The 284229-nt window shown below is 36.3% G+C and overlaps 19 protein-coding genes and 4 long non-coding RNA genes across 35 annotated transcripts; 9 read left to right on the forward strand and 14 right to left on the reverse strand.

Annotated features, from left to right (window-relative positions):
* Nucleotides 1-5073: 5073 nt before the first annotated feature.
* aspg (asparaginase homolog (S. cerevisiae)) lies at nucleotides 5074-36886 on the reverse strand. Of its 7 annotated transcripts, XM_065288666.2 has the most exons (19): nucleotides 36271-36566; nucleotides 33558-33687; nucleotides 33111-33146; nucleotides 29670-29781; nucleotides 27526-27651; nucleotides 27317-27400; nucleotides 26714-26840; nucleotides 26141-26253; nucleotides 24513-24698; nucleotides 24333-24446; nucleotides 23430-23549; nucleotides 21820-21915; nucleotides 18512-18675; nucleotides 11788-11874; nucleotides 9263-9365; nucleotides 9025-9090; nucleotides 7724-7747; nucleotides 7132-7158; nucleotides 5074-6357 (listed from the first exon to the last, which is right to left on the reverse strand). In XM_065288666.2, exons 1-19 carry the CDS (start codon nucleotides 36533-36535, stop codon nucleotides 6313-6315), a joined length of 2025 nt encoding a protein of 674 aa, XP_065144738.1. In that variant the 5' UTR covers nucleotides 36536-36566; the 3' UTR covers nucleotides 5074-6312. The 7 variants fall into 7 exon arrangements, with proteins under 7 accessions (XP_065144738.1, XP_065144733.1, XP_065144734.1 ...); XM_065288661.2 differs by lacking the exon at nucleotides 7724-7747 and having other exon boundaries at nucleotides 36271-36565; XM_065288663.2 differs by lacking the exons at nucleotides 5074-6357; nucleotides 7132-7158 and adding an exon at nucleotides 36794-36886 and having other exon boundaries at nucleotides 7165-7747; nucleotides 36271-36421.
* A 2181-nt stretch (nucleotides 36887-39067) lies between these two features.
* On the forward strand, nucleotides 39068-41450 carry arf6b (ADP-ribosylation factor 6b). Its single transcript, XM_065288667.2, has 2 exons — nucleotides 39068-39161; nucleotides 39351-41450. Exon 2 carries the CDS (start codon nucleotides 40012-40014, stop codon nucleotides 40537-40539), a length of 528 nt encoding a protein of 175 aa, XP_065144739.1. The 5' UTR covers nucleotides 39068-39161; nucleotides 39351-40011; the 3' UTR covers nucleotides 40540-41450.
* A 16068-nt stretch (nucleotides 41451-57518) lies between these two features.
* Nucleotides 57519-70413, reverse strand: LOC135778194 (calpain-1 catalytic subunit). Its single transcript, XM_065288657.2, has 13 exons — nucleotides 70214-70413; nucleotides 68729-68968; nucleotides 67963-68035; nucleotides 67425-67543; nucleotides 66981-67114; nucleotides 66645-66819; nucleotides 66096-66170; nucleotides 62246-62331; nucleotides 61478-61552; nucleotides 61234-61394; nucleotides 58734-58900; nucleotides 58595-58606; nucleotides 57519-58456 (listed from the first exon to the last, which is right to left on the reverse strand). Exons 2-13 carry the CDS (start codon nucleotides 68960-68962, stop codon nucleotides 58220-58222), a joined length of 1548 nt encoding a protein of 515 aa, XP_065144729.1. The 5' UTR covers nucleotides 68963-68968; nucleotides 70214-70413; the 3' UTR covers nucleotides 57519-58219.
* A 549-nt stretch (nucleotides 70414-70962) lies between these two features.
* vcpkmt (valosin containing protein lysine (K) methyltransferase) lies at nucleotides 70963-74639 on the reverse strand. Its single transcript, XM_065288656.2, has 5 exons — nucleotides 74349-74639; nucleotides 74125-74238; nucleotides 73692-73764; nucleotides 73283-73402; nucleotides 70963-73165 (listed from the first exon to the last, which is right to left on the reverse strand). Exons 1-5 carry the CDS (start codon nucleotides 74603-74605, stop codon nucleotides 73058-73060), a joined length of 672 nt encoding a protein of 223 aa, XP_065144728.1. The 5' UTR covers nucleotides 74606-74639; the 3' UTR covers nucleotides 70963-73057.
* A 3823-nt stretch (nucleotides 74640-78462) lies between these two features.
* On the forward strand, nucleotides 78463-90791 carry LOC135778192 (calpain-1 catalytic subunit-like). The gene is made up of 13 exons (XM_065288655.1): nucleotides 78463-78591; nucleotides 79589-79823; nucleotides 80430-80502; nucleotides 82005-82123; nucleotides 82219-82352; nucleotides 87905-88079; nucleotides 88267-88341; nucleotides 88597-88682; nucleotides 89005-89079; nucleotides 89157-89314; nucleotides 89521-89687; nucleotides 90047-90058; nucleotides 90149-90791. The coding sequence occupies exons 2-13, from the start codon at nucleotides 79605-79607 to the stop codon at nucleotides 90356-90358; spliced, it is 1503 nt and encodes a 500-aa protein (XP_065144727.1). The 5' UTR covers nucleotides 78463-78591; nucleotides 79589-79604; the 3' UTR covers nucleotides 90359-90791.
* Nucleotides 90792-99728: 8937 nt separating this feature from the next.
* LOC135778191 (calpain-1 catalytic subunit) lies at nucleotides 99729-121071 on the reverse strand. Its single transcript, XM_065288654.1, has 22 exons — nucleotides 121005-121071; nucleotides 120182-120444; nucleotides 119828-119897; nucleotides 116694-116812; nucleotides 116036-116169; nucleotides 115066-115240; nucleotides 114863-114934; nucleotides 114241-114326; nucleotides 113012-113083; nucleotides 112757-112917; nucleotides 109812-109972; nucleotides 109584-109595; nucleotides 109291-109496; nucleotides 109052-109100; nucleotides 105030-105110; nucleotides 104875-104932; nucleotides 104005-104069; nucleotides 103485-103553; nucleotides 103316-103394; nucleotides 101817-101933; nucleotides 100553-100605; nucleotides 99729-100453 (listed from the first exon to the last, which is right to left on the reverse strand). The coding sequence occupies exons 2-22, from the start codon at nucleotides 120428-120430 to the stop codon at nucleotides 100427-100429; spliced, it is 2115 nt and encodes a 704-aa protein (XP_065144726.1). The 5' UTR covers nucleotides 120431-120444; nucleotides 121005-121071; the 3' UTR covers nucleotides 99729-100426.
* Nucleotides 121072-133475: 12404 nt separating this feature from the next.
* LOC135778367 (uncharacterized) lies at nucleotides 133476-135811 on the reverse strand. Of its 4 annotated transcripts, none has more exons than XR_010544548.2 (5): nucleotides 135593-135811; nucleotides 134748-134801; nucleotides 134494-134636; nucleotides 134213-134307; nucleotides 133476-134033 (listed from the first exon to the last, which is right to left on the reverse strand). It is a non-coding gene; the product is annotated as an uncharacterized lncRNA (long non-coding RNA). The 4 variants fall into 4 exon arrangements; XR_010544547.2 differs by having other exon boundaries at nucleotides 134494-134647; XR_010544545.2 differs by having other exon boundaries at nucleotides 134748-135811.
* Nucleotides 135812-138795: 2984 nt separating this feature from the next.
* On the forward strand, nucleotides 138796-141274 carry cd93 (CD93 molecule). The gene has a single exon (XM_065288650.2). The coding sequence runs from the start codon at nucleotides 138987-138989 to the stop codon at nucleotides 140643-140645; it is 1659 nt and encodes a 552-aa protein (XP_065144722.1). The 5' UTR covers nucleotides 138796-138986; the 3' UTR covers nucleotides 140646-141274.
* A 7217-nt stretch (nucleotides 141275-148491) lies between these two features.
* LOC135778189 (thrombomodulin) lies at nucleotides 148492-150353 on the forward strand. Its single transcript, XM_065288651.2, has one exon. The coding sequence runs from the start codon at nucleotides 148689-148691 to the stop codon at nucleotides 149778-149780; it is 1092 nt and encodes a 363-aa protein (XP_065144723.1). The 5' UTR covers nucleotides 148492-148688; the 3' UTR covers nucleotides 149781-150353.
* A 1697-nt stretch (nucleotides 150354-152050) lies between these two features.
* Nucleotides 152051-158535, forward strand: susd4 (sushi domain containing 4). 2 transcript variants are annotated; one of them, XM_065288649.2, is made up of 9 exons: nucleotides 152051-152306; nucleotides 152724-152874; nucleotides 153379-153582; nucleotides 153988-154161; nucleotides 156615-156803; nucleotides 157022-157213; nucleotides 157487-157628; nucleotides 157711-158096; nucleotides 158205-158535. In XM_065288649.2, the coding sequence occupies exons 2-9, from the start codon at nucleotides 152760-152762 to the stop codon at nucleotides 158240-158242; spliced, it is 1440 nt and encodes a 479-aa protein (XP_065144721.1). In that variant the 5' UTR covers nucleotides 152051-152306; nucleotides 152724-152759; the 3' UTR covers nucleotides 158243-158535. The 2 variants fall into 2 exon arrangements, with proteins under 2 accessions (XP_065144721.1, XP_065144720.1); XM_065288648.2 differs by lacking the exon at nucleotides 152051-152306 and having other exon boundaries at nucleotides 152383-152874; nucleotides 158205-158534.
* A 425-nt stretch (nucleotides 158536-158960) lies between these two features.
* hhipl2 (HHIP-like 2) lies at nucleotides 158961-167282 on the forward strand. Its single transcript, XM_065288847.1, has 9 exons — nucleotides 158961-160163; nucleotides 161138-161784; nucleotides 161966-162109; nucleotides 162210-162541; nucleotides 163866-163992; nucleotides 165434-165579; nucleotides 165711-165792; nucleotides 166456-166538; nucleotides 166753-167282. The coding sequence occupies exons 1-9, from the start codon at nucleotides 159837-159839 to the stop codon at nucleotides 167280-167282; spliced, it is 2418 nt and encodes an 805-aa protein (XP_065144919.1). The 5' UTR covers nucleotides 158961-159836.
* Nucleotides 167283-177350: 10068 nt separating this feature from the next.
* Nucleotides 177351-178563, reverse strand: LOC135778186 (uncharacterized). Its single transcript, XR_010544427.1, has 2 exons — nucleotides 178043-178563; nucleotides 177351-177919 (listed from the first exon to the last, which is right to left on the reverse strand). It is a non-coding gene; the product is annotated as an uncharacterized lncRNA (long non-coding RNA).
* Nucleotides 178564-178877: 314 nt separating this feature from the next.
* marc1 (mitochondrial amidoxime reducing component 1) lies at nucleotides 178878-181761 on the reverse strand. The gene is made up of 7 exons (XM_065288647.2): nucleotides 181405-181761; nucleotides 181025-181195; nucleotides 180448-180613; nucleotides 180060-180200; nucleotides 179506-179567; nucleotides 179326-179397; nucleotides 178878-179046 (listed from the first exon to the last, which is right to left on the reverse strand). Exons 1-7 carry the CDS (start codon nucleotides 181653-181655, stop codon nucleotides 178932-178934), a joined length of 978 nt encoding a protein of 325 aa, XP_065144719.1. The 5' UTR covers nucleotides 181656-181761; the 3' UTR covers nucleotides 178878-178931.
* A 3417-nt stretch (nucleotides 181762-185178) lies between these two features.
* On the reverse strand, nucleotides 185179-188913 carry kcnk3b (potassium channel, subfamily K, member 3b). Its single transcript, XM_065288646.2, has 2 exons — nucleotides 188496-188913; nucleotides 185179-187126 (listed from the first exon to the last, which is right to left on the reverse strand). The coding sequence occupies exons 1-2, from the start codon at nucleotides 188776-188778 to the stop codon at nucleotides 186258-186260; spliced, it is 1152 nt and encodes a 383-aa protein (XP_065144718.1). The 5' UTR covers nucleotides 188779-188913; the 3' UTR covers nucleotides 185179-186257.
* Nucleotides 188914-190354: 1441 nt separating this feature from the next.
* Nucleotides 190355-201644, reverse strand: ezra (ezrin a). Its single transcript, XM_065288645.2, has 13 exons — nucleotides 201330-201644; nucleotides 198307-198390; nucleotides 196823-196918; nucleotides 196007-196281; nucleotides 195121-195204; nucleotides 194898-195044; nucleotides 194539-194635; nucleotides 193801-193964; nucleotides 193252-193382; nucleotides 192486-192646; nucleotides 191828-191920; nucleotides 191436-191714; nucleotides 190355-191107 (listed from the first exon to the last, which is right to left on the reverse strand). The coding sequence occupies exons 1-13, from the start codon at nucleotides 201339-201341 to the stop codon at nucleotides 190943-190945; spliced, it is 1788 nt and encodes a 595-aa protein (XP_065144717.1). The 5' UTR covers nucleotides 201342-201644; the 3' UTR covers nucleotides 190355-190942.
* Nucleotides 201645-204143: 2499 nt separating this feature from the next.
* On the reverse strand, nucleotides 204144-208553 carry tagapa (T cell activation RhoGTPase activating protein a). 2 transcript variants are annotated; one of them, XM_065288642.1, is made up of 10 exons: nucleotides 208168-208553; nucleotides 207863-207936; nucleotides 207672-207725; nucleotides 207262-207319; nucleotides 206915-207072; nucleotides 206610-206771; nucleotides 206383-206492; nucleotides 206120-206288; nucleotides 205757-205865; nucleotides 204144-205540 (listed from the first exon to the last, which is right to left on the reverse strand). In XM_065288642.1, the coding sequence occupies exons 2-10, from the start codon at nucleotides 207887-207889 to the stop codon at nucleotides 204465-204467; spliced, it is 1923 nt and encodes a 640-aa protein (XP_065144714.1). In that variant the 5' UTR covers nucleotides 207890-207936; nucleotides 208168-208553; the 3' UTR covers nucleotides 204144-204464. The 2 variants fall into 2 exon arrangements, with proteins under 2 accessions (XP_065144714.1, XP_065144712.1); XM_065288640.2 differs by lacking the exon at nucleotides 208168-208553 and having other exon boundaries at nucleotides 207863-208096.
* An 832-nt stretch (nucleotides 208554-209385) lies between these two features.
* Nucleotides 209386-211314, reverse strand: nenf (neudesin neurotrophic factor). Its single transcript, XM_065288644.2, has 4 exons — nucleotides 211042-211314; nucleotides 210857-210917; nucleotides 210567-210670; nucleotides 209386-210324 (listed from the first exon to the last, which is right to left on the reverse strand). Exons 1-4 carry the CDS (start codon nucleotides 211171-211173, stop codon nucleotides 210148-210150), a joined length of 474 nt encoding a protein of 157 aa, XP_065144716.1. The 5' UTR covers nucleotides 211174-211314; the 3' UTR covers nucleotides 209386-210147.
* Nucleotides 211315-211712: 398 nt separating this feature from the next.
* Nucleotides 211713-215794, forward strand: pacc1 (proton activated chloride channel 1). The gene is made up of 8 exons (XM_065288643.2): nucleotides 211713-211995; nucleotides 212451-212556; nucleotides 212648-212860; nucleotides 212935-213089; nucleotides 213170-213312; nucleotides 213407-213548; nucleotides 213997-214104; nucleotides 214272-215794. Exons 1-8 carry the CDS (start codon nucleotides 211960-211962, stop codon nucleotides 214431-214433), a joined length of 1065 nt encoding a protein of 354 aa, XP_065144715.1. The 5' UTR covers nucleotides 211713-211959; the 3' UTR covers nucleotides 214434-215794.
* A 195-nt stretch (nucleotides 215795-215989) lies between these two features.
* On the forward strand, nucleotides 215990-240431 carry znf106a (zinc finger protein 106a). The gene is made up of 22 exons (XM_065288639.1): nucleotides 215990-216126; nucleotides 217107-217204; nucleotides 218113-218174; nucleotides 222170-222364; nucleotides 223865-225679; nucleotides 225789-226191; nucleotides 227715-227784; nucleotides 227875-228029; nucleotides 228154-228214; nucleotides 228335-228595; nucleotides 228686-229388; nucleotides 230090-230136; nucleotides 234994-235136; nucleotides 235222-235356; nucleotides 235444-235560; nucleotides 236417-236608; nucleotides 236771-236833; nucleotides 236919-237038; nucleotides 237143-237214; nucleotides 237309-237380; nucleotides 237462-237608; nucleotides 238750-240431. Exons 2-22 carry the CDS (start codon nucleotides 217151-217153, stop codon nucleotides 238804-238806), a joined length of 4944 nt encoding a protein of 1647 aa, XP_065144711.1. The 5' UTR covers nucleotides 215990-216126; nucleotides 217107-217150; the 3' UTR covers nucleotides 238807-240431.
* A 1782-nt stretch (nucleotides 240432-242213) lies between these two features.
* Nucleotides 242214-268431, reverse strand: capn3a (calpain 3a, (p94)). Its single transcript, XM_065288638.2, has 21 exons — nucleotides 267737-268431; nucleotides 267370-267439; nucleotides 264605-264723; nucleotides 264398-264531; nucleotides 264080-264248; nucleotides 263912-263995; nucleotides 253007-253101; nucleotides 251840-251917; nucleotides 250631-250791; nucleotides 250184-250353; nucleotides 250084-250095; nucleotides 249719-249927; nucleotides 247383-247419; nucleotides 245876-245953; nucleotides 245649-245706; nucleotides 245500-245564; nucleotides 245194-245262; nucleotides 245035-245113; nucleotides 244804-244920; nucleotides 244194-244252; nucleotides 242214-243516 (listed from the first exon to the last, which is right to left on the reverse strand). Exons 1-21 carry the CDS (start codon nucleotides 268121-268123, stop codon nucleotides 243490-243492), a joined length of 2277 nt encoding a protein of 758 aa, XP_065144710.1. The 5' UTR covers nucleotides 268124-268431; the 3' UTR covers nucleotides 242214-243489.
* On the reverse strand, nucleotides 254382-261222 carry LOC135778178 (uncharacterized). The gene is made up of 4 exons (XR_010544426.2): nucleotides 261086-261222; nucleotides 259844-259938; nucleotides 259501-259536; nucleotides 254382-254512 (listed from the first exon to the last, which is right to left on the reverse strand). It is a non-coding gene; the product is annotated as an uncharacterized lncRNA (long non-coding RNA).
* On the forward strand, nucleotides 255166-261853 carry LOC135778176 (uncharacterized). 2 transcript variants are annotated; one of them, XR_010544424.2, is made up of 6 exons: nucleotides 255166-255180; nucleotides 255696-255770; nucleotides 255927-255986; nucleotides 257747-257785; nucleotides 259770-259966; nucleotides 261555-261834. It is a non-coding gene; the product is annotated as an uncharacterized lncRNA (long non-coding RNA). The 2 variants fall into 2 exon arrangements; XR_010544423.2 differs by lacking the exon at nucleotides 255166-255180 and having other exon boundaries at nucleotides 255370-255770; nucleotides 261555-261853.
* Nucleotides 268432-270856: 2425 nt separating the features above from the next.
* ganc (glucosidase, alpha; neutral C) lies at nucleotides 270857-282836 on the reverse strand. The gene is made up of 24 exons (XM_065288637.2): nucleotides 282718-282836; nucleotides 282470-282532; nucleotides 281906-282008; nucleotides 281552-281679; nucleotides 281260-281436; nucleotides 281124-281145; nucleotides 280758-280824; nucleotides 279517-279613; nucleotides 279243-279426; nucleotides 278630-278774; nucleotides 278180-278415; nucleotides 275493-275619; nucleotides 275263-275342; nucleotides 275002-275145; nucleotides 274823-274919; nucleotides 274626-274727; nucleotides 274253-274496; nucleotides 273999-274063; nucleotides 273846-273922; nucleotides 273679-273753; nucleotides 273460-273573; nucleotides 271910-272022; nucleotides 271697-271797; nucleotides 270857-271587 (listed from the first exon to the last, which is right to left on the reverse strand). The coding sequence occupies exons 1-24, from the start codon at nucleotides 282747-282749 to the stop codon at nucleotides 271487-271489; spliced, it is 2694 nt and encodes an 897-aa protein (XP_065144709.1). The 5' UTR covers nucleotides 282750-282836; the 3' UTR covers nucleotides 270857-271486.
* Nucleotides 282837-284229: the final 1393 nt, after the last annotated feature.

Genomic DNA, 284229 nt, shown 5'->3' on the forward strand with positions numbered 1-284229 from the left:
CTACACAAGTCTTTGGCCCACTCCCCTCTTGGCGCAGGGTCATCCCGAAACGATGATGAAATTCCGCAGATCGAGTCTCATGGGAGCGCAGCTCGACATCTGCTGCCCTTATGCATGTAGGGAAATCGCTCAAGGCTCCTCGTTAAGGCCCCTGAAATATTTTTCACACCGAGCTTCGCCATGGGTGCAAGGCGGAGCGTTTAGCCCATATCGCCGCTATTTAAGAAGAGCCTCTGATATTCAAAATAAAGAGATGCGCGCCATTAGAGGACTCGGATAAACAGAATAACTGATTAAACTGAACGCTGATGAATAATTTATCAATAACAAGGGACAGCAAAACGTGGGTCCTTTGAATCATTAGAGTGGAGCGAGGTTTCCTATCTACACCAAATAACAGTGTTTAGTTTTCTGCTTTTTTTATTAAAAAGGTTGAATATAATGCAACGTACGCCAGGGGTTGCTAAATAAAAAGCAATTAACTTAAAACGGGGCAGGGCACTTTTGGATAGTAGGCCTACGTGTTTTGTTAATATGCATTTATTTTCAGCAACTCAAATTGCTAAACTGACGTGCAAAGATATTTAAAAATGTGATTTTGCTCTGCTTGAAGCATGAATTAACTTTAAGCATGCAGCTTTTATTTGCAATTCATGAGATGTTTCTTCATCCCCCTCTGTTTTGTCCCTCTTTATTCAGATCGATTGATCACAAACAGTTTGATAGGGGTACAGAGTTTGATTCACAGCTTGGTTTTGTCATGCTCTCTAATTAAAAGCAGGGTCACATGTTGGCCTTTTGCTTACCTAATGAACTGTTGAAACTGTTGAGACGCGATAATTGTGACTATTGATTTGCATGACGTTCATTTGTGTTTATTTGCTCTCGCCACCTAGTTGTTCTGTTGTCAAACCTCAAGCAAAGTGTTAAATCTTAAGGTTGGACCAATTTAATCATGTAGACAAACGAATGTCAAAGGGCCAGCAAAGCCTGTTAGTGGTACCCAAGAGACTTACAGCGTTCAGCACCACGGACAGCACATCACTGTGTAAACGACAACTGGGAGGCTATGGTCAGTTGTGTTGAGTGTCCTATTACAGTTTGTGTTAAGCAGTCTATTGAGAGTCCATATATGTGAATCTTGAAATGGAAAAAATTATTCCGTAAAATAAATTAATTAGAGCTAAATATGCACAGAAGGAAACACAAGGGGGCATAAGAGAGAAAGACAAAAACTTGTTTAATGTGTCAGACCATCTGTTATCTATTTAATATATAATTCTATGCAGCGCACAGCACACACATCAAAAAGTTTTTGTACATATAAATAGGAAATCTTTTATTGTTCTCAATAGGCTTGCTCTAAATATTAACCAAAACCTTTAAACCCTGTATGGTTATTCTTAGGGTGGTTAGAACAACAAATAAGTCTAGGAAATCTTTTGATAAAAAAGTCACTTTGGTAAACATTATAAGCAGCATTCAATGCTGTCAGGTTTATTCTATCAAGTTATAAGCAAATTGTTAAAGTCCACCTCTGTGTCAACATTATTGTTTTCAAGTAAATCTAGGTTATGTGTTTAGCTTAAATAAGCAAGTAAATCTGTATACCAAAACCTCTTTTGAGTTACAATTATTCTCAAGAAATGTATTTTGGCATTACGAAAATGTAGTGTAAAATCAATCTGGGTCAAATGACTGCCAAACAAAAATATCAAATTAAATTTTAATTCTAATAAATTCTAAAAACAATAATTTTACAGATAATTTATTTAAAAGTTCTGTAGCCAAATGTTGTTACTTTACTGATTTCTCCCATATTATTATGATCAAATACCTTTAGTGACCAATAAAAGAAAAAGTCCACTGCAAGTCATGATTGACCACACACAGACACAAACACTGGGCAACTATAACTGCAACACTGAAACACTTCCTGCCAGCTGTGGGAATTGAACCCAACTTTTGTGTTACAAACAAGTCTGACTCTCTTACCACTAGACCAAGATGCTTGGACAACACAAGTCTGTGAATCTTGGTCCCTTTTACCTGCAGTATGTGTGAGCTTTCTAGAACCTTTATTTATAGGTTTCTTGATGCCATGTCTTGACATTTTATATTGTATATAAGACACACTTCTTGTGCCCTCATACCATGAACTCTACATTTTATATTCACAATTAGCTTGCATATTACTCACAATATGAGAATCTCACAGTATAAGAATGGTTTGATGTCACTGTGATAACCGTGCAATCTCAAGTGTTCATTGGGTTTTGCACCTGTCTGTGATGATAAAGTTTGTTCAGGTAATGTGATAGTGAATAAATAAATACTATAAATTACAATAAATTATAAAGCAGATGTCATTTGACATTTTTGTGTTTTTTCATGTTAAATGGTTAGTATGGTCATGTACTTTCAATATAACGAACTACACAATAAATTACATATTCTAATTACGTATTGTAAATTTATATGAATTCGGTTTTAATTTAAGAAAAAATACAAAAAATACTCCAATACTGTACTGTAATACTGTAAATACTATAGTATTTTATGACATAATACCTCAAATAACAGTGAATCTGAATCTAAGTTTGAATGATAAATAATGGTAAACCACTGAAAAAAAATTGGTTGTGGAACTTTTTTAACATATAGGTCTTAAACTTTCATAGAGGGCGATGCTGTGGGAGATACAAGTTGGGGGTTAGAAAAAGAACAGTGCATAACATGAACATAACACAGAAAAGTAACTACAAAAATTTCTTCTGACTAAAACTTGTTGTAATTATTAACCTCAAGTGTGTATGCGTGCTTGTGAGACAAATTGTTGAATATCATTCTGTAAAGCATTTTTAAAAGTTCTCTTGAAAGAACTTTGTCTTTTAATATTTACATTTTTTGAGTGATAACAAATAGGATGAAATAGGCATTAGGCTATACTGTATTGGTTGTGACATTAATGTTACATTAACAATTGCGTATGAGTCTTCCCGTGTGAATGATTTGAATGGATACTGCATTCATACAATATAAACATGACATATCGAAGCTTTTACTTTATTTATTATTTCAATGTTATTGAAACAGTTGTAATAAGAGTGAACCTACAAAATATTTCTTTAAAGCCAGTTTGTAAAGTGACACATAGCTAAAAGATACAACAAGTCAGCAATAGGTTATTTTTATTGCATTATAAGATATTATAAAAAAATATTCAATCAAACTGTTTGGTGTCCAATAATGAATGATATAAATCATTTAAGTTAGTCTTTTAAATTTAGATTAACATGTCAGGTCACTTCAGATCACATGCATATATTTTTACACAGACTCAGTAAAGCAAATAACTCAGACCTATGATAAGTTGATTCAAATACAGTTGTGGCAACTGTTAAACAATTTACAGTGATTTGATATTACATCTTTAAAAACAATGACACCGCAGTCGACCCTTTAAACAATATAAAAAGAAACAAAAAAAATCTCAATATATTTAGACAATAAGAAAGAAAAATAGGCTACTATAAGTACTGTAGTATGCTGTGCGTGATATGTACTGTATACAGTTCTATTGCACTGTATACAGTATTTACGCAAGACAGTTTAAATCAGCAGTATTTAAATAATACTTTTATTAACAACAAATAAAAGTTGTTTTAATTGACAAAATGAAGTCATAATCTCACGCTCATTCGTTTTATATGCAATGTTTCATGTTAACCATTCATAGGTTCAGCTTGAAGGGTTTTGTCTCCTCTTTTTCCCAGATCCATTGGCAGTGCCTCCCTGATCAAGTGGTCCTAAACATTTCACAATTTTGAGATAGAACTGTTGAACTGTTAAGAACCACTGCACCAGAGAGACTAACTAAAAGAGAGCAGACCCGACGACATCCACATGTGAAGCTGTACAGGAGCGCGTCTTCAGCTGAAAACCACCATAGCGAGCGCACGCGACGCGTTAAAGCTGAACTACTTTTACCTTAAGCATACCGCCACACGCTGACAAAACAGCTAAACGCGACGTTAAAATTCTCATTTGTACGGCGCCTTCGCGTAGCTTGCACCGCATAACTTCAGGAATAGTATCTCCTCTTTAGAAAGAAACCTCCTTATAGCTTGGGGAGCACCTGGTTCACATCATTCCTCCGAGATATGCGTCCCAGCCCAGGTCATGCAAAAAAATAATGAAAGGTCGCTGGACAGACCTTTTGGAAGTGTCCTCGTCTCAGCTATACATATTTTGGGTGTGCAGTGTGTCTTTTATACTGCTCTGTACGTGTACTATTCATACTGGTCTTTTCATTCAGACTGGAATGGCGACTCTGCAGGTCCGACCAGATTTTCTGGGTTGTCGGGGAAGGAAAGAGCCATCTGTATCTCACACGTGATTTAGGTTAACTCATGCATTTATTGTCTTTAAAGCTTAGATTATCACCGTGTTATATAAATTCGCATAGTAACACATTTGAATAACTTGTTTTCTTTTATTATGAAACTAAACAATGATTACAATGTTACCTATTGTAGCCAATTGCTTTTGGCTTAGACACGTGTCGTTCATCCCATTATCTAAATATGTTTATTATATTATATCAGCAGTTAATCTACTTTGAAAAAGACCTTCAAAATGTTCCTTTATGTATTGTTCAGCTTTAAATAAAATTCAAACATTTTCACGAAGCTGAAGTATATTGGAGGGCCCTGTATTTACATGAAACCAAAATCATTCAGTACCCGCAATCCAAAGAGACGTGTGTACTGGTATTTACACATTTTATGATGAAAAAAAGGGGGGAGAATTTAAGGTTACTTAATCACAAGTCTTTTAGCAATTTGTAATATGTTAATTTCCAACTAGGTTTTCTTACAGTGCATAAATAGTTTTTAACTCGAAGTTAATGTGAATTCAAGTTAATTGTTAAACATGAACAAACTGTTCATGAACAAATTTTATCCTAAATTTGCTTATTTTGCAATTACACTTGCATTTATTTTTATTAATGCTAATTCAAAGACTTATAAATGAGAGATCATTTAACCAATTTTCACAATAACAACAAACTGAAATTTTACCACTTATAACTTTATTTTTTCTGTTTGTGCTTAACAATTTTATTTCATATTTCAGACAAAAATACACATTTATTGCCTTATCTGTTCTACTGACACTTAAAACAGAACACAACAATACTGGTATGTGCTGACAATTAGCATTTGATCATAAATATATGTTGTTGTATTTTTATTGCTACAACAATTTAAAATGAGTTTATAAAACAATTTATGTAACTTTCTTAGGTCAAAATTAAAACCATTCAACAAGAAACAGATCTACTAAATAAAAAGACATGGAAATAAAGAAAAACAACTAACAGCAATACATTAATTCATTTTGGTGCATGAACACTTGTTTTTGATAGTCACTCACTTATATGTTCATTTTTTTACAGCATCTCTTTAAATACAGTATTTAAAGACATCCATACGCTGTACTACCATTACTGTAAAAAAAGCACTTGATGCACTTAAATTTTTAAGTTTAATCAACTTGAACTTACAATTTATTTCAACTTTCTTGACTAGTGAGGAGTTGCTATAAATTACACAAATAAAGTTGAATCAACTTAAGTTATTTAGACTTTATTTTTATAATTTATAGCAACTCCTCACTAGTCAGGAAAGTTTAAATGAATAAAATTCTTTCTGATTAAACCTAAAAAATTAAGTGCAACAAGTAAGTTTTACATTCACATTAAGATGATCACACAAATAGGTAACACTGACAGATGTAAATAAATAAGAGTGAATTAACAGGACGACGGGGAACAGTGGATTGTAAAATGCATACATGTAAAATAACCTAAGCCACACTTTATAAATCTTATGGTGGCCATGTCCGAAGTACCAAGTACAAATGGCAACAAATATAACATTAATTGAATTGTTGTAATATTTGGTGCAACAGTGAGAATTAAATTAAGCAGTTGAAGGCAATTGTACATTTTTCTAAAATGTAGAGTAATTGCATAATCATTTCCAAAAATATTGATACTTTCTAAGTTACAGTGTCCAGTACAGTAACTTTCCCTGAAAAAAAAAAATGTGCTTACACAAAAGTAGATACTTACGATTCCTTTCCTATCTACTTTACAATGCATTCATATCTGACTGCACACAGAGAGCCTCTTACGGCATTTTACACCCAGCATGATTTGTGCTATTTTGTTGTTGAAATGAAAAAACCTCAAGGAAACTGAAGAGATGATAATTGCAGGAAGTGACTGCTAGCAGGACGACATCCTCAGGATCTTGCTGGACAAGCGGTGAACTCAATAAACTCACCATTCTAGAGAAAAGATAAAAAGACTAAAATATGTGCAAACTTCTGGACTTTAAAAGTCAATGTGGCTGCGGTTTAAAGGCTATAAGCAAAACAGGCATACAAGAAATATACTGCATAGCTTAAAACATCCCAATTACACAACATGGAAGATGTAAATACAACAATGTGCATTTACCACACTTTATCAGCCATTTTCATGCTTAAATCAGCTACAGTATGTGGATCCCACATTGTTTGAAGCAAAGTTTTAGTTTGGATTTCTCCAGTTTCGTTGCTTGAAATTATAGTTGACAAAGTCTACAAAGAAACAATGTTTAAAAATAAATATAAATGAATATTCAAATGTTAAGTGATGCATTTCTACAGCAATGTGACAATCTTTAAAGTATAAAGTTGTGCACATGCCCAAAGTTATAATGTTTTATGTATACAATTTAAATATATATTACAATTCTTAAAATGTGAAACTTTAACATATTTTTCATATAGTTTTTGACTCAAGTCAGACCAATTAGTGAAAATGCAATACATCATAAATTCAGTTTACAGACCAGTTCGGTTTTTGCATAAATTGTAAAGCTGCAGCAAGTGCTTTTTCACATAGGTTGAAATTGGTGTGACTACAGCTTTATAGTGAGTTATAACAACTACTAATGGATGCACCAATAAAAACTGCAACATGCAAGTCACCATTCCCAGCACAGCTTAGGATACACATTACAGCTTTAACAAAAAGATAAACATCAATCGTGCTAAATAATATACAGCACCGTTTACCTCTTCATCATTCTCCTCAAATACTGACTGCAAGAAAAGGGATTTTTTTTGTTAAATTAAAGCTGGTTTACTGTGTTGATATACACCAAATCATGCCACAAAGATGCCACGGTTTATGAATGAATCACATGAGCCTTAACAGGTCCTCTAAATCTCATCATCACAGTGGATGTTCTACTTAATTTTAATGGTCATTTATACATTGCGTGTATGAAGATAATTTGTTATTATTATGTCAGCACCACTTGTATTTTTCCAATTTATACATTTTCTTATGACTTACAAGCACATTACACAATGCACATTAAAAACAGATCACTTTATATTAGATTTCTTTAAATATTATGTACTTGCATAAAATAGTAATACAATTGTACATCTACTTAAAAATTACACTCTTGACGTAATCTTCAATACCTAAACCCACCCATAACCTACCCAGAAAGTATGTGCACAATAAATATATATTTAATGAAGTACACAGTATTTAAATGCACCTAATATAAAGTGGGACAAAAAATGTATGCAAGTTTTTTTTATCGATGAATGTTGACTTTGATGGGGTAAAATGACTTGAAAACATTTTTTTTACCTCATTACCCTCATCTGCCTGATGCTGAAAAGTGAAGAGTAGCAGTAAACAAATACGTTAAAAAAATAAATACACTAGCTTAACCAGAAATAAAAGGCTAGAATAAACATGTGTCGTGTTTGCAATATTTGTTAAATGTAGCCTAATCTTACCAGTCTGAAAATGCTGTTAAGGACAAATGCATGCGTTTGTCCTACCCAATTTTTTTAAACCATTTTTCATCGCTTGGGTTTAGGATTAGATTTGAGATTTGCTTAAAGAGGTTATTAAATATATAGGTTTCTACATGTTTTTGTCTATTTTTAAGCTATGGAGTTGGGGTTAGAATTGGGGTTTGGGTTAGGGTGTCATTTTTATGTAACAAAAAGTTGTTCTAACCCTAAACCCAAGCGACAATGGTAAAAAAATAGCAAAGAATGTGCCGTTTAAGTGAATGGGGAGGACTGGCGTATCATATGCACGGCACGCCACATTGGAAATTGGCTTTTGTATTGCACGATTTTCACACTTCATGCTATGTATACACAACTCTGTGAGACTGGGTTCGTTTGTCTGTGCGCATGTGTTTTGGAGACAATGCAGACGTGTTTGTACTGATCATGTAGTGGTCACCCATAGTCGCTTTTGAAGCCAATAGTGGGTGGTGTCTGCCGTCGCCATCGTGGCCGCACATCACTCGGTGATGGTAAAGAGGCGGGACGTGGGTGAAGCTGAGGTGGCTGGTTGCTGAAACCCCACCTAACGCCCACCTAGCTCAACTCTAGTGACAGAAGTGGTGGTTCAACCGTCACTCAAGTTGCCACGCCCTTAATTATGCAGAACTTTAAAGCTTAATATAATTTAAACAGATGAGTAAAAAAAATTCACCCCCTAACAGTTGTCATGAAATGCAAAATTAGCTATACAGACCGAAAACAATTTTTGTAGCAGGCTGTAAACATTATTTTCTGCTGTAAAGTTGGGCATTTTAACATTAGGGTCTATGGGGATTGACTCCCTTTTGGAGCCTGCCTCTAGTGGTCAGTCGATGAATTGCAGTTTAAGTCACTTCCGTATTGGCTTTATTAGAAAGATCGCAAGGTTGCCCCTCTGTACTGATGTAGCTATGTTTTGAGAGACACATGTTTGAAATTCACAAATAATCTACCGTATTGTCAACAGGATTATGAGAGAGCTGGGGGGGGGGGTAAGGTATAGTTAACATATAAGTGTATATAACATAATAGCAAAAAACATTGTGTCTATTTGAGGACCACACATATATTGCTACTAAAGTCTTGATTTGTGTGTCTGTATCCTACCTGGGTTCGGTACTGAGCAGCCTGTTGTAGGAAGTCAATCACCTCCTCAAGTCCAGAGGCTCTTGCCTACATTTCCAACATTTCACATAACATAATTTAAACAAGACAGAAGCCATATTTGTCTACTAAAACACAACACTAACGTTTGTCTTCAATCTCTATTCATAGATTTGATCATCTAATGACACTGTAGGCATTGGCCGTCAAGTTATGATTATGTACTTCAAACACATCTCACCACTTCAATAGGTGTCTGTCCATCATAACTGGTTGTAGTTGTTAAATCGGCTCCAGCTAAGTGCCATATCTCCAATCCCTCCAAATCTGCACTGGCCGCAAGACTGTTAAACATAAACCAGAACCTCTGAATGGACAGTCATAAATTTATTCAAACACTGGAACTTCATAAACTTTTACAATTACACCCACTCTTGGAAAATATCAGTTCTGGCACATTTAATAAACTGATCTGTTCAGCAGGACACTCCTGATATGTACTTGGTACAAAGTTCATTTATTGTATATAGCTACCACTTTAGTAAGCAATAAGGTACTGTAATAGTAGGGGTTGTGTAAAAAGTCACGACTAAAGGGTGATGTTAAGCACAACGCAAGACGAAGTGCCTACAACTAGAGGGTCTTCATGGGTCCACTTACTGTAGATTCAAAAAACCGTGTCCCTCGGAAATGGGTTGGGTATAATATTATTAATATAAATTGGACTAGCAGATCAAATTGGTTGCGAGGCCACCGGGGTTTCTTTCTTTCTGACGGGCACGTCGGTGCCATTGGGTCCAAAAAAATTTACAGCGAATGGGGGTTCGGACTCCGGTCTTATAGACCCTTTTACTGTTTGTACACAATGATGATGTTGCAACTTATACACGTGCATTTTGGCAACGAAAGTATGGCAAGAATCAGCAGCGTGTGACGCTACGTGAGCGGATAAAGCAACACAGAGAAAGTTATTTTAAAAGGTTGACTATCAAATGGTATCCGGCTACCAGATTCGTGTACTTCAGTGGAGTGGATAGAAGATGTTAGCAGATGGGAAAATATACAATGACCTGGGGTCTCATTTATAAACCGTGCGTGGGAACTGGCGTATGCACATTTCAACCCCGTTTTGTGCATACGCCAGTTCCCACGCAAAGGTTGTGATCTATAAAAAAAAACTTGATGGGAGAATGGGCTTGCAGGGTAGGATCTGAGGATGATTCATTTACGCACACTTGCAGGTGATCTGTGACTCTAAAACAAAGCAATGTTTCCTTTATAAGTCGTAATATTTTTTGGCATATGCCAATTTTGGCTTTTGTGCATACGAAGACTTTTAGTAAGAATCCTACGCACAGTTTTATAAATGAGACCCCGGATATATATACATATTTAGTTGAGAAACTGAGCGTGTAAGTCACTGGATGCTTATGAACACCACCAGGAAACAACAACACCACTTCCGTTGCCAAAATGCACACGCAACTATTTGATCACGTGGGCTGTAAAAGTGTCTATTTCTTGGGTTTGTCTCGGGTCGGGTGTTTCTTAAAAAAATATTATGCAAGTCGGGTTTGGGTAAAAAGTGATTTGGGTCATTTCGGGCGGGTACATTTCTTTGGACCCAAGAAAACTTCTACCTGTAACCCCTTTAACCGTGACCTATTCACAATACAGCACTAGCCTTTAGTACCTTAATGCTATTTTAAATAGTTAGCATACAATACAAATATAAAGGCAAAAATATGTATAAACTTTTTATGAAGTAAAAATCACTAAAAGCCTCCCTTCCGCTGGATAAAATAGTCCATGATGTTTAATAAGTAAGGGATAATGTAGAAGCAGCTGGTTGTTACTGCAGAAATAATCCCCGACAATGTCATCATCAGGATCTTGTATCACACTCAAGGGGCTTGTTTCACGATAACAACTCGCTGCCTGTACATTATCTCACTTATTACACGGCTATTTTTTACCCCATAAGTAAGGAACATTAAATATTTTATTAGCTAATTTTTATCGAATGCAGACCTTCTGCAAGGAAAACCAGTTTACTTTCGGTTTTCAGATAAGGCAAGCCGTTCAAGGTCACGAAGACACCATTGGGTAGGATAATTTGTAAATATGTTATATTAAAATACATATTTAATTTTGTGTAATATTAAAATGTACCCCTCAAAAGGTTTGCAGCATCTGGGTTTTAATAGTTTCGAGCGGTTGTTATCTGGGAATAACAAACCTGCAAATGTCGCGACTGGCCAATCAGAATCAAGCAATCCAACGAGCAGTGTAATAAATTTGATTAATACGTTTATTCGGATTAATATTATTATTTTGGTCTGTCCTCATATTACTGATGGCACTGGTTAAAAAAGCAATAAGCTACTTAAGGCTTTACATGCCAGTCAATTTTTCCATCGTTTCATCATTTTTTGATGTTTGAAGGAACACCCCTTACACATGGTACAATCACTTTGACGACCTTTTAAAGCTTCTTGTCATTTACTGCTTTAAAAAAATTCACCACTTTAAGGATCTTAAATGACACAGCAAGAAAAAACGATGTAGGTTTGATATGCCACAAGACACCTGTCGTGTTTAAATCCAAATTCTTTAAAAATCTCTGCCGTCTCAAAGCAATGTTGTCCGGGAGCATTCTAAAAGCTTTTGAAAGTCCCTGAATTACTGGTCAGACCTGAGTAAATGCTGCTGAGGAGGGAGGGGGGCATGAAGAAAACTGCGTGTATAAATGTTTATGTAAAAGACCTGCACATTTCAGTCCCTGCATCCTCAATCTCGTCACGAAAGAAGTGAGCTCCAGTCTTCCTGAGCAGTTTCACCACGTCCTTATGCCTGCAGACACAGAAATGTAGAGTATAGAGAGGTGACTCATGGGAAAGTCCAATAGATTTCTGACATACTAGAGTGACATACTGGATATAGACTTTAAGTACTGTATATTACTGTACACAAGATATGGATTACATCAGTTTGTGTGTACCATGGGATTTGAACCTATGACCTTGGTGTTACTTTTTTGTCATAATCTATTGAGCTAAAGGAACTCAATTAACATAGTGAATATAACTTAAAGAATATAAAAAAGATCTCTTCTCTTCTAAGACTAATACAAGTTTACCAGAGTGTTCAATAAGTATAAGCTACATTGTTACTGCTTTGCTTAATAAAATCCTGGTTGCTTATCACACGTGAAGGTCTAGACACGCAGGGACAAGCAAAGTCACATGAGAAATCAAATTGCAAGTGTAATTTTGAAGTCCACCAAAAGATAAGAGTATGAAGGAGACATGACCTTTTCTTGTTACTTATAGGCCACATCTGATTTCTACTGTAAGTAACTAAGCTGTCATTTGCCGCACAGACTAAAACTTTTCCTAACAGTACAAATTTCCTCAAGGATGTCAAAACCTCAGAGACCCAAGTCAAAGAGAACTCACACCCAAGTCTCTATGATTTTCTGATATTTAGATATGATTTTCTTCAATTCAAGTTAATAGGATCTATTTTTATCGTCCTGTACAGTTGTCACTTCAATACACCTACTACACCCTTGGTGAGCAGAATTGATGAAACTTTGAAAAACTTTTAGCAATGTGAAAGGGCGTAAGAGTCATGCCTCTTGGAGCGGAACTAAGTTATAATATGAAATAATGCAGTTGTCTTGTGTAGAATCCAGGCGTGGTTGTTGCCTAATCTATTTCAGGTACTTTAGACCTCAGCGTTGGCCCTACCCCCGTGGCACCGTTTCAAACCAAGCTCTGACAAATCTGGTGGCAGTCACCCGTCCAGTTTGTTCTGTTTCTCTTCACTAGTCAGAGTATCTGCTAGACATGAAACTTGAATCAGGTAGGGCTGGTTTAGGAAACACCCCCTTCTATTTGCTTCTGCTTCTGTTTTTTCTCACTTTTCCTTATAACTTTGAAAGAGTAACGTATAGAGATCTCAAATTGTCAAATTAGACATTGCTGTTGTCACAACAGATCTAAAGGGAATCATTTCTCTTCGGTTTTCAATGACTCAGAACGAAATTGAAAGTCGAAAGTTGTCAGTTCTCAGGTCAGTTGAACCCTTAAGTGTTTTTAATGGAGGAGCATGTTTGGACTTGCACTGCAAACAAAAAGATGCTGCCGTAACTCTGGCGTATCCACTGACGACTACACATGCACAAATCACGCATTTAAAGGAACAGTTCACCTATTTTTTTTTTTTACTCAAGTAGTGGCAGAAGGCTGATGCTGCTCATTTACAAAAAAAATTAGCATGCTATTCTGTCGCTGTTAAGTGCTCCATGTTAAAGGTTTAAATGAAAACAACATCGTTTTTCAATATTTTACGATGTTTTTACCTCAAATTAGACAAATTAATACATCTATCTTTTTTTAATGCGTGCACCTAATTTTGTACAGCGTGTCGTGAATGTGTTAGCATTTAGCCTTGCTCCATTCTTTCCTTTGGATCCAAACAGGGATGAATTTAGAAGCCACCAAACACTTCCATGTTTTCCCTAATTAAAGACTGTTACATGAGTAGTTACACGAGTAAATATGGTGACACAAAATAAAAGGTGGCAATTTTTTAAGCGGATAAATGAGAACTATATTGTGTGGTGGAAGAGCACTTAGTTTGTAGCACTTCGACCTCGAGCGCAGTAATATTGATGGAAGTTTAAACGAGAGGAGGAGGAGTCAGGAGTGATGATGTTACTGCGCTCTGAGGTTGAATTACTGCAAACTAAGTGCTTCTTCGCCATACAATATAGTTCTCATGCATTATCTGCTTAAACAAAATCACCAAGTTTTATTTTGTGTCACCATACTTACTCGTGTAACTACTCGTATAACAGTCTTTAAATAGGGAAAACATGGAAGTGTTTGGTGGCTTCTAAATTCATCCCTGTTTTGATCCTAAGGAATGAATGGGGCTAGGCTAAATGCTAACACATTCACGACACGCTGTACAAAGATGAAGTGCACGCATTGAAAAAAGATAGATATGTATTTATTCACCTAAGAACATTGTAAAATATAAAAAATGTGTTTCCTTTAAAGAAATGCAAGTAATTACTGACTGAATGTTTTAATTAAAGTTTTAAAATTTATTTGTGTGAAGCATATTCAAACTCTTGTCATCACCTTGTGCAACAAGTCTGTGAATACACAAATATGAATGCAAAATGTCAAAAAGATTTTTTGAAAAAGACAAAAGATTTTTAGCAAATAACGCATTCATTTCCAGGCTTTTCCTCACACGAATCAATTGCAAAGCTTCAAAAGTCCATATTGTTGTCACTGTATTAAACTTGGAAAATGTATTCCTGTGGCTCAATTGGTAGAGCATTGTGCTAGCAGCGGAAAAGGTCATGGGATCAATCCCAGGTACACATGCTAATGAACCCAAATCTATTCCTTGTAATGCACTGTACGGTGATATGGATAACAGCATCTGCTAAATGTAAAATGAAAACGCAAGACATTCTACCAAACATTTTCTATTGTCAATTATTATTATTATTATTTTTAAATAGCCCCTAGCTGTCACAGGGGCCGTGACCTTTCAAAAAGTAAACTTGCACCTAAATATTTCATATATGTACATACAGGGACGGTTTCCCAGACAGGGTTTAGATTAATTTAGGACTAGGCCTTATAGGTTTATTTGGACATTTATGTAGTTTTTAAAAACAAATCTTGAGAAAAAACAAATGGCACTGATATATGTCAGTACAAGGTGTTTTAAAATTAATTAAGCATGCAATTTAGTCTGGTACTAGGATAACCGCCCTACAGGTAGCTGAATGGTTAATATTGTTTCCAAATGTATACATCTCTGTACCTATAAATTAAACATATTAGGATCTCTTTAAAGGCTACTGCCACGGTGACCGTTTTGTATAATTGTGCTCTTGGTATGTGTATGGTGCTCTTATTTCCTATGAAAGAAAGGTTTAAAAGGATGTAAATGATGACTTGATGATTTTTAACTCTTAATGATGTTAAATATAAAATATGTGAGTATAGGTCCAAGCAAACAGAACTAAAATGATCTGACCAATAATGAATCCAATTATGCATCTCTAATCACTTAAATCACACACTTTCTCTGTCTCTGGACACTGTGCTAATTTAACAGTCCCTACTCTCTTTTAGTAAGGCTTCTTAACTCTTATTAATGAGGTTGACACCATGTATATTTTGCAATATTTCTCCGTAGAGAGAGAGAGACAGAATAAGACGTTAAGTGGCTGTTCATGGTCTGTAGAGGATTAGTGTAAAAAAAAGTGAAGACTTCGTCCTAGTTTCTTGATTTTTCAAATCATTTGCTTTGCTCGACAGAGCATAATGTGGTCATTAGGGGAAATTCTTATTAGTAAAATTACATGCACACAAACAGTGGAATTAGGCCAGACATACAGTAGACTTAACATCCGTTTAAGGGAGTTTATCTGCAACTGTAACAGTATACACCACGGCTCTGTATTGTCAGTTGGCTAGCAGTCAAGAATTAAAAATGTGACAAACAGCAGTAAAATAAACATTACAGGGAGAACCGGTTTAGGTGTTATCTGTAAAATTCTCCTTTAAAGGTAAATCTGATTGCTGTTTTCAAACTAAGCGGTCTACTAAACATTTGCATGCCCTATTTCAGCACAAATCCTACATAATATTAACGTCTAAGTGTGCTAAATGATGTTACTTAAGTTAAGATAAAGTCATTCTTTTTTGCTTTAAAAATTTTACAAATTATCAAATCAGAATGAAGCTCTATTCGGACCGGATTAGTTTTAATATAAAGACAGTTGAGTTACGATTGTTATCACCCGATGTCTGTGATTTCATGTACTGATTCAGACATATAACATGGGAGTGTCTGTTTTGTGTATCTGGGTGTTCTATAATATTACGTGTACTGAATGCTTGCAACACGTATGGTAAAAAAAACAATAAAATAAACTTCTAAACAACAAACTTACATTTCAAAATTATTTACTTAAGAAGCACTTTAAAATACAGTTACAAGGACTAGTTACTTTAACAAACCCACTGAAATAAACACAATAACTTTTTATAATAATAACATTAGCCTGCATTATTGAGTGGACAAATTAAAGTGAGGTTCCTAAGCTGACATTACAGTGGCTTTGATTTACAGTTACATGATTTAGCCGTTGACTTTATTATTGTATTACTGAGCTCTTCGCTGGATGGCACAAACATAAATATCCACTGTAAACATAGCGCAGTAAACGGAAAATGTATGCATTCAATTATAAAGTCATTTTAACTTTTTTGACAAGTTTGAAGTTGTCACTAGTCAAAAAAGTTGAAACTACAGCTGTAATGATTAATCGTGCAAATGCACGTTTTCTCAATGAATGAATTTTAATGAATTACAGTGAAATTCCGGCACATCCAAAAGCCAGAGGGTGCTCTCATAAAGAAACTCAAATTGTGCCACAGAAGAAGTACCATTACAACACTATCCAGGAAATGCCTAGAAGATAATTTATATCGCCGTTCTTCAAATTGTTTGAGGTATTTTCATGATAATAAAGAATATTTTGAATGATTTGTGTTGCTTTTTTAAATGCACGTTACAGTATAAACGATTCAGACTTAGATAATGATTTTAGGACTTCTTACTTACCAAAACGCAGTAGTTGCGCATGAAACACAGAATCCCAGCTTTGCGGTTCACAATCGATTTTAGACAGGTCTTTTTAAATGGAACACACAATTTATGGAACAAGTCATTTTAAAAAATGACTTGTTTATTCAAGTTGTTTAAATTAAAAAATGTAAGTGCAACAAGGATTTTTTTACAGTAGTCTACTTGACCAAAACTTATAAGAAAAGGCAAATCCGATTGTTAAGTCTGACGTCTTGCGACGCTTCCGGGTCCAACCGCTCACAGATGTCATAGAAAAATAACAAAAAATCATGGCTAACTACCAAAAACACCTGATCCTAATTTTTATCTCCATAACGAAATCTGAGATGACCAGACAGGGATTTATGGACAAGGATATTTCATGAATTATTAATACATTGCAGTCTTTGATTCTGGGAGCCTGAGCCTGCAGTTTACATGCGAGTTTATAAAATTGTATAAACTGTGCTATGAATAAATTAAATAGTGCTCATAAATGGCTGTTTAAATGTGGTAGCTTGGAGCTGGAAACGGTATTCCTTACATCATGACTTAACAAGCAGATAACATGAGCCTGGAGAGTGCAGTGTACACTTATAGTTTATAAAATCTTTGCTTAAATGAATAAATAGTGCTCATAATCGGCTGTTTAAATAATATCCTCTATTGAAAAGAGTGGAGGTTTGGACCCGGAAACAGTATTCCTTACGTCATCATATAACAACCGGATTACATTCACATTCTGACTCGTCTGTGAAATGTCAGATTCTCAGTCCTCCTACAGGAAATCTAGTCTCATCTGAATAGGACTTTAGATGATATTAATTTTTGTAAAAAACAAGAATCTACAGCATCATTTTCAATTGTAGGGTCGAAAAAACATGTTTAGGACTGAAACAATAAAATAGATTAAAGGGTGTATCTATAAAAAATGTATAAAAGTCCTGCTTTGAAAAGGATGCATATGGATTACATAGACAAGTTTCAATCAAGACGGAGCATAAACATCTTAAGTTTCACAAGTTGTGCGAGAGGTGACAGAGATTGACAGGAAGATAGTTGAGTTTCCTAGTAGAGAGGGGATAATCTGATATAAAATGAGGAAAAGAAAATACATCATTTATGAATGGTTTTACTTACTGTACACCTGCAGTCAAAAGTTTAGAGATACATACTTCATTCTCAATTATTTTTTTTACATTTTGGATAAACAATAATGTCACCAAAACAAATGTAAAAACTATCCAGACAAATTTTTTTAGCTTTCTCAAAGTAACTACCCTTTGCATACCTCTGCAAACTTCCAGAAGCATGCAGAGGAGTAGATAGCAATGTGTTCTCTTTTACACTATGCAATTTTTGCCTGTTATCCTTTCATTATCTCATTCCACCAAACCATTCAAAACAAAAAAATAATTGAAGACAATTTATACCTACTCATCTATGAAAACTGAATCACATAAGCATACGCCTTTAGTTCAAAAGGTTTAGCAATGTTGAAAACACGCTCTGCAAGATAAGATCGGCACCAGGGGTAGAAAAATTTTAGATGAGTTTGTAAATGAGGTGGACAAAACTAATACAGTATTGCATTAAAACTAAAACCTTTAGGTGACTAAAGCTGTGAGCACTTTGGTGATGTCAGTGTGAGCAAAGAGTAGAAATGTGTTACAGGATAAAAGACCTGTTATACAACATGCCCACACACATCTCCGCACCCACATGTTAGCTGTGGCTGAACAATGGCAAACCTTCAGTCAAAGAAGAACATTCAGTTACGTACTCATTCACAAACGTATCGAGCTATACCACCCAGCCTTACCTGAAGCGAACGGCATTGCGGAGGGGTGTGTTGCCAAAGCGATCTTTGGCGTAGACGGTTGCCCCCTGACTCAAAAGATACTGAACTACTTTTAGATGCCCGTCGCATGCGGCGATGTGAAGAGGGGTACGGCCATCATAATCGGCCATGCTCAAGTCAGCACCCTATTGAAAAAAATAGAACTATTTTAATTAAACTATGTACACTATGCTACACTGTCAGAAAGAAAATTGTCAAAATATGTACCTCAGCTGTCACTGATTCTGTACCCTTTCAAAAAGCACAGCTTTGCACATAAAGAGTTACTATTAGTACCTCAACGGGTACATACTGGTACCAAAAGGAGCTTTTTAAAGGGTACTGCCCCAGTGAGAGCTGGGGTAACCATTTTGATCATTTGTTTCTAACAGCGTAGACAACTTGGGACTTCTCGCAGCACTTACGGTACATTCACACAGGGTGAAAGCGTTAACGCTTGACGGAAGGCTTGTCTGAGGCGTGGCCACAGCCAATCCCAGTGGCCATGACACATGCTCCGGTCTTCCATAAACATAATTGGCTGGCTCGGTCTACGTTATTTGCATAAAGCGATCTGATTTGGTGACGGATGCGTTGCCGCTTAAAAAATAGAAAATTGTTTAACTTTTGCCACGAGCAATGGCAGTGACGTGGCGCCGACAGATCCACAATTCAGTTCGGCAATGCATGACCTTACCCATAAAAAGAGAATGGGAAGCGTCAATGCTTACGCCCCGTGTGAATGTACCGTTACAGTGTGCATTACTTCTACTTTTGCATATTTGATTGCTTTTATTGTTCTCCACATTTTTAAGTCGTTTGAATAAAAGTGTCTATAAATTATTCAACATAAGTGTAGAAAACCAGGTATCATCTGGTTAGTCTTTTGGCAGTACTGCATTTGATTAAATTCACTGAATGATTTTGGATTGTTTAAGGGTCGGATAAAAGTATTGGTAGAGAGATATGGGATTGACACAAGCTGTAGGCAAGACTAGAACCCATACGAGTATCAATACCTTATGTGTCCACAGCAGCATCTCCCCAATTGTGGGTATGTGTTGCAAGGGACAATGCGTGGTACGATTTGTTTTCATTGGCCTATTAGAATTTACGTTTTTTTTTCTCTCTTATTTGAAATGACAAACTGGAAAACATCAAGCGAACAGATTGCCAAGGAACTATAATACCCCTTGTTTTGTTTAAGGCAGGCATTGCTTAATAAAATGCTACACATTACTCCTGACAGGTAATCACAGAAAATTTTAAAGAGGTGATTCTAGCACCACCAGTCGATTTTCTGGTGATCATTGGATTCAGATGTTTAGGAACCCCTGGTTTACAGTCACTAATCTTTGTCAAAGCGATACTCAAATTGAAAATGGGTCACCTAATGTAAATACACACTGCAGTAATCAAACTAACACATGTTATATTACACTGTGTATGTGGTACTGTGGGTTTAATTTCATGATGTCATAAGCAATCCAGTTACTTTGCTTTTCCACTACTTTGACCATAGGCGAAAAACAAATCTACTAAAGGTCCCGTTTTTCCTGATCCCATTTATCAAACTTTAGTTAGTGTGTAATATTGCTGTTATGCTGCGTTCAGACCAGCCGCGGTAGAGGCGTCAAGCGCAAGTGATTCCAATGTTAAGTTAATGTGAAGACGTGTTGACGCGCGTCTGGAGGTCTCGCAGCGTGAATGAGGCGTTTAGCGTGCCGCGGAACAAGCGATTCCACCTCGTTTGCGCGAATTGAGCCACGGGAGACGTGTGAGTTGAAAATTTTGAACTTTGGCGGAAAAACGCGCTGCGTTAACTAATCAGGAACTTGCTCTAGAAGTGACGTGATTAAAGAAAGCGAGCGGAGTCGCAGAAGCCCCTCCCATGACGTGAATTTCCGCGTGAATGTCTTGATGACTAGAATTTCACGCAAATGATGCGAGCAAACTCAAAATGTTCAAGGGGCAAACTAGATGCGGAAGACGCGAATGTCTGGTGTGATCGCACGGTTAGAGCATAAATAATACCTGCAAAACGATAACGCTCAAAGTTCACTGCCAGGCGATATATTTTCTTTAACAGAATTCCCATTCCAAAGCCTACAGCAAACAGCCAGTTTGGACTACAGTCTTCTACTTCCTGATTGAATGATGTCAATAAAAGAGTTTTTGACTAAACTCCGCCCACAGGAATATGTCAGTCGCCCGCTAGGCTCAAACGGCTCTGCTATGCTAAGCTGCTGTTGAATCACAACACACTAAACAAACTACACAATCAGAACTCGTTACGCATTTCTGAAAGAAGGACTTTATAGGACAAGGGAGACATCGACCCGTTTTTAGGACAGTGAAAGCAGCGGTATAGAGGTAAGTAAATTGTGTGGAAAAATACCGTGTTTTTTTACACGTGAAACATGAACACATGTTATATTGCGCACACAATCAAAGCTTCAAAAACACAGCAAGAATGGGACCTTTAAATTGCAGGAACTATGACTATACTACCATACTTTACTTTATTTTGTATTTGCATCACAAAATTAAAATGATATGGGGTAGCATATAATTATGCTAGACAAATTACCTTGAGAAACTTCTGTAAACACAAGCCAAATCTATTACATAAGTAACATGAATTAACTGGGTTAGGGTTATCAGCTGTATGAGTACATAAATAAAACAGCAGTACACTGAACTAGGGGCCTTATCTGCATTATCGAACAGCAGATGAAAAACATGTTTTGGTTTCCTCTTCTGTTTAACTAGTGATGCCATGACCCTAATGTTTGTGATAAGCAGGGTCAACATTTATCTTATACCAACTGTGTCCAAACTGATAAGCGCATAGATATGCAAACTACACATGTAATATACCGTATGCATGTCTATGCATTTACCAAATAAATTGTGTTGATAACCCAATCTGCAAACACAAACCCATTGTAATTTGGAAATAGATTATAAATCATCTTGCACATAACTTTCAATCTTTCAGCCCGCAGAAAGACGTTGAGTCGTTCTAAAGGAACGTGTGCACGTGTCCATCAAAAAGATTGTCAGAACAGGTCTCAAAACTGGTCTAAAAACAGGTATTTGGAATTATGGGTGAAGGGCCATTTGTTCGGCAGAAGTGGTAGTATTTTGGTCCAACCTGACTGACAGTTTGCGTTAAAGGTTTTAAGAAACTACCCCATGTGTCTTAACAAAGAGTGTGATACAATACAGTCATAGCATAGGCATGTGCTGGTTTATCGGTATGTAACTGCAAACACCCAGTTGCTTACCATTTCTTTTATGGCCTCTAACGCCTCAATGTCTCCAATCTTAGCAGCAGCACAGGCCAAAGTAGGTGTTAGGGCATCCCGGATGGCTTCAAGCTCCTAAGAACATTAGTCATATTATTGTTGATTACTAAATGGGAAGAGCAATGTAACTAAACATTAAATTTCAGTTTATAGGAGATGTGTAAGAACCAATGAGATTTGAAGTTATCGACATGCTTCCAAATTTGAATCTATCACTCCGATCTGTTGGTTTATATATTTATTAATTTAATTTTTACCTAAAAATATTAATCATTTTCTCTCTCAAATGTCTATTCACTTCAGAAGACATTTATGAACCAACTAAGGTCTTTTGGATTACTTTAGTCATAGATGTTAAAGCAACACTATGTAGTTTCCATGTAAAAATGACTTACAACTCCCCCATGTGGTTGAAAAGCGCAACAGTGCCTCGTATAAGACACTCTTCTGCAGGCAGGGGGAGGGGGGGGCTGTGTGCTCTACCCTCCACCGCCACTTTCAGAGTGTGCTTGTAGCAGCTAGGAGGCTGCTCAGGTTGCAGCAACAGTACAATTTGTCCAGTTAAAAGTTGTTCTATCACTGAAATAATTTTAGAGGCATTATTTAAAGGTAAAAAAAACTACATAGTGTTGCTTTAATGCTTTTAAAGGGACCCTCAACTTTTTTGAAAATTTTCCAGCTCCCCTAGAGTTAAACATTTGATTTTTACCGTTTTGGAATCCATTCAGCTGATCTCCGGGTCTGGGGGTACCACTTTTAGCATAGCTTAGCATAATCCATTGAATCTGATTAGACCATTAGCATCATGCTAAATATATCCAAAGAATTTTGATATTTTTCCTATTTAAAACTTGACTCTTTTGTAGTTACATCATGTACTAAGGCCGACAGAAAATTGAAAGTAGTGATTTTCTAGGCCAATATGGCTAGAAACTATAATCTCATTCTGGCGTGATAATCAAGGACTTTGCTGGCGTACCATGGCTGTGGCAGGCGCAGTGATATTACGCAGTTCCCGAAAATAGTCCCCTGCTATTGAATGTTACCAAGGGGATAGTACAGTTCCTAGCCATATCGGCCTAGAAAATCGTAACTTTAAATTTTCTGTCGGTCTTAGTACATGATCTAACTACAGAAGAAAGAGTCAATATTTAAATAGGAAAAATATCAAAACTCTTTGGTTATCTTTAGCGTGATGCTAATGGTCTAATCAGATTCAATGGATTATGCTAAGCTATGCTACAGGTGGTACCGCCAGATCCGGATATCGGATGAATGGATTCCAAAACGGTAAGAATCAAATGTTTAACTCTAGGGGAGCTGGAAAATGAGCCTATTTTCAAAAAAGTGGAGTGTCCCTTTAAAGCTTTTTGAGCCCTAATACAAGATAGCATGATGGCAATTAATTAATAAAATAAAAATTTTGTATAAGAGGTTTCAAATTATTTGGTGAACTATTCCATTCAAATGATGAATACTTGAGATGTTGTTTGCTTTGTATTGGAAGCAAAAACATTGTGAATACATTCAGTGAATGTGGCTTTACTATTTACAACTATATGAACTGCATGCGTGCATGGCCCACTCACCTCTTTACAGCTAATGCTGAGGGACTTGGCAATAACCTGAATAAAGCGACTGTCGCTAAGAGACAGCTTTGCTCCCTCCAAGTCAGCTATCATCTCACCACGTAGATTGCGGCTCAGCATCTTTTGAACAAATCATGTATTTTTACAGTTTAAAATTACATGTCTTGCACTGTATGGAGCGAATTGCTCCAAACTAGTCAAAATTGCCTTTCTGTTAACCCATTTGCGACCCTGATGCTACGGTGGTAGATGTAATGTTTCGGTGCAGCATCAGGTGCAAATTTAAAGCAATTTTTGGTAAATAAACTCCCTTAAAAACACACTTTCACACTGTCAATAGTGTAAACTGATACAGTTATGTGCTAAAAATCGTGGTGTTTTAAATGTCTATATAAAAAAATTTTTTGCCAAGACAATAGTTAAAATGTTAAGTTGTAACAGTTTGTTTCTTTCTTTGCACAATTTAACAAAATAACAGCTTGACTGGAAATGAGACAATTTTATATACACACAAAATAACATTTACCAGATAGACAGACAGACAGACATTATATATACAACGGAGAAAATAAGTATTTTCAGCATCAGCATTTTTATCAGTAAGGGAATTTCTAAGTGGGCTATAGACACAAAATGTCCACCAGTTGTAGCCATCAAGCCAAATATTTAATTCATACAAAGAAATCTGAACATTTAAGTATACAAGTTGAGTCATAATAAGTCCCCTACTGATAAAAATGCTGATGTGTCAAATACTTATTTTCCCCACTGTACAAACAAAATAATATTTACCAGCTATAGATAGTCAGACAAACAGACGGTAAAACATTTCCAAGAAGTTGTTGAAGAAACACCCATACAGTATATGTGGTTGAAAACACATTTTCAGAACACTTTGCATACCTTCTTTTTTTCTAGCGTACTGAGGTCTGTTTTTGCCAACACATAGGAGAGTTTTGACAAAGCAGATTCTGGGGTCATATCACACCCAGCGACCAAACCTGCATCACTTAGGGCCTAAAAGAGAACAATCAGGAATGACACACTGTTGTAATATAGCTATTCAAAAGCAAACAGCCATACCTTGCCAGTGGCGTATGAGGTTGTGACCGAGCCCCTGAGACACTGGGTACAGTTGATCATAATGAGTCCTCTCTCTGTCGCTTTACGGATCTCCTCCAGCAGGTCTGCTCGATTGTCAGGGGCGTTACCGCTGCCATAGGTCTCCAGAACGATCCCCTCCATAGGAGGCTGCAAGAAGGCCCTCACCTGCAAAGATTAAAACTGATAATTTATTGCTAAATGGTAAAATGGAAAAAAGGCTGCATTAAAATCACATTTTGTCTTTGCAAAGTCAAACAAATTTTGGTTAATGTTATGTAAGCTGTAAATTCATGTGGAGAAATACAGCTAAGCTATAAGTTCCATTTATTAACAGACACTGCAAGCTATACGTTATATTTTAAGCTATATTTTTCCATGAAGTGTCCCAATGGGATGGCAAGCCCATCACGTCTCCATATTGTTGTACTTCGGTGTGTGTGTGGCGCAAGTGTCCCACAGAGAAAAGAATTAACGATGCTGAAGATTAAATTAAAACCCTGGTGGACCCCACACCCACTACAGCACATCTGGAGTTGCTCCTAAACACCTGCACATCCAAGGACATTTCAGAGGAACCACAGACACAACTGAGCTTTAGCACAGGTCAAATGAAAGTCAAGCGTGTTGTAACTTCATAGCTACTAGGATACATTTCCAGGTACTAAGACAAGTTCTATAAACTCATAGCAATGTCATATATAGATACAATATTTTTCTGTAAATGATAACTGCAAGATCACTGTGGCTAGTGCCTAACTGCCTATAGATAGTGTGTTATCAATTCCTTGTGATAAACATAGACATGAACTATAGTGACAAACAGAAGGATAAATGTGCAGGATAAATCATCAAGATCTTCACAGTTCCAGATCATTTTAATCTGACTTTCAACAGAGGAGAATATTAGCATTAGGGCTATAAATGAACGTGAAGAGGTGTCATAAAAACAGAAGCTTATATAAAGGATCTGCCATAAAAACTGAGGTCATAAAAGAAGATAAAAAATCTACCCAGGCCGTGCATGGCAAAACAGCCAGATTGAGGTAGTAAATATTTGCATCCTTCCCCCACTCCTCTTAATAGAAGTGGCGTAAATGTTAGTGCCAACTCCTGGCTTTTTTGTAAAGAATTAGACATGCCTCATAACTCTGCCTCATTACATACAGACCAAATAAAAGCAGCTAGATACCAACACTAAGCACAGGTGGACAAACAAGAAACTACAGTTAACAATTATTGTAATTTGTAGAAACAAAGTGAAATCCTGCAACGCAAACACTGGGTTGAATTAATCATAAAATGTTTATGTTTGACTCAACCATGCATTTAAAAAAAATATTTAAATTTCAGTCTATTCACTAAAAATGTTCCAATAAATCGCTCTAAAATTTTATTTGTGCGCATATTCAAAAGTGGTGCTTATACACAAATTACACCAGGATAAATGCAATGTGAATGAGATTTAATAGTAAATAATTTTAAATATGGATGATGGTAGCAGTGAAAAGAAAAAAGAACACCCAACATGTTTTGCTAATTTTTAAATATCCTCATACAGGTTAGGAATTTCTTTTCTTTGTTTTTAAGACATTACCACACAGCCTTACAGTTGCAGCAGTGATTCCCGGGAAAAGACGCAGAAGACCCACATTACGGTTCATCTGCGTGTTGACGGTGAATTTAGAGGTTGTGTTGGCTCGCCATACAGTATCCCAGTTAACTGAAAGAGTAGAAAATGCAGCGAAATGCTTGTTATTACATGTCTAAGTAAACAGAATAACACAATGACTTCAGTACCAACATAACACTTAAAGTAGGATATGCTTTACTGTTTATTTGGATATAGTTAGACAAGCAGCTTTTCTAATGCAATCAAAAAATAAAATAACTTTACATTTTCAAAAGTAAAAATATTAATTCAGCTGCAAGAATCTTTTAATATCAATATAAAAGAGTTTAAAATATTGCTTTTCTTAATACATTTAAACGCTTTGGTCCTAAAAATATTTTTTAACTACCAATTATATTTAAAGTTAGCCATTATTCTCATATTTGGATTGCTTCTATCTAACAATTGCTCCCCATGTTTATAAACATTTTCAAGCATCAATACCAAATGCATAGACTCTATTGTACATCAATGTTAATGTACGTAAACCTTTATGATAAACTGGAATTACTTTTGATGTCAACTTCAGCATTGGCTAATGGTGGCAGATTTGGTGAGCTGAACGCATTAAAGCTTCCAGCATCCACTTTGGTGACACGGTTACCCCTATACAGCTTATGATGAAAATAAAGGCAAACCTGTGAAGAAAATGACAGAAAGGGATTATTTCTTATATTTGAAAAGTACAATTTTATATCTCTTTATTATACCAGACAGTTTTTTCTTATAAACTATAGTCATTTCAGTTCTGTCAACCCTCATTACAAACACCTTATCATGGGGCCATCAGAACATGTACTGACTTGTTTGGCAGGTGGTGTACAGGTGTACTACTACACGTGTTTACGTCATTCTTTTTGCACAGATTTAAAGATCAAAAATGCTTAATATAAATGGCAGAAATAAAATATATAGATTTTCATGCATACATTTTATTTCATATTCTACAACAGGTTAGATTTAATGAATACTGAGAAAAAGGATGTGAAGGTTGAAAACAATACCATGTTAACATTTGACCAGAAATATGAGTCTTAAAATAACCAAAAGGCTATGGACTGCATGTGTAATGGTCACCTATGCATCTGACAGTAAGAACAAAAGGCAGTTTCACCTCAGGGATGACAAACTGTCCAGCTATCAACAGCGCCCCCAAGAGGTTGTCTCTCCCATCATTTCTCATCTCATAAATAGGCACCTGCCAGATACAAAATGGTTGTTATGTATAAAAGAAATAACACACAATTTTGATGCACAGAAGTTAAAAGTTAACCACAGGTTTAATAATTAAGTTAATGCACATTTAACATTAAGGTGTGTTACCTGTGAGCCAGTGAGGATAACAGGCTTTCCCAGGTTCTCACACATAAAGGACAAAGCAGAGGCTGTGTAAGCCATGGTGTCTGTACCATGCAGAATAACAAAGCCATCATATTTCTCATAGTGTTTCTGTGAACATGATAGAAATAAAGTCTTTAGCATTGATTTCAGATCCTCAAACGATTAGTGGATTGTTTTGTTTTTATGATGTGAGCATCATAAAGCACATTTACACCTGATATTAGGATGCGTTTGGTCGATCGAGGGAGACGCATATTCGTTCACACCTGGTGTTATAATCCGTCTCTTTTGCCTACTTTCGACCGCTTCCATCCTGATTACTTTAAGGAAATGGTCTATGGGCCAAAAATGAAAACCGATCAGAAGTCCCATTAACATTCACAGCAGAAAAAAAGAATACAATGGGGCTTCTGATCAGTTTCGTTAAAAACATTACTTAAAACATCATCCTTTGTGTTCATCAGAACAAAGACATTAATACAAGTTTGTAACAGCATGAGAGTGAGTAAATGATGACAGAATTTTCAATTTGGGTGAACTATCCCTTTAAAACACGAGCGGAAGAAATGCCGGGTTTTAGTTGATGCTTACTATTATGCGAGTGCCGCTGGTGTTTTAGTAAACATGCTGCACAGCGTTTTGTGCATGTATAGACGGTTTCAGCAGTAACAACATGAACAAGCAGCTGTCGTGGTCCGCACGTAACTTCCGCTTAATTCCGCTAAGAATAAATAACAACAAAAGTTCTTTAACGTAGTTTAATTATATAACAAGCAAAAAAACAACACATAGATTACCTAGGAAACCAAAACATTTGTTATTTTTGACGAGGCATTTTTTCAAGAGATCAGTTTAGCAACTAGTCCGACCCTTAAAAAAACTAAACCGGAAGTAAAGTTCGGATCCAGACGTGTAGCGCGTCAGCGCACGTGCGTCCGATGAAACCGTCTATATGTAAGGGCTTTCTCAGATATTTCGGAGCAAATCATGAAATGAGCTCATGCAATGACGGTTACCGTAATGAAAAAGGCAGAGAGCAGCAGCTTTCAATTTAACAATGATGGTCTAAAGAACGTAGGGCTGTCACAGTTATCAAATTTGTTTGACGGTTAATTGTTTAATAAATTGTGACAATTATGACGATTAATTGCCTGTTTTATTGCTTTGACATTTAATTCTCATACTTTTTTTGTTTGTTTATGAAATAATTTTCAGACAAATGTATCTTTCAAAAACTGAAAATTCTTCTTAAGAAATTAACACAATAAAATGTCTTCAAAATAAATTGACTATACCAGAACAGGCTATAAATTGTAGCCAATCCTACTAAGGTCAAGTTGGTACTGGACAACATGTCTGTAGTGGCTGCAAAAATTTATTCCTTACAGATCTTTAAGTATCCTTCACTTCCCTTAATTTGGAATTGTACCTGGCAGTTTATAGTGCTTATCAAAGTTTTGCAGCATTTCTTTAAATGCGTTTTTTCCCACTGTATTGAATGGCTTTGCAATGTATCGTGATACACTGTCAGTTAAAGAGCGCCATCTGATATTATCTCATTTATACAGGTGCTGCAGCTCCCCCTTGTGTTTTTAAAGAGATTTGCAATCATTGCGGTAGTCTGAATTCATTGCGATGATGACAATTAATCGCGATGGGACGATTATTTTATCATTGTGACAGCCCTAATTTTAAGACCATGTCGAACACAACAGGTCCAATGTACAAACATTGTACATTGCACATTAGATCAATAGGCGAAGTTTAGACACTCTTTTGTGGTTATTAAAACACATTCAATCACATCTACACCACAAAAGCAATCCGGTCGAATGTTCGAGTCGACTACCTCTGAATGTGGTAAAAAGTGGACAAGCTCAAAACATTTCACACACCGTTAAAATCTGTATTACTTGTTATCTGATCGACCAAAACCCATCTTAATAACAGGTGTAAACAGATATTGTGCTTTTCCATAAATGTCATAATTGTACACACATCTTATGAACATTCTTAAAGTTAATTGATCTTAACTGTCATAAAATCATTCTAGCTAAGAAGATTCTGTCCTTAAGAGTTGATGTCATAAATAAACTGTTCACATTCAATTTGTTATAGTGATGCACCTCTATGTCTTTACCAATACAGGCCCAGTCATCTGTGGTCATATTGCAGGAGTCCAGCAGAGGACAGTACTCTAAAACCGTATACACTATCCTTTTGTTCTGTTTGGACATTCTACAATAAAAAAAAAAAGGAAATGAAAAATGCTGAAATGAGAACCATACAGAATTAAAAATAAACTGAAACAGTAAGAAGCTCCATCAGTCAAGCAACACATCTCATTTAAATAGGTGAAAATTATTTATAGACAAATACGAACTAGTTAAGTTAAACCAGTGAAAACAAACAAAAAGCCCAGATTTCACTCAAATGGACAGATTATTCACAGACAGTAAGAGCTGGCCTGAGTTCAGGTTTTCTCAGAAAAAGCAGCAAGGGGGGGGGGGGGTAAGAGCAAAGTCGATTTAAGGGGCTCGTCTGCCTGAGCAGCGGGTTGTCCCATATTGTGAAAGGCAAAAAGTGCAGACAGGAAGATTATGGCCCTCTGAAAGCAGGTCCTTGTATATTTGTGTGATTTTGTGTATCAAGGGGAGGAGGGATGAGCAAATGTTGCGAAGAATCAGACCTTAGACTTTGCTCATCACTCAGGGGGGCGGCTCGCGGTGTCGGTGGGGGTTACTGTCATGATGAGAGGGAACTCTGTTGGGATTTTCTCCATTTAAGAGCAGAGAGTGGGCAGATTAGCATGACCTCCATGTCCTAATTAAAAACGGGTGGCTTGTCCTAAAACCACATAAATATTCATGTGGCCCCACAAGTGCTGTTACCCTTGTTAGAAGCACAGATGAGCTAATAGAGTCATGTGGCTGCTTATAGCTTGTTGAAAAGATTGCTTTAATCTCTCCGTTTTTAAAAAGGAATCCTCCCAACCCTTATGACATCCTACTAACAAATAAAGACATGGAGGAGGGTGCAGCCCAAGCCTTATTCGATAGATCAATAGAACAGCAGGGGATGAAGCAGAAACACACACACGCACACAACTCAAACCTCCACTATGATGAACAAGCCACCCAACTGTTCAGATAAGCCTTACCTCAAAAATAGCACCGACTTATATTTCAAAGTATCATTTACCAAACAATGTTGCTATGAGTGTATAACAGAGTGTGATAAACAGATACATGGGAAGACAAAGCTTACAATAGAGCAGAAAGAGACAGACAGCGGACGGGTGTTGTTTTGACTTGTTTGACGTCTTTTACAAGAGTCATTATCTTTGATTAGTCATTTAATCGGTAGTCTAGGGCACTTGTCAGTCATCTGGTGCGACCGTTTATAAGCTTTAATATAATAGCAAGAATATTTTCTTTCTAAGGATTAAAAACTATTGAAATATTACTTAAACATTTTAAAGCCTTTATGCGTGAACATGCTTTATAACAAGTTAACTGGTTGCTAAATCCAAATCACAGTTGGAAAACAAATTATTTACAAATAACGGCAATAAATATAATGTAGCACAAAACAGAAAGTTAGGTAGATGTTCGATATAGGTATAATATCTATAATATATATATATTCATTTCAATTTAATCATACAAAAATTGTGGCAGTTGAATGCATTCAATTAAACTACATAATACCATGTCTTATTTTCAGCCTGGAAAACAATATTAATGATAAACAACACAGAATGAAACATTGTCAAAATAAAGAGGATCTGATAAGAAGGTGGAAGTGAGGAGTAAAACATTCACACATGAAAAACTACAGTAGATCCCATAGTATTTAAAGAAAACTAGTAATATTATGAGACAACCATCACACATCATCGCCCCAATATGCACTTCACGCACTACAGACCTTGTATGGTGAAAGAGTTTCAAAATCTGTCCACTCTGTAATACTCAATTTTCCACCCCAAAGAGGCTGGATACAGTGAATAACAACCTAACTGGCCCATTGATATATAATTAATTCAAAGATCAAACAAATAGGCAAAAAAGGGCTAAGCACATAAGCCTTCAGTTTTCAGCAAAAGAGCAGCCTGACAACAACATCATGCAAATAGATTTTCAGCAGATTATTTTAATGCCAGTGTGTAACTTTAAGGTTTTTTTATACACCAAGTCCAAATTCATGACAAATTATAGATAAAACTGAATTTTTTTTAACTATGAAATCTACCATATATCACACTGTGGATATCTGTTATTATTTTTATATAATATTTTGGTGATGGACAAAAAAAAATGGATGTCAAATATTAATAGAAGACAGCTAAGATGCAGAATTAAACTCTGTGTGAACAATTTAAATCTCGCAAACACTTTTTTATCATTTAGTCGCATGTGTGCCAAAGCAATATTAGAATGATTTGGTCATGTGTTCCAAACAATCAGCGGGAAGAGGTGCCTATAAATAGGCTTGTTTTTGATGAGCAAATTCAGTGACGACCCATCGGCGAGGTTTGCCGCTTGCAGTCGAGGGAGGAGCGGAGCCGTCAAGCCGGACACATGATGTTTGCCGTAGTGACGTGTGTGCCATGTTTTTTTTTTTTTACGCGAATGAAGTGAATTAGATGTTTGTTTTTAAAAAAAAAAAAAATCACCTTTTTAATAAAAAGTTGCAACCAGAAACATTTAACTCAATTTCTGCTTATACTGTATGCCTGAAAATAATGGGGAACAAGCCTACATTATTAAAATACAAATAGAGTTTGGTATTTTCATTTTTATTTTATTACACGACACATTATAACATATTTATGAATATTAATGTGTTTTAGCTGTTAAAAAAATGGACTTTATAATGTTTATTAGTGGAACTGAAGGTTGGATTAAACTTGAAACGCACGTGATCATTGGCATCAGTGAGGCGACCAATCACGAAGAGCTGTGTCGTCATGAGAACTCCGTGCAGCCGCTCTGGAGAGGTAGCCAGCTACTTTCGAAATGCTCCCGCGGTACTTTAAAACCATACGTCACAGTCACTTGCCTTAAGCACCAGCTCAAGTCAGACAAAATTACTAACCGGCATGCACTGCTTCAAGTCAGCCGCCGATCGGTCTGCGCAACGCCGCATAAACTCTAAAAAGCCAAATAGCAGTCCTTCCCCTTTGTCCCGTGACAGTTTTTGTAGCATCCCTCCTCCACCTCATCACCTCACTCTCATCTTGTTTCATTTATCCAAGTTAAAGAGGGGGGAGTACTCTGGGTTTGGGCTGAAATTCCGAGCTAGGAGCCCTCTCCTCGGACAGCACGCCAAATATGCTTTATCTCATTCCCTATCAAATACATGTTAATGCGAACTCGTGAAACATACTATCCATCGTACGGTCTCACTCTGCTATTCTCACAGCTTCACCCAGAAAAGTAACAACTACCAGGCAAAATACTGCACAAATCATGCAAACATACACAAACAGTTCTACAAGTACACATATAATTTTTATGTCTCATCCCACAAGGGCAAACATTCTGCTACCAGTACTACAGGACCCATGAAAAAGATGATCAGCAGCATGAGTGGGTTTCCTGTCAAAATAACACACACACAGTTTCGCTATCAGTAAATTTTGACATCTCAAAATATTAGGAAACAGCACCCTCCACGGGTTGCATGACAGAAACACTTCAAATCAATAAAAAGAGCTGCAATGAAAAATGTTTTTATAAAGTCTTTAAAAAAAATGTGTGATGGAAGACAATCATTCAAATATGACTCAAACCTAGTGAGTTTAAAACTTTCATCAATGGATTATAATTTTGGCTATAGTTTGTTTTTCATCAAACACTTGGAAAATAAATCTTGGTTTTATTTATAATCCTTTTTGAACACATTTAAAATATAATTTAACATTTAATTTTAATTATAAAACACAACCTATAAGTGGTTTGACATCTGGGGAGTAAATAAATTATAAAACTATTTGTGAGGGAACTTACGGCAGCACCAGGGTGATTTCTGGAGGATCATAATAGTCGTACAGTCTGGTCTGTTGTGCGTACTGCTCATCGTGCAGAATGGGAAGCTTGCGTAAAGTTTTGACTAGTGCGTTTGGTTCTGGACACAACACTGCAGATAGGATAAAAAAAGCTGATAAGAATATTATGAACAAAGATGCAGCTGATAGCAAATGCTGCAGCACACCAGTCATAAAAATAAAAAAATCAAGGTAATTCCAGAGCAGCAGTAAATTTTATAGATACAAATATTGGTTTATCATTTCTGCAGTCACGTTTTCCTGAGAACTGAAAAATTTAAGCTTGGATCTTTGTAAATTTGATTAATGTAAATTTTATAACATTTTATAACTCCGATTGTGTTCATCTGAATAAAGATAATCATATACACCGAAGATGGCTTCAGGTAAAATCATGGGGTAATTTTTATTTTGGGGTGAACTATCCCTTAAACTATCCATAGAAATTGGACTATCTTCTGGTTGACAAAGTTAGTCTCTGTTTCACTGGACCTGTACAATGCACAGTAACAATCTGTCCTCTATTATAAAACAAAAACAGACACAAAACATGATGTAACAATCTGGAAACAACACAAATTTAAAAACATTAAGGACTTTTGATTGATTTTTACCCTCTTATTAGTTTAGTTTGTTTGCAGGAGTAAAACATCCCAGGAAATTTGTCTGTTTATCCCAAATCATTTAGTTGAACAAACAAATCGCACTGTTTGTGTCTATTTCAGATTCCAATTTTTGAACTTTTGTCTTGTTAAATCTAATTCCACTGCCTAGCATTTTGTAATTAAAAAATTGAATAATGTTTTCAAACTAACTTACTTTACCTACAACATAGATATTTAGGTCACAAATTATATGTAACTTTGACCTTGATTTTTATCTTCCTCACACATCACATGACTCATTTAATCTAAATCCCGTTTTGTTGCAGTGTGTAAAAATGGCTACAAATTGGTTTTTCACCGTAAATAGTGAAATCATTGTTTGGCTTTCATGGTTTGTGGATTTTTTATGAGTTTTAAAGTCATAAACAATAAAATATATAAAAAAGGCATTTGTAAAGTAGCAAAAATACATATAACCACAGTTACATAAGTCTCAATTTGTTAGTTAATAAAAATCAACAACTTCAAAATATATAAAAGTGACTTCTTGAAAAAGCCTTAAGACGAAAGTTAAAAGTTAACCCCATGTGATGGCAGGTTTCCTTGTTTAATTTATTCAGTATTGACTTTCAAAACACTCCCACAGCTTGAAGGGCAGACTGCAAGACATTGCATCAGCTCACAGTACTGCAGTTCACACTAACAGACAGAACTTCTATGTTAAGATTTTTGGAACAACAAAGTTCCAATTGCATTTACCTTTCAAAGTTCAAATTGTCAAACTTTGTTGTCAAGTGAAACACTTGCCATTTATTAGGAATCTTTTATTGGTGTTTGAAAAGTAAATGCAATATTACGTCATGCAGTGTCATGTTACATAAACAGCACGCCTACCATTTGACTAGCACTGTCCATGTGTTTAATGAGTCGGATCAGCTGCCAAGTAAAAATATAGTGTTGAAAAACAATGTCCTTGATCTTAAGTCTAAAACTGGAAGTTTCTGATATGCAGAGGTTAGTGAAAACATCCAAATTCATTTGTTTCAGGGCAAAACGTCTGCATTTCTGTTGTCACAAGCACACTGCTCCTTGAACTCTGTGTTTCAGTCAAACTGGCAGAGCATGCAACAGCAAAATCATTAAGTTTATAGGCTACCTAGAAATGATTTGCATAAAGGCGTCTGCCAAATGCGTACCTGTTATTTATGAGTCCACTTTTGTGTTTTGTGATCGACCCTAAAGATGCCAACTTTAATAATGCATAATTTTGAATACTGATTTCTTTCTCATTTTATGGATGACACTGAAAAATAAGAATTTGAGGTTCTAAGCTTTGAAAAGTAGTATTATTGTGCAGACACTGATACTAAAGCTTAGTGGTTGTAAAGACAAACATACATCCTTAAAATGTTAATAAAGCATGATCTACCTTACACTGATTTTATTATTTTTAAATTACGTAAACAAACCCCTCATGATGTTTTACTCTTCATTGTGTTATATAATCAAATCACATGTGTAGTTCAGCTGCATATTCCACCAGGAAAATATCTATGTGTCTTTTGTGTGGGCATGCAAATTTAATAAAAAGTTTACTTATAGGATCACAATGACATTTTTTGGAGTACCTGCATCAGTATCTTACAAGCAACATCTTGTAGAGACATGGATTCCTACAGTGCCCCAAATATAAGCTACACATGATATGGCATTTAATAAAGATATCACAAGAGCACATTTCAAGCAAACATTGTCAAGCATACTTCTACTACAAACTGTAGCCTACGAACTTCAAGAGAACACCATACATACATTTGAAATGACAGTGGATTAAATATAATTGCAAAACATTGGTTTATAACGTTAGATGTCTCTTTTTTGAGATTTGTGGGAGTGAAAATACACGTTTAAGTGTGGCTTGACTCCCAAAATATTTTGGAGGGCAAATCTTTATGTGTGAGCATTTAACTCTATATCTTCATAACTCTATAACCCTGCAATGTTGTGTGCATAATGACTGGAATGGTAATCATCCGTTACATTTGATCGTTCGTGCAGTCAGGTGTTTACCGTTATTGTGGTACATCATTCCGATGGTTCCACCGGTATTTATGACCAGAACCCTCGCCTCGGCACTGGGGCTAATGTCCAGAGAGTCGACACTGGTACCGCTCGATCTCCTTCTCCTGCGTCCCTGGCCCCGGCTGAGAGATGTCTGCGACTGAAATAGATCGTTTTGGTCAAGTTGATTTAACCTGGTCTGAGACAGGGCTCGGGCCAGCGAGGTCATGCTTGTTGAAGACGGAGCCGATGTAGTGCGCTTCCATTCCGCCATATCTGACTGTTTAGCTAACCTAGCGCCACCGCGAATAGCGTTTGTGTTTCTTAAAGAGACAGCGCATTTATTTTAAACACTTTCACACACGTGGTTGGAAACCCACGACACAGGTATGCCATTATACTTTATTATATTATTTTATATTATAGTATAGTATAGTATATTATATAATTTATATGATATTATTGTGAGAAAAATATTGCTATAGAATTGATAACGCTTTGAAATTAAATCAACATTAGCGTTTTTTCTTACCAAAATATTCAAAGCCATCTTAGTAAACGTTTTATCATCATGTCCATGCAGGATGCCTCATAGACCATAGGAATGAAAATAACCTTTACTCACACCCTCTTCTCTCATTTGTCAACGACATGATGTAAAAGTGTTTGACCAATGAGGACGCGGTGTATAATGAATGCAAAATCGTTTTTGAAATAACAGAGCGACTGTATTATGTTATTAAATTTTTACATATTTCTAGTTATAAAATTTTCATGTTTAATTTTCTTCCAAGAAGGTAATTTATTTGTTCAGTGCTTAAAGCTTTCAGGTAGCTTACTGCCTGTGAAAACTGTTTATAGACACTATACTTGGCAAATTAAACCATATATTTAAACTTGAAATTAAACTGTACTAACTTAAAGTTGGGCTTGATAATTAATTGCCTGCCTAAAGCTGTCTCCTTAAATGGGGCGTAACAATGTCAGCCCCCTATGGTAAGCACCCAACTGATTGTCACCATCGACTTTCATAGTAGGAAAAACAAATAGGATGAAATTCATTGGGTACCGTCAACCGTGTGCTTACCATCATTTATCAAATTATCTTCTTCATCATTTATCAGAGTACAATATAATATTTGTTTTCCTACTATGGAAGTCAATGGTAACAGTCAGCTATGTGGTAACCATCATTTATCCAAATATATTATTTTGTGTTCATCAGAAAAAAATAAATTCATACACGTTTAGAACAACATGAGAATAAGAAAATGATGACAGAATTTTCATTTTTGGGTGAACTATCCCTTTAACTTTAAGCATGCACAATTTCATGTATGTTCCTAACAAAAAAAAGCTTTATAAAATGAAAAAAAAACTTTTTTAATTTTATTTTAAAAGAGCGTATGAAAGCTTTAGTCGGTTACAAATTGAGTACTGTATAGGATTCAAAATGTGTGGTTTATTTAGCCCCCAGTTACTGTATGCACATCACGTCACTTTGGTTTTCATGTAAACAAGTACAAAATACGAATAGGTTCAATTAGTTGTAGACTTAACAAAATGCTAAAATGCTCTGAATATAATCAAATAAATTATTAACTTTGAAATATGTGAGATGTGGGAGCTGAAGAAGCAATTAAGTATTGCCCTCATGTAATGTTGTAATCTTTTCCTACCAATAGATGTCGCCATTGACCTGAGTCTAGGTTTTATTACTGTCTTGTAAAAGAAATATCACAGTCTTAAATCTTAAGTAAAATGTAACTATTTTTACATTACCAAACTGTCTTTTTGTGGACAACTACAAACCTTCATATGATCAAAGACTCCTACAACTATTGGTAAACGCAACAGAAACGTCGTTATAATGAAAAAAATATATATTATTCATGTACCAAACAGGAAACCTGTTAAAGATGAGGATCAGGACCGCTAGATGGCATAATTACGTGCACAATGTTCTTACTGAAAATTGAACTGTGCTGTACATACACGTTCCCTTTTGTAAGATGTAATTTTGTGAATCTACAGGAAAAGTTTATAATAGTTACTATTAAACGCTACTAAACAGCTATTAATTGCTATTATTGCCATTAAATGCAATAACAGTTGTATTATAAAAGTTAAAGCTATATTTATGTTATTATATACTGTTTTATGAACTTGGGACAGTTTTAATGTGCGAAAGTGTAACTTGTGGGATTCTAGCACCATGCATTTAAGCCAATGGCACAAAATAACCACACAACGGCTTTATAGTCTTACCCACACCTTTTCCGGTTTTTCTTAGGCGGTATTTGCGTCAGAAGATCAGAAGATCGTGCTGTGAGAGGAACAATGAAACTATGTCAATTTTAAAGTCCTGAGATAATGTAGCAAATTAGCAGCAGTGCATAAGGACCATTGAGAAACATTGTATTGTTATGCTAAAAATTGTATTTCCCATTCGTATTTATTTTGCCATTGGAATTTGGTAGTGCACAAAATAAAAAATTAACTTATTATTAAATGGTATAGTCTATTAGCATTTTTTTTCCATAATTACCACACAATTTCTGACCCATTCATGAGGAGCACTGTGCATTTGTTCCTGTCACAAATATTAAAAACAAATATCGGTAATTCGCTAAAATATAACTTTTAACACAAATTAACGTTAGGCATTCAATGGAAGTTATTTTGATTACAGACTGTATTTTTTTATATACAGTAACTACTACAAGAACAGTTTTGACGTTTGCTAAAAACCTTTATTGTGAAATTTGGGCTGCAACAGCCATTTCCGCTGGTTATTGTTGACGTAGCCAGTTTCACACTGTACTCGGCGGTTGTAAGTCGGCTGATTGTAGAAGTGAGCACCGGGGTTGACACTGCTAGAGAATGGTGGGCCTTTGCAGGTAACTGAAACAAATTTAGTCTCTAAAATGAATAAGAAGAACTTTTTAATCATTATATTTAATATATCCTGTCGAAAATGTGTCCGAAAAGAATCTGTTGACGAATTTTTAATCGCTGTTCGGCCGGCTAAGCTAGCAGGCTAAGTTGCTCTTTACTGGCACTCCCTCTGAGCTTCTCTTGTCTCTCAGGGGCACGTGAGGCACAATTCGAATTCGGGACGGTTGAAATCGATGCGCCTCAGCTTCGGGCAACCTGGATGACAGACCTAACGTTACCAGCCGGACAATTTAATGCTTCACAGTCGAGGCTCTGAACGTCTTCAGCTGCTATCCAGTTACAATTTGGGGGAAGGACGTGGAAAAGCCCCAGAGACGGACATTCACACGCCAGAAGGAAGTCTTGAAACACCGAAAATTCTTAAAGAGGCCTCGCAGCACTTAAAATCACACCGGAAAAGCACTGAGATATTGGTTTAAACGCTGTTTCCTTTGGATTATTGCTGATTGCGGTGCTTTTGGTCAAACTGGTACCACCCCGCAACTGGAGCAAAAGCTTAACAAAACGATCTTTGACCTTCTGCATCACATGTGGTACTGAACGTTTTCAGTATTGTCGTTAAATCAATAGTCCAGTATTTTTTCTACGTTGACGGCCTGTTTCATCACTGATCACAGTTACTTCATTCCCAGATACTAACGTTATACACACCCTGTCATCCTGTTCCCTTCTAAACTTGACATTCCCAGAAAGAAATCTTGAAGAAAAACAAGCAACGCTGTACTGTCTCTTAAACAAACAGTATCATACTTTTTTTGGGAAGGTGTTAAGTATTTATGAACAGTTTACAAGATGGGGAAGATGCTGTCAAAGATATTTGGTAACAAAGAGATGAGAATATTGATGCTCGGATTGGATGCCGCAGGGAAGACCACCATCCTTTATAAGTTGAAGCTCGGCCAGTCCGTGACCACCATACCCACCGTCGGTTTCAACGTGGAGACGGTCACTTATAAAAATGTCAAGTTCAACGTGTGGGACGTCGGTGGACAGGATAAGATCCGTCCCCTCTGGCGACATTACTACACGGGCACTCAAGGGTTAATTTTTGTGGTGGATTGTGCGGATAGAGATCGCATAGACGAGGCCAGGCAAGAACTCCACCGCATCATCAACGACCGCGAGATGCGGGATGCCATCATTTTGATTTTCGCCAACAAGCAAGATCTACCGGACGCCATGAAGCCACACGAAATCCAGGAAAAACTGGGACTGACCCGCATCCGAGATAGGAATTGGTACGTGCAGCCCTCCTGTGCGACCACCGGTGACGGACTGTATGAGGGGTTAACTTGGTTGACATCTAACTACAAGTCTTAATGACACCGTTTGGCACTGACTGTTTAGGACAAATGAACTAAATATTGGAGAAAATCAGATGTCTCCAACAAATATTCGTAATATTTTGATTTATAGTTAACATTTATTTTTGTTTTGAGTTGAACCTTCTCTTTAAAATATAATGGGTTTGGTTTGCTTATAGTTTTCTGTGTATTGTGGCATACACTTGTCACACACCATGGACTGTGGCTTAACATGATAAAGCATTCCTGATTAAAGAGTCTCTATTTTTTCCTTTGACAGTATAGGTTTTTTATCTTTGTTGTCTTTAGCTTGTTTCTTTGAGAAAGTCAAAAATCTGTTGGTTTGTCTCCGACAACAGGTCCATCAGTGTGTTAAAAGACATTTTGACATCTACTGTAGCAAATCACAGTTTTGCTGAGGAGGTAGTAGCATACTAACTGTAAGTAGCTATGTGGTGAAACGGACCTTAAACCGTGCCATAGTTATGATATCACTGACATCCAAACTTGTAAATGAGTCCATGGAACATTTTATGCAAAACGTTTGGGCTATAATAATGGAAGTAACAGTTGTCATAGGCATAACTTATTTTCACATAATCAAACAGAGTGATGTCTTGTGCTCGAAAAAAAAAAGCTTGATAAAAACGTCAGGATTGTTTGTTGACAGAGGGATGCATTTTGTATCCCTTTTACCATTTAGACTTAATGCATTGACCAGATTGTCATTGACTTACAGTTATGTTTCTAAAATGTGGGATTATTCCATTCTTGCATTTCCAGTGTAGTGCTCATGGTAGAGTGAACTAATTTTTAAGAGAAATGCTTCATTCTATTCGTTTCATCTTTTTTGCTTTACTCCATTTGAGAAACATGTACAGAATCAGCTATGTAATTGTAACTTCGAATTAAACTTAGTCATTTTAACATTTTAGTTCATTCTTATTCTTGCCAATTCTGCCGTCTTTTATGACTTTATGCTATGCTATGGTGCATGGGAGTTTCCAGTTTTATAAGAAGCCAAACCAAAGTGAAATGGAAAATATGCTTAGCAATTCTGTGCTAGAAAATTCCACCCACTTGCCCTATTATTTTCTTTTTAATTTTTGTTCTGGTAGTACACATGAAATATTCTCACTTTGACTGTGTCGTTGGGTTTAGTACCATATTTTCAAAACTGGGGCACTAAGAACTTTGGAATCCATGCTACAGTAGATAAGATTGCAAAGAATGTGTTTTGGGTTTAATGTTTGACCTTGTCCTCATTTGTTTGCACACAGGAGTAGAAACACCTTTCTAAAGGCTACATAGGTTTGTGATGAGTGATTCATTTTGTAACTGTTGCGTTAACTGGGGGGGGGGGTCCTGACAACTCTTTTAATATGTATTATAAGCTCATCATAAATGTTTCCTATAAACATTTTAGTTCATCTCCCCAAATAAGCTTATCCAGCATCGTTCTCTCTGTGGTCAGGTCTATACACCCCAGCAAATCCAGCTTTAAAAACAGGATGTCTCCCGCATGCTTTCTAAAGGCTGCACAGCTGCTAAACTGTTGCACAGTGTAATGGGCGGCCGGCACTGGACGGGACAAATGCTGCACTTGCTGACACAGCTGTTAAAAACAAGTGCTGTGCACACTTGTTGCTTTGCACGCCATCTTGATAGATTGTTAAACCAGTAGGCTGTTTTTCCCCCGCGCTCAACGTAACAGTATTCAAATCAGTCAAAGGCGCTCATATTGCCGGAAATGAGCTAAGCGCTGGCATTTTGACACTTGGTATGTGGAGTAGTTTTTGTATTCGTCGAGTAGAAGTGATGGGTTTTTTTTGAAGCAAGATATAATGAAACGCACTGTTTTCTTTGTTAACCATTCCTGAGAGATGAATGTTACTGTTACTTTTGTTGTCCAACTAGTTGAGACCTGCCACTTTGACTTTTGTATGTTAGTCACATTAAGGATGGAACTGTTTGAATCACTAAGCATGTGATACTAGTCACGGGTTATTTTCATAGATGCATTTTATAACCTTTCTCCTTCGCTGTTTAGAATGGGTTTATGAATAGCTGGAGGTTGAAAGTATAAAATGACCTCATTCGTCCCTTTTATATCTCACCTAATGCACAATGTTTCATCTATAGCCCAACAAAGAAATGTGCTAGATATTAAAAAAACGAAGGCATAAATAGTGTTGTGCCTGAAAAGTTACTGTTTGTAAACGCTGAGTAAGAGTGCATATGGAGGAAACAGATGCTTTTTATTACTGATCAGTTTGGTATGTAGACAAAGGATGAACTCGTGAATGAAACAGAAATGTTTGCATGTTAAGATCGGTTTACAGTTTTTCGATGGTTTTCATGTTTAATTTAAAGAGGAAGTGTGACAGCCTTTTTTCAAACAACTACGCGTTTTAGAGTTTCACTTCCACTTTATGATTTGATTGTCAAACCACCTGCACTCATTTTAAAATGGCCTTATACGCACCTCTCTGAGTGGCCGTATGTATTTTTATAAATTGGCTCAGTCACTGTCAGTAACATTCAGAATTGCTAGCTCTTAGCAAAAACATTTTGAACATTAAAAAAGAATCGCTTTATGTGTGATAAAGCAGTTTTTCTTCACAGTCTTTCCAGAGACCTTCACCTGGGTCAAATGATAAATGAAGGCAGGCAAAAGTTCAGTAACAAATGTTTATTTTTACATTTTCCAATCAGCAGTTTTTCCAACACATTCTCAGTAGACAGTAATGTAAGTGCGTTGCAGGAAGTTTTAGTGCTTTAGAATCTCATGGCGATCTGTGAAGGGAAGTGGTCGGTATGTTGTGAGGCCCAGCTGTGGGAGGTTGGGTGGTACTTGTGTAGTTCTGCTGCGGTGTTGAGCTAATGACACAAACGCTAATAATAGCATTCTATAAATATATATGTTTAACTCGGAACAGAAGACAACTTAAAATGTTTGATTAGGTTTTATGTGACTTGGGCTATGGGACCTGTGTCTTTCAAACAAACAGTTTGTACACATTCATTGAGCAAAAACAATTCATTCAAACCAAACATTTATATGTCTAGGTGTTACTTACACAAAATAAATTCTGATTTGTAATAAACTTTTGGTTTATATTGTTTCTGATGTGTAATAAGACATCCTTTAGCAATCCCGATTGCCTGGGTATGCCAAGCTGCACTGAGTTGAGGTCACTCACCCTGTTCTGGTATCAGTTTCAATGCAACCTTATAACCTTTAATTCATTCAACCACTACACTTACCCCTTCTGATAGTGTCTTGTAACTCTTGGGTATTAAAAAAAACATAAAAGCTAAACCTAGAAATCGCCTGAGCTTGCCTGTACCAGAGGGATGAAATAGGGTCGTACTTAAAAGTCTAATCGTCAGTAAATTTGTTTTTAATGTTTTTGATGCCATAGGGGTAACTGGTGCTTGTATTGAACCAATTCAAGTGCATAATTATGAACTTGGTGTGTACATGGACACCCTTATCACAATCTAACACAAAAACCACCCTGTCAGTTGAAGTAAACATTGTTGTTTGTACAGCTTGACTAAAGGCTTGACTAAAGTTTCTGTTGAACAGGTTTGGTAACTGCAGTATCTAATGGTCATATTAGCTTAATACAGTTTCTGCAATAATGTAAAATAAGATCAAGAGTTGAACATCTATAAGCTGTGATCTTCAAGGTCTATTTCTTGTCTGGTACCTTCTTCACAGACATGTGCAGGTGCATTTCCACCATGAAGAGAAAACGATTTTGAGCTAAAAATATGGTCTCTATAGCTCATAAACCTGCTTATTTTGAATTAGGAACTAGGAAGTCATTTTGGAAAGACTAACGTGAATAATGCTAGAATGCTTCCCTTATTAAACAAATACAGGATGTCAACCCTGTAAGCTACATTATACTCAAAATACCAAATCATGCAGTCATTTTTCATATACAATACTATATTGTACTATACATCTGTATTCAGTTGGGGTTTACATGCGCCTTGCAGAATCTGCCAAATGTTAAAATATTTAAGAGTTATAAAACTGTAGCTTGTTTAATATTTAGCACTGTCCTGAAAAAGCAATTTCACAAACAGATGTGTACATATACTTCACAACACACCAGACGACGCCAGAGCCGCACCGGATCCTCTGACCTTATCCGGTGTAGATCTGGCCCAATGTCGTCTGCTGTCTGAGTAATAACTGAAATTACAAAATAACCCCTTTTTAAAAGTTTGCATATCCATTTATGTTTTACATTTATGCATTTGGCAGACACGTTTAGTCAAAGTGAATTGCATTTGCATTTAAACTGCATTTTTTGTGTATGTGTTCCCTGGGAATCAGGTTGAAATCCATGTTTCTACAATAAGGACAACCAGCAGAATCGTATTCAACCATAACAAAAGGTGCAATCGTTTACTGATGTTTAGGAAGGCAATAGATTATATATCTTATAAATTATCCGGGTTTTTATTAATAAATCATATTTTGTTTCTTTGCTGTTTAAAGGTGAAGACAGTAGTTTGATTTATAACTTCACCTGATAATTTCAACCTGATTTTATAACTGACATGTATTAGCCTATCGTTTATTAAGTAGTAAAATAAGTTTAAATACTCAAATGATTAATTGAATAAAAAATATTATTGTGCATCATATGGCTGTGTACTAAATGCATAGATTTGTTAGACTCTGTAGTGTTTACATTCTCTGTACTTTGACCCTGGTGAACCTCAACTACAGATGTTCTCAGATTACACTGGATATGGAAAAGCGAGTGGTGGGAGAGAAAAGGGGGGAAGAGGGAAAGGTCAAGCGGCAGCATCTAGAATCAATATTAGCAATGACGGCATAAGAAAGCTACCAATCGCACTGGTGCTCGCTGATGTGTATTGTATGTAATGAAACAGCCCCCCAAATCCTTAAAAACGTATCCTAATTCCAATCTCAACATGCACACGTGTGCTTATCTTTATTTTTATCAAAACCATATCAACAATTGGTCTTTCAGAAGGCCCTGCATTAAAAAAGTAATATAATATCATGCAAACCTTTACATTTAGATTTTTAGATCATAGCATTTTGTAAAAAACATCAATTCTGAGAAAGAAGAAATTTTCAGATTATTGACTTTATGAGCACATTTTACCAAAACTGACACTGTTTATAGAAATATACTATTAATCCCATTATAATTCCATCAATATTGTCTTCTGTAAAGCTCCCTGGGGAATCAAAAGTAACCAAGGGGGAGGAGTTTTAAAAGAATGAATTGTCAGTCAAACTGTATTATCTCATTTACTGTGGTAAACAACCTTTCAACCGATGGCCTCGGTCACATTGTTTATTTATTGGCTTCCCAGTCTTAAAAAAACTAAAATAAAATGTTCAATATTATCCCTTAAAATGTTCTAATGTATGTTCTGCAGCTAATGAATCGTTGGAGGAAGTATTCTTATGGGAATTTGTGGAATTCTGTAGGATTTCCTGGGAGGAAGGAGATGAATGGGAAAGTGGAATGGGGCGGATGTTGTTTCACTGTTTAGGGAAAAGGAATGGATTGCACAACCAATGAGGTGCTTGCCAGGCGAATCATTAATGGATCTGATAACCAGTGGGAATTGAATGCTTATTATTTGTTATTACATTAGGAGAGAGTTCCCTCCTACCCATAGATCATCATGCAAATTCAACTAAGCTTTCAGAGCAACAAATAGACGTATAATATACCAGCATCTAACCATCCACTTATATATTTACTGTCTATGGTATTTTTAATTTACAAACAAAAATTGTTACACTAGTAAGTGAGTTCAATTCATGGTTGGGTCAAATATGGAGAAATCCAACCATTTTGTTCAATTAACTAAAATTTTTCTAGGTTGTTTCTAAAGGAAAGGTTTATCAAAATTACCCCATATTTTACTAAACCTAATGCCATAGGTATGTTTTGTTTAAGAATACATATATTAACCCAATGGAGTCATATGGATTTTTTTATGATTGGTGGCCTTGATAAAACCAAACACCATTCAGTGCATTACTTTGAAGAGTGATTATATTAAAGGATACTAAAATATAACTCTGATTTTGTTTGGCTGAAAGACTGGAAATCAAATACACCTAGGTAAGCATTAAAATAAAATAAAAAATGATGGGCTAATTTTTATTTTAGGCTCAACTTCTTTAACCCAATGGTTGGGTTTGTTCATATTTGACCCAACCATTGGCTTAAACAACCCAGCATTTTTAAGAATGTATATTTGCGTAATTAATTAAGCCAAAGTATGTCAGTAAATCTGCTTCAGTGGTAGCTCTCTTCTGTAAAGGGTGTAACCGTGGGTTTAGAGCAGACCCACCCATTTTTCAAGCGTGCAAGATAAACTCACCCAAAAGCCTGTTTGCTTGATCCGTTGCTGTGGCAACACACTTACAAAACTGTTACTGCACATCATGAGTAAGTCTGAGTCAGAATTTTTTCAGAGGGCTTGTTGGGTCAAACCTGTATTTCTGATGTGACATGGGGACATGCCATTATCTGTACTCACATTTTATACATGCTTTGGTTTACAGTTTATATAAAGCTTATATGAGTTCTTTTCTTAGCATGCAAATATGACTGTTTAAACACACTATTTTATGCTTACAAAAATGCACCTAAGCTTTTTAAAACTTATGTACGGTATTTACCTTGAACACAGATGGGCCTCACCGGTTATGTGTACATAAATAGTATCATTCTCCTGGGAAATGTGAAGTCATTATTTTTCTAAATGACTAGACATACAATTTAAGGTTAAATTGGTAGGAATCGTTTATATCTCCTCTTTAAGGATGCGAACCAGGCACCTGAATGTTAATATGGCATGGTAGTGACTCAATTTGACTTGAGTCAGTAAACCACCACCCAGAACACCGCAACTGTACAGCTATGCACCTAAACTACTTTAAACACCTTAGCAACCACATATCAGTATACTTGGTAACCACCCAAAACACCCAACATTATGGCATGAGCATTACACAGGCAAACAATTTTCATCAAAATTCTAATTGGAGATGTACTTTAAAACAACAACAACAATAATAAATCTAATAATAATAATAAATATAGCTAAAAAGCAGGAGTTACAGGGTTAAGCTCAACCTGGGCACAACGGGAAATCACTTAAAGGTACATTGTGTAACTTTTAGAAGGATCTTTTTACAGAAATGCAATATAATATACATAACTATATTACCAGTGGTGTATTAAGTTAAATATAAAATTAAAAATAATTGTTTTTATTACCTTAGAATCAGCCAATTTTTGTACACCGTGGGAACACTTACATGAAAGTTGCCGTCAAGTTTCACCAGTAGCCCTTAACAGACAAACTGTTCTAGAGAGCGCATTTTGTCCCTACGTTGTCTCAGATGGCGACATGTTTTTCATGTGGCGGCTACCATATGCGTTTTGAAATTGAGGGGTGAGCTGTCGGTTGCAATTCGCAAACCCGACCACTAGATGCCACTAAAATTTACACACACTACCTTTAAAGGTCCCATGAGTTTTTGAAGCTATGAATGTGTTTATGGTGCGCCATATAACACGTAATCATGTTTCTTGTGTAAAAAATGCAGTATTTTTCACAAAATTTAAGTATCTCTATAGCGCTTTTTTCACTGTCCTAAAACGGACTGATGTCTTCCTTGATCTATGAAGTCCCTCCTTCAGAAATACGTTACGAGTTCTGCTTGTGTTGTTTTGTTTAGTGTGTTGTGATTCGACAGCAGCTTAGCTTAGCAGAGCCGTTTTAGCTAAGCTGGCGACTGACGTATTCATGTGGGCGGCGGTTAGTCAAAAACTGTTATAATGACGTCATTCTACCGGGAAGTAGAGGGCCGTATTCCAAACCAGCTGTTCGCTGTAGGCTTTGAAATGGGAATTCTATTAAAGAAAATATACTGCTTGGCATTAAACTTTGAGCTTTATCATTTTGCTGGTATTATTTATGCTCTAAGAGCAACATTACACATTAACCAAAGTTTGAAAAATTGGATCAGGAAAAAATGGATTTTTATAAGCAAAAATAGAGTTTTTTGGCAACTTTGAACCACTAAGTAACGTTGCACCAAAATAATGAATGTTGCCTGAAATCATGCTTGTAATGACACCCATCAAATATAGAGTAAATACTAGGGGAGTAATGATCAATTGTGCAATTTGCTTGCAATGCTTCCCAATGAATTATGACGAAATGCCGCTTCATCCAAAAGCCAGAGGGTGCTTCAGAAAATGGCTATAAGCATATTTATATTACTGTTCTTCAAACATTTCCAGGTATTTTTATTATAATAAAGAATATGTATTATGATGAGATTTGATGAGTGTTGCTTTTTCAAATGCATGTTATAAACGACTCAAACTCACAGTGACTTTAAATTGATAAGGTCTTCTTACTGATCAAATAGCTGTAGTACATGAAAGAGCTGTGGATAATATTGCCTTTGTGTTTCGTAATCGATATCGGATAGGTATTATTAGTGTGTGACGCAATTTATCATAACACCCCTAGTAAATACGATAAAGCAATGCGGAGATATGGCCTCAAATCTCTTGAGCACTAGGGGGCGCCTGACTAAAAGTTTGCAATTGCTCTCAGAACATGTTGCTGATGAACCATACAAATTTTCATAGTGATACGCAATTGTGTTTGTAAAAAACTGCAATTAACAACAGAATAAAAAATGCTCAAAATGGCCGACCTAAAACAATTCAAATATCGAGACCATTAGGTGGCGCTGTGACGAAACATCATGTGATGCGCCATCAAGTTATGACTGTGATTACATGTCCAAAGTGTCATGTTAATACACGTAAGTTTGGCGAAGATACATGTTGTTTATGCGGTATGGTTTGGCCAGTCAATGCGAATTAAATAACTTTTTGCCGGAGTGCCTATATATATTTTCACGCTAATTGGACAAACTTTGTAGGAGGAGGTCGAAAAAGTGGGTTTTTCAAACATTTCAATATGGCGGAAACATTTTCATGCCTGAAAATGACGTCAAATGATCTGTGTGCCAAATTTCACAACTTTCATACTTACGCTTCATAGACGCAATGGCGGAAGAAGAAGAATAAAAGGGAAGAACAAAACTAACAGATACAATCGAGGTCTTTACCCTTTCAAGGCTTGACCTCTAATAAGCCTTTCACAACACTAAAAAAAAACTTTACAGCTTAGAAATAACTAATTTTTCAAAGATTTTCAAATGGGATTGATTGAGAGGATCTCCATGCATGGTTTCGCATGGAGTTTTTACATACCACAATCTCCCTTTGCTTTCTAATCCTCTTTATTACAATTTTAATTTAAAGCGGTTATAAATTTAAACCTCATTTATATGATTTAAGTTTGAAACCACCACTGCTTTTCTTTTCAGTCTGTGACCCTAAGGCATCAGCGTGTCTTCAGAGTTTTGCCCTGCTCATAAACACTACATACCATTCTTCATTTGACACAGGAAGTGGTTTATAGTTTGCACTCTTCCTGTTGTGGTTCATAAGACTGAATGGAGCCATCTGTAGTCACTGAAACCCTGTAGCGGGCCATAGTCATACTGAGCTGTTGCATTCGAAAATAAGAGTTAGTGCTAAATCTTTCACGCCTAACAAGTCATAATTACAGGTCTTAGAAAACTAAACCCAAGCAACATGCAAAGACAGGCACTAAGATAATTTAAACAGCCTGTGTTTCCTTGCACATCAGAATATTTCATGCTAATTGTAAACATATGAAATGAAGAAGGGTGATTATTTCATGCCAAGCTATAGCATCAATATTATTTGAGCTTGACTTACAAAATTAAATATTTAAAGAACACTGTAGATGTAACAAGCAAATTTCATAAATATACGGAAATGGGAATTTTATGGTCCTTCACTTTTATATGAGTAAACATCCACCATGAGTCTAGTTCAAATAAAAGCCACAGACAGGAAGAAAGGAGGGAGTTGACCTTTTGCACAGACATTATAGATGCAAAGAGAACAAGATCTGATTGGTTGGCATAGAAAACAATATTATATTGAAGTGCAAGGCTGCTTTGGCAAGTGCCTTGAGAAAAGCGACCCCTCTCTTCTAGAATAATTGCTCTCTGATGGTGATTTATTGTCAATTTGCTGTCACTGAAAGTAATATTACATGTTAAGTTTTTCATCAGTAAATAGTGCATTTATTTGGAAATAATGTTTTCGTTTTGCAAACAGAGTGTCATATTAGAAATGAGAATTAAGGATCAAAACAATTATCTCGCCAACTAGTAGACCTTACAACTAACTTTGGCAGTGTGGTTCTAAATGGCAATTTACTTTTTTAAGGAGACCACTTTACATGCTATGCTTTGTTAAATATGTAACATTTACATTTGGGCATTTACCAGATGCTTTTTCCCAAAGCGACTTACAAAGATTAGGAAAAATAAATCAGTATTTCATAGGGAGTCAATAGTACAAAAGGTGCTTATACCAAGATACAAGTTTTCATTATTCCGACACAATACCTGTTGAGAGAAAAACAGAGAGTAAGTGTTTTTGTTGTGTTTGTTTTTTTAACTAAAAGATAGAAGAAATAATGTGGTTGTTCAATCACAAAGCATGATTGTCTTATTTAACAATGACTAGGAAAAGAAACTCTGTAAATACCCTGCGGGCATGTCATGCAGGTGAGTTAGCAGAACTACAGATGGAAAATTGCTATACAGAATCACTACTTGTGCTGTAAGTCTCAAAGCATTAAACATGCATTGTAAAAATACACAGCAATTTTGTCAAATCAACATATTTTTGTTATTTTAACTTAAAAAATTTACTTAAAGGGGACAGAGAATGAAAAACCATTTTTACCTTGTCTTTGTTGAATAATGGTAGTCTACCCTCATTCACAAACATACAAAAAGTGCTAAACATCTCAGTCTCATAGAAATTCCTCTTTTAGAAATGTCAGCCAGAAAACAGCCCAATCTGAAAAACTGATGCTTATGACATCACAGGCATTCAACTGCCCCTCCACTTTTAAATGGATCAAATCAATTTTAGAGTGGCAGCAAAGTCAGCCAATCAGTAATGAGATTGCAAGTTAAGCCAATAGGGGGAGCCAAATAGGTGCAAAACCACTTGTTTAAAATCCCCCACGCTAATAGAGCTATCTGAGAGAGGCAACGAGAGAGGTTTTTAGGAAGCTTCTAAGGCATTACAGACCCAAACAAAAATTTTTTGTCTACATGCCACATCACAGAACATGGATAAATACTCCGTTCAATCATTCTATGTCACCTTTAAACAATTTCAACTTGATTTTATAAGTTATGTTAACTTTTTACAAGCCAAAACCAAGTTGTTTCAACTACATGCTGCATTTTTTATTGTGTGTTTACATGCAAACTCAAAATGTGATTATAATGGGATCAAGGTAATACTGTAACTCACATACGGAATACTATAATTATGTTAAAGGAATAGTCTACCCTTTTGCCATATTAAACTATAATATTACCTCAACCTAGACAAATTAATACATACCTATCTTTTTTAAATGCGTGCACTGTACAGAGCATTGTGAATGTGTTAGCATTTAGCCTATCCCCATTCATTCCTATGGTACCAAAAAAAAGTTTTATTTTGTGGCACCATACTTACTGGTATAACTCTTCATGTAACAGTCTTTAAATAGGGAAAACACTGAAGTGTTTGGTGGCTTCCCTGTTTGGTACCATAGGAATGAATGGGGTTAGGCTAAATGCTAACATATTCACAATGCGCTATACAGTGCACGCATTGAAAAAAGATAGATATGTATTAATTTGTCTAAGTTGAGGTAATAACATAGTTTCATATGGCAAAAGGGTAGACTATTCCTTTAAAGGGGTCATGTCATAAAAATATCACTTCTTCCATGTTTATACTTTATACCAACTGCTATAATTAGGTCCCCAGTGCTTTTATCAACCTAGAAAATGTGAAAAAGAACAACCCAGTAACTAAGTTTTGGTAAACCATTCTCTGCAAGCAAGTGAAAAATGGGTCATTGAAATTTGGCTCCCCTTATGATGTCAGAAGTGGATAATACCTCTCCTTAATCTGCACTATCCATCCATGACATTAACATTTAAAGGACACACCCTCAAATGGCACATTTTTGCTACAAAGTGGCAATTTTAACATGCTTTAATAAATTATCTACTTAATTAAACAAACAAACAGGCCTTTTGAGTTTAACGTTTCTGTTGTGCACGGGGGTACAAGTGAATCATGCTGGTAAAAATACAATCACTATTCTTAGCACATTTTTGTATAAAGTCCTCACTCTGTTGGAAACAATCATAGTCTATAACTATGCAAGGCTTATCTATCTGCGATGATTCTCAAAATGTTTAAATCAATCAGTTTGATGGTTTAGACTATTTTATGCTCACTGGCCATGGCCACAAGCAAAGATGACACTGGCAGTTGCTGTTTGAGGATGTTACCGACCACTTCCTTTAGACTGAGGTTATATTTCATGGTTTGATTATAACTGCCTAGCCCACACGCTCTCACGCACCCAGAGTAGCATCAGGTTTTGACAGGCTTCTTAATGTTAGCTCTCAGACATCAGCAGCAGTGTGTGTATGACAGAAGCTTTAGATCTGTCCACAAAGCACCCACGGACAGGCATATGCGATGCCCTTTGAAAATAATGTCATTTACAAAAACTTAAAACTTAATTTTGAGTTTTAAGTTACAAAAACTCAACACTAAAAATAATAATTTAATGTAAGCGTTTTGTGTAATGTCATGTTCATGTCTTTTATTGTGAAAATGTTCAATGACGTGTTTGTCTCTTGTTTTTCCTGTTCCCTGATGTGTCATGTTCTGCTTGGTTCTTTGCCTGTATATATAGCCCTCATGTTCCCATTGTCCTTTGTCAAGCTTTGTTTAATATTATGTTTAAGTAGTGTTCTGCTGATGTATCTTGCCTTGCCTTGCCATGCGTTTTTTTGTTCTTGTGTCATGTTCTTTTGAACTGCACTTGGGTTCTCATTTATGCTCGCCTCTCAGTGGAATTATTACAGAAAACTTGACCCAACATGGACCCAACAGTTTTATTACTAGAGCTACCGCAGGGCAAACACCCCATTGTGGATTTTCTGGAATTAAGCAACCAGGTTGATTTTGCACTCATTTACATTTTGAATTGTGTCTATATTCCGTTTAATGCCTTGTAATAATCCATTTTAAACTAGACTATGCCTTGTTGTTAAATGCCTTTCCTTTCACTGTGGGAACTGTGGATTAGAAGCCCAATAGTCCCACAGCGTTTACCCCACCAGAGCCCTTTCACGTCAAGCCTGCCTTGTCACAGCCTGCTCTCGTCATGCCTGCTATACCGCAGCCTGCTCACGTCATGCCTGCTATGCCACAGCATGCACACGTCATGCTTGGAATGCCACAGCCTGCTCACTCATGCCTGCTATGCCACGGCCTGCTCACGTCATGCCTGCTATACCGCAGCCTGCTCACGTCATGCCTGCAATGCCACGGCCTGCTCACGTCATGCCTGCTATGCCACGGCCTGCTCACGTCATGCCTGCTATTTAGCCTAGCCCCATTCATTCCTATTGCTCCAAACAAAAGTTTTATTTTATGCCACCATACTAACTTCTTTAAATAGGAAAAACATGGAAGTGTTTGGTGGCTTCTAAATTCATCCCTGTTTGGAGCCATAGTAATGAATGGGGCTAGGCTAAATGCTAACACTTTCACGAGCTGTACAAAGATTAAAAGTGCAAAAGATATGTATGTATTAATTTGTCTAAGTTGAGGTAAGAACATAGTAAAAATATTGAAAAACTGTGGTGTTTTCCATTAACATCCTATTAAAATCTATTTATTTAGGCAGATATGTAGATCAGAAGCTGATCTAAGGACAGTGTTGTTATTAGGCTATTAAAAGAGAACACCATTATTGGGTTTGGTTACTTTGACTGTAATTGGTAGTTTTGAATATTATCAGTATTTAAAATTATAACATTTCCGCTTTGTGAATGGGTGTGTACATACACCATGCAACAAAACCATTCCGCATGATGTCACTATCTACCAATCAAAGGCAGAGATGTCCTGTGATGTAAAACATTATGACATTATGAGTTCTGTTCCTGCTGGGCAGAATAATCTTATTAGAAGTCACAATGTCAAATCCTGTAATCATATTCAAGAGTAGCATTAATATTTATTCTGCACAATTTTAATGGGTTTTAATAGCAATTAATGTTTATTGAGCAAAAAACGTGAATAATCTTCTATCTGTATTGGTGTACTGTAGACACCAGTTCTTCTTCATATCTAATGAACTATAAGTTATCTACCTGGTCAGTCCCATCATCAAGTGACAGACATACATTGAACTTTTACTGAATGAATGGCCTACATAGAGCAGCTTGCATAGTCAGATTGCAAGGCAGAAAGAGAGGAAGTGTGGGTTTCCTATAGTAACTGTTGCAAGGGAAGTGAGGCAAGTTCTGGGTAAAATGCAACATATGCAAGCCAGTACTACATCATAGCATATCTATTCACTCACATAAAACTTATTTTTCTTTAGATTTGACTTTATTCTGTCAAAAACAGATACGTTTTATTCTTAATATGTCTGAAATAACCCTAATTGTCTAAACTAGACTACATGTAATTTTCTGTATGTTTATTCGAACATTTGAATTCAAATTGAATTTAAACCCTTTATGGTGAGCACTGCTGTATTTTGTGGTCGCTGTCCATACAGTGCCACCTGTTGGTTACATTGGGTAGACAGAGTTAGAGAGCAATGAAGCATGTTATAATAAATATGGCGATATTTTCTTGATGGAAATTAGGAACTACATTTTTCTATTGAACGTCCTGTTTAATTTGGAAATAAGTCACATCACAAATGACATCATGTTGACTTGCAAAAATCAGCTTATTGTTGCTGTCTTTAAATACAAAGCACCTACTAAATAGTAGGACAGACAATATGTGCTTATTGATTATGTACTAATTATTAATGTCAACATCAGCCTCAAACCCTGAAAGAATACAACAAAGACTCTTGTATAGCTCAGTGAGCATTGTGTTAGCAGCACAAAAGGTCATAGGTCAAGGAACACACATACAGTGCAGATAAACATGTATACCTCATAATGCACTGTAAGTCGCTTTGGATAAAAGCGTCTGCCAAAATCCATAAATGTAAAATGAATACATAATGGGATTACACTGGAATGGGCTGCAGTGACACAGCACAGATGGCTTCTTCTGGTCTTTTAATGGGGTTTAACCTCAGCAGACTCCATGACCTGCCAGACCACTGGAGCACCATTAAGAACAGCTGATGTCTTAATAAGACCCTGAAGGCTCTGAAGTAGTGTTGAACATGCATGCTGACCCTACAACTGTGCAACCTCCCCTCCCCCTGATGGTTTTACCTATACACCCTCTGCGCATATAGAGCCTCTACGTGTTGCTGCATATGGTGCACAACCTGATTCTAGACTATCCATTCAGTGCAGCATTCCCATTTATCTTAATAGCAGTCCCTTAGTTGAAATAGTTTGTTTTTAAATCTTACCAGAATGAATGTTTTTTTAGCCAATCCAATGAGCTGTAAATGTAGGAATTTTTCTAGAGCCATAAGAAAATCCTAGATTTTCATTAGTGACTATCCTCATCTGTTACAAGAAAGGCACCACTAGACAGTGAAATATTAACGCCACTTTACACTTAATGGAAAACACCACAGTTTTTCAATATTTTACTATGTTCTTACCTAATTTTAGCCGAATTATTGCATACCTATCTTTTATCAATTCGTGCACTTCATCCTGTACAGCGCGTCATGAATGTGTAAAGTCAGGGATGAATTTAGAAGCCACCAAACAGGGGAGTCACAGGAGTGATGATGTTACTGCGCCAGAGGTCGAAGTGCTGCAAACTAAGTGCTCTTCCGCCATATAATATAGTTCTCATTTTTATCCTCTTTAAAAATCTAAATTTTGTGCCACCATACTTACTCGTGTAACTACTCATGTAAGAGTCTTTAAATAGGGAAAACATGGAAGTGTTTGGTGGCTTCTAAATTCATCCCTGTTTGGATCCTAAGGAATGAATGGGGCTAGGCTAAATGCTAACACATATTCACGACGCACTGTACAAAGATGAAGTGCACACATTGAAAAAGATATAGGTATGTAGTAAAATATTGAAAAACAATGTTTTTTTTCTTTAAATGCCCTCAGTCAGTGATACTGTAAACCATTTTTCAGTAATCTACTGCCCTCTTCTGTAAAGTAACATTACGCACAGCAAAAAAAAAAAAAAAAAAAAAAAAAATACACTGCTGGTGTATTATGAGTCTCACCTCACCAGTGTAAATTTAATGCCTAATTTTTACCATTTTGGTACAGATATGTACCTTTTAGGTACAAAAGTGTAATTTACGAATAGGTACCGCCCAGAGACAACTTTAGTACCCTCTTGTACCCTTTTCTGAAAGTGCAGTTTCAGAGTTTTGCATATAATTGCCTGGTATGGAAACTGCACAGGCAAAAACAAAAATGTTTGCTGTGAGTGATGTTCACACGGTTCACAGGCTCTTTGTGCCTAGAGCAAAAATTTGTTACACATTTAAAGATAAAGAACTGATACGTACTTGAATTCCTGAACTAGCAAAGAGTGATGCTAGCAACGCCAAGGTTAAGAATTCCCGGGAATGCACATACTGTATGAATATGTACTGTATGAATATGTATGCCTGAATGCACTAAGTTCAGGTATGCCACACGAATAAATGTACTTACATATCTCCCAGAAAATAATTTAAGGATAAGAGTGTTACACAGAAATATTCTTGTTTGCTCTGCTTGACATTATTATCTTGACATTATGTAACTAATCTTGTGTGACAACAAAATCAACAAGTACTTTGTCAAAATATTTTTATTAATTTATACAGTTTTCCAAGTTACTTTTTTAGCACATGCTGATTGAAATTGCAATAAAAAATTAAATTGTATTAAAAAATGTTAACTACTGACTACACTCCCAGGCTAAACACAAACCCTCAGCATGAGTTTAACAGAAATTAAATCAACTGACACAAATGCAGATATTACAAGTAAAATATAACAAAAGGAGACAATCATATAAATAACCATCACAATTTGGTTTGCATACATTTTGAGTGGTTAAAGATCTTGGAGAGTACAAAATAAAGGCTGGGTTATTTTCAACGCAGCTTTGGTTCAAAAAGGGGCGAACCCAGCTGTTGGGTAAAATTTACCAGGAAATTTTTTATATATGACCCAACAATGGGTTAAAACAACTGAGATTATGTTCAATTACAACCCAACAGGTTGGGTTCACCCCTTTTCTGACCTAACACTGGATTAAAAATACAATTAAGGTTGTTTATAAACAGCATAACACTGGATTTAATCAATTGTAATGTTTCACAGTGGACATGTCAAATTGCCAGTTTGCCAAAAGTTCACATTGCACTTTATTGTGGTTAAAAAAGTCTGATAACCCAAATTGATAAAAACAATCACTTATATAACTTTAAATGTCGGATGGCTCTAAGTAGGTGGTTCTTAATGCTGCATAAAGCACAAAACTTTGCCTCAGTTAAACTTTTTTCACACGTTTCCGAGTTCTCTTATGAGATTCAATTTTTGAGTAAACAGACAGCATGAATTTTGCACTTTCATTAGGCTTGTAAGTGGATGGTATGATGATATACTCCCCTGGTACAAGTTGGAAGAAACTCATCACTTCTCTTGCTTTGACAAAGATCCCAGTATCTGCTACAGGCTTTCTGTTATAAAAGAACTTGGCTGGGAAATTTCCTATTTGATCTTTCAGCTAAAAGAGAATGAAATTAAAACCTGTATTCAAGCAACCGGTTATATGAATACTATGCAACAAAGTATATACAAAAAACAAATAATAATAATAATTATACACTCATAATAATAAAAAAAATATTTTTATTTTACTTGCCTCCGGTGGTATCTGTAAAAGTAGAAACAATAAATGCAGAAATAAGAATAATTATCAAACCATTTTGGATTTTTAAAATATATTTTCAAAAATATTTGGTAAATTTACAGATTGAGACTGTTGTTTTGTTAATACTGACCGCAAAAACAGAGAAGCCAATTGAGCATTCAGTAGCAAGACTTCTGTTTCTCTTTTCACTGATCTGCATGAGGGACACCAGTATGTTTTCAGGGTACTGCCCACCAGCACATTCCTCATCAAGCACTTCAATCTTCACCCGAAACTGTGGGTTTGTCCAGAAAGTATCTGCAAAACATTCAAGGAGTTAAACCAGAGGTATACAGACACACAAGGTTGATGTACCTTGCAAACATCATATTTGTAAACTATATGGTATGATGATGATGATGATAATAAATGTATATAATATAATATAATATAAAAAAAAGATTTGTATCTGTAATGAAGTAATGATCTCACGGAAATATGTGCATATAAGTTGGTTCATTTGTATAAATTTGTACGAACGAAGTGAATGCCACTAACCCAAAATCATAGGGGTGAAAGCAAATCATACAAAATCGTACAAATGTGGTCATAAAAGTTTATACGAATTGGCAAAATACGTATATCACTGTTAAAAAATGCAGCATTAAGTTTAAGCAACATAATTATTCAAGTCAGTTTAACCCACTTTTTAAAGTTTTACTAAGTTAGCATAACTTAGAAAACAGGTAGAAATTGTTTAACTTAATTTGTTAAGTTAAAGTAACAAAACAAATATTTTCATATAATTTTTTACAGTGTACGGATTGCCATGAGATTGTGTTGAAAGTACAGATGGCAATAAATTTCTTGAATTTTTTCCATAGTATGTAATTTGCAATGAGCAAAACATTTAATATTTGGCAACTGTTAAAAAATGGCAACCACAGAGGCATTACCCTTTTCTCCATCCCCGGCAAATTCTTCACCAGGATCTTGCTTAATCGTGCTATGCCTGCCATTAGAAGCAGCCGCCGTCCCCAGCAGGCCGGCTTCATGCCTAATCGTTCTACAATTAACCAAATCTCTGCCATTCGCTTGAATTCCGTAAAGATTGCCATCTTTACATCAGGTTCATAGATCGAAGGCTGCCTTTGATACTGTATGCCACACTTCACTGTGAAGTATCCTACAAGTCCTTGGGAGTACCCAAGATCGTTGCCCTGTTCAAGCTGCTTTATAGCAACGCTCAAGTGTGTCCGCATCAACAGCAGAAACTCAGACTGGTTTCCCATCTCCAGTGGCGTTCACCAGGGCTGCGTGGCTGCACCTGACCCGTTTCAACTGCATCATTGACCATTTGATGTCCAGGCTTTGAGAGCCGGTCCTCGGAGTGTCTTTTGACAGTTACCACCTGACTGACCTGGAGTATGCTGATGACACCATCCTGCTCAGCACATCCCACAGCCAACTGAGAGAGGCTCTGGACACAATCGCATATACAGTGAGGAGGCGGAGAAGCTCCACCTACAGGTGAGCTGGACAAAATCCAAGTTCTTGTCTGCATCCACCTTCCCTGCGGCTCGGCAATGACATTGTGGAGCCTGTCAAGAACTTTGTGTATCTGGGATCCATAGTGACAGACAACGGGGACCTAAAACCAGAGATTACTCGCAGAAGAGCCCTGGCTGCGTCAACTCTACTATCTCTCTGGAAACCACTCTGGTGGCACCAGACTTTCTCACACAAGACGAAGCTCCAGATTTACAACTCAACAGTACTGGAGATCTCCATCATGCTTTATGGCTTGGAGACTTGGCCTTAAACAAGACACTGGCAGCGAGATTAGATGTCTTTGATAGCAGGGCTCTCAGAACCATCGAGAACATCAGGGGGCCCAGCAGGTTTTGATTTGCTTATTTATTCATAACTTTGATTGTAATGTAGCATATGATTAGCCTGGCTAACACCAGACCAGTCTCATAGAGAATGAGACGTGGTCATTGAACCCTATGCTTATTTTCTCGTATTTGTGGCGTGGTTTACGAATGCCCAGAGCCATTTATTGGGCGCTATAAATGTCTATCAAATGCGTCTGTACGTAGCTCATAGCCAATCGTTTCAATTACACCAGATGGCGTATTTAGAGCGACATAAATTCAAACGTCAACAACTTTTATCGGGTACGTGTACACACAGCTGAAAGCTATGCCACTAAACTGATAGCTGTATATTGATATTGAAAAGCAACACAACTTAGTGGCCAGGCATAATGACAGTATGATATTAATAAATACCACTTACCATTTATAAGTAAATTCTACTTCGTCGACAACAATGCCTAGCAGGTTGGTCCTATAAACCTCCGTGGCTATCATGTCTTGGATATGAAATAGTTTACCGCCAAAAGTTGCTCTTTTTTTAAATAAACTTGCATTCAAAACTACTTAGAAGACTATCTAAGGCTGCATTTAAAAGTAACTTCGCGTCTGCTACATGTTTTGGAAAAACAAAACTGCTTTGGGGTGTCGCATAGACGTCGTCATCATCTTGCTGTCCCCTCCCCTTTCTGTGATTGGATCTCAATTTCAGGGGCAAAATTGGTCCATAGTTTCCATGCTAGACTTGCAGCATGAATACAATTGAATTGCTACCTCTATTATAGATGCATCCACCAGCTGTAGTTCCAGCCTCCCAGCTGCCATTATAGCAAGTGGACGTCCAGCTGCTTTCAGAGGTACCACTCAGAAAATCAGGATGGAGGCAGCAAATATCAAGGTCTTCAAAGCTTTTGGTAAAATCCTCCACTGACATCCTACAGTCAAATACGTGTCAGTGGCAACACACTATTTATTGTATGCTTAGGTGGCAATGGGTCATATCTGAAACGATACCCACCAGAACTCCCCATCATTGGCCAGCGAATAACACTTGGATCTGTCCTTTTCGCTCACTTTGTCCCACAGTGAGGATCTATACGTTATGCAAGAAAAGAGACACTGATATGAATTTAAATAAAACTTGTGAATATTGAGTCAAGCATGCCGTCCAGTTATAGTCCTCAAAAGCAAGTGCACTGCGAAATTCAGCTCCTGACTTTATTAAACACACATTCAAATCTAAATCTACCCTTTATAAAAATGACTATAAAAGATAAACTAAAACATAGCATAATTAAAACAAATTTGTAACTCTTTTACATCAACTTTATTGGAATATACTTTTGATGCATGTCAAAAAAGCCAAAGAAATGCAATTTTCAATTCAATTTATATAGAATCTTGAATAATTTTAATCATAAATTACTTAATAAGTTATTCACTATTATTATTATTTAATAACGGTTTCATAATATGGTACTTTACAATAAGGTTGTATTAGTAAACATTAGTAAATACATTAACTAATATGAACAAACAATGAACAATCCAATACAATTCTTGTTAATGTTAGTTTACTGTATGTCAATACAGTTTCATGGTGCATTAATTCACCAGTTGCAATGTTTGATTTAAGAAAATGTATGTAGTAAGTGCCGAAATTAACATGAACAAAGATTAATAAATGCTATAGTTATTGTAGTAGTGTTCATTGTTAGTTAATGGATGAATACAACCATATTTTAAACTGTAATACACTCATAATACACCCATAATACACTCTTACCTGTCACTCCAATTACCGGTCCATTCACCTTCTCCCCATGGGTTTAAGACTCTCACCAGCTTTACTGGTTTTCCTTGGCATGTTACCTGTAAAATTAAAATCACATCACACCTTTAGTGAGGTCTTTATACCTTAATGAGGGTCTACAAAATAAGCTATATTTTTCTGTAGGATGTAACCTCAAATGTTAATACAGTAAACACTGAATGTGCCATATCAACTGCAATTTAACGTTGGTCAGTACCTTTCTTAAAAGTATATTTTTATACCTAAATGGTACATAATGGTTCCTCAAAGGTACATATCTAAACCAAAATTGTGCATAAAGGTATAAAAAGGTACTGTCCAAGTGATAACTTTTTGGGGAACTCAAATAGGCCTCGATATAGAAGAAGGAAGAAATATACATAAGTACACACAATTACATTAAATATCATGTGAATAAATAATGTCTGTTGGTTTTTAATTTTCTAACAGAATTAGAAAACAGAATTAGCATGAGGGATTAAAATCCTTCAAGCTATTTTTAATCCTTCAACCATTTATAAAACTTGTTTTCCTGAAATAATGTTATAATCTTCAAAATGTGTATAGATATGGGTATACCAATGTTCTGCTGGCATGTAAAACAACCAAGGCACAACCGTTATTTTGTGGAAACCGCTGTGATAAAAGATATACAGAGAAGTAACTACTGTAGGAAAGAAGATTATAACTAAACACTTTCAGGGCAGTTGTAAAAATTAGTAGGACGTGTCAAGGACTTTGAATGACTTCAGCATATCTGCGACCGCAGAACATGACTAGTTTTTCACACCATTCTGGTGTGATCTTTGTATACTTTTCCTACAGTCTCTTTCACATTTCAGTAACTGTCATGAATTATGGCCATGGATTTTCTAGAAATTTTCAGTTGAGTTTAGAACAAAATTCAGTCCTGGGCTGGGTTTCCCAATAACGATTGAACTTAGGACTTAAGAGCACTTTCTATGAGCTACTTAATGAACATTTGTTAATGCATTTAACGAAAGATGCACGTAAAACCGCTCGCAGCTGGGTTTTAAGTGCTACTTACGAGTGCTGAATTTTTAGCAGAAGCTTGTGTAGGCTTATGATCTTCAGCCGACATGCACTAATATTTTTTATAATATTTTTCATTATTGTTCAATGACTTTTTAAATGTTTTAATAATTTATGCATAATGAAATATTCTTTTCCGTATTTAGTTAGGACTCGTCCCACTGTGAAATGCCTTCTGCGTTTTATATTATACACTGTCAGAAATAAAGGTACAAATCTGTACCTTTTCTGTCACTGGGGCTGTACCCTAAGTTTCCGTTTGGTACCTTTACAGGAATACAAAACAGAATACAATTTTAGATTACTGTACCTTAAGGACCTACATTGTTAGAAAAAAGTCAAAATATTTTCCCTAGCTGTCAGTGGGACAGCACCCTTTAAAAAGGTAATTGTATGGACCATTAGGTACAGATATGTAAACATTTAGTACCAATATGTACCTTTGAGATACTAATATGTATTTTTGAGGTACTAATAAGCTCTCTTTGGTCCCAGTATGTACCTCTGAGGTACTAAAATGAAATCCTTGGGTGCAAAGCTGTACTTTTAGAAAGGGTACAGCCCCAGTGACAAAAAAGGTACAGTTTTGTACCTTTATTTTTAACAGTGTAGTTTATATTATTATTATTTGTTGTTTATTATCTATGTTTATTAATTATTATGGATTATTGCATTGTACCGTAAATATTTATATGGTTTTTTAATCAGATACCATTTCCCTTCGAAACAATTTTTTTACTGTAGATGAATTATAGCAGCAATTGGTAGGAACCATTTATCAATTTGCTAGTACCAACTTTTACCAAATATGTTTTCCTTTTTATTAATTTATTTATGCTTTTGATTTCTCATTTGAATTTATATTAAAGTAATTTAAACAAATTACAAACCCAATAAATAAATCTGTGTTTACTCTCTTTAAATCATAATGACAACAGAAACTTCCCAAATCACCTTGATGATCAAAATAAAAATGGCCAAGAAATAATAAATTCTGCCAGGGTATGTAAACCTATGAGCACAACTGTACGTTCTTAGCTTCAGGGAACTATGATTCTATTTTGCAGTGTGACTGTGGGCATTGTCTTGCATGAATATTGCAGCCTGATTAGGAGATGTTTGCAGGAAAGAAACCACACGTTGCTGAAAGAAGTTATTGCATTGACCCTGCCAGGTAGCTGTTTTACAGGTCTGCTGCAGAAACGATCCCCAAAACCATGACACACCCCACTTTTTACCTCTTCATGCACTTTGGGTTCTTTTTCAAGTTTGACACATAATGTTCCTATTAAACTTGCTTTCATCACTAAAGTGAACTCTAGACTTGTTCTTTCTTCTTTTGATTCTTTCTACGGATAAGAGGTTTGTTCACTGCAGAGTGAGCTTTCTGTATGTTGTTGAGACCTTGAGATGAGACTCTTAATCTGTTTAGTGCTGACCTGGCGAGAAATTCCAGCTGCAGTGTTAAATCGATTGATTCCCTATGGAGTCTTTGCATTATCCTGTCCCCTAGTGCATTTGTCTTTGATGACAAACTTTTGGGGGATCTGAATAAATCGAATTATGACTAAAAAACTACAGTTACTGAACTGTGAAAGAGGTTGGAGGAAGAGTGGACCAAGAACACACCACAGTGGTGTCAGACACGATGTCCTGCGGTCGTAGATGTGCTGAAGTCATTCAAAACAAAGTCCTCACTTCTTACACATTTTTGACAACTGTAACCCTCTGCTACAGCAGTTACTGTTCTTTAATCTTGATCAAAGTGTCTTCCACAAAATAACATTTTTGTTTGTTAATGCCTTCGTTTTATTGTAAAACATGCAAGTAGAACATTGGAATACCCAGCCCATATACATAACTAATTTTTTTTTATTTAAGTGATGTAAGTGATGAAGATGAACATTATTTCAGAAAAAAATAGTTTTATGAATTGTTCTCTAATTTTCATCTTCACTGTGCAAGTCTTGAATAATTAAAATATTATGTTTATGGTTAACAGAAAGGGTTAAAGTGCTTTTCAAGGAATGTTATCGCATCAGTGCATGTATGTTTAAGCAATGCACATTTATTGTTTTCATTTATGTCAAACATCTCAGAATCACAAACCACAATTTGTAGTAAAAAGTATTGCCCTCCAGCAATGAGCATTAAAAGTTAGCAGTACTGTTTTTTTGCTTTCGGTGGGTGGTGGTTGCCTTTCTTGCCTAACCACATAACTAAAACTTATATACACTATGTATTCAAATGGACAAGACAATAATAAATAAATAGCTTGATGATGAGCTTCAAGAATTTAGAGCATAAAGATTGTTACAGCCAGACTTTGTGGAGGTACAGCACACTCTTTCCTTGGGAATGAAGTCTCATTTTAATCTTTCTTGTAAATCTTTCCTACATATTGGAAATTATAGTTTTTTCCCACAGTCTCAAGTATGGACTAAGCACTAATACCCCCAACATATAGTTGAAACTTTTAGTATACATGTACCCTCACCCAAGTTGTAAAACGTTTGTTATTATTTTATATTATATTCTCATACGTGTATTTTTATATTTTAATTTATTGTTGTATTATATAAAAACAGAAAATTGAACAGCAGGAAAATGCAACTACTTCTAACTTGAAATAAACAATGCTGTCTATGCTGCTACGACAAAATAAACAATAAAAAAAATGCAGTGTTCCTATAAACCACCATGGGCTGTTTCCCAGTTATTAAATAAAATCTGCTTATGTAAACTTAGGATGTTTTTAGTGCAGACTTACCTTAAAAACCCCTGTCACTGTATATGCATGGCCCTGAACTATTCCATTGGGTAATACTGTGTTTGCAGATGTTTTCTGAAATTGTGTGAAAAACAGATATATTTAATCAGTAATACAATAAGAACAAATATGCATAAGAAATAGATGGGTTTACATTTAATTACATTTATACTTGATGCAAAAGTCGTACGCCACCTCAATCAAAAATTAGATAATGCTCTCGGCGCATTTTATACATTAATCAAATTCTTTCACTTTAAATCTGCTAAATCCCGGCCTCAGGCCATTCAGAAATACTGCTTTGTTGGCACAATCTATTAAGAGTGATAAAAAATGCTAATTTACAGGACGCACTTAGCAGGTTTTGCATCATGAGCTCTTCAACTTATACACTTAATATTTCTGTTTCTTGTATATTAAATGTATGTATGTCCACAGACATTAATTTAAATTTAGTTTGTTTTGTTTAAAGCTAAATCTAGCAACCGCCCAACATGTAAAACAGTAAGTTCAAAAGGGTGACACAAAGTTTAGGAGATTATTGTTTACCCCCTGAGGAGTGCCACAGCCCATCAGGGCCTTTGCTTTGGTTGCACAATCCAACAGTTCCCACAGATCAGTGCGAGGTCTTTTCAGTTCCAAGTACAAATGCAACCCACCAGTGAAGTCCACGAGGGCCTCTGACACGAAACCAGCATGCATGTCAGCATAAGAGCCGCACACCCTGTGAAAGACAATATACCCGCATCATGTACTCAAATTCTTAAAAGATTCTGTGGCCATTGTCATTACTTTCATCATATAAATGGTCATACAATATCTATTCAGTGTAGTTTTATGTTTATTAAAGCAATCTTTAAAATTACATGGGCTACTGGCACTTACTTGGCATAAGCTTTCTCCAGCAAGGCAGGCCAAAACTCATTTGACGTTTTTGAAAGAACAAAAATTAGCTTGCCGTTAATTGTCGGCAGTTGGTCATCAATGACAACATCAATCCATTTCCCAAACTGCCAGAACTGTGGGAATAATTTAAGCAAAACAGATACTTCTCACATGTTGACCTCTTGAGTAATTTTTTTGTTTGTTTGTTTAATCAACTCAGATTTACAAGTCATTTCAACTTACTATTGTTTATCTTGACAAGAGATGAGCTAATACTTCTAAAATAAAGTTGACATATTTTAACACTTATTTTAAGTTTTAACAAGTCATAGTAAATAAATAATGGTAAGTTGAAATTACAAAAAATGTAAGATTTTTTTATTCAACTTGACTTTATAATTGCATTTCTACAGATCTGGAGGCAGTTATGACCAAAGAACTTACTCTGAAGTGAAATATCCCTGCATAGTTTTTACTGAATGACTGGCCAGCTGGCATGACCTGGTTCAAGATATCCGTCTGAAAGGTTAACGCCCCAACTGAAGCAAGAAACCAGCAGTTTCCTAAGAAAAACAAAGAATTTTTTTATACATTTAACACAACAAATTAACTGTGAAACTACAATCATCACCAATCCGGTCTAGTCTAAAATATTAACAAAGTAGTGAAAGTCAAGTTTCTGTATATGAAAAATATTTCTGACTAGTTCATTTGGCTTGTATGGATGTTTTAGCATTTATTTATGTGACCATATATTACAGTAAGTGTGACAATTTCTTAAAAGTAAGTATTTTTTCTTATGTTGATTTGTTCTTATAATGTTTTTTTTTTGTTGTTAAGTTGCACCGTGAAAAGGGTTACACAAATAAACTGAATAATTTTTTTGTGTCAACAAAGTGATATGTGGTTACTTGGATGAACTAGGTAGTGGTCACTGAAGGGATTTTGTTAAATACACAAATAAATACAAATATAAACTTACCTAAAAATTCTCCTTGGGCATAGTCAAACCGCGAGACCCCCTTTACAATGAGCTGAGGGTCTTTCACTATTTGCTAAAAAGAGGGATTAACGTATATTTTGATATTTGTCTTAAGAACTACAATGCAAGTAAAAAAACATTAAGTAGACATATAGTTTTACATTTTTTCCACAGTTGTCTTTGATTTGCCCATGCAGGTGTTTTCCAAATAAGTTGTCCATTGAATAAAATCATCTTTACACATACTTGATAAACATATACTTTTCATCATGAGAGCGCATACTGTATACTGAATTTAGTTTTGTGTTTACAAGTATCCTTTCACATTTTTTATTGTATATTTCTATAGCCATAGTTTCATATTTTAAACTATTCTTAATTGTAATTTTATTGCAATTGCTGTGCAAATGTATATGCCAAAATTAATCTGTGTCAATACATTTAAAACAGAGTACTGTATGGCTGTCTGTAAAGCTGCTTTGAAGAAATGTCCGTGAGAGTTCGTGAGAAGGGTTATATAATTAAACATGACTTGACTTGATTTATATTTCTGTTGATAAAACTCTGCAGATGTTTTGTCACAACCATTATTAAAAATGTTGGGAAATGTGGAAAGCAAACCTGTTCAGACAAGCTTTATGAGATCTCTGTTCCTAAAAATCAAGAATCTTTGCAACCTATAATTTTTTGTTTAAAAGACACTCACTGCAGAACATTGCTTAAAGCATTCAATTATATTTATTTTGTACTAGTAAAGATAACTTACTGATGGTCTCAACCACTTGATTCGGCCCTGATTCAGTTCTTCAAGCTTCTTCCATGGATCAATAGAGCTGCGGTCTGAAGGGAACTTTTCATCAACAAAGTTCTTCTTATTGACCAGGCAGTTCTGGAGCAATTCCTGGTAGTCCTGATCCAAGAATTTGACAGGAAAAGTGAGAGAGCCTATTTCTTCTTTTGTGGTGCGTGCATTACGGGGTTTTTTAGCCACACGAGGCATTTTTCACTGAAAACATGAAGAGAAAACAGATATCACAACTGACTGTTTTTGGGAAGTTGACACAAAACACATGAAATATAAAACATTGGTTATAATGCACCTCAAACTAACATCAATTTCTGTATTGAAACAAACAAGAATTAATAAATGCTTCTATACAATATATTGTTCATTTTTGTTCATAATGCATTTACAAATGCAACCTTTTTGTAAAGTGTTACAAAAATGCGTTTCATATTATTCAGTACATAAACAAAAAATTCAGGGTTTGTTCTGTTCATAGCTCGAATACAAGCTGAATGAACCCTAATCGAGCAACTCGAATCAAACTCGTGTACAATTCGATGTACAAATCTTATTAAAGGTAGAAAAGTCATTAAGATAAGAGCAGTGAGATTTCTGTCATTGCTGTTTGATTAACACTAGTGACAGACAGGAGCAAAATTAGGTAACTTCCCCTTTAAGACCAAAGTCCGGATCTAATACTGTGTTACACACTGCGTTTTCTCTTTATGCTGTTTACTTTCTCTTAAGACTTAAATGGTCGTGTTTATGAGGATACTTGCGAAAGCCCGGAATTTTGACGCATGTTTGTATTTAACGCTAAAGTTTATACAGCTGCAATAATACTCACAAGCTCAATGTGACAAGAGGATGCGCGGCTTGCATGCTCCTCTCAAACTGAAACAGCTAGCGCATATAGAAATATTGTTTGTGTTTCAACGGCTTAAAATCAGTTAATTTAAAACTGTGATGCTTAATACGTGTACAAATGTTAAGCGTTTGTCACCACGCGCACAGCATGTGACGTGGGCGCATAACGTTAGCTCGAATGAGAAAATACTACGAAGTTTGTGCGCTCATTCTGCTTAAACTTCGGCAGCAAATAAGGTAACTATAAATTGTAAAACATAACCCGCTAAACTGGCTAGTGATTTGACATCATTACCACAATAGCTGGACATGATTTTCCTAATTTCATTTACTGCGAACCTGTCGCAGACCCCCCATCACCCCTCATTTTCAAAAACTCATTGGATCTAGACGAATCACAAGAACGACCATTTTGGATCAGAACCGGCGAATTTTGCCGAAAGGTGACAAGTTTGCACCCCTTGCTCATACTGTTTTTAAAGAACTATAAGAAACTGGAATGCAGACTAGTTTAACCCTTTGTTTTAACACACATTGTCAGCTACTTTAAAAACAAATAAATTAAAATACTAAAAGATATTATAAGAAATACTTTACCTTCAAGTATACCGTGCCAACACTGGGAGTCCACTAAACTGAGCGGTCTTCGGTTATGGGTTGAAACTCTTATCTCTGCCTCAGGCTTTAGAAATTTACATTTCGGCAGATGTGCTGTTTCAGGAAGCGTACAGCATATTTTGTTTTGTCCACACTGCACAGACACGCCTTTGCATAAGAGACTTCTAAACACCCGCCGCAATATATGATTATGAACTTCTTAATGGAAAAGTTTGTTTTTATTTTATTGTTAAGAGATAATTTATCAACAGTACTGTACAAATATTGTAAAAAAGCAACAGCTTTTTATCTGTTGGCCCTTGTCAGATTTTAAAAAGGCAATTTGCTCAAATGTTAACAATTGTTAACACATCAAATGTTAACAGTTACACCCTGGGACTTGTGAGACCTAAAAAACATGAAATCTTTAGTGAAATACCATAGAAGAACCATTCAAAGGGAACCATTCCTCTTTATGAAACCATACAACCAAAACTTGTTCATCTATGGCAGTGTTTCCCAATCCTGGTCCTCGATTACCCCCTCCCACAATGTTTTAGATTTCTCCTTATTTAACACACCTGACTTTACTTATCAGCATGTTAGGAAACATGTCTAAACATACTAGAAAGAGGCGGATGAGTTGAGTCAGGTGTTTTAAATAAGCAGACATCTAAAACTTTCTGGGAGGGGGTACTCAGGACCAGGATTGGGAAGCACTGATCTATGGCATCAGACAAACTCATAGAGTCATAACCTTAAAGCAATTGTTGATATTTTGTATACTATTTTAAATTAATATATAAAAAAACAATTCATAAAAAAACTGCTGATTCACAAGACATTAAGTTTGTTCATGAAATATCTAATCCATAGATCTACAACCCTGTTCCTGGAGGGCACTTGTCCTGCAAAGTTCAGTTCCAACTCCAGACACACCTAAACCTGCTCATCAAGTTGTTCAGGGCTACCGAAAAAATAAGAGGTGTAGGGTGTTGGAGTACGGTTGGAACTAACATATGCAGGACATGTGCCCTTCAGGAACAACGTTGGAGATGATGTAATCTAGCCGTCATACACTCTCAGAAAGAAAGGTACAGAAGGTACAAAAAAAACGACACAGCCAATGAGTTCATCTAAAAAAAAAGAAAGGTCCCTAAATCCTGCTTAAAGTCCAAAGGAGATGGTGCCTTTTCGTTCCTTTTTTTGTGGCACCTTTCCTCTGGAATGACCTGCCACTGTAAATCAGATGTTGTACTGTACATCATTAGGTTATTTTAAAACAGATTCCAGAGGGCACTTATTTGCCCAAGCATTTGCTTTGAGACAGTCATGATGATCTCGTTTGTTTATGTCATGTTGTTTTTATGTTTTTGTTTTGGTTACATGTTGTTTTATTGGAAAGCACTTTGGCCAACATGAGTTAATAAAAACAAACAAAAGTTGTCACTGGGGTGGTAACTTTTTAAAAAGTACATTTTTGTAGCCTACATAAAAGGTGTACATTGATAGTTCCGCAGACATCTGTACCAAAATGGTACATATTAGAACCTTTTTTAGAAGGTACCACCCCATCGACACTTTTGTACCTTTTCATCTGAGAGTGTATAAAGAATTCCTCCCCACTTGTGGATCCATACTCCAATATACACAAAGGACCAAAGAGATCCATTATGTAAAACTGATAACGAAACAAAACAAAATATATTTATGTTTTTAATTAAATTGATTTAACAAAATGCTTTAAGTTAACTTGAGACAGTGTTTGTTACCATATCACACTTAATGTAAAATTCATTAACTGGACTAAAAAAACATTGGACTACAGAAAATAAAACTCTTATTTAATTAAGCGAATAACTGTTTAAAAATGTATTTGAGACTATTTTATGCCATCCAAATCTGTAAAGTGTGTGTGTGTATACATAAGGGTTCCCACACCTTAGCTAACCTCAAATTCAAGGACCTTTCAAAGACTTTCCAGGTTCAACATCCTCAAATTCAAGGAAATGTGGGGACACATCTCAAATGAGAGCAAGGTTACATCATGTTACCTGTTAAGATACATTTTTACAGTTCGCTTTCGAGGGAACTAGCGCTGCATCACTGTGGTGATACTTTGGAGACGCCTCCAGGGGTAAATGCGTCTAAATCTGTATATCAAATTTACCAACGGTGAGGCTAAATGACAAAGACAGGGTGACGTGGGAGCCAGGAAGTATATTGCTATTTGAAATATTGCCATAGATGGCGTAACAGGGACACAGGAAGTATGGCAAGGGGTGATGCAGTGTCTCGTTTCCTTTTCAGGGAACAACTATGCAAAAAAGCATTTTGGTACGAATTAACATTCGCATACAGAAGATGTAAGCATTTAAAGAAAACAGTTTAGCATGGGTGCTTAAAAGGCTAGAAATTTGATGATAGTATCCTACACTACACAGGGAATAATATGGATTTTGTTTCCAGAAAACTTCTTGCAATTACCTTCTATGTATGTATATTTTCAAAAACTTCCCTGGGCCTTGAATTATTTCCCCCAGATTCACAAACTTTCAAGGATTTTAAAAACCCGTGGGAACCCTGATACATACAATTACTTACAGTAGTACACTTTTTGTCTAATGAATCCTAAAATGAATCTCTGCAAAACGCATAACAAGCACTTGAGGTTAAGTAGACTGCATTTAAATAAGGTCAATATGTTGAGAAAAAAACTGGGGAAAAGAAAAGCAAAAATATTTTGTTATAATGACTGAAACCTGTCCCACACAACAGTCCAATGAAGACAACATATACAAATCTGCATACAAGTTTACTCAAGTTAAAAGAAGCTTGTGGTTTTTATACAATTCTTCGTCTCAGATGGAGGAGGTGAATATCTGGACTGCTAAACTCTGGGTCTTGTTTCTCAGGTGGGATCTCCTCAGACTGAAAGTCTTGCAGAAGTAACTGTTTCAAATAATTATTAAGGAAACAGAAAACAACAACATATTTAGCTTTCCAAGATACTTCCAAAGGCTCTTTCTAAAATGTAATACATGCATTATAATTAATCTAATCTCTTACCTCGAAGAATCTCTTTTCAATCTCAGGATTTACACCAACAGTGCGCTGTTCATAGCAACAGATGATGCATGTCTCAGGCCCAGCAAGACATTTCAGAGTCTGCACTAGAGGCTCTACAGACTGCAATATAAATAAACCACAGACGTTTTACATAGCAGTCAAAACTGTTAAACTAAACTATTGAGGTAAATAGTTCTGGGTTGTTTTTAACCCAGGGTTGGGTCACTATTGGAAAGAACACACTGCTCATTTAACCCAGCAACCCTGGGTTAAAAACAAAACAGCATTTTTTCTTTTTTTTTTTTTTTTGAGTATAAATACAAGGCATTTTAGATGTAAATAGTACCTGTAAATAAAGTGAGTTAATGATATAAGTAAAGTAGATTTGATAAACAGTCCTGCTATATACCTGCTCATAGTAGATGCAGTCAGCCATCAGAATATAATGAGGTTGAGGTAGGAGGTCTTCCACATTTTCTCCCCTTTCAAAAAGACCAAAACTCATTACAAAACAGTTAACAATTTGTGACTAATCTTGTGGTTATGGTTGTTGAGATAAGTTAGCCAAGCCCTGAGGCATAATAATAACTATTATACTAAGCCGAAACCTATGTCAATGAGGTGCTTTGACAGTTTAGCAAACCAGTTTGGGGAATATTATAATTGTAATTGGCATTATGTAATATCAAGTTGTTGCTTGTGTCTTGATGCTGATATCATTTATAATCTTCAAATGTTCAGATTTTTTTTACACCTCTGAAAAACCCCCAAAATAGTACAGTTTGTTATGATCAGGGGTAGATAAATGCAAAAAATCCCATAGGATGAAAGTTAGTACAAACCATTTCAGTACCTTGGCTGTGATTGAACCTGTACGAATGAGATTCTGATTTTTCCTAATGTTCAGTTGCAGAAGAGGCTGCAAGTCTTCCAGATCTGTCACTATAACATTAGCCCTGCAGGAACACGTTGATCAAGTTCAATTCCATTTAACATGTTCAGAACTTAATTGTATTGGTAATAGCTTGTTGATGATCAAACACATTGCACGGCATTCATAACTCACCCCAGAGTGGCAGCCACGAGACCCACTAGTCCTGTTCCTGCGCCCAGTTCAATAATGTTTTTAGCGTGCCATGTACTAGCATCAGACTGAACATTATAAAATTGTTGCGTTTCTAGATATTTTGATAAAACGATAGCAGCGTCCCATACTACGCATCCCACATCACCCTTGCTGCACTGATACATTCTTAACACAGACCCATTGTTTTTCTCTATTTCTCTAACAAAGTAATCTTCTTCACATTCTTCTGTCGCCATGTCTGGTTTGCTGCACGTGGCGGCGCTGATGGTCTACGTCATGACGTATGATTCGCGAATCATTCTTTTGAAGCTTTCACCGAAAGAATCGAGTTGAATCGTTTAGAATTATAATGTTTTATAATGTTGATTAAAACAACTATGAGGAGGGGAGAGTGTTGCAACTCGGATTATTATAGTTATGAAAAATTAAAATTGCCCGTGAAAAACAGTTTTTCTGTTAAATGAAAAAAGCGAGTTTACAACAAAACAACTAAATTGCAGCTGCCAGCAGAACCATATTTGGTTCTCCAATGTACCTTTCAGTCAAAGGTTCTTAAAAGAACCACTTATTTCTTACCTTTTTATAGTCTGTCTGTATAACTTTTGTCTACTAAACCTTTGTGTGGATGTTAAAGGGATAGTTCACCCAAAAATGAAAATTCTGTAATCATTTACTTGCTCTTATTTTGTTACAAACCTGTATTAATTTCTTTGTTCTAATGAACACGAAGGAAGATATTGAGGAATGTTTGTAAACAAACCGTTCGTGAGCCCCATTTACTTTCAATGCAGGTAAAAAGAATACTATGAAAGTGAATACTATGAAATTGACTTGAACCACACCATTCAGTCAATAAATGTTTTAGGAACCTATTTTTAACAGTGATTAAAGATTTCCGATTTGTGTCATCAACTGTTATCCTGACTGTTGCCTAGTGACAATAAACATCTTTTTTAAAATAGAGATATGTAGCCTGAAAATGTTATAAAATGTGATACAATGCTGTGAATTGAACTACTCAAATCAACCATCTTGAACATATACAAAAGAAAAATGCGACATATACAGTAAAATACTGTAAAAATATCAAATACAGATGTTGACAAATTGTTGGTTCTCATAAAGCTCATTAAATCAATGCTTCATTTCTCATAAAAAGTGAAGGAAAGTCAATGCAAATGTCTGTGAATATTGGAAGAAGTATTGTTTTTGCTACATATTTTGAAATGACCCAGACAGATTTGTTAGTACTCATAAAAAGATCATAAATGATTGTATTATAGTGATATTTTAAACAAACAAAGTAACATTTCTTTTCTTAGATTTACACAATCTTGTAATCAGTTATTTCATTTTTATTGTTCAGCTGGTTGATATCATTGTGTGCATCACAATTGATCCAAATTACCAGAGAAAGTAATGTAAAAGTCGTCTGAAGAGCTCAGGATGAAAAGAAGGTAAATGCTATTAAGAAAATATTCAAGTAGCTTGATGTTTCTGTGAATACAGTTTCATGTATTATTTAAATATTGATGTTTCTGTGAATACAGTTTCATGTATTATTTAAATATTGATGTTTCTGTGAATACAGTTTCATGTATTATTTAAATATTTAAGATCAATCGGACTGAATCCATCCTTCCTGAATGTGACCACACGTTTTAACAGAATAAGATTATCAATAATTCTAAAGCAAAACATACTGCCCTTTGTCAAAAAGTTGTGTCTCATGTGTCCTCCAACAGGATAATGACTCAAAACACGTGGTTAAAAGCAGTCAAAAAGGGCCAGGAACAAAACATTGAAGTATTCTGGAATGGCCTTATATAAACCCCCTATTATTAAATCCCATAGTTGATAGGTGAAGAAGTCTTACTGAGTGCTACAGAATGCTCTTGTTTGGAGTGATTGCCTGTAAAGGTTGTCCAACAATGTATTAGGTTAACAGTAGGCTATTGCCATTTGGTTCTCAATATATCTTTCTCTGAAGCTATCCTTTTATTTTTAGAGTAATTAAACATTGAAATAAAATGAGGTGGTGATGTTTCTTAGAAAAGTTCTACACGCAGCTACCTGTCATGCATTCCACAATTATGACGTGAGACACGCCTGAAGAAACGTATCTGTTTTGCGTAATTAAAAAGGGGAATAAAAGAATAAAAGCTTTATGTGCCTCAATACAGAATTACGAAAGAAAATTCTAAGAACTGTTTTTGTTTGCCTTAAATTTATTGATTATTTTTCTGTAAACCGCACACCTGACCTGTCAAAAGTCTTTAAATAACCACCACCATAAGTGTCCATATATAAGTGTCCATATATATATATTTATTTATTTTTTTACCTGAACTGACTGAACTAATTGTAATGAGTAAACTCGTTGCCTCAATTAAATTAAGTAATGGGTCTCTCAAAAATGTTTATATATTTAAGTTCACTTAACTTGGTGGCCACATAGACTGAACTTAAAATTTTAAGTTCACCAAACTTGGAGTTTGTAAACAATTAAGTTCACTTGGTGTTCATAAAGACTGAACTTAAATTGTCATTTAACTTTATATAACAATGTGTAATAAAAGGTATTCAGGACTGAGTCTATGTCAATCAATCAATGAACTTAATTCTCCACAAAAGCACACAACAAACTGCACTGTACACGTGTATCTTCATTGTAGTAGAGAGAAATACAATGAGTTAATGTTGTGCATGCATACCAAAGAAAATACTAATCACCTGAACAGTGATTTATAATTATAATTATGACGTCATGCATTGCCGAACTGAATTGTGGATCCGTCGGCGCTGCGTCAGTGCCGTTGCTCGCGGCAGAAGTTGAACATTTCTCAACATTTCAAGCGGTAACACATGCGCCAGCCAATCAGATCGCCTTATGCAAATAACCTAGGCAGAGCCAGCCAATTACATTTATGGAAGACCGAAGCATGTGTAGCGGCCACTGTGATTGGTTGTTGGCCACACTTCAGACAAGCCTTCTGTTAAGCGTTAACGCTTGCGCCCCGTGTGAATGTACCGTAAGTCTTGATAGAGAGCTACAAATTGCAGAGAACGTGTCACATGGGAACACACTTCATGTGTTGTCAGTTTGAAAGCAGCGGAAAAAAAATTCAACATCTGATGAACTGTTAGCCAATTCCGAACTGTGCATTCACACGGGGCGTGAGTGTTAACGCTTCCCATTCACTTTTAATAGGTGACGTCATGCGTTGCCGAACTGAATTGTGGATCAGTCGGCGCCGTGTTAGTGCTGTTGCTCGTGGCAGAAGTTGAACATTTCTCAACTTTTCAAGCGGTAACACGTGCATCAGCCAATCAGATCACCTTATGCAAATAACCTAGGCAGAGCCAGCCAATTACATATATGGAAGACTGGAGCATAGGTTGTGGCCACTGTGATTGGCTGTTGGCCACGCTTTAAACAAGATTTCCGTTAAGCGTTAACGTAATGTGAATGTATCGTTAGTGTGGTCCAAAGGCTCCAGAATAAATTACATTTAAATTTAACTGGCCACCAGTTCAATTCAATTGGTTTGGTAAGAGCAAGGGAAAATAGAATGAGGTGATCTCTAAAAAAAGTACTTAATAGTTAAAGTACCTAAATAGTTAAAAATGTTTCTCAATCTGTTACTTTGTAAAACCTACCTGTTGCTGTCACTGTCTCAACATGTTAAGACATTTATGTTCTCTATGTTTTACTGTAAATAAAATATGAGATTTGCAAATCATTATTTTTATGGGGTAAATATGACAGAGCAATCATGCTCTAATGGCACATATGGCTCCATACAATATCATGTGTAACATTACTGACATGTGGATGTTGAAATGATGGTAATTGGAGTTATGCTTTATAGATAGTCTTTAAGTAAATATTATTGGTGAAACTAGAAAGAAAACTGCTCTGATTTGAAAAGAAAGAAACTCTCAGTTGATTCCTTTGTTTTATCATGCAAGTCACAGTATAGCCTGAGGAAGCCACACCAATTATATTTTTTTTAGTTTGATGTTTTGTTGTACGATGACATTCAGTGGGTGTGATAAAGCAATGAGATGTTTGTATAGTAAGGGTGGACACAGCGAAAAATGGGGTGGAGCTTTTTGAATCCTGCAGATGCCTTGAAAGAAGTTTGGAGCAAGAACAATATAAAACCAGATACACAGCAAGAAACACGTTGTGTAAAGTTTATTTATTGGATCGTTGCAGGTAAGATATGTATATCTTTTACTTAACAATATATTTTTAGGAATGTTTAAATGTGTTATGTGGAACCAAACTAAATTATATAAATAATTCAGTATATTATTGTGTGTAAATCTAAATATTAAATGAATTAAATATAAATATTAAATGGTACGTTTTTTATTTTACTTGGAACTGCTTAATAAGGAGAAACTGGGACTTAAAAAACATTGTACTGAAATTTCTGCTTTGATAACATTTTAGGTGTTTTTCATTATTGGCATTGTAGTTCAGCTACAGACATGATGTTTTTGACATCAAACAAAGATTTGTTTTGAATGTTGGGGGGGTGAAGTGTCAGTTGTATATTGTATGTTTTAATTAATTATTTTACAAATGTTAGAATGGTTGTAATCACTTGTTTTGATTATATGGGAGTTACCTCCTTCCCTTTTTTAGGGAAACTAACCGCTGCCCTAAAATCCACTGCCAAAGTTTTTTAAAGATTAAAATTGCTTGCAAAAAACAATTAATTGTTTTAATAACTAATGACTGATTGCTATGGATAATACTGATAACTGAAACATTTTGCTTTTAAGTGTTAATGTCAGTATATTATAAACAAAAAGACTTACAACTAATTTTAGGAGGATTGTCAAAGCACCCATTGGAACCAATAGGCCATTATAATAATTTATACCACAAGGCTGTTGAATACTTTATTCTGATCTATGGATTATTTTTTGATATACGCACACCTGACCTGCAAATGTCTTACCAGAGCAATGTCTTAGCAGTGTTTGTGGTAACCGTGTATAAGGCGAATAAATGACTCTGGTCTTTTAAATTATTTGAAAATAATGCACACCCAAAGTGGTAATGCAGCATGACGTGAACCTGCGTCAATTATTCTTTACATATATGTAGGAACAAACACTTTATGGTGAACTAAGACAGATTATCTGATTGTGATATCGAAATGTAAAACTATGTGCATATATTTGTTTGTTCTCTGAAAAAGGGTCCTCCAAGTAAAAATGCCTCCCCCTGATATGTACAAAAGACATGACGATGAAGTGGGTTCTTCAAACAACCCTGTGAAGTTCCAATATCAAGACTACCAGCTGTTGCATAAGCTTTATCTCTCCAACAAAATGAAGTACATTGATGATTCCTTTCCTGCAAACTTCAGCTCTATTGGGAAAGGGTTGCTGTCTGATAGGGATATGGCCCTAGTGAAGTGGAAAAGACCACCGGTATGTAAAAAGTATGACAGTTTCTGCAAGTATTTTTGGAAAAAAAATCCATTGGGATTTTAAAAAAGTTTTCCTCAAAGTATTTGAAAACTGAAAAGGTAAGATTATGTAATGTCTTTAAAGCTATATGCAACTCAGTTAAAGCATGAAACTAGAGTATACTTTTTAGTAAAGCATACTTATTAAGAAGAACAACACATCTAGGGAGTTAGTTGCATATAAAACAGGAACTCACAAGTATGTACTGTACACTGTCAGAAGAAATGGTCAAAAATGGTCCCAGGTTGTCACTGGGTCAGTACCTTTTAAAGAGGTCCTAATATTAAGGTAAAGTGGTACATTTGATTCCCATATGTACCTTTGAGGTTCCAATATGCACTCTTTGGTACCAGGAAGTTACCTCAGAGATACTAATATGAACTTTTTAGGTGTAAGCATTAACATGTTTTGACCATTTTTCTTACCACTTATATATCTATGGAGAAAATTATTTAAAGCTTTACTTCCCAAACCTGACTGTTTTACTCTATACTGTGACACTGCATTCTCTCTGTATATTTTTGACCTGCTGCTATGACAGTAGATGCTCTTATTCTTTATTTCTAGGAAATTGTATCCGAGCCTTGTCTTGTTGTAGATGGAGTGTCCAGATTTGACTATGCCCAGGGATCTAAATTAGGTACATTTGAATTTATTATCAGGCTTATGTGATTTTACATCTTTTTAAAGGTGCATTTTGTAACTTTTAGAAGGATCTCTTGACAGAAATGCAATATAATATACATAACCATATTATACAGGGTGTATAAAGACCTTACAAAATGAACTGTACTGTACCTTAGAATGATACATTTTTTATCTACATACTCTGTGGGTCCCCTCACATGAAAGTCACAATTTTGCCACGCTATGTTTCTACAGTAGCCCTAAATGGACAAACTGTTCTATAGAGCGCGTTTGTTGTCTCAGACAATGACATGTTTGTCCTGTGGTGGCTACACATGGAACATATATTTCAACATGACGAGTCACACACATGACACCCCGAACACATATTTTGTAGAAGTCACCTACCGCCACTGGCTGTAGCTGTATCCCTTCTAACTACAGCCAAGCTGTGTACTGAGCTGTTGGTTGCAATTCACAGTCTCGCTGCTAAAAGCCACTAAAATTTACACAGGGGACCTTTAAAATTTCAAATGAACTGTATGTTGTACATAAGGGTTTTATCTGTCGTTTGCAAACCCCTGGTGGTTCACAAGGGAATTGCAGGGGGTTTGTGAGTTGATTACAAACAACTAATTACAACTAAATCATAACATTTTAATTAATAATTGTAAACATTTTTTATTACAAAATGTTATGTACCAATAAAAAAATTACCAGATGAAGGTCCATGTAATAATAACAATAAAGATCGATTAAAACTTTAAAACAGATGAAAAATAGATGTTTTTTGAAGTTAAGCATGTAAATGTGCTATTTAATTATTAAAATGTTAAAGGACACTTATAGTCTGATTCACAATTTTTCATTTCCTTTGGTGTGTACGTGTGTATCAGTACATGTTAACGACATGTAAAAGGTACAAATCCCAAAGTAAATGATGATGCAAGTTATCATCTCCAACGTTAATCTCTTTTCTTGGACTACAACAAACACACAGACTGTAGGCAACAGTTTACTTCCTGGGATTGGTGATGTAGATAAGACCGACATTATCGTAATTACTCCCGCTTCGGACTCAGCCTGTAAGTTAACTCCTGTCAGCATTGCATTGTGATCGAATCTTTCAAACATGGTAAGGAGCGTCAAATTTCCGGCTCACTTCAGATATATTTACGCCAATCACAACGTACAGATTAGCTGGCCAATCAGGGACACAGCGCTTTTCAAATTGATGAGTTTTATACATAATCACGGTATGTGGAAAATAGTGTGTTTTTTAACCATAAACCACGCAAACACATTGTATTATACTAAATACACAAAACAATGTTGTTTTTTAGCAATGAAATAGGTGCCCTTAAACTTAAAATCTCAGGGGAATCCACTATAAATTAAACTTAAACTTAAATCTCAGGGGGTGCTTAAAGTTAATAATTTAGCCTTAGGCTGACAAAAGTTTGAAAACCCTTGGTGTACAGGATTTCAGAGAAGCAAGTTTTCATTTGTGTTTAGGAAACTGCTGGTTTTTGGCCTCATTTGGAGCGCTTAGCTGTCAACAGGATATTATGGACAAAGTCATTCCAGCTGAACAGTCATTCGACAAGGATTATGCTGGAATATTTCATTTCAAGGTAAGCACGTATTGTATAATTTACTTAGTTTTCATATATAAATATTATATTATCAATCATTGACTTAGAATTTCTGTGTTTTGTGTATTGCACAGTTCTGGCGGTTTGGGAAATGGATTGAGGTTGTCATTGATGACCGACTGCCAACAATTAACGACAGGCTAATTTTTGTTCATTCAAGAACACCTAATGAATTTTGGCCTGCTTTACTGGAGAAAGCTTATGCAAAGTAAGTGCCAGGACATCATTTATGATTAACAGATGAAATTATATTATTTATGTATTGAATCTCGATAATATTTGTTTTGTATCTCACTTCATTAAATTATTTGTAAAAATGTTGAGGGGTTAAAACTTAATAAGTATTAAAAAATGAACAACAAATAATACAAATCTGATATTAATATTAATATAAAGGGATATACACTTATGATATCATAATAGAAGAACCATTTTGGACCTTTATTGTTCCATAAAGAACCTTTAACATCTGATGAAACGTTCTGTTTCACATCAGGTTCTTTGTGGTAAAAAATGTTCTTCGAGTTATTAAAATGTGTGGAAGAAATAGTTCCCTTGCGAAGGGAACTGTGAGCTGCTTCATGAAATGTTTTGGGGAACGCCACCAGTGTTCGCGCAACTGAATAATCTGTAAAACTAGTCCATCTTATAGGCGACGGGAGATGACTTCACAAGTATGATGCTCCCGCCCCAACTGGATGCCAGTTCATCATTGTTTGATGAGTCAGACAATGTTCGCGTGCCTCACAGTTTGAGCCCCGCCCCCACTGGTCTATTGAATGTTACACAGATATGAGGAGTTGATAGAGATTATAACTCGCATGTCAGTTTCTCCCGCCCCGACCAGTGGCCAGTGCGTCATTGTTTGATGAGTCAGACAATGATAGCATGTTTCACACGTTTGCTAAAGCATGGAAATCATGGAAAAGTTTACACAAGCACGTCATCTATCTTCATAAGCATAATAGGCTATAAAGAGAATGGAACATTGCCACTATTGAAAGATACTCCTAATACATATTATTTCTCGAGCTGGCATCATCCCTGAAGTCTTCAACATTCACTACAAAATGCTGCACTAAATCTAATTAGTGGGCAAGGCTTATATAGCTCCTCATAGCGGCCTTGGGCACAAAGCAGCCACAGATTAATGCAGTAAAACTGACCTCAGAATGGTCATTATTGCAAACTGTAAGGCTGGCACTAAGTGGCCCTAGCGGTAAGTCAGGCCTTCAGAGGGCACCCCCTCCCATTGAACCCACTGAAAATCAATGCATTAACCCCACTGTTTATGACTCTTCTGGGCATGTCAACTTACAGTTTACAGGTTCATCTTTAGAACTATGAATCCAATGTAAAATAATGTAGCAAAATGGAATCAATGCCCTGCCAATCAGTCGCAGTTCATTGTTCATCCCCCCAGGTTTATAGGGTTTTTTCCACCAAGGTAAACCCCATTAAAGTAGTGGAGGGCCGATAAACAAGAGGCCTATGGAGAGGGCAAAATCCTAATTTTTAATTTTTAAAGAAATTAGTCTTTTTACTTCATTCTGCTCAAAAATACTCAAGATGTGTTTAGTGCCAAGAGAGGTCACACTAAACAAAGATGATGCCTAAAGAAGACATATAATCAATTTTTTACATATTTACTGTATTTTCTGTTTGTATCTTTAAATAGATCAAATTAATGAAAAATAAATATGGATGGACATTAAAACTTCTAAAACAACAAGTCTGGTGGTGGTGGCCTTAAGACTTTTGCACAGTACTGTATATATGTTAAAGTAGCTATAGAGTTTTCACTTTATGTGTGGTGAAAATCATATTGACCTAGTTAACTGCCTACGTTGCTTCAGATCTGGAATTTCCTTAAGACCGTCTTTCCTTAGATCTTGCGCCCTCTACTTTAAGAAGTAGAGCCTAAGCCTGGTTTACTGAGGGAGTTATCCCTTAGTTGTTTGTTTCATGTGCAGTACATTGAGGATGTTTGGATCCTAAAGAATGAATGGGGCTAGGCTAAATGCTAACACATTAACAACGCGCTGTACATAGATTAAGTGCACACATTGAAAAAAGATGGGTATGTATTAATTTGTCTAAGTTGAGGTAAGAACATAGTAAAATATTGAAAAATTTGGTGTTTTCCTTTAAAATTTTAATGAGAATTCTTGTAAAAAGAAATAGCAGTCTCAAGGCAGGCAAAGTTACCTATTCATTTTACTTACTTATTCATTTAGTTGACGCTTTTATCCAAAGCGACTTACAATTGCTGTATATGTCAGAGGTCGCACCCCTCTGGAGCAACTAGGGGTTAAGTGTCTTGCTCAGGGACACAATGGTGTGTCACAGTGGATTTGAACCCGGGTCTCTCACACCAAATGCGTGTGTCTTATCCACTGGGTCATCACCACCACAAAGAAGACACTTGGAAATAAAGGACTCATTCTTTTTTTCAAGGACTTAAAAAAACTTGCATAAATAAGGCCATGGGTGTTGTGATGAGTCAGTTATATTTCACTCTCTGAAAGATACGCTGGCTGGCTGCTCTGACGCTTACAAAACAAGTTCGAAACAAAGCTGTATCCTGATTGGGGGCTTGACGCGTGCATCTTAGTTTGCCCAGATACATTTTTTATCCAGTAAAAAGGAACAACAGATTTTTTCAAATGTAGTAGAGTATAAAGTAAGATATTTGACTTTAAAATGTACAACCCCAAATCAGAAAAAGTTGGGACACTGTAGAAATTGTGAGTAAAAAAGGAATGGAATATTTTACTAATCTCATAAACTTATATTTTATTTACAATAGAATATAGACAACATATCAAATGTTGAAAGCGAGACATTTTGAAATATCATGCCAAATATTGGCTCATTTTGGATTTCATGAGAGCTACACATTTCAAAAAAAGTTGGGACAGGTAACAATAAGAGGCCAGAAAATTTAAATGTACATATAAGAAACAGCTTAAGGACTAATTTGCAACTTATTAGGTCAATTGGCAACATGATTGGGTATAAAAAAGCCTGTCAGAGTAGCAGTGTCTGTCAGAAGTCAAGATGGGCAGAGAATCACCAATTCCCCCAATGCTGCGGCGAAAAATAGTTTTCTGAGTTTCTCAGAGAAAAATTGCAAAGAGTTTGAAGTTATCATCATCTACAGTGCAAAATATCATCCAAAGATTCAGAGAATCTGGAACAATCTCTGTGCGTAAGGCTCAAGGCTGGAAAACCATACTTGATGCCCGTGATCTTCGGGCCCTTAGATGGCACTGCATCACATACAGGAATGCTACTGTAATGGAAATCACAACATGGGCTCAGGAATACTTACAGAAAACATTGTCGGTGAACACAATCCACCGTGACATTCGCCGTTGCCAGCTAAAACGCTATAGGTCAAACAAGAAGCCATATCTAAACATGACCCAGAAGCACAGGCGTTTTCTCTGGGCCAAGGCTCATTTAAAATGGATTTTGGCAAAGTGGAAAACTGTTCTGTGGTCAGACGAATCAAAATTTGAAGTTCTTTTTGGAAAACTGGGACGCCATTTCATCCGGACTAAAGAGGACAAGAACATCCCAAGTTGTTATTAGCGCTCATTTCAGAAACCGGCATCTTTGATGGTTTGGGGTTGCATGGGCAGCTTACACATCTGGAAAGGCACCATCAATGCTGAAAGGTTTATACAAGTTTAAGAGCAACATATGATCCCATTCAGACGTCGTCTCTTTCAGGGAAGACCTTGCATTTTCCAACATGACAATGCCAGACCACATACTGCATCAGTTACAACGTCAAGACTGCGTAGAAGAAGGATCTGCATGGCCAGCCTGCAGTCCAGATCTTTCACCCACAGAAATCATTTGGTGCATCATAAAGAGGAAGATGCGAAAAAAAAGACCTAAGACAGTTGAGCAACTAGAAACCTGTTTTAGACAAGAATGGGACAACATTCCTATTCCTAAACATTGGTCCTCCTCCAGCTGTTCCTTATATGTACATTTAACTTTTCTGGCCTCTTATTGCTACCTGTCCCAACTTTTTTTGAAATGTGTAGCTCTCATGAAATCCAAAATGAGCCAATATTTGGCATGACATTTCAAAATGTCTCACTTTCTACATTTGATTTATTATCTATATTCTATTGTGAATAAAATATAAGTTTATGAGATTTGTAAATTATTCCATTCCTTTTTTACTCACAATTTCTACAGTGTTTGGGGTTGTAATAAGGGGAAAGTAGAAGTCACTAAAGTGCAGATATGCAATAAAACTAATTACATTTACTTTGTTACTGTCCACCATTGGAGAGATCCGATATGGGACCTTACTGTATTTAGAAGGGATCGTGGCATCCCTTGGAGCCTATGAGTTTTGTACAGACAACTTCTGTCACTCAATAATCAATTATTTTGGCCATCACCTCTCTGATCAGGGAGGGTGACCTTTAAACATCTCCTTCTCTTTCGTGTATGGAGTTCACTCCAGGCAAAATTAAAGTCCTTTTATACCCGAGATCAAAGTATATACACAAGGATTCTAGTCCCTATAGTGCTTGCTTCACTTTTTTTCAAGAATTTGACAGGCACTGTTTGCACTTCTCATTTATGCCTTCCGGTATCCTTCGCACTTGTGATGTCATCTCTCTTCACCTACACTCAAAAAAAATATTTTTGCACCTTGTTTAATTTACTTAAATGAAACAAGTTAATACAACACAATTTTTTATTTTTTTGTCTCAACCTATTTTTATAATGTTCAATCTGCTTAAATTTAAAAAAATTACATGAACCCAATAATTTTATATTGGGACCACATTAATGATTTTTGTTGCTATTACTTACTGGGCCGTGAATCTGTATTTCCCAGCATGCTTTGCATGCAACTGCCTTTGGAGAGTATTTTTTTAAATTAAGTGTTATTTTATGCATTTTTAGGTAAAGAGAAAGACTTTATAGTGTTTAATGTTGGTTTATCTTATTGATTTAGAAGATTTTGTGTTATATTTTTACGAATTGTTTGGTTACCATCGTACAGAAGAGTGGCGCTTGTGGTTAAGTTGTGGATGTGACATACGTACTTATTTTAAAAAGCACTAACTGTGTTAATGACTGTTTGAAGATCAGTCTCTTTTCACATGTTCATCCAATGTGTCATTAGCATGCTAACGTGTGCTTATGCTAATTAGTATTATATAGAAACTGACAATTGGTTTAACTAGACTTTTTTGCTTGAATGAACTTGTTTTGTTTTTGTTGAACAGACCAGAAATAATTACGTGGAAAAGTTTTCCTTAACTGAATTTAGTTTATTGAACAAGATATTTTTATGACCAATATAAATATATTTATTAAGTTGGTGCAACAAAAGATTATTTGTTTAAATTAACTTATTGTATTCTTGTTGTACAAGCCTAATCTAATTTTGTGGAAAAGTTTTCCTTAATTCAATTATGTTGATTGAACAAACAATTTTTTTGAGTGTACAAAATGGACAAGTTTAACAAATTATTCAGATGCGTGAAGGATGATGCCATTCCCCAAATTGTCGTTTCATGACGCAGCATCTCATTCCCTATCTCAGTAACAGAGGTTACAGTCGTAACCGAGAGGTTCGTTGAAAAACCAAAAATGGTTATTGCTGTGAAGAATCTTTTAAGCACCTTTATTTTTAAGAGTGTACAGCTGGAAGCGATTAAAAAGACAAATGTCTATCTATGACATTATAGCTTAGTATTAAATGAAATGCCCTTACAGGTTGTGCGGATCCTTTGCTGACTTACAAGGTGGCTTTGTATCTGAGGCTCTCATTGACTTCTCTGGTGGGGTGCCCATGCACTTTGACCTGAAAGAAGCACCTGCTAACTTGTGGAATTTGATGGAAAGTGCATTCAAGTCAAGAACACTCATGGGCTGTAGCACACCTCAAGGGGTAAGCAGAGGCATCTTTTTAGCTTTTACATTTCACTGCATGGTAAATTAAAGTATTGACTTGTAAAATAATTTTTCTTAGCCAATACAGAAGTGTTTTAGAAGTATCTTAGACCCCTCCCCCCAAGGTACATTTTATGTGATTTGCTCTGTACCTATTTTTTTATTTTGCTTTTGTATAATAATAGGCATCATCAAAAAACACAGTGTTACCTAATGGCATAGTTGAGGGTCATGCCTACACTGTGACAGGGGTTTATAAGGTAAGACTGAAACCATCCGTCTTGATTAAACTCATGTTGACCATAGTTTTATGAATTATTTCTTTGTAATAAAGATTGATTGTAAAGAAGAAAAAGTGCACTTAATAAATATTTAATGGATACATAAACAAGGTCAAAGTTTATTTTTTTCTTTTCTGAGTCTGTGTGAATATATCTTTGTGATTTTTTCTATTTATTTAACTAAGCCCTACTCTATACATGATCCATCCATTAATAAGGCACTGTGTTTGACAGGTAATGAGTAGAGGACAACCAGTTAGACTCGTGAGGATGTTCAACCCATGGGCAAAGGGTGAATGGAAAGGAAATTGGAGTGACGAGTAAGAGCTACTTTTATGCATTTTGTAACATTTTCACAAGCCCAGAAATGCACACATGCAGTTGCAGTACATATTCTATACAAAATAGTCACATCCTCCAGATCATTGTGATATACAGTAATGTCTTGGTTCTGCACTAGGGTCTATTGGGTCTAACTTTTGTTGACTTCTGTCAACCATAACAAGTTTTTAAAATAAAAAAGTGGATGTATGAAGCTTAAGGCATTTTTAAAGAATGTTTAAAAACTTTTTTACTCATGGTTGGTCATTAAGTTGTAGTCACATTTATACATAAAATTGTTTTTGCAAAACAAATTTTCAGATCATCTTTGTGGATGACAGTGAGTGCAGAAGATCGCAAAAATTGCCTTTCTGTGGCTGATAACGGGGAATTCTGGTAAGTATGAACAACAGTTTCCAAATAATTTACAGTAAAATAAAACGTATATTTAGGAACCCAAATATTTATTGCAGGATGTCAGTGGAAGATTACACCAAAAGCTTCGATAACATGGATATCTGTTGTCTCTCTCCTGATTTTCTGGATGTTACCTCTAAATGTTCTTGGACCTCCAAATACTATTTTGGCCAGTGGACTTTTGGGACAGCTGGTGGCAGCAGGAATAACATAAGTACTTACATTCTTGATCATATTAACAAATAGTATTATTCCCAGGCACAAAAAATACTTATAATTATAATAATGCTTATAATTGGATTGAGCAAATCATGAATAACAATTTTTAGGCTCAAAGATCAAAAGAACAGTGTGACTTACAAAAAGGACAGGTTACATAAAGATGCAGATTATAAATGATTCAAACTGGATGTTCTGTAGGAACCTTCTGGACAAATCCTCAATTTCGTGTAAAGATTGAGAAGACTGATGATGACTGTGCTGTTGGGAAGTGCCCTGAAAACATATTGGTGTCTCTAACGCAGTACAAAGAGAACAGACACAGAAAACAGTTCACCAACCTTTTAATATGCTTCTGTGTTTTTGAGGTCAGTATTGTACTTCTTCATGACATTTATATTTACATTTAGCAGAGGCTTTTATACAAAGCGACTTACAAAGACAAGGAAACAATCAAACGATTTGTCACAGGGAAGCAATAATACAAGAAGTGCTTATACAAAGTACAAGGTTTTTTTACAATTCTGAAACAATACCTGTTGAGAGAGAAACAAAGTTAGTTAAGTTGAAGGTTTTTTCATTATATGTATGATTAGAGGAGTTCACAATTATTTTTGGAAATTAAAGGCGTAGTATCCTTATGGAGCATCCAGTGATATGTAGTACTGTGTGTAGTTTCACTGTTGTGCTTGCTATTTTTATTCATATTTCTTTTTCACTTTTACAGATACCACCTGAGGCAAGTACCATCTCAGATTTCGTATATATTATATGTTAGATTATTGATATTTGTACTCTAGTAATCAAGCCATTTCTAATTTTCCTTTAGATGAAAGCTGAAACTGGGAAGTTTCCAGTTTCGTTCTTTACTACTCAAAGACCTTTGGCCGGGACTAACGTTTTCCAAAACTTGAGAGAAGTGATGAAATTATTTAGGCTGGAGCCAGGAGAGTACCTGATTGTACCATGCACGTTAAATCCTGGTGAAAATGCGTCCTTTGTCTTATCTGTTTTTACAAAGACTCAATGTAGAAAATGATGCATGTAGAAATTGTGCTTTGTTAGTCAAAACTTTGTGCTGTGTTAGGCACCTGTTAATTGGTTAACACTCCCCTGGTGATAGAATACATTATATTTATGAAATGAAAACTTTAAATTACAATCCCATAAATGTCTGTTTGATGCATCAGATTAATGTAAATAATATTATTGTTAAGGTTTATTCTTATGTAACTTTTTTATTTGTTGGGAATTTTGTTACATTATATGTTACATTAATGTTCCATTATTTTAGTTTTATGACAGTTAATTGCTGTTTCATTTTATTAGTTTCATTGCTGTCGTTTGCATAACAACGTGTTACATCTTGACGTGTTTTGTTTATTAGCCATGCCATGGTTTATCCTGTAATGGCTAAAATGTCAATGTATTTTCATAGGGAATTTCTGGCAAATAAAAAACAATGAAAATTATTTTGAGTAATTTATCATATATTCAACTATTAGATAAACAGCATTAAAAGTGTCGCTAAAGTGAACATAAACGTTAAGCTCCAAAAAGCACATCTATCCATCAAAAACTAATCCATATAATTATTAAATGTGTTACAAAGGCAGTATGTTACTTACAGCTGTACATGCTCACAAGACAGTTGAGGTCATGGACTTCTCACCCAATGTTACAAAAACCGCTTCACTTCAGATTACATTAAATACCCATGTAGATTACTTTTTGATACATGGATTCACTTTTTGGTGTTTTAAATATGGTGCACTATTCAGTGCCATTATAAAGCTTAAAATAACCAGGATATCATTTAATATAACTGACTGTGTTTGGCTGAAAGATGAAAGTCATATACACCTAGACTTCGCACCCTTATGCCAGAACCACAAAACCAACTTAAGTGAATTTTAAATTATGCTGCGTTCCAGGCAACCTGTAACCCGTAACTCACGACTTCAAAATCACGACTCACGACTCTGAACTGGGAGTACATCGATCTAGTACGAGTTCACGGGTGGGAAGTCACGGGTTTGACTGCCGTTCCAGTGCACTTTCACCGGTAGAAGGATGTAAAAACACGAGTTACAGGCTGCCTGGAACGCATAAGGTCGTGAGTCGTGGTTTTGAAGTCGTAACTCACGGGTTTAAAAACCTGCCTGGAACGCAGCATTAGTTCCCACTAACCATGAGGCACCACATGCATTTATCGGCTTTTACCTTTTCATTCATAACTTGTGTTCCTGGCCAACCTGCTCCAAAGTTCTGTTGCACAAATTGAAGAGTTGTTTCAATGGAACGAACACAACCATTGTGTTAAATTAACCAAGAAAATGTCCATATGTGACCCACATATTGAAAACAAGATTGTAGTTTCAGTCTGTAGGTTAGTTTAGTCACAATATGTAGATATTCCACTAGAGGTCGCTATTACACAACAACACAATAACAAAGGCGAAGTTTCTAACATAATCTTTAATGTAATTATAGGATTATATAGAAAAGTGGAATGATAGGAAATCTTATTTTCACTACCCAGATATGTAGCCTATGGAATTCGCTTGTCGTGTTCATGAATGAGGTAATGGATTAATGTTTTTTACCTGTACGTTTGATCACATTATTTTATGCCTTCATAATGAATAAGCTGCAAGGCACAATTTGACTTCTGAGGATAATCAGTGCAATTTTGTATGAACAATATCATAATTTAATTTTACATCACGGGTAATCCGCCATATTTGCAGGATTGCGTCCTATCCCGTTGTATTTGAGTTCATGTGTTGGAGGTTGTTTTTGTTTTTTTTCTGTCGAGATTTTAATAAACATTGATATGTTTGGTCAGTACTGCTCGATCAAGCAGGTTATGCGATCGTTCAGGGAGGAAACTGAACAACGGAATACGTTTTTTCAGCTTTTATTCGTGGAAAAAACAAGGGAAGCCGGCGCAGGAGCTGACGAAAAGACGCCGCATCGCGTGGTTTGCCTGCTGCAATCAGGAGAAAAACGTTTACTTTTCAAAAAAATCCCTGCATCAGCGAGAGTGTGTTCGCTGCATTTTCAGTCATTCAGTAATTTGTGATTAATAAAAGCAGAACCACTTAAATTGTCTTGTTTTTATGCTAACACTGTTAAACTAACTTGTAAAAGTTATTGATTGATTGATTCATTTCTGATCACCCTAACCACATAAGTTATAATAAATAAATATTTAGACAATTTGACGATTGTAGCAAATATTTTTTATTAAATGCAACTGCTCATTTGCAAAAAAAAATATTAAGATTTTTGCGTGCTCACGAGAAACCTTTCTCGTGCGCACGCGTTACTAATAGTAATACTAATAGTTTACTAATATTTTACAAATTTTATGAGAAATTAAGTTTTGTGTACATCTTAAATGGCAGGACCCGCCCACTGGCATTGAGCTTGTCATGAAATCGAGGGCACCAGTTCCGTTAAATGGATGGTTGCAACGAAGGTTTTGCTCAAAATAGTAAAAAAGTGCCACCAACTATTGTCACAGATTATAAACGCTATACTAGCTTGTTTTAAACATGGATTCTGAAAGAAATTATGTTTGTTTTATATTTATGTTTGAGTATTGTTGTGTTTGAATATTGTTGTAATGTTTTTTATGATTTGTTTCAATTAAATGTGCTTATTAAGAAAGACAGAAAGTAATTTTAAACGTCATATGGGGCGTTGTAATGGATTGAAGGTTAATATGATCAAGGGTCAGACATAATCTTTGACCACTTAATAAGTTTTGTTTACTTCTTTAAAACGAATTTCTTTTCATACAATTTGTTGGTAACGCTTTAGATTACAGCCCGGAAAGTACTGGGTAAGTACAGCGAATTTACAGCGTATGTTTCTGTAATTATAGTTTACTTATGAAGAACGTACGTGTAATTATTAGGGAACAATTTATAATATTTGGGGAATAAAGGGGTAACAACCAGGAAAAATACAAACAATATATGCAGTAAAGTACTGCGTAAGTACAGCGAATTTACAGCATACATTTCTGTAATTATAGTGTACTTATAAAGTACATACATGTCATTTTAAGGGAACAATTTATAATATTTTTGGAACAAAGGGGTAACAATTGCCACTTTAATTTACAGCCCGCAGATGTTGTATTTACTCATTAAATATGTGAAACAAGGGGGTAACAAGTGCCACTTTAATTTACAGCCCGCAGATGTTGTATTTACTCTGTAACAACGTGAAACAAGGGGGTAATAAGTGCCACTTTAATTTACAGACAGCATATGTTATATTTACTCTGTAACTACGTGAAAAAAGGGGGTAACAAGTGCCACTTTAATTTACAGCCCGCAGATTCTGTACTTACTCTGTAACTACGTGAAACAAGGGGGTAAATTTTTTATTTTTTTTTTACTTAGACTGTAACAACACAAAACAGTAACTACAGAAAATACACTCTTAGAAAGGATGTGTTAATTTTTTACACATCTTTGTGTGTTAAGTTTTTAACACATTATGTGTAATTTTAACACATTATGTATCATTTTGTGTTGATTTTGTGTTAAAATATAAAAGTAACACAAAATGTGTTGTTTCCATAATAACACAGAGATGGTTGGATTCTGGGACAACGCATTTGTCGTCCCAGAATCAACACTAATGTGTTGTTTTTAACCCTTTCGTTCTAAGAGTGTAGTTCTAGTTTTGCTTGCTTTGTTTTCACCAAAGTTGCCTTGTCTATTTTTAATTTTGCTTGATGACCCAACAAATTCCTGTACTCTTTTTCTTTCTTAAGGTAAGTAACCTTTATTGAAAATTCTAAATAAATTGTATCGTACTAATAAATAGCATAAACACATTAACTGAATTTTAAGTTTTGTTTAGTAATCTAAAATACTTACTGCATATATTATTTGTATTTTTCCTGGTTGTTACCCCTTTGTTCCCCAAATATTATAAATTGTTCCCTTATAATTACACGTACGTACTTCATAAGTATACTATAATTACAGAAACATACGCTGTAAATTCGCTGTACTTACGCAGTACTTTACTGCATATATTATTTGTATTTTTCCTGGTTGTTACCCCTTTGTTCCACAAATATTATAAATTGTTCCCTTATAATTACACGTACGTACTTCATAAGTAAACTATAATTACAGAAACATACGCTGTAAATTCGCTGTACTTACGTAGTACTTTCCGGGCTGTAATCTAAAGCGTTACCAATTTGTTTCTTAATTTTAAAGTATGTTTTGTTGATGCGTTTTATGAAAATAAATAAATAAGAGCATTTAAACAACACAAGGAACATCTCTATAAGCCGAAGTTTACTTTAAGTAATTGGCGCAGCGGCAGAAACGCGATTTGTACAGTTACAGGTTTTGATTTTTCTTGTTGATTTCATGAATGGAAATGTCAAGCTGTTTAACGGTAAAATGTATTAGTTAGTGAGGGATATTGTGGAGAGCTCCTGATTCTTTTCACCGCGATATTAATCGAGTGAGGAATGGAAAGACTCGGCGGCTTTGTGAATAAACCATTGAAATTTTAGCCGCCAAGGACCTGTCTCGCAATCCTTTTTCATGGCTGGAACTGCGCATCTCGCTGGCATTTATTATTCCGGCTGTATGTGCGGTTTGCCCAAATGCAAAAATGGGGATAACCTTATAATAAAAAATGTTTAATGCCTATAATGCTGTGTTTTAAAATATTGATATAAAGAATTGTATAATTGACATCCTGGTGTCTTGCTCTATTTGGTTTCATCTGGTGGCAGTGTAACATATATTACTGTAGGCACAATAGTTGTCAATCATTCTGATGATATGTGTTGTCATACATGCTCGTCCCTAGATTCACTTTCTGCACATGCGCACTTTCAGGTGTATTTGTGTGGTGGGCTACGGTTTCAGCCATTCATTGAAGCTCGTATTCGCACCGTGCAAGAGAAAAGTGTCTACGAATTGTATGACAAGAAGAGAAAGGCCTCTGAAAAAAGAAACAAGACGTGTTTTGGAGAATATTTCACATGCTCGCGTGCGTGCACTAAAAGTACAGGTTGGGCTTCCCACGCAAAGTTTCTACTCTACAGGTAAAGTTTGGCATGCTATTTGAAGAAATCCATTCATCCAATCCATCACTGCCTGTAAAAGTTGATGTAAGCTATGATTAGCGATGCTAGCCCTGGCACAGACCGACACGGTAAATCTGCCGAAAGCAACTTGTAAACAGAGCAAAGAGAAGAGCTCCTTCATGCGCTCTCTCTCATGCACGTGTTTAATAGGCGTTTCCTCTCTGGAGCAGGTAGAGTGTTGCCATGTGCATTTTTGGGAAAATCTTCCACTATACCTTTGATGTTCCATTATTTTAGTTTCATGAGAGTTAATTGCTGCTTCATTTCATTAGTTTTATTGCTGTTGTGTGAGTAACAACGTGTTACATCTTGACATATTTTTCCTGTAATGGCTAAAATGTCAATATATTTTCATAGGGAATTTCTGGCAACCAACTTCACCTTTTTTTGCCATACATTTCTGCATGTTTACAGCTAGTTTTACCTATCACACATTTTTTATTTCACCCCACTATCTACCTACCGCCTGATTCAAATTTAAAGGAATTTGAGAATTTTTAAAACTGTACTATTTACATTTGGTACAGATATGTACTTTGAGATACTATTTTGTAGGTACCATGGTGTAGACCAGTGTTTCTCAAAGTTTTTCTGCCATTCCCCACTTCGGAGGTAGGGAAGGGTTCCGAGCCCCACCTGTCCCCAATTGCCCTTACAAAATGGTATCAAGTAGGCTTTAATTTTAACTGCTGAAATATGTTTAATCCCATCATATTTTAAAACATAACAGCATTAAACACTTTCAATAGAGAAATGCGAAAAAAAAAACAAATGTGCAAATGTGAAAAAAACTTTTGCAACTGTGTTTGCATTTTGTCTCTTCAGCTGGCGTTTTGGTTGATTGGGTTTACTGTCTTTCTTGGTTTTCTCTGCTAGTACAGAATCTCCAGTTTTCATTCCTTGTCACAAACATATCCATTGTTAACTTTTGTACCCGCTACCGCCTATACCGCCTCTCCACATTAAAGTTTTTGTTCCACTTCAATTCTGACTTTAATTCATTCTTGTAGACTATGGTTCCGGGTGACATTTTCTTCACAGTCTGATGTTGCTTTAAGTTAGGCTTATATTTAAATGTATCATTTTGAGTGTATGGTCAATAATTAAAAGAATTAATAGAGATGGGCACAAAAATGACAAAATTTCCTCCCATTTGTCACGCCCCACTTGTAATGTTCCTATTCCCCACCAATGGGGCCCGCCCCACACTTTGAGAAACGTTGGTGTAGACTAAAGGGACCAATATGTTTATTTTAGGTCCAAAAATGTACTTTTTGAAAAGGTATTTCCCCAGTGACAACTTTTTTCATGTACCTTTTTTCTGAAAGTGTGTTGTACTGAAGATCCGTAAACAGTTTAATGGTTAAGGAGGACAAACGAGAAACCCATAAACAAACTGTGATTGATTGTCCAGGTAACATTGTGCAGTATAAGAATCAGGTTTATGTAAACTGGGTTTATTTTTAGAAATTCTGTTGTTATTATTAAATCACTTTCTGTAAATATTTCTTATGTGAAATAACTTGTTCAGTACAGGGCTAAATTGAAAACAAACCTCTTCTTTTCCGAAATTTTCTGCATTTTCCAGATTCTGCAAGGTGTCTGTAAATGTTTGACCGCCAATGTATATTTAATCAAAGAGTTAAGTTTTCTCCTAAAATTTGATTTAAAACAATGGGTGGGTAAAGTTTGAGTAAATAAAAACTAATTTAATTAATTTGAGTGATTTATCATATATTCAACTTTTAGATAAACAACATTAAAAGGTGTCGCTAAAGTGAACATGAGCATAAAGCTCCAGCTCCAAAAAGCTCATCTATGAATCAAAAACGAATCCATGAAATTATTAAATGTCTACTGAGGCAAAGATACGAGTTTTTGTATAGAAACATTTAGTATATGTTACTTAATAACCTACAGCCATACATGCTCACGAGACAGTTGAGGTCAAGTGGACCTCTGATCTAATGTTACCAAAATCCAATGATTCACTTCAGCTTACATTTAATACCCATATGAATTACTTTTTGATAAAGGGATTCACTTTTTGATGCTTTTAAAATGGGGCACTATTCAGTGCCATTATTAAGCTAAAAAGAACCAGGATATTTTTTAATATTACTGACTGTGTTTGGCTGAAAGATAAAAGTCATATACACCAAGCACTCCTCTGGCATCCTTATGCCAGAACCACAAAACCAACTTAAGTGAATTCCCAAGTGCATTTTAAATTAGTTTCCACTAACCATGAGGCACCACATACATTTATCGACTTTTACCTGTTCAACCATAACTTGTGTTCATGGCTAACCTGCTCCAAAGTCCTGTTGCACAAATTGAAGTTGTTTCAATGGAACAAACATATCCATTGTGTTAAATTAACCAAGAAAATGTCCATATGTGATCCACATATTGAAAACAATAATGTAGTTTCAGATAGTCACAATATGTAGAATTCACCACTAGAGGTCGCTATTATACTGTACAACAGCACAATAATAAAGGCAAAGATTAATGACGTTACAAAAGAAAGTGGAATGATAGGAAATCTTGTTTTCACCATTCAGATATGTATGGAATTCACTAATGATGTTCATGAATAAGGTAATAAATTAATGTTTTTAATGTTTGATGACACTGCCTTCATAATGAATTAGCTGCAGGCACAGTAGGACTTCTGAGAATAATCGGTGCAAATTTGCATGAATAATATCCATATTTAAAACATTATTAACTATAATAATAAGCTTCTAGTACCAGACAATATGCATATATGTGGTGTACGATGCGAAAGATCTGGTGAGAATACTCTCGTGAGAACTGTGCGTTTTCTGTTGTTTTAGCTACAGATAAAGGGATAACTCAATATCCTTGTAAATCGACACTATAGGCCATTTTCTTGAAAAATCCGGTTTAGAAGTCTTCTTGTTCATGACTGGTGTTATTTGTTCTCTTTTCTGTTCGTCAATACGCATCATAGGCTACGTCCTACGGCTACGACAAACACTCTAGTGAATGCCAAAGGCGTCATGCCCAATTAAAGGGGACATTTCACAAGACTTTTTTAAGATGTAAAATAAAATGGGTAGGCTATATGAAGTTTTATCTCAAAATATCATGTAATTTATCGTAGCATGTTAAAATTGCCACTTTGTAGGTGTGAGCAAAAATGTGTCGTTTTAGGTGTGTCCTGTTAAATGCAAATGAGCTGATCTCTGCACTGAATGGCAGTGAAGATTAAGGGGCGGTATTATTCCCTTCTGACATCACTAGGGGAGCCAAATTTCAATTACCTGTTCTTTCACATGCTTGCAGAGAATTGTTACTGGGACCTCAACAGTTTCAATGTAGTTTAAAATTGCAGTTTCATCACCGCTTCAAAGGGCTCTAAACAATCCTACACTGTAAAAAATCCAATTAATGAAATGTTGGACGGGCAAAAATATTTAAAAAGTTAAACCAATTTTTTTGTTTGAGCTAGTTGAGAAGACATATTATTTTAAGTCTAGATAAATCTGTGTTTAAAACATTAAATGAATGGTTATTTTCAAATTCAGTCAACATTCAGAATGGCTAGTGTTGACTGAACTAAATAAGACAAATCAGGTAAATATGTGGACTTATGACAGCTTTGTTTCCTGACAACAAAATGCTCATAATATTACTGTTATTTGGTCACAAAATGTAATTGTAAGAGTTGTTCAGGCGTGAATGTATGTGCTTAAAGTTTAAATATGCGGTCGGTTAATAAAGATAGCGTCTATTTAAAAATGTGCTCGGACACTTTCGGACGGAGATTAGCTCCATATGAGCTCCAGAAAATCACTGCCGCTTAAGCGCTCACACCCCGCCCAGCGCAGCCTCGCCTCGGCAAGCGCATCAGAAATCGACTGCTGGCTCTGATATCTCTGTGGCGTTTAAACAGGATTTAATTCATTTTAATTTCTCATACTTAACAATGAAAGGGGTATGTTTTAAATCATATTTTAGGATTGCACTTAATTGATATCGCTGTTGAGTGATGTTTCATATCTTTTACATTTGTTATAACCGGACTGCATGCGAATTTGAACTTCAGAGCTGAAGGAGCGGGTGGAGAAATAGTCCCAATATCATTACAATCTTAAATAAAACTTCAAAATATACCCGTGTGTGTACCCGTGTGTGTGCGCACGGGTACACACACAGTTTCAAAGTTCAAAACACAGCAGTTTCAAAGTTCAAAGGAACCTATAGCAAAATGTAAAGTACATAAAAAATCTAAATCAACATCATTGTGCTGAACACCAGAATGTTTCAGCCTTTATTGATATTGATTTTGCAATAATAGCTGCATGCTACAGTACATCTGACAAATTTCAAAATTATAACATTTAAGCATGATGTAAATAGACAAATACCTGAGTACAGATCCACAGATTATACATTAGAAATTAGAAGAAACGGAGAAAACTAAAGCAAAACGGCTCAACAACAGTGACCCCTTGTGGTGGTCACCGTAGGAAATGTGGGCATATATCACTTTAAACAAACATATACTGTACAATAGGATAGGAATAGTGAACTCAAATAGAAAATGCTGTCATCTTGACTAACCCTCATGCCATTAAAGTATTTAATTCTATTCAATATTTCAGTTGATTTTTTAATTTTAGTCTGTTTATCATATGAGTGGTTGTGTTTCTTTAGAACGATTGAAAGTCTTATGATATCTTTTTGGAGCTTGAAAGTTGACATCACTGTTCAGCTACATTTTATTAAAAATTACTCATCCGGGGGAGAGTTTTGGGGGGATTCGGTCATGGGAAAATTTACCTCCCAAATAATCAAAACTCACAATTAAACCCCTTAAAAACATATGTACAGGTACAGTTGACACTTCAACACCAATGGAATTTACATCCATCAGTAACTCCAATGTTTAATCTTCACATTGCTTCTTGCACTTGATTGCAATCAGATATTCCCTCATGAATACATGGTGAGCCTTATCCACTAAAACAACAAGGATATATAAGAACATTAAAGTGTATTTTAAAGATTTCTTTATAGCTGGAGATATTAGAGAAAATATATTGTTTACATCAGGATTACCTCACTCTCATCAAAAGTCACCTTTCCTTTATTGCAGAGTCTCTGAAATAATTCTAATAACAAAAGAATAGCAAGATTAGCATTCAAATTAAAGCAGGGACGGGCAACTTTGGTCCTGGAGGGCCAGTGTCCTGCAGAGTTTAGCTCCAACTTGCCTCAGCACACCTGCCTAAAAGATTCTAGTATTCCTAGTAAGACCTTAATTGGCTGCTTCAGGTGTTTTTGATTATGGTTGGAGCTAAACTCTGCAGGACACTGGCCCTCCAGGACTGAAGTTGCCCATCCCTGAATTAAAGGAAGAGTAAATTAATTAAAATATGAATTATTTATATTAATTTGACAGCTTTTAAAACAGTTGTTTGGTTTTTGCACTTATAGTGGTTATGGATAAGTCTTCACAAGCTTTTAAAAGGAAAAAGTTTTATGAGAAAATTCAATGAGAAAGTGAATGGTTTCAGAAACTTACAACAATCAAAAATAGTTTTTTAGCAATCTTTTTTAATGTTAGTTTATGCCAAAGTTATCCTTGTGTATTTCATGTTCAACCTGATTGGCAACATATTGTGTTGACCCAAAGGCAACACTTTTGTAAATATAACCTAAACCCACCCCAAACTCCAACCTTAACCCAGTGTTTCCCATACATTGATTTATTTGTGGTGGCCCACCACGGAATCAACACTGGCCCCCACAAATAGAATTTTCATGATTCCCATTTACATTTTTATTTCACTATTTAAAACAGCTTAATTTGGCTTAAAATATAATTTGATATATAATACAGATCAAATACAGATACAGATCAAAGAGTAGAAGTGAAACATATTTCAGGTGCCAACACTAGATCAAACGGAAACACGACATGATGACGTCACATATATGCTAATTAGCGGGTGACATCATCACCACCACAGTCTCCTCAAAATCCTGTGGGAAACACTGCTTAACCATAACCGAATCCTAAAATCAGAACGAAATGATAAGTAAAAAACAATGGTTTAGAAGAAGCTAATCTTATCTTAAACTTGAAACAAACTGTAAACTTCAATCTGATTGGTTGATTGAAATGTTTCCCTGAGGACATCAACCACTTGCCAAAATCAGGAGAGCTGGTGCATGAACAATGAAATTGAAATTGTCCTTTCATCCCTGAGAAGAGTCTGCCACAATCCATTGCCATTTTAATGACAAAACCAAAACAACTGTACTGACGGACAAACGAAAGGCCACAAGAACAAGTCTAGTAGACAAGAGTCGTACTTACTAGCCATGCAGTCCAAACGTAAAACGAGACATATGAAACCCTCCAAAGAGATCTGTTCTAGTGTACCACCATACCGCACAGCCATGAGATTCAGGATTTCTTCACTTAAATGCATGCCTGGGGTAAAGGGATTGTGACAGTTGGCATAAAAAATGCAGTTCCTCTATGATGCTTGGACAACAATATTTAAAACATTAAAATTAGGTATTAATGTCAAAATTAAAAATTTTTTAGGACAAACATATGTGCACACAAAACTCTATAGTGGAGCATTTGTTTATCAGTACCGATGGATAAAAGACCCTCTAAACAACTATAACCCTTTAAAGGCACAGAACCTAAGGATACCACCCCAGTGGCACTTTTCTGGGAGTGTCCCAAGTTGCCAAGATTTACCATGCCTATACCAGGAGCTATAAAACATAGCTTCCAAGATCACTGAGGCACTCAAATCTAATTTAAATAGGGGTAATACTTAACACAAATCTCTACTTAAAACACAATCTAACATGCTGTCACCTCTAAGTCATTTCAAGGCACTGCTTTTTCAAATTACCACACCTTCTATGAACCAATTGATCAAACATTTACAGTAAGCTTTGTGTTTTCCCCCTCATGTGTTGTTTTTGTCTGCACAAACGTTTATATTCTAGATCATATTTAGTACATGTTCTGATTTTCAGTGCAAAGCATACATTTTGGAAATGCATGATGTTTTTTACCATGCTGAAAGAAATACTGTAAACATTCATGTAGTGTTGTGATTGGTCAACATTCACATACTTTATTCCTAGACTATATCATTAGAGAAGTAAAAGCGTTAAAAGTGTTTAAGATTGAACAGTGTGTAAGTGGTTCAATCAGAATCTGATTGTATGAATCACGTGTGTACCTTAGCCTACAGTGGTTTTGGGTTTTATTACATTTTTTGCAATGTTTTGAATAAAGTGTTTTGAATTGCAAAAGACCTGAGGTGTTCTGCTACTTGTGTGTGTGGATGTATACATTTTGTGTAGTGTGTTGACAAAATAAGCCTTGATTTCAAAATGGTGCTTAAGCAAATGCAAAAACTATATTTTGATAAAAGTGTATGCCAAATGTAGAAATTAAATTAAATTAAATCATTTTTGGGTGAATTTATAGGTGTTTATAGTTTAAAGGGCACACCAATGCCCTGTAATTTTTTAATCATGTTAACTTTCATTGTTATTATAAATATTTTGCTACTTAACAACATGTTTCGAATGTACACTCTTAAAAATAAAGGTGATTTACAATGCCATAGAATAACTTTTGTTGGCAAAATGATTCAATAAAGAACCCTTAACATCTTTAAGATTCTTTAGATTACAAAATTGTATAAATTACATGTATACCTTAGGCTGAATGGTTCTTTGAGGACCAAAAAATGGTTCTTATGGCATCACTGTGGAGAACCTTTTAAGCACCTTTATTTTTAAGAGTGTACCTGTAGTGTACAAGAAATAAAAAGCATTCACCTGTTTTCTCCAATGCTTTATTCAATTCTTTCAAAGAGAGAACGCCATCTTTGGTGGAATGCATGCTGTAAAAGATATCCTGTAGAAATATTTAAAAAAAAAATAGAGTTAAAACAACACTGAAAAAAACAATGCCATATTCTAGACTTCAGTTTACTTCTCTTCTCACCTTGTATCTGATAATTCGATTCCACAGATGCATGAATTCTGATCCATTAAGTCTTCCGGTTATAGACGACTAAAGCAGTTAAAGAAAATGTATAAGGATATATAATATGTGACCCATGGACCAGAAAACCAGTGATAAGGGTCTTTTTTAATTGATACAGCATCTGAAAGCTAAATAAATAAGCTTTCTATTAATCTTTGGATTGTTATGACAGGACAATTTCCCAGAGAAAAGGTGCAAAAAAATCTAAATATTGAAAAACAATCGCCTTTAAAATTGTCCAAATGAAGTCCTTAGCATATAATGATAAATAAATTTTTTATATATTTACAGTACGGAAGGACATTTTAATTTTAATTCTATTGCTAAAAATATACCTATGTGACTCATGACTGGTTTTGTGGACCAGGGTCACATATTTTAACAATTAGAAACATAAGCTTAACTTGTGGGTAAATCATAATGAAACATTTAATCAGCTAATAAACAAAAAAATAATAATAAAAAGAGAAAAGGATACATCTGACATGGCAATCATACTTCTACAAGTATCCAGACCGAATCCTTCTGAAATTTTTGTGTTTCCTATAAGGAATGAATCATAAAATGAATTCCAAAATTTTAACAGTTACATTTTGCACGTTTTGTTTTAAACAGGGCCAAACAATATTCATTTCCATATTTTGTTGTTTTCTATAATATTCTGGCAATAAATATGAAACAAAAGCCATATGATACAACAAAGTCCTGTCTACTTTAAAGGCCAGCTTACTCTGAAAATTGGCTTTCAGAGATAATGCACCCTGCCTTTAATCTGCAAGCAATTCAATAATTATGCAGAAAATAAAATGTAGATTTCCCTAAAGGCAAAACACAGTAACTACAACAATGCCAAAATTGTCTGCTTCAATATTGATATTTGATATTCGCTTTACATTATATTTACATTTATGCACTTGGCAGAGGCTTTTATCCAAAGCGACAGTGCACTACAAGGTATACATTTTTATCAGAATGTGTGTACCCCCTTTTGAGCTGCTAATACATATTCTACTAAGCTATAAAGGACCATGATATAAATCTCACACTTTCTTTAAACCAAAAATAGATTTTTGTCACAGGGCAAAAAAATCCAAAAATTTAAGCAGTAAAAAAGATACTTGGGATTGGGAAATAAAACAAGAAATTGAACATTTGATTTCAGAAAAAAAATAAACTGCACTACAAACACTGTAGACTTCAACCTAGTTGTTATATGTGCATATGCATTTATTCATATATTTTAATGGGCCAGGTTTTAAATTTGACTTTACAAATCCCCTATGTGCCCCCAATTTCATGAAACATTCCCATTCAAAAACAACAGTATGAGTGATTTCAAAACACTAACCTCCAAACAAGTTGTTGTGTAGAAGCTGTTGAAGTTGCCCAGCATCGACATCTTTGTACTATTTCCAAGCAAGATATTTGAGGGTTTGTGACAGTTAACAGTGATAATGCAAGGTTGTTTTAATCAAGAAAGGGGACATAAACTTGGATATTTACCTGATCGGAAAACTGTCGAAACAGTCCGACATTTTGATTTCTATAGTTTGACTCGTTGTCCACAGGGTCTGTGTAATCACCCTAAACAAAAGACAACCAAGAGACGACTGTTTCAATTAACTGCTTTGTCAAAATGCAGACATGATGCAGACAAAATGCATCACAGATGTTGCTCCTCCATTTTCAGATGATTGTAATCCCATCCTTCCCATTATGTGTGGAGGAGTTACTGTCTCAGTTTAACTCTTCATATACTTGCATCTTAGACTTGTTGCTCCCTTAAAGGAAAAACGTGGTAAATCAATATCAAAATTGAAACCCTGCTTGAATGACTCCACTCGTGCCCTCAGGACAAGCTTTTAATTTCTTATGAGATTTTTGAGGACTCTCTCGTTAATTATCAAAACTCTGTACTTAAAGCTAGTCCACTTATCTCTCTGATTTTATTGAAAATAGTTAGTTAAATGCCATTGTTAATCCTTTAGTTTCAGACTGTATTGTTGCCTCCACACTAAGGCCCCGTTTACACGTATATGGTTATTTTGAAAAACGGAGAATTCGCCACTGAAATCGTTTCTTTCTTCAAAATTCCGGCAGGAGTGGAGGTTTTGAAATCTTTGTATGTAAACAAAGACAAACAGGTGTTTAGGCAGCCAACGTCACAGTATGTGTCAGAGCTCGCACAGTATGCGCCACAATATGTGCCAGAGATCGCACAGTATGCGCCACAGTATGCGCCACAGTATGCGCCAGAGCTCGCAACTTTGTTCAAAAGAGGAAGAGGAAGTGATTCTTGCTGTTGTTGTTATTTTCTCGAGTCTGATTGGATTACGTGGGCTCAGCCCCGCCGCTCCCATAACGCGCATCACGCACTGTGCGTAGGGCACCAGGTCCTGAGAGGGCACCAAAATAATAGGCTAATGAAAAAAAATTATAATGCTGATAGAATTTCATTAGCCTGTAGAAATATTATTTGGCCCTTTTTATCCATGTATATGTTACAAAAAAGGGGGAACGAGATAATTTAATTGCTCTAGTATAGAAAGTATGCCCCCCAGCCTTTGATGGTCCGTGCAGGTTGATCGCGCGGGCGCCTGACGAAGTTTGACAGGGACCGTTTCTCAATCTGAAGGCTGCAGCCTCCAGAGGTCGCATTTCCAGGCTGCATACGTCATCAAAACGTTTCTATTTCGTAATATTAACAATTATAAAATTGACTATTATTCTTAGTTCATCGTAAATTGTTGTAATATGCTTATGACTTGCTAATGTAATGTTCAGTTAACTGAAATAAACCAGGCTTGATGACGTATGCAGCCTGCATATGCGACCTCGCGTAGGCTGCAGCCTTCGGATTGAGAAACGGCGAGACAGTAAACTATTGGAAATGGCCCCGAAAAGCCAGCAGGAGTCATGATCGGAAAAAAGAAGAAACTGCGGGATGATGCCCGTGCATCACTTGCAGGTAAATCCATCATGTTTTATCATTCACTCCTAAATAAGGGAAATGTGCATGGGCTGCAGCTGCTGCTAATCGTAATGCGCCTCGAACTTGCTGTGCTGACATTAATGTTAGGAAACTATGTTGTTATAATTTATAACTTCAGTGCAAGCTAAATTGAGATTTTACTGTAAAACATTACCTATGCATATGCATTTTACAAATAACTGACGGCAGCTGTTACTTTCTTAACTACGTTTCTTTAGATATTGAGCAGTAGTTTATTTTGTGGTGTGATGCTGGTTAATACTTTCTCAGTAGCAGTCAGTGCACATGGTAGGCTAACAATTCCTGACTGTTAAATATATAAAAATATAAAATGTCACCATGTATGATATGAAGCAAACATTACTGTGACACTAAATCTTTGTTTTATTTAAGAATATTGAGCATTCTTGTTTACTTATTGGTGTTTATTTAATGTAATTTATTTAAAGTGACATTGTACTTGGGAAAAACATGTCTGGATTATTTTTATTTTGCTATTCTATTTAAGTTTGGTAATTTTTTTCTATTTTGCTATTCTATAAAAGTTTGCACTTTCAAATGTGTAGTGTAGTGTTTATTGACTAAAGCTGTGAAGATTTTACTTTCTGCTATTAATTTATATGTTTGGTAATAAAAAGTTAAACTGGCAAAAAAAAATAAAATTCTCAAGGTCGTGGGGCATTTTAAAGGAATTATGCTTAGGGCACCAAAATGGCTAGCAGCGGCACTGCGTGGGCTTGAGCTTCTCCTTACTCCTATAGGTTTGGCATGCTCTTGACGGCATATGTACATGGGTACGTGTAATTGAACACTTTTCTGAAAGCTGACATGTGTGCACAATGTTATTTTTGAAACCGGAGATGTTAAAATGTCCATTTATGAAAATAGCCTTAGAGACTGAATACACAGTGAGGGTGTTAAAGCTGTTAGCAAAAATATTTACTTAACCAGCACAAGGTAATTATAGTCTCGGATTACACCACAATTTACTCAGTTTGGATCTCATTTTTGCAGAGAATGTCGGTTTATGAAAATAGCAGTCCACGTGTTAACATAGCCTTGTAAAAAAAAATCTAAATTATTTTATGGACAAAATTTATGTTATAAGATTAGATATGTGTCAGGTTTTAGAGCAAAGCACAGCACAGAAATGGCACAGATATAATCATATCTTACTAACGGTCGACTCTGATATTTCTGCTATTTCACTTTTATTAGATCTGAGTGCAGCTTTTGATACCATTGACCACAATATACTGAGGATATAGGGGTTAAATGTTTTTACGTTTTTTAAAACTAAATGAAAATAAATCAGAGATTATTGTTTTTAAGCAGAGTCACGCAGTAAATCTTGGACCATTGGCCATTTATAATAAATTAGTGGTAAAAAAATCTAGGCATATATTTTGACAATATTTTTAAGTTCGACAAGCCAATCAATGCTGTCGTAAAATCCATTTTTTTTTTTTCAATTTGAGACTCCTGGCAAATGCCAAATCCTTTCTGTTTTTTAGAGATCATGAGAAAGTTATTTATGCATTTATCTTCTCAAAATCGCAGTATTGCAATTCACTTTATACAGGAGTATAAAGTCAGACAGCAATATCACGTTTGCAGGCTGTTCAAAATGCAGTAGCCAGTACGCTTCCATATTGAGTATAACATTTTAGTGATTGTTTTTAAATCTTAAAGTGGGTTGGCACCTTCCTATCTTCCATCTTCTAAAGCAGGGTTCCCCAAATCTTACCCTGGAGGGCCGGGGCACTGCAGAGTTTAGCTCCAACCCTGATCAAACACACCTGAGCAAGCTAATAAAGGTCTTCATGATCACTAGAAAATCACAGGTGGGTAAGTTTGATTAGGGTTGGAGCTAAACTCTGTAGTGCTGTGTCCCTCCAGGGTAAGATTTGGGGGAACACTGTTCTTAAGCGTCAAGTAACCAATTCTCTTCACCACACACCTCAGAATACACTACACTCTTATCTGACTTCCATTTCTCCTCCTTCTCCACGCTGAATGACACCGTAGTTATGAAGCTTCTCCCCACCCATCCCACCAATACAGGCCATTTCAGAAACACCAAGATACACCAACACTTGCACATATCATCAACACCTCCTACCTCACTGGTACATTTTCATCCCCTTTCAAGCAGGCCCTGGTCATACCACTGCTTAAAAAAGTCAGGTTGAACTCCTCTCATATTGACAATTACAGACCTGTCTCACTACTTCCATTCACGGTGAAAACACCTGAGAGAGCTGTTTTTAACCAGGTATCCTCCTTTGTATCTCAGAATGACCTGCTTGATGACAAGCAGCCAGGCTTCAAATGCAATCACTTTACCGAAACAGCGATGTTAGCGGTCATGGAAGCATTACGGCTAGCTAAGGCAAAATCCAAATTCTCAGTTCTGATTTTACTGTATTTTACTATGTAATATTTAAAAAAATGTATTTTAAAGAAAGCTTTGTGTGTATTTCAGTTAATTCTACACTATTGAAAGTTGATTGCAGATTTATTGTTTCGTTACCTTTGTAAAATCCACAAGAAAATCTTTCTCGGTTCGTTCTGTGTCTTTTCTGAAATAAAAAACAAAAATATACTCTTAACTTGAATGCATTAAAGCTTGTAAACATTAATTGCAGGTTTTAACCGAGGCAATGAGTAAGACATAGACTGAATACACAGTGGGGGTGTTAAAGCTGTTAGCAAAAATATTTACTAAACTAGCACAAGGTAATTAAAGTGTTGGATTACACCACAACTTACTCAGTTTGGATCTCATTTTTGCAGAGAATAGACAGGAAGAATTCAGCATTGTTATTGGGCTTATTAGTGGATGGCACAATGAGATACTGTCCTGGCTCCAGCCTGAAGAACTTCATCACCTGTCTTACATTTTGAAAGTCCCCACTTGTTTCCACAGGCGTTCTATTGTGGAAAAAGCTTGAACCTAACCTTCCTTCAGATCTCATCTAAGGGGGGATGATACAAAACTTAAAGATTAAACAAGTGTGTCAAGAAGGTATAGACATAAACAGATCCTAGTTGGTGCATCTTACCTCTGGTGGAATCTGTGAAAGTAGTAAAAAGATGTTAGGTTTCAAATGACAATATGTATTGTTCCAGTGTAAAATTTTTAGTTATTTAAAAAGAAATATTAGAAATGAGAAAAGCAATTTGCATTTGCCACTTATAGTTTATATTTTGTTTCAAATACAATGAAACCCTCAAATGTATAAGTGCGGTTTAAGAGCCACTTGCACTAGATTTGTTCTGTTAATACTGACCTCAAACACACTGAAACCAATGGCGTGGATTGAAACAGAGCGCCTGTTTCTTTTGTCTGGTTTCTGTATCAGGGACACGAGGACATTGTTGTGGCCATCTTCACTTGTCTTATCCATTTCACCTACCGTCAGCCAAAACTGGGGATTTGTACAGAAAGTGTCTGTATACAATGACATGAAAAAGTGTTAGAACTGTATTCAGAAAAGTACAATACAGCAGGACTGAACAACTCTACTACAATATATGCCATCTTAACCATGTTCAGTAAATATTGTTATCTTTAAATTAGACCTAATACCTTTATGATATAAATTTACCCACAGAAATGTTTAATTGCTAAAAGTTTGTCCTTTTATAGCTCAGAAGAACTACAGTAAAGGTCTCAGTTGTGTTTTAAACTCTTTTTGGCAGTTTCCCAGACAGGGTTTAGTTAAATCCAGGACAAGGCTTTAGTTATCGTAGGACATTTAAATAATTTTTCCAAACACACCTTACAAAAAACAATATGGTGTGCATCTTGAGACAAAACAATGACACTGATATATGTTTAGATAGCATTTCTAAAACGTTGCAGAAGACACACATGAGGGAGAGTAAAGAAATCCATTCAGATAACAGCAGAGAAACTACCTGCAAGTACCTAAATAAGTTTACTTACTTTAACTGATTTCTGACTGCAGCAATAGGCCTAGCAGGAACATCGCTAAAAGATTCAATCTAATATTTTTATTACGTGTTGAATTTAAAAAGCTCTTCATAATAATTGTGCTTCTTATGCAAAATGCGCTTGTATATGGAGAATACATGACTGCGACAGACTTTCCGTATCACCTCCGCTTAAAAAGGTGCAATCTAATCTTGTTTACATGAAATAAGCCTCCCGAGCAGGTTTTAGCTAATTGGTCTGTTACTATGAAAGCAACTCTAGGGTGAGCTTTGAAAGAACCAAATAATCAAAGATCAAGCCAAATCATCAACGATCAAAACCAGCTAAACAAGTAATTCACGTATGAAGAGCGGAGTGTGCCTTAGGCTGACCACAATAAAATGCCACTTTAAAATGTGCAGTTTTATTTTGTTGGGCGGTCCAGGGAGGGTCCGATAACCACCAGTCCGTATCTGGTGTGACCACAAGTTGCCTCACTATGCGAAAGTTGCTGGATATTGGCAGGAACTGGAACACGTAAATGCAGATCCAGAGCATCCCAAACATGCTCAATGGGTGGCATATGTGCTTAGTATGCTGACCATGCAAGAACTGGGATTCAAAATGCTATCAATACAATGCACCTGTGTTCGTTGTCCAAAACATACATGGGCCACTTGATCCACAATGTTGACATCAGCAAACTGCTCATCCACACGATGATGTACACGCTGTCTGCCATCTGCTCAGTACAGTGAAAACTGGGATTCATCTGTGAAGAGAACACCTCTCCAAACTGCAGATGAACTGTAGTTAGGTCGAGCCCCCGATGAGGACAACAAGCATGCAGATGAGATTCCCTGAGACGGTTTCTGACAGTTTGTGTAGAAATTCTTTAGTTTTGCAAACGGATTGTTGCAGCAGCTGTCTGGGTGGCTGGTCTCAGATGATCTTGGAGGTGAAGATGCTGGATGTGGAGGTCCTGGGCAGGTGTGGTTAAACATGGTCTGCAGTTGTGAGGCTCGTTGGATGTACTGCAAAATTCTCTGAAATGCCTTTGGAGATGGCTTATGGTAAAGAAATGAACATTCAATTCACAGGCAACAGCTCTTGTGCACATTCCTGCAGTCAGCATGGCAATTGCACACAAAATTTGCAACATCTGTGCCATTGGCTGAAGGATAAAACTGCACATTTTAGAGTGGCCTTTTATTGTGGCCAGCCTAAGGCACACCTGTGCAATAATTAGGCTGTCTAATCAGAATCTTGATATGCAACACCTGTAAGGTGGATGCATTATCCCGGCAAAGGAGCAGTGCGTGCTTACACAGATTTAGGCTATGTTTACACGTGGGCGGTTATTTTCATAAACGGACATTTCAACCTCTCCGGTTTCAAAAATAATATCGTGCACACATGTCAGTTTTCAGATAAGTGTTTATTTACACGTACCCGTGCATATATGCCGTCAAAAGAAGCTCAAGCCCACGTAAGCCAATCACCGGCTGCGCTGGTGGTGACGCGAACTGGTTCTTCATGTTGGAGGGAGGAGTTGTTGCAGTAGGTGATCGATGACGTCAAAGTACCGTGAGAGCGAGTTGAGGAATCATACGTAGAAGTCTAATTTCGAATCGCTCTCGCGGTACTTTGACATCATCCGTTGCAGCGCCGCATGAAGTCAAACACGCGTAAAATTGCTGACCTCAGAGCACTCATCTCTGCTCCTCGACCTTCCATATAATGGAGCAGCAAATACAAACACACGAAACGAGTTTGCACGAACATAAATGTGATATTGGAAGCGTTCAGAGTAGCAGTCACATGTAAACATGGGTCGCACTTTTGACGTAGGTGCGAGCTCTGGCGCATACTCTGTGACGTTGCCTGCTTAAACATGCGTTTGTCTCACTTTACATGCAACCGTGCAACCGAAGATTTTCAAGATCTCCACTCTGGCCGGAGTTCTTAGAAACAATCGGTTTCAGAGGCGATTTCTCCGTTTGCGTGTAAACGAGGGGCACAAACGAAGGTAAATCTCTCAGTTTTTAAAAATAACCATGTACGTGTAAACAGAGCCTTAGACAGATTTGTAAACAAAATATGGGAGAAATAGGCCTTTTGTATACATAGAAAAAATCTTAGATCTTTCAGCTCATGAAAAAGTGTTGCGTTTATAATTTTGGTCAGTGTATAACTCTACCTAGCCCTCAGCTTTATTAACATGAAATATATAATTTACATCATGTGGCTAACTGATTTTAAACTGATAAATGTTTTCTTTAACTTTTGATTTTGCACCTTTATAATTCATGTAGCCACCAGCTGTACTCCCAGTTACCCAACGGCCTTGGTGGTACTTTGATGTCCACTGACACTGAGAGGACTTTTCCAGAAAATCAGGACAAGGACAGCAGATATCCATGTTGTCAAAAATTCTTGTATAATCTTTCATTGACATCCTAAAAAATAACTTTCAGAGTAAATCATTGCCAAAATGTAATTCATTATTTAGATGTTAAGAATATCAAATTTGAAAACATGGTTCTGGCCTACCAAAACTCTCCATTTTCAGCCAATAGATGTTTTTTCTTGTCCCCCTCACTCACTGTGTTCCACAGAGGTGACCTGAATAAATTATGTACACAATTTTTTTTTCTTTTGCTTTACCACATATTTACACATATTTGCTATAAAATGCAAGTTTAACCATTTTCCATCTCTGGTATCAACCATTTACTACCATTTGTTTAATCTCATTGTGTTTAAATACTAATTATGTGTGTGTAGCCTATGGTGTTATATGTGGTTTACTAACATGAATACTGTATAATGACATGTTTACTATGCTATACTATAAACATGATTTATGTCTTTAAATATTTAAAATGTATAAAAGAATAATCTTATGACACACAAACAGTAAAACTTTGCCAGTAAAAAGTTGCCATTTGAGTGCTGGAAGCAAAAACTGAATAACAGAGAGAAATCTAACAATACATGTATGCATTTCATATCAGTTTTCATTCAATATAATCTGCACAGACAAATTGTAATAGGGAAAAACAGCTTGATGGTTAGGCATTATGTGAGTAAAATATGAGTAATTGATCGAATTTAATTGGTTATTCATTGATTTACCATCAGCAATTATCATAGCATTAACTATTTGTTATATTTCATATTGCTTAGATATGTAATAAAATTGAATTTTTACCTTCTAGCCAGTCACAGGGCAGATTAAAAACATGACCATTTAAAACCACACGAAAATTGTGTTTTTCTTGTGCAGAAACGTAACTAACATTATAAATTGATCTTATGCCGAGTTTAGACTGCACAATTTTAGCCCTGATTTTGACTCGCGACAGGTTTTGAGAAATCGCCGACAAATGCCCGAAATCACAGGCACATTGGTGCTCATGCACAAGAGTGACAATCACACAGTGTGAATTATCAAAAACGCAGTCTGAGAGAATCGCCGAAGAGTTGCAGACACCCGTGAGATATCTGGCATGCTAAATATCTGGACCTGTCGGCGATTCAAAATCATGCCGTGTGAAATGTGTTCTGACTGAAAATAACATCGGCGATGACCTATAGCCAATGAGAGAGCAACATACAGGGCAGCTGAAAGTTCAGGAAGGAGTTATGAAGGTACAGCCCATAATATCAGCAAGCATGGATTTGGTTAAGAAAAGAGACTTAAGACATCTATTTCACACCAATCAAGAAACTATACAGTCTATCAGTCTACTATCAGTCTGTAAATTCAATTTACTTACATGTCACTCCAGTCTCCAGTCCATTCTGTATCTCCCCATGGATTGAACAGTCTCACCAGCTGAACTGGATGTCTACCACTCATTACCTGTTAAGTACACATTATGATTTTTTGCGTGTGAAGCAATATTTTGTTAAATAAGGACCATACCAGGTGAAGAGGATCAAACTATTGTCAAACTAGAAGAAAATACAAACCATTTACAGTCAACACCTGCCAACCCAGATGTATATTTCTTCTTTTTATCAGTTTATTTAAAGTTAACTTAACATTATTTAAAATATACTGGACTACCGTACAAGAGTTTTACAACACTTGACTGAAATGTTTCTAATGATCTAATCTGAAGGTGAATGCTTGTTTGATATTACTTTTGTAGACAAAATGTAATTGTGCAAACATATTTCATTTCTTTAATTAGAAAACTAAAATTTTATTTAAATATATATTGTACAGATGGATGACTTGGACTTAAAGAATCAAGGAAAATGGTGGGAAAACAGTGAAAGACAGCTTAAAAGTGGGTGTGTAACCCCACAGCAACATATCATATTTTCTCTCTAAGCTATTTACTTGAGACCAGATGAACTGGATGACTATGTAAATTGAAACCGCAGTCTTACCTGATGAACCCCTGTGACAGCGTAAGCATGGCCCAGAACTATGCCGTTATGTAATTTTTTCTCAGGCACATCCTGGTTTTATAGAAAAAAGCTGTTGTTTTTATCAGTAGTCATATGGTATATCGTAAAATGTACTGATTGTTAAGTGTTGTATATTAATATTTTTGGTAATTCCACGCTTGAAAAGTTCACTTTCTGCTTACCGATACAGGAGTTTCACATCCCATGAGGGCATTTGCCTGATTTGCACGGTGCATCATCTCCCATAAGTCAGGAGGAGCTGAATTGAGTTCATAGTGCATGTGCACCCCACCAGAAAAGTCCAACAGTGCCTCACATACCCGACCAGCATGCATGTCAGCGTAAGAGCCACATACCCTGTAACAATCATTTTAACTTTAAAATGTATACAGATATCCATGTTAAAAAACTACAACTTGGGAGATATTATTTAGTTTTCCAGATGTGGCAGCTGACACATTACACTTATATTCGCTATTGCGGCTGTAAGAAATTTAGCTTGACTTACAAGTACAAAAACTAAAAGGTTCAAATCTTGAGAACCATTTTTAACCAGTGAGCGGGACACCTGAGATTACTTTAATATTTTGCATGTAAATGTTAATCTATCACAACAAACTATATTGTTGGAAAGGTCTAAGTATGTCGTTTTCATATTCACCTTTTAGCAGTAATAATAATGCAGTTAATGTAATTTATTAATTTGTGACAAAAAAAATGTGTCTCCTTAAAAACAACCAAAATAAGGCTCCTAGACCATAAAATGCCAGAGTGATATTTATTTGAAGGTGTACATAATCTTTTCACCCCCCACTCAAAAACGGCTGTGCCAGTTAAAGAGTTAAATAAACCAGTTGAAACTGCATTTGTTTGACAGTAGATATATAAGCAGAGATGGGGTATTAGGTACACTTTGTGATTTCAATGGAACAAAGATCTTTCAAATGAAAGAGGAGAATGAGCTTTGTGAAGGAGATGCACTCTGTCACACTACACTGCATTGTAACCTGTCTAGCAAGTTCTGTGTGTAGGTGATTTTTTTAATAATGATTGTGAGTCAACACCTTTCATCTGTCAGTGTACTTGATGTAGTATTTTAAAAAGTTAAAAAAACACAGTCAGGCAACTTCTTAAACAAGTTCTGGCACTTACTTGGCATAAGCTTTCTCCAGCAAGGCCGGCCAAAACTCATTATTTGTTTTCGATTGCACAAAAATAAGTCTGTCATTGATTGTTGGCAGTTTGTCATCAATCACAACATCATACCATTTTCCAAACCTCCAAAACTGAAAAATCAAGCAGTACAGCGACTCAGCTACTACGGCAAAACAGCTTGTCTAAACAACAAATATACATTGTTTGGGTTTGCAATGCTTAATAAAATGTGACCCAGTTGGTAAAAACCAAGCTAAAATCATTAATATTGTGATTTACTCTTTTCTACATAATATAAGCAACCTTCTGTGGAAATATACATGAAATGGTGCTATAGCACTAAAAGTGGTTCACTGGCTCGTAATTATATAGGGGAACCATCGTATGTAGAACCATATGGTGCTATGTAGAACCATAAAACCACTTAAAGTGGTTCTCCTATACATTTACAAGCCAGTGGACCACATTTATTGCTTAGCATCATTCATTTTTTTATAGTATAATTTTGATGTTGCAAATGGGAATCAGTGATTGAAATCAAACTTTACTGCTTCTAATCTCTAAGACTTTAGCAGCCAGGGTCACAAATAACCAAGATATTATATTATAACCTAAGAATAAAGGAAATTATGGATCTAAAAATTAAGGATCTTACCCTGAAGTGAAATATCCCAGCATAATTGTTAATGAGTGATTGTCCAGGTGGAACGATGTGGAGTAATAAGTCTTTTTGAAAAGTTAAAGCCCCAACAGAAGCCAGAAACCAGCAGTTTCCTAAAAACAAATCAAATAAACCAATTGGCACAGTGAATGTTTTAGGTGGATAAGACATGTCATGTCAATTTCAAGTCAAATTCTTTTTACTGACATTTTTATTATTTGTAACAGAAAACACATAATATCACTCTTAATTCTTCTGGGTTATTTCTAACCCAATGCTGGGTATATATTGGACAGAACACATGTTGGGTTAAGAAATAAACCTATGCTGGGTTGTTTCAATGCAATGCTGGGTTGGTGCAACTAAAAGTTGGGTTAACAACAACCCAGCATACACTGTAAAAAATATGCAGCATAAAGACAAAACTACTTGGTTTTGCAAGTCAATTCAACCTACAGTACTATTTTACCCAGCATTAGTTTAAAAATAACCCAGCAGAATTTTGAATGTTGGGTATTATATTGAGCTTCTTTACAAAATCCTAAATATAAAAACAATCATTTATACCCAATTCATTAGTAATGAGCTATAGGTTTTATCAGGTGTGTTAGATGAGGGAGACATCCAAAATGTGTAGTGGCCAAAGGGCTTCAAGGCAGGTTCAAGAAGCACAGAGCTTTACCACAGACAAACTTTACTTAAAGGAATAGTCTACTCATTTTCGATATTAAACTATGTTATTACCTTAACTAAGAAGAGTTGATACATCCCTCTATCATCTGTGTGCGTGCACGTAAGGGCTGGAGCGCGCTGCGCAGTGTTGCCAACTATTTTCAATGGAAAGTAGCTAAAGCTTGCTTGGAAAGTCGCTAAATGTCGCTAGATTACGTCATTGCATCATTTGCATAACAGTGACGTCATCTCGTCCCATTTGCATTCTTACTACATTGGCTTACTACATTATTTCACGTTTCTTTTCTCTCTGAACTGTCAAAAATGTATACACATGAATGCTTGAAAATGTTTTCTCGTTTGTTTATCTGCTTATGTTCTCATAAAACGAAATATGTGTATGTTCATGTTTATATGGCCAAACAGTCCAGTTTCAAAACATACACTGATAAATGACGGGAAACATTGTTTTGTAGGTAAATAGCCCATAAACGCGTCAGCTCCATACAGTTTGTCTGTTCTAAATGTGCTGCTGCTCAGCTCCCTCAAGTACATTTATTTTATGTACAGTGATTCATTTATTCAAAAAGACCATTTTACATGTACATCTCGCCATTAATGTAAGCCATCGCGGGATCCGCCTGCTCCGTCTTCCCGCATGCACGATTATGCCGTCTTTACGCGGATATATAACCACTTCTCCTGCCCTGACTGCGCGAGGACTAGACCGCCTGTGAATGCTTTGGGACGGGGGTGGAGCCCACAGAAGCAGCGGTAGCTGCTCATTGAGAAGAGTGAATGTCACGTAAAAAGTCTCCAAAAGTCTCCAACAACAACGCCAGAAAAAGTCGCTAGATTTGTCGCTAGTCGCTTTTTTGAAAATAAGTCGCTAAAGGGGTCTGAAAAGTCGCTAAATCTAGCGACAAAGTCGCCAAGTTGGCAACACTGGCACTGCGACACTTCGATAGCATTTAGCTTAGCCCCATTCAATGGTATCAAACAGAGATAAAGTTAGAAGTGACCAAACACGTCAACGTTTTTCTTATGGGAGTACTTCGACTCGGAGCAGTAACACCCTCCCTCTCCCATTATGAGAGGGAGAAGGGGAGCGGACTTTTCAGGCGAGTCGAAGTACTCCCAAAAGTGCTATTACACCATATAGTTCCTCTTTTAAATCCGCTTAGAAAAGCGCTATGTTTTATTTTGCACCACCAAACTTGCTCGTATAACTACTCATCTTAAATAGGAAAAATGTTGATGTGTTGGGTCACTTCTAACTTTATCTCTGTTTGATACCATAGAATTGTGCACGCACACAGATGATAGAGGGATGTATCAACTCTTCTTAGTTAAGGTAATAACATAGTTTAATATTGAAAATGAGTAGACTATTCCTTTAATGTGACATTCCCCTTCATGTGTTTAATCTCTTTAACCTATGCATATTACTGTACAGTATCCATGATAATACACTAAATCATATGGAAATGTTGACAATAATGATAATAAAGACGCTTTTGGCAGTAACAACATAAACAAAAGGCTTTTGTGGAACAAACGTAACTTCCAGGAAATTCTGCAAAGAATCAACAACAACATTCGTTTTAGAGTAGTTTTTTCTTATAATAAGCAAAATAAACAACAAGTAGATTACTTTAGTTCATATATCATACCTAAAGCATATAAAAAAAATTTGTATTATATAATGTATATGAAACCATAGCTAGCTTTTATTCTCTGAATCCATTTTTTGTATTGATAGGTTATATTACAACACAATCCATTGTTTTCTTATTTTGACTCAAAGCAGGGTTGAAAATAACCTAGCATATTTAGAGTGAGTCATCGGGGACCTTATAGGGTTGGCTTTTCAAGTTTTCAAGTTTTCAATAATTTATTGGCATACAACTTGGTGCAAGTTATTAGGGATTTGCTTCAGTGTGCTCATAACAAAACATCAACAAAATACAAAAGATACAAGTGATATAGTAATGTACTGTACCAGTGATTTACGTGCAGAGGAATTATGAAAGACAAAAGTTGTTATTTTAGCCTACATAAAACGGCATTCGTTGAAACCTCAAATGCCTGTGGGCTATTATGTAAATCTTGATGGAGTCATCAATAGTAATCTTAAGGCATACCTGTCAGCTGTTTTTAAACGGCAGTCATAGGACGAATGTTCAGGCGGAGTCCCTAACTACACCCTATCTGCTATCCTACCCTACCACTCAACAAAAAACCTAATTTCATTGTGCCTACTGTATAGACAACAACCTTTGAATAGAAATTGCACTGATGTGGCTTTCTGGCTGTACAGGTGGATCCTATTGATTACCAAGGCGACCAAATCAAGGGTTGAGTGTGTTGAATGTTTAAAAAAACATTTAGTTAGTGATCTATGCAGTCCTAAAATCTTATATTTAAACATGTTGAGGATGTCATGTTATTCTTACCTACACTCCCTTGCGCATAGTCGAATCTGGACACTCCATCTACAACAAATTCAGCATTTTGCCTCATGGCCTGAAAAAAAATAAGAAGAATGATGGCATTTGGTACGCGGCATATTGTGTAGAATCTGTAGATTTCTGTGAAAGTAACAGAATATATTGAAATGCTCTGTTATCTTGTACACCTGAATTTTCTGAGAATTTGTGGTTTTAACAAGTATCAAGCTCTGCTTTGTGACTAGAGGTTATTTTATCAAAGGATTTCAATCAGTATGTCATTGTTACAGTGTTTTGGCAATGCACAATATCATATTTAAGTCTTAAATAAACAGAATGAATGCAGTACTGTTTACATACCTTTGGCCTCTTCCATTCTATTTTAAGCATATCTTCCTGTTTCAGCAGCCCTTTGCCAATGGAACGGGGGTCTGGTGGGAAATAGTCATCAAGAAATCTCAATTTCTTCTGGAGACAGTAATCTTGTAAAAAGTGATAGTCCTGATCCATAAACTTTAAAGGTTTGGCTTTAGAGCCCATGCCACCCTTGGAGTTGCGCTCGTTCATGATTGTTAGGCACATCCCATATGGAGCCATTGTTGAATTCATTTTTTATATCTAACCTGTTTTCCATAAAAAGAGAAAATGCAAAAAAGAAAAACATTTGCATCAAAGTGATGTTACCTATTATGCATTTAAGCATAAGTTAGTACACAAAAAAAACTTGAGGAAATCATTACCAAATAATTCCCTATTCTGCAAAGATTCCAGACATTTCATTTATTAAATGCTTTATAAACATAAGTAAGAAGTGTATTCTTGTAGGAACATTACCTTTGTAACTATATTTACATATGCAGTTACTCAATGCAATCTATTTAGCTTTGCATACTAAATACTGCTTAGTATTTATAAACATTTGAATTTAATATTTGCAGGAAAAACAATACAAACATACTTTAGATTTTTTTACATCATATTGTTTAGTCATACATACACTGTAAAAGTCAAAAAGTTGTCAATCATGCAAATTACATTCAAAAGCATTTGGCTACAAGTCAGTTAATTTGCATTTACAGATAGAATACAGAACTTAAATTATTTAATTTGTAAGCAATATTTTGAAGTTAAGACTATAAACCTTCACCATCTCATTATTAAAATGAATAAGATCTTTATATACCTTCAAGGCTGCAATAAAATGACGAAGCAGAAAATTACCCTCAAATGATTTTACAATCTTCTCTGTCTTGCTCAGGCTATATATACGGTACACACTTGCCCTGCCTCAAGCTTTAAAAACGCCTCCAGAGTTCACACCCATCTCACAGCTTGCTTATTAAGAGATTATTCACCCATAGCCAGTTGTTGTTTTTTAAAGAAACAGCTAAATTCTTCACCTGTGTTACGGATTCAAATTAAGCAAATGGATTTATGCAAACAATGGAGGGATGTCCTTTCTTAAAAAACAACAAAGTAGGTCAGATGTAAAATGTTTATTGAAGTCTTTTGAATGAAAGAAAACGTGTTTCTTACTGTGTCATTCATAAACATGTACATTAAATGACTAAAATGAAGCATCATATTTTTTTTGTTGCTAGCACATTTTATATTCGAACCTGTTTTAAGTATGGGTTTACCAAAGGCCAGCAAAAACAACAAAAAACAGTATGCAAGTTCTGTCCGTACATGTCTGGAATGCAGCTTTTGACCACATTGACTTTTGATTGTATTTACAAAAATACTTTACAATTATTGACACTAAGCACTCATGACATACAGTATTGGCCTTCAGTATAATTTGTGTTCATATCTGAGCTATGCACACAGCATACTATATACAATATACTTGTTATAGTTTTTTCTTGCAGTTGTCGCTCAGAGCATTAAGACGTTAAGGCTAAAGACGTGTAAAACTATATCTGTGAAAAGCACTAAACAAACACAAATGGCATGACTTTACATGACTATTTGCCAAGGAATACCAGTTATGTTAGATCAGGTTAAAGTTTAATTCATTAGTTTACAAGATACTGATAAAGTCTCACTGTGGGGGAAAACAGGGTTTTATTGTTGTTTATATGTCCATGTGGTGTTTATTTTTAGGAAGAGCCATGTGTAAATGTATCATTCAACACCATTGCTGAGTATTTTTCCTATAAAAATGGAGACAGTCTCATTCCTGTGGTTTAAAGTCACCTTGGTTTCCAACATCACAAATATGTAACCAATCATATCAACACAGTTGAACACGTGGATCAGTAGTTTGGGTCACAGATATTATGTAAAGATGACGCATAGACTTGGCACAGAAACTATTGCAGGGCACATGCTTCAGTTCTGCTTCTGTGCTGCATTGGCGCTTGAAGATTAGTGCTGCAAACGTCAATTTACATATGCATTGTGTAAAACCAAAGTTAGCACTAATGTGTTCGAAACTGCAGAATGCAATATTTATTTACATACACACACGCACACACACACACACACACACACACACACACACACACACACACACACACACACATAAATATATATATATGGTTCGAGGTGGTGCGAAAGAGTGGAGGCAGGGATTAATTTGCATATTCATATCTATGGTCCGAGCTGTGGAGTTGAGTTAGAAATTAATTTGCATATTCATATATCTGCATATACTAAATGCGGCAATGGTGTAAAGTTACAATTAATCTGTTTTAAGCATGAAGAAATTACTGTTACCTGTAAAATTTTTACCAATGTTATTATGATGTTCAAAGATGAGTTTTAACTGTTACAATTCTTGACTACAGTGAGACTTTAAAGAAATGAAGTCATTGTACACAGGGGCATTAAATGGGGGGAAAATGGAGACACAGGGCCCTGGCAGGGACACTTGAAGATCTTGAAATTATGCTTATTATTTTACAATAATACTGCCTTTCTGTGCTGCTTCTCTGTTTTGTGCACTTTAGTACACATCTATAGACGCCTCCCACGAGCACAGCATGCACGCAATGCACATTATTTTATTTGTTGTTGAAAAATGATGCAAAGCGCTGATTGGCTGTGAAGAAGAGCAGACTCATCTCAGCAGAGAGTTATTTCAATGTGTTGATTTCAAGAGTTGCAACCCTAAAGAAGGACAGTAAACCAAATATTTGTTTAGATGTTACATGTACAGATGGTATAATGTGTGTACGTGTTACGCAACTTAACTTTTTAAATAAGAAGAACAAAAAAAGGTGCAAAAATGACCAGTTCCACCAGTTTCATACTTAATCCGAGACATTCCCTTTCCAGGAAACTCACGCTGTGTAGTGTCGCTATGGGAACACTATACCCAATCTGCCAGATTACGTGTGCCTGTGTATAAAAAGGACAGCTAAGACCTTAGCACCCAAGCTACAGGGGTAGAAATGAGATCCAACTTATAGACGGTTTCATCGGACCCACGTGATAAATGTCTGGATCAGAACTTTACTTCCGTTTTCGTTTTTTTAATGGTCTGACTAGTTGCTAAACTGATCTCTTGAACAAATGCCTCGTCGAAAATAACAAATGATTTGGTTTCCTACTGTAGGTAATCTATGTGTTGTTTTTTTGCTTGTTATATAAATAAACTAAGTTTAAAGTACTTTGTTGTTATTTATTCTTAGCGGAGTTTACCGGAAGTTACGTGCGGACCGCGACAGCCGCTTGTTTATGTTGTTACTGCTGAAACCATCTATAAAACTGTACAAAAGTGAGTGGTGAGGAGCAGTCTGCCGCATCACAGACATCCTGGGCCGAGGTACCTGTCTAAATGCTTTAGATGCTGCCATACGTCTAGTTCAATGCACTCTGCCGGTTAAAGTAGATAGCCTTCCAAAGGCTTCATAAGCAAATGAGATAGACTGAACTATCCATTTACTCAAAGTCTGATTGGCGGTCGAGAAACTTTTCCGGGCCGAATCAAAGCATTAAAAAACCATCTCAGTTTTTCTGAACGTCTTCCTGAGCTGTTCTGCGCACATACATGCACTGGACACAGAAAATTTTACTTCTTTTGGCTTATAACTTAAAGGGTGGAGGGCAAAATGCCTGCAAAATTACAGGGCGTGTTATGTTGTTTAGAACCTTAGGAATATATAAGCCTTAACCATGCCTGGAGCAAACTCAGGACAGGTTGGCGAAACTGAGATAACCTCTAAATCTCCTACCCTCTTAAGGGCGGTAATAGCTAAGAAAAATATAGTTTTTAGTGTGAGAAACCTCTCCGACACTGTATCCAGTGGCTCAAACGGTGCCCCTGATAAGCCCTCCAGCACCACGGACAGATCCCACGGAGATAGTCGAGTGCATCACAGAAAACGCATAACTAGTTGGTCTCTACCTAATAGGGGACCAACCACTAAGGTGTAGAAAGCAGATAGAGCTGCCACATAAACCTTAATGGTCCGAGTAGACAGCCGTGTTGCAAACATTCCTGCAAAAACTCCAGAACTAGACCTACTGGGCAGTTAAGTGGGTCATAAGGGTGCTTCTGACATGACGCAGCAAAAAGCTTCTATTTAAATGAATACCATTTAAGTATGACATTTAAGGGGTCAATTCCCCTTACCTAAGAGAATAATTTAAGGGTGTTGCATACAGTATAATCCCTTAAACGGTTCTCTTAGGTAAGGGTAATCGTTAAGTGTTTCACGACAGCGACCCAGGTTTGCCGTCATAAAATACTATTGTTGCCATGGAGACGCAACACCCTTAAGTTTAAGGGAAACATAAGGGTGAACTTAAGGGAAAATTACACTTAAGGTGCTTTATGCAATCGGGCCCAGGTCTTGAGACAAAAACCCGACATCTTTCCATATTCATAGGGCACAAAGACATGTGCACATAACCTGTTAAAGCAACACTAAAGACTTATTGCTCTTTGCTCCCCCTACAGGTTAGAAGCGTAATTGTTCATTAGCACTGTCGTAAATACTGCAGCATAGCTAGCTCTGATTGGATTGTAGGTTTGCCGTAAAGCAAGTTTTTTCACTCGAACTACAGGACCACTACCCGACGGTTGGAAACTTCTTTAGTGTGGTTTTGGCCGATAGAGGGCTGCAAAGCGAATGTGAAAGTGCCATTCACACTGTTTTGGGTGGATGAACCACTGATACTTTTTTGGAAACGTTATTTTAAGGTAAAAAAAACTCTTTGGTGTTGCTTTAAGGGGAGGACAAGGCCAAAATAATAAACAAAACAATCTTCTTTAGAATACCATCTTACTTGAATCAAAATGAACGAAAATAAATTACAATCGTTACTTAACTCGCTTTCTAAAAAAAAGATATTATAAAGATTTTTTATTCTTTACTATAAAGATATTCAAAATAAACTAGCCAGGGATAGTCAACGCCAGTAATCTTTGTCTGATTCAAAATCATTGTGGTTACTTTTACTGTACAAATGAGACTGAAAAAGGCGACCGGAAAGAGAGTCGAAAAGTGGCTGCATGGGGTGCCAACTATCTGTGGGTGTGTAATTATCCAATCAAATTCGAGCTTTGGATGCATAAACAAAATTTACTCGTGCAACTACACCGCAAGTGACACGGAAGTGATGTATTTCAGCGTTTTCCAATCAGGTCTGCCCCGTCCATCTTGAAAAGTGAAGCTGCTGGCTTTTTGATCACCCCCTGGTGGCTGGCTGCAGTACAAGTCATAAACCCCGCCCTCTCCATGCAAACGAACGGGACTCGGCTCTAAATAAAAAAAAATATTTACACTTGCAATAAAATATTCCGAAAAATAGTTTTGGTACTTTAAGGTAGTTGTTATCATGCTGATATATGTTCATTTGTTCATTTTTGTGCTAAGTTTCTTTAATTTGATGATAGAAACAGGGAGCGCCGTTATGATTGGAGTGGTTGAATTGGATGCGCGAGCGCTTGGGCGGAAGTTTGATATTGCGGCTTTACCTCTTGCTCCACGGACGATTCCTTCTTCGCATCCCATTGCTCCAAACTGACGTTTTTACATAACATGGCAGCGCTCAATGTCTGACATTATTTGCTTCAATTTATTACAATGGAAGGAACATCACGTCGCTTCGTCCATCTTTTTTTACAGTCTATGGTTCCAATCAAAACACTGTGTGCAAGGGGGAAATTATTCATCCTTTTTTGTTTCACTGCATCTGTAACACTTTAATACTTTAAACGATTGATTACTGATAAGTAAGTTATAAAGTATAAAAATATTCGTAGATTAAAAGCTCTTGCGCTGGAATGAGCTTCTGTCCCATTCCACCAGCATAGACAAGCATAAATCCCATGCTGGTTTGGTGCTGGTTTCAGGGGCGCTTCTAAGGATTTTGGGCCCCATGAAAAGAATCTTGACAGGGCCCCCAATACAGCTGAGACTTTTTTCATATTAATTTACATAAAATCATGCGCTTTTATGGTATTTTGACTACCAATGGGGTGAGAAAAATGTACTTGAATTAAGTGTTTAGGAAAAAAGAAATCTTATTTCACAATTTTTTTCCCCCCATTGGCAGATCATTTTGCTTGTTTTGAGGACAATTTCACTTAAAATGTATATTAATATGTCTTAAGACTAGACTCATTTACTTAGGTAATTTTGCTCATCAAGAAAAAGCATCTTCATTTAAGAATTTTTAAATATTTCTACTGAAAACAAGACAAAAATACTAAGTAAGAAAGTCAATTTTTGCAGTGTTGAACGTTTAACTAAAACTGTGTATTGTTATTTTTTCCAGCGTTTTCTTGACCTAACATGGGGAGAAAATTGAGTTCCCTTATCATGCACTTTTAACACTAGAACGGCCATCAGCAGTCATTTTAACCGTAACATTTAAATTTATCCATTGCAAAAAAATATTTTCAAGAAAAGAAATTCTTGGTATTTTTTTATTGTTTTCAGTAAAATATCTAAAAATTCTTAAATTAAGATGATTTTTCTTGATGAGCAAAACGACCCAAGAAAATAAGTCTAGTTTTAGACCAAAAATATTACATTTAAGGGATTTTTTCTTGCATTTAGTGTTTAAGAAAAATGTTCAAGATTGTTTTGTTTACCCCACTGGCAGATTTTTTTGCTTGTTTTATGCACAAAATCACTTAAATTTAATATTTTTGGTCTAAAAACTAGATTAATTTTCTTGGGTCGTTTTGCTCATCATGAAAAAACATCTTTATTTAAGAAATGTTAGATATTTTTACTGAAAACAAGACAAAACTAGTAAGAATTTTTATCTTGAAAATAATATTTAATAAATAATATTAAAAATAATAAATTTTGCAGTGTGGTAATTGTCTTTAACACTAGAACAAACAAGGCATCATTTTGACCGTTTTGAAATTTGCATAGTCAATAACTTTGTCTAAATAAATCATAAAGCCTTGCTGCTCCCTGACTTTTCCTAAAACTACATGCATTTTCATTAAAACTAGTTTAAATATTTATTGTGTGAATAAAAACAGAAATATAATAATTTCTATCTATAACGTCCACAGGCAGTCATTTTGCGCTGTTTAAATTGAGTTTGCCAGGTTGATATTCTGCCGGCGCTATAAGTGAAGTCAAGCTGTGTTGCCTGGATTATACAATTTGGGCGGACTGAACCATTTTATGATAATTGAGAGGGGGGAAAGGGGCCCACGGACGTTTGTGTTTCCTAAACAAATTAAAAAAAAATTGATACCAGGAAACAGCAAATAGAATAATTTAAAGTTAATAATTTTTACTATTAAATATTTTTTAGCACCACAATTTTGGGGGCTTCTCTGGGCCCCCTCTTACTCGTGGGCCCTGAGAATCGTCATTGTTTACCCCCCCCCCCCCCTTTACAGCGCCCCTGGCTGGTTTAGCTGGTGGTCATCAGAATACCAGCACCAGAATCCCATGCTGGTCATACTAGCAAGACCAGTGGCCAGTTGCATAAACCTTTAAGACTAGTCTTAAAAGTTAGTCATAAATTTTTTTCTTCAAGACTGATCATAACTGTTTTAAGTATTTTACATAGAAAGGTAGATTGGTCTAATTTAAATCCAAATAATAATACTGATTAGCCCTAACTAATTGCTAGTTAATCTGAATCATTCTTAAGACGCAGTCTTGACGTCACAGAAGAACCAAAACTGCCCGTTTTTTAATGTTAGTTTCTGTCATCGTTTTTTATTGCTTGGATTTAGTGCTGCACAATTAATCGCATCGCAATCGCGATGTCAGCCTGTGCGATTATATGACAGCAAAATGTTGCAATTATATTAAATAAATAAATGTGTGGACTTGTTAACACAAACTTTCTGAAAACAGTTTGATGATTTTCCTTGCTGTTTAAAGAAAGAAAGAAAAACTAACAAAAAAGGGTGGCATGCACGTGTGTGGCATGTGTCATCACTTGTGTTTGCGCAGCGCGGAAATACCAGAGCGAAGATGGATGCAGAAGAGATTGACAGTGATCTGGCCAAAAAAAAAACTCTACGTCTTTTGTATGGCACTATTTTGGATTTAGGATTACTGACACGGAGCACTTGCTACATCACATGGCAATACGAAAAATTTCTAGTTTTACAAATACACATTTAGCATTATCACTAAACTGTGTGTGGATTTTCCTTAAAACCCATCAAGTTGACTCATGATACCATTTATTTTAATCGCAACCGCACATCGCAATATTAGCATCAATAACCGCAATGGGAAAAATTACCCAAATCGTGCAGCCCTACTTGGATTAATGATATATGATGTCTTCTCAGTAAGTCATGTTAGCAGCACTAGGTCAATACATGTTGCCATTGTTGGACTGTGATGAGACTGTGTCAGTTCACAAATCAGAGCAGAGTAGGCTACCGAAAGGTGAAGTCGTTGAACAGCTTCACACGAATTGTTTGGGGATCTATGAGAAATGGGGTTATATTAATATTATATAAGGGGTGTTTGTGCCCGCATCATATTTACAATTTTAAAATCTGGCCCCCAAAGAAGAGTAGTTACATACCCCTGTTTTAGGCCTTAGGCTAAATACATTGATGGAGCTTTGTGGGACTGAATTAAGAGTGAACGCGATACAATCCACTTTGATTCAAACACAACTGCAAAGTTGACATTTCAAATAGTGTACTATTTTAGGTTATGGTGTGTATTTCAGACACAACGTGTGATTAAATAAAAGTGTTTATGTACAGTAAACAAACTTTAAAGCAGATTATGTGTTCCTTAAGTGGCGCTGTCCCGTGAGCGGGACACCTAAGTTTACTTCAATATAGTAAACTTCCATATAGATTTCCATATAGATTTTATGTATATCACAATAAACTATTTATTGTTGGAAAGGTCTAAGCCTCTAGAATAGATATTTCAACAGTGTTTTATAAAATAAATTATGTAGGGAGAGTAATTGATTCAATTTTAAAGAGAGTGTGCCTCTAAACTAGCCTGGGTGCCAGCCGATCTTAGCCCCGCCCACAACATTTTGAGGAACGGGAAGATCGGTCTGGAGTTTCACCGTTGAGTTGCTACTATGCTCGACCCAAAGCTGGTCGAACCAATCAAATTGTCAGGGCGGGCTTTATATGATGATGGACAGATGATCAGTAACGTAAATCAACCACGTCACCAAAGAGCGCGTGTGTTGAATCTGTTGTTTACAACGAAATGGCTGCCGCGGTAGAAATCAGATGTGTGGACTCTGACATTGAGTCTGTTCTAAAAGATATCGACAGAGCATTGATTTTAAAAGAGGAACAGAGAAACGCGAGCAAGGCATTTGTTGATGTTTTTGCCGTCCTACGGGATTCGACAAAAGTTGTCGCACTTATGAAAGATCAAGTTAAAGAAGCAACTAAAATGGGTATCACGGCGATGCAACTCGGTGTGCACGACGAGATGGATATAACAAGCAAACGTAATGGGTATCGTCGTGGATGAAGTTCAACTAATGTACAAATGGTAAGAGATAGTCTTACTGTATGACTTAATGTGATATAAATGAAATGTTGTAAACATAGTAGGTGTTGATGTACGTTCGCAAACTCAGACTTGTAACGTTAGTGTGTGTCGTAGCGAAATAACTAGCAGTTCGGTCAAGCTGCAAATACGTCATTTCAACATACGTCTCACACCCCGTTGCTCTGATTGGTCGTAGGTCTATCCAATTGAGTGCAGAGGCATTTTTCGGTTGAGACACGCCTCATAATTATAGCTCAATGGAGCGGTATCAGACTCAAATTCTGACTAGAATTGAGTATGACAACGTCAGGCTACCTCTAAACATTTATATCCTGCGAAATGTCACTGCCCCCGCCAGCCGGACGCCAACATTTACTTCAGTGTTTTGTTTTGCATGTAAATTCTTATCTAATCATGACAAACTATATATCATTTGAAAGCTCTAAGAGTGAAGATTTCATTTATTCTCACTATTTTGGTAAAGGAATGACATAGTGAGAGCCATTTTCTAAAATGCCACGGGTATACAGGTGGGCCCACGTTGTTGTTATATATTTGTAACACTCTGTTCCAAACCTAAACAATCATGACAAACTATATATCACTGGAAAGGTCTAAGAGTGCAGTTTTCATATTGCATCACCATTTTGGGAAAATTATGATGTAGTGAGAGTCAGTTTCTAAAATGTCACACTGCCACAGTTGGACTCAATTTGTTTTTACATATGTATAGCACTAATACCCTGTTCTAAACCTAAACAATCTTGACAAACTATATATTGTTGGAAAGCTCTAGGTGTGTAGTTTTTATATTTCATTGCCATTTTGGGAGAATTATGATGTAATGAGAGTCAGTTTCTAAAATGTCACGGGGCCACAGGTAGGCCTAATTTGTTTTTACATATTTATAACACTAAAACCCTACTCTAAACCTAAAAAATCATGACAAACTATATCACTGGAAAGCTCTCAGAATGTAGTTTTGAAATTTCAAGGTCATCTGTTGATAGAAATAATGTAGTGACAGTTTTTTGTTACATGCTCCCCGCCCCTGTAGGAATGCATATTAGTTATTATATATTTATAAAACTATATCCTATTATAAATCTTCAAAAATGTTGACAAACTATATATTGTTGGAAAGCTCTAAGAATGTAGTTTTTATAGTTCAAAACCTTTTTCGAGTAATAATAATGCAGTGATAGTAATTGAATAATTTGTGACAAGTGTATGCTGCAAACCGTTGACACCTAGTGGCCGTTGTTGGTAAAACCACTAAAAGTGTAACACAGCGGGTAAAAAAGTTTCTAGAACCAATAAAAACCTCCAGTGACAAACTCCAATGATATTAAACAAAGAAATAAAACTTTGAGAGAGTATGAACGCTTTTCCTCGTCATGGACCTGTACGTTAAATCATCGCGTCATCACTCTCCTGCTGCTCTGTACTGTGCGCTCCAGCTCATGGCAAGTAAGGAGACGCACGTGCCCAGCCCAACATACAGTTCAACATACAGTAAGTGCCGCCTTTTTTGCATAAACATTGTCTTAAATTTTTTAAGGCGAAGTAATGAGTGGTGTATTTGCATTTAGCGCGGGAGTAGAAGAAGCAATTTCCATTTTCACAAGACGCATTTATGTGGCCAAATGTAAATGGTTTTAACAAATGAGATAGCTATTCGATCAGAGAAAACACATGAAGTCAAAAATAAAGGTACAAAGCTGTCACTGGGCCAGTACCCTTTATAAAAGGTCCTAATATGTACCATTTAGGTCCTAATATGTACCATTTAGGTACAAACATGTATCTTTGAACTGCCAATATGTACTTTTGAAGTACTAATATGCACTTTTTGGGTACAAAGGTGTACCTTTTTTGAAAGGGTACTGTCCCAGTGATAACTTTTGTACCTTTATTTCTGAGAGTATACTCATAAACTATCTTTTCGATATAGACTTTTTTATGATGCATTTCCCATCAAGAAGCCTCTCTTGATGGGAAATGCATCATAAAAAAGTCTATATATTTGGCAGATGTAGAGCATAAAAGTGTATTTTTTTTTTGTTTAAACCATTTTTATTTTCTTTTATTATAACAGCTCAGGTATGTTCAAGGAGCAACATGTTTGTGCAATTTCTAAAGATTTTAGTTCTGTTTTTAATAAGGGGTTGGAAATTAATGCTTTTCTTGTTTTATGTTTTTTATCCGATTAATCGATTAATCGAAAAAGAATCGAAAGATTAATCGATTATTAAAATAATCATTAGTTGCAGCTCTAATCAGAACTACTTAAGACTTATGCTTCATGTTTGCATTATTACTTTTGTGAAACATTTAAATTTTAAAATTTTTGTTTTTAAAAATAATATGTTATGGAATTATTTTTATTTATTAAAATAAATGTAAACTGCTATAACAATTTAATTCTTTAATATTTTCACCTCCTTTCACCCCCAAAGTGTTTTCTTTAAAACAAGACCAAGATTAGGCTTCAAGACCAAAAAATGCCAGAGTTATATTAATTTGAAGATGTATATCACAATTTCACCCCCCCCACACACACACACACTCTAAGGGTATTTGCACCACCTAAGGGGTTAAGATTACAAATATTTTCTTGTATTCATTAAGAATACTTTCTATTGTCATTTATAATATGGGCACAGTGTGCGGGTTGATTTAGGAATCAGTGACTATTAAAACTCCAATACTGTATGTCACAGTATTTCCACCAGAGGTCACTGTAACATCGCAGAATTATATTTTCATTTGGCAATAACTACAGATCAAATTCTTTGTATATCTGATTGCGCTTCTCAATGTGGTCAGATTCAGTGTTTTACTTAAAGCTCCGTCCATTACAGTAATCACTACTTCGTTACTCTTTCAAATGTTGCCTAATTCTCACAAAAAGAAGAAAATGAATAGAAATGATGAAAATGAAGAGAAGAATTTTGAAGCCTATATACAAAATATACCAAACTTGCTGTTAAAATGATGTACATGATCCTTCTGTTGGAGATTTGTCTGTTTGGTTAAATCAATGCACCTGAATATTACTGTTATTTAAAGTTTTTAAAAAAGTGAAATTTGTTTAATATAGATTCAGCTTCAAACTGTTTGGCGAAATGCCATCCTTTCATTTTCGAATGTAAATGTTCGTTAGTGTACTGTAGCTAATTTGCTTAGATCCTAAAAATCTTAATTGTTACAGAAATTAAAATCTGAAAAATTTATTTAAATTTAACATTGTTGTTCACCAGTTTTGAGGCTATCTGTACTGTCTATTTAAAAGTAAATTAAATGTGCCAAGAATTTAAAGAGCTGATACATCATCTGTGCATAATGGTCTAGCATTATTGTAGATTTGACACTATTTTGGTGCATACAGAAGACTGTAAAAACTAATCTATAGAATTTACCCAATAAATGTGAGGTAACAATTTGCATCGACTTTGGTGGGGTAGATTTAATCCCATATATTGAGTATAAGCTATCTCAAGTAAAAAGCTATTAAATACTTGCATAAATTGGGTAACAATACCTCACATTTATGTATATTCAACAGCTACTTACTCATTAAAATTAGGTAAAAATTATCTCTTCAAATCAGTTAATAGTTAATAACAATTATTTATTCAGAAAAGGTAAAATGTACCCCCCACAATAAAGACATTTAGATGGCTCATCCGATCAATATTTTTAATCCAAAAAATCCTGTGAAACACTCAAAATATAGTGCAGCACAACAGCTTTACACCACAATTTCAAGTAATGACCCCTGTTTTATAACTTTGCATTGGTATTCCTTTTCTGTCAATCTGGGGGAAATCACAGAGTAATGGAGTGGGCTGGATGGATTTGTGTCTGTGTGTGGAGCAAATAAGGGAAAATAAGAAAAATATAAAACTACACTCCATTACAACTCCATTAAAAGTATGTCCAGACAAAAGATCCTCTTCGAACAAGAGGGAAAATGTGTGTCTACTGCATGAGCTTATTTTTGAGGCTGTGGACCTTTTTCAGTAGTTTTTCTCCATCAATTTCCAAAAAAAAGTTTTTGAAAAGCTTCAAACGTGTTCTTCAGCTCCTTTGGATATTCGATGTTGATTGCATAAATGAGTCCCATCAGCAGTATGCATGCCTTTGTTCAGCTTCCACATCCTTCCATCACTTAGTTTTCTCTGGATCACAATAGACAAATCTGATGGATCCTCCTCAGCCATGACATTGTGCTTCACAATCACCTTCTTTGTTCTGTCTGTGTAGTCCTCACATTCCTACTGTACATGTTAAAAGAAACAAACAAAAAGCATACACATTTTTATTTTATTTAAGATGCTGTTTCAATATATTTCAGTTTAAAAGGACAGTAGAGGGGGAGTGGAAGGAAAAAGGAGAAGGTGGATACGAGAGGAGGATACCTTGAGTTAGTCAAAAATCTGTTATCAATATGACATACCTGGCAGTCATGGAAAAGATCTTCTTGTCTTTCACCGAGGTAGTTAATGAGGCAGCAGACAACAGCATCTCTTTTTTTCCCTCAATGTTCTGTGTCTGTAGGGAGATATAATTTAGTGATAAGACTGTTAGCGGAGTGGGGAGTGATTTACATATACTAAGACTGAATTCCGGCCCTGCAACTTGCATTTCCAATTCATTTTCCCATAACTAAAGGCTATAGTTAAGGTAACTATACCTTTAAGGACAATGTGATTTATTTTATGTGGAAAACTTGCATACCTGTACAGGATACACTTGTGGTGGGGACGTGGGTGGATGTGTAAACACTAGAACTGGTAACAGTGGTCTATCAGTGAGTCTCTGCTTGTGGAGGACAGACAAGAGGAACTGAAGATAGGGCAAATTGTGTCCACAGACTCTGCCTGCAACAGAACTAAAAACAAAAATTACACAAAACAAATTATCAGACATGTACCTGGGTTAGATTTTTACAGATAATTTTGTGTTTACCTCAATATAATGCAAATACTCACCCCCTTTAGTTATTCGGGTGGGTGTTTAATACGCAAAATGGACACAGATCATCACTGCAACATACACAAACAGTATAGATTAAATAATACTTTAGACAAACACAGAATAGACAAGCATTTCTATAAAATTAACTATAGCTCAATGTTGATGTATATACATCTGAAAGATCAGACAAGTAAACTGACAGAGTTTTGCATTCACTATGCATATTAAGCTTAACTAAACTCAGAGAATCTCCTAAGATGGTCTGACTCTGAGGACATTGACAGTTTAACTGATTTTAAACCAAAGTCATGTTTCTCATGTTGTGAATCTCTGTCACATGTGTGTTGTGAGAACAAAGCACTTACATTTTACAGTACAGTATACAGCCAAACAGACGTCAATCATCGATGGATTTAAATCATATGTGCTTCAAGTGTAGCCTAAACAGTATTTCTGGAGGTTGCTGAACAGGTCGCACGTATATAATGGCGGGTACACGTGTGAAGTTTTGCAGCAATCAAAACGATTCATTCAAACTGATTCGCGAACCAATTCAAAACTTTTGGCCCGTTTGCTTAGTAAAGAATCGACTCAAAAGACTAATTTATTTGCAATACTTTGTAAAGAATCGACTCATACGAATCATGAATGCCTCAGAAACACGAGACGGCAATTTTAAAATAAAATACACATTTCGTAATGAATTAAAATACAGTAACGAAAGAACGCCGCACAGTGTAACGAAGTAAAAGTACATATTTTCCAAAATCTTACTCAAGTAAATGTAACGGAGTAAACTACCCACGTCTGCTCATAATTAAAAAATATATACAGCACTCCTAAATGCTAAATAGCTTACCTTCACTTTTGCTGTTCGATGGCAGCCAGAGAGAGGATCCAGCGTCGCCCACACTCACTCAAAAACACGTCCTGACGCATGTGCAATTTGAAGCAAAAAACTCACGGTTTGGGGGTACATTTTACTGCATTTTTCTATGTGATGGTTCTTACTGTTGACGAATGGGTAGCATATGTAGAATTTACCCATTACGTTAGTATTCGTTGGCTAGCTGCAATAATCATGTTCATTTTATATGGTTTCCACAGATTATATTTACCACTCTCCAAAATCACTTTTTTCAGTGGAGGGTGGATATAGAAAAAAATAAAAAATAAAAATAAAAACTGAGGGTGGATATTCACAGCTGTGCTTTAAATGGTTGGGCAATAATAATTTCAATAGATAGGAACATAATTATTGATGAAAATAAAGAGGTAAGATGATTCTAAGATTAGACTAGATGATTAACAAAACTTAAAAAGACTTGAAACAAATACAGATTACAGGTAACCACCAGAGGAAATTGTCTGTTTACAAAGCCACACAATAGATATTTCTTTGTCCTTTTTGTTTTGTTTTTCTGCTATAAGAGTATGAAAAGTTATTTTTTATAAATCATTTTATCAAAAATGATTTTCACATACTGAGTTTTCTATTGATAAGCATATTCACATCATAGAAGCCCTTGCTGTTTTATTTTTCATCTTCTGGTGGAGCATGTGGCTGTGCTGAAAAAGGCATAGGAAGGGTGGTGGATATATACAAACAGACATTTGTTTACAAAGAAACAATGAATTGATTTATGTATAAAATGTTTTTTAGTCCTTTTGTTTTTTTAGAAATACAAGAAATGTGAACACTTTTATGTTTTTATGATATACTGTCAGCAAAAAAATAGTCTAGAGATGTCAATGGGGCAGTGCCCTTTCAAAAAGTACACCTTTGCACCTATATTAACTCAGAAGTAAGTACATACAGGTACCAAAGACAGCATATATCAGAGGTATACATATCTGTACCTAAATGGTACATATTAGGACCTTTCAAACAGTACTGCCCCAGTGATAGCTTGGGACCATTTTTGAGCATTTTTTTCTGAGTATATCTGGTAGTGGGATGAATGGATACACTCCCATTCATTACATTTAGATTTAATTAATGCTAGAAAATGTAATGTTATTATAATAAGTCATTATGTCATTATACTTATTCTACTTGCATATTCTATAATAACGTAAAATATCGCTCCCTTAGTATTATAAGGTTCTATCTGCAGTAGTAGTTGTGAGATATTGAGCTTCAACGTTTTTGCATTCCATTCGACTTTGTAGAATCTGTTTGTTTTCTAAATAAAAAGTCCTACACTTGAAAAAAGATATATCGAAAAAAAAAACATCACATAATGTAGGTTGTCACAGAATAAGAATATGTTAATAACTCAATTTTGACAAAAAATGTCAGATAAAACGGCGATATTATAATATATAATTTTCTCAATATATGACAGCAGATCTTCTAGAAGAAATCAAGTTCAACCAATATTGTTAACGTATGTAGTGCTAGCAAAAACATTGTGTTTGTCTCATGTATCTTACAACCTCCCTGCATAATGCAAAATAGTAGGAAACAGCACAATTCCTGATGACAAAGAAAACATAAACAGCCTCTACTTCATTGACATTTGGTCTAAAAGGACCCACCGGAAGGGTGTCTTAGGTCATATCCTGCCATTGAAATACAGGCACTAACCCACTCAACACAAACACAGGATGTGACCCATCATTGTATTTATCGGTAGCAGGCAGGCAATAGAGACAATGGCGAGGGGAAATGTTGTATGTCTGTTTCTGTAAAAATAGAGAAAAGAATATAACCTTCCATAAGGAAAACTGTTAGATATGATTACAGTATCTTTATAATTTCCGAGATCAGTTCATGTAGGTTTAAGTTCAGTTTGCGATTAGTTTTTATTACCTGTCATAGTTCTAATCTAATGAGTTAAATAATCAATTTACAAAATAATAAAAGTTATTTTTATGTGATTTACTGTTTTCTATAAAAAAAATTCTACAAAATGTCAAGAACATTTTGTGAAAATATAACCTTGATATATTTAAAGGTCACGTTCTTTCTGATCCAATTGTTTAAACACTAGTTAGTGTGTAATGTTGCTATAATAGTATAAATAATACCTGTAAAATGATAAAGCTCAAAGTTCACTGCCAGCCGATATATTTTATTTAAAGCAACACTATGTAGTTTTTTTACCTTTAAATAATGTCTCTAAAATTATTTCAGTGAAAGAACAACTTTTAACTTGACAAATTGTACTGTTGCTGCAATCTGAGCAGCCTCCTTGCTGCTACAAGCACACTCTGAAAGTGGCTGTGGAGGGTAGGAAACACAGCCCGCCCCTCCCCCTGCCTGCAGAATAGTGTCTGATACCAGGCACTGTTGCGCTTTTCAACCACATGGGGGAGCTGTAAGTCATTTTTACATGGAAACTACATAGTGTTGCTTTAACAGAATTACCCTTTTAAAGCCTACAGCGAATGGCCAGTTTGGACTACAGCCCTCTACTTCCTGCTTTAATGACGTCAGTATAACAGGGTTTTTTACTAAACTCAAAAGAATACATCACTCGCCAGCTGAGCTAACGGCAAGCTAAGCAGATATCGAATCACAACACACTAAGCAAGCTACACAATCAGAACTCGTTATGTCGAGAGACTTCATAGAACAAGGAAGACATCACTCACTCACTCATATTGTGCAATGTAAACATAATCAAAGCTTCAAAACACAGAAAAAATGGGACCTTTAATATTGAAGGAGTAAGGCCATTCCATAATTGAAATCAAACATCCTTATCTCATTATTGGATTATGAGACTTTATATTGGCTTTTACAGACACAGTCACATAAAGAGCTGGACAAAATGTATTGTATATCTGTGCCTGTACTGTACATGATTTTCTCATTGTTAATTGCTAATCTCGCAATGAACAATATATCCGGCCCTATAAATGTAATATTGGCTATTCAGCACTGTGGAACTTGTATATCTAAAAAGAAAAGGAAATATATGTAATGTATTATTGTTTTATTACTTAAATTAGAATCTGGGGCTAGTGACACATTAGGCGTCATGCTGCATGCATCTGGAGAACTAGTCTAAACAATAGAAGCAAGGGGAATTGTTTTTACTGACAGGAACTCTCTCTGGGAAGAGACACATTGTAGGTTAAGCACTAAACAGGATACATTAGTTTGAGCAAGTGAGCAAGTAGAACAGATTCACCAGAGTCTTGTTTGGCACGCAAGAGGCCTATACGAACCATCTCTGTTCTATTTTCTGAAATGAACTGAATATTGTGGAATCTGTTGTTTTCATACTGATGATAGCGACGGGATGATGTTTGCACTTATTTTGATGTTGTCCATTTTTGAAGCTGACGGAACCAATCGAGTGACCACAACGTGCACAGCTGAGGCTTGCCTTACGTTGCATTTGGAGGAGGAACATTTTGAAAAGGCACATCGAAACTGCACCAACAAAGGCGGCAATTTGGTCACGATGAGAAATTACAATGAATTAGCAAATGTCAAATCAGTTCTTTTAGCAGCAGGAGAACCATCTGCCCTAAACTCTAAACTTTGGATAGGACTTGCGTTGGATAAAGGACACTGTACTAAGTTTAATGAGGAGTTGCATGGCTTCAGATGGACGTCCAAGCCGGCAGATTCCAAATATTCCAGATGGAAAAAGAAACCTTCAAGAACGTGCACGGAGAAAAGGTGCGTGTCCGTTTCGTTAGTGGATGATCTGAAATGGTCGGACGGCTCGTGTAAGGATGGCGCCTTTTATATGTGCAAATTTCTTTTCAAAGGCACGTGCAAACCCATAATGTTGGACGACCTTGGTGAAGTCAATTACGAACTTCCATTTTTATCCAAACCACTTACTCAGAGTGATGGGATGGCAATGTTACCGCATGGAACATTTGCTGAAATAAGGTGCCGTGGGTCAGAGGATATTTCGCCAATTTTTTCAGTGTGTAATAACAATATGGGTTCCTTTGGCTGGACAAATTCGGACCGATTTTGCGCGCGAGATAGAAGAAGTTGCGAACACAAAAACGGAGGTTGCGATCACATTTGTTCAGAAACTTTTGGGTCAGGTATCAGTTGTGAATGTCGTGAAGGTTATTACCTGAGGGATGATAAAGTTAGTTGTGCTATCAGAGACAACTGCGAAAATTCACCGTGTAAATCAACGTGCGTATCGACACCAACTGGTTTTTCATGCGCGTGTCCGGATGGATTTCAGTTGGACGATGACAACATCAGCTGCGTTGATATCGATGAATGCCGTCAAAGTATCTGTGGTGAACACAGGTGTCACAACAGTCCGGGAAGCTATTTTTGTGAGTGTAAAACTGGTTTCAAACTTTCTGAAGGAAAATGTGAAGATGTGGACGAATGCACCGAATCAAGATGTGAACAGGGCTGTCTCAATTCACAAGGTTCATTTTCTTGTTACTGTTACGCAGGTTTCAGCTTTTCATCAGACAAAGGTGGGGCATGTAAAGATATTGATGAATGTCTAAATAGGCCGTGTGAAGACACTTGCATCAACACTTTAGGTAGTTATAAGTGCTCTTGCGCCCAAAACTTTACTTTAGCTAAAAATGGCATTAGCTGCATTCCGAATCCTACAGAGAAACCACAAAACACCCCTCTATCTCGAGAAAATTACCAAGAAACACCAATCACAAACTTGAGTCAGTTACCTAACGGGTATGGACCTACAGCACGCAGTCCACTTTCACCTAACAAAAATAGTAAAACAGACTCAGTCAAACGCAAAGAAAGTTTTCTCGCCAGTTCGTGGTTTTTGCTGTGTGTGGTGGGTTCAGCTGTTGCATTGTTTATGCTTGTTGTGATCACGTCCGTCTTTCTCATTTACCGATGGAAACGTTCAAGAAAGACCACCAAGAAAAATGCCACTGCTGATAACTATTGCTGGGTTTCATCTGGACTGGGCAATGTAGAAAAAACCCAACACTGACTTTTTTTTCGTGGACATTATCAGCATCATAAAACATGGAGGATATTATTGTTTTAGTTTAATTACTTATTTTTTGTCCTCAAAACTGAAACCTCAATGTTGTAATAATTGTAATATTTGTCAAATTAACAACAAAAAAACGAGTACAACGCTCTGAAACATTATGATAAATAAAGGTAGAGTTGACTGGAAATGTTGTAAATATTTGGTAAGTTTGTGACATGTGTTTTATATTAATTAAAATTTCTGATGACCAAATTGATTTTATATTTTGTATACCTTTTACATTTAGTACATATAAATGACCTTTGTCCGTCAAATTAAAGATGTCACTGTTATATTTGGGTTTTACATTATAATTGTATGTACAGTAAATCACAGAAACGTAGGCTGGTTTTTCAAATACTATATTTCCACAAGTTAATAGTGCATGTATGGATAAGTAGGCTTATTAATATTGAATCATTCTTAAAAGTCATTTAGACCCTTTAATTTTTTGTAACTGAATATACAAGTGATTGTAAATACAGCCTGCTTCTATATAATATAATGCCCATTCAATGTCAAAATGTTTTTTGTAAATTGTATTTCTGATCTTTATGTCATTAATAAATTATTGACAATAATTATTTCGGTTTGACCGGAAAATTCTCATTCCCAGACCAATACAACATAAATTAAAAGCGCTAAAACGATTTTGTTAAAACATTTTTGCAAATGTGCAGGTAAAATTATAATTTGAATAAATCTCAATTTTGAGTTGACGTTGTTTAATGCGTCTGTGAGGTCATAAAACAATGTACTTTTAATAATCCCATCCTGAACTTGTCAGAGTGCACTGTAAAAAATAAAATGACCATTTGTTCAGAAAACAGTTTTTTTTTAGTTACAGATAATTGGAATTGTGAATATTGTGAGTCTATGTAAAAATCCATGTTAGTCCAACAATATGTAGCAAAATGTTGTAGCAACGTCCTTAACCAAGTTATATGAACATACATTTTATAATTGAGTTGCGCGCGCATGCATCTACGGGGTTTCCTTTCTCATTATCAGCCTCGCCACGTTTTCTGGCTGCCATTTTGGACTTGGAGCAGGGAGAAACAGTTTCAGGTGAGTAATTAACGTTAATTAATTTTAAGCACTTGAAATGAAAAGCTTTTTCTTTTTACAAACAATGTATTTCATTAGTGATGCAAATATGTTTGCGCAGTGGAAGCATAGTTTTCATAAAGACTTATTGTGGCAGGTAATTATCATTTTCACTTAAAAGTTGTAATGTTGACATACTTATATTTATCTTTGAAATTTAAAATTAGATGTAAGGTTTAATATTGAAATTGAATATGAACTAGTGATTCGGAATCAATAACGCAATCCAATCAGGACCTCGAAGCAAATTATATATTAACTTTACGCGGTTATATTAGCGTACTTAATGAAAATATGGTTTAAGCAAAAAATGTCCAGAGTTAATATTGATGGCTTTTTGTTAGGCTATTGATAATGTGGTGCTATTGTAATGTTTAAGAGGAAGTGGTTGTACTCCGTATTAACGAATTTAAATATATTTTTCATAGTGTTAAACCGGATTTTTGATGTGTTTGACTTTTACTACGCTGTACGGCAATACTGATTCTAGAACAGTCTGCTGTGTATGCTCTCGCTGTACTTTGACGTCATACGCCGTTCAGTCTGCGCAGCGCTCTATGCATATTATGTATTTTCAATCTATCCGTCGTACCTGTGCCTTGTCGACATCACACGAAACCCACGTCGTAATCAACCTCTTTCCAAAGTCTGGAAAAAGCAGTTTACATTAACAACTTCGAGATGAATGCGACTATCGGACTATCACGTGGGTTTGTTGTGTGTGTGACCGAAGCGCCATTTGGAAGGCATCGTAAATTCACTGACTACGCAATAAATAAGACTACTCGCGAAAAGAAGTCGGATTTGTTCCTTCAGCTTCGTACTTAAACTTGTAAGCTCTTGTTTATGGTATGTACATGAACAATTACCAAAACTATAAATCTGCTGAATTCTGTAAACATTTCACCAATGACTGGGTATAGGATTTATTTACATTTTCACCAAACGGTAATTTTCTGTACATGTTTTTCTCTGAAGCATGCTGTGTTCCACGGTGAACACACTACAGTGCTATTTGCTATACTTGCTTAATTATCAGTATATAAAATTACTGACAATATATTTTGTCTCTGTGTATCAATGCACACTATAGTTAGCACTTTTGTAATTAGTTGTCACCAAATGACTACTTTGCCTTAAGCAGTAAACCTTAACCCATTTGGTTTCCTTGGTGAATGTAAGACAATAAAGTATAAATAAATTGGAACTAGATTATTATCATGTGAACATGATTTTAAACAGTTTGAAATTAGTTAAAAATGCTGAAGAATATTACCATATTGAGTGCAATATATTGTCAAATTAGTTTTTTTTCATGTGTTTTCAAATACGTTTGTAACTCATGCATTTTTTTCTATTTTCCAGGATTATGAAAATACTTGCCTGATGGTATGTGTAAAGGTGTTTTTTTTTAAATTGGGGAAAAAATCATTGTAATTTTTAGTTAAAGAACTTTCTCTGTCTACCTCTCACTTTACAGGCTTTACTACTGTGAGTTGTCATTTCTTTAACCGATGCCCGACTTCAGCTTTTTGAAGTGCCACAGTCTGTCGAGTCCCTTATTAGTATTCTGAAGGATAAACTGCAGTTACAAGGACAGTTCATCTTGCAATTTCAGGACCCTGATTTTGGGAATGCCCTTTGCAGCCTGACTGACATCTCGGAACAGCCCAATGAAAAAGCAGTCTTGCATATTCCCGGAACATCCATGCAACCACACAGATGCTTCACTTGAAGAACAAAAACTTTTATTGATTGATGAAACAAAAAAGGCAAGAAGCAACATGGTGATCATACGTGAAAAAATGGAATTAACTTTTTCCCTGAGGAGAAAAGAAGTGGTAGAAGATCAACCAATGGTTGTAGACTTGCAGCAGAGGTGGCCTGCACTTTTTCTCCAGGAACAGGTAATGTTTTTCTTTGTTAAAAAGGCTAATTTGAATGATTTTGTTTTATTATCCTAAATTTGTTAGAAACGTGTAAAATGTTTTTATTACTTAAAGGGTTAGTTCACCCCAAAATGATAATTTTATCAAAAATCACTTACACTTCTGATTGTCTCCAGATCACATTTTTAGATATTTTTAATTAACACTGTGAGGCTTCTGTCTGTCCGATTGACTTCAAATTGTTGAATAAAACTGCTCATTTTGTTTTTTGTGCACACAAGTGTTGTCGTTGCTTCATAATATTATTATTGAACTACTGATGGCACATGGACCTTTTTTGGCGATGCCTTTTCTTTTTTTGTGGGGTGGTAGGGAAATTGTGAAACAAACTGAAGTCAATCGGACAGACCAAAGCCTCCTGGTTATCATCAGAACACATTTTTTAGATATTTTTGAAGACAATCGGATCACTTTGTGTTTTAGAACGACAAGTGATTTAGTGATTTATTAAAAAAAATAGCATTTTGGAGTGAACTAACCCTTTAAGGCACCACATGTAATACACATTTTAACTATCTGTAAATGCCATTTCTGGTGTATTAAAGGACATTGACATTAGATTCACGCTGATTTTGCTACAAGAAGTAGTGTTTCTGCATGAATAGTATTTCAAGTTAAGACGCATGTTTTTTTTATCCGGTTTATGCTTTAAGTTTTGTTACCGTTACTACAATATGTATTTGTTATAAACAGATTGCTGAGGAATTCTTCAGAATCCCGGATAAAGACCTTCTTGATGTCTTCAGGGCAGCAATGGACCGATTTACAACAAAGCTCTTGAAAGTATACAGAGCTCGAAAAGCTGCATTTGGAGAGGATATGGAACAGCTCCTAGAAAGACTTGATGAAAGGGCAAGTTTAGTTTCATAACTTAACTGTTGTGAAGGTTTATTCACATTAGGTTGTCTGATATGAACCGTTTTCTTACTTTGGCTAATTGTTTGTTACCTTTGTATGTTTTTAAGATGACCGATATTGTTAATCACAGAAGGACTACTGCTTTGAAAGGCCTGCCTTTGTTTCTTTGAGAGGACCCAAACAAGCTGTTCAAGACATGCAAAGTAAGTAGTAAAGGCTTAAAGTTTTGAGATTTGATTATTTTTGTTCATTAGGTTTGTTTAAAAAAAGTGAATATTTACTTGTTCTAGTCTTATATTTGTGAGTCTGCAAATGTTGACTGTTTAATGACTATTAGGTCTGTGACAGTGGCAGTTTTTTTACCACTGCGGTGGTAATGCACAAATTCACCAAGGTGGTTAGGTTAGGTTAAAGGGCAAACTTTATTTTTCCCCGAAGGGAAATTTGTCTTGGGCAAAGGTGCTACAGTGTTGTTCTGAACAGACAATAAAAAAACCCAAACATTAATAATAATAATAAACAAAAATACATCCATTAATAAATCTAAAATGTTAAGTGTGTATACACGATGTTCTAATATGTTGTGTGGACATTATTTTTTGGTAGAGTTCAGCATTTTTATCGAGGCAGGAACAAATGAAAGCTTCAATCTGTTAGTTTTGCATATTGGCATTCTTGGTGCGGTGGTTATAGATTGTGTTTGTGAAATTCTTTCTCTGCTGGTGGGTGCTCGTCACAGGGTCAGGCAATGCTTAGGTTACTTAGCAACGAAAGGCGTTTTGAAGAGGGGGAAAGCGGCGCGATCATGTTTTCCGTGTGGTTTTAGACGCGACGTGAAGTAAATGTTAAGCAACTGTGCGTATGTACTTGGCCATTTCGTCGGCTGCTCGAGCCGAGCCCCAGAGGACCCAGGGGATCGCCGCATATCTGCGTGTTTATTGTAGCACTTACACTCATGAAACAACAAGTGAGAAACCTTTTTTGGGTTATAATGTTTCCGGAGGCGCTGAAAACGCGTTCTGATGGTATACTGGTAGCGCAGATTGATACTTTTTCGCAACTTTAAGTGACCAAGCCAGAACAGCCGTTTCTCAATCCAAAGGCTGCAGCCTTCGGTGGTCGCATATGCAGGCTGCATGTCATCAAGCCTGGTTTATTATTTTCAGACATTTGCAAGTCATAAGCATATTAGAACATTTGCAAGTCATAAGCATATTACAACAATGTATGATTATCAAAGAATAATAGTCAACTTTATAATTGTTAATGTTATGAAATAAGACATCTTGATGACGCATGCAGCTTGCAAATGCGACCTCCGGAGGCTACAGTCTTCGAATTGAGAAACGGCCAATATCTTGCCTCATTGTTCTGCTCCCAAGTCAGCGGGTCATCACTTATATCAGTTGTCTTTCCTTGCAAATAGAGCATTAACTCTGGGTCTGCGGGCTGTTTGCGTTAACACTAACCTTAAGACATCTCACTGGGCAAGATTATACTTTTATATTTTTTATAATTTGTGACATGCACACTTCCCGACCGTGGGTTGCACTCCACCACCGCGGTGGTTCTGTGGTAATTACAACCATCCCAGCCCTAATGACTATGACTTTTATGGTCTATTATGGATAGAATGCAACTACAAAATATCTGTTCTAATAGATTATTGTTTGTGTAACAGGACAACGAAGATGGGGCAAAAGGAGTGTCTATTGCCATTCTGTGTTTTGGAAGATGAGACCCAGGGACCATCACCAGAGGTTGTAAACATTGCTGTTGTGTTGGAGCAGGTCGTCGTTTTGAAAGATCTCCCAGATATTTCTACTGCTCTTGCATACCTTTTTGGCCTTCTGTATGCATTAAACATGTCCTATCCTCAAGCTCTTAAGTACACTTTTGACACCATTCAGAATGTTTTCATGGAGCTGGGATCTGGATGCACCAAACGTGTACTTTCTCTGAAGAACAAACTGTTGTAAAGAAAATCAGAACCGTGTTTTTGGATTCTTTTTGATGTTCATTTGTTTTAAGACCTAAAGTTCGCTTGGATACAAGGTCTGGGGATTCTTAGTTGGCATCTCTATTTCTTGTTACAGATGTCAAACTGTTCCAAATGCACCAAACGTGTGCTTTCTCTGAAGAACAAACTGTTGTAAAGAAAATCAGAACAGTGTTTTGGGATCCTTTTTGGGATTCATTTGTTAATAGACCTAAAGTGCAGCTTGGATACAACGTGATTCTTTAAGGTGACATCTATTTTGCTTGTCATAAGATGCATAAGACTGTTCTTAAAGAGTAACTAAACCCTAAACCAACTTTTTTTAGTTAATGATCTGTAAGAATGATGCTTTATTAGTGCTGCTCATTGATTTTAGTAAGTTTTTTGACATTTGGATATAAAGTGTTTCAATACTGCAATATATAGTGTAAAAACATCTGAGTGCTGCCCTCTTCAGGTTGAACGGTGGCTACTGCAGTTAAATTTTCCTATTGGATGTTGGGTTCAAAAAATTACTCGTGACGTAAACAGATTCAAGCTCACCACGCCCTTGTTACGATCTCAACACACACTTGGTACGAGCTTTAGTTCGTCATCTCTATCTCCGTTGGGATCTGCCCACTTTTCTTGCATTTTTCAAATATTGCCAGTGGGTGGAGTCACGCTCTGACCAGGGGTTTAGTTACCCTTTAAAGTGTATATAATTGTAATTTTGTATTACATCATACCATACCAGGTTAGTGGTTTCAGTAAGCATGTCTGCTCTTATAACTGGTTGTTTAAAATTGAAATTGTTAAAGGGATAGTTTATCCAAAAATGAAAACTGTCACATTTTGTCACTCTTATTTTTTTACAAATGTCTTCATTTTGAGGAACAGGAAGAAAGATGCTTTGAGGAATGTTTGTAAACAAACCGTTCATGAGCCTCATTCATTTTCATAGTAGGAAAAAATAATACTTTAGAAATGAATGGGGCTCATGATCTGTTTTTAGGGCTCATGATCTGTTTGGTTACAAACATTCCTCAAAATATCTTATGTTCATCAAATCAAATACATTTATACAGGTTTGTAACAACATGGGAGTAAGAAAATGACACAATTTTCATTTTTGGGTGAACTATCCTTTTAAATAAAACTGTACAAGTGTTTTAAATGTTGGTTTAAATGGGGTAATTTGAAAAGGTTTAGATTACAGAACATGTCAAGGCATTAAAAACACTATTGTTGGATAAAAAAAAAATCCTAAATTGATACAAGTTTTATGCTGTTACAGTTAAGTGATTGTCTGTATGCTTCGTGTATGCAAAATTTAAGTTCCTACTGAAGACGGAATCTAGACTTTTTAAAGTGCAGCTGCTGTGTCACAACTTTAAAAAAAAAGTTAAATGTTGTGAAGAGTTTGGGGTTGTGTAGCATCTTATTTCTAATTGAAATAAATTATGCTAAAAAGAATTGTTTTTGACCTGTCTTTATTTTGCCAATTGAACATTTCTCATCCACAAAACATAAAAAAGCTAATTAACTGAACAACAGCAATTGCGGTGACATAAATATCATTATTAGGAAAATTTAAAAATCAAAATTGCATAAACAAGCAAGTGTTAGTTGGCAAACATGCATAATAATTTTGCTAATTGAAAATTCTTCATCCACAGAACATAAAAAAGCTAATTAACTGAACAACAGTAATTGGTGTAAAACAAAAATCTTAATTAGGAAAATAAGAAAATCAGAATTGCAAAAACAAGCAAGTGTTAGTTGGCTGAACATCTTATTATTACTATGTGTAATTATTTAAAATACATTGAGACAACGCAAAAGTCTTAATGCATCAGGTTGACTCACTTTTTTACGTTTTCGCAGCAATTTTTTTTTTACAGTGTGGGAAATGCACTTTGGCTGTGCAGTACATTTATCAGTTCACAGTCACTGTGGAATCTTTCTCAGCGCTCAGGCGGGGTTTCCTTCCTATGTTTACCTTAATCCCCAGCATGCGCTTTCTAAGGTACAGACACGCAAAGCCTTGGACACGATATATCCTTAGATCTGCTGCTGAAGCTGTTCCCTTAGAATGAAAATAGAATGGATTTTTATAGTCCAGCAATCTTGTTTATTATGCTAATTTCGCCTTGTATGGGAACGGTAGATCGCTGTGCATGCTCCCAAAATCTTAAGATTTGTTCACGTATCCATCAAATGCCAGTGGACTTTTCAACGGCTCGTGAGATGTGCCGAGAACAAGGCGATCAGCTAATGTCTGTCCGATCGAAGGAATCAGATAAGATTGTCGGCTTCCTTCTAGATAATATGATCGGAGACTTTTGGATAGGATTGCATCTCCCAGAGGGAACGTGTTCAAGTAATACAAGTTTATTACGCGGATACGAATGGACCAGCGGTGCGCAAAGCACGGAATTTACCAACTGGGCGAGCGAAAGCATGGCCTGTTCTCCACTTTGCGTGTCCGTGTCCAGCGACAGAACATGGGTGGGTAGATCGTGCAGGGAAAAGCTGGATGGATTTTTGTGTGAGAACAATCGAAGAAATCAATGCACAGGAAGTGGGTTATCGAATGTGGTCATCCTGGACAATGCGCACTGTATGCTTTCGCCCTGTGAACATGATTGTAATCCTGTGTCTGTTGGATATACGTGTTCATGTAGTAAGGGATTCCGTATTAATGAGAAAGATCCACGCCGCTGTGACTTTCATTGCGCATCAACAGTTTGTGAGGCTTTATGTTTAAGAGATGGAACGACGTGCTGGTGCCCGGCTGGTTTTGTTAGAAGCGGACAAAACTGTGAGGATATAGACGAATGCGAATCGAATCATGGCTGTGCACATTTATGCAAAAACACGATAGGGAGTTATAAATGTACCTGCTTTGATCCATTCATCCCTGTTAACGGAACTGAATGCACTCTGACCCCTAGTGCATTTGAGGGTTTCCAAACCACTTCTACACCGGACCTTGTACGCACTACACCGTTTTCCAATTATTTAGCCCGGGGGTCACTGTCGACCCCAGGAGAGTTCGTTGGTCTGATAATATTCATAGTAGTTGCCTTTTTTGCTGTATTAGTGCTTGTGCGTTATTTGCGCAGTCGTAAAAATCCTGTGCAAGAATGCAGTCCACCGGGTAATGCCGAGTTTCAAGAAAGTGAATCTAAGTAAAATATGGCAACGTTACTGTTTTAGCCTACATTGGCTAACCCCCCCACCCCCCTCATAGAAACAAACTATTTTCCCCACAATATTTATTGTTTTTCATAGGGTGCCCCCAATGTTCTTGTACTCCTTAATTTTATAAATATTTGGAAGAACTGTATGCTATACACTGAAAAAATATTAATTTAATGTTTTTTTACATTTTTAAGGTAAGTGGTCATTTGATACATTTTGATAAATTATAGTGGTCGTTGCAATCAATTTATTTAAGCTACATTTGAACAAAAAAAATAGAGATAAAAAACAAAACCAAAAAACTTGCAACCACTTACCTTAAAAAATAGAGGTAATTGAATGAATCTTTTTTTCAGTGTTCATGAAAGATGCTGTAAAAGATTAGGCTATGCCTTGTTAATTACTATAAATATACCCACACCGTCCGTATATTTATAAGTTTATATATTTCCCGAATACACTGGCAATAAGACAAGATGATGTATTTTATGAATGGGTGTCAATGGAGAAGATTAAATTGTATTGGCATATATAAAAAAAAATATAAAGTCTATTTGCAACTTTTGGTGTGTGATTTTACAATTTACAAGCCGTTTTACTGTTATTACAATAAATCCACAAACACTTCATCCGCTCTCTGGTTAACAGCCTCAGTGCAGTCAATCAACAGTCAATAACAGATTAGGGCAGGTGCCAACCCAATGTCACGATATGTATTTATTAAAGAAAGATATTTATACAATTTTTTTTCTTTTTCCTACAGGTTTTTTTGTCAATGAGCACATGTGTCTTTTTCCTGTCTTTTTTTTTGTATTGGTTCATCAGTTTTTCCGTTTTCACCATTGTTGCTTGGGGTTGGGTTAGAAAGACTCTCTGTTAGGCCCTACATTTCAGACATCCTAACCCAAATCTAACCCCAAGCGACAATGTTTAAAAGAAAATCTAATAGCCTACATTAAATGACACAAAAAAAGTACTGGGGACGCGAAAAAGACATTTGTGCTGATTGACATGAAAGAAATGGGAAAATCGTGTCCAAGACCATGAATATAAATATAAACAAAATCCCGTGTGATAGTACTGACATAAAGTGGTTCCCCATGGTTACAAGCTATTACTTTTTTTTGCAGACAGCTGTCCAAATTACACTCCAACGCCTTAAAGGGACACTTCACCCATTTGCATTAAGCATAGTATAGTTAGAACCCCAGACATGTTTTTGAATGGTCATGCAAAATTTTCTCAGTTGCCGCTGAGACAGGAGAAATACAGATTTCAGTGTTGCACTTCCTTCTTTCAATGATGTAAAAATCATCATTTTGCATCATTGAAAGAAGGAAGTCCAATATCTTTGTTAAGGGAGTGAGACTACAAACACCCATTTTCTCTGTCAAATAGGCACCAAATTCTAAATGAATGTTAAATTTCACCTACAAATATAACACACTTTCAATAAAGATTAATGTTTCTATGGGTGAAATGCTCCTTTAATGAAACCTAACAAAAAATATTAAATGCATGACGATCACAAAACTGTCACAACTTCACCTTGGGTTAAACCCTAAGCTATTATTTAGATTTAGGACCAAAATTAGGCTAATTTTAATTTTAGGTGAACTGTTCCTTTAAATTATTAAGTAGGCTGTGTGCAAGTTTAACATTTGGCACTACTTTATAATGTTCAATAAGTCACAAGTTTCAATGGCATATTCTGTTCAATAAAAAAGGGTTTTTGGTTAAATTGTAATAATAACATGTTCAGAACTTGAACCCACAATAGTAAACTTGGCTACTTAATGCTTTAACATTATTCAGGCATTACAAGTGAATAAGCACTGTTATATTTCCCCAGAGTGTTTGGCTTACTGTTGCAGTTGTCCTGCAGGTGGCTGTCGTGCCATGGGCCTTACGAAAATGGAAATAAATCTGTGAAGTGCGGACCGGTGTTTATTCTTACTTTATAATGTGCTATAATAACTTTCATACTGTTAAACAAAACAACAGTGTTTTTAACTCTACTGTATTAAGATTTAATATACTAGGTCTGCAGTATAAATAGACAAAAGTGGCAACAGTGTTTTATTAAATACTGTTGACTTTTTCATGCTATGAGTGTAGCTTTTTTATTTTGTAATATGTATTAAAACATATTTGATTAACAACTACATAATATTGCATGGACCTCAGTAAAAGAGGGAATGCACAAAATTACACATTTGTAATATGATCACCTGAGATATATGCCTTGCTGCATTTAGCAATAGCTAAATGAGTAGCTCCTCTATAACACATTTTATAACACTCTTGGTTGGTACTTTGACGGTCAAAGTTTGACCTGTATAATAATTTATCCACACATCACGAGATAACCTACTTACAAACTCAAAACAGGTAGGGCTGAAATTGTTTTTGATTAACTTGTTTCCAGTAGAGACCGCGGTCCAGATCAGCTGAAGTAGCCTATCCACTTCTGATGCCAGAAACTACGAGGGAATTAATTGTTTTTCAATGTGCGGGGTAGGTAACCGAAAAGATACTGTATGTATGGCCAAAACAGACCGTGTTATTTTTTAAACGCAGTTTGTCCTTAGACATTTGTCTTTAAAGGGGGGCGGCATAAGGTGACCGTGACGCATTTGACGTATTTTTCATCATCATCGTACATCTGGACAGCATCATTACGTTGCGCGAACCATCTGATGTGCCGAATGCCGATGTCAGTTCAATAATGCATCATGTGTGGCGTATATGCCATACGCGCGTCCACGAAAAGACTCTTTATGTATTTACGAACTGATATGGGGATTTATTTGTCATCATGTTCCGTGCGTCGACCAGGAGATTTAAAAGGGATGAAAATCCATGATGCCGTTCCATTAGATCTAATATTTTCACGTTTTACATAGTTTTTTGGCACCGTCATTATCATTTCAGATGCACCGTGACCCGATGAATTTTATACAGTGAAACATGTTTCATCATGATGATAACGAAGGCAAGAAATCTCCTGTCTGCGGTCAGATCTCCGTTTCTATCCTCTTCCTCCTCCCCTGTCTGGTCACCGCCTTCCCGGTGAACACACTAGGTAAGACAACAGATATAGCCTACTCTTAACATATAAATATAGGAGATATGGAAGTTTAATAGCGACCTCTGTGGCACATTTTGTTTCGATAACCTGCTATGTAACGGGACTGTAATTGACCAAAGCTATTGGCCCATCAGTAGTGGCTCTGTCAAGTCATTATAGTCAATCAAAGCTGTGACATTACTACGTCAACGTTGTCTTTTGTATATTAAATAAATAACATTTGTTCATAACAAAATCTTAAAAGTTAAACCACATAAAAAAATTAAATAAAGCTCATACAAATCTTACCCCTAATACTCAGGCCCAACACCCTTGTTGTTTACAATATAATCTGTAACATCCAGTGAAACAAACACCTATCAATTTCACATGGGAAACAGGGAGTGCAACACAGAGCAAATTGTAACACCAGCAGTTCCATCAAACAGAGAATTGGCATGGGGTTACAACACTTTTGCTTTGAATGCATGATTTAGTTTCTTCTCTGTGCACTTTCAGTGGAGCAGTTTTGCAAGGACCCTGGTGTTCCTGAACATGGAGTCAGAACTCCACACATTGGTGTGTTCTTTGAAAACTCGGTTGCCAGGTACTCTTGTGTGGAAGGTTACAGCTTAAAGGGGCCAGCTAAGATTGTCTGCACGCGCTTCTATAATCGTTCGTTAGGCTGGAAACCAATCGTTAAACCTGTGTGCCTTTCAGAGGGTAAGACCATTCTGTATTATATTGTATTACATCATTATAACATATTGGGGTGGTTTCCCGGACAGGGATTAATTTAAACCAGGACTAGGTCTTAGTTTAATAAGGAAATATAACTAGTTTTAACAAGCTGCCCAGTTTTATTAAAAACATTACTTTTGTGCATTTTGAGGCAAAACAAAAGGGCACTGATGTATTTTAAGATTTTTTCAGTTTGGACAGCTCTTACATTTATTTTGGTCTAGGACTAATCCCTGTCCATAAAACCGCCCCATAGTGTTATATCTAAAATCCAAAGCATGAAGTGCATAGTTTGTTTTGTAGTAAAGTTGTTTAAAATTTCCATTATTATTATTTTTTATTATTTACTCCCTTTACTATTATTTATCAAAATGCTATCTTTTAAAGATTGTCTTCCTCCATTCATTGAGGATGCTGATGTCACAAATAAGACCTACAGACCCGGGGACAGCCTTCTTATTAGCTGCCATGATGGATTTCAAATTCGGTACCCTGACATGGAAACTATGGTATCAATCTGTCAAGCTGATGGGACATGGGATAATCAGCCAACTTGTCAAGGTATAATGCAGTAAGTTATTTTTGGTAACACATGATTGGGACATCTACAAATGTGACTGTCTATACTATATATATATATATATATATATATATATATATATATATATATACAGTATAGGCATATATATATATATATATATATATATATATATATATATATATATATATATATATATATATATAGTGTATAGGTACATTAATTATCATTTTGGGTACCAAAATGAAAATATGAAGGGTGAAAATGTATTTAATCTTGCGTGCTATTTTGGATTTTTTCAATGAGCTTAGTGCATTGCATTATGGGATTGCTTTTTCCATAGCAGATGATGTATGCTTTGCTGTCTCTGAATTTGGTCCAAACAAAGTGTCTTACGAAGCAAAATAATTCTATTTTGGGAATTAAACTGTGGAACAGATTCATGATGACCACGCCTGTGAAAACTCAGCTAAAGTCCTTTTTTTATGATTTACTGCAGCGCTATTTAAATCCCTGGAGGGCCGAGCACTGTATATTTTAGCTCCAACCCTTAACCACCTGTGATTGTTTAGTGATCATGAAGACCTTGATTAGCTTGCTCAGGTGTGTTTGATCAGGGTTGGAGAACTTGGAGCTAAACTATGCAGTGCAAGGCCCTCCAGGGTAAGATTTGAATAGCCCTGATTTACATAAACATAAAAATTCCATGGAAATATAACGGTGATATATTTTGTACTGACTAAGTAAGACCATCTCAAAGATTGAAATTAAAGTGAAATCTATAAATGAATTCAAATTTTGATGCACCTTAACTTATAATTAGATTATAAGGGCTCTATCATACACCCGGCACAAAGTGTCTTTTGCTAGTTTCAACCCGGTGCAATGATCATTTTCACATTTAGCGGCACATTGTTTAAATAGCAAATGCATTTGGCCCAATGTTGCGCCCATGGGCATTCTGGTCTGAAAACGAGGTGTGTTCAGGCGCATTGTTGGCGCATTGCTATTTTGAGGCAACTGAAATAGACTACGCCATTTGACCAACAAAAACCTGGTCTAAAGTCAATGGCACAAAATGTTTTTTGTTATTTACAGAGCGCGTTAGTAATATGCGCCTATGAAAGGGACGACAATGTGGGTTTGCTTTTCACATACATGAATGCGCAACAGGACAAAAACGCTTTTAAATATGAAAGATTTAAGGATTGAAATGTAAAAGATTATTATTGAGTCTCTTGGACATAAATGAGGACAGATTATGAGACGTTAGAAGGCGTAAAGAGCTGCTTTACCTGTAGCCTGGTAAGTAAATAAATGCTTTGCTTTAAAGAAATGCATCAGTTTTTTAAATGCTACCCTATGGATTTATTGTATATGATGACTCTTTACCTGTGGATATGATGAGATGAGAAACATTTTTAGTAATGCTTTTTAAAAATCTCATGGCGCTGTCCGAGTGCTGAAACGCTTCAGCTCTCCGCACGTTTGTAAATTCTTTATCTCTTGTTTGTATTTTTAGAGTACAAACCTTTTCTTGCATATTTGCAAATAATTTTATGAGATTACAATGATTATGTAGGATATCAATACATTTACAGCAATTAAAAGCCTGCTATTTGTACTTCTATGACTGAAACAAAGGTTTGAATCCAAAAAATTTCAATTTCAATAAAAATGAAAACAACACATGTTTTTAACATTATTCTTAAACTGATGGTCGTCTTCCTCCGCTTATTTTTTCAGTTTACAAAGTCCGTCATCTAAATAGGGATTAGACATAGCGGCAGCGCAAATGGCTTTTAAAGGGGATGAGAGATAAGACTCTCATTGGTTTATTGCTACGCCCAAAACACACCCATTACTCGTAAGGAGAAAATTAACAACCCTTTCCAACCGTGCGCTCGGCGCACAAACCATTTTTCCCGTCGTTATATTAGCAAATGGGCATCAGACACGCCCATTTAGATCGTACGCCGTGCGCTTTAGACAATGCGCTTAGATCGTTAAAATAGGGCCCTAAGACTTTAGCCTTGATTTCAGGGTCATATTTTGTGTCTGAAATGAAATTATTCTGCTAAACACATTAAGGTATTCTTAATAAATGATGGTAAGCACACAGTAGACTGTACCCATTGACTTCCATAGTTGAAATTACAAATACTATGGAAGTCAATGGTACCATCAGCTGTGTGCTTACCATCATTTATCCACATATCTTTGTTTGTGTTCAACAAAATAAAGAAACACATACAGGTTTAGAGCAACATTAGGCTGAGTAAATGATAACATAATTTTTTTGTGAACTACAGTATCCCTTTTAAATGCTCACCACACAGGCTATTAAAACATTTTGGTGGTCAAGACAAATTACTTTGATGTTCAATGCACAGAAAACCTCAATTTAAAATCACTGAGTGTTTTATGCACAACTGTTTACTGTTCCGAATTTCAGCATGGTCCTCTATATCCACAGGCTGCCTGCGCCCACTAATACCTCCACACAGTTACATGAACATCTCGGAAACTGAGTTCTCAGTGCCTGTGGGAACAGTAGTCCACTATCAGTGTTTCCCTGGTTACAAGCTGGAGGGACCTGAGCTTCTAGAATGCATGTATAACCTCATCTGGTCTGACACACCACCCCGGTGCCTTGATGTTGAGGGTGAGTTATCATAGCTTTGCTTCGAAAAAGTTTGTTTTGAGACTTTGTTCTATATACATTTTTATGACATATATTTTACAACTGACATAGCGTTTAACAGAAGGCTTTATTGTTATATAGCAGCATGTCTGTAAATTAATTCAGGGAAAAACACTAATATGAAACTTGCTAAGTTTATAAACAGGAAATGAGTTATCTATTTTCTGATGTTGCCACAGCATGTTCCTTACCCCCAATGATGGAACATGGAGATTACATGTGCCATCCACAACCATGTGACCGCTACATTCACGGCACAGTCGTAGAATACTACTGTTATCCTGGCTACTCTCTAGCGAATGACTACAAGTACATGACCTGTCAGTATGGACAGTGGTTTCCACAGATCCCATTCTACTGCATCAAAGACAGTAGGCTACTTTTACTTTTACAAAAGTAGGACAGAACTTAATGTTTCCACAAGAGAATTGAGTCAGGTGTCTGATAGGGAAGGGTTGAAAAGTAATGTAATTTACTTAATGTAATTTTATTAACTGTTCCTTTAAATTATTAAGTAGTATGTGCAAATTCAACATTTGATACTATAATGTTCATTAAGTCAAATAATCAATAGTAAACTTGGCTGCTTAACATTGACATTATTCATGCACTACCAATGAATAAGCACTGCTATATTCCCCCAGAGACAACCTGGCCTGGTTTTGAAGATTCTCTGCTTACTACATGGAAAGTGGTAGCTTGTACAGCCACTAGTGTGCTGCTAGCCCTGCTCTTGGTTATAACAGGCAAGATTTTCCACTTCAAATGCAAGTCTCAAGGTCCAAGGTACAGACAACGCTATAATTGTATCATTGTATGATGTCTGAATGAAATACACTTAACTCATTAAAATAAATGATCTTTTTAGTGAAGAGCAGGATGAGAACCGAGATCCAAACATATTGGTCGTAGATGGTGTTGCTGTACCACTTCCCACTTATGAAGAGGCTGTAAGAGGTACACATTGCCACCCCCCAAGCGATCTGTCCCCTGCTGGTCTGGGGAGCACACAGCATTCAGAAGAACAAAACCCACCTTCATATCCTGGGTACTCGGGGAGAGAAACTGGTGTGCCGGTGGACAGCGGTGAGGCTGAGACCTGTGACAGCATCTCAGACACATCGGAATATCTTCAAAGCATACAGCAATCTTCTTCCCATGCAGGTGGACTAAATAATATATCTGAGAAAACCAATGCCATCACTTCAATGGAGGAGACTGCCTCCACAAGCCCCAGCATCGACATTGCAGATGGTAAGGTTGTAAACTGCTGCCACCTAATGGTGTAAACACAAAACGTTGTAACTTAGAATAGGAATTTTGATGCTTTCACTGATGTCAATCTTTCTGGTATTTTTTCAGAAATTCCTCTTGTGGAGGATGCAGAAGAGGACTGCTGATTGTTACCCTTAACTAAAAATGAGACGCAAAATATTGTTTGTTATTTCAGCATTCATTTTTGATTTTGTTTGCAAAAACTGTCACCATCTCAAGATCTCATTAATCACACATTGGCATTTTATAAAGAGCACATCAGGGACATATAGGCAATAAAAATAATTAATAAAATAATTTTGCAATTTTTGCTCATTGTGAAACTATGCATTCCACAATGACATATTATATTCATTTTTCCTCTATACAATGCATAGCGCTCCAATATTTTAAATTATTTTTCCTGTGACTTAACTGTGCAGAATCCTGAACAGTGATCAAATGGTATGGACTGTAAGAACAATTATAAATATTTTGTAAATAAATAACATAATCTTATGAGTTTGTTGTGATCAGTTTGAAGTTCTTAGCCAAACTAGGCAAACATCATGATAAGCTAAAGATTTTAATAGTTCTATACCATTATATAAAAAGGGTTTATTTAGATTGAACAAAACTTGTTTAAATCCTCTTGTGGTCATATTTAATTGTAAATACATATGCAATGTTCTTGCAAAAAGCTACTAACTTGGGCAAACAAGCAGTTAAAAAATAAGGGACAAACCCAGCAGACTAACCCAAATTTAAAAAGAACAACAGATTGATTATGCATGTGTAATACAGGTTAACCTAAAGTCTTCAACAGTTTACCAATAAATATAAGTATAAATCATAACTAGAAGATTGATTAATTAGCCTAATTATTGATAACTAAAATGCGAGGTTTTATACTAGTCAATATTTAATTCTGCATTGTGCTTCTGGTTTTGTACACTAGGTGGCATTAGTTGTTCGTTTTGTTTCCAATGAGAGTTTTGGCACAGAAATGAATTCGCAAGGTTTGTATGACAGACAGTATGTCACACTGACAAATCAACGGCTGTAATTTTTATTTATAAACGGGAGAAAATTATAGGCATTGAAATTAATCCTATAATTAGAGCTATATTACATAAAAACACAACAGAAAGCCTTTATAGCCTTCAAAGATATGTGTGTTTTCCAAGTTCTAGAGGCTTTATTAAATTTATTCGGTTTTCTTTCTTTGAAGAGAATGTATTGACTGATTTTCGTGCTTAAAAAAAATTGTCCACAAACACAACAGATCTACAATTACTTACAATGATATAATGAAGTTGTAAGATATAGCTCTCACACACACAATTTTTTTTATATATAATTTTATAATTTAGAAAATTCTGAACATAAATGAACTAATAATTGCTATTTTCCATCTTTATTAACATTTTTAATCAAAACGTAGATCCGATTATATTTTCACCATTGCAATCAAAACTTCTTTGTAGCAAATGAAAGCAATTTATACAATTTTAGATTATTCACTACTAAAAGTAGCCTAACTTTGCAAGAAACATGGGATTGTTTTATGTATATTGCTGTGGATGTGGTAAAACGCCTTTCAAATGCCAAATCCGTACAATAAAGAAAAACTGAAGCAAGCAAAGCGCACGTGCAGGGTTGCTTTACGCAGACATATACACACTGCACGGTGCACGCTCAAAAGCAAATACACTTCCCTCCTGCAGGGCACATGGGAAAATGCTGAGACATTCAATAAGTCATCATCCTGCAAAGGGTCCCGATGGTCTTTTCTTGACCAAAGGAACCAAATGGATGCGCGGACCTTTTATATTTATTCTCTTCACTTGTTTTAGACAAACATTGGCGCATCCTCAGTGTTTGGACTTCCAGCCACCTTTCAAACCCCTTTACCACCTTGAGTTTTGTAGGCATTATGAGAATTTTGGTTGTTGCGATCAAAAAACGGACAATCGTATTGCGATGAGATACTGGGATATAATGGAACTGGTTGGTGATGAGGCATATGAGGTGTGCGGTGATTTGGTAAAAGATATCATGTGCCAGGTATGTCTGATCTTTTATTAATTAACACTTTACATGAATTGTGCTTTTACGAAACAACACTAATATGTTTGCCATTTATATGAAGGTTAAACTTTTTATTAGCTAACAGTACATTATATTTTGTCAACTACTGGTGCCATTTGATTCATTATTAATAAATCACTATAATATTTCTGTAACAATTAATAACTAATAAATTAATTCCTCCTTTTGTGCTTTTAAAAATTGCTTCTTTAATATCTAGTTATTTTCTCCATTTCTTCTGTAATACCTCGAATATGTGTTATATATAAGCAGCATTGTATAATGTACAATTTTACATTACATAACACTATATTTCAAGTTTGAATTAATGTTGAATTAGACTCTTTTTACTTAATGCAGTTGGGTTAGGAACATTGTGATAAGACATAATCAAAAGAGCATAACTACGACGAGTCGTTTCTGCTGTTTGATATGGCCAGTATTACTCATACTCATGCTATTAAAAATTAAACCCAAACTTAAACTTAAAATTTTCAGACAAAACAGGCAATACCATGAAAAAATACCATCAATCTTTTACTGGACATTTTTATAGGAACCCACAGACATTCTTCTGTCTCTGGGCACTTAAATCAGTATGCAAGAAACTCCCAGCCTGTCAAAAAGTAGTCCCTTGCCATCAATAGGTGCGGTACTCTTTCAAAAATTGCACCTGAACATTTCATTTTAGTACCTCAGAGGTACAAACTGCTACCAAAAAGTGCATATTAGAATCCTAAAGATACATATTGGTAAAAAAGTATACCTATCTTAAACAAAATGGTACATTTTTTGGGTACTGCTGCAGTGACACCTTGGGACCAATTCTGAGAAAAACAGTGTAGCATCTTGAAATTTTTTTTTTTGAAAGCAAACACCCCTCATATTTTCTTCATAAAATAGAAGCATCTAGTTTATTGTATTATTATTTTTGTGTATTACACACACAGGAGTGTTCCCCTTATGCTGCTCACTTGTTTGATGCCGAGGATCCTTACACTCCTGTGCGTCACATACCAGGACTGTGCCCTACCTACTGTTCAGAATTCCACAGTAAGTGTCACTTTGTGGTCAAGTACTTAACCAACAGTCGAACCCTACTGGAGACGTGCGAGAAAGACGGCTCACATTTCTGTACCATCATCAATCTCCCCGATCAGGACTACTGCTACCCCAATGTCCTGAAAAACAACGACCTGTACAGCAATCTAGGCAAGGTGGAGGACCCGAAGGGATGCCTGCAACTGTGCTTGATGGAGGTGGCCAATGGGTTGAGGAACCCTGTTCTGATGCTCCACAGCGGTGATGACACTCACCGTATGTTTGTGGCGGAGCAGGTAGGCTTTGTGTGGGTATATCTGAGAGATGGAAGTCGAGTAGAGAAACCCTTCCTGGATATCAGTGGAGAAGTGCTGACCACACCGTGGCTGGGTGATGAACGAGGTTTTCTAGGCCTAGCCTTCCATCCAAAGTACAGAGACAATGGACGCTTCATCTACTACTCTATTCTGGTCAATGGCATACTTGAGAAAGTTCGCATCAGCGAGATGAAGGTCTCAGCTCATGACATGAACATGGCAGAACCCTACTCAGAGAGGTTAGTAGCTTCCATCCATTTTGTTAAACTTTGGTAATCTTTTTTCCTTTATATAACTAACTGGTTCAAAATTAGAACGACTTATGGATGACCAAAATTCTGAAATTGACATCAAGCTATTGTACATCTATCACCAACGGTATTAAATGTTATTCAAACTTTTAACAATCTGTATCTTTAGAGTTCTTCTTGAGATTGAGGAGCCTGCAGCAAATCATAACGGTGGACAGCTTTTGTTTGGCTTAGATGGGTACCTGTACATATTTACAGGGGATGGTGGAAAATCAGGGGACCCTTTTGGAAAGTTTGGAAATTCCCAAAACAAGTATGCACGGTTCTCAAAGAGTTCATTGTTTTACAACTATCTCCACCTCATTCCCAGACACCTTTATTAAAGCTTTACCGACCGTGCAAATATGTTTCAGATCAGCCTTGTTGGGAAAAGTGCTTCGCATTGATGTGGATGTTAGCAGTAAAGATGGGAAGCCATATAAGATCCCTCCAGACAACCCCTTTATCATGGAACCTGATGCCAAGCCGGAAATCTATGCTTATGGTGTGAGGAACATGTGGCGGTGCTCAGTGGATCGAGGTGATCCAGTAACCCAGTATGGCAGGGGGAGAATATTCTGTGGCGATGTGGGCCAGAATCGATATGAGGAGATTGACATCATTGTAAATGGAGGAAACTATGGATGGAGGGCCAAAGAAGGCTTTGAATGCTTCGATGCCAAATTGTGCCAGAACTCCTCCCTAGGTGAGCTATACTATAGAAAAACAAGACATTCATGCAAAGTCATGCACATATGGGTCAAAGAGAAAAACTAAAACTGTATTGCTATTGGTCCTTCATGCTGATTGGTCACTGGGCTTATTCATTCATGCATTATATACTATTACTTATAAGTCGGAATTGAAATTAAAGTCAGCATATATACGTAACTGTAACGGTGCATTCACAGGGGGCGTAAGCATTAACGCTTCTCATTCACTTTCAATGGTTGACATCATGCATTGCCGAACTGAATTGTGGATAAGTTGGCGTCGCATCACTGCCGTTGTTCGCGACAGAAGTTGAAAATTTCTCAACTTTTCAAGCAGCAATGTGTGCGTCAGCCAATCAGATCGCCTTATGCAAATAACCTAGACTAAGCCAGCCAATTACGTTTATGGAAGACCGGAGCATGTATTGCGGCCACTGTGATTGGCTGTTGGCCACGCTTTCAAACAAGCCTTCCGTTAAGTGTTAACGCTTTCGCCCCGTGTGAATGTACCATAAATAATATCTTACATTTTGGTTTGGTTATTAGTTGAAATACAGCGTAATGCTAAACATGAGAAACAAAAAATAAAAAGTGTTAAACAATGTAGATGAAAATTTTTTGGCTGAATGGTTCCATACAGGTAAACTATTCCTTTAAAATATTGAGTTTCACTAGTCTTGTAAGAGTGAAGTATAGAGCATATAATAGCAAACTCACATGGTCACATGGTAAGGTAAGGTAAGGTAAGGTAAGGTAAGGTAAGGTAAGGTAAGGTAAGGTAAGGTAAGGTAAGGTAAGGTAAGGTAAGGTAAGGTAAGGTAAGGTAAGGTAAGGTAAGGTAAGGTAAGGTAAGGTAAGGTAAGGTAAGGTAAGCTTTATTGTCCCACCTGGGAAAATTTGTCTTGGACCATCACCCATGCTGAATTCGCACAATTAACCTACATTAATCGAACATCCCAAACAATAAAAACGGACAATAACAACAAAATAACATCAAATAAATCAATTAATTAATAAAAATAAATATACTAATATATAAAAGTACAACTTCATACTGCCACTGTTTCACAGCTTTATAGACACAGGAATAAATTAATTTTTAAATCTTTAATCTGCAGCGAGGAACTCTAAACCTCCTCACAGAATCCATACTCGTACTCTGTATAAAAACATGGGATGAATCACGGACAAACTTGTTAGCTTTTGTCTTATAGTAGCCTATTCATAGTCTGCAATAGTGCCTGTTCATTTCAATAACCCTTTTGTAATGACATCAAACTTATTTTAGCTAACTAACATTATTTTTTGTTTTCATAGATGACATTCTTCCAATATTTGCTTATGGACATCATGTTGGAAAATCAGTAACTGGAGGTTATGTGTACAGAGGATGCGAGTCACCTAATCTCAATGGTCTTTACATTTTTGGAGATTTTATGAGTGGGTAAGGTTACAACTTACTAAACATAATCTTATTAACTTTAATAAATTAACAAACTAATCTAATTAAGAATTAAATGCAGCTCTTTAACTATAAAGTTAAAGCACTGAAAATAAGCCAATAAGAATTGGTAATACAAGTTAAAGGTGACATAGAATGTAAAACTTTATACTACGGGTCCGTTGAATGCTTGAATCTGATTGGCTGATGAACGTTCTAAGCTGTGCAATTATTTTATGGGAAGCGCAAGGGGAAAGTTTTAGGCAGCTCTCAGTTCCATGTCACTTTGTAAAGTTAACTGTAACAACGGAAATTACAGGACTAACAAAAACAACATGATAGACAATAACAGCGCTGTTTGGAGACGCACAAAGGTAGCATCGTTCACACAATCTCTCTCTCTCTCTCTCTCTCTCTCTCTCAACTTCATTATTAACTGCATTAGAATTCAATTAACGGGTCAAGTCTCCATTGCCAGCTTTAAAATGACGTTTTGGAACAAGCAAAAGAGCCGTTGGATGAGACGCGGAAGAAATAGTCCTACTCACAATAGCGATTTAATTACAAAAGAAATGGACGAATCCCTTTAAATATAGCATTTGATTGATGTCGTGAGGTGTGGTAACCGTAGTATAAGCGGAATAATTGACTCCAGGCCATTCAATTTTTTAGAAAAAGAATGCACACCCAAAAATGCACACTCCGCTTCACGTCGTGACCGCATCACCACCTAGCGTGCATTATTTTTCGAATAATTCAACAGCCTGTCGTCAATAATTCCTTATGTAATTACCTAGGCACAGATGAATAATAAGAGCTCTGTACATAGTAACGACATATCGTGATCCTCAAACATGAATGTTTCCTCATTTTGTTTTAAACCTCTTGCATGCAAAAGACAGGCCAATCTTAACATAATACCAACTGTGATGTCACAGTCGAGATGTGTACGCCCCGAATCACACATTAAATTAATTACAAAGTTACGAAGCTTCCACTTGTATATGTTGCTTTAGTAATACCTGCACTTATAATATTGAGTCATAGCCGCAGCAAATTTAACTGCTCATGCTATCATGTATTTTGTTGTGCTATCTGTCGTTTTTCTGTGCTTTTCACTGCTTCTATTTATGTAAAGCTGCTTTGAAACAATTGACTTTTGTGAAAAGCGCTATATAAATAAAATTGAATTGAATTGAATTGTTAAAATGTTTACTAATGTGAGCTACTGGCATGAGCTTTAGAGCAGAGCTTAACATTTTTATTCATGACCCTTCCAAATAAGGCAAAAATCCTAGGGTTGTAAATGGAAAATGGACAAAAGTATCTGGATAATTTTTGCACTTAATAAAGTTACATACCTTCTATGTAAATATCAAGTAAAAAAATAACATTATTCAAATTCATTCCTTGGCACCTTTGATGTTATTTTTTGTTTGTTTAGACGATTAATGGCTCTAGAAGAGGATAAGGAAGCTGGGAGTTGGAAGGAAAAGAATGTGTGTATGGGTGACACTAAAACCTGCTCTTTTCCTGGCCTTATAAATCACCACCATAAGTTCATCATCTCATTTGCTGAAGATGAATCAGGTAGGATTGTTGCATATCCCTGTAAAAACTCAAAATAAATATAACTGCTATAATGTCATTGGCTTCAAGTATTCATATAATGTTTTTTCCTTTTATATTCCTTTTTCCCCACCACTACATTTTCCATGAAGGAGAGCTTTATTTTCTGGCAACCTCCTACCCAAGTGCAACGTCCCCCTTTGGCACTGTCTATAAGTTTGTGGATCCATCCAGGTAGAGTTTTTACTGTATAATTTGCTAAGCGATGAAAATTTGATAGTAGAAAATGCTTAGCAAACCACATACATTTTGGCAGCAGGTCTGCATCTGTATTTGAATGAAGTGTCTACTCGAACAGATTAATCAAGCTAATTAGTTCCTCCTCTTGCCAATGAAAGCACCCCACCCAGTATCCCTAAGTAGGTCAAAAATTTGTAGGCACATGCACCACATTTCACAGACAGTATCAAACATAAATACATATGCATACATCCAATATAACTTGACTATTTATTCTCCAATATATATATTGTTCAATGCACAATGCACTGTATGAAAATGTAAATAATGATACATGTCTGCCAGAATGAACAATCTGAAATACTGAAACACTTTTTTTATAAATGATCTGTTAACCTCATAAATTTCTTTAGTACAATATACATAAGTCTGATCTAATCCTTATTTTCCAGGTCACTGTAAAAAGTGAAACTTGGATCTAACTTTTTTTAAATTACTTTAATTGGTAACACTTGAAAAATTAAGCTTTATCAACTTATATTTCTCACTTAAATTACGAAAATTTAAGATTCCCTGTACATTTATGTTACAATAATTGTTATTCAATTTCCAATATTTTAAGGTTAAATCAAGTACTGTATTACTGCTTATTTGCAGGAGAGCACCTCCAGGAAAATGCAAATATAAGCCACTTCCTGTAAAGGTCAGGGGAAAGAAAGTGCCATTTACACCCAGAGAATGTAAGATTTTTTACATCATCTTATTTTAATATGTACTTTAAACTTTGTATTTCATGAAACTTGCATGGTGGCACATTCATAACTCAAAAATGTAAGAATAAATAATAAAAAATCTCAGCTCACTCAGATTATAAAAAAATGTATTTACAGTACTGATTTCTTTAACAATATTGCCTGAAGGCTATAGCTAATTTAAACATGTTGGCTTTTTCAGTAACTGTACTTGGCATAAATGAAACTCCTACGAGACCACCACTGGAAAACATTACATTCACCACTAAACCACCAAGCACCCGCAAGTCTACAAGAACCAAACCCACCACATCTGCACCAGAGATAAAACACACGGGTCAAACCACTACAGCAAAATTACACGAAAAGTCAAAGACGACAACTCTGCCAAAAGAGAAGCAAAACAATGCCCGCAGCAAACCCGTAAAGAAAGTTGCTCCTCACAGCAGAAAGTCGAAGCTACAGACCAAAAAGGAAAGAAAAGACATATTATCCCGCAAAATATCTGTAAAAGGATCTCAGACAAGACAGAAAACCACACCGATTAAACCATCGAAACCAAAAAAGGAGATAAAACCAACCATTTGGACTAAAAAGACTAAAAAGGCTGGAAAAGAAATGAAGAAACCAAAGAGCAAACCTAAGGTGAACAACAAACCTAAGATAATAGTTCTAGAAAGAATCAAGACAACAAAGAACTCGCATACAAAAAAGAAAAAACTGCCTGAATAATCTTTATGTATGGTATATAATAAGATGGTAAAAATATAGTGTAGCTTTGAAAATTTAAACGTATCCGTTTTCAAAAAATGTATCGAAGAAATAACAGGTCTGAGGTCAGACAGATGTGCGAGGTGTCGGACCAAACTGAAAATAGGAACAATCATGTGCCACTTTTAAATTTTATTTAGCATAAAGCAACAGCATTCTTTAAATGTTCATGTTATTTTGGGGTGTGGTTAAGTAATTAGTAGATCAAAATAAAAAATGAAAAGGGAAACTTTCTAAATAAAACAGCAAAAAATGCTTTTGAAAGTCTTTCTTGAACATAATTCTTCGAAACTTAAAAACTTTGCATCGTAAAATGTGCAAATTTTATGACATACCAAAGTTGAAAATGCACATTAAAACCTGAAATAACTCTGTGTAAATGCTTTGGTATTTGCTTTCCTTTTTATAGTACCAAATAAAGAGGCAATCTATATAAAAGTATATACAGTATGCATGAAAAGTTTTTGTTGGTCAATAAAGTGTTTGTGTTTGTTGAGAGTAAAGTTCTTTTTAGCGCAGATCCATCTTACCATATCCATAAGTATAACTTACAGTACAACTGGTTACCTTGGACTTTAATGCTCAAACACAAAACTAGCATTGGACTTAAGGGAAGGCGCTACAGGTAAATAAAAAACGTTCCCTTTCAAAAGTAATCCCTTGCTAATATATATAAACATGTAAAAGCATTTTCCCTTTTTAAAGATCAGCAATAGTTGCACCTCTTCAAGAAATGGGGCACGGGGAACAGATATTCAATAAATGTTGTGACACGAAGGTTATGGACATAACATGACGACTGTTTCTCAAGGCATGCTGTAACTAGATTTTTTGCTGTTCGGGACACACACAGAAAAAAATCACTAGGCCTTCAGGTGCCTAAAGGTGAAGATTACACTGGAAGACATCACTAAAGGTATTCGCTTACATTTCAAATCCTGTGCATGGGATCTTTGTAGTTTGAAAGGGGCCCCCAGATTGGGAAGAGAGTCAAGAGCCATTGCACGTACTGAGCAATTCAGTGCCTGAAGCATGTATGAAAATATTTTCATGAATGGTTCTGTACTAGATTCCGTGTTTAGGATTTTAGTACAATCATATATAGTCAACAGATAACAAGTTAAAACGTGTCCGAGTTAGCAGAGTTTGGTCTAGTCATTCTTATGTCATTCTTATAAAAAGTAAATCAATGTATACTGCAGTTGGTCTAAGTTGTTTGCTGTATTTTTGCTGTGTGATAAATAGTAGACCTTTTCGTTTACTAGCATGCACCATACAATCAACTTATGTTAGAGATGTCAACATTGACTGCCAATTCAATAACCCTGTAGCAACTAAGGGCAATGAAGTACAAATAAGTACCTTTGTCAGAGGTAAAGGGTAAGTGAGGATGTAACAACTTCCAACACTTAAATGTCTGGCTCAGTCTTGGGGGCAGATTCTCATAGCACTGTGCAATGGGCTGCTTGACAAACTAAAGAACTTGCACGACATCCTCCTGCTCTCACATGGTTCAAACTTTCCTCAAATCACTATTCCTTGGATTTATAAGTTTCTATCTGCATTCTGAGTTCTGGGAGATTGGGCTTCAAAGTTTCAAAATTTAATATAGCAAAAATGATATTGGGAAAAAGTCTTTTTGTACATCAATTTTGTCTTTGTACATTAAAATGACAAAGACCCTATATTCTAAATATCAAAATTATCTTAAATTTGTAAATAGGGATTTTTGGAACAAAAAATCACTTTCTGCTTGGAATGTTAAGCTCGCAAAATATCGAATGAATCAAATTTTCAAGAAATGCAGTTTGCTTGCAATATAATTTTAAAACTTCAAATTAGTATTAGTTTGTGACTTTTAAGGGTTAATACTGTACAATTGAAGACATTTGAAGACTAAAAACTGCAAAAAATGTTCCAGCAAAGTTGTTTCACAAAGTTTAATAAATTCAAGTACACAAGATGGATCAAGGTTAAAGTATAATCTCCCTTGTATGACTATTACATGACTGAAACAAGCAAATGTACTACAAAACCTGAATCTATTTTTTGCCATCTTGCTTAATGTAAGTTATTAGGAAGCTAATGCTACTGGCTAGTGTGATCTCTAAAAGAAAACTCCTCAGCAAAACCTAAAACAAAAAACTAAAACTGCCTGGAATTCAGGCTGCTGTCTTTGAGGAAATCATCAATAAAATAGTCAATCATGAGGTTTCTTTTAAACATTGCATTGTGTTGCATTCAGATGTGAACAAAGTACATAACTCTATTATTTGAGTAAAAGAACAGATCCTACAGCTCAAATATTACAAATATATTATACAAGTAAAAGTTGTAAAGAAATTTTTACTTGAGTAAAATTTCAGAATTACTTGCTTTTACTGTAGGAGTACCCTGAAAAAAAGCAGCATTGTTGTCAAGTCAACATATATTGTTATATATTGTACTTTAACATAATAATTTAAGTTAAAGGAAAACACCACCTTTTTTATATTTTACTATGTTCTTACCTCAACGAATTAATACACTATGTGTAGAATTATTAGGCAAGTTGTATTTTTGAGGATTACTTTTGTTATTGTACAACTACAGTGCTCTTGGTCAATTCAAAATGTTAACAAACCCTCAAACCTGAACATTTAAGTAGTAAAAGTGAAATTTTGGCTGTCTTAAAGGGATAGTTCGGCCAAAAATTATATTAAACCCATGATTTACTCACCCCCAAATTGTCCGAGTTGCATATGTCCATCGTTTTTCAGACAAACACATTTTGGGATATTTTATAAAATGTTTTAGATCTTTCAGTTGATTAAATGTAATGTTACAGGGACCACCCATAGTCCACGACCTTCAAGTCCAAAAAAAGTGCGTCCATCCTTCACAAATTAAATCCAAACGGCTCCAGGATGATAAACAAAGGTCTTCTGAGGGTAATCCGCGCGGTGTTGTTGTAGAAATATCCATATTTAAAACTTTATTAACGAAAATAAATACCTTCCGGTAGCGCCGCCATCTTAGACTCCTCTGTACTCAGGAGAGAGTATTAGCGTAGTGTACGCACTTTTCTTAGTGACGTACAACAAATTCGGAGGGCGGGGGACAGAGCAGCAGCAGAGTAGCCTCCGTAGGCTGCGTAAGCTCTCATCCTGAATGCGGACGCGACTAAGATGGCTGCGCTACCGGAAGGTATTTATTTTCATTAATAAAGTTTTAAATATGGATATTTCTATAACAACACCGCGCGGATTACCATCAGAAGACCTTTGTTTATCATCCTGGAGCCGTTTGGATATATTTTGTGAAGGATGGACGCACTTTTTTTGGACTTGAAGGTCGTGGACCCCGTAACATTACATTTAATCAACTGAAAGATCTAAAACATTTTCTAAAATACCCGAAAATGTGTTTGTCTGAAAAACGATGGACATATGCAACTCGGACAGCTTGGGGGTAAGTAAATCATGGGTTTAATATCATTTTTGGCCGAACTATCCCTTTAAGAGAATATTTCTATGTACATCATTATTAGGCAACTATTAGTGTGCAGAATTATTAGGCAACTAAATGAAAAACAAAGATTTTACCATCTCACTTGTTTTTTTCACCTGTTAAAGTGAGAATAATAAACAAACTCTACATTTACAAAAAAAATTATAAAACTATAAAAAAATAAAAAAATATATAAACTCAGTGACCAATATAGCCACCCTTCTTTTCGATAACAGTCACAAGCCTTCCATTCACGGATTCAGTCAGTTTCTTGATCTGATCTGAACCAACATTTTGTGCAGCCACAACCACAGCCTCCCAGACACTGTTCAGAGAGGTGTACGGTTTACCTTCACTGTAAATGTCCTGCTTAAGAAGGGATCAAAAGGTCTCAATAGGGTTTAAGTCAGGTTAAGAAGGGGCCATGTCATTAGTTTTTCACCTTTAAGGCCTTTACTGGCCAGCCACTCAGTGGAGTATTTTGATGTACGTGATGGAGCGTTGTCTTGCATAAAAAAGTCTTCTTGAAAGATGCAGATTTTTTCCTGTACCACTGCTTGAAGAAAGTGTCTTCTAAAAATTGGCAGTAGGTCTGAGAGTTGTTTTTTATTTCCATTTTCAACCCAAAAATGTCCAACAAGCTCATCTTTAATAATACCTGTCTGTGCCTGCCTGCCTGTAATGTAGAAGACACTTTCTTCAAGCAGTGGTACAGGAAAAAGTGTGCATCTTTCAAGAAATCTGATTATTTTGCAAGACAACGCTCCATCACATACATCACAAGTACTCCACTGCATGGCTGGCCAGTAAAGGCCTTAAGGGTGAAAAACTAATGACATGGCCCCTTCTTCACCTGACTTAAACCCTATTGAGACCTTTTGATCCCTTCTTAAGCAGGACATTTACAGTGAAGCTAAACAGTACACCTCTCTGAACAGTGTCTGGGAGGCTGGGGTTGCGTCTGCACAAAATGTTGGTTCAGACCAGATCAAGAAACTGACTGAATCCGTGAATGGAAGGCTTGTGACTGTTAATCGAAAAGAAGGGTGGCTATATTGGTCACTGAGTTTATATATTTTTTTAATTTTTTTTGTAAATGTAGAGTTTGTTTATTATTCTCACTTTAACAGGTGAAAAAAAAACAAGTGAGATGGTAAAATCTTTGTTTTTCATTTAGTTGCCTAATAATTCTGCACACTAATAGTTGCATAATAATGATGTACATATATTCTCTTAATAAAGCCAAAATTTCACTTTTACTACTTAAATGTTCAGGTTTGAGGGTTTGTTAACATTTTGAATTGACCAAGAGCACTGTAGTTGTACAATAACAAAAGTAATCCTCAAAAATACAACTTGCCTAATAATTCTCCACACAGTGTACATACATACATGTACATACATTTTTTTCAATGCGTGCACTAGCGGGTGATGAATGTGTTAGCATTTAGCCTACAGCCCTATTCATTCCTTAGGACCTGCGTGCCGAGGTCCAAGTACTGCAAACTAAGTGCTTTTCCATACAAAATAGTTTTTTATCCACTTAAAAATCGCCAGGTTTACTCATGTAATCTTTACATAGGGAAAACATGGAAGTGTTTGGTGGCTTCTAAATTCATTCCTGTTTGGATCCTAAGGAATGAATGGGGCTAGGCTAAATGCTAACACAGTCAAGACCAGTGTTGGGGGTAACGCATTACAAGTAACGTGCATTACGTCATATTACTTTTCTGAAGTAACTAGTAAAGTTACGCATTACTTTTTACATCTACACATTAATATTTGAGTTACTTTTTCAAAAAAGTAAAGCAAGTTACTTTTTTTGTTTAAATAATTTGATTTAAAAAAAATTATGTACTGAATTCAACTCAATGTAGTCACATCATGCACTCTATGCATACACGCCTGTGTGGGAACAGTTTGACTCATAAACTGAGATGGCAGACCAGATCTCGAAATTTTTGTGATGAAATATGCAATTTCTGAATGCAGAACTTTAAGAGATAAAGCCTCAGCCAAGAAAAAGTAATGCAAAAGTAACTAAAAAGTAACATAAGAATTTCTTTCCATGAAAAGTAACTAAGTAGCGCAATAATTTTTTTGGGAGTAACTTAATATTGTGATGCATTACTTTTAAAGGTAACTTTCCCCAACACTACGACGCGCTGTACAAAGATTAAGTGCACGCATTGAAAATAGATAGGTATGCAATCATTCGTCTTAGTTGAGGTAAGAACAAAGGAAAATATTGAAAAAACGGTGATGTTTTCCTCTAAACCATTTAAGTTAAAAGTTATGTCAACTTATCACAGGTCAAAACTTAGAAAAGTAGGTTGAAATGACTTGCAAAACCAAGTTGTTTTAACTTCATGCTGCATTTTTACGGTCAAAGGTCAATTTTGTTTGCAACACTTTACAATAAGGTTGTATTTGTTAACATTAGTTAATGCTTTAACTAACTTGAATGAACAATGTATAGTATAGTTTTCAGCATTTATTTATCTTTATTAGTTAGTGGAAGTTAATCACTTTTGATGGTAAAAATGTAGTAGTATTTTATTAAACTTCAAATTTAAGGACCTTTCAACACCTTTCCAGGTCCAATACCCTAAAATTCAAAGACAAAATGTGGGGACACATTTTAAGTGAGAGCAAGGTTACATCGTGTTAGCTTTTAAGATACATTGTTACAGTTCCCTTTCGAGGGAACTAGCGCTGCGTCACTGCCGTGACACTTTGGGGACGCTTCCAGGGGTAAGTGCGTCTGAATGTGTATATAAAATTCAACCAATGGTGAGGCTTAACGACAAAGACAGGGTGACGCGGGAGCCAGGAAGTATGGCGCTATCTGAAATATTGCCAAATACGGCGTTACAGGGATGCAGGAAGTAAGGCAAGGGAGACGCAGCGTCTCGTTCCCTTCTGAGGGAAGAACAATTACATCCGTAACCAAAGACGTTTTCATATATCAAACACAACTATGCAAAAAAGCATTTTGGTATGAATCAACATTCGCATACAGAAGATATAAGTACTTTCAATGACCTGTATGTATGTATATTTTCAAAAACTTTCCAGGGTCTTGAATTATTTCCCCCAGATTCACAAACTTTCAAGGATTTCAAGGACCCGTGGGAACCCTGTGCATTGTATGTGATAATTAAAGGCATGGTGCATGATTTTGAGAAACACTTTGGAAAAGGGAGTCGTGCAGAGTACCAAAACACACGTGTAGCCAATCAGCAGTAAGGGGCGTGTCTACTAACAGACATTGTTTCCTGGATTGCGTATGTGTGGGTCGGGTCTTTTAAAAAAAGGTCCAGATTCCATTGGGATAAGGGCGAGTTTGTTTAGGTGATTTCAAATGTCAACATTGGCTTTCAGAGCTCATGCACTCTGCCTTTAAAGTAACTTATGTCGTGAACAACCTATACATTTATGGTGATGACAGAAAATTACTGGTAATGTTTTACAAGTTGGGTTTGGAATTTCCTGCGGAAATAATGCTAATAACATGATAAACACAATAATGACCTATCCCCCCAAGTACTTTAATGTTAAGCTTTCGCAATTTGGACCACAAGTTTTTGAAATCTATAATTCAGTTTGTTTTAGGCAAACAAAGAAAACATTTAAAATTAAAAAGAAATCTTTAATCTTTCAGTAAACTGAACCTTTTGTTTTCTAAATAATGAAATTGGAAAAAAACATCACATAATGTAACTTAGGTGTCACAGAATAAGTATATGTGAATAAGTAAATTTTGATAAAATAATAGAACCTTAAAATTTCAAGTTGACGAAATGCAAAATCAAAATTAAATTTTTATATCATATTGACAATTAATCTACAAAGTATATCGGTATACAGTCTAAGACTGTGTAACCAAGTTTTGGGTTATCCTATAGAAAACAACATGGAGAGCTTAATTTTGCCTTAAGCTATGCTTAAACATACAGTAACTTTTAGCCCTATAGGTTTACAGACGGGGCGGATCTACACTGTCAAAGAAAAGTACAAAACTATACATTTCGCTGGGGTGGTACTAAAGGTTTCGTGTTTTTTACTATTGCAGGTATACAAACTTAATACAATATTGTACTGTACATTAAAAGCTATGGTGAACCTTTGATGCTACAGTTAAATGTTTTGTTCCCGTAACACTTAACTGGTACAAAATAGGTCCTTACAGATACCGATAGGGTATAATATTGAAGCCAAAAAGGTATAACACTTTAATGTGTTGTATTGTACAAAAAGGAACCTTTAAGGGGAACACACCAAAAAATGCTAGGTTATTTTCAACCCAGCATTGGGTCAAAAAGGGAAGAGCCCAGCCTGCTAGTTTGTAATTTAACCCATGCTGGGCTGTTTTAACCCAAAATAACTCAGCATTCTTTTGAGTATACCACCCTAGTGACAAAAAGGTAAAGTTTTGTCTTTTTTCCTGACAGTGTACTCATGACTTTGATCTTAGGCTTCAGAATATACATGGATGTTTGAGCATGAAAAGACTTTAACTGAAAACATCAGTAATGCTTTTTCTAGTCCACAATTATAATTGTCCTAATTAAGGCTTACTTTTGGCTTTATCTAAGCCCTGTCCGTGAAACCAGGCCTAAGTGTGATAACCCCTACAAAACATCCTACAAAAGGACCTGTAAGTCACACTTGTGCTCTTCATCCATTTAAATCTTTTCAACACAAAGAATGTAAAGAATAAAAAACTACACAAGACCTAATCGTATGATGTCTCTGTAATTACTTTGTCTGGATAGTTGTCTGTAATTATTTGCCATTTAGCAGATGCTTGTCATCGTGTCTTAAACACTAATTATAGAGTCACAGCCAATGATGTGGACCATTTCAGTCCACAGTCCACCTAGAACAAACATTTAATTTTTAAAGATGTATTTTCTGGGCTACAAAATAGTTGTTCTATTAACTTCTATTGGACAAACTAAATGGTGAGTATTTGGATGCATGGCATATTCAATTTACAAAAAAATAATTGGAGATTTTACTCAAACTGTAAAATGATTGATTTAGTGTCTATATGGTCTTACTCATATTGTTTGTTAAAGGGCATGTACTGTTGGTGCTAAATGACTTTTTGAGTCAAACTTAACTATTTGGTTAATTGCCAGCACCTATACATATTTATATAAAATAATAATTCACATAACGGGACACAATTTTAAAAAAGAAGACGTAAGTGCTTCAGAACTGATTAAAGCCAAAACATGATTTGCATTACCCTGTCAATCAAATTGGTGAGCTTTGTTGTCAACTTAGTGAGATATTTCATGTGGATGTGCTAGTGCATAAGGAAGAAAATAAACTTCCATTGCCAGTGAAAACCATAGGAGGAGCCCCATGTGGAATGTTTACTTAATGAGTGACAAACATGCTGACAAAAGCCATCTACCCAATGAGGTTGTGTTTGTCTTGAAGATACTTCATGGGAAAAGGGGCTAGTTTCTTTTTAATCTGTGGGCTCTTTGGCTCTGTAGACATTTTGGGCTAATAAAACGTCAGTTCAGTAACTTTATTTTATATAGTTTTATCTCCTGACTAAACTTGATTTGTAACGAATATATACTGACCTGTTGGGTATGATTTTTGCAGGTAACTAGCAATTTTTGTGTTTTAAAGCAAAGATAGCAATAGAGAGGCAAACGTTACAGACAGTAGCTAAGAAAATGTACTGCAATAAACTCTCACTTTTTAATCCTAAATGCATCACGGATACATTTATTCAGTTCTGTTACAATCATTATTGGGATGCGCAATGCATATTTCAATCATTATTATTAATTATGATGATGTATTTTTTATATTTTAATAGTAGCAAATACTAAGAATAATTACCTAAAAGAAAACCCCAAAAACAAAAATGTCTGTACAATGTCATTACAAGAGCATATAAAGAATGAGAAGAACTACATAAAACTATTTTTACATTACTTCCATTATTTTACTTTTTTATTTCCTGTAAGAACTGGACTTTTTATTATTATTAAAACAAACAGTTAAAGGGATATTTCACCCAAAATAAAAATGATTTTATCATTTACTTACTGTCATTTTATTTTAAACCTGCATGAAAATGTAATTTTTATAAATGATGGTAATTCACACACTTGACTGCACCCTTATATCGTAAAAAATACGATATAACCAAAATATATCCCTTTTTGTACACCAAAATATATTCCTTTTGTGCTCATAATAATAAAGAAACTCACACAAGAACAACATGAGGGTGAGTAAATGATGACAGAATTTTCATTTTTGGTGAACTATCTCTTTAAATTTACCTTAGACAGCTATAGGTGCTAATTGAAGACTCATTGGTCTGTCAACACAGACAGCCTCTATCTGCAATGCACATGAAGTAATGCTTGGATGAAAAGTTTTGCTTCCTCAAATAAGGATGCATAACTTTAAAAACAATACACTCTAAAAACGTATGTGTTCATTTTTGTGTGTGTGTGTGTGTGTGTGTGTGTGTGTGTGTGTGTGTGTGTGTGTGTGTGCGTGTGTGTGTGTGTGTGTGTGTGTGTGTGTGTGTGTGTGTTATGCTATTTAACACAGTGTGTCATTTCGTGTTAATTTTGTGTTTAAAAAAATAAAAGTGACAACACAGGCTGTGTTCAAAATAACACAAAATGTGTTGTTTCAATAAAAACACAGATGTGTCTAGTTTGGGACCATGCATAATTGTGTTGTTTTTATTACATCCATTTTTAAAGTGCATTCAAGTTATTGAAATGGCTCCATCTACTGGATGTTTCAAAGCGTTTGCAAAGTTTTGCATTTAGTGTGTTGGCATCATAAACAAATGAGTAAAGAATAATCAATAATCTACCTAATTATAACTAATAGCCTAACACCCCATAGTGATTCCAATGGCTTTAATTGGTACAGTACACTATTCAATGCCTGATTATAAAATTGTATTACAACAATAGCACTGTAATTTTAAATGATTAGATTATCTGAAAACTGCATTCACCAATTTTAAGTTAAAATGATAATGTATACATAAAAAAATGGTTTACCAGTTGTTGGTCCATTTTTAGAGGTCCATTCTTTTGGAGTTGGTTCTCAGTGTCTTTTAAACTTGTTGTGTGATGTAAAAATATGTTGAATTTACTTATCTAAGATGGCATGCTTATAGTAAGTTTTTACCATATTTCTAATCCAGGTGTCTTAGATGGACTAATAGCATAAAAATAAAGGACCCAACAGTTTATGTCACTGAAGTCCTTTTAACGTTAACTGTATTGAAATCCAGATGTTTTAACATGAAATTACAGATGCCAATATGCAATACGGAGTATAAACATAGAAAATGGTTCCAATGTATTAGCAGCATAATTTTACAACTACACTGGTAGTTTCTGGAATGCCCAAAACACTTCAAGGGATAGTTCACCCAAAAATTCTGTCATCAGTTACTCCCCCTCATGTTGTTCTAAACCTACATGTATCAGATGTTTTATTTTGATGAACACAAAAGAAGATTTATTGATAAATGATGGTAAGCACACAGTTGATAGTACCCATTGAATTCCATACTTTTTTTTAATTTCTACTATGGAAGTCATTGGTTACAATCAGCTGTGTGTTTACCATCATTTATCAAAATATCTTATTTATCTTTAAATAAGAAAAATATTAGTATATATATATATATATATATATATATATATATATATATATATATATATATATATATATATAATTTTTTTTTGTTTTTTTTGGGGTGAACTATGCTTCGAATATTAATACTGAAAGATACTGATTTGATTTAGGCCCATAGAGATCCTGGCTTCATAAATGTAAAATATTATGTATAAACTATTAGGTATTATTTGTATAAAGTAAATTAATCAACATGTAACGTGGAATCCATATGATATTTGTTCTTTAACTCCAATAATCTATGGCTAAATGTAACATTTTTACAAAGGTATCTTGATTCAATACCTTTTTCTTTATATTCAATAAAAATCATGTCAGTAATGAAGTCTGCATGTAAATCATGATGTGTTTGCACGAAAATTATTCACCAGCTTTTATTACAGGTATGTGGTTCCGCATTCAATCCTGGTTTCAATAGGTAATCCAAAAAACTGGCTGACCAACATGAAGAACACCAGTTTTCTTGACTGTGTAATACTGTCCCAGTATTGGTGAAGTTTTCTGTGTAGGATCAGTCAGTCGATAGCTGAAAGGAAAAATCAAGCAGATGATAACGTGAACGGTAGACACATTTTATGAGATGCCATCAAGTACACAAAATCTATACATGGTGCCATTTAATGGCATGGTCACTGTATTGGCATAACAATAAAGCTGTGGAGAAGTTATGTGCCAACCTCAACATTTTTGCTGTAAAATAATGATTTTCTTTTTAGGATCTTTATCTCAAGTCCAGTGTACACAAAAAAACATGTAACTGATTAACCAACGAATAAAAGCAAAACTTCTGTCTGTGCACGCTTACGTTTTCAGTGTGTTTAGGGGCTCTTTGCGAGTGATGACTCCGGTCTCTGGGTCAACAGTGGTTAAAATGCATCTGGTGTTAAAGAGACAGGTAGATAACTATTAAATATTACTGGAGAGTTTTGCCTTAGTAATGACACTGGAGTACAGTGTATAGTCTACATGTAACCATGTACATTACCTTCCACAGCCAATGACTCTCTTCATCTCTACCTGGCCGATCTGAATATGATCCCATGTGTCCTAGTCAACAAAAGACACAGCTTAAAAATATATCAAAGATAATTGTGGAAAATGCAAATATTGGTCATTGTCATTTCATGTTAGGTAATAAAACAACTTGTAGAACAGCCTGTACACACAATCTGGTTACTTTATTATGTACACCTGTTAAATGTTAATCCATATATCTAGTCAGCTACAGGGCAGCAATTCAATGCATTTAAGAAATGAAGACACTGCAAAGGGGATTTGGCATGGTTGTTTTAAGGAATGGATGACTTTTCGATTAAAGTAATTCAGAAACAACATGATGCTATCCTGTCACTATGGATCAAAATCTCTGCAGTTTTTCCAGCACTTTGTTAAATCTGTTGTACTAAAAGCACACATGAAAGTAAATGAGTAATAGCACGGGGTACTTAATTAGATGGCCAGTGAGTGTATGTATACATACATTTTATATAATATTTAAATATATGTGTATATAAAAATAACTTTTTAATACTGTTATACCTCAGTAAACGCCTCACAGTCACTGACCACAATGCTGGGACGAAATTGAGCGACAGTAACATCACGATCCAACCTGCTATTTAGGTCCCTAACCGAAGCCTCGGACATCAGCATGATAGGAGCAGCATCAGGATAAGCCACCTGAAAAGTCACGATACACCCCATTATGCCAATGACTAAAAGTAAACAATTTAAAATATCTCTTATTGACTATTTAGTGGTTTTGTGCATTATTAGACATGAGACAAATTAGCAACACCACCGCAAAAAAAGTTACTTCAATGATACAGTTTTAAATGACTCACTAGCTCCATCTACTGAGAGTCAGCATTGTTAAACAGAAAATGTGTTTTAAATATAAAAAATAATTCCCTTTTTTTCAGAGTACCTTTTCATCCTTAGGAAAAAGAGGCTCTTTCTCTGAAGGCCTCTGAGCTTTTAGATGGGGTTCAAAATGAACCAGTCGAAAAGTCTTGTCTGATGCCAGGTATCGGGTTAGCCATTCAGACACTTCATCCCCACAGTCTCTCCCCTGGACGTCCACACTAAACACTCTATACGTACAAGCAAAATTGTTTATATAAGTTCTCAATGTCTTCCACCTTGATAGTATAAGGACACAAAAATGATATAACTGGCACTGTATTACATTTTTGTCAAACTTAGAGAAACAACACTTCACAAAAAGCACACTTTAGGCTTCAAAGAAACATTTAAAATATTTTTTTACAGCTACCTCTCAAAACTAAAAAAAGCATTTTCTGGTGGTTAAATTTAGTTGTACATGTTGATTATAAACTTGTGTGTGCCTGAAGAGTTCTTCAGACATGAACTAAAATACATTGAACTCAGCTGAAAAACTGTGTTCATATGCACATTAATTAAATACATTTGTTTAATTGTATTATTATTATTTCAAATTCAGTGTGCAAATACATTTCGGGCTACTGCAAGAACTAATGTACCTGCAGTCCAAAACTTTATTATTTGGCTGCTGAAGAGGAACTTTCAACTCCTCCATCTGAGGTCCATTGAGACACATTTGCCCACCTTTACAGGTCAAAGATACCAGCACCACTCGAGGCTGTTGTCTGGCTGACACCATGTGTCCATCCTCCGTTATAATCAGCCAGTGGCTACAAAATAATAATACAACGTGTACAGTAGTGTTTGTCACATGGCAATCCTCGTGCTACACCAAAACAATAATTTCCTTAAACAGTACTTACAGTGCACATGATTTAAGAGCTATGCAACATTAAATAAAACACCAAAGTACACTGAAGTAAATATGCGGTCAATTGCATAAATCAGCCCAGTTTCTCGTAACGTTACGAAACCTCACCGATCCCGCAGTTCGCCATATTTCAGTCCCATTCGCAGACATTCAGCTGTGTCCACCGACAAAGCTTTCCCAGATTTCATCGGATGAACCAATAGCTGAGAAATAACTCCAACTTGTATTAATTTTTTCTCTTTACGCGTGTATTTATACCCAATCGCGAGTCCAAGTAAAGCAACAGATGTGCCTGCGGCTAAAAGCGCGATTTTCCTGTTCTGGTCCAAGAATTTCGCACACGCTTCTTTAAAGTTCATGTTTATTCTGGGAGATAAAACTTTGTTTAAATGATATGATATGATCGTGGTCTTGAAAACTTCCACAGCATTGGGACCATTTGTTGCAGCCAATGAAAAAACGCGTTGTTGCCTGGTAATTTTAAAGGGACATGTACTTATAAAACGATCTATCTTTCGCTTATCTTTCTTGAACCAATTTCTTAGACCTAAGATTCTAAAGTGAATTTACTAAATGCTACCAACAAAACTTTTTTATTTAGAAGTTTATTTAATTCATTCTTCACAATATGAACAAACTGGTTATTCCCACACATACAGTAATATGCTGTAATATGACACCATTAATGTGTCATTGTGTGTGTTTTAAGTTATGTATAATATTCAATCTTAGCTTACTTATGTCTTGTTTACTCTCGCACTTCCGCAAACTGTCTGCACTCGTTGAAATTTGGAGTAGATGCAGGGCCAGTTCTACATAATTGGGTGGCCCTAAGCAAAATTTATGTTGGAGGCCCCTCGCACCCCTCTTATTTTCAGAATAATGTGAGTAGTGCTGCGTCCGAAACCACCTACTTCATACTATATAGTACACGGAAAGCAGTAGGCGAGGCGATTAGTATGTCCGATACATAGTATTCGAAAAAAAAGTATGTGAAAAGTACCAGGATGACCTACTACTTCCGGTTAGATTTTGCAGTGTGCATACGATGGACACTTCACTATCCCATGATGCCCCGGGAGAGGAGTTATCCAACGAAGAAGAAGAGGCATGCGGCTGTTTTCGCGCTGAAATGACATGACGTGATGACGACGTATGTCACGTGATGTAGCAACATGGCGGATGTAGTATGTCCGAATCTCTTTCATACTACCAGGATTCATACTATACAGTACCTACTGTTTTAATGCCAAGTAAGTAGGTACTTCCTACTAAACAGTATGCGGTTTCGGACGCAGCCATAGTGTCAAAGTGTTTTTCCTACCCTAATCATAAAAGTATCAAACATGTATTTAGCCACAAAACACGGAAACCAGAGTGTGTGTGTGTGTGTGTGTGTGTGTGTGTGTGTGTGTGTGTGTGTGTGTGTGTGTGCGTGCGTGCGTGCGTGCGTGCGTGCGTGCGTGCGTGTGTGCTTGCGTGCCTGCGTGTGTCCTTTTGGCTGATGCTACCAAAAAAATGTCCAAGGTTGGCAGGTCTGTAGGCCTATATGTGGAAAAAATATCATATCATACAGTACTGTGCAAAAGTCTACCAACACTTGTTATTGTAGAAGTTTTAATGTCCATCCATATTTATTTTTCAATCTATTTTATTTCAGATACAAACAGAAAATTGAGGAAATATGTACACATTTTTTTTTTAATTACATTTTCAGGACTACGGGGCGGTTTCCCGGACCAGGATTAGCTTAATCCAGGACTAAGCCTTAGTTTAATTAGGAAATATAACTAGTTTTAACAAACATGCCTTACTATAAACATTACCTATGTGCAATTTGAGGCAAAACAAAGGGCACTGGTGTATTTTAAGATATGTCAGTTCAAGTTGTTTTCAGTATGGACAGCTCTTAAAAATGTTTTAGTCTAGGACTAGTCTAATCCCTGTCCGGGAAACCGCCCCTACATGTCTTCTTTAGGCATCGTCTGTGTTAAGTGTGACCTCTTTTGGCACTAAAACACATTTTAGGATTAGGATTTATTTTTATCAAGGTTCAAGAGATCCTGCAGTGCCTGCTATTGCTCAAGTGGAAGGGTAGTTTAAAAACTGAGAAAAGACAGAAAAGGTTATGGTTGCTTCATGTCCCAGTTATGGGTTTCTGGGAGAGCGATGCACATGTTTTGGGAATGTTTTCAGATAGAATGCCTCTGGTCCCATGTATGTACTATGGGATTTATCCATTGCTTTATCTTTTCATCAACAATTCAGCATTTTCATTGAATGTTTTTCAAAGAAGATCCTGTCAGCTGTTCATCTGTTAAGACAAAGCCCAATTTATAATCATTCATAAACTCTACACCGTAGGTTATCCGTAGCCTGTTTGTAGCTAATCTTGGACAAAATGTCTAAGTGTCATAAACTTTTTGTTACACACAGAGCTTATTTTTTATAATAATGCAAAAGTCTTTGTGAAAAACAAATGGGCTTTTTTGCGAGGAACCAGTGTCCCGGGACCTGCAGAGGCTATGGATAACTTACGGGATAGCTACGGCGTAGAATTTACGCACGACTATAAATTGGACTTTAGCCTACAAAAATACATCATCTCTGCAGCACTCTATGCCTGCTTGGCTTTCATATCACATGGATATCTACATTTTCTTATTAGAATTTTCTTTAGCTAAAGTCCGTAGCTCCAAAGGAAGAACTTTTCAGGAGTTTAATTAAGGACCTTCTGTATTTTGTGTTTTGACTGAAACTGAAAGTTTTTCATTTTCATGTCATCATCTTGGGCAGATTTCGGGCTTTGTTGTATAATTAAAAATTATATAAAAGGAGTCACAAACAAATTAGTAACACTTTATTTTTATATTTTTATATTTTATATTATATTTTAAATGAACGTGTGTTTTTTTGACATCACATCATTTTAGTGCAATTGAGTTGCATGATGGGATAGACTGGATCACTCTTAAGTGGTTCCCCCACAAGTGTGGGTATTTGGACAAACCCAAAACATAACATCCTTAAATGTGTCACTCGAAAATAAAGACACAGAGTTGAATGGCAAACACTATTTCTGTTGACTTTAAAGAGCACCTATTGTCCTATTCACGTTTTTACATTTCCTTTGGTGTGTAACTGTTTATTAGTACATGTTAAAAGGTACAAATCCCAAGTAAACGATGATGTGAGTTATTGTCTTCCAACATAAATCTCTTTTCTTGTACTACAAAAAACACACAGATAGTGCTGTAGCAACAGTTTACTTTCTGGGATTGGTGATGTTGACAAGACTGACATTATCATAATTCCTCCAGCTAGGACGCACTGCCTGTAAGTTAACTCCTGTTAGCATTGCATTGTGACCGAATCTTTCAAACATGGTAAGGAGCGTCACATTTCCTGCTGACATAAGAGGTATTCAGGCCAATCACAATGTACAGATTAGCTGGCCAATCAGGGACACAGAGCTTTTCAAATCCAGGCGTGTCGGGAAGAGAGTGCAATCTGAAGCTACAAATATTTATGGTATGAGGAAAATAATGTGTTTTTTAACCATTATACCAAATACACAAAATAACGTTGTTTTTAGCAATAAAATAGATGCACTTCAAAGAATGTTTGTTTATTTGCTGTATTTGAACACTCATAAGAGATTATTGTTTTCACTGAAACAATGTTCTGAAAATATAATTTTTACTTTATTTATATGAATATTTATACTGTAATAACGTGTACTCACTTTTTATTTTAATTTTTAATTTTTAGTGTATGCTTATTATAAAAATGTTTTATCATATTATGATAAATTAATGACAATGAAAAAACGAATGTATTTTGAACATAGAACTTTGTGTTAAGGTTCAATAAACAATTGCATTGGAAAGAATATTAAACTTTTATTTTATTTGTTGGCTTTACATTAATAATACATTTTACAGTACAAGGTTTATGTAAAACTGCATATTAAATCTTACTGCCGCAATTTAATTTTTATCAATCCTTATAATTTAAATCTAAATTTGAAGCAAACAAATCAGCAAACAGGTATTTTTGCCCTGATTTCTTTAGTAAACACATAAATAGAAACATAAATATACATTATGTCCTACACCCCTTTGACCTTCTGGCCAAAGATATTCTTACCTTTCTCATAGATATAGATGCCAAACCAAAACCAAAAATAACTAAGGAAAAGCAACAGATGCTGCCACCATGGGAGGGAAATGCAGGCATTTGTTGTAATGCACTTCCTTCTGTCACTGTGTGTCATGCAGGTCTAATAGCCAAAGGCAAAGTCTTGGACACAGAGCGCTTTCTCCTTGGCGGGACGTGAAAATGACACACGGTCCCGTGTGGTCCAAACAGCAAGCCCTCTCTGAGTCATAGGGGATACACAGGACACGATGTCCAGATCAGTACTGAGAGCACTTGGAGGGTCCGTATGCGATAACTGCTGTAGTTCAAGCCAAGGTCGTACTGTAACTTTATCTTCAAAACTAGTAGGTGTTTCATATTGTTTGCCATACTAAAGTCTAGCACAGCATACTGTATGATAGTGGACTTATTACAGTGCTGAAGTGAATACAGTCTGGCTACAATGTCTTGGCATGTCACATACTTAATGGCTGCCAATTGTCCAAAAATTAGTTTAAAACAATTCATTCAAAAAGAAAAAAAAATGGCAGTGATCATGACCAGCTGACCATGTCCTGAATGTATATGTATATGTATATGTACATGTATTATGTATATGTCATTGAACTACCTAATGCAGAAGTCAAGTTTAATATATTAATAATTATCAAATAGTGAGTATCTGTAAAGGGTTAAAGATGCAAAACACCCATCAAATTATTTCCTAAATTTCATCTCAACCTTGGGTGTGCTGCTCCATCATCTTTACATGAAAAATAATTCATTAAACATCAACAATCCTGATAAGAAACTGAGGTGATTCAGACAGATCTACGTCTCTTTGAGAAGAGCCTGAATGGAGAGATGTTTTTCAGATCAGCAGACACAGTGCTAATGGTTGAGCAGCGCTGAGGGTTACACACGCAGCCTGTGGGGTCAGACTCAAAGAAGTCATGGGGTGACACATCTCCTTGCTCCATTAGAGCATCAGTGAAGGACAGATCCTGCGGGAGGATCACCATTTTCTCTCGGCTTCGGTACCACAGGCAGGAGCACACTGTCTGGAAGTGAAGCACCTCAGCGTAGACGCTCTTCAACCCTCGTCTTTTGTCCTGGCCCCTGGCAACGGGGGTTGAAGGGTCTGTGCAGCGCAGAGGCGGGGCTTTCTGAGTATCTTTGGAAAGGAGGGCCCTCTGCTCTGCATCTCTTCTCTCATCCTCCGTATTCATTGTCATGAACCGTAGCACCACTAGGTTAAGAAAAGCACCGATAACTGTGAGGCCCATCAGGATGTAGACAAAACTAAAGGCCACGTAATGAGGGTCGTTTTGGAGGGCATCATCCTTTTGCAGGGCCACGTAGTCCCCAAAACCGATGGTGGTTAGGGTTATAAAGCAGTAGTAGAAAGCATGGAAAAAGCTCCAACCTTCATAGTGGGAGAAGGCGAATGCTCCCACGCACAAGGTGCTGATGCAGGAGAAGAATCCGATGGTCACCATGTTGGCCATTGAAACTTCTGTGCGCCGCAGGCCTATGCATTTTTTGGCTTTGTGCAACAGGAAGCGGACGAAGGTGTTGATGCGTTCGCCCAGGCTCTGGAACATCACCAGGGTGAGGGGGATGCCCAGAAGTGCGTACCCCATACAGAAAGCTTTCCCAGCATCCGTACTGGGAGCAGCATGACCATATCCTTGAAAAGAAGAGTGGGACATGCATGTTTTTAGATGAGGATATAAATAAATGAAAATAATGTTAAGACTATAGGCTACTATAGTAGTGCTTTAGTTCTTGTGATTGTGAGGTCTGCTGGAGGAGGAATTCAGTAAAAATAACATTGCTGCTGTTTCTGGGTTCATATCAGTTAAACAAACTTTTACTGCGAAACCATTTGCAATGGAAAATTAATAAAGAAAACAGGCTGGTCAGTGTCTTTACTTTTGTTATAGGCCAGTGTCATGAGATTATAATCAGATGTTCACCCCCCACATTTATTTGTACTGAAGGTACTTCACATTTTGATAAATATTATTACAAACGCCTGTTACACCAGAGTACATTTCTTTTTCCCAGATGTTATCTATGTGAGACTTGCGTATATAGACATTCCATTTTTGTTATGATGATGCTGTAAACTTTCCAGTGAGAGGGAGACTAATACGGTATAAGCCTGGAGATTTGTTGAAATTCCATGCGGTCCTCAATACTGGACAAGCAATAACACAAAATGAAGTGTGAAAAAGCAAATAAAGACTATGAAGCATTTTAAGTGTATACTTTTACTTTTTTTTATGAAATTACAGAATTTCTGCTCTTGACTATATGGTGACAAAGACTGCAAGTTACCTGTTTATAAAAGATATAATTTAAAGGTTAAACAAATACTGTATACAGTAAAAAATGGTGTTACAAAGCTTCTTCACACAGGAGAACAATATTTGGTTCTCCAAAGAATCGTTCAGTTAAATGTTAAAAAAAATAACCCAAATCTGTCATACATTTTAATGTAAAGAAACTTTTGTGAAACAATATGATTCTTCTTTGGATGTTAAAGATTTTTTATTTAACAATATGCCCAAGACATGTTCTCATAGCACCTTTATTTTACAGTAACGTCCATTTACATTTTGTGAAGCGTTCTTCTAAAAATAACCAATTTTCATTTCTGAATGAATTAATCTAGCAAAATAAATGACCAGAATTATGCACTATATCACAGGATTAAGCATTTGGTAAGTGATTATTTTGTTATTGAATGCTTCCTTGTTTATTACATTCCTAACCTAAATTTTAATGCACATTTTGTGCATCAAGTGAACATAAAAACTATATAGGTCACTTTTTAAAAAGCACTCAGGTAAGTAACCATAAGAGTCACAAAAATATTCACTTCAAGAGAGATATTCACGATATTTCCTCATGTGACGAAATTAATTGTCGTTACAATACCATTAAAAATTTAAATGAATAACTCATTAAATTATTATTAAAAAATAATCTAGATAAGTTGTATAAAAAAACTACTATATTAAAAGTAAATCCTTTAAAAGTGAAACATTTACCTATGGTCGTTATTACAGTGATGGCGAAGTAAAAAGACCCGGCGAACTTCCACTGGACTCCGGCTTTGTGAGGTTTCAGAAGCAAAACAACCTTTTCGATTTGATCGAAGTCAAATCTTGTAAGGTTATATTTATACATGAGTTGAAATTTTCGATAGTCGAGTTTGCCCTTTTGGGTCTTCTCCTGCTTTGACTCCAGAGCGTCGAAGACTCCCGCTCCCATTAATAAATAGGACAAAGTGCAGATAATTAAGGCGAGTGTCCGCACGTTTTGCCTCTTCATCTTCTCATAGTCGCCACCAAATGTCCCTCAGGTTTCAATTCTCCGGTTCGTGTATGGGAACTTTGTTGATTCATGACTTGTCATGACTGCCCTCTGTCCAGCTAAAGAGGGTCTCGTGGAAAAGCCGCCACAGGGGACCGCTATTAAAAGCAGTCGTGTTTAGTGGGAGCTGTTCTTTCAGCACCACCCCCAGGGAATAATATATACACTCCTTATATGGTCATATGTTCTTTTAGTTTGAATGAGCATTCGGGTCATATATACTGTACACACTTCAGTTACTTTGAAACAACAATGTAATAACACGGAATTATTAAAAATGTGTTACTTTTTGCATGCATGTTGTGCAGCTTTAAGAAGAGGCTTTGTAAAACAAGAGAGAATCAATAAAATATAAATAACTGATAAGCAACTGTAGTCATTGTATGCTTTCTTTTCTGTTATCTATCAGTTTTTCAATGCACATATTATATTTAAATAAAAGCCATATTCACTTATATGCTGTAGTTTGCCTTTTTGCCAAACACCATAACCAAATTTAATATTCTCTATTTTGTACCATAAACTTTATATTTTGATGGTCAGGGTCATTAAAAGCAAGTGTTGTTTAAATCAGTTGTGGTCACACATACACCACACAGGATGTTTTATCAATTCTTATTGTGTGATTATTTGGTTAGTCAATACTGTAATTCAATTATATACACAATATATATACAATTATATTTTTACCACCCACCTAACATCCTCAGTATGTCAATTTTATGTAATATGGGCACTACAATGTGTGCAATTTTATCGGCAAGATGAGGACAAAATGTTCCTGCTATTTAAGCTCCACCACAGACAAGCTTAAAACCCAGGGCAACAAATAAGCTTTTCTGCAATTAATCCCCCTTGTGAATACTGCACATAAACGGATTTCTGATATTTAAAATAGACACTGCATCCAATCTTTAAAAGAAAAATAAATCTACTAATTTAAAAGATGAATACATAAACCTACTCAGTAAGACAGGATTTCAACGAAAGTGGGTGTACTCTATGGAAGATTTTTAAAGGAGGTTTTCGAGGAAGGCCCTAATTATCACTAAAAACGTTTTCCAATAGTACACAGTAATCCTGATCAGTTTCACTGTTAAATGACCCTTTACATATTTTAACAAATGGTTTCCAGGTTTCATAAGTTGTTGTCTAGCAACATAATTAACACTCTAGTCCTTGAGTAAATATCAATGGCCCTTTGTGTGCTCGTGCAGGTGCACCCTATACCAATTGAATAAAAATTTTGTACGGCTCTCTGCGTTTGATGCAAATGGCACTGTAGCTCTTTTAATTGGTCACAATTTACGTATAAGACATCTGGGTAAATAGACAAGGCAAGCCATACTGCTGTTCTGAATGATTTTGCTGTCAAGAGAGAGTGCTGTTGTAATACAATTTCCACAAAAAAAAAAAAAAACAGAACAGATCCTCGGTCGACATAATATACTGACGTCTGTCACTAAATTTGACAAATACGTAACCATGCTTGAATTCCCATTTGTCATCCCACAGTAACTTGACAGAAGATGTATTAAAACTATTAAACAATTTCTTATATTTATTTTGATATATCACATGGAATGAGGTATGCAATCAATTCTGATTTACAATAAGCAGCATTTTGTTAATCAAAAAAACATCAACATTAAAAAACATCTACTTGTTTGTTGTGGCCACTGTTTGATCACATTAAATCTATCATCTATCATGGTATTATTTGCTGATTTTTGGACTTGTCCTTCTATTTTAACAAAAAAAGTGAGTTTTTTTTTTACTATACTACAAGAAGCAGCTTTCACCGCAATAGACCATTCTTAAAAATGCAGAGGATCTTAAGTTAACCCCAGTTTACAAATATGACAAAAGCCTTCTTAAGCCAAAAGCTTTGGCACAATCACATAAATACAATAGGATCACGAGAGTGCTGAAGGCAAATTTTAACCATGTACACATCTTGTATGTTTTAGGTACATATGAACCATATGCAAACAGTCCAGTGATTTCAACACCAAATACAAAGTGAAACCATTAGTGATAATTAGAAAACATTCACCCATGAACAGCAATGAGGTGCATGTGTAGAGTGCTGGTGTTGGTAGAGATTATTCATCATCAGCCATTACAATGCTTCAAACTCATCTATTCTCTGCTTAGTGTTGCCCATACGGATCTGACGAAGCGTTTTGTATTTGTCCCTTCCGGCTCGTACATTTTCAGTGTGCAGAATGTCATTCTGAGTCTTCTTAGTGTCATCTCGGGCCTCGGCCAGCTCAGAACTCAGTGTCTATAAACAATATAACGTATAATCACCCTTTCATGTAGTCAAAACATACATTTAGAATGAAAAAACACAAAATAAGTTTAATTGTAAATAAGCAACTTATAATACTTAAAACAATACTAATTGTTCATCAAAGAGTTGTTAAACAAATCAATACACAAATCTACCTAGCCTCTGTTTTTAATAAGCAAATAAGCCTTTACAGATAAATCACTAACTTATCTGGGGGAAAGAAATCAATATTTCAAGTCACTGGGGTGAATTTAAAACAACCACTGATCCCAACATAATTGTGTTTGGGACAAGAAGTGTGCATGTATGCATATGTTACCTGAAGCTGTTTATGCACGCGCTGATTCTTTTCTGCCTCTGTGATGCGCTCCTCCTCATTGCGATGGTCATCTATGCCATCCACGAGGAGCTCGGCACTATGGATGCTACTGTTCTCCTCATGATCCTCGTGATTGTTTTCAAGCCTCTCTGAAGGTTCCTCCATCGCAGCCAGAACAGGAGCAGCCATGGGTGCAGCCATGGGTGCAGCCACAGGGGACACCATCACATTATGTAACTCCTCACGAGTCCTTATCAGGTCATCCTGCACCTCTTTAGCCTGAGAGCAGAAGAGTAAAATATTAGGAAATTTTTTAACCTTACTTTTTAAAAACTGATGTTTAACAACCTAAAATGTGAATTTAGGATTTAGAGGCCATACTTGTAACTTACCCTGTTCTCCCATTCACTGGCCTCCTCTTCTTTAACTCTCTTGGCCTCCTCCAGTAAAGCAATCTTTGCTGTGTACTCAGCCAAGTCTGCAGCCTTAAACATTTAACTAGCAGGGTAAATCTCACTCGAATTCAATCTAGATGCAATACATTTTGGTCTGCCTACAAAAATTGCCTTTACACAGTTTACTTATGTGTTGCAAAGGTAATTCTTTGATCAAGGCTGGTTCTATAAAAGTACAAACTCTGTTTCTTTTCATGATATAGCATATATATAGTGTCATATTTAAAGTTAAATTTTAAATGTTAATTTCTTTCGTATTTCTATATTCATACACATCACAGCATCACTAGCTCAGCCTGTGCTCTATGGCCGGACTCTATGTTTTATAAAATGCAGTACTTTATCATACATTTTGTATAAAAAATATAGCTACCAACCAACAGCACTACATTGCATCAATTAATATGTTTTGTTTAATTCAAATTTTATGTTTGAGGTTGCTTTATGGCTTGAATTTGATTTTTTTTTGGGGGGGGCGCAAAGGATGCACCCTATACAAAGGCAAGTGCACTTCCAAAAGTTTGATAACCACTGCCTTAACCATAGATAGGGAAAATGTGTAGAAAATGTTTTTTTTCTGTGTGTGTGTGCTCACCAGCTGTTCTTGCGTTTTCATCTGGTCTTCAGCTTTCCTGGCAAACTCTTCTTTAGCAATCAGTGCTGCCTGTCGCTCGGCCTCCAGACGCGCTGCCTCTTCCTCTACCCTCCTCCTCTCCTCCTCGAGTCTTTGGGCCCTTTCAAGCTGCTCTTTCAGATCTGTGCAATTCACAAATTCAACCAAAAGAGGGCAGTAGTCACTAAATTATAATATACTTCATTCTCAAAGTTCAGTGTCATAATGTAGAATTAGGGTGGCAGAGATTTTGCATATGTTAAGTAAATCAGCACTGCAAAAAATGACTTTTACTTAGTATTTTTGTCTTGTTTTCAGTAACAAATATCAAAAAATTTAAATAAATTAAAGCAAATTAGTGCTTAAAACAAGCAAATAAAAAAATAAATAAATAAAAAACTGCCTATGGAATAATAAAAAATTTATTGAAATTTTCTTAAAATGTTCTTATTCCATTGGCAGATTTTTTTTGCCTTTTTTAAGCACAAATTCTCTTAAATGTAATATTTTTTGTCTAAAAACTAGACTTATTTTCCTAGTGTGTGTCATTTTGCTCATCAAGAAAATACAAACAAGACAAAAATACTAAGTAAGAAAGTCATTTTTTGCAGTGAGAGATAGCAGCACAATGCTACCAAAAGAAATTAATACAAATAATACAATTTATTGCATGTCTCTAATAGTACCAGTTTTATATAAATATATTTTTTATCAAAACAAAAATACTTGGCTAGTCAGAATGTCTTACCTTTCTCAACCTTTTTGGTCTGTTCTTCATATTTGTACAGTTTTAGCATCATCTCTTCCTTCTCTCGTTCTACCCTCTCTTTTTCCCTCTCTATTTCCTCTCTTTTCTTCTTCTCATTCTCTAGCTGGGCTCTGAAAACAAAACAAAACAAAACAGAAAGGCACCCTTCTTTAAAATAAGACGAATTTAAAATGTACTCATAATGCACACAAAAACCTTTGTGGCATACAGTAAATAAGAAAGTTAAGTTGGACATGTTCTCTCTTTTACACTGTAGAAAGTGAAAGTTGGATTAACCTAAAAATTACTTTAATTGGTACATATTTTTAAACTTAAATGAGTGAAAAATTTACTTTTAACAGTGTACTTCTAAACATGAACATTATCTTCTCTAACATATCTTATCTTTATAAGATCAGCATGTTCCAAAATAAATTGATTTCTATGCATAAATTAGTAGTTTTGACATTCTTCAATCAGATAAATTCTGCGGTCATGAGCTAAACAGGGCAGATGAAGCATTTCGGGGAATCACCACTTTGTTCGCACCTTTCCATCTGCCTCTGATATTTCTCCTCTCTAGCTTGTGCCTTCATTTGCTGCACCTCAATGGTATCAGGTTTCCTGCGCTGCATGTAAAGTTCATGGTTCCCCATGCACAGGTGCAGGATGCGCCTGTTAATGCGCAACCGAGATGCATAGAACACAAAGTCCTGGAACAACAAGAGGGTTGAGAATTAATGATGATTTATTCATGTTGTAAAAATAAATAAGTAAAAATATGACCAACGCTTTTTATACTTATCATTTGAAATTATGCTCGTCATTTATATTGTAAAACTGAACAAGCAGGTGTGCAATGTTGGGGACTATTTGAATTACGAACTGAATTTTGGCTATATTGAATAATTGGAAAATCTTACATTTAGTCACATAAACCTGACATCTTGAGACTACATTTCTCATAGTTGAAAAGAAAGTCTATTGTAAACCAGTAATATGAAGTATATTCTGAAGGATAGTACTTAGACTTTTTTTTGGGCATATAAAATTAATTAGTAATATAAATTGGGGAAACTAAAGAAAAATGGAAAAGAATGGTTTTCTAAACAGGATAATTTTTGTTGCAATAAAATATGACCTTTGGTAATAAAGCATATTAATATCACACCCCTGGCTCATTTAGTTTGCAGATAAATTTGAAATAGAAAGTCACAAAAGTGATTCATTGTATTTTTTTATATACTATATTATAAGATTCAATTCATACAATTCAAAAAGACTTACAGGGGCTTTTTTGTCAATGGGTTTAATTATGAATTTCTTGTCATTGAATGAAATGTTCCTTATTTCACTCCATGGAAATCCAATCTTTGGAGTCAACCTAAGAAATATAGCACATCAGATAATTAGTTTAAAATGTATTTTTGCTGCTTATCAACAGAAATCAGGTCACAAACCCTATGATACATCAGTCAGTGGGAGCAATGACCTCCCAATAAAAAAACATGCAGCTCTTTCCCTCAGAGTCTGGCTTGTTGTGGGTTCTGTAACTGCAGGTCATTGACCATACGGTCATGACTGCTGTCACACTGACCCCAATATCTAAGAATTAATTTACCGTTGGCCAATCTGTCAGTGCTTACCTGTCAGTTTTCTCATAGATATTAAGTCCCAAAGCATCCACACCTAACCAGAGTTCGGTTCCTTTCTTGTTTTTTATGTCAAAGTAGTTAATACCATACATCTCCAAATCCTGTGAGATCTTCAAATATTCAAGCATGGCATCTTCCCTGGTGACAAGGAATTTAAAAATGATGAACTTGTTTAGCAGAATAAAGTGATGGTTTGTGTATTTGTCAGGCTTACTTGAGAACGGCTCTATGTTCTTCGTGCCAAATCTGGATCCTCTCCTCCCATTGATCTTTAGAGAGTTTGTGCTGGTTAAGAACTCTGTAAAACACAATTTTTATATACATTTTTTAAAAGGTTGACCTTACATTTGGCAGAACGGCACGTCTGAATGCAAAATGTCATGACTACATAAAATTGTTGCACGGTCTTTAGTATGTAAATTAAATGAAAACCTTTAGAAACGTTAGAAAGAAATTCAGAATTTCTTTCAGGCACTTTTTGGTTTTAAAGAGCACCTACGTTTCTAAAAACAACTTTATTTTGTGTATTTTGGTATAAGACAATGTGTTTGCATGGTTTATGAAAAAAACACATTATTGTCCACACACCATGCATCTTTTTCTTGCGTTCCAGCACTTCTCACATGTTCCGGTTCTGGTTCTGTGAAAATTTTTAAATTGACGTGTTTCCATTGGCCATATTTTTAATTCTCAATGTCAATATGCGCAATTCAAAGGGTAATGGTAATGCAGCTAGTGAATGGATGATTAATAGTGATGACATCACACTACAGGGAGGGGGCACTGAGTGAATTATCTAATTTATATAATATTTAAATAATATTTTAAATTTTAAATTTTCTTTCCTTATTTAATGGGGACCAAGGACGTGCGAGTCAAAACTTCTGTCTAACAGGCAGTCTGCTATAGCAGTAGCCCAGGCAACTTACCGCTGCTATTAACTCACAGTGATGTTAACAATAACATGACCATGAGTGGCCAGTACCAGCTGACCGTAAAATACCTTCCACTTCAAGCACTAATTATAATGTTTCCATTTGTTCATGTCATAATCATCTTTGCCATTTCTGCTAAATTCTTTGTCGGTTTTTCCCACTTACCTCTGAGGAAGTAATCGCTCAGATGTTAGGTATCCAGCTTTGTGTTTTTCTTTGGAAAAATCTCCAAACTTGGCTTGGACAGAATAGGAAGCCAGTAGCACTGCGGTCTCTGGTGGACAGTAGATTTCGTCGCTCAAAATGCCATCCTTTACTTGCATGAAGAACAGCTTTACAGTGATGTCCTGAATCAGTTCCTCAGCCACATCTTCTGGGTAGTACTTAGCCCGAAACTTAAACTGAAGAGGGTTCTCTTGTTTTACCTCTTGAGAGGTCACCTGTGAAAGCAAAATGTGAAATAATGTCTGCATGGGTAGTTTTCTCTGACTGTGACGATACAGAGAATGAGTATATATAATTAAATAGGACAACTATAGGCTTTAATTAAGAATTAAGAGATTCTACCCTCAAGTTTGTAACAAGCAGTCCACATTTATGCATTTAAAACTTTTATCCAAAAGAATTAAACCTTTGATTTTAGCATTAATAGTATGTGCAACAGTTCAGAATGAATCTGAAAAAAAAATTAGGGTATGGCTTAGTTTTACTTATCAGCCATTAGCCTAATTGGCTTTTAAAATGTCTTTATTTGACAGAAGGGGAGGAGTTAAAAAATAAGAGGGCTTAGTGTGGTTTCAGAGGCTGAGCAAGTTTCGCATGAGATTAAGAGATTATATAGACAACATAATCATATGCACAATATAACAATACCATGAACAATTTTATGGTGAATTAAAAATTAAAATACATAATTTGCTATTAGTTCTGCATATTTCATTCACCATGTTATTTCCTTATGTTAAATCAACAAACTAATACCTTTTTGTCCAGTTTTAGCCATGTAGGAAAGCCTTTGTTGTCTGTGTACTGCAGACCAAAGTACCACACCTCACGCAAGCCCACTGTCCTAACAACCTGAATACAGGAGAAAATGCAAATAACAGTATTAGATTTGTTACAAATCTTTCAAATATTTTATCAAGTAAAATATTAAACAGGACAATGGAGTACAGACCGGAACAGATGAGGAAACACAGGTTAACCACAACACCAGTACAATATGTTTAACATTTTACATTTTATGCAACAAGAAAATGTTGCATTGCCTGGCAGTCGAACCCTTGACATTGGAAAGCTCTGCCTACAAGGCTCAGTTCTCATTGGTGACTTACACAACACCTTACACTTACACACTAAAAATGGGTTATTATACCCCATGGTTGTATAACAATAACCCAACATTGGGTCATTTTTTACCCAACATGTGATTTGTCTAATATTTACCCATTATGGGTCAAAAATAACCCAGCAATTTTTAGAGTGTAATCACCACAACAGTGACATTAGTTACGCTGTAGGCCAAATGATGGGTGGGTGATTAGTTTGTAAAAAATACAGATTAGAATCCATGCAATTATCAGGTAAAGGAAACTACTTTCCACCCAACCCTAAAGTCTTATCAGTTAGGTGTGTACTATGATGTTGTCCTCCACCAGGGTGTTATATTCTGATGCAATGGCGTGCCATAAACATTACAATGAACAGTTTAGGATTACTAATCTGAATAGTATCTGAAAAATGATTTACACCCAGTGTCTACCCCCAAATGTGAATGTGGGTGTGACCAGGGCGACAGCACATGTTTTTGCAATTAGTCTGAGGAGTGTACAAGTCATCAACAGGTTGATAATTTACTGCCTTAGAACTTTTTGTGAGGAATGTAAACTGTAATGTAATTTAAGGTAATCTTTCTCAGAACGTGCGCTAAAACTGCAAAAAAAAAAAAAAATCTTTCATGTGTAATTGAAGCTGGAAGTTTTAATCTAAAGGCGGCAGACCATGCTTAAAGGTGCAGTGTGTAGAATATAGCGGCATTTAGCAGTAAGATTGTGAACTGCAACCAACTGCTCAGTCCACCGTTCACCGAAACGCATAGAGTAGCTACGGTAGCTGTCACATGACAAACATGTTGTCATCTAAGACAAAATACCATAAGTGACAAGACCGCTTTGTAGAGCAGGTTATCCATTTAGGGCTACTGTTAAACTATAGTGGCACAAAATGACAACTTCCATGTAAGAGAACCCGCTGTGTATGTAAATAAAAACGGCTCATTCTAAGGTAATAAACAGATAACAGTTTATTATGTAAGGTCTTTATACGCCATTGATAATATAGAAAAGATATATAATATACATAACTGTCATTAGATACTTCTGAAAGTTACACACTGCAGCTTTAAGACATCAAATGTTCAGTTTTTATACAACGTGTACAGTTGGTCTATGACAGCTAAACATTACCTGTTCAAAGAGCTGTTTGCCTGTAGTAACCGACTGGATAGCAAACTCCAGCTCGGCGTCCATTGTAGTGACACGGACATTGATCTGCAGAAAACAAACACAAATTGGAACACAGATTGAAATACAGAAAACCAATAAAGCAAATCATATTTTGTACTTATACTGAAAATTTAAATATGACCTCGCAAAACATTTGCTGAACAAAAAGGGTGTATTTTTATATAAATATTAAACATTTAGTTTGAAAAGTTCAATAGCTAAATACATTAATGGTAAAATTGAAATGTTTATAAACATAAATCGGTTAATGAATCAATTGATAATAACGTCATTGAAGCAGTCAACTGCCACTGTGTGTTCAATAATGACATGCCACCCAAATTACAGCTCACTTCATAAAGCCGAGACTTATTGACATAATTATCTTACATAATATATGACTAACAACAACAAAGGCGATTTCAACAGACATTCTCAGGTTTGTATTTATTTATGTCTGAAAATATATTTTTCATTAAGATTTAACTTTCAATTCCGCATAAATAATAAAAAAACATGTTAATGTACCTCTGTAAATATACTTCATAAAACAAATAACCAACCAATTATATAAATGTATGAGGCTGTCAGTAAAAACACAAAACAAAAAACGTATTTACAAAAGTGATTCACAGCTTACGCAGACATTCAGCCCCGTGATCACATTTCAGTCCAGCACACATATTCACTTTTACACAACCTCTCATAACAAGCCTGTGAACCTTGACTGAGCCCAAGCATTGTCAAAGTTACACAATCTACCTGTGAGCCTGCTCCAATTGTAAAGATAAAACCTTTCAAACTTGTGCAGCAAATCTTAGAAGCTTTCTGTTTAATGTTTGCTTTCTGAAACTGGTGCCTGATGGTAAGGTATGAATGGAAGACCTTTACATTCAGAGAAATATTGGTAATACAGAGTAATAAAATCAGGAGGAATAACATGCAAAAAACAGGTGGGTTTTGATGATCTGCCCCCCCATTGAAGAAAGATGATAATCTAGATTTAGGAAAAAAAACTTAATGACTCCAGTCACGAGAAAAGTGTCAACTGCTACAATATTCACACTGCAATAACTGTTAAACCCTGGCTGGCGTACCGTAGTATTCAGACAACTCAGCAAGTAAATGATCTCCATGCTTGGACCAAACATTGGCCACTTTTAAAGCGGTTGACACCTGTTGCTGACAAAACAAGATTGCAGTGCTACTTTAAATAAATTATGCTTAATGCTTCTGCTAATATACTTTGATATTAATGCTTCTTATATACTGTTTACATACGACTTTGTTTTTCATGTTACATTTCAGGCAAAAGAGGAAATATTGAATTTGTAATATGCAAAACTATGAATGCATTGTAATGCATCTACATTTTATCACCAAGCTATTAGAGTAGACACAAAAGGCTGTCAAAAAAGTTAAAATCACTTCTGTCGCTATTTACACTACACACAATACGTTAGCTCATATGAATATCATTTGACTTTGCCAGTAAGAGGCATAATTATTGTCTACACATTGTCTTAAAAAAATGAAAAATTAATAATCCCAATCCCAGCATGATGGATTTAATCTATAATCTCAATTCCAGCACGATAAACATAATCTATAATCTTCAGAGGTTTTCATTCTGGTTGGATTTCTCCAAACAATGGAACAGCCAGCATGAGTGCTATTGTTTAATCCAGCAGTCACCATCTCCATGAGCAACCATGAGTTATTTACCAGAGCTGTAAAGTTTATCTAGCCAGAAGAATGGCTCGGACTACGTCATAGCTCAGTGTGACCGCTACAGTACATGTCTCATTGGCCTGGAGAGCATAGACCTCCTAAAATGTCAGTGAATGTGTACACTCCACAGCCTTCAAATAATCAAATATATTTAGGGATTTGTTTTCCCAGGCTTAATTTAGCTTCAGGTCCTCTCTAAGACAAACCACTGTAGCGTTATCATTATAACATTACCACAACTTCGGATTCATGAGGTCCATGTAGTTGGATGTAGACTACCTTCAATAAGATTTAGTCTTATCCAAATATCTAAAGCCATTTACAGAGCATTACATGGCATACATTTGGAATCCATGACCTTACGCACTGCTAACACAATGCTCTACCACTGAGCTATAAAGGAGCCCTCAAGAACTCAAATGGGAACTATAAGATATTTGAACAGATCTCAAATATTTACATTTAAATAAAGATAAAACCATAACACTTTCTGAAACAGTAATGACATCACATTCTGACAAGCAAATAACACAGTATGTTCACTGGGTAATACAATCATCACCTAGCTAATATTTTACTTTGTAGGATTCTGTGTCCACGAACAGAGTACGAACTCATTGTCATTGTCTAGTTAATATGTAAAGACTCATCTTACTGAATCATGTTGACCATCACTTGAACATACTTAAAGTCTGAATCACTACACCACCTTTCGAAGAGAGACCATTTTAAAACAGTTCAAAGTAAAACCACTTAATATAAGCCTTGATATAATAAAAATATATAGTTGTATATTATAATACAGTACTTATCACTGTTGGCACCATTGTAGGAGTAACTAAGGCAATAAGTGTTGATTTAGCATTAATTGTTGAAAATTATCATAATTTCTCAAAATGATCTCCTGCCTTTCAAGATCAAGATTTGTCATTCAGCTTAATAAGATCACTAAATTATTGAAATAAAAATCTTTGAAACCTAAGTTTAAGCTATGTTAGCTTTGATTTTAGATGAGTCTGTATGGCAAAAATATCAACCCATATCAAATGTTACCATATTTACAAATGCAAAACAGCATGCAAAGATAGGGTGAAATATGACTAGATCAAATGAACCTTACTATTACATCACGCCTATTATTTCTCAGCATGTAGGCTACAAAATTATTGTGTGGTACAATCCTATATAATTGTTCCCATTATAATCTAATTATTGATATACGATTCATAGAAAGATATCAAAGTAAAACTTACAGGTTTCGGCATTGTTGTTTTTCTGTGGGTCGGATAAGGAGAAGAAAGTTGACCAGTGAAACGCACTGTACGTTTGAAGCGCTCTTCTGTGGCCGCGTGCGATCAGTGAGTTAACATACTCTCTTCTGACTCATGTTCAGTAGTTGGTGAGATGTGAGAACCTCGCCCCAGCGATAGCTGACCAGATAAGTTAGACCACTGGCGTTAAAGAGTGCCAACAGCTCTCTGCTTACACTGCACCTGCGGAAACACGACCTTTGATCGGGCTCACGCCCAAACTACCGACGCGACAAAACCTGACCTCATACACGGTTCCGTTGGTTTAAATGAGAGCGCTAAAATCTGGTCGCGTCGCGACTTTGACAACCTACTGTCACTTTAACAGAGAGCATACGGGTGTGGCTGAGGTCGTTAATCTACAGCAGTTATCTGGTCAGTGTCTTTATTTTGTAGGCTGCTACAGTAGGGAAATAAACATCAAATGGACCGTTTTTGGATACTTTTGGGTTGTCAAATGTGTTATGTACGTGTGATTGTGCCTGTGGTTGCTAGAACACCTGTGTGAATTTGATGGGGATTGTTTTTGTAATTCTAGTATAAAGGGGACCATATGTTGCCAGCTTGTTAAATGGGTGCACATGTTTATAGAAATGTGACTTTTTTGATATTTTGAAGTCTAGTGCAGGAGTTTTCAAACTGTGGGTTGTGACCCTCTTTTGGGTCACAGAGTGAGAAGGTGGGCTGTTGCACTGAATGACACAAAAACTATTTAGTCTAATTAATGACTAGCAATGACAATAGCTTTGATATTAGGCTACATTAACCCTTATACTATATTCTGGGTCAATTTGACCCATTTTGATTTTTAAGCTGTCAGGAAAAAACAGTTAACCTGTGATTTGAGTCTTGAAATTTTGTGACTTTTTCTCATTTATGGCCATGAACATGCATGCAAAGTTAGGATACTCTGATATGTTTTGAAGTGTAGGCAAGTAATTTTGTAACAATTTTGATGTTCATGGGTCATTTTGACCCCCATTTATTTTTGTTCCAAAGCAACTTTACAGACCCAAATTAAATAATGTTTTCAGTGTATGTTGCTATACTGATGTTTTACTATTCTGAAATAGGGTAAAAATTATTTTCCTAACTCTTTTGAGTACTGAAAAAAAATTAGACATTTTTTCTCATATAGGGCAATGAACATGCATGCAGAGTGGGGATTCACTGAAGTGTTTTGTATTTTTTTTTAACACAAATAATGTTTTTTTTTACAATTTTAATGGGCAATTTGACCTATATTTTTTGTACCAAGGCAACTGTATAGACACAAATTAAATAAATAATTAAATACATTAATTGTGTATATGTTGGTGTTTTACTACACTGGAAAGGGAAACGTGAGCTTTTCCTCACTGTTTTCAGTACTGATAAAGACTTCCTCAGACACAGAAAAGTAAAAGTGAACTATCATTTCTATTTTTAATGTATATGAAGCACTATGTAAAGCAGATGCATTCAGACCCACAGAAAATACAGAGGTTAATACAGGTGATGGCAGTTGTGCCCCCAAAAAACATGACACCAAAACAAGCACCATTTACAGTATGTAGAATTCAAGAAGGCAGAAAGCACATGCTTGATGTGTGCACATCATATAAACAGTGGTTTCTTGAATTTGTTTAATGAGCCTCAAGAACAAAAGATGAGCATGTTTAGGAAAATAAAAGCTTTATTTGATTTCACATCAATATTAAATTGTTTATTAAGGATGTTTTGAATATATATGTATGTTAAAATAAAGAAAAAGAAAGAAATGTAAAGGGGTGGTTTCCAGGACGGGGAATAGACTAGTTCTAAACTAAAATAAATGTAAGAGCTGTACAAACTGAAAATAACTTGCAGATATATTATCTTAAAATACATCAGTGCCCGCCTCAAAATGCACACAAGTAATGTTTTTAGTAAGGCATTTTTGTTAAAACTAGTTATATTTCCTAATTAAATCAAGGTAGTCCTGGCTTAAGCTAATATCAGTCTATGCATGTTTTATGTTTTAGATGAGAGAATTATACATGTGTTATGAGAAAAAGGACAAGATTTGGGAGACAACATTGTTCTCGGAAATCTGTGAATAAAAGTAGACAAACCAGAAGCAATAATACCCAACGAATGCAGAGGGGGCAGCTCTTCAAAAAACTAAAAACTAATAAAAACTTAAAAAGAGACCTCACATGGGTATTTAAGCCATTGACATCTGATATATCAAATGTTAAATGCTTCATTTTTCATGGTCAGATTCACATGTGAATCATGGTAATTTGAACTTATTTTACAAGGTAATTCTTATAAATTTGTACGACCAAATTAGTATGTTTTTGTACGATTTGCGTACAAGGGCAGGGTTAGAGTTGGGGTATCCTTATTGTTTTTATTTTTAATAATCATACTTTTTGGGACGATTTACTTCATACTAATTTACACAAATTAGCCAACTCATAAAATACGTACAGTTCCAGTGAGATCAGGTTGGATTTCATTCATACATGACAAGGATAAAAACCTACTCTTTACTAAATGACAATATATGTATTGTATCCTCCATGAAATATGTCTATTTAAAAATATTTTGGTGGGTCTTGAGATAAATTATACATAGGTGGATTCTGGAATGAAAAAGTTTGGGATCCCTTGATATATACATTTCTAAATACGTTTCACAGCTTTATTTCTAGTCAGAGACAATAGATTTTTATATACAAGATACAAAAAACTTCTAATACCTTTTACATAATGACACAAAATGCAAGAGGGTAAATGTGAAATAAAAGTCTTTATTTCATTAGGAGACATATTGCATAATATTTACATGTTACATGTCTTTTAAAGATTGCACAAAAATTGTAGTGACATTTCCCTTAAAGTGCCTTTCAAGAATATTTTTCTTGCCGTGGAATCAAAATATACAGGGCATTAAAACATTGCCACAAAAGAATTCAGCATTTCAACAATGTGCTTGAATCTGCAACAAGCTAATTCCTGATATGCAATATTGCTGCACCACAAAACATCTGTCATATTTACAAATACTGTCTCCACAAAAATGAAGCAAAAATAACAGGAATAAACCGCACATCAAATATATGTCTCTCTGAGATCATCCTGATTACACCACTCTGGTAGCGATGTTTCATACATAGGTTCAGATGTGGATCTCGGTCTTAACCCTGATGAGACTTCACTCATGGTTTCACAACATGTGTCTTTAATGTCTCTGTTGTGGGTATCATAATGTTCATCACCACAAGATGAATCCAGTGTCTCATTACTTGTGGATGTGGAACTGCTATGTGCTTTCTTTGATAGACACCTGGCATCCTGAACAGTCAATGAGCCACGGTTCGAGAGAACAGCATGGGAATTGTCTTGAATGGCCTGCTGATAACTTGGAGGATTACTAGGTATCCTACTGTCCACCTGCTGGAAAACCTCCTCACTAGACAAGCACCTCGTATTACTGGAGGCGGATGGCTCTGGTTGAGGATTAAGTACCTCAGGTAGAGTCTGGCTATGGCGTAAGGTTCTCTCGATGGCACGTTTGGTCGAGCCACTTCGCCCAAAAACGGTCCTGCTTCTGATGTGTGCGCCCTTCATTGACTGCGTGCGTCTTTTGGGCATCTCCAGGCGATTCTGTGCAAGCGTGGATTGGCGAGTGGGAAAGGAGTGTTTGCGTTGAAGCAGTCTTCGCTGATTGGATAGAGATGGGATAGGTGGGCTGTTGTGGATCGAGCTTTCTGAGGCGCTGGAGAAGCAACTCTCCAGTGAACTTGAGGAACAGTCTTTGGAAGTTTGCCGGACCCTACATTTAGGTGCCAAACCATAGCTCTTTTCCAAGCTGTTACCGGATTGAAACAGAATGCAGTCATCAGAGATCTGCTTTGTTACTAGTTTGTCCTGAAAGTCCATTTCTGTATGACTCCTGGTGAGGGGAAGGTTCTGTCGAACACCCTTGTTGAACATAATTGTTGGTTCTGAACGTCTGCGGGTTAAAAGTTTTGTAGTCCATGGCTCTACAGCACTGGAATGTTCCTGGGCTTCCCCTTCAACAACAGGTTTGATAGACTCCATGTCTGAACAACTCCCCTTGTAGCCATCAACATCAGTGTCATTACTGTCGTAGGCAGAGTCATGGTGGTTTGAAGAAAAAGAATCTGGAGATATCAAGGATAAATAATCATTTATTAGTTCAGTTCATGTATTTTGACATGATTTTCAATCGACCAAACATGTGTAATGGCCTATGAGGTGATGCAATGTGAAAAAAGGCAGGTTTGAAATCATGCGAAATCTGAAATCATGCGAGGAAACTAAATGGAAACGGTGAACTCTAGTGTGAAGGTGTCTGAAAGGGAAAAACATAAGCTTACCTTGGTTATCACTGAGTTCATCTTCATCAGAGTCTCCATAGAGGTTCAGCGCATCCTCACCAAATATTCTACAACAGTTGTCAATGAGGAACTTCGTCAGGGTCCTCACCTAAAAATACAAACCAATAGTGACGTGAGAATTAAAAATAATATTTCAATAAAAACATTGGAACAAAGGTTAAGTTCCATGTAAATAGGTCACACGAAAGATAAGTCTGGATAAAAGCACCTTTGATCTATTTTTTTCTCGGTTGAGTTTCAGTTTTACTCAACGTGTTACTTCTGGCTCTCAGCCACAAAATGTGAGAAGTTTTTAAGGTCAAGGTTTTCATATCACTGTACAAAGCGTGATCTACTACTAACCTCTGTCATCTCTTCCAAGTTGTCTGTTTGGAGCAGGTTGGGTGAAATGCAAACAGCCAGATTGCTGGAATCCATCTTGTTTGTATCCGAGTTCTCACTTATGCGGTATAGTAGAACAACCAGATGCTTTAAAAGTTGAACATTTGGATCAGGAAGCTTGTTGATCACCCTGAAGACAAAACACAGAAAACTGGTCACAATTACAGTTTTTACTCAAAGCAGTTTATCCCTAAAGCAAGTGAAGCACTGATTTAACAACTTACATTTGAATTTCTGCACATTTCTGATCCATGTCTTCCTTTTCCATTGCATTCATCCAGGATTTGTACTGCTCCACTATTAACAAACTACCAGGAAGATGTCTTAGAAAATCCTGCAAATCCGAATACAAATACACTGAATATAAATACTATAAACATATCGCATTTTTGTGGGTCATATTTCAAACAAATCAAACATATCAAATCAAATTGTTAAAATCAATACATACCTTAAGAAGATCAGCAAGTACAACGACTCTGTGCCCTTTCAGGTCCACTTTCATCCCATCATTGAGCTGAGCCTTGATTTCTTTTAAAGTTTTGGCATTGCCTGCTGTTCTGAACACTCCCTCGGTGTACAGACCCTTCTTCAGGAGCAAGGTGAGGACATCCTGCAAAAGAAATAAAGATAATGAATGACATGTCTAAGTGACTAAACCCACTTATTTTTACCCTGATCTGGCTAATAAATATAATATTTATGTTTAGCAGTGGAATACTATTAATAAATTCAGAGAACTAGGCTGATTCTTACCATAATTGGTTTGGGAAGAGATCCATCTTTTTCGCAGACATCAGAGAGGGCCTTTCCAAACAGTGGCTGCTTTGGATGTACGCAAGCATGAGCGGAATCCATGTTTTTTTTCTGAACACGACGAAAAACGCTTCTCCAGCGCTTTCGGTTCATGTTTTCTATTTAAAAAATTTAAAGAAAAAATTAACATAAGTACAAATAAGCATATTTGTTACTTAGTTTGATATTGTTATTGACAGTAAGCTGGACTTAAAATTATCTCGGAATTTTTCTCTTCCACATAAAAAGTCCAAGAAACACATTTAAAAACAAATGTCATTTAAAACAAGAAGTGGTATTAAGCTTACCAGTGTGGGAGGTGTGGGTCAGACTAGGCTGCTGACTATGGGGAAGTCCAGCATGAACCTAATAAAAACAATCAGAAGTCGTCCAATCAATCTCTATTTTAAAACCAGTCATCTCAGTTCAAAGACACAAGCTAATTGAAACCAGACTGAATAATAACTTGTGAAAATTACACTTATAGTAATCAAGTAGGCTGGGTCGGTAAGCAGCCAAACAGAGCAAGCAGGCATGTAAACATGATATATTGACACGTGTTGGTACACAGAAATGCATTGACATTTAAAGGCATCAGGAATTTTAGGCTGCGCCCTCAGCACTTAAACTTCAAAGAAATCTATAATATCACTAATCTATCAATCAAAAGGTGTTAAGAAGTGCTGTATGCGTAAGATCTTAGGATCAATATACTTACAACTGGAGCTTGCATGCTGATTAGGTCCATGCTGTTTAAGGTCAACGATTTGCACTGAAACAAAATGAACAATACATGATTGCCTTGTCAATGAGATTTAGGGAAGTAAGCCTATTCAAACAAATAGTAATCAGTTTCCATGATGACATTAAGGACAATAGGTGTGTGAAACTGTCAAGGTGATAACTTACCACGCCGTGACCACTCAGCACCTTCATAGGTTTGTTGTGATGACCAAAAGATACACTCCTCTTGGTTAGATTATCTGAAAAATGGAAATGATTCATTTGTGAATATTAGCATTTTTACTTTCAGTATCCTAATACAAAATATATCAAACTTTGCTGAATTAACAATTATCAAAATATAACCAATGTTGATTACAGTAATAGCCTATTTCAATAAGAAAATATTTGTGTAAATATGGAAGTAACAATTCAAAAGCATACAATACCACAGCAGTGTGTTATTAAACAAAATATAAATTGTTACTTACCAGTTAAAAAATAAGGTTTTGCACCGTGGGTGTACAGGACAAAGTAACAAGCTACATTGACTCATGAGCAGAACAGACACTACCAAGAGATTCAGACAGACTGAAGTGAAACAGCCCACTACACCGCACTAAATGAAAGTGGGCGGGCAGAAGGGGAAATTCTGAGCGCAATGGAGACAGGAAGCAGCATCATGGGCTCCCACCATCGACACCTCTACGAAAGCCAACTGCATGTTGTTACAAGAGGGTGGAAAGTGTTGTATACGTCACGCATGTGAGCGTGAACAGGTAACGCAAAGGTGAGAAAAAATCATAAGAAAAAGTACATACTAAAAATGTCAAGAACAAATTTCATGATGCATGGAGCTTATCATAGCAAATAGTGGTGTAAAACAAGCACTGATGTTATTACAGAAAATCAGCAATATATTTTAGCCATTTGACAAAATATACATTTAGCATATTTCAGAATATCTAACTATATCTAAAGATGAATGTGATTAAAGTTATTTAGTATGTAATGTTATTACATAGGCCTTTCCTTAACTTAGTTTTGGTTTTTGTTCTGGGTCAAAAAAAATAAAATAAAAATTTATAGGAATAATTAGAAGTGGATATACAAGAATTAGGCCAGACAAGTATTTACAGTAAACGTGCTTTTATAATGATTCACTATTTTGCTGTAAATGCTAATGAATACCTGGGAATTTTTTTAAGAATCAAAAAACATCATTTTGAGACTTCAAATCTGACAGTGTTTGCTAACTGACTCACTGGCGCTCTTGAAACTAAACAGCCCCCATGTTATGAGCTGCAGAATGGGCGAACATAACGTAGAAATAAAGGCATTTAACATAACAATTTTAAGCATACCCACCTACTGCTTACAGTCTCTGTTAACAGTAAATGGAAATTATTCATACACTCGAAAACAAAATGTTGCTAAATAGCTAGCTTGTAATCATAGGGGAACCACTTAAAACACTATTAAGCACCCATGTAGAACCATATGGTGCTACATGGAACCATAAGGGTGCTATAGTTGTCTAGCACCACTTTTGATTTTACATAGGTGCTAAATGGCACTTAAAAGTGGTTCCCCTACGAGCCAGCCAAACACTTTAAGTGCTATTTAGAGTGTAGTCATTGCCTTTTCATCTTTTTGAAAAAGTAAATGTTTAGAGAAGTAATCTTATAATGAGTCCACTGAATACCATGTCAGGTTTAATTTGCCATTTATTTTTTAACACGTATTCTTAAATTAGTACCTAGTTCAATCTAACCCATATCAAGTTTTTGGACTTGATCTTGTTTGCAAGTTTCAAAACAACATTTCATTCAGACAGTGGATGACAGTAACATGATGAAAAAATAAATCAGTTGCAGTAACAAACATCTGTAAAGACAGATTAAAATAAATCATTTCTGGTCATTTGAGACATAGCTTGAAAATTAGACACAAACACCGTGACTGATAATGATGCTCGAGTCAGAATGTTGTCGTGAATTGACAACAACTTTTTAATTTATAGTATGAAACCCCTTCACCACAGAGCAATTTCAATTTCTTACTGATGTGTGAATCACCAAACTTTCCCCTTGAGTACTAGTAAAAAAAAATCTATATAATAATTTGTATATATATGATTCTAGATACAACCAAACAATTAATATTTGACAAAGACATTTAAGACGTAAACAGCAGTCAAATTTATATATTTTACTGTATACAGTAAATCACACCTGTAGGTGGCCTCATTTGAATGACCTTCAGTGCAGCCCACCAGGGAAAAACCCACGTGGGCTTAATGCATCATAGTATTTTCTAGGTTGTGGGCTACAAGACCACCAAAGGACACCAAATCAACACCTGCCTACTCTATAGTACAGAGAGGAGTCATGAACAACTAGGCTATGTAGTGAGGTCAGATCTAAATAAGATTGTTAGATTGCTCTTATATGAGACAATTTCTCTGTGTATCAAAATTCCTCTTTAATGCTGATATTTGGTTGGTCTTCAGGTTTGAAGTCTTTATTGGGACTGCCATCTTCATTGAGAAGGCGCCTGCTGGTGTATCCCACAATTGGGTACTTTGCTTTGTATGTGCCTGTAAATACCTGCTCAAGGGACTGTAGCTGTGTCTCTGTAAGGCCCGTCTAACAAACAGGACAAGAAGAGGCAAACATTTAGAATGGTGTAAAACTACAGGGTAATTTGGTGCAGACCAAGCTAATGTGAAATCACTTCTGTCTGACAACAACAACTCAGAATGAGGAAATGGAAAGTAAATGTTTAAATGTGCTTTTTTATGCAGTAGGAAACCCCTGGAAATTTTCTATTTCTAGAATACTACGAAACTCTTAACTGCCATGGGCATGTAGTGAACTCCCCAACTTACAGTGTCATGTGTGAGATCCGCTGGGTCAAGAGACATTTTGGCCACAGCTCTGGTTGAGTCCTTACCCACTAGGGCATTATAACTGGCACCTTTGCCATAAAACTCTGTAGATCAAATAGATTAAATATATGGATAGCTATGGTGAGTTTTCCAAAAGTACTGGATAGGGAGACAGCTTACATAAACATTTATGTCTAAAATATTGAAACTAGTTACAGACCAGCATACAAAGTTTGAACAGTTTAATGTTCATGTGAAAATAATACACAAACATACATAAATAATCTAACCTTTTCCAGTTGTGACGTCAAATACCACTCCTTTAATTGCCATGTAAATTGGTTTTCCGTCCTGTACGTGACCGGGATCAAATGTATAACTGTTTTATAATTGTACTTTAAAATAAATCATTACTTGGTGAATTTTTTTTTTAGAAATTTCTAAGAACTAGTGTTTGTATAACACGTGCTCATACCTCACTCCCATCGTATTTTTTCAACTCCTCCTCAGTAAACAAACGCACCGGTTTTGAGTATTTCTTTTTGGTGTCATTTGCAGAACAAATAGTTACTAATACGCACAATGTAACAATATAGACATTAAACATTGTGGAATGTCGTGTTGAGGTTTAAAATAGCAGGAACTAATGTGTGCCACTTCAGTTTCCTTGTTGTCATAAGGTTTCCATTCAAGCGTTTAGCGCTGATCTCGGGTCAGCTTATATAAGCAGGGGAAATGCTCTACTTTTATCGGAACAGGATTCTAAATGTTTAAATACGAAAATTGTTTAACGTTTAAATCGAAAGTTGTTTTGGGATTTGTTGATATACGTGACATGATTTGAAATTTAAATGCGGTGCCCACTTCTGCTTTGGGAATTTTCTAAATTTCCACTCTCCCTGAGTTTCTGTTTGTTAGTGCACGTGAGATGGGCCGGAAGTGACGCTAACCACTGAAACTGCTAGTAGTGATGTTTATCACGTCCTTTGCCTGAAAACTAAGCTTTTGTTTTTTAATGATAATTAATATTTTCCTTTTCGCAAAGAAAAGTGCTAGATTTACAAAAGAGTAAGGAATGTGAGAATCGATCATATTTATGGAATAGTCATAAGAGAAAAGAGTTACGGAAAGAAAACTTGAATTGCAGCAAATGTGAATATGGAAGATTTAGCTGGAGCTGTCATAAAATAAGATAAAGAGAGTATCCAAAAGCCCATCCCAGAAAAACAACTGTGATGTCACGCGCAGCATGTTTTGCCCATTGGCTGTGCCTCTCGTCTCGAGAGCTTCTGGATGCTAACGTTAGCAGTTCGAAAATGAAACTCTGGATTTTGAACTTCCTGCAAGTTAATGGCAACGTTTAAACGTCCAAAATATTCGGAGGGGACGCAAAATGTTGAGGAGAGAAACATCTCGATCGTATCAGGAGGTAATAAAACGTATGTGTGAAATGCATTTAGTCCCATTAAGTTAGCAGTTCCTGCTTCGCGTGCAGTTTACGTTTACTGCATGAGTTTATTGCAAGGACATGTCACATGGCAGCTAAAGTCATGTGATAACAGCTTACCGCTGCTCGGTTTATTGTACTCCTGATGAACAGTTATATGCTGTGCATTATATGTCACTTTCAACGAATCTGGTACAAAGCAAGCTCTAATAAACTCTGAATTATTTAATTTTCAGGAAATATCAGTGAAAGCAGGGGTAAAGTTAGTAGGGTGGGAAAATACATTTTGTAGAGCTGCATTGAGTTAGATATAAAATTTGCTTTATGCTACTTTTTATGTAGTTTTAATGTAAACTAAAATGTGTTTAAACATTAAACAATTCTCCAATGCTAAATTAAAAAAGTTATGTTTGGATTCACTTTTTGATGTATTGTAGTTCAGTGGTGAAGACTGTGCTGGCTCACTCAGCCCCTACCAGAATGATGAAGTTGATGGAGTTTCTGAAGTGGAACATGATAAAGCAAGCTGTGATCCTTTACCAGGTATGCATTTTTTCCCAAAATATATGTTTTTTTTAATTAAAAATGTAAAATAAAATTATGTTGCTTCAAACAAAGTTTTACTCTGTTGCAGACGAGGACGCTGTGGACACCAATTTAATGTCCATTGCCTTCAACAAAGCTTGCTTGAAGAATGTCTTTACAGTCATCCTGGTTCTCATTTACTTGATGCTTAGTACAGTGGCTGCATTCTTGGCCTACCAAACCATTTCAGACTTTATGGAGAAGCTCACCCATCCAGTGATGTCTGTTTCATACAAAGAGGTTGAAGAGTTTACAGCACCAGGTAAGCTAATAATGCACTGATGTTTGACAGTATGTCAGTATCTGTATTTCAAATTCATTGTTTTTTATGAATAGGAATCGCTTTGTATCCTGGAAAGGCTCAGTTATTGAGTTGCATGCATCACTTTCATGACAACATTTCCCCTCCCATTGCATCGGGCAGCCGAGAGGATGGCAACTGTATAATAGAGGAGATCATTTATTATGGGCCATATTCAAACCAAACAAAAGTAAGAGTTACTTCTTTCACTCTAGCTATTTTAAGCTCATGGTACTACTAGTAATAATCTGTGTGATGTGTTTGTGGCAGAAGCGAGCCATGGTGGTCAGGGGCCCGACTGATGTTAGAAACCGAGAACTTATATTCCTGCAGTTCAGTCGTAACGAAACGGAGGAAGATTTCAGTGCAATAAGCTACATGATTTTTGCCAAATTCAGTGATATGCTTCAAAGGTAAATTTGTACAGAAAAATGTGTCATGTTTTGCTTGCTTGTTTAAAAACAATTAACACCCTAATTTGTATGAAATATGTCATTTTCTTATCAGCTCAGATAAGGCTGCTTTTATGACAGATTGTGAAAGAAACTATTCATTGTGGACCTTCTCTGGAGGATTTCGGACATGGGTTAAAATGTCTTTGGTCAAAACGTCAGGCAGAGAACATGAATCAGTGGAATTTAGGCAGGAGGTAGTATGTTTTTCAATACTATTTAGTATTTGCTATACTAACCTTTAACATATGAAGTTTATTTAACTGTGAGGAGCATGGTCATGTAATGTAACCAACCAGCGTGATGAGGTCTCTATTTATAGCAGCATCCATCCGGACTTATTGTTTCCCAACCCCATCGCCTCATTCTCAGCTGGTATCTATGCCAGTTAAGGAGGGGGTTCCCAATAAAATTTTGTGTTCTGGGCCCTTCCCCAATACAGCACGCCAAATATGCTTTAACATGTTATCAAGTATGATAATAATGCAAACTCTTGAAACAGTAAAATCAGCATAGCCATTGAGGGAAAACAAGCCTTTTTATTATTCAGATTAGTTATCTACCAGTATAGATTTTCCGGTGACTGGTTTTTAAAATATAGGCTGCTCTCCCAATATACAGTATTAATATTTAACATTATTTCAGTCCAGTGTAGTGAAATACATCGACAAGAGGCCTCCACAGGAACAAGCCAATGAACTTTTCTTTGTTGTGTTCCAATGGCGAGATCCATTCATACAGCAAGTTAAAGATGTAAGTAAACACTAAACATTAACAACTGCAGTGCATTCTGAAAAATTTGATAAATTTATCAGGCTTGTTGAGAGTCTTTCTTGTATAAGAAACACTAGCTAACACATATGAACTTGACAACATTTGCTATATGTATCTAAATAAACATGCTTTATGTTTTCTAACAGATAGTCACAGCAAACCCATGGAACACCATAGCCATTTTGTGTGGCGTGTTTATGGCTCTATTTAAAGCAGCAGACTTTGCCAAACTCAGCATTAAGTGGATGATCAAAATTCGTAAGAGACATTTAAGAGCAAAAATGAGAGAATTGAACCAAATCAGCTAATGCTTACAAAAAAAACATTTTTTTATATGACAACACAACATTTGAACACAAACTGAGGGTTTTTAATTTCAAGCTAGTATTGTATTGTATTGTATGTTACGTTTTAACTGGACTATAGATTTTAACCTGACATTGCTAAGCCAAGGTAACTACTGACAGTGTTTTGAACAGTAATTGTTGTAGCAATTTTATAGGGCAAAGTGTATATGGTTTGTGACACTGAAATATTAACTAGGCTGGTTGTTTAGCATCCATTCTCTGTGAGATTCAGGTTGTTTAAATGGGACATATCATGAAAATATGACTTTTAGTAGTGCTATAATTGGGTCCCTTTTGCTTCTATCAACCTAGACAATGTGAAACCAGTAACTTAGTTTTGATAAACAATTCTTTGCAAGCATGTGAAAAAATAGGTAATTAAAATTTGGCTCCCCTTGTTATGTCAGAAGGGGATAAAACCGCCCCTTAATCTGCACTATCCAACCCCTGCACAGAGATCAACTCATTTGCATTTAAAAGGACCCCCCCCCCAAAAAAAACGCACATTTTTGCTCATACCTACAAAATGGCAATTTTAACATGCTATAATGAATTATCTATAGGGTATATTGAGTTAAAACATCATATTTGTACTCTGGGGACACAAAATATTTATTTTTTCGTTTTAAAAAGTCTGGTGAAATGTCCCCTTTAAAGGATGACTTACCAGGCAGTGTGAAACCATAAACAATGTGAACAACAATAAGGCTTTTGTAATGAAAAACATCAGATTTTTGCCTAAAACATTTCAAAGGGATCAATAAATGTCCTAGTTTGTTACTGACCACTATAATGCAAAGCATACACCATGATGCAGCAATTTTCTTAGGGTCAGAGGTGATCTGTCCTGGCTGCTTTTTAACCTGTTGCTATCAATGTGAGCAAGAAATGTTTTATTAATTTGATACATGTTGTATAACCCATATGAATTGTATGAAATGTTTTAACAACATGCAGAAGGGATCCTGTCATAAAGAATTACTTGATGATTTCTTATAATCAAATGACTTGACAAATGTGTCCATATACCATTCAGACTCCATAATATCATTATTTTTTATTGATTAACAGTGCATTTTTTAATCGCCCAGATTGTTAAAATAAATCTGAACAAAAGTGTATTGTTTATCTGCTGTATGAGATAAATGTGAATTTTGGCATATGTATAAAAATACACTAGCAAGCATCCGCCACTGTGCAAAGATTTTAACCCAGATACTTGAATCTACTTTAACCATGATTCCTTATATTTGGAAGTTGTGGCATATACTTTTTTTAAGTGTGAAATAAAAATGTAATATTAAAGCTTTCCTTGTTTGTTACATTATTGCCTTATTTTTAGCATTTATTTTATTAATATCTAATTAATGTATTGAGTATATGAAATTATTAATTAATCTAGTTAATTTATAAAAACTCTTTATTGTCATTTTTGTCAATAATTTTATCACCCACACAGTATTTTCTGTGTGTTACTTTTTACACCGTTAACTGGGGACTTTTAAGTCAAAACAATGGCGGCCATTTTTAAATTTAGCGTTTGTTTCTTTACAGGAGCGACACATAACGTTGCTAAAAAGGAAGAATGTTATATAAATAGACCTTGTGTTTTGATGGAAATCCGAAGAAATGCTTTCTCCGCTTGAATTAAGAGGTATACGTATAAACCGACTTTGTTTTCCACGCTTTTGTCTTAAAAGAGCACATTAAAGTCCATGAAGTGAATGGATGCCATAGGCAATGTGTTAGCCTAAATGCTAAACATCTGCACATGCAGTCACCGATATGGTTACATTACTCCTTCTGCAGATGTTTTATAATGCATGCACCGTTAATGTATTAATGAAGCAGTTTAACTCAAATCATTGAGTACAGTTTCGTTCAGTGATACTAACAGCAGTCTCCTAAAAGTTGAATTTAGCCAACAGGCTAACCAACACTTTCCAAAAACGTAAACAAAGATATTTACAAAAAAAGCTAGGGAACACTCAAGTTTGCCATTACATCAGTTTAACAGGTTAATCTAATAATATATTACTAAATAAGTTTTCTGTCTTATGTCCACCCATTGTTAATAACATTTAAAGTTATCTTTTAAAGAAAGAAGCAGACCTCCATTTCTGTTGGACAGTGCTGAGAAAAAAACATGCAATCTGTTATATCGCTCAGTCTGCATTTGCATGAGGAATTAAACTTTTTAGCAAGATGCCAGCAGCAGATTAACGTTATATATAATAAGTATAACATTTTCTTGGTTGTAAAACGTTGATTAGTGTGTACATGTCACAGTACAACACTATAGTGATTAAGCCTTTGGCACAATAGCTGCACTCTCAGCATACTGCAAAGTCTCGACTGAGTGCTGTCCCAGTTTTGTGTCCTCTGGCATCCTACAGTGGAGCCAACAACATTGACCTTTCTCTTGATAGACTGGAGGTGGAGTTTGACTAACCCCATACATACATTGCTTTTACAATTCAATCTAATGTAAGATTAGTCAGAGTCTCTATTTAAGAGTTATTGCAGCATGAAATAAGAACTTGCAGTCATCTAAAAGCATTTGTCAATGTTGTGACTGGGTACATTTTGACATTTTAAACATGATCTCTCTTGGTTTTTCATATCTAAATGCAGAACCCTCTTTATTTGTGGTGGCCTGAGACACGATAACATTCAACATGGGAAAGGAACAAAAATGCATTCTTTGTGAAACTGTGTACAGCTCCAAACAGGTAAGCCTAGCTGCTTGGACTAAACACCCTATTTCTGGTTTTCTCGGATATGAACATTTGTGACCCTGCCTGTGGAAATCCAGCTTAAGTAATTTTTTTGGTGTTTTCTACATAAAACCATCCTACATAATGTAAGGAACATTCTGTGAAAATATAAACTTGAATTTTTAATATGGGCTAAAGCCTGGAATACACTGCAGGATTTTTGCATTCATATAAGATCATTACCTTAGCACACTGTGCAACATGGACCTTTAAACTTGGCTACGACAAGCATGTAGACTGTACGATGATGACACAGGCTTTGACGCCTCCGTCCACGTTAGCGCAATGTCTCCAGCATGTGCTAGTGGTAAACAAATACCAGTACGCAGGTCATAGCAGCAAACACACTGTGCATTGATCATGCTGAATTTCTGACACTGCCAGAAAACTATTGTAGGCTATCTTTGGACGCAAGACTGTACGACATATGACCACCGCGATGATTGTTTCACGATGGCAATCTTTCGTCTGGGACAGTGTATTCCGGGTTTAAGGCAATGTCACAGGCTGATTAATTCAATTCATTTGAAATCATTAAGTAAAATCAAACTTTGATGCTTCTAATCTTATAATTTCATTGAGACTGGATTTCACAAACAAGGTCATGTTTAACCTGACTATTAATGTTTGTAATAAACCATTTTTTTTCCACACATGTAAGTACCAATCTGATCTATCTAGCAAGTACTGTGAGGTGTTTTTTAATGAGCAAATCGTAAACTGCTAGTTTAATGTGATTTGTGTAACAGTAAATCTCTACATTTTTCTTAAATTTATGTCTTATTTTACTGACATACCATTCAGATCTTGTATACAAGTAAAAAATTCAAGAAAGTATCGTAATAGTGTTGTATTTCTCTTAGGAGATGGAAGAGCACATGAGAAGTATGTTGCACCACCGGGAGCTTGAGAATCTGAAAGGCCGGTAAGAGCCCATTTCCACACCAATGTTATATTCTCTCACTTAGCAGCACAATAGCTATACTGCCAAATTCATATAATATGATATATGTGTGGTTTTGTTCATAGGTCTTACTTAGGGAAGATTTGTTAACAAGTGTCTACTTGTTTCTTTAGCTGCCACATTCCAAACTCATTGCAAGCACACATAGCATAATAACTGTTTACTTGAAAGAGTTTCTCCACCCTAGCATTAAAACGGTCCAGTTAAACAAAAACAAGTTTATTAACAGGTAGTGCTGGCAAATTGAGTCGGAATGAGCAAATATTCAAAAATGTGTTATTTATATTTTGACATTCTCAAACCTTCAAAACAATGATTTGTTGGAATCTGACGAAAAAATGACAGAGCTACACCTGTTTGAAGTAGAGCCAGTAATAAATTTTGAGAAAAGTCAAGTTTAAGAATTTTAAATATTCAAAAAACAAAATCACTGCATCAATACCTTAAAATCGCTGATAAAAGTAATAGATTGGCACACACAAAGTCAAAAACAATATCAATAGGCAAATATATGTTCAACTTTATTCTTTCTTTTATTGTTTGATTGACATTGAGACTGACATCTAATATAATGTTATAGACAACGGATCTAATATAATGTTATACATCAGATATTCTCCCCCAACAGTTAACCAAACATTCACAAGACATAACAGATTATATCTGTGTGAATTCTTGTCAAAACATCTATTTTTAAAACTGTAATTTTGTGTAAATTTGAGTAAGATCTTGTCACTTTTCAATCAGGTCCTGAACCTTATGTCTCTTAAAGCTCCCATTCTTTCTGTGATTTTGAAGCTTTGATTGTGTTTATAGTTTGCAATATAACATGTATTCATGTTTCACGTGTAAAAACGCTGTGTTTTCACACAATTTACTTATCTGTATAGCGCTGTTTTCACTGTCCTCGAAACAGGCTGATGTCTTCCTTGTTCTTTGAAGCTTCTCCTTCAGAAATACGTAATAAGTTCTGATTGTGTAGTTTATTTAGTGTGTTGTGATTCCATAGCAGCTTAGCTTAGCAGAGCGGTTTGAGCCAAAGCTGGTGACTGTTGTGGGGGTGTTTAGTAAAAAAAAAAAACCGTTTTACTGACGTCATTAAAACAGGAAATAGAGGGTTGTTGTCCAAACCGGCCCTTCGCTGTAGGCTTTGAAAGAGGAATTCTATTAAAGAAAATATATCGCCTGGCAGTGAACTTTGAGCTTTGTTATTTTACAGGTATTATTTATGCTATTATAGCAACCTTACACACTAACTAGGGTTCAAAAAATGGGATCAGGAAGAACGTGACCTTTAATAATTATTGTAACATCAAGTCCTGAACTATATTTTTAAATTCCTTGCATATATTTTAAAACTGAAATCAAAATGTCATGCACATGTGGATGGACAAAAATGTTTTATTAGATAAAGCATTTATTATGGTACACCTCTCAGAAAACATACAAATAAAGATCATTTGAATTGTTTAGATGTTATAATTACTATTTAGAGCATTGGAATCGCTAGATGATGGCTTAATGTACTTATTTTTATAAAAAATTCAATTTCTACTACAATCGACATTTATACTTTCTTTTGCCTAGCTCAAAATTAGACGCGTGCATTCCGACTCATTTTGCCAGCACAGGTAACATATATGAATGTTATGCATAAGGAATTAACCATGTAGATGCACAAGTATGATTTATTATAAATTAAACCAATCAGAATTACATAGAAAGAAAAAAGTCTTATTCTAATTTGTCATAGTTATCACAGGCAGGGGCACATATCATAAAAGTGAGGGTCTTGACGTGTCATGCGTGTACAATTTTAAGCAAACCATTTTAACTTTGTTGCATTAAGGAAAACCTTATTGATTTCAAATCTCAGGACTGAAAATATACCTATCTCTATAATTATAAAAAAAATTCTTAAAGGCCGGGTAAAGTCATTTCCGACAATTGTTTCTAAACACATTATAAATGTTAGAAATGTATTGCTGAAACACGTTACAAAGTCTGTGAACAATTTAGAACTAAATTGTGGAGTTTTCTGGAGTCTCTCGCATTATTCAACGCATAATCAGCCAAAGTCCGCATATTTATGTGGGGGTCGCATTGTTTCAAATACGCCGCACTTTCGCAGCATAAATTGCTGATTTCTGCGCGCAAAATTCCGTCCCAGCATTTTCGTAGCAAAAATCACATATCTTAGCAGATAGTTGAAAAATGTTGCATTTACTTCACACAAGCGCAGCCGTGTCCCCTGTTGCCATGGGAACGTTATGAAGTGACATCATTATGTGACATGAACATCATTGAAAAGCTGCAAAACAGTTTTTGCAAGTTCCCGCAATTTAATTGCATAAAATTGCATAAATATCCCACATATTCCATTGTGCTGCAAGATCAAGGATTTTTCCCGCAACAATCACAAAAAACTCTTTAAACGGGGTTAAAAAGGTGGCTCAATGATGCACCGGAGCCCCGGAGCATGGCCCCGCCCCTAACACAACCAACTGTGGGCATCCAGTCAGGTTGTAGCCATATTTGAAAGTTGAGAGAGACGGCAGCTTTTCCGCAAGTGGGTGTGGTTTCAGCACTAACAGCGGACATGGCCTCACCATTTGAGGGTTGAAAATCCTGCCTGTTCTTCTTACAAGATCACTTATTTTATTTACTTGGCATTTTTTGTCATTCAGATTTGTCTGGGTGGTTAATAACTAATGTTTCTGTGGTGTGACAAACTGAGAACACATTTAATATCGGACTATACGGGGTAATCACAAATTACTGAAGGGTCATAATAATAACTGAAAAAAATTGAAAAGGTTTGAACCCTTAATATGGTTATGACCTATTGTCATGCACGTGTCTCATAAGCGGGTGGATAAGCTGAGGCAGCTGCCATAACTTGGGAATATATATAGGAACGTTAGGGACAACTGACAAGGCGGACAAATGACAACTGCCTCTCTCATGTGACATGTAAATCTTTGGAATGTGAGAAGTGAGAACAAGATAATATGGGTAGTTTATGGAAATCTAAAGTCTGCAGGACACAAACATAAAAAAGTATATATATATTAAAGTTTTCAAAGTTTTACTGTCTGCCTCCTCCTTTAACTGATTTTGGAAGATAAATGTGATAAGATGTTTAAAGCATATTAATCAGAGAAATTTAGATTATAAAATGAATGAATTAATAAAACAAATAATTTTGTTTTATTAAAATGAACTGAAGAACATGGCAATAAACAAAAAAGGTTTTTTTCTCCTAATGTAACAATCACAATTCTAATTTGAAAGCCACATGACTTTTTTATATCAAAATGCATTTGGCATTTTATATCAGAAATAATTTTAAAGTCTGCTGACTGGAAAATGGCAAGCTGCCATGACACAATTTTTCGAGGTATAGACCAGCTGCCAACAGCAACTTTCTACATGTCACCTCACGAGTTTGGCACTAAAGAGAGCAGCCAAGGGAGGGAGGGTCTTGAGCCATCAACTGTTGGTGGCTCACGTTACAGCTATCCCTGAAAAGTCCCGCCCACTGCAGTCCCATAGTGCAGAGGATGGAGAAAAGGTGGGGGAATCCAAAAGCTCTCCCAACCCTTGTCTCAGAGCACAGCGGATTCCATCATGACAGCGTGCTAGGGCTCAGCCGCTCCTGAGAGGGTGCTCACCCCTCTTGTGCCTTAAAATCTTCTTATTTTCCATCGCCGCCTCCTCTCGCCTGGTCGTTCAAGACCAGTTGTGAAGCCCTTGAAGATAGCCAACAAGATCAGGAAGATTGCACTTTTTCTTTTTTAGTAACTTAACTTTATTTTTGATCTCTTATGATTAAAAAGTCAGTTTACCTCCTGATCTCTTTTGAAAGGACTTTAATCAAGTTAAAAGCCATTCTCAAAAGCAGTAACTATGCCTGTAGGCAGTATTGAGCAGCCTTTGTCCCCCTCGATTCCCAGGGATTGCGGACATGAGTGCCGGGTCTGCGCCGTAACGGTTGTGAGCCTGACCGACTATGCTAGTCACATCTCCAGCCCCATACATAAACAGCGCATTGAAGATCAGAAGCACCAGCCCTTAAATGAAGATAAAGATGAAGAATACTTTGACAAGGAGTTTGTGCAACTCATTGAGAAACGCAAGGAAATTATCAGGTGAGTCTTCATTCTGTTTGTTTCTACTTTTCTTGGTCAAGACAGTGATTTCAGGCACAGCTGGCCTGCCAGTCAACTGGTGATTTCATTCTAAAGCTTTAGTTTAGGTTTAATACGCTGTCAATTTGTCAGAAGCTTGTATTAAGGTGTCCTTCCCTTAGTGTTTTAATGATCTGCTTGTAACATTTGCAGTTCTATATTAAACTGTTTTGCAAACAGGTCTGATACTGGAGTCATGTGTCAGGAGCCCAAAAACAGCCATGACTGCACACTTGCTCTCTTACATTCTTGGATACATACTACACCTTTGCCTTCATGCTAACCAATCCTTAAACAGTATATGATCAGCTTGTCTTTAAATAGTCTTAACTATTTTTATGAACCATGTTGTTTAAGGTCAAATTAAACATTTGTTATTGACACGCAGACACTTTACAGTTGTTTTTTGGTTTGCTAATATAATTAAGTCTCATATTGTGTTATTGTAAATTAAACAGATGTGTTCTATAAAACCATTGTAATTGGTCTGGTTTTTGAACCTCAAAAGACAAATATAGGTAAACTTTGCAAGTTAATGTGCTATTTATTTCTGTGGAGCACAGTAAGATATTCTGAAAGTGAATGCGTATTGAGATATGGTGGGGAATGTCAGTGGGTCATCAGCAGCTGTCATCCTGTCACATGCCAGACTGTATCCCACCATATGACCCCCTTAAGCTTAATGGATTAGTCCACTTTCATAGAAAAATTTCCTGATTATTTACTCACCCCATGTCATTAGAGGTGTTTGTCTTTCGTTCTTTAGTCAAATGGAAGTTAAGTTTTTGATGAAAACATTTCAGGATTTTTCTCCGTATAGTGGACTTCAATTGAGCCTAACGGTTTGAAGGTCCACATTGCTGTTTCAATGCAACTTCAAAGGGCTCTAAACCATCCCAACAAAGGCATAAAGGTCTTATCTAGTGAAATGATCGTCATTTTCGCAATACGTCATTTTACGTTTTACCCACAACAACTGATCCGCAAAGTTGTTGTTTTGGAATGACACTAATTAATGTTTTGTGTCAGTTAATTGTTTAATATGGTTCATAAGTGTGCATTTTGCATATGTAATGCATGACCTTTCGACTCAGTTACTTAAGTAAAATCGTGGACGCGCATTCCAAGGCTAGTGCAAGACGAGAAGTTGTGGTTTTGGCGAACATTATGATCTTTTTGTTAGATAAGACCCTTACGAGCTGTGGGATTGTTTAAGGCCCTTTAAAGCTGCATTAAAAATTTGGGCTTTTAAACTGTTGGGCTCAATTAAAGTCCACTTATGTAAGTGTAATTCTTTTAAAAGATAAGACATTGATTTTAGCAGTTTATCTTCCATTTCCATAAAGAAAGGTTGTACCAATTTGTTAATTTTCCACACATATTTTGGACATTATTTTTTATTGCATATTATATGTTTGACTGTGTCAACCTTTTTTTTTTTTTTACAATTTTATTGATTAGAAAAGAGGAGGCTGCTACAAAGGCGGCTAAAGAGGAACAGGACAACCGGAGGAGGTGGCATGAGCTTCAGTCTCAGTGGCAAGCACCAATGCCTTTAATGCAGCAGTATGGCAATTGGGAGCGACCCTACCCTAACTTTCCTCAGTTCTCCAAAAGGGGTAGAGCCTCAAATTGGCAGAATACAAGATTTCCATCGCCTAACCACAGCAGGTGGCCTAACCCCAACCGACAGATTAGATGTGCCACATGGCATGCTGAAGGGCCTCCTGACTTTCAGAGATGGGGTTCCATGGAGCGACAGGGAGGAAGTTTGCATAACCAAGGAAACTTTTGGGGTGGAAGACAAGGTGGCTATGGGGTCGTCCCTCCACAGTTGAGAAATAAGTCTCACTGGAACAACAGTCAGTTTAATTTCCCAGGCCAGGGACAATATATGTCACAGCCTAGGCTCATTAAATCTCCTTCAGGAGAGCAGCAGAGTTCATCCAAAATCTCAGAGGGTCAGATAAAGAGCCCGCAAAGTCTGGAGGAATCTGGTGGAGAGCATGATCTCAGCAAAGCTAAGGGTCAGAAGTCAGAAAAGTTTCACCGATGGGCACCATACCCACCTGCTAAACTTGGGGATCCTTCATCTCAACCTAACCCTCCAACAGGCTCAGAAAAGTCAGATGTGGAAAACTGTAAGGCACAAAGTTTTAACGAAGATAGCCAGGGCTTGGTGTCCAACACAGATTGGTGGCATAAATCCATAGAACCTTACCAGGATAAGAGTGAAAGCAGTCCGAACCAAAAAGGTTCTTTGAAGAACAGTAGCAGTACTAGCTTGGATAGTTTCACCAACTTGTCCACTTCCACTAGACAAACAGAGAAGTCCTCTGAGCATGCTAAAACTGGGGCTTCTTCCACCCCTATTTTAAAGACTAAACTTACACAAGATGAAAGTAAAGACTCAGTCAAGGTCAGTTCTAAAAATTCTAAGCATTCCTATTCCAGTTCAGAGTTGTCACAACATGCTACTTCTAATGCAGAGAAAGAGCAATTCCTGTCAGAGATGCTGCGAAAAGCCAAAAAAAACTTGCTGAATAGAAAGAGCTCTATTGACACATCTGCCTCCGAGAACTGTCTTAAAGAAACAGAGGCTGTGCCTTACAATGAAGAACCTCAGCAAGTTGGGAATTTAGATCAGAATAAGAATAAGAAAGCACGTGAAAGTAAGAAGAAACTAAACAAGCAGAGGACACAAGATAGGAAGGCTTTTGTCGAGAATATCAGCAATAACAGAGAACAGTTCCCCACTTCTACTGAGACCTCAGCAGAAAATGTGTGCAATGATATTAGGCCATCTCTCCAGTCTTTGCAAGTAAGTACCTCCACAATGGACCAGGAAGATGAGGAACAGTGTGGTAAAAGGGAGGTCAACCTTGACTTGCCAGTCGAAGATCAAGTCATGGACACTTTTGATGAAGGTTTGGGGTCATTTGGTGAGGGGGTTTCCAGCAACCCATCCCAACCAACAGCAAGTAATTCTGTACCCCCTTTAAGTAAGCTTGCCTTGCCTGCATGTCTCAAACGGGATATAAACCGCCATATGGGCACCAAGGGCAAAGCACCAGCTCGTGAACCTAACTTGAATATTGCCAGACGGATTAGAAATTTGAGTGGCACGCGGAAGAGCGAGACAGAGAAGGACTCTGGACTCAAGCCCACCTTGCGGCAGCTCATTAGTTCCTCTTGCTCCAGACGAAATGTCAACTGGGACCAGGTTTACCAGGAAGTCAGTCGTAAGAAGCAAGAGCAGGGCAAGGGCCTACCAAGGTACTGCATGATTTTTTCTTACATAAAATGTATTCTTTTATTTTTTTAATAAAAGTTTCAAAATGCTTCATTTATATCCTATTTTCATATTTGTCCTAAATCCTTTTAGATTCGGTATAGAAATGGTGCCCTGTGAACCTGAAGGTCCAAACCCAATGGAAGAAAATGATGTTCCTCTTTGTGAGGGCTTTCAGTGGGACTCTGTGTTTGATATCAACCAAGTGTCTCTGCCTTCCCGCAAACGTAGCCTGTCTGAAAGCAGTGTGGTTAAGAATGGATCTTCTGGAACCAGCTCCCTCCTCAAAGCTGTGGACACACTAAGAGACTCTTCCATTAGTGGCCCTTTATTGCAAACTGAAAGAGAAGAGATACAAACAAAAGATCATCTGACAAATCAGTATTTGAAAGGGCACCCTCAGGGTCCTGAGGATGTTGAAGGAGACAGTGGTTGTACCTCGGAGACTGAGCTAAATGACACACAGGGAGTTGGCAAGAAACGCAGAGCACCTGGGGTAAGCTTCATATCTTCCACACTGGTTTTAATGGGCAGAAACACAACAGATTTGTTTCAAACCAAGTGATCAGCCTTGTTATTTTACTATATGTATCCCATCCTGGTAAATTGAGTTGTATGAGCAAATTTCCTTCAATATCAAGCAAGTCCAGCACTTTTTCTTATTCTTGCATGTTTTAAAACCCAAACCAAGCGCAATTACTATGCTTCTGTTGAACACACATCTTTTGTAATAGAAAAGATTTAGGAATGTATACCTCTCAGAAAACATATAAATTAAGATCATTTTAGATGTTAAATTACTGATTGGACCATTGGGATCTCTAGACAAGGGCTCAATTTACTTATTTTTCTGAAAACCTCAAATTCAACCAAAATCGACCTCCTTTACCTTTAGCTCATAATTAGACTTCACATTTTGACTCATTAATGGCCCTTTTCCATAGTACCCCACGGTTTGGTTTTAGTTTGGGTCGGGTCAGCTTACTTTTGGGAGCTTTTCCACTGGGTGCCGTATGTAGTATCCGATACTTTTTTTGCACCACCTCGGTTGGGGCTCCAAGCGAACCGAGCTGATACCGAACGTGACGCGAAAACACTGTAGATCACTAATTGGTCTGAGAGAATCGTCACTACCAGCGTCATCGCTATAATGTAAAAGATTCGCTTTACCTTAGTGCTAGCTTGCGCTGTCTCGAGCAAACATGTTGTCATCTGTGCTCTGCTAAGTTCCCAAACTCCCTTTTAGTGATGAAAAACATCCACAGGTTGAGAATCAGGGACACATAAGTTTTTTCCAGACTTGCAGTTTGTGGCGGAACATTAGCAACGAGCACTTCAGCATTATATATGCTGAAATGCAACTTCAATAATGCTCAGCGGAGCGCGTCGACTGACGCCACGGGTGTTTGAACAGAAACTGTCATGTGAGACAGAGGTAGTGATAAACGCAAATGTAGATGTGCAAGCATCTGTTTGTGGTGGCCAATTTTAATTTTGTGGCGGACTGAGAAATAAATAAATGTATGGGAAAGTACAACAACGCTCTCACTTGTATGATGTCACAGCAGTAGGCAGCGCAAATATAACGGCACGCCTATAATCCCTCCCACTGCAAAGTGATACTAAACTCGATGGAAAAGCTAACCCAGCCAAGTGAGGTGAGCTGACCCTACCTAACCCAAACCAAACCGTGGGGTCCTATGCAATGGAAAAGCGCCATTAGACAGTACAGGTCACATATGCGCAGCTACCTTGTAAGGCATTGTTCTAAAGGTGATGGAATGGGAACATAGTAAGTAACTGATTTTAAGAGTCCTACATAGACAGCAACGCAACAAGTAATAGCACCTTGTTAAATCAAACATATTAAGTCTTAATAAATATGTGATTTATTTCTAAATAAATGAATGTGGGTGCTCCTGTATAGCTCATAGGTCATGGGTTTGAACCCAGGGATCACACATTGATAAAATAAAGATCTTTTCCATCATCTCATTTGCTGTTGTCTTTTTTTATTAGGATGTTTTGTCTCCTGAGATTCCTTATGAAGATAGGAAAAGTAAAAGACAAAAAATCAAGGGTAAGAAAGGTAAGAAAACAGCTCTTATTTACCAACAAAACCTAAATAGTTTTCTTATGTTGCGTATTTTAATGTGCCTGTTTGTGTTTTGATGTACAGAGCGCTCTCAAGTGGATCAATTACTGGCTGTATCTCTGCGTGAGGAAGAGCTCAATAGCTCTCTACAGGCAGTGGATAACAGTCTTATTCAGGCACGTGCTGCCCTTCAAGCTGCCTATTTGGAGGTGCAGCGCCTGCTTATGGTGAAACAACAAGTAAGACCTTATTTATAAGTATTTATAGAGAGTCATTACTGAGAAAAATGAATGTTTGAACTTTCATCTCTCACTGTGTTGCCACTCGCTTATTGGATTTTACAACCGCATAATTATTTTACAGGTAACGACTGAGATGAACTCTTTGAGATCCAAGCGAATTGAAATTCTACAAGGAATGCAAGGTAAACTAATCAAAAAATGGTGGTCATAAATCAATATAAGAGTGGTTATATGAACATCAAGATCATGATCTCTTGCTTGATATCATAATTCTTTAGTATTTATAAATAAACATTTTCCAGGGGAATTTGATTCGCAAGAGCAACTGAATGAGACCTTGACCCCTTCATCAGTCCAGATTTCACATATCAACCCCCATTCCCTAACTTCAGCTGCCCACGCAGTCTCTCCCTCCACTCCAACTTCCCTGCCGCCTGCTACCATCAAACAGGAGCCCACCTCGCCCTCTAAATGCACCACAGAGAGCAATCTTGTCAAGAGCCCACCCCCAGGACCCCATAGTACCACACCTGTCCAAACGGTGTTTGCAACTTGTCAGACAGGTGAGTGCCAATTGTGCAATACAACTCAAAGATAGTCATCGCTAGCAGTATTTTAAGATATGATGCTTATCTATGTGTCATTAAACACAGATACTAACTTCAAGTACAGCCGCATGGACTCCTCCCAAGACAGCACAAGCATATCTCCTACTACAGCTCCCTCTGCAGATCACAGACTGTCGCCGTCTCTAAACACAGAAAATCATCAAAGCGCTCAAGAGGAGTTAGCCAACCCTGCTTCCGCACCCATGTCTGAAATACCCAAGCCGCAGTCTCCCGTCATTCAAGCAGAGACTGGTCCTGTTAAGCGTGTTCGGAAGCTGAAGAAGAGAAAATGTCTTAGGAAGGCAAAGCGAGATGAGCAGGCTCCAATCAGTGATTCTGAGCTCGATGCAGAGCAGCCCATCCAACGACCTGTTCGAAAACACCGACCCCAACGGAGATCCAACGGCACCAATACCTCACAGTGCACATTGCAAGAGAAAGGGGAAAATGTACAAGTGTTGGCCACCGAAGCTTCAAAAGGAGACTCTGAGGAAACTGAGTTAGCGTCACAGCCAATGAATGACGCTCACGACTCTTCTTCTGAACTAGAGATGGTAGAGCTTCCTCCTCCGGCACCCATCGATTTTGTCGATCTGGATACGTCAGATGCAGATGACATGCCTGAAAAGAAAGCCAAGGAGTCGGGCACAGCTGACAACGCAACCACAGACCCTCAAAATCTTGCCTGTAATGAGGTCACATCCACCAGTGAAATAGGCAGTAGCAGTAACATCAAGGCTTGTGAAAGGTAAATTTCAAGTGTTAAACAGACTAATTTCCTATACACAGTGAAAGCCACCTATAACATGAATTGTTTATACAAAGCAACAGTAAAAAATATCACAGTTTTTAGTATTCCAACACTCATTTTATTAAGATGATAAATTAAAAATATAGTTAAAGGGGCAATGTGTAACTTTTAGAAGGATCTCTTGACAGAAATGCAATATAATATACATAACTATATTATCAATGGTGTATAAAGACCTTACAAAATGAGCCATTTTTATACACCAAGGGTCCCCTAACATGGAAGTCGCAGCCATGTTTCTACAGTAGCCCTAAACAGACAAACTGTTCTATAGTGCGCGTTTTGTTATTGCATTGTCTCAGATAATGACGTGTTTGTCCTGTGGTAGCTACCATAGCTTCACTATGCGTTTTGAAAAGAAGGGGTGAATTGTGAATGGAGCCGTGTGTTGCAAAAAGTTCGGAAACGGAAAAGAGATATGAAAAAAGAACGGAAAGAGATATGAAAATATCAACGGAACATCATATTATCAAGTACACTATAAATGCACGAAAAACTGAATCATTTATTAGCCGTTTCAGTTTGTGCACTACTTGTAGGTATCCAAGAGTTGATTCGTTAAAGATTTAGTTAAAGCTTGTTTAAAGAGATGTTCTTTGGCACCCAATTTGATAACCCTCTGTTTTTTTTTCTTACAGTGAAATTAAATCATCCTCCACAGTGATGGAGTCCAAGGTGCCCTCAGGTATGTGGCATGCTCAAAAAATACAAGTAATGACATACACTGTAAAAAATAAATTGTTGGCTCAATGAATAATTTTTTAGTAACTAGTTCCACAGAAATTTTACGTTCACTCAATTTCTGACTCCAAAGTGTTACCTGGATTGATGTTTTTTAGTTGGCCCAAACTTGACTCAAATATAAAAAAGTATGTTTGCTCAACTAGCTTTATAGCTCATTCAACTAAAATGTTTTAATCAGTTGAATCTTTAAAAACTTGCAGCAAAGACTCTGTCAATTAAATTCTAAGTAATTTCTCAATGTTTTATGTGTTACTTCAATTAATATTTATTATTTGGGAATTTTTAATAAACTTTTTAAAATTATTTATCAAATAATTTATGCTGGTGTTGTTAACAAATAATTAACTTTAGTCACATAAAAACAAAAGCTTTCTTCACTTATCATACAGACTGAACATACAGAATTAAGTCTTCTCTAAATAGAAGGCATAAAACAGTCCAAAAAGCACTCCAACGTCAGTCAGAACATCTGAAGGGCCATTTAGGAGAACTTCTTTCGCCATGTATCCCTCTCTGCCTCTCTCCACATCATCACCGCTCTGGTTTGATAAACAGAGGAATATAAATACATACATAAAAACATGTTTAATATAATAAAGCTTGACGGTGAAAGACTTTATACCCTAAAATTGCCAAATTTCCCTCAGACATCACACGTAATTGAATTAAACTTGGGCGGTTTTCTCTGAGAGACTTATCACTGACTAAAATACTGACATCTCTTAACATATGAGTGCTATTGTTTTGTCTCAAAATGCACGCCAGTATTGTATTTTATAAGGTTTGTTTGTAAAAATGTCCCAATTATAATTAAGACGGAGTAATAAACCCTGTTCGGTAATCTTAACTAAAATAGCTCCACTTTAACTCGGACACATAACATAACACACCTTTATATAACTTATATCTTTACAAAAACGTCGAGTATTTGCGTCTTTGCCAATTAATATAGTCTAAAATTTACATTTATTTACAAACACTTACCTGACGTGAACTTGATGAAACGGCTGTGAATCAGTAAGTGATTCAGGCTGTTAGGTGCGGATTGATCTCAGATGAAATGACCTGTGATCCAGATCCTTCCAAATTAAGACATTTTAAATTAAAAACTCACGCACATACTGTACATACACACACGCGCGCGCATGCGGGTACACACACGGGTATATTTAGAAGTTTTATTTACGATTGTTATGATATTGGGACTATATTTCTCCACCCGCTCCTTCAGCTCTGAAGTTCAAATTCGCATGCATTCCGGTTATAACAAATGTAAAAGATATGAAACATCACTCAACAGCGATATCAATTAAGTGCAATCCTAAAATATGATTTAAAACATAACCTTTTCATTGTTAAGTATGAGAAATTAAAATGAATTAAATCACGTTTAAACGCCACAGAGATATCAGAGCCAGCAGTCGATTTCTGATGCTCTTGCCGAGGCGAGGCTGCGCTGGGAGGGGTGTGAGCGCTTAAGCGCCGGTGATTTTCTGGAGCTCATATGGAGCTAATCTCCGTCCGAAAGTGTCCGAGCACATTTTTAAATAGACGCTATCTTTATTAACCGACCGCATATTTAAACTTTAAGCACATACATTCACGCCTGAACAACTCTTACAATTACATTTTGTGACCAAATAACAGTAATATTAGGAGCATTTTGTTGTCAGGAAACAAAGCTGTCATAAGTCCACATATTTGTGACCTGATCCAGCAAAATGAGTCACAGTGACCCAAATTTCAAAATCGAGATTTTGGTACCAATGAAAAGAGGAGACCATAAGCTTTCAAATGATATCCTAGTCAAAGTCATACCTTGAATGGTTTTAAAGATATAGACATTTGAATTAAGGTTGTCTGTCCTCTTTTTCCAACTGAAAACCTGAGAAAAACGCCTTTAAAGTTTTTTGCCCGTTTTTTGTAGATATCTTTCAAAATCCATTGCATTTTTAAAGGGATAAACTATTTATTTTACAGCTTAATTTGACCAAAGACATTGATATTAATGCCATTACAGTAAACCAGGAAACTAGCTTATAAATCAAACAGAATGATGTTTATTGAAAATGTGAAGTAACAGAAAGGTTTCTGTGATGGTTGGGATTTGAGTTAGGGGAAGGGAATAGAACATTATGTCTATGGAATGTCCCCACAAAACAATGTGTGTTTGTGTGTGTGTGTCTGTGTGTGTGCGGGCGTGCGTGTGTGTGTGTGTGTGCGTGCGTGCATGCGTGTTCGCGAACGTATGTGTGTGTGTTCGCGTGTGTGCGCGCGCGCGTTCGCGTGTGAGAGAAATTGAGAGGCAGAGAAACAAGCAAAAACAAAACAATAATGCTTGCCTATGTAATCATATCTTTGTGTAGGTTAGTTGACAATAACACTGTAACCAATTCAAAAAGGAGTTAAATAGGAGAGGAGAGTGCTGTGAGTATGACAGGAGGATGGCTGGACCAATCGCGTGCCCCGGGGTTTCCCATTGACAAATGATCAGCGTTTATGAAGATTTCTGATTGGCTCTAAAACAACGTGTAACACCATAATTGGAGAGATAGTGACGTTTCAGGGGATCCCCGAAATGCTCGGAGGTGACGAGAGGATTTGAGAGAAGCAATGTTCATTTCCAGCGAATTTAGTAAAACTGTTTCAACTTTAATAGTCATTTAAACACCTTTACTCAATTATTTGGACTACGAAACTTTGGGAGATTATTTTTTAATGTCTGTTCTTTGATATTAGCTAAAAATATTTTTTTTGATAATTTCATTGTTTTTCCACATTATCGGCTCATATCTTAAAACGGAACTTTGCAACTTCCGACTCATTTCGCCAGAGCGGGTCACATTTACCTGATTTGTCTTAATTAGTTCAGTCAACAATAGCCATTCTGAATGTTGACTGGATTTGAAAATAACCATTCATTTAATGTTTTAAACACAGATTTATCTAGACTTAAAATAATATGTCTTCTCAACTTGCTCAAACAAAAAATTTGGTTTAACTTATATATTTTTGCCCGTCCAACATTTCATTAATTGGATTTTTTACAGTGTACAATTTTGTGATGTAATTTTGTGGCTCTATAAAGCACCTTTCTCATAAAGATGATGCACTGTATAAACAAAAGTTTTGGAATGTCCCCCTTAAAGGAGTAGTCCACTCTATAGAATGGGGCCTATTGACTTACCATAGTATTTTTTTTCCTACTATAAAAAGTCAATGGACCCCATCTTTAAAGTGGACTACTAATTTAATAAACATGGTTATCTATTCCAGTAATTCTAGTCAAATTAAATATTAATGCAATACCATACAATACAATTTTGTTTCCATCTTTGTCGCAGCAATTTTGGAAGGGCCATTTTCTGTTCCAAAATGACTGTACCCTTGTATATGTCATGATGGGTTTCATTAAAAAGTGTTTAGCTCAAATCCTGCAAAGCATACCATTTAGCTGGGTTCAGGTCTAGGCTTTATGCAGACTAGGCAAGTTAGAATACAAAAGAGCCTTGTCCAAACTGTTGCTGTATTGTAATATGCTTAGCAATAATATTTGTGCTCATGGAAATGACTAAAGTAGTCAAATCTGTTCAATAGAAGGGGGTGTCCCAATAAATGGTAAATGGACTGCATATATATGGAATGCAATACTGTCCATCATATGATCATATGTCTGCGCACTGCTCTGGATGTGTTTGTGTGTTCATGACCTGGTGTTCATGGGTTCACTTCATATGACTATGGGTTACCATACTGGACAGTCACATCTTTTTTACCTCTCTTTACTTGATAGCAATATGTGCATTTGAAACTTGTAGTTGTCGTTGGAGCGCTGTACATTCATAGCAGAATGACCAAATTAGAATGCTAATTCAATCTGCATACAAAAATAGTTCACAAAGGTCCCAACTTACTTTTTATGGGCAAGGTATTCTTAGTGTCTGTTAATGTCCGACCAGACCCCCTAACCTCCGCCTCTATGAGTGACTGCTGTGATAACAGCTCTGAGAAATGAATTTATATACTAAGTCATGCCACTGCTCTGTAGACGACTAAAATTAAACATATTGGCATTTTCACGTTGAAGCTTTGCAAGTATAACGTGCAGAGACAACATATAAGGCGTAATAATTTTGTACTCAAAATTCAATAGTTTAATTTATTTCAGGGATGACAGTGATTTTATTTAAAAATAATGAAAATATATATTTTTATTAACTCTTTCCCCGCCAGCGTTTTTCATGATTTTCACAAAAGTTTAATACCTTTCAGAACATTAGTTCTCTTTTAATCACCTCTCAAATATGGATAGGTTTCTTCAAAAACACCAAATTTTGAGCAAAAAGCTGAGGTAATTCCATTTTTGTAAAGGACTTTTGATAAAGATCAGATGCAGAGTGATCCTTAAAACATACACAGAGTTCTTTCTCTTTCACATGAGACGTTACTTCCGAGTTGTACAAGTTGCTATAAACCACCTGGTGAATAATAGCGGTATTGCGGAAAGCCAGAAATACTCGTTATTGGCAGGGAAGCGTTTTCTCTTAATGGTGGGGAAAGAGTTAATGTGTACTTTGAATCTAAAGCATTACTATTACTGAACCCAGAGAATTCAACATTAGCAGCAGCATGTAACACTTCCAAGACCCTGCTGTATTATCATTGTTCAATCTCTACAGCCAGAGGTGAAACAGGTCTTCAACAGTGTTAATGTTTCACTAAAATAGCTGATATGTACTTCTGTGTGTGTGTGTGTGTGTGTGTGTGTGTGTGTGTGTGTGTGTGTGTGTGTTATCAGATTTATCAGACCCAGGGGAGGAGGAGGGGCCTACAGAAGGTCAATTTGAAGGCCACCAGGAGGCAGTGAATGGCATGCATATCCATAATGGACTGCTGTATACATGCTCAGGGGACCGCACCATACGCGCCTTCAACCTAATAGTAAGTCCCTTGTATTTTTACCTACTGTATAACTGTAGCTCAAAAACAGGTCTCGTTCATTGTTTCATCATTATTCACGTTACAGAGCCGTAAGTGTGTCGCTGTATTCGAGGGTCACACCAGTAAAGTGAACTGCCTGTTGGTATCATGTGGAGGTGGCTTGCAGCAGCGCCTGTACTCAGGATCGAGTGATCAGACAATCCGCTGTTACAACCTCAAGGTACTTGAGTCTGATCCGCACTGACGTTTTTGTATTTCATTTTGGTCTTGAAATAATACGATAGCCTTTCTTCTCTGTGTTTTTTAGACTACTGAGTGTGTGGAGCAGCTGTCTCTTCCACATCGAGTACTTTGTCTTCATAACCGATGGAAAATCCTTTATGCTGGTCTGGCCAATGGCGCAGTCGTTTCCTTTAGTCTCAGGGTAGGATTTGTGCAGTTAACCAAAATGCCATGAGAGGGAGTGCTTTACGGTGATTTTAACCACATGTAAAGTAGTGTTAGGCATGAGGTGGAATGTCTGGAACCCCTTTAAAGGAAAACACCACCGTATTTTGTTCTTACCTCAACTAAGACGAATTAATACATACCTATGTTTTTTCAATGCGTACAATTCATCTTTGCACAGCGTGTTGTGAATGTGTTAGCATTTAGCCTAGCCCCATTCATTCCTTAGGATCCAACAGGGATGAATTTAGAAGCCACCAAACACTTGAATGTTTTCCCTATTTAAAGACTGTTAAACGAGTAAATATGGTGGCACAAAATAAAACGTTGCTATTTTTTAATGAGAACTATATTGTATGGCGGATGAGCACTTAGTTTTCAGCACTTCGGCCTCTGGTAACATCATCACTCCTGTGAAACTCCCCCCTCTCGCTCAAACTTCCAAGTTATGATGTTACTACGCCAGAGGTCGAAGTGCTGCAAACTAAGTGCTCTTCCGCCATATAATATAGTTCACATTTTATCTGTTTGGATCCTAAGGAATGAATGGGGCTAGGCTAAATGCTAACACATTCACGACGCGCTGTACAAAGATGAAGTGCACGCATTGCTAAAAAAATAGGTATGTATTAATTAGTCTAAGTTGAGGTAAGAACATAGTAAAATATTGAATAACGGTGGTGTTTTCCTTTAACTTTGGTAAAATCACTGAAAGGCGCACAATCAATTGTTTAAAAATTTGTGCAATATCAATATTATACAAGATAGATAATCAGGTGAAAATTAATTTTGTTGCAATGTGTGGTCATTTACATATCTCATATCTTCTATAGAACAATAAGCAGTTGGACGTGTTTGAGTGCCATGGCCCACGGGCTGTGAGTTGCCTGGCAACAGCTCAAGAGGGGGCTCGACGTGTGCTCCTAGTGGGCTCCTACGACACCACGATCAGTGTCCGAGATGCTAAAAATGGCCTGCTGCTGCGTACTCTAGAGGGCCACACCAAAACCGTGCTTTGCATGAAGGTGCGTGCCTTATAAATAAAATCATTAACGGCAGTTTCGGTTATGCCAAAGATATTTAATATTAACAAAATGCTTCACTGCTATTCCATGAATGCAAGACTTGAAGGCGTTGTAAACAAAAAACTTTGGTTATGCTAAATACATGGTGGTTCTTCTTTGTAGGTAGTCAATGATTTGGTGTTCAGTGGCTCAAGTGACCAGTCTGTACATGCACATAATATACATGTAAGTACCTCATTCATCTCCTGTCTCTGATTCAAAATTATTAATCAAGTATCTAATTGATTCCTGTCTACCTCTGGCTTCTCAGACTGGGGAACTGGTGAGGATCTATAAGGGTCATAGTCATGCAGTGACTGTGGTGGCCATATTGGGGAAAGTGATGATTACAGCGTGCCTGGACAAGCTGGTCCGTGTGTACGAGCTCCAGGTATACAATGTTTTGGTTGGCAAGCAGTGTTAGCCATCTGTAACGTATAAAATTGGCAAAATGCATTGTTGATTCTGATGAATTACCGGTATGTATTGTTACAGTCTCATGACAGACTTCAGGTTTATGGTGGGCATTCAGACATGGTGATGTGTATGGTCATCCACAAGAGCATGGTGAGTCCATCTCAAAAACTTTCTATACCTTATTGGGGTTTATGATTCATTGATTATTTTCTTATATTCATTGATGGTGTATTCTCTGTTGCAGATCTACACAGGTTGCTACGACGGGAGTGTGCGAGCTGTCAGGTTAAACCTGATTCAAAACTACCGCTGCTGGGTAAGCAAATAGACTATCACATTCACCAGAAAGAGTGTTATCAAGCAGCAGTTGGTCATAAATCTGTTGCATGAATTGCAGTGGCACGGCTGTACTCTGATTTTTGGCGTGATGGAGCACCTGCATCAACACTTGCTGAATGACCACACCAACCCAGCGCAGCAGACGTTCAAATGCCGCTGGAGAAACTGCGACTCCTTCTTCACCACCCGCAATGGCTCCAAACAGGTATAGTAACAACATTTAATGTTTAAGATTCAGGGTTTCCCGCAGAAAATTTGTTAGTTAAGGTGGTAGGGTTGGGCCCGGGGCGGGGGCGTGGCAATCAAAGAGGCGGGAGCGTTATGTTGAAAATTAAAATATTTTTATTTAAAACACTCAAATAAAATTTAATTTTGAAGAACCTATGACAGAAAAGCAACACATACTAGATTATTAATGAATTTAATGTTTTTACCTCTATAGCTGCATGAGAAAGTGAAACTAAAGAGTTAATTAACACAAACTGATGCAGATGTAGAATGTCACGGTATTCTTCGAGATGTTTTATCAACTGGCTAGTTACCCTCCAGACAGTGACGGTCCGGACCACGTTTCTCATTTCGGCCGTGTGGCGCGTGCCCGCTCGCAGTAGGAAGAACGGCCGCGCTATTCTCAGAGATGCACTTGACGGCCGTTTTTGCAGCGAATAATTTTTTTTAACAAACTAGTTAAGGCGGTAGGGTTTCACAGCTAATTTTATGTCCTTGTTAACACCTCGTATTAAAGGGACACTCCATTTTTTAAAAATATGCTCATTTTCCAGATCCCCTAGGGTTAAACATTTGATTTTTACTGTTTTGGAATCCATTCAGCCGATCTTGGGGTCTGGCGGTACCACTTTTAGCACAGCTTAGCATGATCCATTGAATCTGATTAGACCATTAGCATCACACTCAAAGATAACCAAAAAGTTTCGATATTTGTCCTATTTTAAACTTGAATCTTTTGTAGTTACATCGTGTACTAAAACCGAATGAAAATTAAAAGTTGCGGTTTTCTAGGCCGATATGGCTAGTAACTATTCTCTCATTCGGACATAATAGTCAAGGACTTTGCTGCTGTAACATGGTTGAAGGAGGCACAGTGATATTACGCAGTGCCCGAAAATAGTCCCCTGCTATTGAAAGTTACAAAGGTGACTACTTTCAGGCGCTGCGTAATATCATTGCTCCTGCTGCAGCCATGGTACGACAGCAAAGTCCTTGAGTATTACGCCAGAATGTGACACAGTATTTTCTGCAGACCATGTTTATTATTATTTTAACTAATGATTAGCCATTAAGCATTTTTATTAACTTTGAATAAATAATAAATCTTGTCTTTGTAGGCTGTGCATACTCACATGCAGAAACATGCAGAAGAGGACAGTAAAATGGAGTCATGAGGGGCCAAGGGAGTTTGCATCGCATCCGTAAATCTCCTCTTTTCCCATATTGGGAATATCTCATTCAACCCTCACCAGAGGAGCCCTCTTCATGGGCATCTTTTCATATGAGCCATCAGATACCAACAACTTCCACTTAGACGAAAGACATTAAGACAAGTAATAAACCATCACCTGAAGAATTTTAATTTAGAACAATTACTGCCTAAGTGTATTTGTTGGTATTCTGATGGGAGGAAATCTTTTACCTTTGTATCCACTCTGTTAAAAGCGCAGAGTATGTTTAAATCTTTTATACCGACGTGGCATTGCTCTGATACTCTCCTTCACGGGATTGATTTCTGCAGTATCAGACAGAAGTTCTTCTCGTCTCTCATCTGATCATACGTCGTATTGTCAGCTCTGAGATTTACTGACCAAATAAAGACAATAAATCAAACTGTGAGAAACATTTGGGTACCAGGCAGCACAGCAGAAGAGTCACTGCAGATCCCTCAGCAGAACACATGTAGCTCCCGAACTATTGTGAGTCTGTGTTGTATAAGGTTGGACTGAGTTAAGAAATTAGAAAACTAACAGATTTTAGTAATGTAACATCAGGCTTTACGATGGACACCTATTTTTCACATTGCATCGTCCAGAGATTTCTTTCTCCAGTTTCATGGGATTATACGACTGTGAATAAATCATGTTTTTACATTTCAATTGGGTTGCCAGATAGAAAAGCCGTTTTAGATAAGGACATGTCTGGTTGTTTTCTTTTTATTTTATGTTCATTTAAATGCCGTTGAGTGACTATTTGGGATTTTTTTTTTGAAGGTAAATTCTTTTTGTTTTCTTTTTTTGATTTCTTTTTAGTCGCTCACTAAAGGTGAAGCGAAGTTAGAGGATCCAGGCGTGCAGTGATAATAAGAATGCAACTGAAATGGGATTGCTGTGCTGTTGAGGGACTGAAATGTTACAGTTGGTGTGTAAGCCTTAAAGAACATAGATGAATGTGTTTTAATGGTCTGTGTCAAGACTTTTTTCTTTTTTTTTGTAAGGAGTGGGTTTGTTCGTAACTTTTACTTTACAGTTGAGAGTATTTGTCTGGATGTTTTTTGAGTTTTAAGAAAGACAGAGGAAAGGACTCGGTAGGAAAGGACTTTTATTTTGCTGTGTATGAAAGTTGCAGGGGAGATAAACATGGGAGGTGTTTTATGTATGAGTGTTTTACCTACCATGCCTTAATTCTTAGCCCCTATTACCAGCACTCACATTCAAAAACAGGCCTAACATATCAAATTAACTGCAAGATCATAATCTCATAACAATACAGCAATTTACAGCAACATCTGTTATTAAGGAAAAACAGTTAAGCTCTTTTCTGTACTTCTGAAGTGTTGTTTTTTGAGTGTTTTTTATTATTTTCTTTTGTCATGTCAAATGATAATTTTTTCTTCCCATTATAACCTTTGATTATGCAACACGGCTCTTTGCTATTACTGTGTTGCTGAGAAGAGAATGCAGCCTTCTAACCTGGTATTCCCAAGTTTCTCACATTCGTTCATTTCAAATTGTTTTACTGCTATAGACGTTTTGTACACAGAAAAAAACAATAAAAAGAGACTTTGCCGACTTGTCAACATTTCTTACTTTGTTGAAGAAAAAATTGCTTTTGAAATGTGCAAGGTCTGATATATTAAAGGGACATTATGTAAGAAATGTATATCAATAATCATAAAATGTCCCTGATATGTCACTAGACATTAAGAAATAATTTTCATTTCAAATACTTATATCACTGACAACCCTGGTCTATTGTCATTTAAAAAGTGGAGTTGCAGCCCTCAACTGATGTTAATGTTGTCATGTTGTGTATTGGCCACCAATTGGGTGATTGCAGTACCAGTTTTAGCCACAAGTTTTGTTATTGCAATACCAGTTTTGGGCACAATCCTACATACTGTTCCTTTAAATGCAATATTTTGGAAATATTTTCATCCAATAGGGTATATAAATTGGTGTTTCTTTATTTTAAAGGGCACCTATTTTGCAAAATCCACAACCAAGGTTTTTGGACATAATGTGCCGTTTTGATTCTCTTATCAATGTGAGGTCACATTGATAAAGCGCCGCCCACTTAAAGACTTATTCTGGGCACACCTGAGACTTATATCACATCTTGTAAAAAGGCCATAATAGGTGCCCTTTAAGGGTGCACAAATCCCATGTTTTCTTAGATATCTTTAACTCATTCCTGCCAGCCATTTTTTTGTGATTTTCACAAAAGTTTCACAAAATGCCTTCTAGGAAAATTCTCTTCTAAAAATATATAAACATACAAATATATCAAATGAAAGAACAGACCCTCTGCTTTCAAACAAACAATAAACAAACAAAACAGGGAAAAAACTTCATTATATCTATATTTTTTCTGCTTATAAACTCTTAAATATGAGTATTTTCTTTAAAAACACAAATTTATTAGCAAAAAGCTTAAATAATTGCATTTTTGTAAAGGAATTTTGTTAGATATTAGATTCAGAAAGATTATCAAAACATACACAGAGTTAAAATTAGTTACTAACGTTTTGGCTTCAGTTTTTTCATAAATTGGGTAAGTGGTAACATCTTGTCCCAAACTACTGATGCTCTTGAAGTTCAACATTTAAGCCATATCCACAACCCTGTTACCTATTCTGGTATCATTTAAATTTTTTATCTTTGCTTATCGTTTATTTCTAGCCAATAAAATCCTCAAAGCGGTGTTTAAAACTATTTCAAATCCAACAACACAACAGTTATTATATGAGATTTGTATTTACTGAAGGGTGACACTACCCTTGAAAAAGTTACTTTAGAGCAGTGGTTCCCAAATTTTTTAAAATTCCGAGACCAACTTAGACAGGTATCTAATCTACCTCCGGGTCCACCGAAATATTTTTTACAGAAATGTGCCAAAATGTAAATTTAAAAATAAAAAAAGAATGTGTTCTCTTTGGAAGAGAATAGTTTATTTTCATTGTCATTGTATGAATTAAATGCAAGTCTAATTGCAATCCCTGATATCAAAACTAGGGATGCACTGATACTGGTATCGGGTATCGGCCTCGATACCACATTTTCTAAAGTACTCGTACTCGTTAAAAGTCCCCCGATACCAGGGATCGATACCACGGTCTGAGAAATGTCTATGTTTGAGCGGCGTGTAAGGGGTTAATGCCTCTTGTGTTGTCCAAAGAGGCAGAGTTTACAACAAACTGGAAAACTAGTCCCTTGTTTTTTTTGTAAAATTATATGACTAAAGCCGTTACCTGTAAATTTAAATCATGTTTTTTATTAAGTACTCAGTATCGGCAAGTACTGAAATGCAAGTACTCGTACTCGTATTCCAAAAAAGTGGTATCGGTGCATCCCTAATCAAAACACTTTTTTGTGTCATTCACTAGAACAACCAATTGACATTGTGGGACCCACCTGATCCCACTGTGTTTTAAATTGTTTTGCATTTGCCATTTTTCTTTTTGTGCATGGAAAAAAGCCAAATCTGCCCATTTTTAAATAATTCAAGCATTCAAACATCTTCCTGTAAAAGCATTTCTGCCAAGAACTCCACAATTATTTATTTGGGTTAACAAGTGAAGTCAGTACACTTACTTAAACAAAAGGTTCAATGAGGCTAAGACAAAAGTCTACTTTTTAATGGCCACAGTATGAAGTAAAGACCCTGAACACAACTGCCTATCAGGTACCCATGCGTTTCGTGTGGCTTTCTGATGATATTCATTTAGTTCTTGCTCATTTTCTATTATTACAAAATTATAATGTGTCTGGAAAAAGAAAGATTTGAAAGAAGGATACGGCAGGGGTTGAGAAGGCTAATCCACTCCATCATGGATGGCAAATGTCCTGCAAAGTTTAGTTTTAACCCTGATCAAACACCGAAACGGCTTGTTTATGTATGTTGGAGATCAACTCTACAGGACAGTAGCCGTCCATGAGTGGTCCACTTAAGAGTTTTGGGTTGTTATAGATAGTTTTTAAATGGGATTTGTTCGAGAAGGGAAAACTGTATTATTATTCAGAGAAAGATTCCATGTGTTTCTTCCCTGAGAAACAGATCCCACAGAAAAAAAAATTCAATGCTAAGTGGACCATAATAATTACCAAGGAAAAACTGTATATGGATTAAACTAAAGAAAACAGTGCCGTTTAGTATACACTCCTGACAAATGAGCAATGGGAAAATCTCAGACCCATCAATATATTAGCACTATTTGATGCTTGTGAGGTAAATGCTGCCTGCAACACACACTGAAGTTTATGTGAAAATCATGTTGCGCTCTATGAGGAATTAAGACAGAATACTGGTAACCATGTTGAAAATCACTCATGTTTTGAGCAATTAATGTTCATTGTTATCAAAAGTCTTGTTTACAATGCCCCAACTACATCCAGACTAAAGAGCAGCAATCTAACAATGATTTCCAACAACAACTGTGAGTCGGTTTCATCAAGCATGTCATTGCAAAAAAGAAAATAATTAGTAACCTTATTTAAAGAATGAGACATTTGCTAATGGTCAGTTTGAGCTGAGGTACAGAGAAAGAGGTAACGGTAGTCTGGCACATTAAGTGTTGAGGTAAAAGCTGGTAGTTCTGGTCCTTGCTGAGGTCAGGCTCACCCAGATCCATAGATGATCTAAGCATACATGGTTAGCTGGAGCCACTGTTTATTTGGAGAAATTGAAACAGCCGTTTAAACATTCAAATGCAACCTTGAAATCCAACTAACAAGACCAAAAATTTTACACAAGCATTATGAATCATTTGTAACACAATAATCAGGTCTGTCAGTCCATGATAAAGTGAGGAAGACTTTAAAGACTATGCTTAGCAAGTAAAATTTAGCACATTTTAAAGGGACACTCCCCTTTTTTTTGAAAATATGCTTATTTTCTAGCCCCTCTATAGAGTTAAACATTTGATTTTTCCAGTTTTGGAATCCATTCAGCTGATCTCCGCGTCTGGCAGTAGCACTTTTAGCATAGCTTAGCACAATCCATTGAATCTGATTAAACCATTAGCATCGTGCTCAAAAATGTCCAAAGAGTTTCAATATTTTTTTTTTAATTTAACACTTTACTCTTCAGTTACATTGTGTACAAAGACCGACAGAAAATTAAAATGTGTGATTTTCTAGGCAGATATGGCTAGGAACTATATTCTCAGTCCGGTGTAATAATCAAGGACTTCGCTGCTGTAACATGGCTGCAGCAGGCAAAATGATATTACGCAGCGCCTGAAAATAATCCCCTTGGTAAATTTCATTAGCAGGGGACTATTTAAAGCCTATTTTCAAAAAAGTGGAGTGTCCCTTTAAATGTCCTAATGTTGTCCACTTACCTCCAGTACATTAAGGCTTATGGTGCCATGTCCATCTTGATCAAATGCCTGAAATGCTCCTAAAAACAAAAGGTTAACCTTAGACACTGATATTTTCTTGCTAATACTTAGATCTTCATATTTTTTAATATTATTACTGTGTCCTTCAGTTATTTGATAGATCAAAATAAAACTGCTGATCCAAACAAATATTTATAAATGAAAATCATGGAAATTGTCAGGGGTGCACAAACTTTTGCAAGTGACTGTATATGTTCAGGGTTGGGGGAAAGGAAAAAATTTAATTTAGTTAAAGTTATGCTTAAACTTTTGTTTTAGCTACTGCTCATGCACACAGGTTGGCAAGCACCTCACAAAATTCTGTATAAAGCCCTGCCCCTAAATAATCATCACTCTTTATCGATTGATGATTGCTTCTTTTAACTTGAACTATTGTATACATTTTTCTCATGTAAATATACAGTTAAAAACACATAATATGGGGATTAATATTAGAATTAGGAATAATCTTTTAATAGACCAAATTGCACAGTGTCCTCCTGATAAAAGCCCTGATGTTTTTTGTACTATTGGCAAGTGCAAAAAAATTTGATTAGATAAGATGACTTACTGAACATTCCCTCCAGTCGAACAAGACAGCTGATGAAACTGTCAAAGTCGACGTTCATGCTTTCATTGGCATAGCGCATGGCAATGATATCATACAGCTGATTATTCAGACGAATCCCTAAATGGCACACAAGACACGTGACTGTACAGTAACAGGTTTATCAGTTAGTCACCCACTCTTCAGCATCACCACAAAGATAAACATGATCAGCAGCCAAACATCAGATTTTACCTGCATCATTGATGGCATTTCTCATCTCATAGCTGCTGATGGTGCCAGCGTGATCAAAGTCGTAACGCTTGAAGATTCCCTGCAGGGAAAATTAGTGTTACTGTATATAACAAGCTGTTGCTTTTATATTTAGGATTGAATGACACTTTAAGATCAAACCTGCCACTGTTTGATCTTATTACATAAGTGTTTAAACTCTTGCACGTTAAGTCTTCCTGTTCCATCCATCTGTATGATCGGGATTAAAGAAATCATTGCTTACTGCATTGCACAGCAACAAGCGAATATATATATCGCTTTGGATGAAAGCATCTTCCAAACACGTAAATGCAATTGCATCTTTTCATATATTACAAAAGTTAATGATGCTTGAGAAATACCTAAATCTGCTGCACTTATGAGTCAAGGTGATATGGGTGATAACATCCAATGAATGTGTTAATATGGTTTTAATACAAAGGATACATCCATGAGTGCGATCATGCTTCTACAGTTCTCTAGACTAAAGCCCTCAGTGTGTATGTCCTTGTCTGTGAACAAATAGATACAATAGTTCCTTTAAGATGGTATATAGAAAAATACATATAATAAAATATTCATGCTAAGATGCTTACATTTAGACAACACCTTGTTCAAGACATCTTTGAGCTCATTGGCCGAGATTTCCATATGCTGCAAAATATTAAAAGATAAGAAGAGCCTGATGTGGTATTTATTAAACAGTTAATATTGAAGAGGTACAACTGTCATGATACCACTTTTACCACTGGCATGCCCAATTATGGTCCCAACCCAACAACCTCACACTCCCCCCAATGCTCACTGGCTCTCCAGTACTCACATCCCCTGCGATCTGCTGGAAGATGGACAGGAAGTGGTGGTCCTCCTCGCTCTCTTCCCCAGTAGAAGCTGGATCCGGCTAATTCAACATTGAAGTTAAGAAAACGGATCAGAAAGGATATTTGTTTAGTTTAATGTGTGAAAAACTACACCTGAGTGCTTTCCAGATTTCCAGTCTTAACCAGGGGTCACAAACCTTTTTGTGAGCAAGGGCTACCACAATGAATAAAACTTGTTGATTTTATTTTATTTTAATAATCATTGTTTAAACTTTTAACATACATAAATGAAGCCAAGCTAATATAAAAAATATGTAATAAATAAATATTACAATTGAGACTATTGATAGAATGTGCTTTGGCGGGCACCTCACAGACTCTGTGCGGGTAACCTTGTGCCCATGGGCACCACGTTTGAGACCACTGGTCTAAACTAAGCATTTATTTATTTTTAATATTGTTTCTTTTTTCTTTTTATATTATTTTATTAATTTATCTATTTATGCACGTATAAATCTATATATATTTTTTATCTATTCCCTCATGCCCCTCATAAACTCGATTGAAAGAGTCAAAACTAAAGCACGTCCTACCTCATTACTATACGGACACAGAAGTTAAATAAATAAATGTAGAAAAATATAAATGTAAAAATAAATAAGGATTTAAATAAATAAATAAATGTTGAAAAATACTACAAATAGTTAATAAAAATTATTATTATTAAAATAATATTATTATATATGCAAATACATCGCATGGGGGTAAAGGGACATTCCACTTGTTTTAAAAAAAAATGATAATTTTCCAGCTCCCCTAGAGTTAAACTTTAGATTTTTACTGTTTTGGAATCCATTCAGCTGATCTTCGGGTCTGGCGGTACCACTTTTAGCATAGCTTAGCATAATCTATTTGAATCTGATTAGACCATTAGCATCGCGTTCAAAAATAACCAAAGAGTTTAGATATTTTTCCTATTTAAAACTTGACTCTTCTGTAGTTACATACATGTGTACTAAGACCGACAGAAAATTAAAAGTTGTGATTTTCTAGGCCAATATGGCTAGGAACTATACACTCATTGTGGCGTAATAATCAATGACTTTGCTGCCGTACCATGGCTGCAGAAGGCGCAATGATATTACGTAGCGTCTGAAAGTAGTCCCCTTGGAAACTTTAAATAGCAGAGGACTAATTTTGGGTTGGCATTACTCTTTAAAAATGGTGGGAAGGGAGAAGATTTTTTGTGATTTACTGTTTTCTGCAAAAAAATCATCCTTCATAATGTAAAGCACATTTTATGAAAATATAGCACACGTACAAAACATTAATCTGCAAATAAATGCAATTTTGCAGTGTTTCAAACATAGATGGCGATAGAGAGGCAAAAGTTACGCATTGCAGCTTTAAAGTTAGAATTTTTTAAGGTATCACAGTTGAAATGATAAACGCTTGCGTTTAGGAGCACATATAGATGATGACCTCAGACTTCAGGCAAAATGTACTTACCACTGGATGATCAGCCTCAATCCTGTTCTCTATCTCCCTGAAAAGAAACCAAACAACACTGGTCACCATAGTATATAGACTAGTGAACAAAATCAAGGTGCTTTGAAGGGCTTATTACAGATCTTGCAGTTGCAACATGGTCGTAGCCAGCTATGAGGTCACAGAGGTTCGGACATCTGTAAATTTTTTATATTAAAAAGTAATTTTTTAAATACTTAAAAAAAAGTGTATTTTACCTTTTTCACCTGGGATAGCATTTGTTAACTCTTAACATCCCACCCTGGACCTCACTAAATTCCAAACCCTGACTACGGCCATGAATTGCAAGTATGTATTCTCTCTTATTTAATTTTATCTGCATGCCTATGTTTATACGTTCACATTTTCATTTCCACAGCCATACATATCAGTTTTCTATACCAGCTACGTAGGGATTGCTTATAATCACAATCCTATTAAATGTAAAGGTGCAATGTGTAAAATTTAGGAGGATCTCTTGACAGAAATGCAATATAATATACACAACTATGTTTTCAGTAGTGTATAAAGACACTGCATAATGAACCGTTATGTTTTTATTACCTTAGAATAAGAATTTTTATCTACATACACCGCAGGTCCCCTTACATGGAAGTCACCATTTAGCGACTTTCCATTTAGTTTCTACAGTAGCCTTACATGGAAAAACTGCTCTATATAACATCACTATGTTGTCTCAGATGATGGCATGTTTGTTTTGTGGTGGCTGCAGAAGCTTTCCTATGTGTTTCGACAGGGAGGGGTGAGCAGTGCACTGAACCGTTAGTAGCAATTAATCTACACAGTGCACCTTTAACATTAAATTATTCTTAATGTTTAGCAGTCCCAAATTCAATTTGAGAGGTTTTCATCATGTTGCAGATTGCGTAGCATTATCAAATGATCCAAAACCTTTTCAAAAACCAATTGATTATAAAAACAGCTATACATTTACATTTAGGCTATATCAAGAAACTAGAAATCATGCCAATGTCTAGCTTCAACAAGGATCATTAGACCATCATCAGTCCTTTGCCTGTCCAGTCCTTCATGTATCAGATTGGGTCAGAACTGAAAGGAAGTGTTTACCGGAAGGTCCCAGTATGTGCTGTTGCTTGTCCTAAAAAAGATTCCAATACAGCCTCGAACTGGGGCAGATTTCTTCCAGGTCTACAAATAAATTGTTGTTAAATTTTTTTGTCCCTTGTCTGATTTTACCCCTGCTTTCCAGTTGTTTCCAACCCAATTTTAAGGCAATTCATGGTTTATTCACGAAAATTTTTGATTCATTTATTCATGTTCATGGACATTTTTATGTGTCATTGAGCACGACTTTCTTCCATACTCAATGATGTATGAAGATCATTTTATGTATTGGTTTTTCCATTTTTTCTATTTTTAAACTATTGTTGCTTGGGGTTGAGGTTAGAATGACGTCCTGTTACATTTCAGACATCCTAACCCAAACTCCAACTCTTACCCCATGCGACAATGGTTTAAAAATAGAAAAAAAAAATGGAAAAACCAATACATAAAATGACACGACAAAAACATTTGTGCTCAAAGACACAATAAATAATGAGGAAAACACAAATTAATAAATAAAATGTTTCGTGACAATACCATGAATTGCCTTGAAATAGGGTTGCTGTTGCACAGACTTCACTAAAAAGAGCTATTGTGTAACTTGTTGTGTAACTTATAAGGTATTGTGCATCCAAAATGGCATACCTTTATATTATATGATAGGTGAAAATCCTAAATCGAAATAATGTCTAATGAGTAGTATCAAAACCTAGTATTTGATGGGTGATGGGCCGAAATGAAAATTGTGGATGCACATGGGTGAAAACCAAATCCTCAAATGACTTTAAAAAAAAGAAAAAATATTGTTATATAATTGTATTAGTATTAAACTTTATAATTTCAATAATTTATTGATCAGTGCATCCCTAAACATAACTTTACTGTTCAATGAGACCACAAGAACTGAGGACCCACTAAATTCAAAACGTTAACAGACTACAAATGCTGAAAAACTAATTGTTAAACTGTAATTGTTTATTAATATCTGGGTAAATTATTTCTGTGGTTGTTGTTAGCACGTTATGGATGAATGAACAAGTCACATGCAAACATGGCGAGTATATCCAGTATATCCAGAATGTACACAAACAGCACCCACACATATAAAAGATACTGTTTTATGACACAATTTAAAGGGACAGACAACTACATACAGACAACAACATCATCCGCAAACATCGGAAAAAAATACACACATCACTGTACGGTGAAATCTCCTTCTTTTTACTCACTCAGAAGTATTTTTCTTTTCAGAGAAGACACGGAGGAGAAAGTCACATTCCTGGTGGGGTTCGTAAGTAGAGGGAACAATAACATACTCCCCAGGACTGAGGCAGAAACGCTGCGTCACTTCTCGCAGGTTAATGTAGGCTTTGGAACGAGCCTTAGAGTTGTTAGCCAGGAAGAAATCCTTCGGCATGTGCTGCTTGTTTCCATGCATCTGACAGACAGAAATTCACAAAGAGAAGCAAACACTGACAAAGAGTTTTGGAAAAGCACAAGAACTACAGAAGTATGCACAGAGGGATATACACAGGCCTTAAGGAGAACAATACTCTGAAGGCCCTCCAAAATATTTGTCTTCACATTTTTATACCTCCTTTGGCACCTAAGGAGACAGAAGAATAGTTTACATGACATTGTAAGTAGTCACATTATTTTATCAATGAACAACATCAAATGACGACACCTCATACCTCATAGATGGAAAATCCAATAGTGAAGAGATTCGCACCCATCTTGCGTTCCCGGCGTCTGTTTTTCTGAATCAAAGAAATGACGAAGGAGCAGGCCATTTCATTGTCCTCCGAATCATCATCTTTCTCATGAAGACGCAGACGGTACTGAGGGTTTGTCCAGAATGTGTCTGTAGTAGACCACACAAATAAAGGAAAAACATTTATTTAAATTCACTATGTTACATATCAGGTCATTGTGTAGCTACGTACAAGAAACACATGTTATTCCTTGCTAGAGCATTGCAATGCAAAGGTTGTGGTTTTGATTCCCAGGAAGTGCACATGCTGATAATGTATACTTTGAGTGCACTGTAGGTCGCGTTGGATAAAAGTGCTTGCCAAATGTGTAAATGTAAATTCAAGGCTACAGAAAAACAAAATGTAAAATATAATCATTATTCTTACCTGGATAATTTCTGCAACCTCCAGCAGAGCAGCCTCGCACCCAGCGTCCCTCATTAACAGACACCGTCCATTTGTGTAACTTATCGTCCTCTAGAGCATCAGGGGTCAAGTTGCAAATCTCAATCTTGGTGTAATTTTTCTTAAAATCCTCAAATGACATCCTAAACATATCAGAAGTTACATTTTAAGCAATACAGCATGAGAGGATTATAAAACAGTTAGCAGAAAATAAAACGTCTCAGGTTACGTATGTAACCCTGGTTCCCTGAGAAGGGAACGAGATGTTGCATCGCCATAGCAACACTTTGGGGAATGCCTCAACATGACAAAATAAATTAATAATGAGTGGGATGCTGCGTGGACCAGGAGTATAAGACGACATCCCAAACAAGCACACTCGCTTACCAAATGCCGAAGCAAGTGCCTACCGGGGTGCAGGGAGTATGGCAGGGAGAAGCAGCATCTCATTTTCTTCTCAGGGAACTTGAGACGTTCCCTTTCTAGGGAACCAGAGGTGCGTCACAATAGCAACGCTTTGGGGAACAAGCTGCCTACGCTACCATACTACCAAATGCCTGTAGTATGTATAAACTAAACACAGGTAAGGCAACAGTGCCTGAGACCCTAAGGAGGGACTTGGGTCTAGGTTGGGTCTAGGCATCACATACATACGGCAAAGTGTTTTGGAGGCATGAAAGTAATTATCTTCATTCTTACCTATGGGGACCTTTTAAAAAATATCTATCCATATGCATTGATGCATAATACTGTAAAAGGATAGTTAAAAGAAAGATCATGGATGGATGGAGGTGTGGATATCTATCTATTTTTAACAGATGAACAAACAATATCCAACAATATAGTATATTATGGGCTGAAGAGTATTGAATTATTATTTTAAATAGAAAGTATTGCAACAAACCCTCTTTCTGTTACAATAAACCCCACCTATGGGGTAATATTTGCACTTCTGTCACTTTCTGTGTAATTGTATGACAAAGGTATGTTCTAGAAACAAACTTTAAGTGTTCATTTGAGGCAGAGATGTGTGTGTTACTTGTGTAAAAATAGGATTGATCTAACTCAATTCTTTTTAAATGATTAAGACAAAACCAAAAAGTGTTTCTTTGTGCCCCCATTCCTTACCTATAAACTATTATCTGTCACTCTTTCATCAAAATCATGAGTGGAGTGTTTGCCTTAACTCACCAGAATTCTCCATCTTCTGCATTTTGTTGCTGGAGTTTCTCCCTTTCTGATTTAGAGATGGTTTCCCACTCTTTAGAACTGAGTAAAGGAAATAAGTTATCATGCACAATGAGTTCTGTTAAATGTATAACTACACTACTCCCTCAAAAGTTTAAGTTTTTGAGGTTAAGGTTAAGTTTATTAGTCAGTCATTGAAATGCCTATTTTCACAAATGTCACTTTAGTCATTTCATTGATATTAACCAAATTTGTATATCTTTCGCTGCAAAACCCTCTAAGTGCATACAAAAATTTCCACTTCTACAGAAGTCTCAAGTTTCTCTTCAGTATCCTTTCGTACAATCAGTCAAAAAACGTCATTCTGTAAACAAAGAGGTATCTCTGAATGGCATGAGGATGGGATTAAGCAGATTTAAAGGTGCAGTGTGTTAATTTTTATTGGCATCTAGTGGTGATGTTATGAATTGCAACCAATGGCTCAGTTCACTGCTTACCCTCGCTTTTGAAACACATAGAGAAGCAGTAGCCATCACCGGACAAACATGTCATCTTCAGAGACAACTTAGTAAAAAAGTTTTTTCTATAGAAACATGGTGCACAAAATGGCGACTTCTATGTAAGGGGACCCTCGGTATGTAGATTAAAAAAAAGATATGAGATGTTTTCTTTTTAAACAGGACTGAAGGCATTTTCATCTATCATGGGTTTGTATTGGCCTTTTCTTCGTTATTTGGACCAAGTTATCCAATTATTATTTATATTATAAAGAAAATAAGATGTTGGCACAGTTATATTCTTGTCTACAAAACTACTATAGACCTTTAAAATAATAGATTTTTAGATTATGAGAAACACTTCAATCAATTATTCTACAACCTTTGAACGGTACACTCTAAAAAAGCATGTGTTCATTTTTTTTAAACATTTTTTGTTATGCTATTTAACACATTATGTGTCAATTTGTGTTGATTTTGTGGTAAATACAAGTGACAAATTGTGTTAAAAGTAACAAAATGTTTTGTTCCAATAATGACACAGATACATATCTAGTTTGGAACAACGATGTTATTGTGTTGCCCAAAAATAACATTAATTGTGTTGTTTTTAACATCCATTTTTAGAGTGTATAATAAATTTTTTATTATTGTTTTAAATAGAGACACTTACTTATCACTCCAAGGTCCATTCCATTCAATTTGACCCCAGGGGTTACGTAGACGAACCAGATGTACTTTAGACTCCTTATGCTGGGACTGTTTACACTACAGGCACATACAATCACTTAAAGGCAATCACTTAAAGATATTTTGAAAAATGTTGCTTAAGCAAACAGATCAGAGGAACAATACAATTCCTTAGTGTTATTTGTCCCTTTTATGGAAGTCAATGGTGCCCCAGATCTGCTTGGTTATAAACATTCTTCAAAACATCATCATTTGTGTTCAGCAGAACAAAGACATTTACACAAGTTTGAAACACTTAGACAGTGGGTAAATTAAGACAAAATTTTCATTTTTCGGTGAACTATCCCTTTAAAAAACTTACAGGGATAGTTCGGCCAAAAATGATATTAAACCCATGATTTACTCACCCCCAAGCTGTCCGAGTTGCATATGTCCATCGTATTTCAGACAAACACATTTTCGGGTATTTTAGAAAATGTTTTAGATCTTTCAGTTGATTAAATGTAATGTTACGGGGTCCACCCGTAGTCCACGACCTTCAAGTCCAAAAAAAGTGCGTCCATCCTTCACAAATTAAATCCAAACGGCTCCAGGATGATAAACAAAGGTCTTCTGAGGGTAATCCGCACGGTGTTGTTGTAGAAATATCCATATTTAAAACTTTATTAACAAAAATAAATACCTTCCGGTAAAAAGCACATGCATTTCACATGTTTTTCACATGTTGTTCACATGTGGTCACATGTGACCACATGTTATCACATGTTATCACATGTGGACAACATGTGTTCACATGTGGACAATTTATGCTCACATGTGGAAAATATGTGCTCACATGTGGACAATATGTGCTCACATGTGGACAATATGTGCTCACATGTGGACAATATGTGCTCACATGTGGACAATATGTGCTCACATGTGGACAATATGTGCTCACATGTGGACAATATGTGCTCACATGTGGAAAATATGTGCTCACATGTGGACAATATTACCACGTGTGAACAACATCTCACCACATGCTGCAACATAATAGCGCACATGTGGAACATGTTATAACATAAAGCACATGTGAGAAATGTCTTATATAATGCAATAGTTTCAACATGTGGATCACATGTTACCAAACCACAAGTAGGCTAATGTTTGCGTAAACATCAACTTTCGGCTTTACTGTGCATCAACAAGTGTGATAATGTGTACTTTGGTTCCAATGATAAATTATATAAATACATTTGAAATCTGCATAAAGGCAATATACACACAAATGTGGTGGCAGATTTTTTTAATCTTTATTTTGACAAAATGATCTATTTACAAAAATTGACAACATATTTTTAAACAGATATTTGGTTGCTGGCAGGTGGCAATGTTGTAATAGAATAAGACTTAATATTTGGAGAAGGGTTTGCAGACATTATTGTCAGTCCTAGTTGCAATAAAGGCAATGGAAGCTCCTTTGTGTCATCACCTTGTCATCATCAACCTGGAAAAAAGCCACCCTGTTAGTTACAGTGCATTATCATGAAAAAAATATGCATTCATTGCAATCTTGCATATCCAAGGAACACAGAATTATTTGATGGCTCTGCTGTGCAAATAAGGGGTATATTGATCCGCATTTAACCAATCCCAGTGAGCATGCGCAAGCACACACGCACGCAGGCACACACGCGCACACTCCTCTTTTTTTCTAGGCGGTTCCAATCTGTTCTGTGTATTCATCTTTTTTTTACAGTCTGTCGTATTCATTCATCCAGATCATCCAGTCAAAAGGCTTTTTCGACTTCATACGGCGCCAAAAGAACTGACAGGCTGACGATGACGTCAAAGTATCGCGAAAGCGATTCGAGGAGTCTGCTTTCAAATCGCTCTCGCGGAACTCTGACGTTGTACGTCTGTCAGTTGATCTGGTTTAATGTGATTCGCGCTCTTTATCCGTTGCAACTTGCTGTCTGAGGTAAATAAGACAAGAAAGTTGAACCTTGCTCATTAAATGGATAAAAGAAAACCATGTAAGAGTTGGTTTGGATAAATATGGGAAGTATAATAAATGTTAAGTGACCCAAAGACGGTTGGTCTTGTGGACAACGAGGAACAAACCGCCTAAAGGCGGTTGGAAAGCGTTTCCAGCACAAATACTCAACGTGAACGGTAAGTGAATTTCATTTAATTCGTTTATTTAACTTTTATAGGTTTTAAGTCGCCTCATGGTAACTGTTAAACATGTTTATTTGATAAGTCATGTTTAACATGCTACGCAGACAGCTATTTTTAAATGTTGAGCTAACATAAATGGAAAAATTTAACAAAACGCGCCTCGCGCCTTAAACTGAACTCAGATCAGCGCTTGCACAGCAGTCTGATAGGACCGATCTCCGAATTGATACACGTTATAAAACCACAACCTGTGAGTAAAGTTGTAAAAAAACAATTTCGTTTGATAGCAAAAATATCTACAACAATGTATTTTTGAGGTGATTCCTTACTGACAGGAAAGTTCATCTGACAGAAATAGGTTTAAGTTAATCAGCTAACTTATTTTTAACAAATACATTTCCTTTATTAAAAAGGAAAGTCTATAAATATTTTGATGCTTTCATTTATGTTATTATTTTATACTCTGCAAGATACTGTTGTATAATTACTTTTGCTTTACTTCAATACAGAGAGACTTGGGTAAAAAAAGGCAGAGTACCAGTCAGTGGTTAAAGACACACAAAATGTGGACATCAAAACAAATGGTATGTTATGCTATAATTGAGAGATATTGTCCTTCAAATCAAATATTTAATACATTTCCTTTGTCATGCTCTCATTTTGTCTCTTTTCTTATATCTTTTCATATATTACTCTCATGTGTCCTCTGTCCTATTAAATGTCCTTTGGTGTTTTGTAAGGCTACATTTGCTCGTGAGGAAGATGATAACGAAGAGGATGAGACTCCTTCAAACCATAAGGTGAATATGCAACCCGGTATCACCCCAAATTAGGTACGTTTACATGCAACCAAATAATCCGTTTGTAATCATATTGATGGCTCAATCGTATTGAAAAGTCGTCATGTAAACACCTTAATCAATATGATTGAGGACGATTGGATGCAAATTGGATCGTATTGAAGTGGTGTACTCCGATCTGTGATCCGATCAGCAGGAGAAAAGTATGCATGTAAACGCATGAATCATAGTATTTTCTAAATCGGATGCAAAAATACATTGTGCACATGCGCTGAACATTTGTGCTCCAAGTTCACGTATTATATTTACCTCTTATATCACATGATTCTCATCACAGAAACATGCAACAACAAGGTAATGCATCACGTAACGTTAATAGGGTCACACGCTGTGCACGCAATGTACTAAATTCTGCAGCGTTTATGTGTACTTTTAAAACATTAGGCTACTTAAAGTAATTAATATAGCGTTGTGCCTTTTAAAATGTGTGTTTTCATTACCTATATCTGAAAACTTCTTAAGAACAACTTTCTAACTCAGTTTTAACTTTTATCCAGAGATAAAGCGTGAACTCGACGAGAGATGCTGTCCGCAGCGTAGCGTGGCCAAGTCCTCTGCTTTTTTTCGAGTTTAGATTTGGGCTACTGTTTAAACTGTTTCCAGCAGTTGTTTTTTCTGCGGGTTAAAGATTAAATTATTTCGTTGCTTAGTTCTTGGTATTTGGGCTGTGAATAGTCAGTGGGCTTTTGGGCTAGTTTTGAACATCCATTCGGATGGTTTTGATATGCGAGTCTGGCAACGCTGGCGGTGTGCTTGTGCAGACTGTCGGTTCGGATTCTATATAATGTAGATGTAAACGAACATTTAAATCAGATTGCAGTGTTTAGGGTGCATGTAAACTGTATCGTCGTAACTTTCAATCGTATTAAATTCAGTCGGATTGACAAAATTTTGTGCATGTAAACAGAGCCATTGTGTAATAGACCGTTTGGTCCACTAGAGCACGGTTTTTTCAAACTGGGGTCCCTCAGGTTGTGGTCTAACTGTACGTTAACACTGCTGCCGACTTGACCTTCCAAAAAAGCTCAGGCCGCCTGGTCAAGGACATTTGTCAATAAGTACGCGGAAGCTTGTTGACGCTTTGGCCGCTCTGAAGTCTTTGTCACCATGAAATGTTTCTTCGGAATCAGCTAGCGAAGAATGTCTAGGCTATATTCCGATTGGTTGCTGGTGTTTTGCTGCTGCTTGCCGCTGAACCCCGTCATACCTCATTACAATAAAGTTGAGCTTCTTTCAACTTTTTGATTGATGCTCTGGTCGCTCAAAACGCGACGCCGATGGATTTGACGCTCCTTGCAGCTGATAGAAGTCAGCTTTCATTGTAAATGAATGACTTCCGGTAACTTTGGAAGCTCAAGTCGGCGGCGGTGTGAACGTACAGTAAGAGATTCCCCAGCAAATTTCAAGGGAAAAGACAAATCAAAAATGGTAAACGTATACACAGTAGTAGCAAAGTATTTGAGTTTGTAAAAAAATTGCTGAAAACATAATTACAATGTTTCTTTACAAAATATGGATAAAAACTTTAGGAAACGGGTCTCTCACTAAAACTTTATCATATGGGGTACTAGCTATCATACCGTTAAAAAACTCCTGCACTAGCAATTCCTGGGTTTGTAAACAGCTGATAGATGTGCAATTTTTCATAATCATTATTTAAAATACTGCTGACCTCAACACTCCATACACTTCTTTTTCAGATAGTGGATGATTCACACTCAACTGCAAAGCAATGAAAGGTAAGCCAAGTAAAACAGAACCTGTTTTGTTTACATTTACTTACTTAAAGGGATAGTTCACCCAAAAATAAAATTAGGGAAATTGACCCACTCTCCTGTTGTTACAAACTTGCATCATTTATTTGTGCTGATGAACACAAAGGAAGATATTTTGAGTAATGTTTGTAACCAAACTGATCAGAGGCCCCATTGACTTCCATAATAGGAAAAAGAATACTAGAAGTCAATGGGGCCTCTGATCAGTTTGGTTACAAACATTACTCAAAATATCTTCCTTTGTGTTCATCAGAACAAAGAAATGTATCCAGGTTTGTAACAACATTAAAGTGAGTAAATTATGATTTTGGGGGGAACTATCCCTTTAATTTAGAGGTGCCCAAACTAGGGCCAATGACCTTTAATTTGGCATGTCATGCCACGTGAGTTAAGGAAACATCATTGACGCAGATGTTCATATTTCTAATTAAACAGTTTTTAAAATGTAATTTTTTTTGTTTTATTTGTACATTACAAAAATGTAAATTGAAATTAAATGCAAGGAATTAAAATGAATACATTTATTTTTAATGTACATGGATACTTGAAGGTGTGCATCACGAAACTCAACGAACTCCGGTACCCTGCACTATAGGCTAATAATGGGGAGGTCGAGGGAGTGGCACACAGACAAAGGAAAATGTAAATGTAAAAATGATTGGCAAAATTATTTTCTCAGTTACCTTTGAAAATAAAACTGTATTAGTTATGCATAAACAGTAGTGCTGTGTTCAAAATATTGATACGAAGATACATCGTCATGATTGCCTGACGATGCGCGCATATATACCTCACCTTCCGTATCGATTCGGATGCACTTTTGAAGGTAGCATGACGAATCGCTGTTGACCGAAAATACGCATATGACTCGCGGAATATGTAGAGTTAAAGTTAAAGGGCACACGGGTCTGCACAACTTGCAAACTTCTATTAAATACAGTAGTATTAGGTTTGACTGCATGTGTATACATATATTCATAGATATAGAATAATTAAATGAGAGACAAATATAATGCTTAGAGTAAGGCACTATATTTGTAAATCTGCTTTAAAAAAAAACTTTATTTAAGTATTACTTAAAGTATTTCTACGAATTACCCCAAAAGCTAATAAATGAATGTCAAACACACAACAGTTACAACACTGATTATTCAATGTATAATAAACAGATAATAATAATAATAATGTAACTAAATTCTGAACAAAATGTAATTCAAAATATTATTGTATTGTGATGTGCATCGTATCGTGGCCTTGTATCTGGATATGTACCGTATCGGGAAATTGTTGGCAACAAAGTAATGTTTGCTTATTTATTTTTTAAATATTAGAAATTTATAAATTAGGAGAATCAGGGCAACTTTAATATTAATATATAACACAGCAACATTTACTTTAAACTCTCGGCTCTTAGTCAGGTTGGATTTTTGGCCCTTGGTAGAAAAAAGTTTGGGCACCCCTGCTTTAATGTGCAAAAAAGTATATTTTAGACAGGCAGTAAAAGTTAAGAGAAAACAAAACACAATTCTTTGTTTGTCTCTTAGTTGTACTGAGCAAAATTAAAGAAGCATAGGTTTTGGGCTTATTACTTTCAGGGCAACAAAAGATTCTACAAAGTTCTCCAGGCCTTTAAGGGCAAAGTCCACCCTTACAAGAAAATTCTGTTGTCATTTACTCACCCTTATGTCGTTTCAATTCCATACACTTATGTTACTCTGTGGAACACAAAGAAAGGTATTTCTATAATACCTAGTAATATAAACAGATTGAAAGATGAACAGAATGTAAGGTTTTACTCACAATATTGAAGATTAACATAATGGTAAATTGGTAAATAATGTTTATTTTGGGGTCATCTGTCCCTTTAGTTGTTACACTATTGTATTTAAAATATTTTTCCAAGGTGGGCTGGCCTGTTAATATAGGATTATGTTTTTTATCTTCACAGAACACATCTGTCACTAAATTGAACCCAGTCACCTTGGATTATGCCCCAAAGTGTGAGAATTACAAGAAACTCACCAGAACTGTGATGGACTCCATTTCCACCTTAGAAAAAATGACAACATGCTCCGTCACAGGGAAAAAAGGGACCACTGGTGAACAAAGACAGAGTCCTGACAGAGAAAGTGAAGCTAGTAATAGGTAAGGATGTTACAATATTGTGAGTTTTGGGCAAATTATAGTTTACAAACTTGTTTGCACAAATATTATTCTTTTTAACTATTACATTCCTATTCTAATGTTGCTTTTCCATTGCATAGTAGGGCTGTCACTTTTGAGAAAAATCAAATTCGAACGGTTTTGAATATCATGCAATGTATCCGAATATATTCGAATATCTAGCAACCCATGGCATTTTAAGAACCGGATGGTTTATTTATAGTTCGAATACGGATATTTCACGTCATGTTCGAATGCATATTCGAATATCGAATAAAAAGTGACAGCCCTATTGCATAGTACCCCACGGTTTGGTTTAGTTTGGGTCTGCTTACTTTTTGGAGCTTTTCCATTGGGTGCAGTACATAGTACCCGATACTTTTTTTCGTACCACCTCGGTTGGGGTTCAAAGCGACCCGAGCTGATACCAAACGTGATGCGAAAACACTGTAGATCACTGATTGGTCTGAGAAAATCGCGTCATCCTATAATGTAGATTAGCTTTACCTGTGCTAGCTTGCGCTGTCTCGAGCAAACATGTTGTCATCTGTGCTCTGCTATAAGTTCCCAAACTCCCTTTTAGCGATGAAAAACATCCACAAGTTGAGAATCAGGAACACCATAACAGTTTTTTCCAAACTTGCAGTTTTTGGCAGAACATTCACATCGAGCACTTCAGCATTATATGCTTAAATGCAACTTCATTGAGGCTCAGCGGAGCGCCGTCGACTGACGCCGCGGTGTTTGAACAGAAACTGTCATGTGAGACAGAGGTAACGTTAGTGATAAACGCGATGTGCAAACATCTATTTGTGGTGGCCAATTTTAATTTTGTGGCAGACTGAGAAAATAATAAATGTATGGAAATGTACAATGATGCTCTCACTTGTATGATGTCACAGTCTGCAGCGCAAATATAACGACACCCCTATAATCCCTCCCCACTAGGAAGTGATACTAAACTCGATGGAAAAGCTAACCACGCCAAAGTGAGGTGAGCTGACCCGACCCAAACTAAACTAAACCGTGGGGTACTATGCAATGGAAAAGCGCCATAAGTGCAGAGTAAGATCATACACCAATACAAATAACAATACTTACTAGGGTTGGGTATGAAGAATCAGTTTCATTTTAGAACCGATTAAAACTTTAAAGAACCGGGGATTCGTTACGATGCACGCATTTTGATTCTTTTGATCGATTCCTGACTTTTCTCATGCATTCTCGCATGGTGAAACAGTACTGAGCATTTTATTGTTGTATCTACCTGTATATGCCAGGACCTGCGACAAGAACAGGTGTTTCATTATGCACATGCATAGTTCATCATAATCAATATTTAAAAGTTGTAATGCTAACCAAATGCTGCCATAACCACAAAAAATAAATAAACCCACACGATCATGGTTTCATAATCGATCGTCGATGCCACATTCGAGTGGCCATTCCTACAAAGACCATACAACTAAAAACAGCTAATCCTGAAATTCAAAAAGAAAAAGTAAATGCTATCAAGAGAGACTGATGCTTGTACTGCTCTAATCTTCTTTTTTTTTTAATCCTAAAACAGGGAGCCTGCTGGAAGAGAATCTGAGGACTGATGCACATATAACAATGGACATGCATAAAGACACATCTCTCTCTCTCTCTCTCTCTCTCTCTCTCTCTCTCTCCCACATACACACACACTCAGATATACAGTTGTTGTTGTATGGACAGCATTTTATTGATACTTGTTTTTTTATGAATATGTTTGGATACTTCTTATAATTTTCTGTATGTTTGCAAATAAATTCTCCATTTGAATCAGTTTTTCCTTACAGTAAAATGTGTCTTATGTCAAAGTCACATCATGGTGCCTTTATTTTATATCACTGACATCTTAGCTAGATTATAGCTTACCCTTGGGGTCAAAGGGTGAGTTTGAGTCCTTGGTTATGATAAGCAATTGTATGGCCTACTTTATATACTTTAACTCTCAAGTTCACATGTAAAAACAAGTGATCACATGTGCATAATGTGATGACAATTTTTTGTGCTTCACATGGAAATTCACATGTGATTCACACAAAGTGTTCAAAAAGCACACATTTCCCATGTGCAAAACACATGTTCTGCATGTGATTCTAACATGTTTTCATGTGTCACATGTGATTTTAACATGTTTTCACACAATAAATTTCACATGTGAAATATGTGCTTTTGGAACATTTTTGTGTGAATCCCATGTGAAACACATGTGATCACATGTGCATAATGTGGTGACCATTTGTTTTTACATGTGCCACATGTGATCCACTAATTTCACATGTGTTTCACATGGGATTCACACAAAAATGTTCCAAAAGCACACATTTCACATGTGAAATTGAAAGGGAATTTGCATGTGTTTCACATGTGAATTTGCATGTGCTTCACATGTGAGCCCATGTGTTTTACATGTGAGCCCATGTGTTTCACATGTGAATTTGCATGTGTTTCACATGTTAATTTGCATGTGTTTCACATGTGAATTTGCATGTGCTTCACATGTGAGCCCATGTGTTTCACATGTGAGCCCATGTGATTCACATGTGAATTTGCATGTGTTTCACATGTGAATTTGCATGTGTTTCACATGTGAATTTGTATGTGCTTCACATGTGAATTTGCATGTGCTTCACATGTGAATTTGCATGTGCTTCACATGTGAGCCCATGTGATTCACATGTGAATTTGCATGTGTTTCACATGAGAATTTGCATGTGTTTCACATGTGAATTTGCATGTGTTTCACATGTGAATCTGCATGTGTTTCACATGGGATTTTGCATGTGTTTCACATGTGATCTCATGTGTTTCACATGGGAATTCACATGTGATTCACACAAAAGTGTTCCAAAAGCACACATTTCCCATGTGCAAAACACATGTTCTACATGTGATTTTAACATGTTTTCATGTGTCACATGTGATTTTAACATGTGTTCACACATTAAATTTCACATGTGCAAAATCACACACATGTGATCACATGTGGCCACATGTGTATTGCACATGTGAGCATGTGTATTGCACATGTGGCCACATGTGTATTGCACATGTGAGCAGATGTGTTTTGCACATGTGAGCACATGTGTTTTGCACATGTGAAATACATGTGCTTTTTCTGTAAGGGTAGCGCCGCCATCTTAGACTCCTCTGTATTCAGGAGAGAGTATTAGCGTAGTGTACGCACTTTTCTTAGTGACGTATGACAAATTCGGAGGGCGGGGGCACAGAGCAGCAGCAGAGTAGCCTCCGTAAGCTCTCATCCTGAATGCGGACGCGACTAAGATGGCGGCGCTACCGGAAGGTATTTATTTACGTTAATAAAGTTTTAAATATGGATATTTCTACAACAACACCGCGCGGATTACCCTCAGAAGACCTTTGTTTATCATCCTGGAGCCGTTTGGATATATTTTGTGAAGGATGGACGCACTTTTTTTGGACTTGAAGGTCGATGACCCCGTAACATTACATTTAATCAACTGAAAGATCTAAAACATTTTCTTAAATACCCGAAAATGTGTTTGTCTGAAAAACGATGGACATATGCAACTCGGACAGCTTGGGGGTGAGTAAATCATGGGTTTAATATCCTTTTTGGCCGAACTATCCCTTTAAGGAGGACATCAAAAGTGGCATTTAACATTTAATGACGCATGAACATTCAATGTTAGTTTGATTTGAGAACTGCAGTGGATAATATGATCATTTGCCAATACCATTTTGAATTTTGATTTGTTAGTTACACAAAACTACTGTATTACTTTACAAAATATAGCATCTATGGCACAAACAACATGGATCCCTTTTATAAAACTTCTATGGTATGTCATTTTAAGCGTAATAGCCCCAGGCTTTGGGTGATGTGTTCCCTTAGGTTCAAAATAGATGTAATACCTCCTCCACAGCAGTCACAGAGTAGGCATGTCCCTTCACAAGCCCTGTAGCAGTGCGGGTTTCAAAGCGAGCTGGAACCAGTGACTGTAAATAAATAAAAAATATCAATGCTTTACAATGCAAATCGGTTGGATCCGCGTGTAAAATGAGCCCTTTTGCTTGACTCACATCAATAGAGCAACCCATAAGAGAGCCTCTCTCCAGAGCTTTCTTCATGATCTTATACAGCTGTTTGGGTGCCTCTTTCATCTCAAAGAATTCAGTCACACCTCCAGTAAAGTCCTCCATCCCCTCAGCAGTGTTCCCACCCTTAAGAGCCTCATAGGATCCATGAAGCCTGAACAGATATACACAAACTTCAACCGTGAGAGACCCAACGGTATCGTTCAGCATGTTTTATTAAAAACATACTGTCACCATGTTGGTTCTTGTTGGTGGTATTGTTTGTGACTAATCCCAGTGTCTTTAATTTGCACAGACACTTACTTGGCATAAGCTTTTTCCAGGAGAGCACTCCAAAATTCATTTCTCTCAGCAGATTTGGTGAACACCAGCTGGTTGTTAACAGTGGGAATGCGGTCATCAATGACAACATCCACCCAGTCTCCATAGCGCCAAAACTGACATTGAAAACAGAGAGATAAGTGTCACCAAGCATTTATAAAAATGTGCCTTTTTTTAAGCAACACTGACCTGGAAATGGAAAATTCCAGCATAGCCTTCGGAGAAACTTTGCTCTTGAGGTATAACACGATACAGTAGCTTCTCATTTAATGTTAGGCTCGCAATAGCTGCAAGCAACCAGCAGTCTCCTACAAACACAGAAACATTCCACACGTTGTTGTCTATAACATTTCGTATTATTAGTGCCAAAACAGGGGCTCACACTGCTGACCTCAACACTTTTTAATTGTCCGGGGGAACATGCCAAGTTGGTAATCTACTCTTTGCACTGGAAACCTTTGTGTCTTTGCTCTCTGGTATCACCCATGTGTGGGACACAACAATAGGAGTGCTGCGAGTTGGATTCCCTTCCAACAGAGTAAACAATATGGGGTTCCTACTGGACCGTAACTCTGTACAGTATACAGGGGCCAGAGAGAGGTACTCGCTGCCATAAATCTGCTTTGTGACCTTAAAGGGAGTGGGTGGATTTTTTGTTATTGGACACACATTTATGTCCAACTACCTCATAATAATAGGTCCTGTTTAAAGGTTAACTTAATTTTTTTGAAAATATGCTCATTTTCCAGCTCTCATATAGTAAACATTTGATTTTTTCCTTTTTGGAATCCATTCAGCTGATCTCCGCGTCTGGCAGTACCACTTTTAGCATAGCTTAGCATAATCTATTGAATCTGATTGGCATCGCGCTAAAACATCACCAAAAGAGTTTCGATATGATATTACACACTGCCCGAAAATAGTCCCCTGCTATTGAAAGTTATCAAGGGGACTATTGTCGTGCATAATATCATTGCGCCTCCTGCAGCCATGTTACAGCGGCAAAGTCCTTGATTATTAAGCCAGAATGAGAATATAGTTCCTAGCCATATCGGCCTAGAAAATCGCAACTTTAAATTTTCCGTTGGTCTTAGTACATAACTTGGCTGGTGCTGCGTCTTACAGTCAGGTGCGCCTTGTAAGTCAGTATGAATTAATTGTTACATTTATTAGGCAAGAGACATCATTACCGTCTACAGCCGCGAGAGTCTGCCATATGCTGCTTCTGTAATAATGTAATTTAATGGATTCTGTAATGTGGAATGACGAGTATGGGAACTTCACGCTAGTTGGCTTGTTCGGTTAATTTAGACTATTCAACCTTCCAGGTAAAGCCCGGGATACACTGCACGATTATTGGCTGTCCCAGACGAAAGATTTCCATCGTGAAACAATCGTCGCGATTTCTGTGATCGTGGCTCTCCATCAGTGGTCCTATGTCGTACAATGAGAGAGGTTCAAAGCCGCCGTTTTCCCGGTCTTGCGTCCAAAGATAGCCTACGATAGTTTTCTGACAGTGTCAGAAATTCGGCATGATCACCCACAGTGTTTGCTGCTACGACCTGCGCGCCGGTATTTGTTTACCTCGAGCGCATGCTGGTGACGTTGCGCAACGTGTGACACTGCCGCCGAAGCTTCCGTGCCATTATCGTACAGTCTACATGCCTCTCGTACCCGAATTTAAACGATACATGTTGCACAGTGTGATAAGGTAATGATCTTATAGGAGGGCAAAAATTTTGCAGTGTATTCCGGGCTTAAGTTCTGTATGCTATGGCTAACTGATAATATTACTTTTTAATGTACAGACATCTATTCAGCGTGTTGTTCTGTCTGCTATCGTTTAGTTGAATAACTTGCCTTTCCAGATTAAATGTCTGTTCTTTGGCTTGGATTTTGTTAAATAATTTTCTAAAAAAGGCGACGTATAGTCCACTGTGACTTATATATGTTATTTCATCTTAAAGGGACAATAAGTAGGATTTACCCCCATCTAGTGGTGGAATTGTAGTTTGCATTCAAAGGAACAGTGCTCTCTAGCGCCTCACCTTTCCAAATGCGTGTTGCAACTAAGGTAGCCATTATGTAATCACTGTTCTCCTTGTCCGTTGCAGCTGGTTCACGTGTTCTGAATGAAAACCCGTCGTGGAAATGCGTTGGTAGGCTAGTGCTTTTTGTCCCTGTCTGCTATTACAGTTTATCAATACGGCGAAATGACATGGAAGCCTCCTTGGACTTACCCGTTCAATGTAAGAAAGGGGGAGCAATTCTAAGCTTACAAAGAAACGTCAGCTCATTTGACACCAATGAGGACATATTTATGAATAAAGACACTGATTTTGATTAATAAAACACTTAAATAAAAATATCAAAACTCTTTCGTAAATTTTTGGCGCAATCCTAATGGTCTAATCAGATTCAATAAATTGTGCTAAGCTATGCTAAAAGTGGTACCGCCAGACCCGGAGATCAGCCGAATGGATTCCAAAACGGTGAAAATCAAATGTTAACTCTATGGGAGCTGGAAAATGAGCATATTTTCAAAAAAAAAGTGGAGTGACCCTTTAAACAGGACCTATTATTATGAGGTATTTGGACATAAATGTGTGTCCAATGACAAAAAATCCACCCACTCCTCTTTAAGTCCCCATTAAACCAAAGCAGTCTCATTAGACATGCCATTTTGATTCACTCATGACTGACATCTATTGCTCACTGTCTATTTTGGTATGGGAGCAGGAAGCACACACACAAAAAAAACATGATTTTGGACATGCTATAATAAAAGATATGTGGGGTATATTGAGCTAAAACTTCAAAGACACATTCTGGGCGCACCTGAGATTTATATTAGATCTTCTAAAAATGGCCAAGTTGCGTGCCTTTCAATATGTTCACAGACCTGAACCCAAAAATTTGGTAGTCAATAATATACCATAAAGTGTTAATCTTACCCAGGTCTCCCTGGCAGATATCTGTCCTGCTAGCGCCTCCAACAATGAACTGCGGATTTTCAGATATCTCCTGTGGGTCACATCATTATTTTAAGTCAAACAAGAGCTAAAACATTTCACACAAACACATTAATGACATGAAACACTAGAGGAGCAAGCTGATAGATCATTGTCTTGCGATCCCCCAGCCAATAGGTTTACACATCAACATAACTCAAACTCAAAAGAAGTCTAGTTAGTTACTTTGTTTCATCCATAATGTTGTTATACATGCATGACACTATAAATCCATCCTATTTGCAATTTCTACATCTTGCCCACAACATTGTCCCAATCCACTTGACTTATATCCTCTTCTCTCTCCTACCTTGGGCCGCTTCCAGATGATGTTCTTAACTTTGCTGGATTTTTGGCCTAGCTCTTTGTAGCCAAGGGACTCCACTGTGGCAGGAAAGGTTTCATCTTCAAAAAGAGTTTTCTTCTGTAAATACTCCTGGCGGAGGACATTGTAGTCCTGACCACCGAAGCGGATGGGTTTGCTCAATGATCCTTCCCCATCTTTTCTCTCTCTCTCCCGGATTAACCGGTCACAAAAGAAACCAGACGGTGTATAGGGCATCTTACGTCTCACTGGGATAGTTTTGAAAAATTGGCTTTTGCCACCACAACTTAAGTCTTGTAAGCCCAAAATCCCTGGCATAAATTCAAAGAGCTGACCTCTGATTGGTTGTCTGTTATATGACACACCTTTCATGTGGTCATGGTGTTAGGAGGAAAAAGACAAAGTGTGAACACACTTCTTTTACTAATATGTCAGCTAGCACACACACACAGTAAAAATAAAACACACAAACTGCAACAGCCTTCTATTTGGATTGCTCCGATTGGCTGGAAAACAATGAACGTTTGGTGATAGTTGTGCTCTCGTGCTGTCATTGTAGGCTGATACAAAGGAGAGCATCCAGCCAAAGAGAGGCCAGTGAGATGGCCTGCCTCAGCAGAAGGCATTCACAGGCTCTAAATCTGTTCTCAATGGAGATCTGTATTAAGCACCCTCAGCATATCTACATTGGGCGTATACTTAACCAAACTATAAAGTACTTTTAAAGTACTGCAATATTTTACCTTAAGACACTGTAAGGTCATGGCTTTTACTACATTTTCATATGTATTGGCATGCATTTTTGCTATATTTTCATTCATATGAATCTTTTTGGAAACAAAAGGATATTGGTCACCATTCAGTTCTGTGTAAGACAGAAACATCCTGTAACATAAGGTCAATGCATACTCACCAAAACATTAACAGTACACAATTTTTCACCAAACGTAAGTCACAATATCACGGTGGCCAAAAAAACCCGTATTTAGACATTTTGCTTTTAATGCCCCCTCAGGTTAGATTAAACCATTAAAATATGACATGCATGTGACAAAATTTTTATTAAGGTACTTGTTGGACAAACCTATTTGGCAAAAAAGCCAACTAATGCATATCATGGTGCTTTATTTAAATATACAAAAAAAATGCAGAAAACTACATTGATTAAAATTGGATCAGTTATTAAATGGGGGGTTAATGCTATTTCATGCATTCTGACTTATTAAAGGGATAGTTCGGCCAAAAATGATATTAAACCCATGATTTACTCACCCCCAATCTGTCCGAGTTGCATATGTCCATCGTTTTTCAGACAAACATATTTTCGGATATTTTAGAAAATGTTTTAGATCTTTCAGTTGATTAAATGTAATGTTAAGGGGTCCACGGCCTTCAAGTCCAAAAAACGTGCGTCCATCCTTCACAAATTAAATCCAAACAGCTCCAGGTTGATAAACAAAGGTCTTCTGAGGGTAACCCGCGCGGTGTTGTTGTAGAAATGTCCAGATTTAAAACTTTATTAACGAAAATAAATACCTTCCGGTAGCGCCGCCATCTTAGACTCCTCTCTATTCAGGAGAGAGTATTCGCGTAGTGTACGCACTTTTCTTAGTGACGTATGACAAATTCGGAGGGCAGGGGCAAAGAGCAGCAGCAGAGTAGCCTCCGTAGGCTGCGTAAGCTCTTATCCTGAATGCGGACGCGACTAAGATGGTGGCACTACCGGAAGGTATTTATTTTCGTTAATAAAGTTTTAAATATGGATATTTCTACAACAACACCGCGAGGATTACCCTCAGAAGACCTTTGTTTATCATCCTGGAGCCGTTTGGATTTAATTTGTGAAGGATGGACGCCCTTTTTTGGACTTGAAGGTCGTGGACCCCGTAACATTACATTTAATCAACTGAAAGATCTAAAACATTTTCTAAAATATCAGAAAATGTGTTTGTCTGAAAAACGATGGATATATGCAACTCGGACAGCTTGGGGGTGAGTATATCATGGGTTTAATATCATTTTTGGCCAAACTTTCCCTTTAACACAATTTAAGAGTTATAATCCTCATGCTTAACAAATGCAAAGTGTCAAAAAAGCACTTGAGCTTGTGACGGTTCTCACGGAAATCTTTCCTACAAGTTTCGAAAAGTTTTTTCGAACATGGGTACCTGTTACGTCTCATTGACCCCATATTCCTATTATGGGCACTTCCCCCAAAAAAGCACACCCCCACGTCAATAGAAGTGAGAGCGAGAATGACGAGGATGCTAACTAGCATTGTTTCTTCAAGTAGAAGTCACAGGTAGAAGTCACAGGCATCACTGCAAGTGACAGCTTGCTTTTATATCAAGACTCAACAATAGCACAAAAGAAGAAGTGTGCTTTTAGATGTAAGGGAAGAAAACCTTGTTCAGCTTTCCAAGTAAGTCAGCCTTATGGAAACAATGGATATAGGATATAGTTAATATAGGGGTAACAGTGGAGTTTTGGTGTGTGTTTGTTTAACGCTGGATTTCGTTAAATTGGGTCAGTCCCAACCGGGTCATGAGTCGCAGGCAGGAAAACTGCATCAAATGTCTGTTTTGTTGGCAATCAGCATGCAAATGCATAAAGTGTAAACGACACGAACATGTAGTGAATCATCAGTTATCCAGAGATAGTGGGATAATGTTTTGTGTGTTGCTTGCTCGTGACTCGCTCCTCGGATTTCGTGCTATTCCGGAAACAAACGCTAGAGCTGATCTGTCTTTTTATAAATCTGATAAAAAATAAAGACTCTTTGGAGATATGAAGGATGTTATACTACTCTATAGGTAGTCAAGATTAACATGAGATGTGCATAAACAGCGTGTGTTATGTGAGCTTCAATTTTTATCTTTTTGGTAGTAATATTTTATATCTAATCTTCTGGGCCTTCGTACATTTTTATGTATTTTTTGCCAAGCCTATAAAATTCTTCTCAAAGCTGGGCTTTAATGTAAACTATAAGTACAAAATTTTATTTATTATATTTTTAATAGTGTATTTCAATTATTCAATATTGTATTGCCTTTGCATATGAATCATGAAAACCACACATTCAGCTGTAAATTCTTTATTTTAAAACAAATTTTTACCTTCACCAAAATGTACACTATTTTACAATTATACTTTTATTTACAATTAAAGAAAATGTCTCATATTTTCAATAAAAAAACATACCAAATTATTTTATAATTAAGATATTACTTTAAAACAGTGGGAGGCATAGGCGAAGATTTCTTTTTCTGCCAGTGGGTGCTTGGCACAACGTTACAAAGCGATAAGGTTAGCTTAGCAAGGGTTGACGCTATGGGAGTGCCCTAAAGCTTTGGAAAGAAGGAGGAAAGCGGCGTGGTCTCGTTTATCACACGCTTTAAAATACAAAATACTTAATTAGCTAATTCATCAAATCAATAGTAGATAATAAAACTCGAGAGATCCTCCAATCAGAGAGGCTTCCGAAATTCCGTTTTTGATTAAAATTATTTAAGTATACCTGGGCACATACAGGATCAGTGCCTATGTTAAGAGGTATCTTTAATCCTGTTTCTAAAATTCTCTTCTAAATCCTATTATAAAATGCACAAGGTTTCACAAGGTTTTATGGTATAAAAAAAGTAAAAAAAATTATATTCCATAAAACCTGAAGATAAAATCACTCTTTACATAAACATTTAACACCAGCAAAACCCAACATTTTTTAAATAAAATGCACTAGATTATTATTTCCCAATCTTTGTGTATTTCCAGGTCCAAGCCAGTTATAGTCAGACACTTTGCTTCAAATGTAAACATGACTGGAGTTTTCCTTGTACCTTAAAGAAAGATTTAGTGACTATTAACTTTCTGGTGTACATCTAATGTACTGTCAAAAAAAAAAATTTGTACTATTAACAGCAATAATAATACTTTGGCTTTTCTCACCTGATTTGAGCTTAGGTTTTCTTTTTAGACTATTCAGACCAAGAATGACCACTGATTCCACTTTGTCATCCGAGACAAACAAGCCTTTATCATCGGCACAGCTGAAAACAAGGCACAAATCCAAAAGAAAATAGATCAAATTAAATGAATATGATCATTTATACAAACACCTGTGAATAAAATAAAATCAATAGCTATTTGGTGTATTATTACCTGCTGACAAGTTTGCCTGCTCGCATGCTAAAACTACGCAGACAGAACTGCATCCTGTCCCTAAAACTGAAAGAATGGCCATCATCCAGATAAAGAAATCCATCAGCATTACCCTATAAGAGAAATAATCAATCTATTTTTATATTGTAGGGGAAAGCGGGGCACAACCTAACGCTTTTTGGTTTTGGCTCAATCGTTAAAAAAATCATTTGAGTTTGATTAATTATATTTTACACAAACAACACACACATCTCTGCTACAAATGACCATTTGAAGTTTGTTTCTAGTACTTACCATTCTTGGACAATTACACCAAACGTGACAGAAGTGCAAACGTTACAACTTACCCCATAGGTAGGATTAATTGTAACAGGCAGGGGGTTAGTTGTAACACTTGCTAAAAATTAAGTTTGCAGGCAAATATTTCAATACTATTTTGTCTATATATTTGAAGTGGATATTGCTTATATATCTGTCTATAATAGACAGGTATCCACACTGTATTCATTCACCAGCCCTTTTCAAACAATAGTTCAATTATAAATGGATACAAGTGTCTAAATATGTGAGAAAAAGCAGCATAATTATGACAAAACATTTTTTATATATGTGATCCAGTCTGTAATAACCATACTACAGTTTAAAAAAATCTAATTCTGAGAAAATGAGCATCAAAGTCTGATTTTAGCCATAATTTCATTATGATTTAATCTTTGACGTGACCTTATTCAATCAATATTAAAGATATGAACAAAAATACATTTGACACACAATTTTTGATAAGACAGGCACATTTATTTTGTTGGCAGCCAGCAATCATTCGTGTGTAGCCTATTTAAAACAACGGCAAGAATTACGCTAACGTTAGCGTTTTTTTCATATCGTAAGTGCTGAGGGGTTAGTTGTAACACAGGGTTATAATGAACCCCGCTGGGTCAAAATATTTTCATGCCCACCAAAAAAGTTGCTAAGAGCTGCAGACATATTTCAAAACGATGCTATGTTTTAGTCAACCAGACACTGATTAATATGACATAGCATTGGATTTGGTATCTTACACACCCAACTAAGAAACCGAAAAAAAAACATATGATGAAAAAATGCACTTGCATGCCACCAAAACACTCGTTCATCAATAACTCCCAGGAAAAACATTATACATTTCCAATAATTTGCGGGAGATCGTCTTTTGGCAGCGTGTAAAAAATACCAGAAAAGCAAAACGCTCAACCTTTTGCAACAATGTTAACAGTCCGTGTTACAGCTAACCCCGCATTAGTTTTTGCCCCGCGCACCCCTACCTCGGATGTGTGAGTGGGATTATATATTTTAAAATGTTTATTACAGTACAAAACAAGCACAAACTCTCTTTGTAAAAATCTTCAATATTCAAAAAATGATCATTGTGAAATAGCTGTTCTTGCATTTATAAACATAACTAACGTGCCTTCTCTGTCTTTACACTTATTAAACTCTTTAAACGAGTTATTAAGAATAAACTATTTATAATAATATATAATTCGATTTATACATGTTATATGAGCGCTCACCTTAGAGTCCAAAGCTACGGTCAATGTGATTGAATGCTGCTGTAGGTCAGCTGTACACGAACCACAACCTGATCTCCTGGGTACCACTGTCCCCCCACGCTGAAATACAGGCACCTATCACAGAGAGTTTTATTATATGAAAAATAAAATGATCATTACTGAAGTATTTTGTGTTGCCTGCTGGATGTAAATAAAAGATGATCTGGAAAGGTTACTTACAGTGTTCAAAGTTACTGAAAAATCCAGAATTCTGCCACCACCGTATACCTTAGCGGTGTCTGTGGCATACCAAAGCTGCGCACAAACACATAAAGCAGAATTTAAATTTAAAATATAGAAATAAACTATAAAATGCATACAATATAGTTCATGTAGATTAGACTTACCTGATCAGATCCTGGCAGTAAAACCTTGACCTCAGAGACTCCAGGGTCAGTCACAGGGCACACAAGAAGAGCACTTCCTGAAAATTAGTTAACATTTTAAGTTTTGGGTATCACAAACAATACACCAGTGTTATTTTGTTGTATGCTGTTTACCGATCATGTACTGATTCTCTACAGCAAACATGTCTGTGTCTTTTGGAAACTCTACCCAAAGAGGTCTGTGGGAAACAAAAGAAACCACAGGAGACAGGCACATGAAGATTATCATTCATATGATACATTAAGAGTACAATTAATTGAAGAATGGCCATTATTGCAGCTACATTACCCTTTCTATTCTATTCTGTTATCATACAAATACATTATACTCAATGGGATGTCAAATGCTGAAGTTTCAAATTCAGTACCTGATAGGAGGCAGAGCCGAAGTGTGTGCTTGGTAAAACAAAGTGTACCAGTATGGCAAGAGAAAGTATCTCTGCTGAATAGCAGAACGAATTGCAGAAGTGACATCATCCCCAAACAGCCAGGGCTCACGACGTTTGGTGTCTTTAGATGAGTGTCCTCGGAAAAATGGCTGGAGAGCCCCAGCCTGGTACCAGCGGACCAGCAGCTCAGGGTCTGGGTCTTGCACAAAGCCCCCTACATCAGCTAAACAAAAGAGCAAGAATGCATATCTATGACGTGTTATTTAAATAAATATCACCAATTGTAAAACTGACTGGTATGCAGAACTGCACTTTATTATAACGTAAATAAAACAAAAGCAGTCATTTTTACCTCCACAAAAATGTAGTCCTGTCAAACTTAGTGACAGCAGCATGGGTACTGAAATCTTCAAGTATTCCCAAGTAGCAACATTGTCCCCAGTCCATATGGCACCTATAGTATGACATAAGCAATACAATGTTTATTTTAGGCAACACAATTGAGTACTACATTGATTTGTCTTCAGTTCACCCTAGGCTAGAGCTCACCCCATCTTTGGGACCCTGCAAAGAATGAACGTGAAAGGACAAACGGCCTCTCCAAACCTCCGGAACGGGTTAACAAACCCTCAAACGTAGCCATGTGCTGCAAGAAAGAGAAAATATATTGCATTGGTCATCTCTGCATTTCAAGCTTAAATAGTGATATTTTTGTTAGCTGGGCTTACCTGATGGAAACCATATAAGTTGTGCAAGTCTCTATGCTCCCAGTCTCCATGGTGAACTGCATCTTTGGGCATTGTCTGCTCTGGCCCATTAAAGACAGATGGTTCATTCATGTCGTTCCAGATAAACAACGATTCGGTTGACCCCTAATGCACGTATAGATGAACAGAAAATGTTTATCAAGATGGCACTGAACCAAAGGACTTTGTCATCTCACAAACAACTTAAACAACATTCAGCAACTTCAAAAATGTAAGACTTACTTCATATTTGTTTAGAGAGAAGTTTCTGGCATACCATGACCTTGTCTTTGAGCTGCTAAAGTCCAAGTAGCAGGACTCACCTGAAAATGCAACAAATCAATCAAATGTTTTCATATATGTTTCAACAGTGTTCTGACATATGTTGAGTCTGGCTGTAACATCAAACACATATCACAGGAAAATAGCACATTACATAAACTGATGCTTTGTTTCACAATAAAGCATCTTACCTGGCCAACAGGTTCCTTCATAAACACCACCTTCTCTATTTTTCACCATATGGCCTCCTTCTTTAGCTTCACAGTAAAACGACCAATCAGGATCGATCTTGATGTGGGGATCACTTATAACAACCAACTACACAGGAATATAATAAACAATAAAAAACGCATGCTGGCACATTATTTAACATATTTAACTTAATATAAACCACTAAAAGCTGAAGACAGCAGAGGCAGTTCACCTGTCACACCCCAAATTGTGCAGAACTTTAAAGAGTAACTAAACCCTAAACCAACTTTTTTTAGTTAATGATCTGTAAGAATGATGCTTTATTAGTGCTGTTCATTGATTTTAGTAATTTTTTTGACATTTGGATATAAAGTGTTTCAATACTACAATATATGGTGTAAAAACGAGTGAGTGCTGCCCTCTTCAGGTTGAACGGTGGCTACTGCAGTTGAATTTTCCCATTGGATGTTGGGTCCAACAAATGACTCGTGACGTAAGCAGTTTCAAGCTCACCACGCCCTTGTTACGATCTCATCACACACTTGATACGAGCTTAGTTCGCCCCCTCTATCTTCGTTGGGATCTGCCCACTTTTCTTGCATTTTTCAAATATTGCCAGTGGGTGGAGTCAGGCTCTGACCAGGGGTTTAGTTACTCTTTAAGGATTAATATCATTCACTCATTTAATATCATTTAAACAGATGAGTTCAAATAAATTCACCCCTCACAGTTGTCAATTTTGTCAAAATTAGATATTATAGACCAAAAACACTTTTAGTATCAGACTGTAAACATGTTTATTTCTGCAGTAAAGTTGGGCATTTTAACATGAGGGGTCTATCTATGGGACTGACTCCCGTTAGGAGTCACTTCTGTGTTATCTTCATGATAGAGTCTGCATGGTTGCCCCGTGCAGCATACCAAACACAACTGCCTTGAAAAATTCACTCTTGATGGTAAACACCTTTGATCTACTATTGGTCAATGACTTGCATAATAAGAGGTGTGTCCTGATCCCCCGCCTTCTTTAACATGGTATAGAGACATAGCGCAGTTATGCTAATTTGAAAACCACGCCCACCGGGGGGAAAACAATCCAACCATCTCCATTGACTTTGTATTGCGAGAGGCTGCCTCCTTGTCATTTCCGGCTTAATAACAAAAAACAGAATTATGCGTAAAAGCAGCTGTGTGACAGGATGTACAGCTAACAAGCCAAAAAAAAAAAAGAAATAAGTTTTTATAAGCGGTCAAGCCATAAAACCCAGCCTTTAAGGAGAAAAAGTGGATCGACGACTACGTTTCCCTCTAGTGGGCACAATTCTACTAATAGTAGTACTATGAAAAGTTGCCTGTTTCCACTTTTGTGTCTTTAAAGGGATAGTTCGGCCAAAAATGATTTACTCACTCCCAAGCTGTCCGAGTTGCATATGTCCATCGTTTTTCAGACAAACACATTTTCGGATATTTTAGAGAATGTTTTAGATCTTTCAGTTGATTAAATGTAATGTTACAGGGTCCACGACCTTCAAGTCCAAAAAAAGTGTGTCCATCCTTCACAAATTAAATCCAAACGGCTCCAGGATGATAAACAAAGGTCTTCTGAGGGTAATCGGGCGGTGTTGTTGTAGAAATATCCATTTTTAAAACTTAACGAAAATAAATACCTTCCGGTAGCGCCGCCATCTAAAGCCCGGGATACACTGCACGATTATTGGTTGTCCCAGACGAAAGATTGCCATCGTGAAACAATCGTCGCAATTTCTGTGATCGTGGCTCTTCATCGGTGGTCCTATGTCGTACAATGAGAGAGGTTCAAAGATTGCCGTTTTCCCGGTCTTGCGTCCAAAGATAGCCTACGATAGTTTTCTGACAGTGTCAGAAATTCGGCATGATCACCGCACAGTGTGTTTGCTGCTACGACCTGCGCGCCGGTATTTGCTTTCCACGAGCGCATGCTGGTGACGTTGCGCAACGTGTGACGGTGCCGCCGAAGCTTCCGTGTCATCGTTGTACAGTCTACATGCCTCTCGTACCCGAGTTTAAACGATACATGTCGCACAGTGTGATAAGGTAATGATCTTATAGGAGGACAAAAATCGTGCAGTGTATACCGGGGAGTCTAAAGTCCTCTGTATTCAGGAGAGAGTATTAGCGTATTGTACGCACTTTTCTTAGTGACGTATGACAAATTCGGAGGGCGGAGGCACAGAGCAGCAGCACTTTGTTTGGACTTAAAGGTTGTGGACCCCGTAACATTACATTTAATCAACTGAAAGATCTAAAACATTTTCTAAAATATCCGAAAATGTGTTTGTCTGAAAAACGATGGACATATGCAACTCGGACAGCTTGGGGGTGAGTAAATCATGGGTTTAATATAATTTTTGGCCAAACTATCCCTTTAAACACTCGTTTTTTGGGGTTGACAGCTTACAAAAACTTATTTCTGGGTTTTTTGGCTTGTTAGCTGTACACCCTGCCACACAGCAGCTTTTAGGCATTATTCTGTTTTTTGTTATAAGACAGAAATGAGAAGGAGGGAGCCTCTCGCAATACAAAGTCAATGGAGACGGATGGATTGTTTCCCCCTGGTGGGCGTGGTTTTCAGGTTATGAAGCGTTGCGCTCTGTCTCTATCCTTAATTTCATTAAGTAAATAAAGGTCTAAATCTTCACCACCATACCTTCCTTTTCTTCTTCTGCAGGTGGTGTTGTAGTTCTACTGGCTTTGGAAAAAGCTTTGAGTCCCAGGTGAAATAGCGCTTCCCATCGGTGTGCTCAATATCCAACCATATGACATCATAAGGAATATTGTGGAGGTCAAATCCAGCATCCACGGCTTTTACGTCTGCCTCGTCCTCATAGTTCCAGCGGCACTGGTGGTATCCCAAAGAAAACAGTGGAGGCAGAGCCTGGTAGCCTATGAGCAGAGACGTAAACATTCGTGTGAGCTACTATGTATACTTCACCATGTCAACAGAGAGACTGTCATAAATATTTTAGATCATAAAAGTGATGATGTTTATGGAATCTGTCATTGCCTGAACTATACAGTCATTGGTTGATGTCTGCAGCCTGCCAGTATAAAAAGTCTTGTGGTATCCATAAAGATCAAATCTGGGGGAGAACAATACCTGTGAGCTGCGCATACTGGGAGAACACCTGGGCAGCCGACGGTCCCAGCAAAATGAAACAGTCAATTGTGCCACTCTCAGATACCCATCTCACATCAGTCTGAGGTGTGATCTTACTCTTCTTCTCTGGTGGTTCATTCGCACCCTGTTTGAACATCAAAAAATGAATCAATCACAATAATACTGATTTAATTCGTCTTTTCACAATTAATTAAGTTTGTTTATCAATAAAATGTCCATTCAAACAAACAGAGCAATGTTTTGACAGTGAAAAAAGATATTAGTAACAGTCTTTAAAGGTCTTTGAAATCACCTAAACAAACACACCCCTACCCCAACAGGCAGACCCGCCTCACACATACGCAACCCAGGCAACAATGTCGGTTAGTAGACATGCCCCTTACTGCTGATTGGCTACAAGTGTGTTTTGGTAGTCGGCCCGAAAAGTAATACCTTTCCAAAGTTTTTTTTCTAAATCATGCACCCCACCTTTAATATGGGGAAATTAATATGGCTTCTGCACATCAACAAGAATTTTAACATCAAAAATATTACACACTTCACATTTTAGCCAAAAACGTTACAATCTATTAAAATGTATGTAAAACTGAACCTCGATTGGCTTTGGGTTGTACTCAATGTCAATCAATGTCTCAGACGCGTTCAGCCAGAACACTCCAAGCGTTCTCTCTGGCTTGTGAGCTAGCATGAATGGGACAGAACCGTAAAGGCCCAATCTGCTATTGATGTCATAGGCAAACACATCCAAGTTGTACAGTCGATATGCCTCAGCGGTACTGTAAAGGTGATATGGAGTTGGCCTATTACATAATGTAAGACAAGAATGTGTTGCATCAGTATCACAGTGATTATTTTAAGTGCACCACCTTGTGTCTTTTAAAAGCAGGGTATCGGCATGTTCAGGAAGACCATATGTATGGCTGAATCCGTGGAGGCGCAAGTCCATGCCCACAGAACTGGGACCTAAATTGAAGACATTACATAATAAGTAGATTTCTACATTTTCCGACTAACATTTAAATACTAATCATCAGTGTGAAAGTTGCCAACATGATTTGGGTTTTATATGTTTAAGCAGTTCCCTAGTTCAGTGTTTCCCAACCACTGTGCCGTGACCACCTGTTTGGTGTGCCGTGGAATAACACTGCCACAGTGTTTGAAAAAGTGCTCAAAGCTAGCTACCAGGTTGCTGAGTTGGTCATAGCTGCATGTGTCACTGTCAATTCCAGCCAAAATATAATTTGTGTTAATCAAAACAAGATCAAGTTTCACATTTAATGTGAACACTATGTTTAATATGGTATAATATTCCAGTTTAACAAGTCATTTAAGCATTGCAATACAGGTTTGTGCAGATCTGTCGCTGCTTATTGTGAAAGCGGTGTGTCGCATGATTTTTTACTTATCAAAACTGTGCCATGGCAGACAAAAGGTTGGGAAACACTGCCCTAGATAACTGCTTCATAAAATATTACGAGCTCAAATGCAAAACCCTCTAATTGCATCTGACATGTTTTCTTGTAAATAAGCATATTTATCAGGCTCTGATGTTTAGGTTTAGAAGTTTTACGTTAATGGCACTGAAAAGCTTATTAGTCAGTAATTGAAATGCCTTATTTTCACAAATATCACTTTAGTCATTTGATTGGTAGACAGTATCCTAATATATATATTCAGTAAACCTTCTTAAAAAAATTAAAAAATTGCACCATGACGTACATGCGCCATAGTTTATTCAATTCATCTTCTGTGCATTTAAAGTAGACTTTGCTAAAAAATTGTTGTGCCGTTTAACGGATTCTGCTAACAAAGCACTATTTCTGAATGGTCTGAGACCAAGATGGGTAAGTATATTTAATGAACGTATTATACATGCTGAAAGCATTCGGTCAATATTATAATTTCATTTTTAACGGAGATAGCATTTAGCACCTTTTGCATCTGAGCTTTTCATATGCAATGTTTCATTGTGCACTATGCGAGTAATAGAACTTAGGGTTAAACTTAATACTTAGTGTAAGGATGTTAGCATGATTTAAAACTGTTATTACAAGTTTCGATAAGTGTGAAGGTCAAAAATAGATTTGTAATCTGAAGGGATGCCTACCATTTGCCTTGATGTCCTGAAACTGTCTGAATGTTTCTTTCCACAGTCCACATGGATCTTCATCAACCTTTGAGATTCAAAGTTTTGTTACACTATATGGAGGTCTCCCTCATACGGCTTAAGGTTACTCTAGGACTAAAATATTTCAATGTCATTGTTTTGTCTCATGATTCACATCAGTATTGCTTTTTTGTAAGGCATGTTTGTATAAAACTACTTAAATGTCCTAATATAACAAAGACCTACTCCTGGCTTAATCTACACCCTGTCTGGAACCCCCCCCCCCCAATAAATCCATATATACTTAAAAAAAAGAATATTCACACATTTCAAAAATCGTTTTAACGTTATGTTATAAATTCTTACCTGAAGTGAACCTGAAGATGTCCTAGAGGAAGTATTAACAGGTCAAAACAATCACAACCAACATCCAAAATTAAAGCAACAACAAAGAATATGTAACAACACTATTTCGAACAATACTTTGAACAATACAATATACCTAGTTGGTTCCTGCAGAGTTTCAAAGCATAGTCTGTTCCCTGGATTGAGTGTGACAATCTCTTCCCCATCGCAGGTGACCTCAAGTCTGAAAGGTGAGGCTGAAACTAGGAGCTGGTACTCGCCAAGACCCCATGTTAGAGATAAAGAGTCATCTTTTTGCCATTGAATCCTTAGCCTGTCAATCAAAAAATACAATGAAGTGATGGTAGAAACAGATTCAAGAGAGATTTCAGGTGTTAAACCTTGTTTCTGTTTCCTCTATAAGAAGCAATGCAAAATTGATAGCTTACGGGACATATGTTGGTTCTCCAGTCAGAACGTCTGAAACTCGATAACGCGGTTTAATTGCCTGTAGTTCATCAATTAAAACTCTGATTGTGCCATTTTGGGTCACCCGTATTTGAAGACACAGTCTGTCCTATAAGATTATAAAGAAAGTTTTTTAAAACATGCTGCTATACTTAATAAATATAGACATAATTTCACCATTGGGTTACTGCCATGGTTCTTTGGGTATTTTTCAGCAAATCAAAGAGAATTAGTTGAGGTAACAAAATTTAAAATGGTAATTTATTTTATTCATTTTTTTTTTTAAACTCTACAACACTAAGATGTGAATATTTAAAAATGCAATGTGAGTTTACCTGAGACTCGTGCTCACAGAGCTCCAGACTGGCACATCTATCTGTGAGTACTAAAGTCTCAAGGGAGGCAAAGTAGTGAGACGATCCTTTATCTTTCTGTCGCCTGTAGAAGAATTCAAAGGTCAACAATAAAATGATCCCACTTTATATTAGATGTCCCTTACTACTGTGTACATACATTAGATTAAAGCATTGAACATATTGTGTGCATACATGGTGATCAGGTTGGGGTGGTTTTAGGGTTAGGAATAAGGTCAAGAGTGTAATTACATGCATTTACATTTAGTATATGGATACATGTTTCCTATGTAATACATAGTAATTACATATTTATTAAATATATGATATTTTTACAATTTTAAACCTATGTAGTAGATACATATACATGAAAAAGTATTTTAAATTAAGGTAAACATTATAAAATATACCAACATTATAAAAACATTATATTGTACGTACTGTATTATATAATTTTCAGTGTAAATTATACAGTGTAAAAATAGGTAAATATTTTGTATTCAATAAATAGATATTCTAATCTAGTAAACAAATAACCTCGGTTACCTGTAGAATAAGATGTCATCATTTTTCTTATACTTCTCTTTCCCCTCATCACCCGGAACGACACTGAAACGTAATGTTACATAGTTATAGACTTACACTGTATGTACTGCAAGCAATAACATAACAATAACAGTGGCTACATATCACACATTCAGCAACGTGCAGCTAATCACGTTATGTACATATACGCTTGCGATTGTTATTGTATGTATGCTTTAAGGTTGCTGTCCTATAGGATTTACATTCACCTCTCAAACGATTCAGAAGCGTTCACCTCCATGACTCCACCAAGTTAAGGGAAGTTACTTGACAGGTCGGAAGTATATTTTGTATTTGTATAATAAGGCAAATCTCCTCCAGGGGGCGCGTAAAGTTTCGGACAGCCGAATCTTGGGAGCTCTTTCGTAGATATTTGAAAAATATTGGCAGTATTTTAAATATTATTATTAATATTATTTGTACTCGACATATAAACGGAAATACAGCCCCGTTTGTGTGTGTAAAAAAAAAACATAAACGTTAAAACTTCATCGAGTGATCATAATTCGACTGTGATTGGTCTATCCGGACTTTCGCTGATTAAAGTAGCAGCTACTTTGTGACCGAACAGTTACATTAAAATTGGTAATTGCTGTTTCAGTTACTTTAGTAAAATAACCTTCTTAATTACCACAGGCTGGTTTAACAAAACTTAGTAGAAGTGGAGTAACAACATTAACAAGAATTGATACATGCGTAAAAACTATATAGTTATACAAAGGAAAATACCAAAGAGAGTTAAAAGGCAATGAGAGTGAACTTCAGAGACGGGAAGTCATAAAGCAATTGCCAAATTTAGTTACAACACACAAGCACTGATTCATTTACTGTATTTGGACAACGGTCAAGAAAATAAAAACATACTAATATAGATTAATAGGTTAAAAAGAAACTTTATGACCATGATTTATGAAACCCATGGTGCCAACCGCAACATATCCCATCAAAGCCACTGCCTAAATATCAACCTAAATACCAATCAATACATGCAACTCTATCCCAGCCAGAGGTGGGCACAAATACATCAAAAACTATTATTTTGTTACAAACTACATTTTATTTTTTCCACACAAATACAAATTCCAAAATAAACTAATGTAACTAAATATGTATTTAAAATACATTTAATTGAAATACTGTCCATGTCTGATGTTCATCAACCCCAACACCATAATGTAGCACACCAGGGTGAGCCTGCACCATGGATGCTTATTATTTTGGAGTAGAAAAGGAATAAACAAGTTTTACTACATTTCAGTTTATATGTTTTGAGTTTATAAGGATTTGCACACCCTCAACAATTTTACTGATTTCTTTTTAAAAAATTGATTTGATTGATTTACTGTTTTAAATTAAACACTTTTGTTTTTTCACCCATTTATCATGAGATCTAAGATGTTTTTTATGTACACAAAAGGCCTATTTGTCAAGTCAGTTTCCTACTTAAGTCAGTTACAACAACGAATTGCAGTCAGGTTAAAACCCCGATGAGGACGAGGGACATGCAGATGAGCTTCCCTGAGACGGTTTCTGACAGTTTGTGCAAAAAATTCTTTGTTTAGGCAAACCAATTGTTGCAGCAGCTGTCCGGGTGGCTGGTCTCTATCTTGGAGCTGAAGATGCTGGATGTGGAGGTCCTGGGCTGTTGTGGTTACACGTGGTCTGTGGGTGTGAGGCCGGTTCCATGTACTGCCAAATTCTCTGAAACGATTTTGGAGACG

Source organism: Paramisgurnus dabryanus, chromosome 17 (genome assembly GCF_030506205.2).
Source record: "Paramisgurnus dabryanus chromosome 17, PD_genome_1.1, whole genome shotgun sequence".
NCBI classification, from domain to species: domain Eukaryota; kingdom Metazoa; phylum Chordata; class Actinopteri; order Cypriniformes; family Cobitidae; genus Paramisgurnus; species Paramisgurnus dabryanus.

What these genes read in the sequence shown, in the direction of transcription:
- LOC135778192 (XM_065288655.1), top strand. Translation starts at nt 79,605, where the DNA reads ATGCCTCCCCCTGATATGTACAAAAGACATGACGATGAAGTGGGTTCT. An exon ending in CTGGAGAAAGCTTATGCAAA is followed by an intron (nt 82,353 to 87,904) that starts GTAAGTGCCAGG and finishes ATGCCCTTACAG; the next exon opens with GTTGTGCGGATCCTTTGCTG. An exon ending in TGGCAGCAGGAATAACATAA is followed by an intron (nt 89,315 to 89,520) that starts GTACTTACATTC and finishes GATGTTCTGTAG; the next exon opens with GAACCTTCTGGACAAATCCT.
- tagapa (XM_065288640.2), bottom strand. Translation starts at nt 207,958, where the DNA reads ATGAATCATTTCCATTTTTCAGATAATCTAACCAAGAGGAGTGTATCT. An exon ending in GACCCACACCTCCCACACTG is followed by an intron (nt 207,073 to 207,261) that starts GTAAGCTTAATA and finishes TTTTTTAAATAG; the next exon opens with AAAACATGAACCGAAAGCGC. An exon ending in AAATGTGCAGAAATTCAAAT is followed by an intron (nt 206,289 to 206,382) that starts GTAAGTTGTTAA and finishes TTTTGTCTTCAG; the next exon opens with GGTGATCAACAAGCTTCCTG.
- LOC135778194 (XM_065288657.2), bottom strand. Translation starts at nt 68,962, where the DNA reads ATGCCTCGTGTGGCTAAAAAACCCCGTAATGCACGCACCACAAAAGAA. An exon ending in CAGGGATATTTCACTTCAGA is followed by an intron (nt 67,115 to 67,424) that starts GTAAGTTCTTTG and finishes TTATTCCCACAG; the next exon opens with TTCTGGCAGTTTGGGAAATG. An exon ending in CAGTGACAGGGGTTTTTAAG is followed by an intron (nt 62,332 to 66,095) that starts GTAAGTCTGCAC and finishes TTAATTTTACAG; the next exon opens with GTAACATGCCAAGGAAAACC.
- vcpkmt (XM_065288656.2), bottom strand. Translation starts at nt 74,605, where the DNA reads ATGGCGACAGAAGAATGTGAAGAAGATTACTTTGTTAGAGAAATAGAG. An exon ending in CTCGTGGCTGCCACTCTGGG is followed by an intron (nt 74,239 to 74,348) that starts GTGAGTTATGAA and finishes GTGTTCCTGCAG; the next exon opens with GGCTAATGTTATAGTGACAG. An exon ending in ACTGCATCTACTATGAGCAG is followed by an intron (nt 73,403 to 73,691) that starts GTATATAGCAGG and finishes TTTATATTGCAG; the next exon opens with TCTGTAGAGCCTCTAGTGCA.
- ganc (XM_065288637.2), bottom strand. Translation starts at nt 282,749, where the DNA reads ATGGAGGTGAACGCTTCTGAATCGTTTGAGAG. An exon ending in AGGACTACATTTTTGTGGAG is followed by an intron (nt 274,497 to 274,625) that starts GTAAAAATGACT and finishes TCTTTTGTTTAG; the next exon opens with CTGATGTAGGGGGCTTTGTG. An exon ending in AAAACCTAAGCTCAAATCAG is followed by an intron (nt 271,588 to 271,696) that starts GTGAGAAAAGCC and finishes TCTTTCTTTAAG; the next exon opens with GTACAAGGAAAACTCCAGTC.
- hhipl2 (XM_065288847.1), top strand. Translation starts at nt 159,837, where the DNA reads ATGCTGAGACATTCAATAAGTCATCATCCTGCAAAGGGTCCCGATGGT. An exon ending in TTTGGAGATTTTATGAGTGG is followed by an intron (nt 163,993 to 165,433) that starts GTAAGGTTACAA and finishes TTGTTTGTTTAG; the next exon opens with ACGATTAATGGCTCTAGAAG. An exon ending in GCCATTTACACCCAGAGAAT is followed by an intron (nt 166,539 to 166,752) that starts GTAAGATTTTTT and finishes TGGCTTTTTCAG; the next exon opens with TAACTGTACTTGGCATAAAT.
- znf106a (XM_065288639.1), top strand. Translation starts at nt 217,151, where the DNA reads ATGGGAAAGGAACAAAAATGCATTCTTTGTGAAACTGTGTACAGCTCC. An exon ending in CAGGGCAAGGGCCTACCAAG is followed by an intron (nt 225,680 to 225,788) that starts GTACTGCATGAT and finishes AAATCCTTTTAG; the next exon opens with ATTCGGTATAGAAATGGTGC. An exon ending in TTCAAAACTACCGCTGCTGG is followed by an intron (nt 237,381 to 237,461) that starts GTAAGCAAATAG and finishes CATGAATTGCAG; the next exon opens with TGGCACGGCTGTACTCTGAT.
- pacc1 (XM_065288643.2), top strand. Translation starts at nt 211,960, where the DNA reads ATGTTGAGGAGAGAAACATCTCGATCGTATCAGGAG. An exon ending in TGAAGAGTTTACAGCACCAG is followed by an intron (nt 212,861 to 212,934) that starts GTAAGCTAATAA and finishes TTTTATGAATAG; the next exon opens with GAATCGCTTTGTATCCTGGA. An exon ending in CATATTCAAACCAAACAAAA is followed by an intron (nt 213,090 to 213,169) that starts GTAAGAGTTACT and finishes TGTTTGTGGCAG; the next exon opens with AAGCGAGCCATGGTGGTCAG.
- cd93 (XM_065288650.2), top strand. Translation starts at nt 138,987, where the DNA reads ATGATGTTTGCACTTATTTTGATGTTGTCCATTTTTGAAGCTGACGGA.
- ezra (XM_065288645.2), bottom strand. An exon ending in GCAAACAGCTCTTTGAACAG is followed by an intron (nt 196,919 to 198,306) that starts GTAATGTTTAGC and finishes TCCTGTATTCAG; the next exon opens with GTTGTTAGGACAGTGGGCTT. An exon ending in GGCTAAAACTGGACAAAAAG is followed by an intron (nt 196,282 to 196,822) that starts GTATTAGTTTGT and finishes TTGCTTTCACAG; the next exon opens with GTGACCTCTCAAGAGGTAAA.
- capn3a (XM_065288638.2), bottom strand. Translation starts at nt 268,123, where the DNA reads ATGAAAGGTGTGTCATATAACAGACAACCAATCAGAGGTCAGCTCTTT. An exon ending in TTGAGGCTGATCATCCAGTG is followed by an intron (nt 245,954 to 247,382) that starts GTAAGTACATTT and finishes ATGTTGAATTAG; the next exon opens with CCGGATCCAGCTTCTACTGG. An exon ending in ATAAGATCAAACAGTGGCAG is followed by an intron (nt 245,114 to 245,193) that starts GTTTGATCTTAA and finishes TTTTCCCTGCAG; the next exon opens with GGAATCTTCAAGCGTTACGA.
- nenf (XM_065288644.2), bottom strand. Translation starts at nt 211,173, where the DNA reads ATGTTTAATGTCTATATTGTTACATTGTGCGTATTAGTAACTATTTGT. An exon ending in TGACGTCACAACTGGAAAAG is followed by an intron (nt 210,671 to 210,856) that starts GTTAGATTATTT and finishes TTTGATCTACAG; the next exon opens with AGTTTTATGGCAAAGGTGCC. An exon ending in CGGATCTCACACATGACACT is followed by an intron (nt 210,325 to 210,566) that starts GTAAGTTGGGGA and finishes CCTGTTTGTTAG; the next exon opens with ACGGGCCTTACAGAGACACA.
- arf6b (XM_065288667.2), top strand. Translation starts at nt 40,012, where the DNA reads ATGGGGAAGATGCTGTCAAAGATATTTGGTAACAAAGAGATGAGAATA.
- aspg (XM_065288658.2), bottom strand. Translation starts at nt 36,535, where the DNA reads ATGGCGGAATGGAAGCGCACTACATCGGCTCCGTCTTCAACAAGCATG. An exon ending in GCTGATCATCTTTTTCATGG is followed by an intron (nt 29,782 to 33,110) that starts GTCCTGTAGTAC and finishes TTTTTATTGTAG; the next exon opens with AATGTCCAAACAGAACAAAA. An exon ending in GACAGTTTGTCATCCCTGAG is followed by an intron (nt 26,841 to 27,316) that starts GTGAAACTGCCT and finishes TTTTCTTCACAG; the next exon opens with GTTTGCCTTTATTTTCATCA.
- LOC135778191 (XM_065288654.1), bottom strand. Translation starts at nt 120,430, where the DNA reads ATGAATTCAACAATGGCTCCATATGGGATGTGCCTAACAATCATGAAC. An exon ending in CTATGCGCAAGGGAGTGTAG is followed by an intron (nt 116,813 to 119,827) that starts GTAAGAATAACA and finishes ATTTGTTTTTAG; the next exon opens with GAAACTGCTGGTTTCTGGCT. An exon ending in TAAAGCATTGGAGAAAACAG is followed by an intron (nt 101,934 to 103,315) that starts GTGAATGCTTTT and finishes CCTTTACCCCAG; the next exon opens with GCATGCATTTAAGTGAAGAA.
- susd4 (XM_065288649.2), top strand. Translation starts at nt 152,760, where the DNA reads ATGTTTCATCATGATGATAACGAAGGCAAGAAATCTCCTGTCTGCGGT. An exon ending in CTTCCCGGTGAACACACTAG is followed by an intron (nt 152,875 to 153,378) that starts GTAAGACAACAG and finishes GTGCACTTTCAG; the next exon opens with TGGAGCAGTTTTGCAAGGAC. An exon ending in CCGGTGCCTTGATGTTGAGG is followed by an intron (nt 156,804 to 157,021) that starts GTGAGTTATCAT and finishes ATGTTGCCACAG; the next exon opens with CATGTTCCTTACCCCCAATG.
- kcnk3b (XM_065288646.2), bottom strand. Translation starts at nt 188,778, where the DNA reads ATGAAGAGGCAAAACGTGCGGACACTCGCCTTAATTATCTGCACTTTG. An exon ending in CACTGTAATAACGACCATAG is followed by an intron (nt 187,127 to 188,495) that starts GTAAATGTTTCA and finishes CTTCTTTTCAAG; the next exon opens with GATATGGTCATGCTGCTCCC.
- marc1 (XM_065288647.2), bottom strand. Translation starts at nt 181,655, where the DNA reads ATGAACTTTAAAGAAGCGTGTGCGAAATTCTTGGACCAGAACAGGAAA. An exon ending in TATGGCGAACTGCGGGATCG is followed by an intron (nt 181,196 to 181,404) that starts GTGAGGTTTCGT and finishes ATTATTTTGTAG; the next exon opens with CCACTGGCTGATTATAACGG. An exon ending in TTTTTCCTAAGGATGAAAAG is followed by an intron (nt 180,201 to 180,447) that starts GTACTCTGAAAA and finishes GTGACTTTTCAG; the next exon opens with GTGGCTTATCCTGATGCTGC.
- LOC135778189 (XM_065288651.2), top strand. Translation starts at nt 148,689, where the DNA reads ATGGATTTTTATAGTCCAGCAATCTTGTTTATTATGCTAATTTCGCCT.